Here is a 288,358-nt window from a genome sequence, read left to right as displayed (position 1 = left end):
TATCCTTCCAAAACAGCATTATACAAAGTCATTTCAGAGGAAGACTTTGAGTCTGCCCCTTCTCACGTTGCACTGAATGGTACCAGCCATCAGATATCTTGTTAATCTGGCTCCGCAACTGAAATGCAACCCAATAATTTCCAGTCTGCTTCAGAAAGTCTCCAGGACCCTGGGTGATTTCAAGTCTCTCTTAATAGTGTGACGTATCCATAAATAGACTTGGGGCATTCATTTCTGCTTCTGATTGACTCTCCTTCAGGAAATTGCATTTTGTACCACAGGATCGAATTTGTAGCATTCAGAACATTTTTTAAAAGGAGTAAATAAAAAAAATCTTTACTTTCATTTGGGATATTTTTATCCATTCTTGATCTGGAATGCTGTTTTCATATTTGAGGTTTTATTTATTTATTGTGTCACGAGCGAACCAAAACAGTTGTATTGCATTAAAAGCAAACTAACAAACAAAGAAAACACAAAGTTTGCAAGCTTGGTAGTTGATTAAATGTCCTTTGACCAGTATCTGGCCACTTGAAGTGCCTCTGGTGTTGCCGCAAGAAGGTCCTCCATTGTGCATGTGGCTGGGCTCATGTTGCATTGCAGCAGGTGCATGGGTGCATGGCAGAAAAAATGAAATGCAAAGATACAGAATGGGTGACGCCTGGCTCGAGAGCAGTACGTGTGAAAAAGATCTTGGAGTCCTCGTGGACAACAAGTTAAACATGAGCCAACAATGTGATGTGGCGGCAAAAAAAGCCAATGGGATTTTGGCCTGCATCAATAGGAGCATAGTGTCTAGATCTAAGGGAAGTCATGCTACCCCTCTATTCTGCTTTGGAATATTGTGTCATATTGTGCCATCCAGTCCAACCCCCTGCCAAGAAGTGGAATATTCCACATCTGGAATATTGTGTCCAATTCTGGGCACCACAATTCAAGAGAGATATTGACAAGCTGTAATGTGTCCAGAGGAGGGAGACTAAAATGATCAAGGGTCTGGAGAACAAGCCCTATGAGGAGCGGCTTAGGGAACTGGGCATGTTTAGCCTGTAGAAGAGAAGGCTGAGAGGAGATATGATAGCCATGTATAAATATGTGAGAGGAAGCCACAGGGAGGAGGGAGCAAGCTTGTTTTCTGCTCCCTTGGAGACTAGGACACGGAACAATGGCTTCAAACTACAAGAGAGGAGATTCCATCTGAACATTAGGAAGAACTTCCTGACTGTGAGAGCCGTTCAGCAGTGGAACTCTCTGCCCCGGAGTGTGGTGGAGGCTCCTTCTTTGGAAGCTTTTAAGCAGAGGCTGGATGGCCATCTGTCAGGGGTGATTTGAATGCAATATTCCTGCTTCTTGGCAGGGGGTTGGACTGGATGGCCCATGAGGTCTCTTCCAACTCTTTGATTCTATGATTCTATGATTCTAATTAATTAAGACGCATACACTAAAATCGAAATTCAAAAACCAGTCCATGTCAATTCATTGCCATAAGTTGTGTGATTTTCTTCCGCTTGCTGCTCACTGATCAAACGCTTGGTCCCATAACCAGGTCTTGATTTTCCTTCTAAAAGGCAAGAAGGAAGCCAATCTGATATCTCTAGGGAGGGCGTTCCATAGGCGGGGGGGGGGGGGGGGGGGGAGGGGACTGCTGAGAAGGCCTTGTCTCTCATCCCCATCAACCACATTTGCGATGATGGTGGGATCGAGAGCAGGGCCTCTCCTGAAGATCTTAAACTTCGCGATGACCATCTGTCCACCACACTCTGGGGCAGAGAGTTCCACTGCTGAACGGCTCTCACAGTCAGGAAGTTCTTCCTCATGTTCAGATGGAATCTCCTTTCTTATTTATTTATTTTATTTCGTATACTTCTACCCCGCCCTTCTCAACCCCCAAGGGGGACTCAGGGCGGCTTACAAAATGGCACAATTCGATGCCTACACAATAATACAACAAACGTATAAAAACAGCAGTTAAACGGTTAAACAATTAAAACAATCAATATATATCACAGTCAATAGCCAATCACAAGCACAGCGTTCACCAACTCAGAGTCCAAACTTCGTTCCACATTGTCTGTTCCTATCCGTCGTCGCAGTCCTTTATTTATCTGCCAGATTGCCCAAACGCCTGGTCCCACATCCATGTTTTTAATTTCTTTCTAAAGGAAAGGGGGGATGTCGCTGATCTAATTTCCCCAGGGAGTGAATTCCATAGGTGAGGGGCCACCACTGAGAAGGCCCTGCTCCTTGTCCCCGCCAATCTCACTTGTGACAGAGGCGGGGCCGAGAGCAGGGCCTCCCCAGAGGATCTCAAACTCCGAGGTGGGACGTAGAGGGAGATCTGTTCGGACAGATACACTGGGCCGGAACCGTATAGGGTTTTGTAGGTCAAAACCAGCACTTTGAATTGTGCTCGGAATTGGATCGGCAGCCAGTGGATCTGACATAACAGAGGGGTGGTGTGCTCCCTGTATGACGCCCCGGTGAGCAATCTGGCTGCCTCTCGCTGGACTAGTTGGAGTTTCCGAGCAGTCTTCAAAGGCAACCCCGCGTAGAGTGCGTTGCAGTAATCTAATCGGGATGTAACAAGAGTGTGGACCACCGTGGCCAAATCATCCCCATCAACCACATTTGCGATGATGGTGGGATCGAGAGCAGGGCCTCTCCTGAAGATCTTAAACTTTGCGATGACCATCTGTCCACCACACTCCGAGGCAGAGAGTTCCACTGCTGAACGGCTCTCACAGTCAGGAAGTTCTTCTTCCTCATGTTCAGATGGAATCTCCTTTGTTCTAGTTTGAAGCCATTGTTCCATGTCCTGGTCTCCAGGGAAGCAGAAAACAAACTTGCTCCCTCCTCCCTGTGACTTCCTCTCACATATTTATACATGGCTATCATGTCTCCGGAGCCCCCGGTGGCGCAGTGGTTAAAGCACTGAGCTGCTGAGCTTGTTGATCGAAAGGTCGCAGGTTCGATTCCGGGGAGCGGCGTGAGCTTCTGCTGTCAGCCCTATCTTCTGCCAACCTAGCAGTTCGAAAACATACAAATGATAGCCATGTATAAATATGTGAGAGGAAGCCACAGGGAGGAGGGAGCAAGCTTGTTTTCTGCTTCCTTGGAGACTAGGACGCAGAACAATGGCTTCAAACTACAAGAGAGGAGATTCCATCTGAACATTAGGAAGAACTTCCTGACTGTGAGAGCCGTTCAGCAGTGGAACTCTCTGCCCCGGAGTGTGGTGGAGGCTCCTTCTTTGGAAGCTTTTAAGCAGAGGCTGGATGGCCATTTGTCAGGGGTGATTTGAATGCAATATTCCTGCTTCTTGGCAGGGGGTTGGACTGGATGGCCCATGAGGTCTCTTCCAACTCTTTGATTCTATGATTCTATGTAAGAACAAGAGCATGGACCACAGTGGCCAGATCCGACTTCCCAAGAAGGGCAGATCTTGTAGTTTAAAGCCATTGTTCCGTGTCCTAGTCTCCAGGGAAGCAGAAAACAAGCTTGCTCCCTCATCCCTGTGACTTCCTCTCACATATTTATACATGGCTATCATGTCTCCTCTCAGCCTTCTCTTCTTCAGGCTAAACATGCCCAGCTCTTTAAGCCACTCTTCATAGGGCTTGTTCTCCAGACCCTTGATCATTTTAGTCGCCCTCCTCTGGACATAATGTACATTTAACTCAAATAGTGATTTCACTAGGGATTTCAGGCGCTCCATCACGGCCCCATCTCTCCTTAAAGGACACTAAGTAAGTAGCTCTAACTACAGGTAGAGTAAATTACTTTTTTTTCCCACCCAAACACCTTTAATTTCCCAGGTAGCAAGGAGCTCTGTGCTCATCAATAGGTGCAAAAAAATAAAGAAGCAAACAAACAACAAACAGCGCCTTGAAGTGAAGGGATGATTCTGGGCTTTAGGCACTGTGCTCGAAGATCACGACAAGCCCTCCGCTTCAAAGTTTTCCCTTCGCCTTGAATGCTGTCCTATCGGAATAATCTGTGGATTACCACCAGTTGGGTTTATCGACAGCAGAGATAATGTAGGTGTTTTTTGGTCGTACGGAGAGGGCGGGGGGAGGAGATAACGGGGAGGAGAGGAGCCGGTGGAGAACCTGACAGAGTGACTAAGATAAATTTAGTGTTCTACAGGAAATCGAAATGGGAAATAAAGATCTCCCGGCGACTGAAATATTTAAAAAGATAGAGAACTTGGGCACAGTTGCGAGCCGTTCCAAGCCCAGATTTCCTCGACTAGCTGATCCTTTATCAATCCATCAACCTAGCCAGACAGAATATTATAAAGGTAATAGAAGGGATGACGAATGAGAAGAGAAGCCGAGGCAGGCTATGAAGTGGAATGGCAGGGTCCCTGAAATTTCCATTATAATTAAGACAAGATTTCCATCTTTGCCTGTTATTGTTCCACGCCCACCGTGTGCCTCCTTCCAGGCCCCGATTTATCTCCATGCAACGGGAATTATGATGAAGCCCCTAGATATATTAATACCACAGCCCAAAGCATATCGCCTTGGCTGTAAATCCAGTTGGGTGAGATCCAAGGGCCTTCTTCAAGCTTGCCCTCCAAAACTTGAATGCTCTCCTTTTGTTTTTCCTTGACTTTCTGCCCATATGTCCCACTGTTCACCATAGCAAAACACCATAGAATCATAGAAAGAGTTGGAAGAGACCTCATGGGCCATCCAGTCCAACCCCCTGCCAAGAAGCAGGAATATTGCATTCAAATCACCCCTGACAAATGGCCATCCAGCCTCTGCTTAAAAGCTTCCAAAGAAGGAGCCTCCACCACACTCCGGGGCAGAGAGTTCCACTGCTGAACGGCTCTCACAGTCAGGAAGTTCTTCCTAATGTTCAGATGGAATCTCCTCTCTTGTAGTTTGAAGCCATTGTTCCGCGTCCTAGTCTCCAAGGAAGCAGAAAACAAGCTTGCTTCCTCCTCCCTGTGGCTTCCTCTCACATATTTATACATGGCTATCATATCTCCTCTCAGCCTTCTCTTCTTCAGGCTAAACATGCCCAGTTCCCTAAGCCGCTCCTCATAGGGCTTGTTCTCCAGACCCTTGATCATTTTAGTCATCCTCCTCTGGACACATTCCAGCTTGTCAATATCTCTCTTCAATTGTGGTGCCCAGAATTGGACACAATATTCCAGATGTGGTCTAACCAAAGCAGAATAGAGGGGTAGCATGACTTCCTTAGATCTAGGCACTATGCTCCTATTGATGCAGGCCAAAATCCCATTGGCTTTTTTTGCCGCCACATCACATTGTTGGCTCATGTTTAACTTGTTGTCCACGAGGACTCCCAAGATCTTTTTCACACGTACTGCTCTCGAGACAGGCGTCCCCCATTCTGTATCTTTGCATTTCATTTTTTTCTGCCAAAGTGGAGTATCTTGCATTTGTCACTGTTGAACTTCATTTTGTTAGTTTTGGCCAATCATCTCTCTAATCTGTCAAGATCGTTTTGAATTCTGCTCCTGTCCTCTGGACTATTGGCTCTCCCTCCCAATTTGGTGTCGTCTGCAAACTTGATGATCATGCCTTCTAGCCCTTCATCTAAGTCATGTAGCTCTAGAACAGCGGTTCTCAACCTTCCTAATCCTGCGACCCCTTAATACACCTCCTCATGTTGTGGTGACCCCCAACCATAACATTATTTTTGTTGCTAATTCCTAACTGTAATTTTGCTACTGTTATGAATCGTAATGTAAATATCTGATAGGCAGGATGGTGGGCATTGACCTTGAGTTTTGGAGTTGTAGTTCACTTACAACCAGAGAGCAGTGTGGAGTCAAACAATACTAGATCTGTACCAAACATGGCACAAATACTGTGCCGTCATGCCCGGGGCTATAGCTCTTAGTGAAAGAGACATGGATGTGGCATCTTTCCCCAGGGGATTGCTTCTTGCCCTCCTATAGGAAACTGGAACTCCCAAAGACCAAAACACAACAGATAACTCGAAATGGTATTTATTGTTCACAATGAGTTATCTTTCTCAGGCATAAGCTTGATGTTTCAACAGGGATAAAGGAAATATACTTTACAATCCCTGAAGTCCAAGGAGTTTGCAGCTGAGAAGCTTTTCCTGTTTCCTCTTTCCTCAATGGCTGTGAATATCAGAATAAACACAACCCCAGTCCAATGGCCTATGTTGAAGGGACAAGACCTTCCTCTGGTGCCAAGAGAACCAGTTTGAAGGCGCTTGGGTCTCCTCAATGTTGTCCGGGACGATCTGGACATAAAGCATGAGTCCCAAGGGTAAAAAACCTTAGAATTGGTGCTGAGAGGTAATTTAAGCTGGGGCTTTTAGACCCAAGTCTCTTACGTCCATCTGATAGAAACTCTGATGGCAGAATGAAAAAGGAAGCACTCCCCTCCTCCAGGAAGAGGTGGAGCCAAACAATTGAGCTTGAGAAAGAAATGCAACTGGTGCAAACAACACTGATTGACAGCTATAAATAACCAATCAATCCAACTATACATAAGCAGGGTAAAAAGGCAGGATTAAGCATGGTACAACAGTTTAAATCTTGCAACTAACAGTTCTACACATAGGTGGCGCCACTCGCGCCATCACAAATACTCAATATGCCCAAAAGTGAACACTGGTTGAGTTTGGGGAAAACAGACTTTAACATTTAGGAGTTGTGGTTGCTGGGATTTATAGTTCACCTACAATCAAAGGTTTTATAAAAATCAAAGTAATAAATGCTGGAAGTGTGGGGAGGAAGTGGGATTCTTCCTTCTTCCACTTTTGGCGGACTTGCAAACCAATGAAAAAATATTGGAAAATAATACATGAGCACTCCCAGAAAATACTAAAATTGAAGTTCGTATTCAAGCCTAAATACTATTTATAAAGAATTTCACCAGGAAAGAAAACTTATTGTATATACTCGAGTATAAGCCTAGTATTTCAGCCCTTTTTTTAGGCTGAAAAAGTCTCCCTCGGCTTATACTCGAGTCAAGGTTATTTATTATTTTACCCTTTTTATTATTATTATTATTATTATTTCATTTATTATTTTATTCTATTTATTATTATTACATTTATCATTTTACTCTATTATTATACACTTATTATTTTACTGTATAATTGTTGTTATTGCTACATTCATTATTTTAACTAAACGCACAGATGTCTATAATATGCAGTAGACAGGAAAGAGGGTGTACGGTATAGAGTAGTGTGATACTTCTCATATAGGTATTCAATTTATCCACATTTCACATAAGTATCTCCCCTCAGCCTTCTCTTCTTCAGGCTAAACATGCCCATTTCCTTAAGCCGCTCCTCATAGGGCTTGTTCTCCAGACCCTTGATCATTTTAGTCGCCTTCCTCTGGACACATTCCAGCTTGTCAGTATCTCTCTTGAATTGTGGTGCCCAGAATTGGACACAATATTCCAGATGTGGTCTAACCAAAGCAGAATAGAGGGGTAGCATTACTTCCCTGGAGCTAGACACTATGCTCCTATTGATGCAGGTCAAAATCCCATTGGCTTTTTTTGCCGCCACATCACATTGTTGGCTCATGTTTAACTTGTTGTCCATGAGGACTCCAAGATCGTTTTCACACATACTGCTCTCAAGCCAGGCATCATCCCCCATTCTGTATCTTTGCATTTTGTTTTTCCTGCCAAAGTGGAGTATCTTGCATTTGTCCCTGTTGAACTTCATTTTGTTAGTTTTGGCCAATCATTTCTCTAATCTGTCAAGATGGTTTAGAATCCTGCTCCTGTCCTCTGGACTATTGGCTTTCCCTCCCAATTTGGTGTCGTCTGCAAATTTGTTGATCCTGCCTTCTAACCCTTCATCTAAGTCATTAATATTTATTTATTTACTTTATTTATTTACTTTGCTTATATACCGCTGTATCTCAAGCCCGAAGGCGACTCACGGCGGTTCACAAACAGTAAAAACAGTAGAAACAGCAGTGGTTCCATACAACATATAACAATTGACTTAACACATTATCCATAAATTACCAATAAGCAATTACAATGCACAATTATTACAAAAAACAACCGTACCCAATCTTCTCATCATCCAAGCGTAGTCCAGGTTCCTCGTCCATTGTTCCATTCCTATGTTCCATTACCAGATTGCACTAAATTACTCAAACGCCTGCACAAACATCCAGGTCTTCACCTTTTTGCGGAATACCATTAGAGATGGTGCTAGTCTAATATCCATAGGAAGGGCGTTCCACAGCCAAGGAGCCACCACCGAGAAGGCCCTATCTCTCGTCCCCGCCAGCCGAGCTTGAGAAGCAGGCGGGATCGAGAGCAGGGTCTCCCCGGAAGATCTCAAAGTCCTGGTGGGTTCATAGGCAGAAATGCGGTCAGATAGGTAGCTTGGGCCGGAACCGTTTAGGGCTTTAAAGGCCAACGCCAGCACTTTGAATTCAGCCCGGTAGCAGATCGGTAGCCAGTGGAGTTGGCGCAACAGGGGGGTTGTATGCTCCCTGCGCTCCGCTCCTGTTAAAATCATGGCTGCCGAGCGTTGGACTAGTTGGAGCTTCCGAGCTGTCTTCAAAGGCAACCCCACGTAGAGAGCGTTGCAGTAGTCTAAACGGGATGTAACCAGAGCGTGGACTACCGTGGCCAAGTCAGACTTCCCAAGGTATGGGCGCAGCTGGCGCACAAGCTTTAGCTGTGCAAATGCTCCCCTGGTCACCGCCGAAACCTGGGGTTCCAGGCTCAGCGATGAGTCCAGGGTCACACCCAAGCTGCGAACCTGCATCTTCAGGGGGAGTGCGGCCCCATCCAACACAGGCTGTAACCCTATGCCCTGTTCGGCCTTGCGACTGACCAGGAGTACCTCTGTCTTGTCTGGATTCAATTTCAATTTGTTTGCCCTCATCCAGACCGTCACAGCGGCCAAGCACCGGTTCAGGACCTGGACAGCCTCCTTAGTAGCAGGTGGAAAGGAGTGACAGAGTTGGACATCATCCGCGTACAGATGACACCGTACCCCGAAACTCCGGATGATCTCCCCCAGCGGCTTCATGTAGATGTTAAACAACATGGGAGACAATATTGAGCCCTGAGGAACCCCACAAGACAATGGTTGTGGGGTTGAACAGGTGTCCCCCAACAACACCTTCTGAGATCGACCCTCCAGGCATGACCGGAGCCACTGCAAAACAGTACCTCCAAGACCCATCCCTGCGAGGCGTCCCAGAAGGATACCGTGGTCGACGGTATCGAAGGCCGCTGAGAGGTCAAGCAGCACCAACAGGGACACACTCCCCCTGTCGAGCTCCCGGCGCAGATCATCCACTAAGGCGACCAAGGCTGTCTCGGTACCATGTCCCGGCCTAAAGCCAGACTGTGCCGGGTCTAGATAATCCGTGTCTACCAAGAATACCTGGAGTTGTGAGGCCACCACACGTTCCAAGACTTTGCCCAAGAAGGGGAGATTGGAAACTGGCCGATAGTTGTCGAATTTAGTGGGGTCCAGTGATGGTTTCTTCAACAGCGGTTTTATTATATTAATAAAGATGTTGAACAGGACCGGGCCCAGGACGGAACCCTGCTTGTGGCACTCAGCTCGTCACTCCTTTCCGTGTCAGAAAACCAACATAAAAACACAGCCCTTTCCCCCAGATTCCTCTCAACCCTGTTTACTGTTCAGGGGCAATAAGATACCATCCATGACATGGGAAGATAATTTCTCATTTTGCATGAAATGACCGTTTGGAGAGATGACTAATGTAATCTCTTTGCCAGGAGTTTCTGATCCGGGCTTTGCCCTTGAGGACGGTTCGAGGGACGTTTGTGCACAGCTAAGCAACAATCCTCCGGATCAATTGTATCATATATATTTCCCTCTCTGGCCTCACGGTATGTATGCGCTTTGAGCGGAAAAGAAGGATTACCAATAAAGGAAGACAGCACCTGAATTCAGCTTCAGACAAGAAGAAAGCGAAATGCTTAGGCAAAAAAGAAATAAGTAGAGGAAGATGGCTCAACCTATTGCACTGTATAAGGACCACTCACGGCAGCCATAACACAATTTGGACCGGGTGTTAGGTGCCCATGCCAGCAGAGCTTAAGTCAGATTGCCCAGGGAGTGGTCAAGGATTTTCCTTGTAGTTTTTGGACTGTTTTTGCTATGTTGTGAACCGCATTGAGTCGCCTACGGGCTGAGAAACTGCGGTATACAAGCAAAGTAAATAAATAAATAAATAAATAGAAGGAAGAAACAGTTTATGAAGAAAGTTGCCTGTCCCTTGTGGACAAGATTTAAGCAAGCCACCAGTTCACTCAAAGCCTTGAAGTATTTGTTTGATTTATTGAAGATTTAAGCAACAATAAAAACTTTGTTGAACTTTCTAAGTCTTTAAAAGAACTTTGTGTGGGGAAATCCAAAAGGCCTCTCAGCCGAGGCACCCCCGGCGTCCCGTTGGGCATTCAGAAAACACGTCCTGTCTATAGACTCTTTCACAGGCCCAGCACATGACAGCACATAAATCTAAACCCCAAATTAATTTATATTTCATTTGCTCAGAAAATTTACCACTTTTGGTTTATGGTTCCCGGACCAGCAAGGCCAGTCAAGTGGGACAGACCCAAGGACCTGTAGTCCAAAGAAGTAACTTTTCCAAGAGCCGGTAAAGGTAAAAGTAAAGGTGAAGGTAAAGGTTTCCTGTTATGTTAAGTGTAATCATGTCCGACTCTGGGGGGGTGGTGCTCATCTCCATTTCTAAGCTGAAAAGCCAGCATTGTCCATAGATGCCTCCTAGGTCATGTGGCCAGCATGACCACATGGAATGCCATTATCTTTCCATTGAAGTGATACCTATCCACTAGGGCTGGGTAACCACGGAAAAATTTGTTTCTAAACTCAATTCGTTTCCAGGGGGCGCTAGCGTTTCCAAAGTCTAAATACTTCCGAAATTTCGTTAATTTCGAATCGATTCGTTAATGGCGGACGCGATTGCGCAATATGCTAAAAAAAACCTCCAAATGGGACAGGGGGAACTTCTGAAGCGTCCCTCTCCCTCTGTTGTTGACTGTTGGTGTGATAATTTATTTTTTATCACTGATAAAACAAACAACAACTATAAAACTTGCACCAGACATACGAAAATAATTACGAAACAATTACGAAACAATTTTGAACCAATTACGAAACAATTACGAAACAATACGAAATAAATTGGAAAAATTGTTTTGATTTTTAATTACTGTGAGGAGTTTAATTACTGATTTTTAATAACTGTGAGGAGTCACAGTAGCCCTGCATGGCTCAATATTGGATCGTAAGCTAATTTAAATACGAATTAATAACGAATTACAAAATTAACGAACGAAACCGCCCAGCCCTACTATCCACTCACATTTGCATGTTTTCAAAGTGCTAGTTTGGCAGAAGCTGGGGCTAACAGTGGGAGCTCACCCAGCTCCCCGGATTTGAATCACCGACCATTTAGAATCATAGAATCATAGAATCAAAGAGTTGGAAGAGACCTCATGGGCCATCCAGTCCAACCCCCTGCCATGAAGCAGGAATATTGCATTCAAATCACCCCTGACAAATGGCCATCCAGCCTCTGCTTAAAAGCTTCCAAAGAAGGAGCCTCCACCACACTCCGGGGCAGAGAGTTCCACTGCTGAACGGCTCTCACAGTCAGGAAGTTCTTCCTAATGTTCAGATGGAATCTCCTCTCTTGTAGTTTGAAGCCATTGTTCCGCGTCCTAGTCTCCAAGGAAGCAGAAAACAAGCTTGCTCCCTCCTCCCTGTGGCTTCCTCTCACATATTTATACATGGCTATTAGGCCTGGGCGGTTTCGTTCGTTAATTTTGTAATTCATTAAATATTCGTTAATTTTAGCAATTACAAAACGATTACAAAACTTATTTTTAAACCCGGAAGTGTTTTTAAATATCGAAACGGCATGCGCCAAAAAATTTTGTATTTCCGTCCATTTCGGAAATACGTAAGATGGCTTGGCTAGATGCTTGCTGGGAGCTCTCCTCTCTCTCCTCTCCCTAGCCAGTCAGAGGCAGAGCCTGAAAGAGGAGGAGGAGGAGGAGGAGGAGGAGAGGGCGGGGAAGGCGCCGACTGAGCAAGCGAGCGAGAGGGCGAGCGACCCTCAGCGGGAAGGCGGCCCGTCCCTCCTTCCTCACCTTTGCGGTGGGTGTGCTTTGTTCTCCAATTCCTTAGCGGAGGGCTGGGCTAGATGGCCTTTGGGGAGCCCTTCTCCCAATTTCGCATTGCTTCGGAGGAGCCGGGCCCGACTCGGCGGCAGCGCTTGAGGGCCCACCAGAGTGAGTGCCTCCTTCCCTCCTTAATAATAATTTCTCCTCCCTATTCTACTAAATTAATAATTAAATTGAAAAAATATTGAAAAAATATTGAAAAAAAAGGGCGCCATCTTTACAAAATGTTTTGTAAATATTAACGAAATTTCGTAAATACCGAACTTTTTTAAGGGAAAATTTTGTAATTATTTTAAATATCGAAACAAAAAAAAACCTCAAATACAAATCGATTTTAGAAACAAATTTTTGCGTTGTTACCCAGGCCTAATGGCTATCATATCTCCTCTCAGCCTTCTCTTCTTCAGGCTAAACATGCCCAGCTCGTTAAGCCGCTCCTCGTAGGGCTTGTTCTCCAGACCCTTGATCATTTTAGTCGCCCTCCTCTGGACACATTCCAGCTTGTCAATATCTCTCTTGAATTGTGGTGCCCAGAATTGGACACAATATTCCAGATTTAGTCAGCAAGCGCCACAGCTTAGCAGTTTAACCCACTGCATCCCCGTGGCCCCTATAAGGGCTGATCCCATAGTATTTCCCCTCCTTTTCTCAACATCTTCCGTAAGATGACACCCACCGTTCTCAGATTTGGCAGCCACTTAACCTTTTCTCCTTGAGTTTTTTTTTTAAATTATAATTTTTATTCTGAAGGAAAAAAAATCTGTCGTGATACAATAAAAGAGGGGGGACATTGAGTTTTGAAGCAGAGGTCAAGAGTGGAAGGACATCTTCCCCGTCACCAGAATCCAGCAAGACTGCAATAAACTTCTGCCCCATCAGATGGAAAAGAAATCTGAGCTGTCATTCCTCATATCATCATGATCCACAGCAGCTGGTTGGGGAGCAAGCAAATATTAATAATAATAATATTTTTTAAAAACTGTGGCAGAATAAAGTTGTCTTGATGTTTCCATTTTCATATCAAGGCTCCCTCATGAACACCAACCAAATTGCAATTTCTCTCTGGATACTCTAACCTGCAAAAAGTATGAGAACAGTACCCTCTGCTGGTATATCTTCTAAAATACCAAACACTGGCAAAGCAGACAAAAATTATTAGATATTACATTGAGCTTGGAAAAGTTACTTTTGGGGCTATACTACCCAGAATCCTCCAACCAACACAACAATATGTTGTATTCACTCTTTTTAAAAAAGACACGTTTCCAAACCATGCCGCAGGGTCCCGTCCTGGGCCCGGTCCTGTTCAACATCTTTATTAATGACTTAGATGAAGGGCTAGAAGGCATGATCATCAAGTTTGCAGACGACACCAAATCGGGAGGGAAAGCCAATACTCCAGAGGACAGGAGCAGGATTCAAAACGATCTTGACAGATTAGAGAGATGGGCCAAAACTAACAAAATGAAGTTCAACAGTGACAAATGCAAGATACTCCACTTTGGCAGAAAAAATGAAATGCAAAGATACAGAATGGGGGATGCCTGGCTCGAGAGCAGTATGTGTGAAAAAGATCTCGGAGTCCTCGTGACCAACAAGTTAAACATGAGCCAACAATGTGATGTGGCGGCAAAAAAAGCCAATGGGATTTTGGCCTGCATCAATAGGAGCATAGTGTCTAGATCTAAGGAAGTAATGCTACCCCTCTATTCTGCTTTGGTTAGACCACATCTGGAATATTGTGTCCAATTCTGGGCACCACAATTCAAGAGAGATATTGACAAGCTGGAATGTGTCCAGAGGAGGGCGACTAAAATGATCAAGGGTCTGGAGAACAAGCCCTATGAGGAGCGGCTTAGGGAACTGGGCATGTTTAGCCTGAAGAAGAGAAGGCTGAGAGGAGATATGATAGCCATGTACAAATATGTGAGAGGAAGTCACAGGGAGGAGGGAGCAAGCTTGTTTTCTGCTTCCTTGGAGACTAGGACGCGGAACAATGGCTTCAAACTACAAGAGAGGAGATTCCATCTGAACATTAGGAAGAACTTCCTGACTGTGATAGCAGTTCAGCAGTGGAACTCTCTGCCCCGGAGTGTGGTGGAGGCTCCTTCTTTGGAAGCTTTTAAACAGAGGCTGGATGGCCATCTGTCAGGGGTGATTTGAATGCAATATTCCTGCTTCTTGGCAGGGGGTTGGACTGGATGGCCCATGAGGTCTCTTCCAACTCTTTGATTCTATAATTCTATGATTCCTGGCGAGCTCTGAGAGCTGTAGTCCAATAACAAAGGACAATTATAAAACGCATGGGCCTTGATAGCCCCTCTTTGTTCTGTTCCTCGATGGGACAAAAGTTCTTCATTCAACAGTTCTTTGCAATCCTCTGTCTTCCAGATTCGCTTGACCACCCCCCCCCCCCCCCCCCCGCAATCAGCCATTGGAAAGCGGGAATCTGCATTGGCAGGGGCGGCTCAACCCATTACGCAAAGTAAGCATTTGCAGTATTTTATTTATTTATTTCTGGTACTTTTACCCCGCCCTTCTCAACTCCCGAGGGGGGACTCAGGGCGGCTTACAAAAAAGGCACAAATCGATGCCTATACAAATTACACATAATGTACAAAACCATAGTTAAAACAATTATCACAGTTAAAACAATCAAAACAATCAGTATATAACATCTATATATATAAATCTGTTAGATTGGTTCAACGGGACAGCAAAACTCCACAACCCCCTAACGAAACTGCACCAAAACTGCCATGCCCCAAGGACACCCCACTCGGTAGAAACTAATCCATTCAAAATTGAAAACAACACAACCACACAAAGAAAAAAACAGCAAAACAACTGAGCATGCGCACTGGCGCAAGGTCCCCAGCGCGCGCGCACACATGGCCGAACGGCTAACGCACCCTCCGCACTTCCCTCCCTCCCTCGCCTCGCCCAGCACAAACACGTCGCCGCCCACACACACACACACACACACACACACACAAACGCAACTTCCCCCCGCCCCCTTCCCTCCACCCCATTCCCTCCACCCCCTCCTTCATCTTACCCCTCCCATGCTGCCTCCAAGCCCCGCTCCGCACACTCCAAGCCTCGCCGCGCCGCATCCCCACTGGAAAGACACGCCTCCTCCCTTCGCCCCACCCCTTCCCTCCATGACCTTGAGTATGGGAGTTGTAGTTCACCAACATCCAGACAGCACTGTGGACTCAAACAATGATGGATCCGGACCAAACTTGGCATAAGCATTCAATACGCCCAAATATGAACACAGATGGAGTTTGAGGGAAATGGACCTTGACATTTGGGAGTTGTAGTCACTGGGATTCAGCGTTCACCAACACTCAAAGAGCATCCTGAACCCCACCAACGACAGAATTGGGACAAACATGCCACACTGAACCCCCATGACCAACAGAAAATACTCAAGTTTACACACAAGCATAAAGAAGGGGGAGGAAGGAGGGATGCCAGAGAGAGAAAGAGAGAGAGAGAGAGAAAGAGGGGAAAGGAAGGAGTGTGAGAGAGAGAAAGAGGGAAAGAGAGCGAGGGAAGGAAGGAAGAGAGGCCAGGCAGAGACTTCAAAACTCTTACTAAAGGCCACAGCAACGCGTGGCAGGGCACAGCTAGTATCATATAAAAACTATTCTCATGCTCAGCGTTTCGTTTTTCAGAGTTCCATAGTTCTATTCCATTGATCATTTCCTAATCGTTGTCAAAGTCCTTTCTTTATCTGCCCGATTGTCCGAATGCCTGGTCCCAAATCCATGTTTTCAGTTTTTTCCGAAAGGAAAGGAGCGATGTTGCAGATCTAATTTCCCGGGGGAGTGAATTCCACAGGTGGGGGCCACCACCAAGAAGGCCCTGCTCCTCGTCCCCGCCAATCTCACTTGTGATAGAGGCAGGGTCGAGAGCAGGGCCTCCCCAGAAGATCTTAGACTTCGGAGTGGGACGTAGAGGGAGATCCGTTCGGACAGATACACTGGGCCGGAACCGTATAGGGTTTTGTAGGTCAAAACCACCACTTTGAATTGTGCTCGGAACTGGATCGGCAGCCAGTGGAGCTGACACAACAGGGGGGTGGTATGCTCCCTGTATGACACTCCGGTGAGCAGTCTAGCTGCCTCCCACTGGACTAGTTGGAGTTTCCGAACAGTAGTATAGTTGATTTTACCCAGGGGCACTTTTGAGGCGCTCTTGGGGGGAAATAGACCTTGACATATGCGGGTTGTAGTAACTGGGATGTATAGTTCACCTACAATCAAAGAGCATTCTAAACTCCACCAATGATGGAATTGAACCAAATATGGCACACAGAACTCCCACGAGAAACAGAAAATATATATCAGTGATTGGTTGGGGAGGGGGGCAAAATACCGTTTGCTTACCGTTGAAAATTACCTAGGGCCGCCTCTGCCTATTGGCCGGTTGGCACCGCTCTCTGCAGTGCAATTTATGACCAGAATGGCCCTTCTATTATACCTTTGAATTGTGTGGTTTTAATTAATTGGTTTTAAGATGGAGATGTTTCAACTTTTTGGTTTTTATGTATATGTTTTGTTTTATTTTTATGTATGTACATGCAGCATCAAATTGTGTCTTTTTTGTAAGCCGCTCTGGGTCCCCTTTGGGGTGAGAAAGGCGAAGTAGAAATACAGTAAATAAATAAATAAATAAATTGGGGACAGCTAATCACCTCTCAACGAAGGATTCCCCCAAGCAGTAAGAAGCCACTACTTGAAACTGCTAGGCCATTAAATGCTAATGCTAATGCAGATCGGGGTACAGGGTGGCAACCTGTGCTGGATTGGGTTGCACTCCCCCTGAAGTCACAGGTCCGCAGCCTGGGTGTCCTGGACTCATCACTTACGCTTGAAGCTCAGGCGTTGGCGGTGGCTGGGAGGGCCTTCGCACAATTAAGACTCGTGCGCCAGTTGCGACTGTACCTCGTGAAGTTGGATCTGGCCGCGGTGGTCCATGCCTTAGTCACCTCCTTAGTCACCTCCAGATTGGTTTATTGTAATGCACTCTACGTGGGGCTGTCCTTGAAAACAGCCCGGATATTCCAACTGGTACAATGGGCGGCAGCCAGGTTATTAACTGGTGCGACTTACAGAGAGCGGTCAACCCTCCTGTTTAAGGAGCTCCATTGGCTGCCGTTTATTTTCTAATCCCAATTCAAGGTGCAGATCCTGAATGGTTTGGAACCGCATTTCTGTGTACGAAATGTGTTGACCGGAGTGAGCGTGTGGGTTCGTAGACAGCGATACGGTCACGCAGGTAGGGTGGTCCCAAACCGTTAAGGGCTTTGTAGGTCAGCACCTGCACCTTAAATTGGGCTCGAAAAATAAACAGCAGCCAGTGGAGCTCCTTGAACAGGAGGGTTGACCTCTCTGTAATGAGCCCCGGTTAACATCCTGGCTGCTGCCCGTTGGACCAGTTGGAATTTCCGAGCCGTTTTCAAGGGCAGCCCAACGTAGAGCGCATTGCAGTAAACCAATCTAGAGGTGACCAAGGCATGGACCACCCCGGCCAGATCAGCCTTCGCGAGGTACGGATGCAGCTGGAGCACAAGTCTCAGTTGTGCAAAAGCCCTCCCGGACACTGCCGACGCCTGAGCCTCAAGCGTGAGCGATGAGTCCAGGAGGACTCCCAAACTGAGGACCTGTGGCTTCAGGGGGAGTGTAACCCTGTCCAACACAGGTAGCCACCCTATACCCCGATCCGGTTTGCGATTGACCAGGAGGACCTCTGTCTTGTCGGGATTAATCTTCAGCTTGTTCCTCCTCATCCAGATAGACACAGCGGTCAGGCACTCGTCCAACACCCGAGAAGCCTCCTTGGAATTAGGTGGAAATGAGTAGTAGAGTTGTGTGTCATCTGCGTAGAGATGGCACCCAACTCCAAAACTCCGGATGACCTCTCCCAGCGGTTTCATGTAGATGTTAAAGAGCATGGGAGACAGAATAGAGCCTTGCGGGACCCCACAGGTCAAAGGCCAGGGATCCGAGCAGGCGTCTCCCAGCTTCACCATCTGGGTTCGTCCCTCCAGGAAGGACCGGAGCCACGACAGAACCGTACCCCCGAGACCCATCCCAGAGAGGCAACCCAGAAGGATACCATGATCGATGGTATCGAAAGCCGCTGAGATGTCCAAGAGAACCAACGGGGTCACACTCCCCCTGTCCAGCTCTCTACGGAGGTCATCCACCAAGGCGACCAAGGCTGTCACAACCTCTGAGGATGCCTGCCATAAATGCAGGAGAAACATCAAGAGATAATGTTTCTGGAACATGGCCATAAAGGAATACAGTCAGCCCTCCACATTCGCTAGAGTTAGGTTCTCCAGCTCCAGAACCGCACTCAAGGACCTAGATATTCCTAGAACGCCATTATGACCATTTTCTGGGAGAGGTGGACCATAGAGCTGCACTGAAGGGCTTACAGAGAACATATCTAATCTGTGAATAATCAAATCTGCAAAAGTTAAACTGGCCGATACGTAGGATCGACTATATAACAGAACAACCTGAGGAGAGAGCATCAAAAGTCTGACAAAAAAAAAATAATGAGAGCATAATATCATGATAAGAGAGAGTAAGCTTGGAAGAGTGATGGCATCTCCCTCCTCTCAGCTTTCCTTGGAGGCAGCTGAGCTCAGAGCAAAGACGTCATCCTCTAGCAAACGCCACATTGCCTAACATTGAGTCACTGACCCAACAGGCTTATGAGACACGCTGATGCAACCCGAGCCAAAACACGTGCAAGCGTAGATACAGAAGCAGCTTTGTTCCTGGTGGAATTTATTTCTAACTAAAAGGATATTTATTCTACACACACACACAAACATGCACAAATTACTTTTAGAATCTTTTCTGCCACACAGTAAGTGACCTTTCATGTCTCTAAGAAAACCAGGAGGATATTACATGCAAATTTCAGCCTTCATTAACATTTTCATTCTGTCCAAGTCGCATTAATAATTGCTCAGAAGAAAGAAAAATCTGTTGATGCTGGTTAAGATTTGTACCTTGGATTCTTATCATTTCTGGGTCTCTTCAAACTACAAGAGAGGAGATTCCATCTGAACATTAGGAAGAACTTCCTGACTGTGAGAGCCGTTCAGCAGTGGAACTCTCTGCCCCGGAGTGTGGTGGAGGCTCCTTCTTTGGAAGCTTTTAAGCAGAGGCTGGATGGCCATTTGGCAGGGGTGATTTGAATGCAATATTCCTGCTTCTTGGCAGGGGGTTGGACTGAGGTCTCCCATGAGGTCTCTTCCAACTCTTTGATTCTATGATTCTATGATTCTCTCGTCCATGTTTTCTCTTACTGATTTGTTACCACTGGAGGGCTAAAATGCCATATCAAGACATCCACAAATATGCCAGAGATAGGCTTTCTTTTGCTCTCATTCCAGAATCAGTCTTGGCTGTTGGTGTCATAGCCTCCAATATTTCACTTGGAAGTTAAGCAGGATTATTATTATTATTATTATTATTATTATTATTTATTAAACTTTATTTGTACCCCGCTAGCATCTCCCGAAGGATTCGATGCGGCTTACACAGGCCGAGGCCTCAACACACAACACAACAGTACAATTTAAACAAATCAAACAATTAAAAACAGAATAAAGCAAAATAAACAATAGGCACAACACACTAAAACACAATAAAACTGGGCCGGGCCAGAGAATGGGTACAAAGATTAAAAGTGCTGATGTGACAGGAGGTGTATATAGGGCTTCCAGGGCAAGTGCAATGTGCGATGTGCAGCAGTCATTGGTTCTGGTAAAGTGCTTATGGGACTTGGTAGTGGAGATTTCCTAATCTGGGAAGGTGCATAGGAAAAGCCAGGTCTTCAGGTTCTTTCTGAAAACTGCCAATGTAGGGGCCTGTCTAAGGTCTTTGGGGAGGGTGTTCCAGAGACGGGGGCGACCACGGAAAAGGCCCTGTCCTACGCTTGCGACGTAGGTGGGATCACAAGCAGGGCCTCTCCAGATGACCAAAGTGAACGTGTGGGTTCGTAGATGGAAATGCAGTCACGCATTGGAAATGAAGAGGGAAATGATGTTGGAAGAGTTTAAAGAAATAAAATTGTCATGGTTTCATTGTATACAATTAGAACAATGGTTAATAAACTGGAAAAAAATTAATAGAAATGGAAGCCAACTCAATCAATTCGAACAAATAATACAGAAGGGAAGGACTGTAGAAGAATACGAAAACTTGAGAGGTATAATTAGCAAAATTTATAAGATACTAATTGAAATGAAAGATGAAAAAACAAAAAAGTACACCCTTAAAGAGATTTGGGAGGAGGATTTAGGGATAAATATAAGTGAAATAGAGTGGCAACAATTATGGGGACAAAGACATTTAAAAAATTTATCGATACGAGTTAAAGAAAACTATTACAAGTTAATATGGAAGTGGTATTTGACACCAGTAAGAATAGCATATATGAATAAAAATAGCTCAACAAATTGTTGGAGAGGGTGTCAAGAACCAGGAACATATATACACATGTGGTGGCAATGTAAATATGTAAATAATTTTTGGGAGAAAGTATTTAGAGAAATAGAAACTATAATGAATATAGAATTAGATAAAAGCCCTAGTATAGCCTTACTATCAATATATAAAGATAAGCAATTGAAAAAGGAGGATAAAGAAGCGATAACAAACTTACTAACTATAGCAAGACTGCTTATAGCAAGGAATTGGAAAAAAGAAATGAATATACAAATAGAGGAGTGGTATAAAGAAGCATGGAAAATAGCAATAAATGACAAATTGACATGTATATTAAAGGTTAAAAAAGGTATATGGAAACAAAGCGATTTTGATGCTGTATGGGGAAGATTTGTTGTAAATGGATTAAAAAATAAGGAAGGAAAATTACCGTCACAAGAAGAAATGAAATTTTGGACAGATGAAATGTAAGAATGGTGGCTTGAGACGGGTGGAGGGGAGCACTGTGGTGAAAAAGGGGGGAAAAAAAGAAAAAAGGGGTGGAAATGTCAGAGCAAAACAACAAAACAACATGTTAAAGAGGTTGATGTACAAAATGTAATAACATGTAATAAATGTGATAAAACAATAAAAAATTATTAAAAAAAAAAAGAAATGCAGTCACGCAGGTAGGCTGGTCCCAAACTGTTCAGGGCTTTGTAGGTAAGCACCTGCACCTTAAATTGGGCTCGGGGAAAAACGGCAGCCAGTGGAGCTCCTTGAACAGGAAGGTTGACCTCTCTCTGTAAGGGGCCCCAGTTAGCATTCTGGCTGCTGATCGTTGGACCAGTTGGAGCTTCCGAGCCGTCTTCAAGGGCAGCCCCACGTAAAGTGCATTGCAGTAGTCCAATCTGGAGGATCAACTCTGATTAGTTCTCAGATGAGAGACCCTCAACAAATACCAGGTGATGCTGGTTCTATTTCAGAAGAGGAAACCAGTCAAATTAGTTCTGAGGATTCAGCGCCCAAGAAAATCCAACAACATTCTGGGGTCATTATAAATTCTCAGGGAACTTTTAGGCATGTGCATGTGCAAATACGCAGAACTGAGGAAGGTGCTACAAAGAGGAAAGATACCAATGCTTATCTGTCTCTGCCTCTGTTGCACAGTTGCAACTTTAGTACAACTCTTTCCCTAATTTTATGAGCCCCTTGACCCACTTTCAAAGCCCCGGAGAGAGTGATCAGCTTAGACCTTTGTGGCAGGTAGGGAAAAAGTAAGGTAGATGGGTAGAAGAGGGATGGAATAATACAGAGGGACTCTATATGTGTTTGTGCCCATGAGAGAAAGAGAAACAGAGAGAGAAGAGAGAAGAGAAGGAGAGACAGAGAGAATGAAGAGTGAGGTGGAGTATGGAGACTCCACCTCAGACATCAGAAGAGCTGCAAGACCAAGAACAAGCCACGAGAATAAAGATGAAGATCCTCCCCAAGGAAAAGTGTTCTTGCCATACATCAAGGGAACCACTGACCGCATAGGGAAGCTGATGAGGAAACACAACATACAAACCACCTACAGACCCACCAAGAAAATCCAACAAATGCTACATTCAGCAAAGGACAAGAGGGATCCTCTCACCTCTGCAGAAGTCTACCGTATTCCATGCAGCTGTGGACAAGTCTACATAGGGACCACCAAACGCAGCATTGCCCAAACACGAATCAAGGAACATGAAAGGCACTGCAGACTACTTCAACCAGAGAAATCAGCCATAGCAGAGCACCTGATGAACCAACCTGGACACAGCATATTATTTGAGAACACAGAAGTGCTGGACCACACCAACAACCACCATGTCAGACTACACAGAGAAGCCATTGAAATCCACAAGCATGTGGACAATTTCAACAGAAAGGAAGAAACCATGAAAATGAACAAAATCTGGCTACCAGTATTAAAAAACTCAAAAATTACAACAGCAAAACAACAGAGAGTAAACAATCAGGCACATCAAATCACTCTCTACAAAAGATTTCCCCCAGGCACTTCCAATCCATTAAATGCTAATCAAGGTGGTCAGTTGAAACATTCACACCTAGCTCCAGCAGACAAAAAGTCTTTTGTCCCACCCTGGTCATTCCACAGATATATAAACCCATTTTCCTAGTTCCCAGACCTCACTACCTCTGAGGATGCTTGCCATAGATGCAGGCGAAACGTCAGGAGAAAATGCCTCTAGAACAATGATGGGCAACCTTTTGAGTTTGGTGTGTCAATACTTGCCAAAAAACCGAGCATAACTCGAGTGGAGTGTCACTTCGAGAAAAACCCATAATTTCATGATAAAAGGGTAAAGGTAGTCCCCTGACATTAAATCCAGTCATATCTGACTCTGGGGTGTGGTGCTCATCTCCATTTCTAAGCCGAAGAGCCAGCGTTGTCCATAGATACCTCCAAAGTCATGTGGCCGGCATGACTGCATGGAGCGCCGTTAAATTTCATGATATTTATAGTTTAATAACAAAAATATATTATAATAATATATAACTGTATTTAATAAACCAAAAACTAATTATTTAAGTTACCTGCTCTTTCTATAATGCCATATATCTCGGCATCATAGAAAAATGCTGGTGTAGGAGCCAAGGATGAAATGTCCTTCTTGGGACACGGCCCTATCTTCTCTGTATGGGGCCGCATGCGGCTGTGTGTCATCGAAAATGGCTACGCGTGTCAGTGCTGACACACGTGTCATAGGTTCGCCATCATGGCTCTAGAACATGGCCCTATAGCCCGGAAAAACGTACAACAACCCAGTATGGACTCATCACTCCAGCTCTCTCTCGCACAGCCTCTGCCCATTTCAGGCCCTTAAGAAACAACTCTGATATAATATGTACCGCAACATGGGGGTGTGGCTATTGTGGATGGAAGAGAATGAGGTAATAGTCAGAAATATTAAAAAATAAACTAGGTATTTTTAAATACAAAAATGTGAGTAAAGCACTAAAAGGGTTAAATGGATTGAACTACAGCAAAAGCTGTAGTCCAATATAAGCAGCTGTAGGCCTTAGTGAGAGACAGCCTTAGTGAGAGACCAGATTGCCAATATCCGCTGGATAATGGAAAAGGCAGGGAGTTTCAGAAAAACATCTACTTCTGCTTCATTGACTATTCTAAAGCCTTTGACTGTGTGGATCATAATAAATTGTGGCAAGTTCTTGGTGGGATGGGCATACCAAGCCACCCTGTCTCTCTCCTGAGGAATCTGTACAAGGACCAAGTAGCAACAGTCAGAACTGACCACGGAACAACAGACTGGTTCAAGATTGGGAAAGGCGTACGGCAAGGCTGCATACTCTCACCCAACCTCTTTAACGTGTATGCAGAACACATCATGCAAGGATGTGCGGGGCTGGATGAGTGCAAAGCTGGGGTGAAAATTGCTGGAAGAAACATTAACAACCTCAGATATGCAGATGACACCACTCTGATGGCCGAAAGCGAGGAGGAGCTGAGGAGCCTTCTAATCAAGGTGAAAGAAGAAAGCGCAAAAGCCGGGTTGCAGCTAAACGTCAAAAAAACCAAGATTATGGCAACAAGAATGATTGACAACTGGAAAATAGAGGGAGAAACCGTGGAGGCCGTGACAGACTTTGTATTTCTAGGCGCAAAGATGACTGCAGATGCAGACTGTGGCCAGGAAATCAGAAGACGCTTACTTCTTGGGAGGAGAGTAATGTCCAGTCTCGATAAAATAGTGAAGAGTAGAGACATCAGACTGGCAACAAAGATCCATTGCCTAGTCAAAGCCATGGTATTCCCTGTAGTCACCTACGGATGTGAGAGCTGGACCTTAGGGAAGGCTGAGCGAAGGAAGAGAGATGCTTTTGAGCTGTGGTGTTGGAGGAAAGTTCTGAGAGTGCCTTGGACTGCGAAAAGATCCAACCAGTCCATCCTCCAGGAAATAAAGCCCGACTGCTCACTGGAGGGAAAGATACTAGAAACAAAGTTGAAGTACTTTGGCCACATCATGAGGAGACAGGAAAGCCTAGAGAAGACAATTATGCTGGGGAAAGTGGAAGGCAAAAGGAAGAGGGGCCGACCAAGGGCAAGATGGATGGATGGCATCCTTGAAGTGACTGGACTGACCTTGAGGGAGCTGGGGGTGGTAACGGCCGACAGGGAGCTCTGGCGTAGGCTGGTCCATGAGGTCACGAAGAGTCGGAGACGACTGAACGAATGAACAACAACAGGCCTTAGTGTAAGTTGGCCTCAGTGTGAGAGAGGCATAGGTCTGAGAAATCCCTCAGTGGGAGAAGGCCTCAGTGGGAGAAAGGCCTCAGTGTTAGTAGGCCTGGTGTGAGAAGCTTCGGTGAGAGAAGATCCCAGTGTGTAAAGGCTGCTCTGGTTACTTCCCTGGACCTAGACTTAACACATTAACACTAGATCTAAGGATAACACATTAACACATTAACACTAGATCTAAGGAAGTCATGTTACCCCTCTATTCTGCTTTGGTTAGACCACATCTGGAATATTGTGTCCAATTCTGGGCACCACAATTCAAGAGAGATATTGACAAGCTGGAATGTGTCCAGAGGAGGGCGACTAAAATGATCAAGGGTCTGGAGAACAAGCCCTATGAGGAGCGGTTTAACAAGCTGGGCATGTTTAGCCTGAATAAGAGAAGGCTGAGAGGGGATATGATAGCCATGTATAAATATGTGAGAGGAAGCCACAGGGAGGAGGGAGCAGGCTTGTTTTCTGCTTCCTTGGAGACTAGGACGCGGAACAATGGCTTCAAACTACAAGAGAGGAGATTCCATCTGAACATGAGGAAGAACTTCCTGACTGTGAGAGCCGTTCAGCAGTGGAACTCTCTGCCCCGGAGTGTGGTGGAGGCTCCTTCTTTGGAAGCTTTTAAGCAGAGGCTGGATGGCCATCTGTCAGGGGTGATTTTAATGCAATATTCCTGCTTCTTGGCAGAATGGGGTTGGACTGGATGGCCCATGAGGTCTCTTCCAACTCTTTGATTCTATGATTCTATGATTATCCATAAATTACCAATAAGCAATTACAATGCACAATTATTACAAAATAAAATGAAATGCTTTGAGCAACTTTCAGAATTCCTTCCTGCTACAAGGTGGACTTTATGTGGGATCTCTGCACATGGTGAGTAATTGTGAAGTCGAACACTAATTTGGGGAGCCTTACCTTGAAGACAGAGGCCAGCCAGACCCACCAAAGAGGATCCGTTAACCCTGGCGAGAAAAATGCACCTACAAGAAATTTTCCTAATTTTTCCAAATAAATCTCACCAAAGTTGAAGAAAATGCCACCAAGTTGTTTATTTTCATTCCAGCTGGAGCGGATGTCAAACTGCAATCATTTGCCAAAGCCGACATAACCCACAAGGCAAAACAACACAGTTTTTATAGAAAATACAGAGCTGTCAAATTCAAATTTCTTGCTCCCGCCCCCCTTGCCGGCTTCGCGCTGATTGGATGGAGTCATCAGCTGGCTGGGAGGCACGGCCGGCTCAGCTGCGCCTTGCCCAATCAGAGACCCAGCGCCACTTCAGCCTCTCGGCCAATGGGGAAAGAGGAGGCGGGCCAGGCGGGCAACAATGAACAGAGAGGAAAGATGATAAGATTAAAATGGCTAAATGGTTGTATAATGACCAGCGATAGCTTTTCTAGCCAGTCAGGCTATTGTTTGAGTCCCTTGAACACATATCTTTGTCTGGCTTGAAAGTTAGATTCTTAGAATCATAGAATCATAGAATCTAAGAGTTGGAAGAGACCTCATGGGCCATCCAGTCCAACCCCCTGCCAAGAAGCAGGAACATCACATTCAAATAACCCCCGACAGATGGCCATCCAGCCTCTGTTTAAAAGCTTCCAAAGAAGGAGCCTCCACCACACTCTGGGGCAGAGAGTTCCACTGCTGAACGGCTCTCACAGTCAGGAAGTTCTTCCTCATGTTCAGATGGAATCTCCTCTCTTGTAGCTTGAAGCCATTGTTCCGCGTCCTAGTCTCCAGGGAAGCAGAAAACAAGCTTGCTCCCTCCTCCCTGTGGCTTCCTCTCACATATTTATACATGGCTATCATATCCCCTCTCAGCCTTCTCTTCTTCAGGCTAAACATGCCCAGCTCCTTAAGCCGTTCCTCATAGGGCTTGTTCTCCAGACCCTTGATCATTTTAGTCGCTCTCCTCTGGACACATTCCAGCTTGTCAATATCTCTCTTGAACTGTGGTGCCCAGAATTGGACACAATATTCCAGGTGTGGTCTAACCAAAGCAGAATAGAGGGGTAGCATTACTTCCTTAGATCTAGACACTATGCTCCTATTGATGCAGGCCAAAATCCCATTGGCTTTTTTTGCCGCCACATCACATTGTTGGCTCATGTTTAACTTGTTGTCCACGAGGACTCCAAGATCTTTTTCACACGTACTGCTCTCGAGCCAGGCATTGTCCCCCATTCTGTATCTTTGCATTTCGTTTTTCCTGCCAAAGTGGAGTATCTTGCATTTGTCACAGTTGAACTTCTTTGTTGTCCTTCCGTCCTGGGTATGGGATTTATTGATGTAATCTGGAGTTGGTTTCAGCCAGAGGTATTGACATGAAGGAAAAGAAGCGGTGGTGATCCTTAGTTCCTCACAGACAAGAATACACCTTTGTGTGAGGTGATTAAATTGTCCATAGCCTTTTTATCTCCCAGATGGGCTAGCCTTTGGCTCTCCGAGGTCTGAGGCGATAAGGCCATTACTTTATTGTTCATGCAAGGAGTACCTGGTGAAACCTTTGTCTAGGGATCAACTGGCCCAGGAAATGAGAGAGGGCTTCCTGTAGCCATGTAGTGCTGGAAAAAAGTGGCTTGTTCTTCTTATTTCATATAGTGATATGGGGAAGGGAGAATATACAAGGGGATTCTAGGAGATGATTCATATAAAGAAAAAATGGAAATCGTATCAGTCCTCCCTCCCACCAAAGTCCATTAAAAGTTCATTAAACGTTCATAAAGTTCAGAGGGTATGGCAAGAGTCCATGGGGTTTGAGGAAAAAGTTCCCAAGAGTTCCAAAAGTTGGCAAAAGTTGATGAAAAGTTCCAAAAGTTCATAAAAAGTGGGGAAAGGTTCATAAGAGTCCATGGGGAACACACTGGGGTCGTTGTGAGCGCTGAGGGTCGGAATCCATTCATTTAAGAGGAGAAAACTATAAATCCAATTTCGTCCAAGGGTCAGGATGGCCTGTCACGGACCTGGGGATCCCAAGCGGTGACTACAGCAGGTTCCCCAGGGCTGGCAGGCTTCTGGACAACCTCAAGGAGGAGGTACAAATGGTTTTTCCACATGGAGCCATGGATCAGGGCCAGCTGGTCTCCACATGAAGTTTTGAGGCAAAAATGATTATTCCTGGGGTGCAGGAGTCCATAATGTAAAAAAGCGAGATAGCAGTTAGTCTTAGAATTAGTCTAGGGATAAAATGGCACCGATTAGGAGTCAATCCGGTGATCTGCGGATACGGGGGGGCCCAATGGATTTCCGTATCCGCGGTTCAGAGGAATGCAGTTTCGGCCTCCCTGGGACGCTGTAAGAACATCCTGGGTGAGCCAGCAGCAATCTGCGGCTCGGAAAAGAAGAGGTTCATATTAGAAAGTGTTAGAGGCAGTAAAGGGACACAATGTGTCACTATGGAGAGGAAAAAAGTTACAGTTAGAGGATACTTTATTGGGGGATTTTTTACAATGTTAGGGTAAGGGAGAAGAAAGAAGGCAGAAAGTGACTTTTAGTTGAGGCTGCTGCTGTGGCCACAGTCCCACCAATGCTGGCCCAACCAGATGTTCAGGAACTGCGGAACTCTCTGCTGCGGTTCAGATCAGCTTGAAGGTGGGGGCCTACAGTTTGCTCAGTCTCAGTTGGGATAGCCTTTGTTTGCAGAGAAATAATAATATACTTTATTTATATTCTGCTCTATCTCCCGAGGGAACTCAGAACAGATTATAGAGTCCATATATGCTATTATACAATTGACAACAAAGACAGAAAGTACATAATCAGAGGCAAGGTTTCCCTCTTTTTCATCTCTGGCATTTTGAGGCTGTGCTCGACTTGGCCATGGGGCGGTGCTGTTGTTCCATTTTTCCACGCCGAGGAGCCTGTTGTCCAAAGATGCTTTCCTGATCAAATTGCCAGCATTTTACCTTCCTGCCAAAGTGGCACCTATTTATCTATTCACATTGCTGTCTTTGAAAGTAAGCAGAAGCTAGGGCTGACGGCAGGAGCTCACCCTGACCCGTAGCTTGAACTACCGACCCTCTGGTTGGCAAGATCTTCTGTAGCTGGCAGTTTAACCCGCTGTGCTAAAGGCAGAATAAATAAGATCAGAATGAATGCCTTGGGCTATCACCCGTGAGCTCAGAGCAGAAATCCAGTATGGAAACTAGATCCCAACCTCAATCTGATTGTGTTTGGTTCTCGGCTAGCATGAATACTAGCTGTCCACTCTTTGAAACAAGGCCCTGGTTTAAATAGGCCCTTTGGACTTATCCAGCAAAGCAAAACTTTAAAATTAGGCTGGGAGTCTGTACCCTTCCTCAGATACTGTTGTAGCATCCATCAGCTCCTTCTGCCATGGGCAGACACATTATAAAGGGTTAAGTCCTTATCAGCCACATTTGTCCCAATGTTTGGAGGACGAAGAAATCAAAATAACACATAACACATGTCCCTTTCTTCCAAGTCCATGAATAGGGCAAAACTTTCCGGCCTGCTGACTGGCTCAGGTAAACTTCCTTTAGTCTTTGCCAACACTCAGTGGCTGTTTGGGCATTCCTTACATGTGGCAGTTGACTGACCTCTAATGACAATACGATAGGATCCTTTGCACGCTGATCTGCCTGCAATTTGTCATCAATGGGATTTTGGCCTGCATCAACAGGAGTCTAGAGTCTAGATCCAGGAAAGTCATGCTCCTCATGCTCTATTCTGCCTTGGTTGGACCACACCTGGAATATTGTGTCCAATTCTGGGCACAACAATTGAAGGGAGATGTTGACAAGTTGGAATGTGTCCAGAGGAGGGCGACTAAAATGATCAAGGGTCTGGAGAACAAGCCCTATGAGGAGCGACTTAGGGAACTGGGCATGTTTAGCCTGAAGAAGAGAAGGCTGAGAGGAGATATGATAGCCATGTTTAAATACATGAGAGGAAGTCATAGGAAGGAGGGAGGGGGCTTGTTTTCTGCTGCCCTGGAGGCTAGGACACAATGGAGCAATGGCTTCAAACTACAAGAGAGGAGATTCCATCTGAACATGAGGAAGAACTTCCTGACTGTGAGAGCTGTTCAGCAGTGAAACTCTCTGCCCCGGAGTGTGGTGGAGGCTCCTTCTTTGGAGGCTTTTAAACAGAGGCTGGATGGCCATCTGTCAGGGGTGGCCCATGAGGTCTCTTCCAACTCTATGATTCTATGATTCCCTCTGAACATGGATAAGCAAATACATAGTAGATTTACACGCAGCAGCCTTGACACTGGAGCATTTTTACAAGAGGCTTCGCTCATACAGAGATATTCCTCAATCTCCTCAGAAGAACACTAGCTTTTGCCCACTGTCTCTAACAGGCTTCGGCTACTCACTCTCCTCAGGACGACGCTAGCTTTGGCTCACTGGCTCTAACAGGTTTCCACTACTCACTCTCCACTGGACATTGGCTTTGGCCCACTGTCTCGATCATGCTCCAGCCTACTCACTCTCCACAGGACGACACTAGCTTTGGCCCACTGACTCTAACAGACTTCGGCTACTCACTCTTCTCACCACGATGCTCACTTTGGCCCAGTGTCTCTAACAGGCTTCGGCCTACTCACTCTTTCAGTGCTTGATTCACACTTTTGTAATCTAAAATTCCCAGTTAATATTTAATATTTTTGACAGTATTGAGTTTAAAAATATGGAAAAAGATGATTAAAAAAATAAATCTCAGGATCAGAGCTAAGTTTCCAAGGCATGGCTTTGTTTCTTCTTCATCCTGCTCCCCTTCATTTCGATTTAGACAGAAACAGTTTCCTTGTTCTTTTTGCACTTTTCTCTTCTTTTCTTTTGAGCAGAACGTGCTGACCTAATTCTGCATTGCAGAGCGGCATTACATTTGAGAGGTTCTGATTATTACAAGACTCAAACCTGCCAATCCGACTTGCTTCTATTCTGGCGTTTCCCATCAGAACAAGCGCTTAAGAAGCGGCATTTCCCGAAAGCCTGACATGACTCGAGCCTGACTCACCCAAAAGCCTGCCACAATGGAAAAGGCCTGGAGAAAGAGCCATTGTTGAGCAATAGCCTCATTTACGGCATCCGGTCATCCTTGATAAACTTTCACTCCGGACATTAAGAAGGCTCATTGGAGACAGAACATTCTGTGCCAAGAGGTTTACGAGCTTCCCTTTCTTCCTCACTCCCTCCCTGTTGTTTCTTTTCAGGTTGCTTCCAAACAGGACTTTTTCTCCCAGCAAAGAAAGTAGCTCCCCCAGGCAGGAAGCAGTTAGACTTTGAAGCTGCAAGGCCATTCAATGCTAATCAAAGTGGCCAATTGCAACATTCACACTTGCCTCAATCAGACAAGGGTTCTTTCACCCTGGATATTATTCCACAGATATATAAACCTCACTTGTCTGATTTCCAACAGACCCTTGAACTTCTGAGGGTGTCTGCCATAGATGTGGGTGAAACATCAGGAGAGAATGCTTCTGAAACATGGCTATATAGTCCAGAAAACTCACAGCAACCCTGTGAATCCAGCCATGAAAGACTTTGACAACACGTTGTTGTTCATTCGTTCAGTCGTCTCCGACTCTTCGTGACCTCATGGACCAGCCCACGCCAGAGCTCCCTGTCGGCCGTCACCACCCCCAGTTCCTTCAAGGTCAGTCCAGTCACTTCAAGGATGCCATCCATCCATCTTGCCCTTGGTCGGCCCCTCTTCCTTTTGCCTTCCACTTTCCCCAGCATAATTGTCTTCTCTAGGCTTTGCTGTCTCCTCATGATGTGGCCAAAGTACTTCAACTTTGTCTCTAGTATCTTTCCCTCCAGTGAGCAGTCGGGCTTTATTTCCTGGAGGATGGACTGGTTGGATCTTCTCGCAGTCCAAGGCACTCTCAGAACTTTCCTCCAGCACCACAGTTCAAAAGCATCGATCTTCCTTCGCTCAGCCTTCCCTAAGGTCCAGCTCTCACATCCGTAGGTGACTACAGGGAATATCATGGCTTTGACTAGGCGGATCTTTGTTGCCAGTCTGATGTCTCTACTCTTTATTATTTTATCGAGACTGGACATTGCTCTCCTCCCAAGAAGTAAGTGTCTTCTGATTTCCTGGCCACAGTCTGCATCTGCAGTAATCTTTGCGCCTAGAAATACAAAGTCTGTCACGGCCTCCACATTTTCTCCCTCTATTTTCCAGTTGTCAATCATTCTTGTTGCCATAATCTTGATTTTTTTTTATGTTTAGCTGCAACCCGGCTTTTGCGCTTTCTTCTTTCACCTTGATTAGAAGGCTCCTCAGCTCCTCCTCGCTTTCGGCCATCAGAGTGGTGTCATCTGCATATCTGAGGTTGTTAATGTTTCTTCCAGCAATTTTCACCCCAGCTTTGCATTCATCAAGCCCCGCACATCGCATGATGTGTTCTGCATACAAGTTAAAAAGGTTGGGTGAGAGTATGCAGCCTTGCCGTACGCCTTTCCCAATCTTGAACCAGTCTGTTGTTCCGTGGTCGAACTGACCACGGAACAACAGACTGGTTCAAGATTGGGAAAGGCGTACGGCAAGGCTGCATACTCTCACCCAACCTTTTTAACTTGTATGCAGAACACATCATGCGATGTGCGGGGCTTGATGAATGCAAAGCTGGGGTGAAAATTGCTGGAAGAAACATTAACAACCTCAGATATGCAGATGACACCACTCTGATGGCCGAAAGCGAGGAGGAGCTGAGGAGCCTTCTAATCAAGGTGAAAGAAGAAAGCGCAAAAGCCGGGTTGCAGCTAAACATAAAAAAAAATCAAGATTATGGCAACAAGAATGATTGACAACTGGAAAATAGAGGGAGAAAATGTGGACTGTTGCGACTTGGTCCTTATACAGATTCCTCAGGAGAGAGACAAGGTGGCTTGGGATGCCCATCCCACCAAGAACTTGCCACAATTTATTATGATCCACACAGTCAAAGGCTTTAGAATAGTCAATGAAGCAGAAATAGATGTTTTTCTGAAACTCCCTGTCTTTCTCCATTTTCCAGCGGATATTGGCAATCTGGTCTCTCGTTCCTCTGCCTTTTCTAAACTCAGCTTGAACATCTGGCAACTCTCGCTCCATGTCTTGCTGGAGTCTTCCTTGCAGGATCTTGAGCATTACCTTACTGGCATGAGAAATAAGGGCCACTGTACACATTGGGTAAAGGTAAAGGTTTTCCCCTGACATTAAGTCCAGTCATGTCCGACTCTGGGGTGTGGTGCTCATCTCCATTTCTAAGCTGAAGAGCCCACGTTGTCCGTAGACACCTCCATGGTCATGTGGCCAGCATGACTGCATGGAGCGCCGTTACCTTCCTGCCAGAGCGGTACCTATTGATCTACTCACATTTACATGTTTTCAAACTGCTAGGTTGGCAGAAGCTGGGGCTGACAGCGGAAGCTCATGCCGCTCCCCGGATTCGAACCCGTGACCTTTCGGTCAACAAGCTCAGCAGTTCAGCGCTTTAACCCACTGCGCCACCAGTGACAACACATTACTGTCAGCTCCAGGCATATCTCAGAACAAAACCACGCTCACAAGGGGGTAATTACGCGTTTATTATTCAGTCTTTCCAGGATGAAACAAAGTTAGATCTAAAGGTTTCCCACCAAAGCAGTGGTATAGATTACCCACCTGTTTCACACTCCTCATCCCTCCCCCCTTATCTTGGTTTATGACTATATTCCATTCCCAGAGAACACAGAGCATCCCTTCCCGGCCAGATGGCCCTTATCAGACCCATATTTCACTTGAGTGTCAGGAGGGAGGATTTCAGCTTTATGTTGACTTAAGCTCGAAGACCAGATCCTGACAATTACTCATTTTTAATTTACCTTTTTCTCTCACTCTCATGGGATTCTCATGGAATTAGTAAATACTAAGAAAAACATGAATGGTCTTCAAGGCGAGCCCCGTGCAGAAAGCACAGTAGTCATCTAGCCTCAATGCAGACTAAAGCAAGGGGGTGAAAAAGACCAGAAATTTTGCCAGATTTTGTTCCTGTTCTTTCCAATTGTTGGAGACCCATGCATATATTTTCTTCCAGCAAACAATCAGAGTATTTATACCAGTTTCCTGGGTCTGCTTACAGTATAAAATCAGAAAGAACAGAAACAAAATCTAGGACTGGGTTGCTGTGAGTTTTCCGGGCTGCCTGGCCATGTTCCAGAAGCATTCTCTCCTGACGTTTCGCCCACATCTATGGAAGCGTCCTCAGAGGTTGGGAGGTCTGTTGGAAACTAGGCAAGTGGGGTTTATAGATTTGTGGAATGATGTCCAGGGTGGGAGAAAGAACTTTTGTCTGTTCCATCTATAGTTTTTGTCCTTGTGTTGCACTTTCCCCAGTCCTAAACTGAAGGCCTAACTCCACTGTTCGTCCTTTTTGGGCTCCTCTCAAATACACTTTTTCTATTCCTACATCATCCAGGGTTTTATCATTTTATCTTGTGCATTTGACCCGCCCATGTATTTCGATTATGTTATTTTGCTTCATTTATTTTATTTTCCTACTGTATGTATTTTATTTTGATGTAATTTTTGTTGTTTTGTATTTTGCATTTTATTTTGCTGTATTGTATCTTCAGGCTTGGCCTCATGGTAGCTGTTCCATCGCGCGCTGGGCCTGTAACCGCTGTACCTTTCTATAGGACGTATACTTTAAGCCCAGTGGGAAGCCAGGGGGCCTCAAAGAGAGGTTCTCAGGGATTTTTCTGAAGTGATGGTCTTTAGAGTCTTTGATGATGCAACAAAGTCTTTATTATGGACCAAACAACAAATCTTCAAAGGTTCAAACAACACTTCAAGGCTTTCTTAGTCTAGTCCTCAATGGACTGGTACCTGACTTTGATTAACTGTACTTTCTCTGTAAGAAAAAACCCCTTTTAACCTCTCTTAGGCTGTCTATTATCTATGCCTCATCGGTGTGAGTCCTACTACTGATTCAAAATGCGTCTGGGTATCGAGTAGACCTACCAACCAAGGCTTGAAGATATTTCAGCTGGAGTTTAGTGGATCTGTAATGCTGTCCTCCCTCCGAGAATTCTTTGAAACTTCAGGGCTGTTTTCCCTCTGTTGCTGTGAGCCTGAGAGGCTGTGAGCTCTCAGCCAGAGCTTCTGGGACCTTTCTCCTGGAATTTCTGTTTCTGTATCCCCAGACATTACTTTTTCCCTGGATGGTTATTGAGAAAGGAAGCTTTTCTACGAGACGAGCTGGTCTACGTCCTATAGCTTTGCTACCTTGTGTGAGACTGTCCAAAAATGGCTCCTTTCCCTCCCAGAGCCCAGAACAAGAGGCAAAACCAAAGCTTAATTATGATGAACAGGGGGCCTGCCCTATGACTGCAAAACAGATAACAGAAAGAAAATAAAGTTGGAGCTCCTGGTACAACCGTACCAGCACAGTAGCCACCCCAAAACTTTACTTTGACCTAGAATACTTTAACCTAGACTACTTTATAGATAAGTATTAAGCTATACTGAGCTAGTATAGATAGTGTATTGTGTTTTGAATATATAGATATAGAGAGAGTTGGCACTCCTTAGTCTCCTGAACTGATTTTAAGTTATAGATTGGGAAAGAACCTGCTTCTTTTCTTTGCAACCCGAAAGACAGTTGCATCTGTCAAGTAGGAAAATAAGGTACCACCTTGTGTGGGAGGCTAAATTTAACTAATTTATGAGGCCATAAAGAAAGAAGACTCCGGGGAAGGTGGAATGCGGAAGAACTTCATCGGTGTCGTTGATGGACGATGGAAAGCAGCAGCTCCCCTGGCGGCCAGAAAAAAAGTTAAATAGCCTTTGTCTCTTAAATGTTGTTTGTCAAACTGGCATTGAATGTTTGCCATATATGTGTTTACTGTAATCCGCCCTGAGTCCCCTGCGGGGTGAGAACTGTAAATAAATAAATAAATAAATAAAACTGTAAATAAATAAATAAATAAATTCTTTCTAACCACAACAGCTTAAAATTAGGGCGTTAAGATTCCAGAATCTTATCTGCCATCTGGAGAAAGGGGTTGCCTCTGTAACTATAGAAAGGAAAGAATATTTCTAAAGTTCAATTTATTGTCCATTTATTGACTGTTTGATTGCAACTTAATGATCTGTGCCAAGTCTTCCAGGACTTCGTGTAAATAAATATTCTTTTTGATATTTAAAGCCACTACTAGTCTCAGTTGCTTAGTATTTTAAGTTTTCAAGATAGCCAACTGCAGTTCGCTCAGCAACAGAGGAAGCACGTCGAAGTTTTATTTTTCATAGTGTCTGGGCGGACGGCACATGGAGACAAGTGTGAATGTTACAAATGGACAACTTGATTAGCACTGAATGGCCTTGCAGCTTCAAAGCATGGCTGGTTGCTGGCTAGAGGATCCTTAAGTTAGAGCAGTGGTTCTCAACCTCCCTAATGCCATGACCCTTAACACCGTTCCTCATGTTGTGGTGATCCCCAACCAGCAAATTATTTTCATGACAACTTTACAACTGTAGTTTTGCTCCTGTTATGAAGCATAATTTAAATATCTGAAATGCAGGATGTATTTTTATTCACTGGACCAAATTTGGCACAAATACCCAATACACCCAAATTTGAACACTGGTGGCGTTGGGTGGGGGATTGATTTTGTCATTTGGGAGTTGTAGCTGCTGGGATTTGTAGTTCACCTACAATCAAAGAGCATTCCAAACTCCACCAATGATGGAATTGAACTGATATGCCCAAATTTGAACACTGGTAGCGTTGGGTGGGGGATTGATTTTGTCATTTGGGAGTTGTAGCTGCTGGGATTTGTAGTTCACCTACAATCAAAGAGCATTCCAAACTCCACCAATGATGGAATTGAACTGATACACCCAAATTTGAACACTGGTAGCGTTGGGTGAGGGATTGATTTTGTCATTTGGGAGTTGTAGTTGCTGGAATTTATAGTTCCCCAACAATCAAAGAACATTCCAAACTCCACCAATGATGGAATTGAACCAATATATCCAAATTTGAATACTGGTGGCGTTGGGTGGGGGATTGATTTTGTCATTTGGGAGTTGTAGTTGCTGGGATTTGTAGTTCACCTACAATCAAAGAGCATTCCAAACTCCACCAATGATGGAACTGAACCAAACTTGGCACACAGAATTCTCGTGACCAACAGAAAATACTGGAAGGGTTTGATGGGCTTGAGTTTGGGAGTTGTAGTTCACCTACATCCCGAGAGCACTGTGGACTCAAACAATGATGGATTTGGACCAAATTTGGCATGGCAATCAATATGCCCAAATGTGAACTCTGCTGGAGTTTGGGGAAAATAGACCTTGACATTTGGGAGTTGGAATTGCTGGGATTTATAGTTCACCTACAAAGAGCATTCCCCACCAAGGTTAGAATTTAGGTCAAACTTCCCACACAGAACCCCCATGACTAACAGAAAATACTGTGTCTTTGGCGACCCCTCTGACACCCCCTCGCGACCCCTCCAGGGGTCCCGATCCCCAGGTTGAGAAACGCTGAGTTAGAGGTTTTAGCTGACCCTGATTGTTTCCTGTCTGGAACTTTCCCTCTGGGTGGATCTTTGTCTTTTTCAAACAGGGCCAGCTAGCACCTCCCAGTTAGGAAGCAGCCAGGCTTTAAAGCTGCAAGGTCATTCAATGAAAATCAAGGTGGCCAACTGCAGCATTTGCTCTTGCCTCCGACAGATAAGAGTTCTTTCTCCTACCCTGGGCATTATTCCACAGATACATAAACCCCACTTGCCTAGTTTCCAACAGACCTCTCAACCTCTGAGTTTCGGGGTTCGGTGTCATCTGTACGCAGATGATGTCCAACTCTATCACTCCTTTTCACCTGCTACTAAGGAGGCTGTTCAGGTCCTGAACCGGTGCTTGGCCGCTGTCACGGACTGGATGAGGGACAACAGATTGAAACTAAATCCAGACAAGACAGAGGTACTCCTGGTCAGTCGTAAGACCGAACAAGGTACGGGGTTACAGCCTGTGCTGGACGGGGTCACACTCCCACTAAAGGCGCAGGTTCGCAGTCTGGGAGTTCTCCTGGACTCATCGCTGAGCCTGGAACCCCAGGTCTCGGCGGTAGTCAGGGGAGCTTTTGCACAACTAAAACTTGTGCGCCAGCTGCACCCGTACCTTGGGAAGGCTGACTTGGCCACGGTAGTCCACGCTTTGGTTACATTCCGTTTAGACTACTGCAATGCTCTCTACGTGGGGTTACCTCTGAAGACTGCCCGGAAGCTGCAGCAAGTACAACGTGCGGCAGCCAGACTACTAACGGGTGCTGGGTACAGGGAGCACACCACTCCGCTGTTACACCAGCTCCACTGGCTGCCAATTAGCTTCCGAGCACAATTCAAAGTGCTGGTGTTAACCTATAAAGCCCTAAACGACTCTGGCCCGGTTTACCTCTCCGAACGTATTCTTCCATACGAACCATCAAGATTACTAAGATCATCTGGAGGGGCCCTGCTGTCGGTCCCACCGGCCTCACAAGCATGGCTGGTGGGGACAAGGGACAGGGCCTTCTCGGTGGTGGCCCCGCGACTCTGGAACTCTCTCCCGCCAGAGGTTAGAACCGCCCCAACAATCCTGACATTCAGGAAACAGGTGAAGTCATGGATATGGAGACAGGCTTCCGAAGAATGAGACAATGATTTGGATGGAAGACGGTGTATATTCGATTTTAGTATGACGACTGACCACTGTAGTTTTAAATATATGTGCTTTTTAAATGTTTTATTGTAATGTGTATTTTGATATTTTACCGATTGTATGTTTTTTTATGGCTGTGTCCCTCTTATGAGGTGAGAAGCTCGGTATATAAAACTTTAAATAAAATAAATAAATAAATAAATGCCTGCCATAGATGTGGGCAAAATGCTTCTGGAATATGGCAATACTCACAGCAACCCAATGGTTCCGGACATGAAAGCCTTCGACAAAATCTAGGACTTCTCAACCAGCCTAACGTCCCATCTGTATGCAGTTAAACATCATGGTGACTCTGAATTATATATGGCTGTGAAGATTGGAGCCGAAGCTTCCTAGCACCGAAATACAAACCCAGTGGAAGAGTATGATGTTTGGGGATTGAAGTTTGGAGATTATGGCTCACAACAGCAGCTGCTCTTTGGGAAAGGAAGCGCTCCCGCCTGAAAGGGGGCACGAAAGAGGCCTGGCCCCAGCCAAACAATTAAACTTCTCTGCAGGGACGGCGCTGGGCAGATTTTCCAGCAGGAGGGCTGGTGTCTGGAGGAGAGGAATGCATTATCCTGATTTGGTGTCCCTGCCTCGCTCGCCGCCAGTTCTGAATCATATCGCCCCAATGCGTGTCTGATGAACAAATCGTGGTCTTAGGCAATCTCCTCGGTTTAGAAAATAATCAGATTTGAAATAATGGAAGAAAAAAAGAGACAGAGAGAGGGAAGATGGAAAGCCGGGGAATTTTGTATTGTCAAAAGCTTTCATGGCCAGAATCACTGGGTTGTGGTGAGCTCTTCAGCCTGCCTGGCCATGTTTTCTCCTGACGTTTCGTCTGCATCTATGGCATGCATCCTCAGAGGTTGTGGGGTCTGTTGGAAACTAGGAAAAGGGGTTTACTTACATACCGTACTAGCTTTACCTGCCACGCGTTGCTGTGGCCAACCTACTCTCCCTCTTTCTCTCCTTCTTTCACTCCTTCCTTCATTTCCTTTTCTTCTTTCCTTTCTTCCTTCTCTACCTGTTTACTTCCTTCCTTAGCTTTTTGCTTCCATCCTTCCTTCTCTTTATTTCTTTCCTTCCCTCCCTCTTTCTCTCCTTCTTTCTCTTCTTCCTTTGCTCCGTCTTTCCTCCCTTCCCTTTTTTCTTTCCTTCTCTCCTCCTTCCTTCTCTTCCTCTTTCCTTCCTCCTCTCTTTTTATTTTCCTTCCTCTTTCTCTCCTTTCTTCCCTCTCTCTCTTTCCTTCCTTCCTTCGCTCTTAACTTCCAGACTTCCTTTTCTTTCTTTCTTTTCTTCCCTCCCTTTTTCTTCTTCCTTCGCTTTTTTTCCTCTCTTCCCCTTCCCAAATTCCCCTTCCTTCCTTCCTTCCTTCCTTCCTTCCTTCCTTCCTTCCTTCCTTCCTTCCTTTTGACACCTTCCCTTCCCCTTCCCTTTCTTCTTCTTTTCTATCTTTCTTTCCTTTCCTCCTTCCTTCCTTTCTCCCTTCTTTCCCATCCTCATTCTCTCTCTGTATTCTTTCTTTCCTACCTTTCTTCTTTCATATACCTTCTCAACTTCTCCTTCCTTCCTTCATACACCTTCCCTTCCTTCCTTCCTTTCTCCGTTCTTTCCCATCCTCCTTCTCTCCCTTTCTTCTTTCTTTCCTTCCTTTCTTCTTTCATATACCTTCTCAACGTCTCCTTCCTTACTTCCTTCATACAGCTTCCCTTCCCTCCTTTCTTCTTCCTTCCTTCCTTCCTTCCTTCCTTCCTTCCTTCCTTCCTCCCTTCTTTCCCATCCTCCTTCTCTCCCTTTCTTCTTTCTTTTCTTCCTTTCTTGTTTCATATACCTTCTCAACTTCTCCTTCCTTCCTTCCTTCCTTCCTTCCTTCCTTCCTTCCTTCCTTCCTACACCTTCCCTTCCCCTTCCCACTTTTCTTCTTTCTTTCTTTCCTTCCTTGCTATTCACACCCCTTCCCCTCATTTCCGTCCTTCCTTCCCTCTCCCGCTTCCTTCCCTCCTTCCCCTTCCTCACCGATGGCGGAGCCAGACGGCAGTGTGTGGGGGCGGCCTGGGCCAGGCGTTGCAGTGGCCGATGGGCTGTCCTTGGCAGAGCCAGGCCGCGGCCTCTCCCAGCCGGGCCAGGAAGGCGCACAGCGGGGGCCTCCCGGGCAGCCTCCGCAGGTCGCGCAGCATCCTGGCCCCCAGCGAGCACAGCCGGCCGAGCTCCAACTCCCAGGCCGGGGCTTCAGCGTCAGCGGGTAGGCCGTGTTCTAGAACTACAGTTTCCAGAGTGTATTGCGTGTGTACTTCCTCCCCTGGGCACTGCGCATGCTCAGTTGGTTTTTGTAATTGTGAGTTTGTTGAAATGTTGTTTGGAATTTTGATTCGCGTTGTGCATACCTTGTGGGTTGAGGTATGTGCACGGCAAATTTGGTGAGTTTTCGCCGGGGGGGGGGGGGTGTTCACGTTTTGCTGTCCCGTTGAACGCCCTTTCCATTTTTATATATATAGATATACTCGAGTATAAGCCGACCTGAATATAAGCTGAGGCACCTAATTTTTCCACAAAAACTGGGGACATGTATTGACTTGAGCTGCTACTGGTCAATTTCAAAATAAAAATAGATACCAATAAAATTACATTAATTGAGGCATCAAGAGGTTCAATGTTTTTGAATATTTACGTAAAGCTGTAAATTAAGACTGTCCAACTATGATTAAAACATTATTCTAGTCTCCTTCAATGTAAATGTTCTTACGTATCCTTCCAATAATAATAGATCAAAATAATAAATGTAATAATAACAATAATGTACATGGCATTCATCGACCTTGCAAAAGGCATTCGACACAGTGAATCGCAGCGCTCTCTGGACCATCCTCCAAAAAATTGGGCGCCCAAGCAAATTTGTGAACATCCTGTGGCTCCTCCATGATGACATGATGGCAACAGAATTGGACAGCAATGGCTCCCAAAGTGACCCATTTAAGGTGGAATCGGGTGTCAAACAGGGATGTGTAATTGCCCCAACTTTATTCTCCATCTTCATCGCTCTGATACTTCACCTTGTTGACGGGAAGCTTCCCACCAGAGTGGAAATCATCTATCGGACAGATGGCAAGCTGTTTAACCTCAGCAGACTGAAAGCCATAACCAAGGTTACAACAACATCTGTTATAGAACTCCAGTATGCTGATGACAATGTCGTCTGTGCGCATTCAGAAGAAGATCTACAAGCCACTCTAAACACCTTCGCAGAAGCATACACGAAGCTTGGCCTGTCACTGAACATCAAGAAAACCAAAGTGCTCTTCCAGCAGTCACCAGCCATCCCCTCCCCAATGCCAGAGATACAACTTAATGGTGTAACATTAGAAAATATTGACCATTTCCACTACCTTGGCAGCCACCTCTCCACCAAAGTCAACATCGACACCGAAATACAACACCGCCTGAGCTCTGCGAGTGCAGCATTTTCCCGAATGAAGCAGAGAGTGTCCGTAGGGATACCAAGGTGCTTGTCTATAAAGCTATTGTCCTCCCAACCCTGCTCTATGCCTGTGAGACGTGGACTGTCTACAGACGTCACATGCAACTCCTGGGACGATTCCATCAGCGCTGCCTCCGGAAAATCCTGCAAATCTCTTGGGAAGACAAGCGGACAAACGTCAGCGTGCTGGAAGAAGCAAAGACCACCAGCATTGAAGCGATGGTCCTCTGCCATCAACTCCGCTGGACCGGCCACGTTGTCCGGATGCCTGACCACCGTCTCCCAAAGCAGTTGCTCTACTCTGAACTTAAGAACGGAAAACAGAATGTTGGTGGACAGGAAAAGAGATTTAAAGACGGGCTCAAAGCCAACCTTAAAAACTCTGGCATAGACACTGAGAACTGGGAAGCCCTGGCCCTTGAGCGCTCCAGCTGGAGGTCAGCTGTGATCAGCAGTGCTGCAGAATTCGAGGAGGCACGAGTGGAGGGTGAAAGAGAGAAACGTGCCAGGAGGAAGGCGCGTCAAGCCAACCCCGACCGGGACCGCCTTCCACCTGGAAACCAATGCCTTCACTGTGGGAGAAGATGCGGGTCAAGAATAGGGCTCCACAGCCACCTACAAACCCACAAAGATAGTCATCAAGGAAGACCATCTTACTCATCCAACGAAGGATCGCCTAAGTAAGTAAAGTAAATAACAATAAGAGTAAAAATAATAAATGTAATAAAAATAATAGAGCAAAATAATGTAAATGTAGTATCAATAATAATAGAGGAAAATAATAAATGTAATAAAAATAATAATAGAATAATAAAATAAATATAATAAAAATAATGCTAATAACAGAGGGAAATAATACATAACCTTGGCTCGAGTATAAGCCGAGGGAAGCTTTTCCAGCCTAAAAAAGGGGCTGAAAAACTGGGCTTATACTCGAGTATATACAGTATCTGTGGAATGTCCAGGGTGAGAGAAAGAACTTTTGTCTATTGGAGGCAGGTGTGAATATTGCCATTGGCCACCTTGATTAGCATTCAATGGCCCACCAGTTTCAAAATCTGGCTTCTTACTGCCTGGGGGGAATCCTTTGTTGGGAGGTGATTAGCTGGCCATGATTGTTTCTTGTCTGGAATTCGTCTGTTTTTGAGCGTTGTTCTTTATTTATTGTTATGATTTTAGAGTTTTTTAAATACTGGTAGCCAGATCTTGTTCATTTTCATGGTTTCTTCCTTTCTGTTGGCAGTAAGATGTTGTTTCCTATTTCCTCCTCACTATTTCCTATTTTCTCACTATTTCTTACTTTTCCTCTCAGCTTCCTACTGTCTCCTCACAACGTCATATTTTCGAACCTCCATTTTGTGACTCTCACACACAGTTCAGCTTCATTTCCCCCTCACTATTTCCTATTTCTTCCTCACTTATTATCTCCTCACAACTTCCTATTATTTGAACCTCCATTTTGTAACTCTCACACTCCATTGTTTCTTATTTCCTCCTCACAACTTCCTGTTTTCTCCTCACAAGTTCCTATTTTTGAACCTCCCATTTTGTGACTCTCACATGCAGTTCCCTATTTCCTCCTCGCTATTTCTTATTTCCCCATTTCCTATTTCCTCCTCACTATTTCCTATTCACTCCTCACTATTTCCTTTTTCCTCCTCACAACTTCCTATTTTTGAACCTCCCATTTTGTGACTCTCACATGCAGTTCCCTATTTCCTCCTCGCTATTTCTTATTTCCCCATTTCCTATTTCCTCCTCACTATTTCCTATTCACTCCTCACTATTTCCTTTTTCCTCCTCACAACTTCCTATTTTTGAACCTCCCATTTTGTGACTCTCACATGCAGTTCCCTATTTCCTCCTCGCTATTTCTTATTTCCCCATTTCCTATTTCCTCCTCACTATTTCCTATTCACTCCTCACTATTTCCTTTTTCCTCCTCACAACTTCCTATTTTTGAACCTCCCATTTTGTGACTCTCACATGCAGTTCCCTATTTCCTCCTCGCTATTTCTTATTTCCCCATTTCCTATTTCCTCCTCACTATTTCCTATTCACTCCTCACTATTCCCTTTTTCCTCCTCACAACTTCCTATTTTTGAACCTCCCATTTTGTGACTCTCACATGCAGTTCCCTATTTCCTCCTCACTATTTCTTATTTCCCCATTTCCTATTTCCTCTTCACTATTTCCTATTAACTCCTCACTATTCCCTTTTTCCTCCTCATAACTTCCTATTTTTGAACCTCCCATTTTGTGACTCTCACATGCAGTTTCCTATTTCTTCCTCACTATTTCCTATTCACTCCTTACTATCTCCCTTTTCCTCCTCACAACTTTCTATTTTGAACCTCCCATTTTGTGACTGTCACATGCAGTTTCCAATTTCCTCATCACTATTTCTTATTTCCTCATTTCCTATTTCCTGTTTTTGAACGTCCATTTTGTAACTTTTACATGCAATCATTTCCTTTTTCCTCATTATTTCCTGTTTCAATCTCACTATTTCCTATTTCCTCCTCACAACCCTGTTTCCTCCTCAATTCACAATTAAATTTTAACCTCCCATTTTGTGACTCTCACATGCAATTTCCTATTTCCTCATTATTTCCTATTTCCTTCTCACTATTCCCTGTTTCCTCCTTACAACTTCTATTTTTAACTTCCTATTTTGTGACTCTTGCAAGCAGTTTCCTATTTCCTCACTATTTCCTTTTTCATCCTATGTCCTCCTCTCTACTTCCTATTTCCTACTTTCTACTCTCCATTTCCTATCTTTCAAACAACATGCTTCCCTTGGGATGAAGAATCATGTTGTGATTCTTGCACGCAATTCAGCCCCTCCAAAGGGTCTTGTGCAGAGAATCCCAGTATTGCAAATGTGAAGCAAAATAATCTCTTTCTCTCTATATATATGTATAATAGATTAAAATCCTCCTTGCACACCATAAAGGAAGAAAAGGAAGCCGATGCCTTTTGCGCCGGAGAAAGAGGAAAGGGCCAAGGGGACTTGGGGAGCCATCTTTCCCCCTCGGCACCGACAGCAGGTGCTCGCTAAGACGTGGTTATGGCAACAAAATAAATGACGGATAATTGCTTTTGTGACAACTTGCCAATTAAATTAGACTCGGCAGAATAACATAATGACAATTTGTTATGCTCCGGTGGGCACTAACATACCAATCGTAATTAAATGCTTCGACTGAAATGGAAGGTAGCGCTACCCAGGAATATCTAACCCCAATTCCCACCCTGCGCCACATTATAGGTTTGGGCTTGATATTTAATTTCGGGAGGATAATAGCATTAGAGCACAGCAGAACAAGCTGGCCGTGTTTGCGCCAAAGAAGGCCCGCACACAAAGGGACGAATGCCGGTTTCGAAAAGGGACACATTTCCAAAATGTCAGTTTGGTGTTTCAATACGCCCGGCCCTTTGGGTTTGGAATGTGGAGAAGTTCACAATTTTTTGGGAAATGCTTCAAGGGGAAACTAGATCAACATTTCTCCCTCATCTATAGTGGCCCGATTCAATATTCCAGGTCAAGGAAGTGCAAAAAAAAAAAAAATTAAGGAGGCTTTCAGGAAAAAACAAAGCAGGCACAAAATGAAGTTCAACAGTGACAAATGCAAGATACTCCACTTTGGCAGAAAAAATGAAATGCAAAGATACAGAATGGGGGACAATGCCTGGCTCGAGAGTAGTACGTGTGAAAAAGATCTTGGAGTCCTCGTGGACAACAAGTTAAACATGAGCCAACAATGTGATGTGGCGGCAAAAAAGCCAATGGGATTTTGGCCTGCGTCAATAGGAGCATAGTGTCTAGATCTAAGGAAGTAATGCTACCCCTCTATTCTGCCTTGGTTAGACCACATCTGGAATATTGTGTCCAATTCTGGGCACCACAATTCAAGAGAGATATTGACAAGCTGGAATGTGTCCAGAGGAGGGCAACTAAAATGATCAAGGGTCTGGAGAACAAGCCCTACGAGAAGCGGCTTAGGGAACTGGGCATGTTTAGCCTGAAGAAGAGAAGGCTGAGAGGAGATATGATAGCCATGTATAAATATGTGAGAGGAAGCCACAGGGAGGAGGGAGCAAGCTTGTTTTCTGCTTCCTTGGAGTCTAGGACGCGGAACAATGGCTTCAAACTACAAGAGAGGAGATTCCATCTGAACATGAGGAAGAACTTCCTGACTGTGAGAGCCGTTCAGCAGTGGAACTCTCTGCCCCGGAGTGTGGTGGAGGCTCCTTCTTTGGAAGCTTTTAAGCAGAGGCTGGATGGCCATTTGTCAGGGGTGATTTGAATGCAATATTCCTGCTTCTTGGCAGAATGGGGTTGGACTGGATGGCCCATGAGGTCTCTTCCAACTCTTTGATTCTATGATTCTATGATTCTATGATTCTATTTCTCCCTCATCTATAGCAGCCCGATTCAATATTCCAGGTCAAGGAAGTGCAAAAAAATAAGGAGGCTTTCAGGAAAAAAAAGAAGCAGGCATTCATGCAGTATTAACATGGTTCGACTCACAGCAATTCAAACCCTAGCCTTTTCAGAATGACAAACTCAGCACCTAAAGTCTCCATTGAGTTTTCCCACGCTTGTTTTCTTTCTTTTTTAACATCACATTTTAATATTTTGACTATACATATTGGTCAGTTTGTTGTTCTTTATTATATTGTAGGGCAGCATTTCTCAACCTGGGGGTGTCGCGAGGGGGTGTCAGAGGAGTCGCCAAAGACCATCAATATTTTTTGTTGGTCATGGGGTTCTGTGTGGGAAGTTTGGCCCAATTCTGTTCTTGTGCTGTTTGATTGAAGGTGAACTATAAATCCCAGCAACTACAACTCCCAAATGTTAAGGTCTATTTTCCCCAAACCCTGCCAGTGTTCACATTTGGACATATTGAGTATTTGTGCCAAGTTTGGACCAGATACATCATTGTTTGAGTCCACAATGCTCTCTGGATGTAGGTGAACTACAACTCCAAAACTCAAGGCCAATGACCACCAAACCCTCCCAGTATTTTCTGTTAGTCATGGTGGAGTTCTGTGTGCCAAGTTTGGTTCAATTCCATTGTTGGTGGAGTTCAGAATGCTCTTTGATTGTAGATGAACCACAAATCCCAGCAACTACAACTTCCAAATGACAAAATCGATCTCCCCCAACCCCACAAGTATTCAAATTTGGACATATTGGGTATTTTTGCCAAATTTGGTCCAGTGAATGAAAATACATCCTGCGTATCAGATGTTTACATTACAATTCATAACAGTAGCAAAACTACAGTTATGAAGCAGCAACGAAAATAATTGTATAGTTAAAGGTCATTACGACATGAGGAACTGCATTAAGCAATAGGAAGGCTGAGAAACTGCCGTAGGAGTTTTTTTTGGTCTGTTTTGTGTGTGTATTGACAGTTGTTTTTGGTTGTTTTTTTCATTTTCTCTGGATGATTTTTATAATTGTGATTATTCTGTACAGATTTTAATTCTGTTCAGATTGTAATTGGTTTTTTTTAATTGCACAGACTGTGATGATTCCTCCCTCCTTCTGCATACGTATATGTGTATACACATATATTGCAGATTGTATGGCTTTGTCAGGACCCACCTCTTTTGCAAAGTATAATCAAGTACTCAATTTCTTCCTAATTTTCAGTTTGTGTTGCTGCAAAAATAAAACAGCTTGTATGACCGATTGCGCACCTTTCATGGTGTATTAACTCAGTTTTACTTGCAAACCAGGTTAAACCTACCCCTTATAACGGATAATAAATAATGATAAATGTATTATCTTGCAACCTGCAAAGATACCGAACATGCACACAAATTGTAAAGACAAAATGTATGCGGACACAATGTATTCATGAAAACTTTTCATTTAATGTGTTGTCGAAGGCTTATTGACAGTTGTTTTTGGTTGTTGTTGTTTTTTCTGTATGGCTGTATGGCCATGTTCCAGAAATATTCTCTCCTGACATTTCACCCACATCTATGGCAGGCATAGAATCATAGAATCGAAGAGTTGGAAGAGACCTCATGGGCCATCCAGTCCAGCCCCCTGCCAAGAAGCAGGAATCACCCCTGACAGCCTCTGTTTAAAAGCTTCCAAAGAAGGAGCCTCCACCACACTCCGGGGCAGAGAGTTCCACTGCTGAATGGCTCTCTCAGGAAGTTCTTCCTCATGTTCAGATGGAATTTCCTCTCTTGTAGTTTGAAGCCATTGTTCCGCGTCCTAGTCTCCAGGGAAGCAGAAAACAAGCTTGCTCCCTCCTCCCTGTGGCTTCCTCTCACATATTTATACATGGCTATCATATCCCCTCTCATCCTTCTCTTCTTCAGGCTAAACATGCCCAGCTCCTTAAGCCACTCCTCATAGGGCTTGTTCTCCAGACGTTTTATCATTTTAGTCGCTCTTCTCTGGACACATTCCAGCTTGTCAATATCTCTCTTGAATTGTGGTGCCCAGAATTGGACACAGTATTCCAGGTGTGGTCTAACCAAGGCAGAATAGAGGGGTAGCATTACTTCCTTAGATCTAGACACTATGCTCCTATTGATGCAGGCCAAAATCCCATTGGCTTTTTTTGCCGCCACATCACATTGTTGGCTCATGTTTAACTTGTTGTCCACGAGGACTCCAGGATATTTTTCACACGTACTGCATCCTCCGAGGTTGATGGATCTGTTGGAAACTAGGCAAGTGAGGTTTATATATCTGTGGAATGATGTCCAGGATGGGAGAAAGAACTATTTTCTGTGTGAATGTTGCAATTGGCCACATTGATTAGCACTGAATGGCCTTACAGCTTCACAGCTTGCCTGCTTCCCGCCTGGGGGGACCATTAAATGCTAATGAAGGTGGCCAATTGCAACCTTCACACTTGCCTCAAACAGACAAGAGTTCTTTTTTCCACCCTGGACATGAAATGCCATTTTCCTGAAAGGTTATGACTCTAACGGGTCATGCTTTTACCAAGAGGTTATGGCATCATTTTTGAAAAAGTTGTGACTTTTAACAAGGTCATCCCTCGCCAAAGATCAGAAAATCTCCATAAAGGTTCTGGAGATTTCCATTTTCCAAAAATATCTGAGTGTGTTGCTTTTCTATGCTATAGATTTAAACATCCTCTGCTTAAGGAAAAGAGTGCTGGTTCGTTACCAAACTATAAACCCCATGATGCCATTGAGCCCTTGGGGTTAAATAGGTATCAAAATGGATTAATTCTGCAGTGTAGATGCACCTCGAGATAGTTTTATGACAGCAAGACCTACCAATTTACAATTGCAGAGCCAATTGACCGTACATTAATATATAAATAGAATGTACTTACTTCTTTGGGGCTTACTTCCAAGGAGAAATATATACAATTGCACTGTTAATTGACTACGCTTTGCAGCATTCATATATAAATAGAATGTACTTACATTGCTAAATGCCACAGTCTCCTAGAGGAGGAAAGTGTAAATTATTCCAATTAATATCTCTATCCCCTAATGACCTATTAGATATTTTACCCCAGACAAATATCTAATGGTGCTTAATGCTGTCAGGGAAAAAAACATGAGTATAAATCTTTTAGCAATAAATCAGAAGCAAGAAGTCATCTTCCTGCTTTTTAATTAGGGCCCCACTTAGTTGAAAAACATTCCTTCTCACCTCAAATATCTTTCCATAGTAACTGACTGCTTCCAGGAACGGGTTTGAAAACACAAGGCGCTTCGTTGCCATTTGTAGGGCAAAGCTCTGTACTCGCTACTGATACGCAGAAACATATGTACACTTGGAAGGATTTAAGAGACTATGCAAACCAAACAGATGTTTAGACTACTGCAACGCTCTCTACGTGGGGTTGCCTTTGAAGACGGCCCGGAAGCTCCAACTGGTCCAACGTGCAGCAGCCATGATACTAACAGAAGAGGGACGCAGGGAGCATACAACCCCCCTGCTGTACCAGCTCCACTGGCTGCCGATCTGCTACTGGGCTCAATTCAAGGTGCTGGCATTGGCCTATAAAGCCCTAAACAGTTCCAGCCCAAGATACCTAACTGACCGCCTCTCGACCTATGAGCCCACGAGGACTTTGAGATCTTCTGGGGAGGCCCTGCTCTCGATCCCGCCCGCTTCACAGGCACGGCTGGCGGGGACGAGAGATAGGGCCTTCTCGGTGGTGGCTCCCCGGCTGTGGAACACCCTCCCCGTGGACATCAGACTAGCTCCCTCCCTGATGATATTCCGCAGGAGATTAAAGACCTGGCTATTTAAGAAGGCGTTTGAACAAGAAGTGTAATGATTGGTAATTGACCATAGGAATGAAAAATGGGAAATGATTCTGGATTGTGGTTTTGACGATGAGACGACACGGAATGGCCTTTGTAGTAATGATGATGTTTTTTGATGAGGATGTTTTGATAATGATGAATTGTGGATTTTTATACTGTGTCTTGTAATTTTCACCTGTTTTTCTATGTTGTACAACGCAGTGAGTCGCCCCTGGGCTGAGAACTGCGGTATATGAGCAAAGTAAATAAATAAATAAATAAATAAATAAATAAATAAATGTGGGCGAAATGTCAGGAGAGAATACTTCTGGAGCATGGCCACACAGCTTGGAAAACTCACAGCAACCCAACAAATTCTACAGTGTCTTGGGGATGCTTTATTAATTCGACAGAGCCAATAGACTCACCTGCTTTGATAGGAAACTGTTGGGAGAAGTGTGTGTTTTCGAATTCAATCCTGGTTCAAAGTGTTAAAATGAGAGGATGTTATTTGAAAGCTCAAACATGCCACCAGTCATATGGAGGAGACAAGAAACTTGACCTCTTGGCACCAACTGTTAGCCCCGGTGCCTCACAATGTGCTCTCGTGAAGCTTTCCAGAAGGTCCAGGGAGGGCTCATGACCTTTTCGTTAGCTTTCTGGAAGGAAGAGGTTGGCCATTTAGGCCGCCAAGGTCAACTTGTTGCTCCCATAATGGGGTGAAAGATTCAAGAGACACACAAAGTCTGACTTGACTCATTAGCAAGGCCCACAGGACTTTGGGACAAAACACTTCCTTTTTACTCAGAGTCAAGCAGATGTTTTGTCTGCCTCCCAAATACCATGTGTGCTCCTTTTGGAATTTAACTGGATTCACACACACACACATACTATTTCCATTCATTTTTCTCAGTGCAGAATTAGATCCTTCCATTACGGATCCCAAGAGAGGCTCGTTGTTTTTTTTCCCAATGAAGGATCTCATTGTCTAAAAAAGTAAACTAGAACTACGATGTGAATCATCCTAAAGGCTGCTTCCTAAATAACTGCTATGCTGGTACGGCTGTACCAGGAGCTCCAACTTCATTTGCTTTATTTGCTTGCAGTCCAAGGTTTCAGGGATTCTGCAGAAAGGTGGCTTTCTTTGGTTGCAGTGGTAGGGCAAGTCACCTGTTCATCATCGTTAAGTTTTGGTTCCGCCCCTTGTTCAGGGCATTTGGGAAGGGAAGGGAGCCATTTTTAGTTAGTCTCAGTAAGGAAAACTAATTTAGAGGACGTGTACAAGCTTCTCCTGTACAAAAGCTTCAACCCTTAAGACTTTCCGGGGGAGAACAGTCTTAAGAGTATCCAAAGATTTCCAAAGATTTCCAGGGAAACAGCCCTAAAGCTTTGAGGAATTTCGGAGGGTAAACCGTTTGGAAGACCAAAGAACTCCAGCTGGAGAATATACTGGCCTTACTGGTAGGTCCACTTGGTGCTCGAGACGCAGTTCGACCCGGTAGCAGAGCCCACATCAGTAAGGCTTAGATTACAGTCAGCCTGGGAGAAGTCAAAAAGGGGATTTTTCTTTAAAGTAAAGAAACAGTTATTGAAGACAATTACCTGTCCCTCGTGGACAAGATTAGGAAGCCACCAGTTGCATAAAAGCCTGGAAGCATTTGTTTAACTTTGCTGAAGACAAGAGAAGTTTATGTTTGTTTGATTGTTCATTAATAAAGGACTTTGTTGTACTTCTCAAGCCATCTAAAGACTGTTTGTGGTGGAAACCTCTGAGAACTTCTCTTTAGGCCCCCTGGCTTCCCGCTGGGCAAAGGTTGCACATCCTGTTCTAAAGACAATTATTTACAGGCCCAGCGCGCGACAGAACAGTAGTGAAGCAACCAAGTTTGGGGGGGGGGGGAGACATTGAATGCTCTCATTAAGGAGGCCAGACTTGGTGGAGGTGGTTGACAAGGGCGGAGCTGCAGGCTATTGAAGACAAGAGAAGTTTATGTTTGATTGTTCATTAATAAAGGACTTTGTTATACTTCACAAGCCAACTAAAGTCAATTTGTGGTGGAAAATCCTTGAGAACCTCTCTTTAGGGGGCCCTGGCTTCCTGCTGGGCTCAAGTTGCACATCCTATTTTAAAAGCAATTCTTTACAGGCCCAGCGGGTGACAGAACAACTACTGTGCCACACGAGACACATGAGCAACCCAATTCTCCCAATACGTTACCTAAGAGGAGTAGCTTTGATCTACTGTATCTACTCGAGTACAAGCCAACCCGAATATAAGCCAAGGCACCTAATTTTACCACAAAAAACTGGGGAAATGTATTGACTTGAGTATAAGCCGAGGGCAAGAAATGCAGCAGCTACTGGTAAGTTTCAAAATAGAAATAGATACCAATAAAATTAAATTAATTGACGCATCAATAGAGTAGAGTAAATATTCAAAAAAGAGGCGCTTTGCGCGAGGCCTGGCCAGGAAGAAGGAGATTGGCCTGAGCAGCGCCAGAGGCCGCTCTTCTTCTTCCTGACCAGGCCTCGCGAGAAGTGCCTCTTCTCCCGCGAGACAACATTGTCTCGCAGGAGAAGAGGTGCTTTGTGCGAGTCCTGGCCAGGAAGAAGGAGATCGGCCTGAGCAGCACCGGAGGCCCTTCCGATTCCTGACCAGGCCTCACACAAAGTGCCTCTTCTCCCATGAGATGATGTTGTCTCGCGGGGAAGAGGCTCTTCTCACAAAGCCTGGCCAGGAAGGAGAGTGGCCTGAGCAGCGCGGGAAGCAGCCCAGGGGCCCAGCGGCCAACAAACGAGAGGCCTGGGCCTGAGCAAGGAAGGCAGCCAGGAAGGGAGGAAGGACAGGGAGCCTGCCCAAGAGGCCGCCATGAGCCAAGGTGGAGGAGGAGGAGCCCGAGGCCAAGGCAACCATTGTTGTTCATTCGTTCAGTCGTCTCCGACTCTTCGTGACCTCATGGACCAGCCCACGCCAGAGCTCCCTGTCGGCCGTTACCACCCCCAGCTCCCTCAAGGTCAGTCCGGTCACTTCAAGGATGCCATCCATCCATCTTGCCCTTGGTCGGCCCCTCTTCCTTTTGCCTTCCACTTTCCCCAGCATAATTGTCTTCTCTAGGCTTTGCTGGCTCTTCATGATGTGGCCAAAGTACTTCAACTTTGTCTCAAGTCTCCTTCCCTCCAGTGAGCAGCCGGGCTTTATTTCCTGGAGGATGGACTGGTTGGATCTTCTCGCAGTCCAAGGCACTCTCAGCACTTTCCTCCAACACCACAGCTCAAAAGCATCGATCTTCCTTCGCTCAGCCTTCCCTAAGGTCCAGCTCTCACATCCGTAGGTGACTACAGGGAATACCATGGCTTGGACTAGGCGGATCTTTGTTGCCAGTCTGATGTCTCTACTCTTCACTATTTTATTTTATGAAGGCAACCATAGTATGTAATTATTATTTTAATTTTATACTCGGCGTACTAGCCGACCCCCAAAATTTTATAAGGTTTTACATAGGGAGACTAAAGAAGAAAATATAACATTAAAAGGCACAGTAAGTGATATCTATAAACTGTTATTAATGAATGAGCAGGAACAAGATTATTTGAAGGAAGTATGGGAAACAGACTTGGGGGAAAAATGAATAATCAAGAATGGGCAAACATATGGAATATGAGAATACAAAAAATATGTCTATTAGAATTAAAGAAAATTACTACAAAATGCAGACTGTAGCCAGGAAATCAGAAGACGCTTACTTCTTGGGAGGAGAGCAATGTCCAGTCTCGATAAAATAGTGAAGAGTAGAGACATCAGACTGGCAACAAAGATCCGCCTAGTCAAAGCCATGGTATTCCCTGTAGTAACCTACGGATGTGAGAGCTGGACCTTAGGGAAGGCTGAGCGAAGGAAAATCGATGCTTTTGAGCTGTGGTGTTGGAGGAAAGTGCTGAGAGTGCCTTGGACTGCGAGAAGATCCAACCAGTCCATCCTCCAGGAAATAAAGCCCGACTGCTCACTGGAGGGAAAGATACTAGAGACAAAGTTGAAGTACTTTGGCCACATCATGAGGAGACAGGAAAGCCTAGAGAAGACAATTATGCTGGGGAAAGTGGAAGGCAAAAGGAAGAGGGGCCGACCAAGGGCAAGATGGATGGATGGCATCCTTGAAGTGACTGGACTGACCTTGAGGGAGCTGAGGGTGGTAACGGCCGACAGGGAGCTCTGGCGTGGGCTGGTCCATGAGGTCACGAAGAGTCGGAGACGACTGAACGAATGAACAACTACAAAATGATATGGAGGTGGTATCTAACCCCTATTAGATTAAATCAGATTGACAAAAAATATTCAAATCAGTGTTGGAGAGGTTGTCAGGAAATAGGGACGTATCTTCATATGTGGTGGTCATGTGATATTATACAAAGATTTTGGGAAAGCATATTCAAAGAAATAAGAGCAATAATAAAAATAGAGACTGAGATTACACCAAAATTAGCTTTATTACTTATACACGATAATATAATTCCCGCACAAGAAGAAAAAGAATTGGTTTCTAATTTGATAACAGCAGCTAAATTGTTAATAGCAATAAATTGGAAGGGAAAAAAAAGAAATTCAATTAGAAGAATGGTATAGGGAAATTTGGAGTATAGCTATTAATGATAAGCTAACTTGCAATATTAAAATTAAAAGGGGAATATGTAAACAAACAGACTTTTGGAAAATATGGGGAAAATTTATCGAGTATGTGTTTAATGAGGGAAAGGGGTATAAGCCAGCAAGAGAAACAATGATATTTTGGAATGGTGAAACAACATGAGTTGGTTGGTCCTGGTGGAGGGGGCACAAACTAAGGGGAAGGGGAAGGGGGGGGGGAGTATCAAAGAGAAACAACAGGAATGGACCATTGTCAATATCCAAAGAGTGCTCATCATTATGTTTCCAATGGGACATGTCTAGAATTTGCATGTTGCATATATGTTACGATCATATTGTATTTGGAGAGTGAATGAGTGACTTGATTATAAGGATTGATCAGATTCTGATTATGATTATTTTGTTTTGTAAATTGAGAGGTCTGATTTGATTTATAGTTTATTATTTATTTATTTATTTATTTACTGCACTTGTAGACCGCCGTTCTCAGCCCTAGGGCGACTCACGGCGGTGTACAACATATAAAAACAATTTACAATAAAGGCAATATCACAAACAACAATAACAACATCACTATCAATAATACAATTACACTAAATCATTCGCGACGTCTCATCATAGAATCACAATCCAAGCTCGTTATCCATATTCCGTTCCAGTCATCATTGCCAATTGTTGTAGCACTTAGTCAAACGCCTTCTCAAACAACCACGTCTTTAGTCTCTTGCGGAATGTCATAAGGGAGGGCGCCTGTCTGATGTCTAGTTGGAATTTTGGAGTTAGTTGGAATTTGTAGTAGTTATAGAATATAGGAATAATTTAGTGATAAAGGTATGTTTACTTAATGTGTTTATGTTAAATTGAATAAATGCAATAATATTTTTTAAATAAATAAATAATAAGGTTTTACATGCCTAAAAAGTCGTCTAGTACCCTGGAATATACAGTACTAGTCTGGGCGATCTGAAAGACTTTGCCACCTGAAATTAATATGTGTCTGCCTAAGAGAGATCAAAAATACAAAAGAAAACCCAACAGTCCCCCCAAGTGGACAAAAGAAGAATTAGCACTACCAGTTGCCAGCACTTCTGCCCTTCCACTGGTGACATTTGCAAAACAATCAATATCTCATTATTGGCCATAATCACTGAACAGTTTTTGGGGCTTTTTTTTTTTTTTTTTTGCAGAGATGAGCTTCTATGAGAAACATAGACTCTCTGTGCATGTGGCAAAGCCGCGGTGTCCTAAAAGTCACGAATCAATATCGGCAGGGAACGAACGTTATGTGCGTTAAAAAAAACATCCGTCCAAGGTTAGAGAATATTTTCCCATACTAAAGAGTATTTTAAAAACACACACATACACAAAATCTTAAATCTCAAGCGGTAGCTGAAGCCTGCGACCTTTTGCTAACTGCTGGAAGGTAAAAGCCTGATAAATAAGTAAATAGGTCACCCTAGGAGGGAGTTTGCTGGCAACCTTTTAATTAAAATACTCCAGCTCTTGTAAGGTCACACTGAAAGGATAGAACCCGGACCACAAAGCTTTTGTCCAAGAGAGAAGGAGGATGAAACACGCAGAGCTGTCCTTCTCAGCTGCGGTTCCTTTTTAAGGTGAGAAGGACACTTGCCTATTACACAGTGTATTGAAGAGCGGAAACCACTGGGAAGGAAAAAAAACAAAGACCAAGCCTGCCTGGTGGCTGCTGTTCCACTAATGTGTTCTTTGGGTCCGAGGTCAGCCAACAAGTAACTTGGATTCCAAAAGCTATTTCTAACTCTGGTAGTTGCCTTTGAAATTAAAGGGGGGGGGGGTAGGGGGAGTCAGTAATTCCCCCGTCTCTCATCACTACAACAGAGCCAACAAACCTCCCTCATCATCAGCAAAGCCTGAATCCTGCCAGCTCATTTAGCCTAGCTGCTCACTTGTGCATCCCAAATCTTTCCAGTTAATTGGACCACATTATCGGCTACCTCAAAACAGCCCCCTGCCAATCTCTTCTTCCACTGGCAGCAGACCCAATGGCTTCGGCTTTTCTCAGAAGGTGGCACAGTGTCAAGCCAAGCCATGATGATAAAAGGGGGGGGGGGAGTCCAAAATGAAAGCTCCGATCTCAGCCGAGCCAACTTCCTTGGGGCTTTTGCTCCAAGTCAGCTTCCACTTTAAAACAAGCCTATTCACAGCACTTTTGGCAACGGAAAAAAACACGATAGCAAAGAGAACCCCTTGGACCCCTTTCAATCAGGCTTTCGTTCAGGTCATGGGACAGAGACTGTCTTGGTAGCTATTACTGACGAAATTCGTCGTCAGTTAGACCAAGGCGGATCAGCGCTATTGGTACTCTTGGACTTCACAGCTGCATTTGACACCGTGGACCATGGCTTGCTGGCTCTGTCTGGTGTACGAGGTTTAGCCCTGAAATGGTTCAATTCGTTCCTCTGGGACCGGAGACAGAGGGTGGAGTGGTCAGACCAAAGCTCTGAGAGCTCCTGCCTTTGCTGTGGAGTGAGTTCCCCAGGGTGCTATCCTCTCGCCCCTGTTATTTAACATCTACGTCCGACCACTTACTGGACTGGTGCAGAGCTTTGGCATAGAGTGCTACCAGTATGCAGATGATACCCAGCTACTCTTGCGTCTCAAACCTGGGACAACTGTGATTCCTGAGAACTTTAAGCTGTTTGGAAGCAGTGATGAGTTGGCTGTGAGCGAGCAGACTAAAAGTGAATCCTGCAAAAACTGAGATACTCTGGCCTGGCCAGCCACCAGAATTAATCCAGTCTCTGCTTGATTTCGATGGGGAAGCTCTAGTTCTGTCTGCCACTGTTAAAAGCCTTGGGGTTGTGTTGGACTCATCGCTGACGATGGAGGCCCAGATCACTGCCATAAGTAAGCAGGCCTTTTTTCATCTTCGCCAGGCAAGGAAATTGGCATCCTACCTTTCGGTAGAAGCATTGGCAACGGCAATCCACGCAACAGTCACCACTAGGTTGGACTATTGCAACGCCTTATATGCCGGCCTTCCGAAGTCAACAACCCAGAAGATTTGGATGGTCCAAAATGCGGTGGCCAGGCTGCTAGCGGGATCATTTATTTATTTACTTCATTTGTATACCGCCATTCTCAGCCCTAAGGCGACTCTATAAGATCCCATATTACACCGATTCTGCAACAACTGCATTGGCTACCAATAGAACATCGGATCTCTTACAAGATACTGATCTTGACATTTAGAGCTCAAAATGGCCAAGGACCTTTATATCTCAGGGACCGCCTCATTCCTTTTTTCCATCAGTGGTTACCTCGATCCACCCAAGAAAATCTCCTATACATACCTAGGGAGGTATACCCTAGGGAGGTACACCTGGAAGCTACAAGGCGTAGAGCTTTTTCGACCTATGCTCCAATTCTGTGGAACTCTTACCTCCATACATTAGAGCAATGTCGGAGTTGCAACCTTTTGTAAAGGTGCTCAAGACTTGGCTGTTTGGTTGTGCATTTAAGTAAAGTGATCTAATTTGCCAAATAGTCACTGTTGAATGTTTTTATGTTGAATGTTTTTATACTGTGTAAATGCTATTTTAAATTGTAAGTCGCTCGGAGCACCTTGGTGGAGAGCGACTAATTAAGAAATAAAGTGAAGTGAAATAAATTACTCCACTTGGGGATCATATTTAACCTAAATTGCTTTGGGTCTCAACCAAGAAAAAAAAGTGTCCTATTAATATATTTTTAATGATTTTTATTGAAGATTGGTGCATATTTACATACATGGAAAGTGGGGGAACATTCAAAAGAAGATAGAAAAATAAGAAATAAAGAGAAAAGAGGAAAAAAAGGGGGGGGGGGGTTGACTTCCATTCCATCTTCATGGTTTCTTCTCACTTTACTTTTTATAGTTCTTACATAATTTTCCGTTCACCCTTTGTCTCTTCTATTATTATCATAGTCCTGAAAGAGAGCCCAATTACTCCTTTTTAGTGTCTTCCCGGTATTCTTCTTTAATAAAAACGTTAGTTCATCCATATCCTTTATTTCTCTCACCTTATTCAACTAGTCATCAAGAACTGGAATTTGTTCCTGTTTCCACATTTTCGCAAAAACCATTCTTGCCGCCGTAGTAACAAGGTTCTACAACACACCAATGTTCATAGCAGTGGGGAAATGTGAAGTGGGACAAACGTCACCAGCCATGCTTTTTGCAAGAATCTCTCAGTCCAGGTTGTCACACATGTCACAGACCAGGTAGCCAGTGGTACCAAACACCCATTTTTAAATCAAGGCTGAGAAGGCTAGGGGCCTTCCTTTGGCACTTCCTCTGCGGTCTCAGGCTTCTGCTCTTTTGAGCTGTCTTGCATCTCTTGCAAAACACTTTGAAGTCTCACTTCCAGCATAGGATCCCTGGGCCTGGCATCAGGGGTCACCTACAGGGAAAACAGAGCAACCAAACAGAGTTATGTTGATAGTATACCTTAAAGTCAGATATTGTGGACACTTACAAGGTTGCTTTGCATGAGTGGCTGTTACAGCCATTTTCACCATCTATTCCACGCCCTGCAGCCAATGAATATGTCCCTCCCAAAAGCCAAACTACCATGTGTACAATTATGTCAGTGGCTTTTGAGAGAAAAAAAACACTGTAAACAAGGGGCCTCACAATATAGGTCACACCCCACCCCTCATCTTGCTAGTGGGCTTTGCACCTGATATATGATTTATTTATTTATTTATTTAGAAGTTTTGTATACCGGTCTTCTCGACCTCTAAGAGGGACTCAGGCTGGTTCACAACATGTATTCATATACAGTAATATGAAAAGCAACACAGTGTATCATCATTATACATTAAAACATAAAATACAATAAAATACATCATCACATTACACAAGCCAAGTCGTCAAATATAGTCACAATTCATCGCCATCCTTCCGTGTGGACAAGGGTTATTGACTCAATCATCGGATGGCATATTCCAAAACCAGATTCTTATTAGCTTTCTAAAGGTCAGGAGGGAAGGAGCAGATCTAATCTCTGGTGGGAGGGAATTCCAAAGCCGAGGGGCCACCACCGAGAAGACCCTATCCCTCATTCCCACCAGACGTGATTGCGAGGGTGGTGGGACCGAGAGCAGGACCCCTCCGGAAGATCTTAATAACCTTGATGGTTCTTAGGGGAGAATCCGTTCGGACAGGTAAACTGGCCCGGAGTCGTTTAGGGCTTTATAGGTCAAGACCAGCACTTTGAATTGTGCTCGGAAGCTAATTGGCAGCCAGTGGAGCTGGCGTAACAGAGGAGTCGTATGCTCTCTGTTCCCCGCTCCTGTTAGCAATCTGGTTGCCGCTCGTTGGACCATTTGAAGCTTCCGGGCAGTCTTCAGAGGCAGCCCCACGTAGAGAGCGTTGCAGTAGTCTAAATGGGATGTAATCAGAGCGTGGACCACTGTGGCCAAGTCAGACTTCCCAAGGTACAGGCGCAGCTGTCGCACAAGTTTTAATTGTGCAAAAGCTCCCCTGACCACCGCTGAAACCTGGGGCTCCAGGCTCATCGATGAGTCCAGGATCACTCCCAAGCTGCGAACCTGTGCGTTCAGGGTGAGTGTAACCCCGTCCAGCACAGGCTGCAACCCTATGCCCCGTTCGGGCTTTCGACTGACCAGGAGTACCTCTGTCTTGTCTGGATTTAGTTTCAATCTGTTGTCCCTCGTCCAGTCCGTTACAGCGGCCAAGCACTGGTTCAGGACCTGAACAGCCTCCTTAGTAGCAGGTGGGAAGGAGTGACAGAGTTGGACATCATCTGCGTACAGATGACACCGAACCCCGAAACTCCGGATGATCTCTCCCAGCGGCTTCATGTATATGTTGAACAACATAGGGAACAATACAGAACAATGGCCGTGGAGTCGAGCAGGAGTCCCCTAGCAACACCTTCTGGGAACGCCGCTCGAGGAAGGACTGGAGCCTCTGCAAAGCAGTACCCCCAAGGCCCATTCCCGCGAGGCATCCCAGGAGGATACCGTGGTCGATGGTATCGAGGGCCGAAGAGAGGTCCAGCAGAACCAACAGGGACACACTCCCTCTGTCCAGTTCCTGGCGAAGATCATCCACCAAGGCGACCAAGGCTGTATCGATACCATGTCCCGGCCTAAAGCCAGACTGCACCAGATCCAGATAATCCATGTCTACCAGGAACTCCTGGAGTTATGAGGCCACCACACGTTTCAGGACTTTGCCCAAATAGGGGAGGTTGGAAACTCGCTGATAGTTGACGAATTGAGTGTGGTCCAGTGATGGCTTTTTCAAAAGCGGTTTTATAACAGCTTGTTTTAAGCTGGCTGGAATGTTGCCTTCTTGATAGGAGGCATTAACCATCACCCACTCTGCCAAACCCCCTCTGGCTTCCTTTACCAGCCAGGATGGGCAGGGGTCTAGGATGCATGTGGTTGGCCTGCGGGATCCCACAGAACAATGGCCGTGGAGTCGAGCAGGAGTCCCCTAGCAACACCTTCTGGGAACGCTCAAATTTGTGCTAAAATAAAAATAATAAATGTAATAATAATAATAGAATAAATTAATAAATGTAATGATAACAACAATAAATAGAGAAAAATAAGACATGTAATAATAATAGAGTAAAACAACACATGTAATCATGTAATAATAATAATAACAACCCAGTAAAATAATAAATAACTTTATAAGCCAAGGGGGGCTTTATCAGCCTTAAAAAAGACTGAAAAGCTTGGCTTATATTCAGCCCAAGTTGAACTACATATGTGTTTTTATGCTAAATGCAGATGTCAAATGACCAGGTTAAATCCAAGAGATTAAGGATGAGAGCGGAGACTAGCGAAAATTAATACATTGTAAACGTTATCACATAAATGGTTTATAGCATAGAAAATGTAAACACAACATAAACCAGTTCAAAGGTCATGTAAAACATGTTTATCCTTCAACATCCACACAATTACCGATCTGTATACTCACTCTCCACACTTCAGAGCATCTTTTGCCAGTACTTACATTCCCCGTTGCTTTTCTCCGTAGGATCAACCCCTCTGCCAAGAGGGCCTTTCCTGTTTCTTCAAAGAGTCTATCATCATCCATTTCACCTTGCTTCTGCAATTCATTGTATTTCTCAACAAACCTGGAATGCAAGAGAACGTGGCTATTCAAAGAAGAGCACGCAATGGAAACAATGTTTATTTAACAACTAGAATGGAAATTCATCACTTACCTTTGACAAGCAGATTTGAAGCTTAATCTAGAGAGCTCAAAAGCTTTGGGGCCATTTCCATAAACTTCATAAAATTTCCTAATAAATAAATCACCAAATAAGTTTCAAATTGCATGAATGGCTGACAGTATTCTCTAGAACAGTTTCTCAACCTTCCTAATGCTGCAACCCCTTAATACAGTTCCTCATGTCCCAATCATAACATTATTTTCGTTGCGACTTCATAACTGTAATGTTGCTACTGTTATGAATCGTAATGCAAATATCTGATACGCAGGATGGATTCTCATTCACTGGACCAAATTTGGCACAGATATCCGATACGCCCAGATTTGAATGGTGGTGGGGTTGGGGGGGGGGGGTTAATTTTGTCATTTGGGAATTGTAGTTGCTTGGATTTACAGTTCACCTACAATCAAAGAGCATTCTGAACTCCACCAACAATGGAATTGAACCAAACTTGGCACACAGAACTCCCATGACTTGCAGAAACACTGTGTTTTCTGATAGCCTTTGGCTACCCCTCTGACAACCCCCTCATAACCCCCCCCCCCAAGGGTCCCAACCCCTAGGTTGAGAAACTACTAACACAACCCCTAGGTCAATTTTTCTCCCCTTCTGTCAGGATTTGAATGATGGCCTCAAACACCAAGGGTGCATCTACACTGTAGAATTAATGCAGTTTGACATCACTTTAACTGCCAGGGATCCATGCTAGGGAATCATGGGAGTTTATTTATTCATTTATTTACACTATTTATGCCCTGCCTTTCTCAACCTTGTAAGGGACACAAGGTGGCTAACATATAGGCAACAATTTGATGCCATGTAAACATACATACATAATAAAATAAACATATATATTAAAACAATAATTAAAAACATATCAAACCTTAAAACATTTATTAAAATCACATTATCAAAATTATAATCCATGGCCGTTCCAAATTGTCATTATATATCAGGCATGGGCAAACTTTGGCCCTTCTAGTGTTTTCAACTCCCACAATTCATAACAGTATTTGAAGTCTAAAACACCTGGAGGACCGAAAATTGCCCATACCTGTTATACAGCCAGCATTGTGGTATTTATTTACTTATTTACAACATTTATATGCTATTCTTCTCACCCCGAAGGGGACTCAGAGCGGCTTACAAGATATACATACATACATACATACATACATACATACATACATACTGAATGAAGTGTAGGTCAATTGCATGTTTGAAAAGAGAGAAATCAACCTACGCCCGGATTTGATCCTCGGGATAGAAGATGGGAGGCACAAGGTCTTCATCTTTGGTGTAGCGGGGACAAGGGTTCCGATAGAGAGGCTCCTTCAGAGGAGGAAAGGCAGCATAAACATCGTACCAGATGGGCTTCTTGGCTTCAGGCATCACCCCTGAGCGCAGCAAGTCCCGCGTCCTAAAAAGGCCAAAATATCAAGACTCTCCATGAGGATTGGGTGAGGCTAGGCAAAACTAGGCCTTACTAATTTCGACTAGACCAGGCATGGGCAAACTTCGGCCCTCCAGGTGTTTTGGACTTCAACTTCCAGAATTACTAAGGCTGTATTTTAAAAACCTCTAAAATCAGGATAATAAAGAGCAACACTAAAAAAAAAACCTGGGGAATTCCAGACAGGAAACAATCAGGGCCAGCTAACATCTTCCAACAAAGAATTCCCCTAGTTAGCAATCTGCTAGGTTTTGAAGCTGCAAGGCTATTCCATCGACAGCTCCACTGGCTGCCGTTCATTTTCTGGTCCCAATTCAAGGTGCAGATTATGACCTATAAAGCCCTAAACGGTTTGGGACCCACCTACCTTCGTGAACGCATCTCCTTCCATAAATCCACATGATCTCTTCGATCCTCGGGGAGGCCCTCTTTTTGTCCTTTCCTCCATCACAGGCATGACTTGTAGGAACGAGGGAGAGGGCCTTCTCCGCTGTGGCCCCCGGATGTGGAACTCTTTACCTGGTGAAATTAGGCAAGCCCCTACCCTAGCTGCCTTTAAGAAGGATCTAAAAACTTGGCTCTTCCGATGTGCCTTTGGAGAGTGACCATACATTTCTTTCCTGTTGTTTCTCCCACAATGTTGTCCTCATATTGAATTCCTCCCCCCCCCCCCCCCCACACACACACACCTACCTTTCTGAAGGCCTGACTCCACTGTTCCGTCCCCTACAAGCTCCTAAAATCATAGAATCCTACAGTTGGAAGAGACCTCATGGGCCATCCAGTCCAACCCCTTGCCAAGAAGCAGGAAAATCCCATTCAAAGCACTCCCAACAGATGGCCATCTAGCCACTGTTTAAAAACCTCCAGCACACTCCGGAGCAGAGGGTTCCACTGCTGAATGGCTCTCGCAGTTCTTCCTAATGTTCAGATGGAATCTCCTTTCTTGTAGTTTGAAGCCATTGTTCCGCATCCTAGTCTCCAGGGAAGCAGAAAGGAAGCCTCCTCCCTTACAAATACATCTTTTTCATTGTTATCTCATCCAAAGTTTTATCATTTTATGTCGTACATCTCGCCCGCACGCTGTGTTTGATTTTCACTTTGTATTTTGCACTGTTTTATTTTATTCTTATGTTTTATTTATTTTATTGTGATGTTATTTTTGCTGTTCTGTACTTATTGTGCTGTAATTGTATTACCAGACGTGGCCTCATGTAAGCCGCCCCGAGTCCCCTCTGGGGAGCTTTTAAACAGAGGCTGGCTGGCCATCTGTCAGGGGTGATTTGAATGCAATATTCCTGCTTCTTGGCAGGGGGTTGGACTGAATGGCCCATGAGGTCTCTTTCAACTCTTTGATTCTATGATTCTATGAGATGGTGGTGGGGTATAAATAAAATTTATTATTATTATTATTGGGTTGTTGTAGATTTTTTCGGGCTATATGGCCATGTTCAAGAGGCATTCTCTCCTGACGTTTTGCCTGCATCTATGGCAAGCATCCTCAGAGGTAGTGAGGTCTGTTGGAACTAGGAAAAAGGGTTTATATATCTGTGGAATGACCAGGGTGGGACAAAGAACTGTGGTCTGTTGGAGCTAGGTGTGCATGTTCCAAATGACCACCTTCATTAACATTTGATGCCCTGGCTGTTGTTTGGTGTGGCTTGTTAGTGCCTGGGGCAATCTTTTGTTGAAAGGTGATTAGATGTCCCTGTTCAAGGAGCTCCATTGGCTGCCGTTTATTTTCCGAGCACAATTCAAGGTGCCGGTGCTTACCTACAAAGCCCTAAACAGTTTGGGACCATCCTACCTGCGTGACTGCATCTCCGTCTATGAACCCACGTGCTCGCTTCGTTCATCTGGAGAGGCCCTGCTCGCGATTCCGCCTGCATTGCAGGCGCGTCTGGTGGGGACGCGAGACAGGGCCTTTTCTGTGGTGGCCCCCCCCGACTCTGGAACACCCTCCCCAAAGATATTAGACAGGCCCCTACATTGGCTGTCTTCAGGAAGAACTTGAAGACCTGGCTGTTCCAATGTGCCTTTCCAGAATATGAAAACTCCAACGAGTTCCAGAAGCACTTTAGTAGAACCTAAGATTGTTGGCACACTGCACTTACCCTGAAATCCGATATACTACCTGTCACATCAGCACTTTTAATCCTGTACCCATTACTCTGGCCCAGCCCAGTTTTATAGTGTCTTGATGTATTGTTTATTGTTTGTTGTTTAATATTGCTTTAATTGTTTTTAATTTGCTTTAGGTGTTGTATTGTTGTGTTGTGTTTTGAGGCCTTGGCCTTTGTAAGCCGCATCGAGTCCTTCGGGAGATGCTAGCGGGGTACAAATAAAGTTTAATAATAATAATAAATAATAGGCCATTAAATGCTAATCAAGGTAGCCAATTGCTACATTCCACAGACATATAAACCTCACTTGCCTAGTTTCCAACAAACCTCACAAACTCTGAGGATGCTTCTGGAGCATGGCCAGACAGCCCGGAAAACTCACAGCAACCCATTATACATCCATTTATGTTTATGCTGAGGTTCGTTTCAAACACAATTATTTTAGGTCCTGTTAGGAATGACGAAAAGGCCTCCCTCACCGGCTAAAGACGGTCCCCAACTTCTCCAACCGGCTTCCCGCCATGCTGCTTCCGTTAGGCCTCTCCTAGCAACGCCCGCACAGCCCTTAGCGACTGCAGCAAACCCGGAAGCGGAAGCGCGAAACATCGCGAGAGTCCGGGCCCAGGCGAGAGGATGGTCGCAAGGCGTCACAGTGGCAAAACGGAGAGGGAGGGGGAAGGAGATGCAGGAGGCAGGCAGAAGCAAGGGAGAGAGGAGCCATGGATCGATCTATGGAATCCTAGAGTTTGAAGAGACCTCATGGGCCATCCAGTCCAACCCCATTCGGCCAAGAAGCAGGAAAATCGCATTCAAAGCACCCCTGACAGATGGCCATCCAGCCTCTGTTTAAAAGCCTCCAAAGAAGGAGCCTCCACCACACTCCTGGGCAAAGAGTTCCACTAGTGAACAGCTCTCACAGTCAGGAAGTTCTTCCTAATATTCAGGTGGAATCTCCTCTCTTGTACAATCATAGAATCAAAGAGTTTGAAGAGACCTCATGGGCCATCCAGTCCAACCCCCTGCCAAGAAGCAGGAATACTGCATTCAAAGCACCCCCGACAGATGGCCATCCAGCCTCTGTTTAAAAGCCTTCAAAGAAGGAGCCTCCACCACACTCCGCGGCAGAGAGTTCCACTGCTGAACGGCTCTCACAGTCAGGAAGTTCTTCCTCGTGTTCAGATGGAATCTCCTCTCTTGTAGTTTGAAGCCATTGCTCTGCATCCTAGTCTCCAAGCAAGCAGAAAACAAGCTTGCTCTGACAGCGGACGCGGCCGGTAGCCCAGCATTTACATTGGTATGAACTGCAGCAGGGAGTTCCGCAGTTCCTGGGCCGAACTTTGAGGCCAGCAGATGGAATGTGCCTCAGCCGCCAGCTCCAAGACCAGGAATGCTTGCAAACCTCAGCTAACTTTCCCCTCTCCTCACTTTGTATCATTCCCTAATAAACCACTTGAAACTCGAAACTTTTTGTCTTCTCCATAAACCTTGCCATAAACTCCTTTCTGGGTTCCGGAGAGCCGTGAGCCCGCGGGGGGCGCCTCCAGGTGCTCCCCGGACCCCGAATCTGCGTTCGGCCAAAACGCGGATAAGGAAACCGCCATCTCGGACCCCGCTATCCACTAAACATTTAACATGGCGGATCGCCGCCGTTCCAATTTTGCCTTGATCAGTGACTAATTCCAAGTCTATCTGCCATCCCAGTTTCTCTGTTTTGGGCTGCTCCTCCCGGGAAGAGATTAGTTTTGTTTCTAGAACTTCTGTCTTGCAGAGAAACAGCTGATTGTCAAACCGGGACTCCCCGCTTCCCCGCGGCAGCCCTCTCTCCACGTGGATTCAGGCCGCCTGGGATCTGCAGCAGCCGACCGCAGCGGCCCTGGGGAGGGAGGCCAGATGAGTCCTGAGTCTTGGCTGGGAGATGCAGTTCTCCAAGGGACATTGGCCCGCCTGCCGTCGCTCACAGATTCTTTTTCGGACTTTTTTCTGCCTTCTCTGATTGACTTGGTGCCCTAGCGCCACGGATTTCCTCTATGAACTCCAAACCAGCCGCTTGAGAAGCATGGCCCCCGCCTGTGGGTGCATGCCTTTCGTTGCAAAGGATAATACCTCAGGGGCTCTGATGATTGCTTTCATTAATTGCTGTGGGTTTTCTAATAAAGTTTGCTGGGATGGGGATCTTTCCTATGAAAAACTATGAATTATGATGGACTGAAAAGAATGTATGTATGGAGTATGTGTAATATGAAATGAAATGAAATGAAATAAGATGTATCTTCGCCTTCCCCCTCTCCTGTCTTTCCCCTCTTGAACTTTACCCTATAAAAGAGTATGCGACCAGGGGATTACAGTTAAGGAAATTCAATTTCCTTGGAAGGAACTCCATCCATATTGACATTGCATGGAAAATACTGGCAAATCTGTGGCTTTGTTTTTCAGAGTGCAGACAAACAAAAGCCAGAGATTTGATCAGCCAGAAGCCGGAAAACCAGACTGATTGCATCAATCACGGTGTTTGTGCATGCTCCCTTGTGACAAAGGACCCTTTGCCTGCAAGGTTGAAGATCCAGACATCGCCCATAGCCACCCTCTTTTGCCTATACACATTCTTTATCGGACCCAGGAAATCCTTTGTTGCCCTAGCCGTCTCCCCTGCTGTGGGGAGACAATAAGTGTTCAATCAGCTGGCGAACGCCTCCCGGGCGTTCCGCCCTCCTGTGCTGTCAAACCAGAGCCCGCCTCCCGGCTGCTGATTGGACAATCTCTGGAGGCGCTCTGAGGGCTCTGATTGGCCCTTTAGAGGCGACAGCGGCCGGCGATTGGAGGGAGGGTGGGACCAGCGGCCAAGCCTCCTCCCAGCTGTTCCGGAGCCGGCCAATCAGGACAAGGGAAACTGACAGGAGGCGGGCGGGAGATTCAAACCAGGATTTCTTTGTTCTGACTGTATAAATATGCCTGAAAATCACTGTACTGTATGCTTACTTGAGGATTCATCCCTGTAACGCATCCTTTTCAGCTGAATCGCAAAATAAACGCTTCGGTCGCAGATCTCCTCTTCAGCCTTGGTGAGATTGATTTTCAACGTTTTTGCGTCTCTTTGAATTGGCCTCCGCTGGTCGCTTGCCAAGGTCAGAACCCCATTTGCGGTTCTTTGGGTCTCCCCTCGCTGGGAGAACCCCCCAAAAGAGCTCGATATCATTTGGCTTTACCACGAAGGGACTGCTGCTTGAGGTTCCAGACCAAATTATAGCCTAAATTCCCAAGCAGGTGCCTTGGACTGATTCTTTGGGCCAGTGGCGGCGGAGGAGCGGCTCGGGAAAAGAGGCGCCTCTCCCAATTTGGACTTCCATTTGACCAGCTAACCAAAACTACAAATTCTCCTGCAGCCACCTCCTCCTAAGCCCTGACCTGGGGTTTCAGCACAAAGGAGCGCCAGGGAAGCCTTGATCTAAGGACTTCCAGGAAGAGGAGCGACCGACGCGAGAAGGGGGGAAGAAAACGTCCGGACGGGTAAGAAGCCAACCGCGGGCTGCCTTGGCTGCCAGGTGGGAGGGGACCCTAGGCTTTCTGAACCAGCTTCGGAGTCGGCCCACTGGGGAGGGATTCTCTGGGTCTCGGTAACAAATTCCTGGCGGGAGGTAGCGAACATCCACGTTTGAGGTCCAGAATAGCAACTCAGCTCGCTTTTGCGGCCTTGGCTGGAGCTACGCTGGAGAGGGAGCCCTTCCCTTTCGGACTGCCTAGCTGCCAAGGGCTGATCGCCTCGGGCTCTCTTGCTAGGGGACCGTTCAGGCTCTAGCCTACCAGCGGTTGGGGGGGCTACCCTGATTAGCCACTTCAGTGTGGGGCTATCAAGAGAGATGGGCGCATGTTATTCAGGGGTCAATCGTACTGTTCCATCAGAAACACCTTTGGGAAGGATACTGGCGGAATGGGACAGTGTCGCGTCACGGTCGCTGACGCAGGCCAGTATGGTGAAATTTAGCATGAGGAAGTGGCCCACCAGGCCCTTGGAAGGCGGAGCTTCGTGGCCCCCTCACGGCAGCACTGACCCGGAGCTCATCTTGAAGCTCCAGCAGGACTGTTGTGCCAGGGCCAAATGGGCCGAGCTAGCCTATGCCTCATGCTTTTTCGCCCTGCACCGGAAGGAGGCGGAAGGGGGCAGTCGTGTCCAGCTCCTCCCATGCAAGGAGAAGGGAACGAAGCCCCAGCCCCCGGGAAGCCTCCCTCCAGACCCTTTGCCTCCTCCCGAGGAGGACCTCCTTGACACACTTGCTTATCCCCCTCCTTATTGCCCCAGCCTTCCCTTTTCCCCTCCTGTAACTTCTCCTGAGCCCTCCTCTGCAACCCCTCCTTCAGAATCTCTCCTCCCAGGGATTCCTGCCCTCTTGTCCTCCCCAGCTCAGGCACCCAGCCAGCCCCGTTCTTCCCCAGCAGGGACATCTCCCTCTGCAAAGTCTGGGCCCTCTATCCAGAGCGCCTCCACCCCCTTGTACCCTCCACTGCCATCTGCCCCTCTCTGCAGCCCCACTCCTACCCCATCCTCACCCCCCAGCTCCTCCAGGACCCCCTCGCTGAGCCTCAGCTGCCCGCCCTCCTCCTCCTCTTCCTCTTTCGCCCCGGCCAGACACAGCACCCCTCTTGATCCTCTCCCACTTCCCGCTCAGACCCCCAAAAGGCGCCCCAGCCCGCGGCTGGAGCCCCTATCCCTGAGGGAACTTGACCCCCTCGCCCCCTGCTTCGCTCCCCAACCCAGGCTCCCTGCCATCAGTGCCCCAGCAACTTCCCATTCCCCTTGCTGCCACCAAGGCGCTTCCAGGGCCCCTCCCCCTCCTGAGCAACCCCTGATCCCCTCTCCTGCCCCACCTGCAGCTTCCCCAAGGGTCCCCACAGACCCTCAGGATCCCTTTGAGCCCCTCATCACCAAGGGCAGCTTGCGTAGCCACCCTGCTCACATCCAGGCTCCTTTGAGGGAGACAGTGGGGCCGGGAGGCACTTCCTTCCTCGTGCATGTTCCCTTCACTACCTCAGACCTCATCAATTGGAAGAGGAACACAGCTCCTCTTTCCCAGGATCCCACTGAAATGTACGAGCTGCTCAAAACCATTTTCCTAACCCATCGCCCCACATGGGGGGATGTCATGACCCTTCTGGGTTCACTCCTCACCCAGGAAGAGAAGCGCCGCCTGCTGGCCGCTGCTCAGGCTGAAGCCATGAAGGGGGAGGTGGACGAAGGTGAGGACAGGGAGGCTGTTTTCCCCATCAAGGAAGATCCTGGGTGGAACTTCAATACTGAGGATGGCAGGAAAGCCTTGAAGGCCTTCCATCGCCATATCTTGGTGGGTGTGCCTTTGGTATACCCTCGCCCCTTGAACCTCTCCAAGCTTCTTGACATTCAACAGAAGCCGGACGAGAGTCCTTCGGACTTCTACGACCGGATGTGTCGAATGGCCAAGAACTGGACCAACATTGACCCCACTGACCCCGACAGCCAGCGCATGCTGAACACCCTCTTCATTGGGAAGTCCACCAGGGACATCAAACTCAAGCTCCAGAAGATAGAGGGAGGGGAGGCAATGCCCATCTCCCAGCTCATCAACATAGCTTTTAAGGTCTTCCACAACCGGGAAGACGCTGCTGCACAGAAGGAGGAGGATGACAGGAAGGCACAGGCTGAGGTTCAGGCCACTTGCATGTTGGCTGCTCTGGCAGACAGGGACAGGGGCAGGGATGGAGGGAGGGACCACAGGGACAACAGGGACAGACAGAATGGGGGAAATCGGAACCAGGGGAGGCAGAGGGACTACAGGGATGTCCAATGTTATGGGTGCAAAAAGACAGGACACATCAGAAGGGACTGCCCAGAGGGAAGGGAAAGAGGGGCCCATGAGAGGGTCCTGTGACTAGGAAGAAGGATCTCCCTGGCACCCTCTGACCCCATTGTGCCATTGAAGTTTGGGAGGAGAACTGTCGACTTCCTCCTGGATTGTGGGGCCACCCACTCAGTGCTCACAGAGGGGTTCAGGGGAACAGAATTGGGGAACAGGAAGGCTCAGGTAGTTGGGGTCTCGGGGAAAGAGGCAGAGCGTTCCTTCATGAAGCCCATGGAGTGTGAAGTGGGGGGGAGGACCTTGTCTCACGAGTTCTTATATATGCCAGAGTGTCCTGTCCCCCTTCTGGGCAGGGATATCCTTTGTAAAATCAGGGCCCAAGTTGCCTTTGGGCCAGAAAAGATCATCCTAGCAGTGCCTGAGGAAGAAGGATGGAGAGCCCAGGCCTTCCTTCTCCATCAGCCCAGTCCAGAGGCTGATCTGATTCCTCTAGCAGTCCTACAACAGGTGGATCCCATAGTTTGGGCAGATGGGGTCCCGGGAAGAGCTAAGAACATTGCCCCTGTCTCAATCACCCTCAAACCAGACATCACTCCCCCAAGGATCCCTCAGTATAGGATTCCCATGGAGGCTAGGAAAGGCCTCCAGCCCATTATTGATAATTTCTTAAAGCACTCTCTGCTGAGAGAGTGTGCCTCTCCATTCAACTCCCCAGTCCTCCCAGTACGTAAAGGCGATGGTTCTGAATATCGTTTTGTTCAGGACCTGAGGGCCATCAATGCTGTGGTGGTGGATCTGCACCCTGTGGTGCCCAATCCTTACACTCTACTCTCTACTATTCCTCCTTCCTGTTCTTGCTTTACTGTTTTGGATTTAAAGGATGCTTTTTTCTCGATCCCTATTCACAAGGATAGCCAGGAGATCTTTGCATTCGAGTGGGAGCATGTGGGCACTGCCAGGCGGGTGCAACTCTGCTGGCAGGTTCTGCCCCAAGGCTTCACGTCGAGTCCTACCATCTTCAGCCAAAGCCTCGCCTCTGAGTTGGAGAAGTGGCCTGATCGCGACCAAGGGGTCCTGCTGCAGTATATTGACGATCTGCTGCTTTGCTGTGGGGACAAGGATACCTGTGAACGTCTCACCATCAGCCTCCTCAACTTCCTGGGGGAAGCCGGCTTCAAGGTATCCAAGAAGAAGGCCCAGATCTGCAAGGACACTGTGAGGTACCTGGGGTTTGACGTCAGCCAAGGGCAGAGGGCATTGGGACCAGAGAGGAAGGAGGCCATCTGCAGGGTCAAGGAGCCTAGGACGAAGAAACAGCTGAGGGGCTTCTTGGGCATGGCTTCATTTTGTAGAATCTGGGTTCCAGGCTTTGGACTGATTGCCAAGCCCCTGTATGAGGCGACGTCGGGGCCAGAGACGTTTCTAGTCTGGTCAGCTGAGTGCAGGACAGCCTTTGAAGCCATCAAGAAAGCCCTGATGTCGGCCCCTGCCTTGGGACTTCCTGACATGACCAAGCCCTTCTTCCTCTATGTCCATGAACGCCAGGGGGTGGCAGCAGGGGTACTTACCCAGCCCCTGGGCAGCACCAAGAGACCAGTTGCCTACTTCTCCAAGCGCCTAGACAACACCAGCCTTGGGTGGCCTGCCTGCCTGAGAGCCGTGGCTGCAACTGCCCTGATTGCTGAGGAGGCCAGGAAGCTGACGTTGGGCCAACCGACGACCGTCTACGTCCCCCACAGCGTCTTGGCAGTCCTGGATGCCAAGGGGACCAACTGGCTGTCCGCCGGCCGGCTCACGCGCTACCAGGCCCTGCTCATCGACCAAGGGGACCTCACCCTGGCCACCACCAACTGTCTCAACCCTGCCACCCTGATGCCCATCGACCTGGCTGAAGGAGACGACCAGGAGCCTCATGACTGCATTGCCACCATCGAAGAAGTCTACTCCAGCCGCCCTGACCTCAAGGACCAGCCCCTTCCTGATGCTGAGCTTGAGTTCTTCACCGACGGCAGCAGCAGCTGTCATCAGGGCGAAAGGAGAGCCGGGTATGCTGTGGTCACTCTCTGGGACACCATCGAGGCTGAACCACTCCCTCCTGGCACCTCCGCCCAGAAGGCAGAGCTCATCGCCCTCACCAGAGCCCTGGAGCTGGCCGAGGGAAAGACTGCCAACATCTACACGGACTCTAAGTTTGCCTTCCATGTGCTCCACGCTCACGGGGCCATTTGGAAGGAGAGGGGGCTGCTGACAACAGCTGGCAGCCCCGTGAAGCATCAGGCTGAGATTCTGAGACTCTTGGAGGCTGTCTGCAAGCCTGCTGCAGTAGCCGTCATCCACTGCAGGGGGCACCAGGCCGGGGACCAGGACACAGCTAAGGGGAATCGAAGAGCGGACGCTGCAGCCAAGGCGGCTGCCAATCGAGAGCCCATCTTCCTTGGTGCCTTGATCCCAGACACCGCTGTGACCTCTCTCCCTGTGTATGGAGCCATGGATGATGAGTTCGCGAAGGGAGAGGGTCTGAAGCAGGAGGAGGGCTGGTGGAAGGACAACCAAGGCCGTCTGTTGCTGACTGATCCCCTTATGCGTGAAGTGGCCCTGCGCCTCCACAAGAGCACTCATTGGGGCCATGATGCTATGCTGGAACATCTCAGGACTCTCTTCATCGGCCCTCGCATGGCCCAGCAGTCCATTTGGGCTTGTCGTCGGTGTCTCCTCTGTCTTAAAAACAACCCCAAGATCCAGAAGCGGCCAGAAGTGGGGCATCTCAAGTCGGGCCTCCAACCAGGGCAGGTGTGGCAGGTGGATTTCGCAGAGCTGCCCTCTAGCCGGAAGTACAAATATCTGTTGGTGTTTGTGGACTGTTATAGTGGGTGGCCTGAGGCCTTCCCTTGCTACACCTGTGCTGCCAAGGAGGTGAGCCATGCCCTGCTCAATCACATCATCCCCCGTTTTGGATTGCCCCTCTGTCTCTCCTCAGATAACGGAGCATCTTTCGTCTCCAAAGTCACCCAGCAGGTCGCCCAGGCTCTCCAGATCCAGTGGAATCTGCATACCAGCTGGCACCCTGAAGCAAGCGGGAAGGTCGAGCGAATGAACCAAACCATCAAAAGGCAATTGGCTAAGATCTGTCAGCAGGCGAGCCTGCCCTGGCCAGATGCTCTCCCACTAGCTCTCACTCGAATCAGGGCTGCTCCAAGGAAGGGCTTGAAGTTGAGCCCTTTTGAGATCCTCTATGGTAGGCCTTTTCCTTCCTCCCGGGTCCCCCTCAAGGCTGAACACTTGCATGAGGTGGGATCCGAGAGCATCAGGGAGAGACTGTCTCTTCTCACTTCTATCCTCTCTTCTATGAATAGGTACCTGCTTTCTCATCTTCCTGTTCCTTTGGATGCTCCTGTCCACAACTTCTCTATCGGTGACTGGGTCCTGGTTCGTACGTACCGACCGGAGGCATTGACCGAAAAGTGGGTCGGGCCCCACCAGATCCTCCTCACCACCCACACTGCGGCTAAGGTAGCGGGTATCAGGTCCTGGGTCCACCATTCCAGGCTGAAGCTCGCCCCAGAGCCACAAGTGGGGACCACAGAGGGAGGAGGTGACGACGAACAGTGGGCTGTAGAGCCAGGGGAGGATCTGCGGCTTCTATTCCGGAGGTTGCCGCCAAAAGACTCTTCGGCTCCTGAGCCCACCGGTCCACCCCCTTCCAGAACAGCCAGGAGGAGGAGACGGCGTGCCTCTGGTCGAGGAGGGCCCCCAAAGGATCCCCACCAAGTTTCAAGCCGATAGCCCCACGGGAAGCCACCTTTTCCGCCTACTTCCGGGTTCAGAAGTTCCACTGACAGCTCCTGACAGCTGTCAAACTCACCACCAGCTGATTTTGACAAGCGCGTTTGAGACGTCTCTGCCGTTTTTTTGCCTCTCCATCGCTCTATCGAGACCGCTGGGAGCTGTCCAGCAGTTCAGCACTCTCTGCAAACAGTAAGTCTATTCGGCCACTAGGGGGAGGAGCTGTCCAACACCTTTCAGCATGATCTATCCCTTATTATTTTGCCTGCTTTTCCCTTCCCAAGGCATGACTTCCAGCCCTGTGTTGTATGAGTGGTTGTCAACTAAGGTAAATTTTTGGCAACAGTTGGCATACCGAGTCTTAAATGTTTCCGATTTCTGTCTGACTAGTGGGGCCTCAGCCACTGATATCTTCTCTTCCTGCCTAATAGGGGTTCCAGAGCCCCTGGAGATTTTTCGAAATTTTACAGTTTTCCAAAATATCCCATCAAAGGCCATGTCCTATAGAGACATTTCTGTATGGGGCAGGGCCGTCAGGGAAAGGGAGCCGGGCATGGTGGCCATTAAATTGGCACATCAGCCACATGCCCAACACTGCTTCCAAATCCCCAGGTGTGTGGGGAAGTGCCATGATTTGCCCAAAGAAAATCTTTTAAATTGTTCCTCTGTTGAAGTGCTGCCTTACATGAATGCCCATTTGGTGTTGCCCCCTGGATGGTTCTTCCTGTGCGGGCAGACAGCCTATAGCTACCTCCCAGCCAATTCCACCATTGGGAATTGTGCCTTGGGCAGGCTGTCTATCTTTTTGCCTTCCAAAAGCGATCTGGAGCTGGCACACTCCCTGGATCGAGAGGCTAGGTCCATACAAAACTTGGACCCAAATTGTGATCCCTCTATGGTAATCAAGGGCATTCCTCAATTTGTGGCAGCGGCCCTGTTTACCCCTGGGGTTGCAGCGGCAATGAACTACAGGGCCATTAAACATCTGGCCTGTGCTCTGGTCAAGAACATCAATTACACCTCACAAGCCTTGGCCTCCATAGCTACTGAGATGCATGAGCTAAGGGAGGCCGTGTTGGACAATCGGGCTGCCATTGATTTTCTTTTGTTAAAGAATCACTATGGCTGTGAGAGTGTGCGACACATGTGTTGCTTCAATCTGACCGACCGGACCCCTGTAGTTAGAAAAGCCATAGAGGGACTGGATGATTTGGCGGCAGGGATAAAAGAATCTGTGGGCTTTGATCTCAGTTTTCTGACAGACTGGCTTCCCTCATTGGCATGGCTTAGAAAGGGCTTTCTGGTTTTCTTGGGTCTAGTTGTCCTATTGCTGGTCTTGAGCTGCTGCTGGTCGCACACCCCCTCTCTGCTCAAAATTTGCCAAAAAAGGGGACGTGCAAATCCGTCTAGGCAGATGGCCATGCTGCCATTAGCGGGCTACCGTGCGTGGGCGGAGGCTGTAGGAGGCCGCCTCCTGCGGCCTCCAGCGCCTCCGAGTGGGGATTTGACAGCGGACGCGGCCGGTAGCCCAGCATTTACATTGGTATGAACTGCAGCAGGGAGTTCCGCAGTTCCTGGGCCGAACTTTGAGGCCAGCAGATGGAATGTGCCTCAGCCGCCAGCTCCAAGACCAGGAATGCTTGCAAACCTCAGCTAACTTTCCCCTCTCCTCACTTTGTATCATTCCCTAATAAACCACTTGAAACTCGAAACTTTTTGTCTTCTCCATAAACCTTGCCATAAACTCCTTTCTGGGTTCCGGAGAGCCGTGAGCCCGCGGGGGGCGCCTCCAGGTGCTCCCCGGACCCCGAATCTGCGTTCGGCCAAAACGCGGATAAGGAAACCGCCATCTCGGACCCCGCTATCCACTAAACATTTAACATGGCGGATCGCCGCCGTTCCAATTTTGCCTTGATCAGTGACTAATTCTAAGTCTATCTGCCATCCCAGTTTCTCTGTTTTGGGCTGCTCCTCCCGGGAAGAGATTAGTTTTGTTTCTAGAACTTCTGTCTTGCAGAGAAACAGCTGATTGTCAAACCGGGACTCCCCGCTTCCCCGCGGCAGCCCTCTCTCCACGTGGATTCAGGCCGCCTGGGATCTGCAGCAGCCGACCGCAGCGGCCCTGGGGAGGGAGGCCAGATGAGTCCTGAGTCTTGGCTGGGAGATGCAGTTCTCCAAGGGACATTGGCCCGCCTGCCGTCGCTCACAGATTCTTTTTCGGACTTTTTTCTGCCTTCTCTGATTGACTTGGTGCCCTAGCGCCACGGATTTCCTCTATGAACTCCAAACCAGCCGCTTGAGAAGCATGGCCCCCGCCTGTGGGTGCATGCCTTTCGTTGCAAAGGATAATACCTCAGGGGCTCTGATGATTGCTTTCATTAATTGCTGTGGGTTTTCTAATAAAGTTTGCTGGGATGGGGATCTTTCCTATGAAAAACTATGAATTATGATGGACTGAAAAGAATGTATGTATGGAGTATGTGTAATATGAAATGAAATGAAATGAAATAAGATGTATCTTCGCCTTCCCCCTCTCCTGTCTTTCCCCTCTTGAACTTTACCCTATAAAAGAGTATGCGACCAGGGGATTACAGTTAAGGAAATTCAATTTCCTTGGAAGGAACTCCATCCATATTGACATTGCATGGAAAATACTGGCAAATCTGTGGCTTTGTTTTTCAGAGTGCAGACAAACAAAAGCCAGAGATTTGATCAGCCAGAAGCCGGAAAACCAGACTGATTGCATCAATCACGGTGTTTGTGCATGCTCCCTTGTGACAAAGGACCCTTTGCCTGCAAGGTTGAAGATCCAGACATCGCCCATAGCCACCCTCTTTTGCCTATACACATTCTTTATCGGACCCAGGAAATCCTTTGTTGCCCTAGCCGTCTCCCCTGCTGTGGGGAGACAATAAGTGTTCAATCAGCTGGCGAACGCCTCCCGGGCGTTCCGCCCTCCTGTGCTGTCAAACCAGAGCCCGCCTCCCGGCTGCTGATTGGACAATCTCTGGAGGCGCTCTGAGGGCTCTGATTGGCCCTTTAGAGGCGACAGCGGCCGGCGATTGGAGGGAGGGTGGGACCAGCGGCCAAGCCTCCTCCCAGCTGTTCCGGAGCCGGCCAATCAGGACAAGGGAAACTGACAGGAGGCGGGCGGGAGATTCAAACCAGGATTTCTTTGTTCTGACTGTATAAATATGCCTGAAAATCACTGTACTGTATGCTTACTTGAGGATTCATCCCTGTAACGCATCCTTTTCAGCTGAATCGCAAAATAAACGCTTCGGTCGCAGATCTCCTCTTCAGCCTTGGTGAGATTGATTTTCAACGTTTTTGCGTCTCTTTGAATTGGCCTCCGCTGGTCGCTTGCCAAGGTCAGAACCCCATTTGCGGTTCTTTGGGTCTCCCCTCGCTGGGAGAACCCCCCAAAAGAGCTCGATATCAGCTCCCTCCTCCTCCCTATGACTTTCTTTCACATACTTATACATGGCTATCATGTCTCCTCTCAGCCTTCTCTTCTTCAGGCTAAACATGCCCAGCTCCTTAAGCCGCTCCTCATAGGGCTTGTTCTCCAGACCCTTGATCATTTTAGTCGCCCTCCTCAGGATACATTCCAGCTTGTCAATTTCTCTCTTGGATTGTGGTGCCCAGAATTGGACACAATATTCCAGGTAATGTGGTCTAACCAAACCGGAATAGAGCATGGGGAGCATCACTTCCCTGGATCTAGACACTAGACTCCTATTGATGCAGGCCAAAATCCCATTGGCTTTTTTTGCCACCACATGACATCATTGGCTCATGTTTAACTTGTTGTCCACGAGGACTCCAAGATCTTTTTCACACGTACTGCTTTCGAGCCAGGCATTGTCACCCATTCTGTATTTTTCATCATCATCATCATGATTTAATAACTTATTAATCCCCCTCCATCCAAGAATGCTCCAGGAGATTTACAGCTAAATTATAAAGGATAAAATACATACATTTAAAAATCAACAGAGATTGAATGCTGTAGTAAAAAGCCAGGTCTTAAGTGCGAGAGTAAAAGGCCCGAAGTCACGCGTGGCTCTCATGTCGGGCGGCAAGGAATTCCACAAGGCAGGGGCAGAAATAGAGAAAGCCCATCTGCGCCTGGTCCTTTCCAAGGGCACTTCTCTAGGACCCAGTATATGGAGTAAGTCACGTTGGGCTGGTTGTTGCGACCTCCGATGATGGGAGAAGGAGAGGCGGTCCCTAAGGTACGATGGACCCTGGCCGTAAAGAGTTTTAAAGGCCAGAACTAGCATCTTATACAGGCCACAGTACTCAGTCGGAAGCCAATGTCAATGTTGCAGCACTGGTGTTATATGGCATTTCATGGGCGTTCTTGTGAGTAGCCTGGCTGCCGCATTCTGAACAATACGAAGCTTTTGGGTCGTAGACATCAGAAGGCCCACATACAGGGCGTTGCAATAGTCCAGCCTAGATGTGACCGTGGCATGGATGACAGTCGCCAGAGCCTCGTCAGATAGGTAGGGTGCCAGTTGCCTCGCTTGTCGTAGATGAAAAAAGGCCTGTTTACTGGCAGCAGCGACCTGAGCTTCCATTGTCAGTTCCATTTTGCATTTCGTTTTTCCTGCCAAAGTGGAGTATCTTGCATTTGTCTTTGTTGAACTTCATTTTGTTAGTTTTGGCCCATCTTTCTAATCTGTCAAGATCGTTTTGTATCCTGCTCCTGTTCTCTGGAGTATTGGCTCTCCCTCCCAATTTGGTGTCGTCTGCAAACTTGATGATCCTGCCTTCATCTAAGTTAGGGGTCCTCAAACTAAGGCCCGGGGGCCGGATGCGGCCCTCCAAGGTCATTTACCCGGCCCTCGCTCAGGGTCAACCTAAGTGTGAAATGACTTTAAAGCACACAACAATAACAACAATCCTATCTCATCAGCCAAAAGTAGGCCCACTCTTCCCCATTGAAATACTAATAATTTTATATTTGTTGAAATTGTTCTTCATTTCAATTATTGTATTGTTTTAAGTGTTTTTGCACTACAAATAAGATATGTGCAGTGTGCATAGGAATTCTTTCATGTTTTTTTCAAATTATAATCCGGCCCTCCAACAGTTTGAGGGACTATTACCTGGCCCTCTGTTTTAAAAGTTTGTGGACCCCTGATCTAAGTCATTAATAAAGACGTTGAACAGGACCGGGCCCAGGACGGATCCCTGCTTGTGGCACTCCACTTGTCACTTCTTTCCAGGATGAAGAGTTTGTCCATTTAACCAATTACAGATCCACCTCACCGTAGTTTTGCCTAGCCCACATTGGACTAGTTTCCTTGCCAGAAGGTCATGGGGGACCTTGTCGAAGGCCTTCCTGAAATCCAGGTACGCTACATCCACGGCATTCCCCGCATCTACCTAGCTTGTAGCTCTATCAAAAAAAGAGATCAGATGAGTCTGGCATGACTTGTTTTTGATAAACCCATGTTGACTATTAGCGATGGCCACATTTGTTTCTAAGTGTTTGCAGACCGCTTCCTTAACCATCTTTTCCAGAATCTTGCCTGGTATTGATGTGAGGCTGATAATTGTTTGGGTCACCCTTTTTTCCCTTCTTGAAGATTGGGACAACATTGGCCCTCTGATGGGACTTCTCCCGTTCTCCAAGAACTCTCAAAGATGATTGCCAATGGTTCCAAGATGACTTCCACTCGTTCCTTCAGTTGATCTGGCCCCAGGGACTTGGACTCGGTTAGAGCGGCCAGGTATTCTGCAAAACCTTGGAAACCCTGTGTTTTTTCCTTTGAGTTTATATAAAGTCCCATGTCATTCAATGGATCTTAACACCCCTGTAGTGAATGCAATTTCACACCGCTTTTCTGTTTGGCCCAGATTGCCTTTGGACTGTAGATGTGATGCAGTTTTGACCCCACTTTAACTGCCTTGGCTCAATGCAATAGCAACAGGGGCATTTTAAAAGGGGAGGAGAGAGAACTGAACAGGACTATTCTCTACCAAACTGAGATTTTTGGGAAGTATGGCTATCACAGCATTTCCAGCAACAATCAGAAAACAGGGGAATTCTAGACAAGAATCAAATCAGGCCCACCTAACACCTCCCAACAAAGGATCCCCCAGGCAGCAACTACTTAGGCTTTGAAGCTGCAAGGCCATTTAATTTTTTTCTTTTAATTATTTTTATTTTATTTAAGTAGACATACATTTGCAAGTGTTTGTTGCATAACAGTGCAATACTTTATATCTATAAATGTTCTATAATCATTTATCAGATAATATATGGAGCCCCTGGTGGCGCACTGGGTTAAACCCCTGTGCTGGCAGGACTGAAGACCGACAGGTCGCAGATTCGAATCCGGGGAGAGGCGGATGAGCTCCCTTTATCAGCTCCAGCTCCTCGTGCGGGGACATGAGAGAAGCCTCCCACAAGGATGAAATCATCAAAATCATCCGGGCGTCCCCCGGGCGTCCTTGCAGACGGCCAATTCTCTCATACCAGAAGCAACTTGCAGTTTCTCAAGTCACTCCTGACACGACAATAAATAAATAAATCAGATAAGATATTTCCACTAAGGGGTCACAGTCTACTGTCTATTTAATGTTAATCAAGGTGGCCAACTGCAATATTCACACTTGCCTCAAGCAGACAACAGTTCTTTCTGCCACCCTGGACATCATAAACTCCACTTGACTAGTTTCCAACAGACCTCACAACCTCTGAGGATGCCTGCCATAGATGTGGGCAAAACATCAGGAGAGAATGCTTCTGGAAACTGGAAACTAGCCAGACAGTCTGGAAAACTCACCATGAAAATGAACAAAATCTGGCTACCAGTATTAAAAAAAACTCTAAAATTACAACAGCAAAACAACAGAGAGGAAACAATCAAGGACATCTAATCACCTCTCAACAAAAGATCACCCGAGGCACTGCCAGGCCATCAAATGCTAATCAAGGTGGTCAGTTGAAACATTCACACCTATCTCCAACAGACAAGAGTCCTTTGTCCCACCCTGGTCATTCCACAGATATATAAACCCATTTTCCTAGTTCCCAGACCTCACTACCTCTGAGGATGCTTGCCATAGATGCAGGCGAAATGTCAGGAGAGAATGCCTCTAGAACATGGCCATATAGCCCAAAAAAACCTACAACAACCCAGTGATTCCGGCCATGAAAGCCTTCAACAATATATTTATACATGGCTATATCTGAAGAGAATGCTTCTGGAACTTGGCCATACAGCCCAGAAAATTTTCAGCAACCCACTGATTCCGGCCATGAAAGCCTTCGACAACACATTGTATTATTATTATTTAAGGGCTGCTGGGTTGCCATTCCCATCATCCCCAGTCCGCAGGGCAGATCATCATAAGAGATGGGAGTTGTCGTTTAGTAACATCTGGGGCTCCAAATGAAATCGAGGGAGAATTTAAAAGGGTCTTGGCCAGAAGGAGAGACCCTGCAGACCTACCAAAGAGGGCTCTCTACAATGGTGAGCAAAGAGAAGCCGCAATTTAAAAGCTTTTCCTAAGTTCCCAAAAGAAATCTCACCAAAGTTGAAGGAAGTACCACCGAGATGATTTTATTGCGATCCAGCTCGAAAGGATGCAAAGCTGCAATAATTTGCCAAGCAAAGCATAACATGTACACAAACAAAAGCCTTTTTTATACAGAAACAGAGCTGTCAGATTTGAATTTCCCGCTCCCCACCCCTCTGCCAGCTCAACGATGATTGGCTGGCGCGCTACAGCTGGGAGGAGGCTTGGCCGCCTTCCGGGCGCCTGGGCCAATGGCTGAGCTTTTGCCGCCTCGGCTCCCTGACGAATCAGGGGAGAGGGAGGCGGGATGAGAGGGAAACAATGGATTCTTGAAAGGATTATGGAGATAGGAAATGTCCAAGCGGCCAGCGGGTCCTAGGGGCCAGCGAGCCACCCATTCCTATTGTCTTTGATTGGCTGTAATAAACATTGATGTCTGGCAAGCCCACCAGATCCGGATTTTCTGGGTGCTGAGATATAGAAACAATGAAGGAATTTTGGCTGAAGTTTCGGTGGAAGGAGATTTAAATGAGTAACAGATCAGGACAAAGGGTGGCTTTCCGAAGGCTCCCTTTGTGTTATTGAGATATGATCATCTATGCCAAACGACCGCCTCCCCTGGGGTGACCAACTCCGAGCCCCAAAGGCTGACCACTATTCCTGCTTCTTGGCAGGGGGTTGGACTGGATGGCCCATGAGATCTCTTCCAACTCTTTGATTCTATGATTCTAAGGTCACGATCTGTTGTTATTGTCCATGCAAAAAGAGTCTGTAGATAAGGGTCTTTTCAACTGAGGATTTTCTTCTTTCTAGTTTCACGGAGGGTGATTCCTTATATTTTATACATTTTTCAATAAAGGGGAATTGGGCAAAAGGGTCAGGAAAAGGTCGGATACACAGGGAGAAATATAGAAATATAGAAATCATGATATAAAAAAAATACCCACTTATCCCTCCCCCCCTGTGTCCCATAGAAGTTCAAGAGAGTATATAAATGTAAAGGGAGGTGGTTTCTCAGTAATAAATGTGCTACCTTCTGCTATATATGAAACATAGGGCATAAAACCTTGATTAAATGTACACACTATCTAACATGGGAAGGGTCCTTGTTGTTGTTAGAATTATAGAATAATAGAATCAAAGAGTTGGAAGAGACCTCATGGGCCATCCAGTCCAACCCCCTGCCAAGAAGCAGGAATATTGCATTCAAATCACCCCTGACAGATGGCCATCCAGCCTCTGTTTAAAAGCTTCCAAAGAAGGAGCCTCCACCACACTCCGGGGCAGAGAGTTCCACTGCTGAACAGCTCTCACAGTCAGGAAGTTCTTCCTTATGTTCAGATGGAATCTCCTCTCTTGTAGTTTGAAGCCATTGCTCCGCGTCCTAGTCTCCAGGGAAGCAGAAAACAAGCTTGCTCCCTCCTCCCTGTGGCTTCCTCTCACATATTTATACATGGCTATCATATCCCCTCTCAGCCTTCTCTTCTTCAGGCTAAACATGCCCAGCTCCTTAAGCCGCTCCTCATAGGGCTTGTTCTCCAGACCTTTTATCATTTTAGTCGCTCTCCTCTGGACACATTCCAGCTTGTCAATATCTCTCTTGAATTGTGGTGCCCAGAATTGGACACAATATTCCAGGTGTGGTCTAACGAAAGCAGAATAGAGGGGTAGGCCTGGGCGGTTTCGTTCGTTAATTTTGTAATTCGTTAAATATTCGTTATTTTTAGCAATTACAAAACGATTACAAAACATATTTTCAAACCCGGAAGTGTTTTTAAATATCGAAACGGCATCCTCCATCTTTTTTACGGGCTTCCGCCCGTTTCGGAAATGACGTTTTAGGGATGGAGGATGCTGGGTGCGCTGGGAGCCAATCCTGCGCTCCCAAGCACCGTGGCTGATTGGGCGGGCTGCCCTTTAAAAGCGGCTCCGCGTGGCCGCATTGCTCATTGCTGGGGAAGGCGAGGAGACGGGAGGTTCGGGAGGGAGGCTTGGCTTGCATTCATTCATTGCTTGCATTCATTCATTCCCTGGGCTGGGAGCAGCGGGGAGGCTTTGCCGTTCGCTCCACAACAGGGCAAGCATTTTTAAATATTTCTGAAAAATATCTTTCTTTTATTCTTAAAAAAATTCAAAAAATATTCTAAAAAAAGAAAAGACCCTTGTGTGCCTGTGTGTGTGAGTTTGTCCCTGTCCTGTGGCTGTGTTCGCTCCACAACAGGGCAAGCATTTTTTGCTGTTGTGTTATGTTTTGCTGTATTGGTGTTTCTGAGGCTTCGGCCTGTGTAAGCCGCATCGAGTCCTTTGGGAGATGCTAGCGGGGTACAAATAAAGTTAATAATAATAATAAGCATTGTTAATTTTCCATTTTTAAATATTTCTGATAAATATTTCTTTTTTAACGAATCGATTCGTTGCCACCTTAACGAATCGACCCCCGTCTTCATAACGAAGTTTCAGAGGTGATTTGCGCATGCGCGGGGGGTCCGCCATCTTAATGAATCGATTCGTTAATATTAACGAAATTTCGTAAATACTGAACTTTTTAAAAGGAAAGTTTTGTAATTATTTTAAATATCAAAACGCAAAAATCCCCCAAATACAAATCGATTTTAGAAACAAATTTTTGCGTTGTTACCCAGGCCTAAGGGGTAGCATTACTTCCCTAGATCTTGTTGTTGTTAGTGTCTTGGCAAATTGACCAAGGCTTAACCCTTATTATCCAGTCTGGTGTCCTTGTCCTTATCAAAACTATAAGTTACTATCTTTTATTGGGGGGGGGGGGTCATGTCCGACTTCACAAAGAAGGTAAAAACTAAAGAGCACTGACCACTATGTAAAAAAAAAGATAGCTGACCCCCTGTATATCCACGGATTCTGTGTCCATGGATTCAATGGCCCTTTGAAGGCTCCCATATGGCAGATGTGCTCTCAATGGAAATGAGCGTGGCATCCCTGCGCTACACCAAACGCAGAGATAGCGGCTTGTTTTCATTGAGTTATCTCCCTTCTGGGATTCATGTTCTGGCTGAACACGAAGAGGGAAGGCAGCACGAACCCAATCTGTTGGGGCCAAGACTGTTATTTCCGAAGTAGGCAAGTGAGAAGGAAGGTGCTGCCACTGCCAACCCTCCCCATTTGGAAGAAGCCACTTCTGAGGGCGGGAGAAGGGGGATTGCAGCTTAACACAAATTAAAAGTCCTTAAGCTCAGACCATATGGCCAAGGCTTGCGTCCATATGGCTCCAGAACCTCAAAGCTTCTTCATTCCTCCCCCGCCCTGCTCAGCAATAACAGACACCGATGTGCTCTTTTATGCCGTCTTCACAGCACACTTTGCAGCAATTATCTCATAACAGGAGACGTCACGAGTGTCTCTGTTTTCAGCATCCCAAAAGGGACATATTAAAGCCTTATCCGCCAACACTGGGAAGAAAAAAATGATTTCAGAGCTGGAACGTAGCCAGTGAAGGAACATATCAGGCCAAGTTGGTCTCCTTTTGCACTACGCAATTATAGTACTGAGTTGCTTTGAGTTTTCCAGGCTGTCTGGCCATGTTCCGGAAGCATTCTCTCCTGACGTTTCGCCCACGTTTATGGCAGGCATCCTCAGAGTTTGAGGGGTCTGTTGGAAACTAGGTAAGTGTGGGTTTATATATCTCTGGAATCAGGGCCGTAGCCAGAAAAAAATTTCGGGGAGGGTTGAACATTTCGAGGAGGGGGGGAGGTTTGAAAATTTCGGGGAGGGTTGAAAATTTCAGGGGAGGGGGGGTTGAAACCTGCCTCCTAGCTCACGCTGAAGCAAAGAGCACAGCAGGGGACAGAGCAGCCTTCAATAGCCTGCAGCTCAACTCCTGTCAACCACCTCCACCAAGTCTGGCCTCCTTAATGAGAGCATTGAACACACACACTCCCAACTTGGTTGCTTCACTACATCAGCTATTGCTACAAGTAATGACAGTGTAAATAAATTGTCAATATTTGCTTGAGATAGTGCTTACAGTTCTGGAGGGACTCTTAATTTTTTGCATCTCATAGACTTAGCACGGGGATTTGGTTAACCAGTTAAAATTCATGAGTAAACCAGGTTTTTTTAAAAAATCTGAAACATTTCGGGGGGGGGGGGTTGAACCCCTAAAACCACCCCCTCGCTACAGGCCTGTCTGGAATGATGTCCAGGGTGGGAGAAAGAACTCCTGCCTGCTTGAGGCAAGTGTGAATGTTGCAATTGGCCATCTTGATTAGCATTGAATGGCCTTGTAACTTCAAAGCTTGGCTGCTTCCTGCCTGGGGGAATCCCTAGCTGCCCCATTGTTTCATGTCCAGAATTCCCCCCTTTTTTAGTATTTCTCTTTGTTTAATGTTATGATTTTAGATGTTGTTTTTAGTACTGTGTCATAGAATCATAGAATCAAAGAGTTGGAAGAGACCTCATGGGCCATCCAGTCCAACCCCATTCTGCCAAGAAGCAGGAATATTGCATTCAAAGCACCCCTGACAGATGGCCATCCAGCCTCTGTTTAAAAGCTTCCAAAGAAGGAGCCTCCACCACACTCCAGGGCATGGAGTTCCACTGCTGAACGGTTCTCTCAGTCAGGAAGTTCTTCCTCATGTTCAGATGGAATCTCCAGTTTGAAGCCATTGTTCCACGTCCTAGTCTCCAAGGAAGCAGAAAACAAGCTTGCTCCCTCCTCCCTGTGACTTCCTCTCACATATTTATACATGGCTATCATGTCTCCTCTCAGCCTTCTCTTCTTCAGGCTAAACATGCCCAGCTCCTTAAGCCGCTCCTCATAGGGCTTGTTCTCCAGACCCTTGATCATTTTAGTCGCCCTCCTCTGGACACATTCCAGTTTGTCAATATCTCTCTTGAATTGTGGTGCCCAGAATTGGACACAATATTCCAGGTGTGTTCTAACCAAGGCAGAATAGAGGGGTAGTTTGACTTCCCTGGATCTAGAGACTATGCTCCTATTGATGCAGGCCAAAATCACATTGGCCTTTTTTGCCGCCACATCACATTGTTGGCTCATGTTTAACTTGTTGTCCACAAGGACTCCAAGTTCTGTTTCACACGTACTGCTCTCAAGCCAAGCATTGTCCCCCATTCTGTATCTTTGCATTTCGTTTTTTCGGCCTAAGTGGAGTATCTTGCATTTGTCCCTGTTAAACTTCATTTTGTTAGCTTTGGCCCATCTCTCTAATCTGTCAAGATCGTTTTGAATCCTGCTCCTGTCCTCTGGAGTATTGGCTATCCCTCCCAATTTGGTGTCGTCTGCAAACTTGATGATCATGCCTTCTAGCCCTTCATCTAAGTCATTAATAAAGAAGTTGAACAGGACCGGGCCCAGGACGGAACCCTGCGGCACTCCACTTGTCACTTCTTTCCAAGATGAAGAGGAAGCATTAGTGAGCACTCTCTGTGTTCGTCCACTTAACCAATTCCAGATCCACCTCACCGTAGTTTTGCCTAGCCCACATTGGACTAGTTTCCTTGCCAGAAGGTCATGGGGGACCTTTTCAAAGGCCTTACTGAAATCCAGGTACGCTACATCCACGGCATTCCCCGCATCTACCCAGCTTGTAGCTCTATCGAATAAAGAGATCAGATTAGTCTGGCATGACTTGTTTTTGATAAATCCATGTTGACTATTAGCGATGACTGCATTTGTTTCTAAGTGCTTGCAGACCATTTCCTTAACAATCTTTTCCAGAATCTTGCCCGGTATCGACGTGAGGCTGACTGGGCGGTAATGGTTTGGGTCATCCTTTTTTCCCTTCTTGAAGATTGGGACCACATTGGCCCTCCTCCAATCTGCTGGAACTTCTCCCGTTCTCCAAGAACTCTCAAAGATGATTGCCAATGGTTCCGAAATGACTTCTGCTAGTTCCTTCAGTACTCTTGGGTGTAGTTGATCTGGCCCTGGGGACTTGAACTCATTTAGAGCGGCCAGGTATTTCTGGATGACTTGTTTCCCAATTTGGGGTTAGTTATCCTCTAATCCCTCATCTTGCTGAGGTTGAAGATGACTTTCTTTTTGTGAGATGATCGAGGCAAAGAAGGTATTAAGTAGTTCTGCCTTTTCCCTATCCCCTGTCAGCATTGCCCCATCTTCGAAGAGGCCCTATCGCCTCCTTGTTTTTCCTTTTTCTACTGACATAAGAAAAGAAGCCCTTTTTATTGTTTTTAATGTCCCTGGCAAGCCTGAGCTCATTTTGTGCTTTAGTCTTGCGGACCTTTTCCCTACAGGTGTTGGCTATTTGTTTGAATTCTTCTTTGGTGATTTCTCCCCTTTTCCACTTCTTCTGCATGTCTCTTTTGTGTCTTAGCACAGTTAGAAGTTCTTTGGACATCCATTCTGGCTTCTTTGCACTTGTCCTATTTTTTTCTCTTTGTTGGCAAGGTTTGCAATTGCACCTTGAGTATTTCACTCTTGAGAAATTCCCATCTATTTACATCATGTCCTTTACATCAGTGTTTCTCAACCTTCCTAATGCCGTGACCCCCTAATACAGTTCCTCATGTTGTGGTGACCCCCAAACATAAAATTATTTTTGTTGCTCCTTCACAACTGTAATTTTGCTACTGTTATGAAACATCGTGTTTAATATCCGATATGCAGGATGTATTTTCATTCACTGGACCAAATGTGGCAGAAATACCTGAAACACCCAAATTTGAATACTGGTGGGGTTGGGGGGGGGGGGGGAGGATTTGCCAAATTTCCAACAGACCTCACAACCTCTGATGATGTCTGCCATAGATGTGGGCGAAACATCATGAGAAAATGCTTCTGGAACATGGCCATACAGCCCGGAAATCTCTCAGCAATCCAATATTAAGATTAATTAATAATGATGATGTTATCAACTGGGGATTGGAGCCCTGCTCTCTCTCAGTCCAACACGCAAACTATATCATAGGTTCATTCAGCCTGATCCTGGGGTAATTGTGCATCTCCTGTGGTGCTTTGTGTATATCACAAAGATCATGAGTAGCCAGGAAAATCTTCTATTTTTTTACCTGTATGTTTGATTTGGTTTGTTTCCTGTCTCCTTACTTCAAGGTGATCTGTGCTTCCCGTGGGCGTCCGCCAGATGGCACTGGGCATAGTGCTTGGTGGCCCGGCTGTCCTCGTTCTGCACACTTTGAGGGATGGCTGGAAATGCATGCACAAAGGTGACTGCAACAAGCTCACCATCCTTCATTTCCTACATCCAGAGAGCACTGATGCATCTGCACGAATACTCAATATGCCCAAATGTGGACACTGGGGAAAATAGACCTTGACATTTGAGAGTTGTAGTTGCTGGGATTTATAGTTCACCTATAATCAAAGAGCATTCTGAACTCCACCAATGATAGAATTGGGCCAAACCTCCCACATGGAACTCCCACGACCAACAGAAAATACTGTGTTTTATAATTGTCTTTGGTGACCCCTTTGACACCCCCTCGCACCCCCCCAGGGGTCCCGACCCACAGGTTGAGAAACACTGATCCATATGAAACCTCTGGGTGAGGTCATCTGGAGTTTTGGAGTTGGGTGCCATCTCTATGCACATGACATGCAACTCTACTACTCTTTTCCACTTCAATCCAAGGAAGCTCCCCAGATCCTGGACTGGTCCCTGGCAGCCGTGATGAGGGCCAACACGCTTAGGCTTAATCCAGACAAGACAGAGGTCCTCCTGGTCAGTTGCGAGGCCAATCGGGGTATAGGGTGGCAACCTGTTCTCAATAGGGTTACACACCCTCTGAGGACACAGGTCTGCAATTTAGCGGTCCTCCTGGACTCATTGTTGACGCTTGAAGCTCAGGTGTCGGTGGTGGACAGGAGGGCTTTTGCACAGGTAAAACTTGCGTGTCAGGTGCAACCATAACTCAAAAAGCTTGACTTAGCCATGGTGATCCATACCTTTGTTACATCTAGAATGGACTATTGTAATACACTCTATGTTGGGCTGCCTTTGAAGATAGTTCAGAAACTGCAGTTAGTGCAAAGGTCAGCTGCCAGATTACTAACTGGGATTAGCTATAGGAAACATATCATGCCTCTACTAAAGCAGCTCCACTGGCTTCCGACAAGTTTCTGGGCTCGATTCAAGGTGTAGGTTATCACCTGTAAAGTCCTATACGCTTTGGGTCCAACCTGTCTTAGAAATCGCATTTCTTTCTATGAACCGGTGTGGATTTTGGGATTGGCAAGGGAGGCTCTTCTCTCAGTCCCACCACCGTTTCAAGCATGGTTGGTGGGAACGAGAGAGAGGGCCTTCTCTGTGGTGGCTCCCTGGCTCTGGAATACCCTCCCAAAAGAGATTAGGTTAGCCCCCCTCCTTGAACCTTTCCGATCCAGCCTAAAAACATGGATTTTAAGCAGGCTTTTGACCTGGAATAGGCTGAAATGGACCCACATGAGGTTGACACAGTGGTTCTCAACCTGGGGTCCCCAGATGTTTTTGGTCTACAACTCCCAGAAATCCCAGCCAGTTTACCAGCTGTTAGGATTTCTGAGAGTTGAAGGCCAAAAACATCTGGAGACCCCAGGTTGAGAACCACTGCATCTGGCACTTTAGTTGTAAATTGATGGCAGCTAGTTTTATCTACAGATGATCTGCGTTTTTAAAATTGTGCTATTTTATTTTATATGTGTTGATAGTGGTTGTTATATCATTTCTATGTAATAGTAAATTTTATTGATTAGCCCTTAGGCCATATCGCAATGTTGTTGTTCATTCGTTCAGTCGTCTCCGACTCTTTGTGACCTCATGGACCAGCCCACGCCAGAGCTCCCTGTCGGCCGTCACCACCCCCAGCTCCCTCAAGGTCAGTCCAGTCACTTCAAGGATGCCATCCATCCATCTTGCCCTTGGTCGGCCCCTCTTCCTTTTGCCTTCCACTTTCCCCAGCATCATTGTCTTCTCTAGGCTTTCCTGTCTCCTCATGATGTGGCCAAAGTACTTCAACTTTGTCTCTAGTATCTTTCCCTCCAGTGAGTAGTTGGGCTTTATTTCCTGGAGGATGGACTGGTTGGATCTTCTCGCAGTCCAAGGCACTCTCAGAACTTTCCTCCAGCACCACAGCTCAAAAGCATCGATCTTCAGCCTTCCCTAAGGTCTAGCTCTCATATCGCAATACCAAACCAAAAAAAAGGCTTGATAAAACTTGATTACACTCTATATAGTAAAGGTAAAGGTTGTCCCTTGAAAGGTTAAGGCTGACTTCATTGAGGTAGAGGTTTTCCCCTGACATTAAGTCCAGTCATGTCTGACTCTGGGGTGTGGTGCTCATCTCCATTTGTAAGCCGAAGAGCCGGCGTTGTCCATAGACACCTCCAAGGTCATGTGGCCGGAATGACTGCATGGAGCACCGTTACTCTATATAGCACTCTATATACTCTATATATACACTCTATATAGCAAGTTAAATAAAACACTTATAAATAAATATAAGTAAATAAATATAAAACTGAATATATACATCATATTTCTATGTGATATTGTTTTATACACATGTACTGTTTATGTTATATGCTGCACCTTGGAGAGGCTTTGTAAGCCAGCCCGCGTCCTCTTGGGGAGATGATGGTGGGATATAAATAAAGATTATTATTATTATTATGTCTTGATTAATTTGCTGTTATCCTTTTCATCTATTTTTAAAATGGAGTATGAAATAATAACTAACTACCTTTCGTAAAATCACTTTCCAAGGTCTGCAACCTTCAAAACTCTTCTTGTTTTGTCCTGACTGCATCGACTACGATCTAATGATTCACCGTCTTGCCATGTCCGGAGTTCGTGGTCAGGCCCTCAATTGGTTCAACTCATTTCTCCGGAACCGGAGTCAACGCGTGGAGTACATGGATCAAGTCTCCGATAGATCCCCCCTCCTATGTGGGGTCCCCCAAGGTGCAATTCTCTCTCCTCTTCTCTTCAACATCTACGTTAGACCCCTTGCTAGTTTGGCTCGGAGTTTCAGCCTGGACTGCTACCAATATGCAGACGATACCCAACTCCTTCTGCGCCTGGAGCCTGGAGCAACGTCAATTCCAGACAATTTCACCCTATGCCTGGAAGCTCTGTCAAAGTGGCTACGTGGCTGCAGGTGTCAAACTGGCTAGCAGGCTGAAGGTGAACCCGGCGAAGACTGAGATTCTCTGGCATGGCCGCCCGGCAGGTCTGACTCCTCCGTTACCCACCTTCGATGGTGCCGCCCTATCTCCATCGACCACTGTTAAGAGCTTAGGTGTCATCCTGGATTCACAGCTGACAATGGAAGCTCAGGTCGCTGCTGCCAGCAAACAGGCCTTTTTCCATCTACGACAAGCGAGGCAACTGGCACCCTACCTACCTGACGAGGCTCTGGCGACTGTCATCCATGCCACGGTCACGTCTAGGCTGGACTATTGCAACGCCCTGTATGTGGGCCTTCCGATGTCTACGACCCCAAAGCTTCGTATTGTTCAGAATGCGGCAGCCAGGCTACTCACAAGAACGCCCATGAAATGCCATATAACACCAGTGCTGTAACATTGACATTGGCTTCCAACTGAGTACCGTGGCCTGTATAAGATGCTAGTTCTGGCCTTTAAAACTCTTTACGGCCAGGGTCCATCGTACCTTAGGGACCGCCTCTCCTTCTCCCATCATCGCAGGTCGCAACGACCAGCCCAACGTGACTTACTCCATATACCGGGTCCTAGAGAAGTGCACTTGGAAAGGACCAGGCGCAGGTGGGCTTTCTCTATTTCTGCCCCTGCCTTGTGGAATTCCTTGCCGCCCTACATGAGAGCCACGCGTGACTGAGGGCCTTTTACTCTCGCACTTAAGACCTGGCTTTTTACTAGAGCATTCGATCTATGTTGATTTTTAATTTTTGTATGTATGTATTTTATCTTTTATAATTTAGCTGTAAATCGCCTAGAGCATTCTCGGATGGAGGGCGGTTAATAAGTTATTAAATGATGATGATGATGATTTATCTAGCATTCAACACGCATTCAGCAGTAAAACCCTCACTGGCCTTTTCCAAAAACCCCAAATTCGATTTGCAGTCAAGAGGCAGACTCACCGCTGTTAACATGATGGGGGAAAACTTGTGCGCCAACTGCGACCGTACCTTGGGAAGTCTGACTTGGCCACGGTAGTCCACGCTCTAGTTACATCCCGTCTTGACTACTGCAACGCTCTCTACGTGGGGTTGCCTTTGAAGACGGCTCGGAAGCTCCAATTAGTCCAACGGGCGGCAGCCATGTTACTAACAGGAGCGGGGCGCAGGGAGCATACAACTCCTCTGCTGTACCAGCTCCATTGGCTGCCGATTTGCTACCGGGCCCAATTCAAAGTGCTGACGTTGGCCTTTAAAGCCCTAAACGGTTCTGGCCCAACTTACCTATCCGAACGTATCTCGGCCTATCAGCCCACCAGGACCCTAAGATCTTCTGGGGGGGCCCTGCTCTCTATCCCGCCTGCTTCACAGGTGCGGCTGGCGGGGACGAGAGACAGGGCCTTTTCTGTGGTGGCCCCTCGGCTTTGGAACGCCCTCCCCATAGAGGTAAGATCAGCCCCCCGCTGATGGTGTTTCGAAAAAGACTGAAGACATGGATGTTCGAACAAGCATTCGGTTAACTCGGTGCAATGAATCTGATGATCAAGGACTGGTAATCACAGACAATGAAATTGGACTGCGTTTTTAGTTAAGAGATGCATTGGTTCGATATTGGTGGCCCAATATTGTATATTATGTATGTGTTTTTATGCTTTTTATATTGAATATTGTTGATTATTGTAGTGTTGTAAACCACTTTGAGTCGCCAATGTAGGCTGAGAAACAGCGGTATACAAGCGCAGTAATAAATAAATAAATAAAAAGGAATCGCAAAGCGGTTAAGAGAGTACAACAGGACTTTTATTATATGAATCACTATTAAACATCTTGAAGGGGAAAAAATTCTAAAATAGCAACACTCACAAACATTTTAGGAGTCTTTTTTTGTTGGTTTGTCTCCCTTTTTGTAAAAAAAATCATACTTTTTCCTCTTAGGGAAAGCAATATGAACACTATTGAGAATTGTACATTGTTTTGATTGAAGAAACCGCCTGGGTTAGAGGCCTTTAAATGGCAAAGAATCCAAATATGAGACCCGAAAGGAACATCTTCACCTGGGCAGGTTCCATCTGCGTGTCTGGAAGGGGCCAACCCAGCTGAAAGGTTTTTATTTTTGTATTGTCGAAGGCTTTCATGGCTGGAATCACTAGGTTCTTGTGGGTTTTTTCGGGCTATAGAGCCATGTTCTAGAGGCATTTCTCCTGACGTTTCGCCTGCATCTATGGCAAGCATCCTCAGAGGTTGTGAGGTCACCTCACAACCTCTGAGGATGCTTGCCATAGATGCAGGCGAAACGTCAGGAGAAATGCCTCTAGAACATGGCTCTATAGCCCGAAAAAACCCACAAGAACCTAGTTTTTATTTTTCTCCCCTTCCGTTCCTTCCTATTCCTGACTCTAACTGTTGCTGATTTCATACCCTCCAACATTTCATAGAGGAACATTAGGATACGTGTGGCCAAGCAACATCAGAGTGGGATCAACATTGCAAACGGTACTGCAAAGTTAAGAGTTTGCTTTTGCCTGAGTCTATTGGGAAGGGCAACCTTTTGCCCGCTCCTTTCCTACCTTCTTGCACGACGACTTCCATTAGTAGCAACGCAAGTAAGCAGAGGACAGAAGGAGAATGTGGGAGGAAGGGAGAAAAAACAGGACATTTTGTTAAAACAGCCAAAAAAGTGGGACAATAGAGTCTTTTCCTGCCAAATCAGACAGTATGAGATTTCTAATTTGAAGGGAGATTGCTTTTTATTCAGCGCAGGGAACAGTGACAATGAACAAGTTTCAGAGCGATTGAGAGGGACCTGGATTAAAAACTGACTTTTGAGAACATCGCTATAAATGTGCCTTATCTATAGGTAAAGGTAAAGGTAGTCCCCTGACATTAAGTCTAGTCATGTCTGACTCTGGGGTGTGGTGCTCATCTCCATTTCTAAGCCGAAGAGCCAGTGTTGTCCGTAGACACCTCCAAGGTCATGACTGCATGGAGCACCGTTACCTTCCCGCCAGAGTGGTACCTATTGATCTACTCACATTTGCATGTTTTCAAACTGCTAGGTTGGCAGAAGCTAGGGCTGACAGCGGAAGCTCACGCCGCTCCCCGGAACTGAACCTGCGACCTTTCGATCAACAAGCTCAGCAGCTCAGTGCTTTAACCCACTGCGCCACCGGGGGCTCCATGCCTTATCTATAGGCATTCTTTAAAACAGTAGTTCCCAACCTTTTTTTGACCAGGGACCACTCTCCAACATTAGTACGCTACAAATTAGTGTTTGGTCAACTTTAGATTGGCTTTGGTTATTTAAGGTACTGTTTCAGCAAACTGCACTGGATAGACTACATCAGCTCTAGTTTCTGATACAGAACATGTGCCATCCAGTAGTCGCCATCTGCTCACCCACAGAAAGCCATATTTAATAATCTAGATCTGATGTGGTTGTAGTAATCTTTCATGGGTAGCCAGCCTCTCCCCTCCCAACATCCCCGTTTTGTCATTTTTTTTTGTCGTGTCAAGAGTGATTGCAAGTCGCTCCTGGTGTGAGAGAATTGGCCGTCTGCAAGGACGTTGCCCAGGGGACGCCTGGATGATTTGATCATCCTTGTGGGAGGCTTCTCTCATGTCCCCGCATGAGGAGCTGGAGCTGATAGAGGGAGCTCATCCGCCTCTCCCCAGATTCGAACCTGCGACCTGTCGATCTTCAGTCCTGCCGGCACAGGGGTTTATCTAATGTCATCCAACTATCAGCCCTCCTGACACACATGGACGTGGGAGGACAGGACATATGAACCAGCCATAAAAGTCAATTACCCCCAAGGTGGGGGGGGGGGGGAATAGGCTCTGGAATGTGGAAAAGGGCAAGCTCCAGGTGCCAGGACTCTGGAGTGATTTATGATATTGTAGCTAGGTCTATAGAGTCAGGTAGTAGTGCGAGACTCTTGTAGATGTATGGTATCTTCAGCCCTTGTGCTTTCAAGAGAAGACTATTTATTTATCGTGTCAGGAGCAGACCAAACAGTTCCATTGTATTTTTTTAACAAACAAACAAACAAGAACACAAAGTTTGCAAGCTTGGTAGTTGATTAAATGTCCTTTGAACAGTAGTTGGCCACTTGGAGTGCCTCTGGTGTTGCCGCAAGAAGGTCCTCCATTGTGCATGTGGCTGGGCTCAGGTTGCATTGCAGCAGGTGGTCAGTGGTTTGCTCTTCTCCACACTCGCATGCCGAGGATTCAATTTTATAGCCCCATTTCTTAAGATTGGCTCTGCATCTCGTGGTGCCAGAGCGTAGTCTGTTCAGTGCCTTCCAAGTCGCCCAGTTTTCTGTGTACCCAGGGGGGAGTCTCTCATTTGGTATCAGCCATTGGTTGAGGTTGAGGGTTTGAGCCTGCCACTTTTGGACTCACTTGCTGAGGTGTTCCGGCGAGTGTCTCTGTAGATCTAAGAAAACTATGTCTTGATTTAAGTCGTTGACGTGCTGGCTGATACCCAAACATGGGATGAGCGGGAGATGTCACTGCCTTGGTCCTTTCACTATTGGCTACTACTTCCCGGCGGATATCAGGGGGTGCAATACTGGCTAAACAGTGTAATTTCTCCAGTGATGTAGGGCGCAGACACCCCGTGATAATGCAGCATGTCTCATTAAGAGCCACATCTACTGTTTTAGCGTGGTGGGATGTGTTCCACACTAGGCATGCGTACTCAGCAGCAGAGTAGCATAGCGCAAGGGCAGATGTCTTCACAGTGTCTAGTTGTGATCCCCAGGTTGTGCCAGTCAGCTTTCGTATGATATTGTTTCTAGTACCCACTTTTTGCTTGATATTCAGGCAGTGCTTCTTGTAGGTCAGAGCACGGTCCAGAGTGACTCCCAGGTATTTGGGTGTGCTGCAATGCTCCAGTAGGATTCCTTTCCAGGTCATCCTCAGAGCTCGGGATGCTTGTCTGTTCTTAAGGTGAAAAGCACATGTCTGTTTTAGATGGATTAGGGATCAGCTGGTTTTCCCTGTAATAGGCAGTAAGAGCATCTAGAGCTTCGGAGAGCTTCTGTTCAACCACCTCAAAGGTCCCTGCTTTGAAACTCTCTGTCCCTTCTGGCAGTGGCTGGTCATTTGTGTAAATGTTGAACATTGTTGGAGCAAACACACTCCCCTCCTCGGTCTTCTGTTTCCGCCATCTGCTTCTCTGGCCCTGGAACTCAACAAAAAAGCTCCTGTTTTGTAGCAGGTTTCCTATGAGGCGGGTGAGGTGGTCGTCCTTTCTGATATTATACATTTTTCTCAGGAGGAGGCGGTGGTTCACAGTATCATAATCCGCTGACAGGTCTATGAAGACAGCTCCTGTGATCTGCTGCCTTTCAAAGCCATCTTCTATGTGCTGAGTCCTGAGCCTCCTCACAGGATTGCAAGACATCCGGGTGTCCCCTGGGCAACGTCTTCGTAGACGGCCGATTCTCTCACTCCAGAAGCGACTTGCAGCATGCAAACAAGCAAGCAAAACAACCAACGGACCTTTTCAGGACCAACCATTACAAAAATCTCAATCAACATTGAATAGAAGACTAATCCACAGAAAAACAACTGGATCTGAGAAACCTCGCAGTCCTGTCCTCCCTTTTGGCCCATGGCCATGTGCTCTGTGTCAGGAGAGCTGATAGTTGGATGGCACGGGATAGAGATCATGACACGTTGTGAGGATCAGCCGTTCTCATTGCCAAGTGGTTTCAAGGCAACGGTGTGGTACCTCACTACCAACCTCACCTCACTACCTCTGAGGATGCTTGCCAAAGATGTAGGCGAAACGTCAGGAAAGAATGCCTCTAGAACATGGCCATATAGCCCGAAAAAACCTACAACAACCCAACGGTGTACTAATCATGAGGTTGCGACCATAGTTTTGTTCTTGCAGACCACTGGTGGTCCACAGAGCACAGGTTGGGAACTACTGCTTTAAAAAGAAGATTTAGAGAAAGAGTGTTCCTTCCAATACAAGGAACACCCCAAAAAATTTACTCAGTGGGTTTCCATAGCTGAGCAGGGCTTCGAATCTGATCTCTGATACTCAAATCTCACTGGCTTTCATGCATTTGCATTATTATATGTATATGACAAAACCTTCCAATAACTCACTCCACAGGCTACAGTTCTTGAGGAGCAATAACTTTTTTGCACTCCAGCTCCCATAATCCTCTATTCCTTCTCTAGTATTCAATGCCATGAAGACAGTTGAGGGCTGCTCAAGCTTGTTTTCTGCTTCCCTGGAGACTAGGAGACTCGGAACAATGGCTTCAAACTACAAGAGAGGAGATTCCATCTGAACATGAGGAAGAACTTCCTGACTGTGAGAGCCGTTCAGCAGTGGAACTCTCTGCCCTGGAGTGTGGTGGAGGCTCCTTCTTTGGAGGCTTTGAAACAGAGGCTGGATGGCCATCTGTCAGGGGTGCTTTGAATGCAATATTCCTGCTTCTTGGCAGAATGGGGTTGGACTGGATGGCCCATGAGGTCTCTTCCAACTCTTTGATTCTATTCTATGATTCTATGGCATTGAATACTAGAGAAGGAATAACACACTTTCTGAGAAAAGACATTTCCCTCGCCTAACTAATTCCCCAAATATGCTGCCTATTAAACACATCTCTGGCATGGATTTTCTTTTTTTGCTCTTTTTCCTCTCTTTCAAAACACAAAACCAAGGCGTGCTTCATGGAAAGTCTTCAAAGCCATCAAAACAGTCATGAAACACTGGGACGTTCAAAGGAGTGGATCTACTCCAGAACGTCAGTACTGTCTAAGCCGGGGGTCCTCAAACTAAGGCCCGGGGGCCGGATGTGGCCCTCCAAGGTCATTTACCCAGCCCTTGCTTAGGGTCAACCTAAGTCTGAAACGACTTGGAAGCACACAGCAGCAACAACAACAATCCTATCTCATCAGCCAAAAGCTGGCCCACACTTCCCATTGAAATACTCATAAGTTTGTGTTTGTTAAAATTGTTCTTCATTTTAATCATTGTATTGTTTTTAAGTGGTTTTTTTGCACTACAAATAAGATATGTGCAGTGTGCATAGAAATTCGTTCATGGTTTTTTTTTTCAAATTATAATCCGGCCCTCCAACAGTTTGAGGGACTGTGACCTGGCCCTCTGTTTAAAAGGTTTGAGGACCCCTGGTCTAAGCATTCGGAAGGAGGAGGGAAAGAAAGGGAACACACTCACTTGCACAAGGGCACACATTTCCAACTTCTGTGGCCGCTCAATTCCTTGTTTTGGCCTCAGGAACAAGCGGGTGCTTGTTCACAAAGACAGCTGCCTCGTCGTTCCCTTTCCAGCTCTCATTCATCTCCTTTCACTCCAACCTGCTTGAATGTCCCGTACTGGGTCAATCCCCAGGCATGTTTTCAAGCTTGTGGGTCCCTTTAAGCTGTACTTTCCCTTCCCCCTGCAGCCCCAAAACAGCCTGGAAAAAGGGTCACAGAGGAGGCATGCTTGCCAAGAGCAAGCGGCTGAACTTTTGTCCAAGTCTTCGGCTGACGTCACTTTGCTCCTGGAGAGAGCACAAAACCCTCCCTGTCTTGCTCTACACTTGCTCCCTCGCTTTAACTAAACCCGCTCACTAGTACCAAACACTGATGGGTCTGGACCAAATTTGGCACAAATACCTGATACCCCAAAATCTGAATACTGATAGGGTTGGGGAGTTGTCATTTGGGAGTTGTAGTTGCTGGGATTTATAGTTCACCTACAATCAAAGAGCACTCTGAACCCAGCTTACAATGGAACTGCCAACATTGAATACTCCTGGGGGGGGGGCTGTTTTTGAATTCTGGGATTTGTAGTTCTCCAACACTCAGAGAGCACTCTGTACCAAACTGATGATGGAACTAGTACACTCACCACACATACCCAACATGTCAAACTTTGAATATTGGTGGGGTTGCGAGCAGGGCCGTAGCCAGAAAAAAAATTCGGGAGGGGTTGAAAAGTTCAGGGAGGTTTTTGAAAATTTTGCGGGGGGTGTGTGTGAAACCTGCCTTCTAGCTCACGCTGAAGCAAAGAGCACAGCAGGGGGCAGAGCAGACTTCAATAGCCTGCAGCTCCGCCCCTGTCAACCACCTCCACCAAGTCTGGCCTCCTTAATGAAAGCATTCAACACCCCCCCCCCCCAACTTGGTTGCTTCGCTACATTGGCTATTGCAGCAAGTAATGACAGTGTGAATGAATTGTCAATATTTGCTTGAGATAGTGCTTGCAGTTCTGGAGGGACTTCTTTTGCATCTCATACACTTAGCATGGGGATTTGGTTAACCAGTTAAAATTCATGAGTAAACCAGGTTTTTTTAAAAAAAATCTGAAACATTGGGGGGGGGGGTTGAACCCCTAAACACCCCCCCCCCTCGCTACGGGCCTGCCTGATAGTCTTGGAAGAGTTTGTCTTCCAACAAAAGTCCCAATACTCACATCTCTCCTTTCTGAAGGTGAGGTAACCTGTTCTAGGAAGACATAATCTAGGTCAGAGTTCCTCAACCTGGGAGTTGGAACCCCTGGGAGAGGTTGCAAGGGGGTATCATAGGGGTCCTCTGACACTAAGTCTGACTTGAGGTGTTGGTGCTCACCTCCATTTCTAAGCCAAAGAGCTGGCGTTGTCCGTAGACGCCTCCAAGGTCATGTGGCCAGCATGACTGCAGAAGCGGTATCTATTGATCTCGGGGGGGGGGGGGTTGAACCCCTAACACCCCTCCCCCTGGCTACAGGCCTGGTTGCGAGGGGACTAACCTCACACCTGTTCACCCCTCCCAACTTGGAGTCTCAGAAACAGCTAAGATGCCGGCCAATCACAACAGGGCTTTTGGTGGAGGATTCACCCTCTGTTTCCAAAAAAAAAAAAAAAAAGAGAAAGATAGGCGGAGAGATCTTCAGCCTTCTCTGCTAAAGGGGTTCCTAAGACGATCAGAAATATGTGTTTTCAGAATGTCTTTCAGATGGAACCCCCCCCCCCCCTTTGCGACCCCCCAGGTCTCCTGACCCCCCCTTGGCTATTCTAACTGGTGACAGCAATTTAATATCAGAAGGGCCAGATATCAGGACATTTTCCAGCATTTTACATTGAGATGTTGGATATGAACCCAGGACTCTCTGCCAGCAAGCTTCAGCCTCCCATAGTTCAATGTTCCAGCCATCGTTGAACAAAAACCACTGTGATTGCAGGGGTGGGGTGGGGTGGGGGTCCCATCTCTAATACAAACCACATGCAGATAAATCCGATCCAAGTCAACCCAACGCCCACCCGCCCCTAATTCCCTCACAGAACTCTCATGCAAGTTTCTTTCACATACGATTCCATCACATACAAGTAGGTTAATGTTTGGAAAATTTGGTACCACGCAGATGAGATCTACAGTGTATACTCTACTTATGTCTGTACTTGAAGCTCCATTTGCAGCAAATGAACTAGGCTGATGAGAAAGGGGGCAAATGGGAGAAGGAAGGGGAAACCGGGACATTTCAACAGTGAGAAGGCAGAGGGTTAATAATAATCTGGATGAGCCACATCGGGACCGTTGGAGGGTATGATACCAGCCTTTCAAACAGCACCTCAACACAGTATGGGACATCGCCGTGGCTCGCTCGGCCATTCTGCCAAGGAGCCTCAATTCACAAAACCACAAATGGGACTATATTGAGAATATGACCCTCTATTATACACCCCCTCTATTTTTCAGTCTTTGCAATACAAGGAACGTGACATTAGGAAAGCACTCACAGCAAAGCAACCGGGCAGGAAGTGATGTTTTGATGATGAGTGGATTTCAACGAAAACAATACAACCTTTGCCCCATGGAAAGGTGGAGGGTTTATGTTATTTGGAAACAGAGACAGCTAGGTATGATCTTGACGTGGGCTTCTTTTTTCTATTAGCAGCAAGAGTCGTATAGTAATAAGAAAAATTATAAAAACATTATCAACCCTACAACAAAATGCTGCGGTCATCCTGTACCTTGACCAAGGACCTGTACATTTGTTAGTAAAAGAGAGATGGTTCGAAACAGTTAAACAGCGTTGTTCTTTCTCACGTCTACATCCCAACAAAGAAAGCACGGGCCTCAACGTATCAACTGGAGTTTAAAATCCATCCTCCAATGGCAATAAAATAAAATAAAATAATAGCATAGGAAAAAAGAAAACCCAGCTCAGATGTCAACTTCATCTCTCCTCCCAACCCCTTTTGTCGGCTGAATTCTTCATACCGAGGAAGAAGAAAGGGGAAAATAAACCCACAAAGCCAGAATTCTTTTGTGTGCCTTATACAAAGCTGAAACTTCGACAACTCCAGGGCTGGAAGGCAGCCTCAGCCTGAGAAACATCTCTTTGCTCAGACATCTTGCAATTTGCCGCTGACTTGGCTTATCTTCCTTTTCAGCTGCCAGCTCAGGATCTAGGAGAAGGTGGGAGAAAGGGCACATTCGTATTAAAGCTTAGTTGTTCAAAGCTTCAAGGAACAGTTTTGAAATATCTGCTTCCTCACTTGGCTAACAGCAAATACGAGGGTTATCTGGAAAGTAAGGTTACAAGGCACATAGCTCTCATGGGGAAATGCCTGGCTCGAGAGCAGTACGTGTGAAAAAGATCTTGGAGTCCTTGTGGACAACAAGTTAAACATGAGCCAACAATGTGATGTGGCGGCAAAAAAAGCCAATGGGATTTTGGCCTGCATCAAGAGGAGCATAGTGTCTCACCTCGCTCGTCGGATTCAAAATATTAACAAAATGAAGTTCAACAGTGACAAATGCAAGATACTCCACTTTGGGAGGAAAAACGAAATGCAAAGATACAAAATGGGGGACGCCTGGCTCGAGAGCAGTACGTGTGAAAAAGATCTTGGAGTCCTCGTTAAACATGAGCCAACAATGTGATGTGGCCACAAAAAAAGCCAATGGGATTTTGGCCTGCATCAATAGGAGCATAGTGTCTAGATCTAGGGAAGTAATGCTACCCCTCTATTCCGCTTTGGTTAGACCACACCTGGAATATTGTGTCCAATTCTGGGCACCACAATTCAAGAGAGATATTGACAAGCTGGAATGTGTCCAGAGGAGGGCGACTAAAATGATCAAGGGTCTGGAGAACAAGCCCTATGAGGAGCAGCTTAAAGAGCTGGGCATGTTTAGCCTGAAGAAGAGAAGGCTGAGAGGGGATATGATAGCCATGTATAAATATGTGAGAGGAAGCCACAGGGAGGAGGGAGCAAGCTTGTTTTCTGCTTCCTTGGAGACTAGGACGCGGAACAATGGCTTCAAACTACAAGAGAGGAGATTCCATCTGAACATGAGGAAGAACTTCCTGACTGTGAGAGCCGTTCAGCAGTGGAACTCTCTGCCCCGGAGTGTGGTGGAGGCTCCTTCTTTGGAAGCTTTTAAGCAGAGGCTGGATGGCCATTTGTCAGGGGTGATTTGAATGCAATATTCCTGCTTCTTGGCAGAATGGGGTTGGACTGGATGGCCCATGAGGTCTCTTCCAACTCTATGATTCTGTGATTCTATGATTTTTGTGGGGGAAGTTGGTATCACTGCCATGTAGTGCGAAGCCAGTGGAAGTAGTGCCAGTCGTCAGTAGCTCATCGACTGGTGTTCGGTTAAGGTTAGAGGTGAGCATCCTCATTCCGTTTCCCACCAAGTGCGAAGTTTGTGCTGTACGAGGGATATCCGGAAAGTAAGGTTACAAGGCATGTAACCCTAACAGGGAATTTTCGTGGGGAAAATTGGTATCACTGCTGTGTAGTGGGAAACCAGCAGAAGCAAACGAGCAATGCCAGTTGTTGGTAGCTTGTCCACTGGCGTTGTGGTGAAGGTTAGAGATGAGCATCCTCACTCTGTTTATTTATTTATTTATTTCGAACATTTTTACCCCGCCCTTCTCAACCCCTAGGGCAGTGGTTCTCAAGCTTTACCCCTTAATACAGTTCCTCATGTTGTGGGTTTTTGTTTGTTTGTTGTCGTGTCAGGAGCTCCTGTTGTGAGAGAATTGGCCGTTTGCAAGGACGTTGCCCAGGGGACACCCGGATGATTTGATGTTTTATCATCCTTGTGGGAGGCTTCTCTCATGTCACCGCATGAGGAGCTGGAGCTGATAGAGGGAGCTCATCCAACTCTCCCCGGATTCGAACCTGTGACCTGTTGGTCTTCAGTCCTGCAGGCACAGGGCTTTAACCCACTGTGCCACCGGGGGCTCCCATGTTGTGGTGACCCCCAACCATAACATTGTTTACATTGCTACTTCATAACTGTCATTTTGCTATTGTTTTGAATTGTAATGTAAATATCTGATGCGTAGGATGTGTTTTCATTCATTAGACCAAACTTGGCACAAATACCCGATACGCCCAAATTTGAATATTGGTGGGGTTGTGGGGGAGATTGATTTTTGTCATTTGGGAGTTGTAGTTGCTGGGATTTATAGTTCACCTACAATCAAAGAGCATTTTGAATTCCACCAATGATGGAATTGAACCAAACTTGGCACACAGAACTCCCATGACCAACAGAAAATACTGGAAGGGTTTGCTGGACATTGACCTTGAGTTTTGGAATTGTAGTTCACCTACATCCAGAGAGCACTGTGGATTCTAACAATGATGGAGCTGGACCAAACTTGGCACAATATGCCCCAATGTGAACACTGGTGGAGTTTGGGGAAAATAGACCTTGACATTTGGGAGTTGTAGTTGCTGGGATTTATTGTTCGCCTATAATCAAAGAGAATTCTGAACCCTGCCAATGATAGAATTGGGCCAAACCTCCCACACAGGACCCCCATGGCCAACAGAAAATACTGTGTTTTCTGATAGTCTTTGGCGACCCCTCTGACACCCCCTCACGACCCCTACAGGGGTCCCGACCCCCAGGTTGAGAAACACTGCCCTAGGGGGACTCAGGGCGGCTTACAATTGGCAACAATTCAATGCCGTCATAAAATACAATAGCAAAAATAACAATTAAAACCATGAACATTAAAATAAAAATTAAACAGTATACTTACGATCCATTTTGCTATTGCCAGTCTGGTGGCTATTTATCTAGCCATATACCTATGATAACTCCGCTTCACTTATCCAAATCCACTTCCAAGCCATAGTCAAATATTATCCATTGTCCTTTAACCTGCTTGCCTGAAGGCCTGGTCCCACCACCACGATTTTACCTTCTTTCTGAAGGTGAGGAGGGATGATGATGATCTAATTTCCCCGGGAAGCATATTCCACAGACGGGGTGCTACCACCGAGAAGGCCCTGTCCCTCATCCCCGCCAAATGTGTTTGAGACAAAGGCGGGGTTGAGAGCAGGGCCTCCCCAGAGGATCTTAAGCTCCAAGGTGGGACGTAGAAGGAGATACGTTCGGACAGGTACGCTGGACTGGAGCCGTATAGGGTTTTATAGGTCAAAACCAGCACTTTGAATTGTGCTCAGAATTGGATCGGAACTGTTTCCCTCCAAGTATGAAGTTCGCACTGTTATACTAAATGCTAAGGCCATGAATGCTGCGGTGATTCATCGTGAGATCATTTCAGTTTATGGAGAGGATGTAATGTAAACTGGAATGGCGACTCGACTGATGGGATTGTTTTCTGGTTTTAATAACTGTTTTGATATTTGATGATGGACTGTTTTTAACAGGATTTATGTTTAAAGTGTGGTTTTACTGTTTTAGTTGTAAGGCACTGAATTTTTGCCATTACATATGTGTAAACCGCTTTGAGTCCCCCTCGGGGTGAGAAAAGTGGTATATAAATGCTGTAAATAATAAATAAATAAATAAATAAGACAGCATGTGGCAAATTGGGTATGGAATAATGAGCCCTCCTCCGCAAATTATCCGCTTCTCTCTTTTATCTCGTCTGAGTTTTTAATTAGTTTTAATCAGTTTGTCTTTTAATCATTACATGTAGCCCACCCATTGTCACTGTGCCTGTGTCTATTGTAATTCTCATATTGTTATGTATCCATATATTTTATGTAATTATGATGTTATTGTTTATTGTTCGCGTTTTTGGTTGTGTCTTGGTTTTCTTTATTGTAATTGTTGTTCGGGCCTGGCCTCATGTAAGCCGCTCCGAGTCCCCATCAGAGGAGATGGTGGCAGGGTATAAATAAAGTTTATTATTATTTATTATTATTATTGTGAGACCATGAAGAAACTTTGCAGAGTCATCCAAAATGAACATTGTGGGATGCTGACGGCAGGAGTCTATCTCCTTCATGACAATGAGCATCCGCACACAGCTCATGGTTGACTTTATTTGGTTGGGATGTTTTAAGCCACCCCTCTCACAGCCCCAATCTCGCACCAGTGACTATCATCTGTTCACTCAATTGAAGGAACACCTGGATAGAAAACACTTTTGTGATGACGACAAGGTGAAAATCGAAGTGATGAACTGGCTGAAAAAGGTGGAGGGAAACTTCTATGGCACCAAAAATCCGTCCCACGGATGACAAAATGTATTGAACCAAATGGTGATTATGTGGAAAAATAATGAAAGGTGTTGGGGGTGGTGATGGCCGACAGGGAGCTCTGGTGTGGGCTGGTCCATGAGGTCACAAAGAGTTGGAAACGACTGAACGAATGAACAACAATGTAACACCTAGGCTACAATTCATCTAAGTTTTATTAAAATATATCCATTCTTTGTATTAAAAAATCTTGTAACCTTACTTTCCGGATATCCCTCGTATCTTTTCATTCAAATTGAGTTTTATCGAGCACTGTTTTAATGTCACTTTTTGATGGGCCCGTGATACCAATGACTTTTGATGCTTACTGTTTTAAATAAAAATATTATTTCTTCTTTCTTTTTCGGTTTTTTTTTTTTTTGGTCGTGTCAGGAGCGACTTGAGAAACTGCAAGTCACTTCTGGTGTGAGAGAATTGGCCGTCTGCCAGGACGTTGCCCAGGGGACGCCTGGATGATTTGATGTTTTTATCATCCTCGTGGGAGGCTGCTCTCATGTCCCCGCATGAGGAGCTGGAGCTGATAGAGGGAGCTCATCCGCCTCTCCCCGGATTTGAACTTGTGACCTGTCGGTCTTCAGTCCTGCCGGCACAAGGGTTTAACCCACTGCACCACCGGGGGCTCTTTTCTTATTATTATTATTTATTATTATTTATTTTATTTGCTGCATTTGTTAACCGCCGTTCTCAGCCCTAGGGCGACTCACGGCGGTGTACAACATATAAAAGACCATCTACAATAAAGCCATGACGACAAAAAACCAACATATCACTAATACACAATCATCTAATTATACTAAAAATAATCCGCTCCGTCTTATCGTAGAATCATAACCAATCTCGTAATCCATAATTCCGTTCCAGTTGTCATTTCCAGTTACTGTAGCACTCAGTTAAATGCCTTCTCGAATAGCCATGTCTTCAGGCTCTTACGGAAGGACATAAGGGAGGGCGCCTGTCTGATGTCAACAGGGAGAGTGTTCCACAGCCGGGGGGCCACCACCGAGAAGGCCCTCTCTCTCGTCCCCGCCAGACGTGCCTGTGAAGCAGGTGGGATCGAGAGAAGGGCCTCCCCAGACGATCTCAAGGTCCTCGTGGGCTCATAGGCCGAGATGCGGTCCGAAAGGTATTTTGGGCCGGAACCGTTTAGGGCTTTGTAGGATAACACCAGCACCTTAAATTGGGCCCGGTAGCAGATCGGCAGCCAGTGGAGCTGGAACAACAAGGGCGTTGTATGCTCCCTGTGTCCTGCTCCAGTTAGTAACATGGCTGCCTCGCGCTGGACTAGCTGAAGCTTCCGGGCCGTCTTCAAGGGCAGCCCCACGTAGAGAGCGTTGCAGTAGTCAAGGCGGGATGTGACCAGAGCGTGTACCACCGTGGCCAAGTCAGACTTCCCAAGGTACAGGCGCAGCTGGCGCACGAGCCTAAGCTGTGCAAATGCTCCCCTGGTCACCGCTGAAACCTGGGGATCCAGGCTCAGAGATGAATCCAGGATCACACCCAAGCTGCGAACCTGCGCCTTCAAGGGGAGTGCGACCCCATCCAGCACAGGCTGTAACCCTATACCCTGCTCGGCCTTGCGACTGACCAGGAGTACCTCTGTCTTGTCTGGATTTAATTTCAGTTTGTTCGCCCTCATCCAGACCATTACAGCGGCCAGGCACCGGTTCAGGACCTCGACAGCCTCCTTAGTTGCAGGTGGGAAGGAGTGACAGAGTTGGACATCATCTGCGTACAGATGACACCGCACCCCGAAACTCCGGATGATCTCACCCAGCGGCTTCATGTAGATATTAAACAGCATGGGGACAATATAGAGCCCTGTGGAACCCTGTGGAAATAGTGATCTACTATTGTTCTAATTGGGGGAAAAACCGGCAAATTACCAGTAAAGTACAGATCTCTAATCCAGGGTGTCTGAGGAAGCAGTCCAGGAAAGCTCATAACAAAACTAATAGTCTTAAGTGAGCCAGAAACATCCTTTTTAATCCCACTTGTCTAGTGAGATAGTACAATATAGTTTATACACACACATACTATAACTGTATTCTCAATTTGCTTCTGACATGATAAATAAATAAATCATCCTCCTTCTTTTTCTACCAAAGCAAACTGACGTAGCTTGACAACTAAAATGAAGCCAAATGGGAAGGTCCTAACCTCACATTACCCATTGTGCCCTCACTGCACCTCTTTCGATGTTTCTTCCTCAACCGGCAACGGTCGTCTTCTGGCTTGGTGGTCTTCATCTGAAAGGCAGAGATGGACACAGGAATAGTGAAGCCATTCTGCAGCTCCGTGGGGCTGGCATTGTGTGGCTCTGATTGAATGAGAAATGGCAGAACCATCGTGGCGGTCGGGAAAAAGTTGCCAGAGGGTTAACTGGGAAGAGCTCCTGTATCCTTAATGTTTCTGCAGAAGAAGGCACCTCAGCAGGTATTTCTAGTTATCTGCTTGCATGGCAAGCAACTGCTGCTGAAATACTTTGGTCTTCACAACCGTTAAAGGCACAACAGGAGCTCTCTCCAGTTTTCTTGGGTAGGAACTTCTTAAATGGGACCTGCTTCTGCTGGTTAAGATGTGTGGCAATTTTCCACCCTGTGTATTTCTGATGTCATAGATGGTGCTTCACTATCTAGTGATGCTGTATTAGAGATGTGTTATAGATCCACTGATAGGTTGACAGATGATTTAGAGAGGATTGTGGCCTTTCCTGTGGCACAAAGTGATGAGCCTGCGAGTCTGGGAAATTCAGTTCAGGGAATGGAAATTTGCTACAAAACAGGAGCTTTTTTGTTTAGTTCCAGGGCCAAAAAAGCAGATGGCGAAAACAGAAGAATGGCCTGCCTCAGGGGAGCATGCTTGCTCCATCCATGTTCAACATTTACACAAATGACCAGCCAATGCCAGACGGGACAGAAAGTTTCATCTATGCTGATGATCGTGCCATCACCGCTCAAGCAGGGAGCTTTGAGATGGCTGAACAGAAGCTCTCCGAAGCTCTAGGTGCTCTTACTGCCTATTACAGGGAAAATCAGCTGATCCCTAACCCATCCCTAAAACACAGACATGTGGTTTTCACCTTAAGAACAGACAAGCATCCCGAGCTCTGAGGATTACCTGGAAAGGAATCCCACTGGAGCATTGCAGCACACTCAAATACCTGGGAGTCACTCTGGACTGTGCTCTGACCTACAAGAAGCACTGCCTGAATATCAAGCAAAAGGTGGCTGCTAGAAACAATATCATACGAAAGCTGACTGGCACAACCTGGGGATCACAACCAGACAAAGTGAAGACCTTGCGCTATGCTACTCTGCTGCTGAGTATGCATGCCCAGTGTGGAACACATCTCACCACACATCTAGTGGATGTGGCTCTTAATGAGACATGCCGCATTATCACGGGTGTCTGCCCCCTACAGCACTGGAGAAACTACACTGTTTAGCCAGTATCGACCACCTGATATCCGCCGGGAAGTAGCAGCCAATAGACTGGCACAACCTGGGGATCACAACCAGACTCAGTGAAGACATCTGCCCTTGCGCTATGCTACTCTGCTGCTGAGTATGCATGCCCAGTGTGGAACACATCTCACCACACATCTAGTGGATGTGGCTCTTAATGAGACATTCCGCATTATCACGGGTGCCTGCCCCCTACAGCACTGGAGAAACTACACTATTTAGCCAGTATCAACCACCTGACATCCGCCAGGAAGTAGCAGCCAATAGACTGGCACAACCTGGGGATCACAACCAGACACAGTGAAGACATCTGCCCTTGCGCTATGCTACTCTGCTGCTGAGTATGCATGCCCAGTGTGGAACGCATCTCACCACACATCTAGTGGATGTGGCTCTTAATGAGACATGCCGCATTATCACGGGTGTCTGCCCCCTACAGCACTGGAGAAACTACACTATTTAGCCGGTATCGACCACCTGACATCCGCTGGGAAGTAGCAGCCAATAGACTGGCACAACCTGGGGATCACAACCAGACACAGTGAAGACATCTGCCCTTGCACTATGCTGCTCTGCTGCTTTGTCTGGGAAATTCAGTTCTGGGAATGATGATTCTCTCTGTGAAAAAACTGGCTTGAAAAATGCAGGGCCTCAAGGGCATTCAGGGGAACAGCAGATAAGGAATTGAGTGAAGAGCTGAGTGAGAAGGAGGGTTCCCAGGAGAAACCACCTCTATCTACCGAGATAAAAAAAAAATTGATTACAAAAAAAGAGCCGGAAAGAGATGGTGTTGGTTGGAAAGATTATGTGGGAAAGTTGGGGAGAAAATTCACAGGAGACGTAATGCTTTCATGGGTGTCTATTAAACAAGTTGTTACCTTAAGGGCAGTTCAGGCAATGCTGCGTTAGAGTGAGACTCTAAGCCTGAGTTCTCTTGTTCCTGGTTCAAGTCAAGCCTTGGTTTTGGATTTTAATATCCTGGAAGTTTTCTATGTTCTTGTTCACGTATTCCTGTTCAAGTTTTTACTTACTTGTACCTTCTTGCTTGTGGACTTATGCTATACCTGTGGTTTCTGGCTGTTCCTTGGAACCTTATGAAACATTTGGATTATGTTGGTTATCACCTGTTACTAAACCTTTTTGGATGATATATCTCCCTTTCTTATTCCTGCTTTTTATGTGCTTTTTAATGTGTTTTACAATAGACTATTTGTTTATATTCCTGGACTCTTGTGTGGTGCGGTGGTCATAAGGGTTTCCAGGCCTGGAATGACACAAATCAGTCAAAGAATCTTCCTTTGCAACCGCTACAATGGAAGCAAGGAAGATAACACAAATACAGCGCATCCTTCTGAAAAATAGGAATGTGACCTGATTTGTCAAGGACATGCCTGTAATGGACCAACAAAGGGTTTTAGCGTAGTCAAGATGGATTACAGACATTTGGCATGCTGTGGGAAGCTAAAAAAAAAAGTAGCAGTGTTAGATGCTGGTGGTCATCTTACCACATGAATGTCCTTCAACATCATCGAGCAGATTAGCCGTGGAAGCTGCTGTCCCCATCCTGAGCATAAGATTAAGGAGAAGAAAAAGCAAGACATGGGATGCTGGAGGCTTTCATGGCCAGAATCACTAGGTTGCTGTGAGTTTTTCAGGCTGTATGGCCATGTTCCAGAAGCATTCTCTCCTGACGTTTCACCCACAGGGCCAGAGAAGCAGATGGCGGAAACAGAAGAACGGCCTGCCTCAGGGGAGCATGCTTGCTCCATCCATGTTCAACATCTACACAAATGACCAGCCACTGCCAGAAGGGACAGAGAGTTTCATCTATGCTGATGATCGTGCCATTACCGCTCAAGCAGGGAGCTTTGAGATGGTTGAACAGAAGCTCTCCGAAGCTCTAGGTGCTCTTACTGCCTATTACAGGAAAATCCAACTGATCCCTAATCCATCTAAAACACAGACATGCGCCTTTCACCTTAAGAACAGACAAGCATCCCGAGCTCTGAGGATGACCTGGGAAGGAATCCCACTGGAGCATTGCAGCGCACCCAAATACCATGGGAGTCACTCTGGACTGTGCTCTGACCTACAAGAAGCACTGCCTGAACATCAAACAAAAAGTGGGCGCTAGAAACAACATCATACGAAAGCTGACTGGCACAACCTGGGGATCACAACCAGACACAGTGAAGACATCTGCCCTTGCGCTATGCTACTCTGCTGCTGAGTATGCATGCCCAGTGTGGAACACATCTCACCACACTAAAACAGTAGATGTGGCTCTTAATGAGACATGCCGCATTATCACGGGGTGTCTGCGCCCTACACCACTGGAGAAATTACACTGCTTAGCCGGTATCGCACCACCTGACATCCGCCGGGAAGTAGCAGCCAATAGCGAAAGGACCAAGGCAGAGACATCTCCAGCTCATCCCCTGTTTGGGTATCAGCCAGCACGTCAACGACTTAAATCAAGACATAGTTTTCTTAGATCTACAGAGACACTCGCTGGAACACCCCAGCAAGCGAGAGTCCAAAAGTGGCAGGCCCAAACCCAGCACCTCAATCCATGGGTGATACCAGATGAGAGACTCCCCCCTGGGCACTCAGAAGACTGGGCGACTTGGAAGGCGCTGAACAGATTGCGCTCTGGCACCACGAGATGCAGAGCCAATCTTAAGAAATGGGGCTACAGGGTGGAATCCTCGGCATGCGAGTGCGGAGAAGAACAAACCACTGACCACCCGCTGCAATGCACCCTGAGCCCTGCCACATGCACGATGGAGGACCTTCTTGCGGCAACCCCAGAGGCACTCCAAGTGGCCAGATACTGGTCAAAGGACATTTAACCAAATACCAAATTTGCAAAATCTGTGTGGGTTTTTTTTCTTTCTTTTTTTCTTTTTCTTTTTAATCTCTGTGTTTGTTTTGCTCTGTTAGAATTGTAATACAATGGTTGCTGATGACACGATAAATAAAATAAAAACCCACATCTATGGCAGGCATCCTCAGAGGTTGTGAGGTCTGTTAGAAATGAGCCAAGTGAGGTTTATATATCTGTGGAATAATGTCCAGGGTGGGAGAAAGAATTCTTGTTTGCTTGCAGCCAAGTTCTGAAGCTGCAAGGCCATTCAATGCTAATCAAGGTGGCCAATTCCAACATTCACATTTGCCTCAAGCAGACAAGAGTTCTTTCTTCCACCCTGGACTTTCCACAGATAGATAAACCCCTCTTGCCTGAAATTTCTCCCATATCCCATCAATGTGGGCAAAACGTTAGGAGAGAATGCTTATATACAGCCGTGACTGTCATTAGTTTTGCAAACTGACTGTGTTCTATGTGTTTAAAGAATGGTCTTAACCATGAATGCAAGATCTTTGGGTCTAATGTATTGTCGAGGGTTTTCATGGCCGGAATCACTGGGTTGTTGTAGGTTTTTCCGGGCTATATGGTCATGTTCTAGAGGCATTTTCTCCTGACGTTTCACCTGCATCTATGGCAAGCATGCTCAGAGGAAGTGAGGTCTGCTGGAACTAGGAAAAAGGGTTTATATATCTGTGGAATGACCAGGGTGGAGCAAAGAACTCTTGTCTGTTGGAGCTAGGTATGAATGGGTTGTTGTAGGTTTTTTCGGGCTATATGGCCAAGTTCTAGAGGCATTCTCTCCTGACGTTTCGCCTGCATCTATGGCAAGCATGCTCAGAGGTAGTGAGGTCTGTTGGAACTAGGAAAAAGGGTTTATATATCTGTGGAATGACAAGGGTGGGACAAAGAACTCTTGTCTGTTGGAGCTAGGTGTGAATGGGTTGTTGTATGTTTTTTCGGGCTATATGGCCAAGTTCTAGAGGCATTCTCTCCTGACATTTCGCCTGCATTTATGGCAAGCATGCTCAGAGGTAGTGAGGTCTGTTGGAACTAGGAAAAAGGGTTTATATATCTGTGGAATGACAAGGGTGGGACAAAGAACTCTTGTCTGTTGGAGCTAGGTGTGAATGGGTTGTTGTAGGTTTTTTCGGGCTATATGGCCATGTTCTAGAGGCATTCTCTCCTGACGTTTCGCCTGCATCTATGGCAAGCATCCTCAGAGGTAGTGAATGTGAATGTTTCAACTGACCACCTTGATTAGCATTTGATGGCCTGGCAGTGTCTGGGGCAATCCTTTGTTGAGAGGTGATTAGATGTCCCTGATTGTTTACCCTCTGTAGTTTAGCTGTTGTAATTTTAGAGTTTTTTAATACTGGTAGCCAGATTTTGTTCATTTTCATGGTTTCCTCCTTTCTGTTGAAATTGTCCGCACGCTTGTGGATTTTGATGGCTTCTCTGTGTAGTCTGACATGGTGGTTGTGAGAGTGATCCAGCATTTCTGTGTTTCTCAAATAATATGCTGTGTCCAGGTTGGTTCATCAGGTGCTCTGCTATGGCTGACTTCTTTGGGTCTTTTTGCCCAGAAAGGCAACGTACACAGTTCCCAAATAAAAAAAAAATACTGCAGAGGCAACTGGGTTTCACAGAAGAATTTCCACATCCCAAGGCATCACTGTAATTATGATTTATAAAGCACACCATTACTAGGGGGTCCTGAACAGAACCTGACCCTGCGAAGTTATTTATTTAAGCTCCAACTCCCAGAATCCCCAACCAATCTGTACAAAAGGGTGGCTAGATGCAAGTGTGGACATACACTTAGAACGAAGAAACAGAGTGCCTCTGAACACAAACTCGGTGGAGGAATGCGTTTTCAGTGCCGATCCCCCGCAATCCTTATGAGCTCAATTTCAGAACAAAAGATGAAAGGCTTTTTGTTGTGTTTTTCATGTAACTAATATCGCTGGGAGCATGAAACCGGAGCAGGTCTGCTGCCAACCTGCAATCTGGCAGGAGATCTCAATCTAGATTAAAGCGAGGAAGCAACAAGGAAAGGAAATCCATCCCCATTACATTTTCCAATCTGCCCTGCAAACAAGTCTTCTGAGCAAACGAATGTCAGCACAATTTGGGAAAGTGCTAGACATTGAGAAACTGGTATTACTATATGGAAGGATACACCTGATGCTTTAACAGCTGTTTTCTTTTCGACTTCCTCATTTTGGTCTTCTCTGAGAAAGCTCTGGCAAGCTCAAAGAGTTTCTTGCGTGTTGCTGAAAGAAATAAAAGGACAGGCATTTGAAAGGAAAGAATGGGGACAATTTAAGGAAAATATCTACGTAGGGCAGCAGTTCTCAACCTGAGGGTCGTGACCCCCCGGGGGGTCGCCTGGCCATTTCGGAGGGGTCGTGAGGCTACCTCCGTTGGCCCCGCCCCTAGGGCTCCTTCACGCGAATACTCAATATGTCCAAATGTGAACACTGGTGGAGTTTGGGGAAAATAGAATCTTGACATTTGGGAGTTGTAGTTGCTGGGATTTATAGTTCACCTACAATCACAGAGCATTCTGAAGCCCACCAACGATAGAATTGGGCCAAATCTCCCACACAGAACCCCCATGTGGGCCACAGCAACGTGTGGCAGGGGACAGCTAGTAGTAGTAGTAGTAGTAATAATAATAATCTTTATTTATACCCCGCCACCATCTCCCCGATGGGGACTCGGAGCAGCTTACATGGGGCCAAGCCCAGACAACATATTATATCAAGATAAAACCAAAACATAAACAAGAAGCAACATCATCAAAATTACATTTTAAAAATTCAATAACAAAATAGCATTACAATAAACAAAAAGCACAAACATAGTAAACAGTGGGCGGGCCATATGTACAGGATAAAATGTTAAAAACTCTAATGAGATAAAAATAGGAGCAAGTTATTTGCCGGGAGCTCATAAAAATACACAGAGTTGTGAAACTAAACTTCCCATTTGGGGGGGGGGGGGGGAGGGATGTATTCCAGTGATAGAAACGTTGAGGGGAGCAATAGTGTCATGTTGTACACCTACTCGCCAAAGGCGCAGCAGATGAGCCAGGTTTTAAGGTTGTTTTTAAACGTTTCTAGTGTAGTGGCTTTCCTGATCTCTCCAGGTAATGAGTTCCAGAGCTGGGGAGCCACAGAGGAGAAGGCTCTTTCCCTTGTGCCCACAAGACGAGCCTGCGAGATTGGCAGGGGCGAAAGGAGGGCCTCCCCAGAAGATCGTAGGGCCCGGGTTGGTTCATGGAGAGAGATACGGTCATGAAGGTAGTATACTTGCAATCTAAAAGCACTTTGAACCCCACCAATGATAGACCTGGAACTAACTTGGCACACAGAACTCTCATGACCAACTGAATATACTGGAGGTCTTTGGGTGGATTTATAGGAATTGTAGTTCAGCTACATCCAGAGAGCACTGTGAACCCAAACAATAATGGATCTGGACCAAACTTAGCACACATACCTGATATGTCCAAATTGGAATACTATTGGGTTTTGGCGGGTGTCGTAGGTACTGGGATTTGTAGTTCACTTGCAATCAAAGAGCACTCTGAACCCCACCAAATAGGGAATTGGACCAAACTTGAAACACAGAACTCCCATGACTAGCCAAAAATACTGGAGGTCTTTAGGGAAAATTCACCTTGATTTGGGAGGGTTTTAGTTCACCTACATCCAGCGAGCACTGTGAACCCAAAAGCTGATGAATCTGGACCAAACTTGGTACACATATCTGGTATGCCCAAATTTGATTATTGGAGGGGTTTGGGAGAAATTGAACTTGAGTTTTGGCTGTGGTAGTTCACCTACAACCAGCAAAATTGTGACCCCCACCAATGATGGGCATGAATCAAACTTGGCACACAAAACCCTCATGACCAACTGAATATACTGGAGGAGTTTGAGGGGAACTGACTTTCATTTCTGGGTGTTGTAGTTCACCTACATCAGGAGATACTGTGACCACCACCGAGAACAGACCGGAACCAAACTTGGAACACAGTACATGACCAACTGAATGTACTGGAGGGGTTGAGGGAACTGACTCACCATGGGGAGAGTTATAGTTTACCCTGCAGCCAGAGTGTACACGGACCCCACTGATGATGCATCTAGCAAACTTTCTCAACACGACAAACTAAGTACTGATGCAGTTCAGAGGGTTAACCTGGCATGATGTGAGTTGTAGTTCACCCACAACCTTAAACAGAATTTAAATATATGAAATAAAGACCCAGCATGTCATGTTCTCATGCTATTGTTGTCGTCGTCATTTGACTTCAGGTCCCTGTCTTCCTCTGAGGCTAAGAGGGTGAGACTTGCCCAAGGACACCCAATGGTTAGGCGGGGATTTGAACCCTGACCTCCCAGAGCCATATTCCATACACTCCAACAAAGGGACAGTCACAGCTTGACCGGTAAACCCCATTGCAGCCCAAGATGAAGATCCCATCAGTCACAACTCACATTTTCCCATGTGTTTCAATTTGTCCCTGAATAAGGCATCTTCGGAGACAGCACCACTGGAGACGCCGGTTAAGGAGCGAACGACGTCGTCTAGAAAAGCAAAACATGTTGGGTTCCTTAGATACGTTTGGACTGCAGCTCCCATTATCCTTCACCAATGAAGGACAAGATGACCGTCACCTCAATTAAAAATCTCCCCATAGTGTAATTTACTGAAATATCTATCAGACCCCGAGGACTACCAGCTTAAAACCAAAAAGGTATTATGACCTATGGTTATAAGCAAATTTTCAGAAATATTAAAAATTAACTAGGTATTTTAAACTACAAAAATGTGAGTTAAGCACGGAAAGGGTTAAATGTATGCAATGACTCTGCAAACGCTACAGTTCAATATAAGCAGGTGTGTGTAGCTTAGAAGCCCTCAGTGTTAGTCAGCCTCAGTGAGAGAAGGTCTCAGTGTTAGTTCGCCTCATTATGAGAGAGGCGTCTATCTGAGAGAGATCTCAGTCTGAGAAAGGCCTCAGTGGGAGAAAGCCCCCAGTCTGATGTAGACCTCAGTGTTAGTAAGCTTCAGTCTGAGGTAGCCCTCAGAGTGAGAGAAACCTCTGTGTGAGGGAGGCCTCAGTGTGAGATGGTCTCAGTATTAGTTTGCCTCAGTGTAAGAGAGGCCTCAGTGTGAAAGAGCCTCCATGTTAGTAGGCCTCAGTCTGAGGGAGGCCTCAGTGTGTTAGTAGGCCTCAGTCTGAGGTAGCCTTCAAAGTGAGAGTACCCTCTGTGTGAGGCCTCAGTGTGAGATGGTCTCAGTGTTAGTTTGCCTCAGTGTAAGAGAGGCCTCAGTGTGAGAGAGCCTCCGTGTTAGGAGGCCTCAGTCTGAGGGAGGCCTCAGTATGTTAGTAGGCATCAGTCTGAGGTAGCCTTCAAAGTGAGAGAACCCTCTGTGTGAGGCCTCAGTGTGAGATGGTCTCAGTGTTAGTTTGCCTCAGTGTAAGAGAGGCCTCAGTGTGAGAGAGCCTCCGTGTTAGTAGGCCTCAGTCTGAGGGAGGCCTCAGTATGTTAGTAGGCATCAGTCTGAGGTAGCCTTCAAAGTGAGAGAACCCTCTGTGTGAGGCCTCAGTGTGAGATGGTTTCAGTGTTAGTTTGCCTCAGTGTAAGAGAGGCCTCAGTGTGAGAGAGCCTCCATGTTAGTAGGCCTCAGTCTGAGGGAGGCCTCAGTATGTTAGTAGGCCTCAGTCTGAGGTAGCCCTCAAAGTGAGAGAAGCCTCTGTGTGAGGGAGGCCACATTCTGAGGTAGAACTCAGTGTTAGTAGGCCGCAGTATGAGAAGGCCTTGTGTGTGAAGCTCCAGTGTGAAGGTTGAACTTTATTTGTGTTACGGCAACCTTGTTTTTGTAAATAGTGCAACCATATTATTTTGCTATAAAGAAAAGCCTTTTATGGAAGAGTCTGCGTGATTTTGTTCTTTTTATCACTTTGGGCTACTGGTGCTGGGTCACGCTGCTGCTAAATAAGTTACTCTGCTATATGTTTATGAGGAGGGTCTTTTGTTAATAAGCCCACTCTCCCAGCAGTACTCCCATTGTCCGATAGAGAGGCTGAGCACACTTGCCCAACACAAATACCATGTGAACTGAACATTATCCCCCACCATTGTTGATGCCAATTAGGGCTGGCCAGAATGTAGGGCCATAAGCTGCCCTATTCTACTCCAAAAATATGTTTTTCTCCTTGTCTCCATACAAATATAACCAGAAGCCATGAAGTGAAGGAAGGACGCCTTCTTGCAGTGCGTCGCATCAGATGTAGGACCAGCATCATATTCATTTTCCTTTTCCATCCCTGTCGGGGAAGCTTAACACTGAGTTGTATTGGTAAAATTTGTACAGAAAGAGAGACCTCGGTGTGAGAGAACCTCCGTGTTAGTAGGCATCAGTCTGAGGTAGCCTTCAAAGTGAGAGAACCCTCTGTGTGAGGTCTCAGTGTGAGATGGTTTCAGTGTTAGTTTTCCTCAGTGTAAGAAAGGCCTCAGTGTGAGAGAGCCTCCGTGTTAGAGCTGCTGCAAACTAGGCTCCTGTGGGAGCAAACCTTGCCAGCACGTCCCTGACGTCATGAGACTGCGCCTCTCTCTCCGCCCCTTTCTCCGCCTCTTTCTCTGTGCCAGCGTGGTTTTTCCTTTGCTAGGGCAACACTGCCAGCGTATTCTCTCAGTTGAATTCTGCCAACTGAGAGAGTACGCTGGCAATGCTGCCCTAGCAAAGGAAAAACCACGCTGGCACGGAGAAAGGGGCAGAGAAAAGGGCGGGGCGAGAGGCGGAGTCTCATGACGTCAGGGACGTGCTGGCAAGGTTTGCTCCCACAGGAGCCTAGTTTGCGACGGGTCTAAGTAGGCATCAGTCTGAGGGAGGCCTAAGTGTGTTAGTAGGCCTCAGTCTGAGGTAACCCTCAGAGTGAGGGAAGCCTCTGTGTGAGGGAAGCCTCATTCTCCCGCAGGAGCCTAGTTTGCGATGGGTCTAAGTAGGCATCAGTCTGAGGGAGGCCTAAGTGTGTTAGTAGGCCTCAGTCTGAGGTAACCCTCAGAGTGAGGGAAGCCTCTGTGTGAGGGAAGCCTCATTCTGAGGTAGACCTCAGTATTAGTAGGCTGCGGAACTGGACATTGTTTTAAGGAATATCGATTGAAGTATGTTTTATTATAATGGTTAATTTTACTGTTGCTAATGTTTTTATATTGTATATTGTAATCGTGTCCTTGGTGGCATTGAACTCTTGCTTTGTGAACCGCCTCAAGTCACCGGAAGGCTGAGAGGGGTTGCGTAGAAATGTACTAAATAAATAAATAAATAAATTTGCCACTGCCTTTAGGGCTGTCCAAACACGGAAAAATTTGTTTCTAAACTCGATTTGTTTTTTAGGGGTTTTTTGCGTTTCGTTATTTAAAAGAATTCCGAAATTTTCCTTTAAAAAAGTTCGATATTTACGAAATTTCGGAAATCATAAAACAATTACGAAACAATTACGAATCGATTCGTTAATGGCGGCCGCGATCGCGCAATACGCTAAAAAAACTTCAGAAGCTTCCCTCTCCCTCTGTTGTTGACTGTTGGTGTGATAATTATATTTTTTTTCACTGAGAAAACAAACAGCAACCCTAAAACTTGCACCAGACATGCGGAAATAATAACAAAACATTTACGAATCAATAATGAATCAATAATGAAACAATTCCGAAACAATTACGAAACGAATTGGAAAAATTCGTTTCGTTTTTTAGTTGCTCCTGAATGGTTCAATATCGCTTCGTTATAAAAAAAAATAAAGAATTTTTAACGAATTACGAAATTACGAAACGAAACCGCCCAGCCCTAACTGCCTTCCTCTGGGGCTGAGATAGCGTGCCTTGCCCTAAGTTATCCAGTTGGTTTTCAGGGCCGAGCGAGGATTTAGACTCTGGTCTCCCAAAACTGAGAGAAAAAGTAACCATTCTCAATTTTTGTCCACTCTTCATGTTGCAGAATTTGTGGCCTTAAGGACTACAAACTTGATTTTTTCAAAGAGGATTTGAAGAAGAGAGATGCTTAGAAGGTTTGCATCAAAGGTGCTTCTACGTAAATGTGGAAGAGCCTCTTCGACCGCCTACTAAAGCTCTTTCGAAGACTCTCCATGTTTTGTCCCTGTGGCTATCCCTAGGAAGCGTTGCTGCTCTAATATCAGGCCCAGCCCCTTCCGCAGTATTAATACCAGGATATCAAACGAGGGAGACTCTAATTCCCTCTTCTGAGGCTGCCGCTTGGCTCGGCAGCAAAGGTTAAGCAGGATTATGGACTCATTCCGCCAGCAAGGCAATATCGCCTTCGTTCAAAGGCTAAAAGGGAAAGAAGAGCTTGCATCTGCGGCCGTTTGCAATTCAGCCTCTGCTTCCTGCACGGCCATGGCAGATCGAGAGCGGAAAAAGCATATTCATTTTAGCTTTTCAGCCAAAGAACGAGTTTGATCTCTTAGAATAGGGATGCAAAACTGTGCAGGACTCCTGTATCAGTACATCCATAGGTTAGGGGTTCTCAAGTAGCTGGGGTATTTTTCTATGCTAGAAATAATAATAATAATAATAATAATAATAATAATAATAATTATTATTATTATTATTATTATTATTATAACTTTATTTGTACCCCGCTAGCATCTCCCGAAGGACTCGATGTGGCTTACATAGGCCAAGGCCTCAAAACACAATACAGCAATACAATACCTAGAGCAAATTAAAAACAGTTAAGCAGAATAAACAACAGCAATAACAATACATCGAGACATCAAGACACTATAAAACTGGGCCAGGCCAGAGTAATGGGTACAAGATTAAAAGTGCTGATGTGGCAGGAGGTATGTAGGATTATAAGGTAAGTGCAGTGTGCAGCGATCTTAGTTCTACTAAAGTGCTTCTAGGACTTGGTATTGGAGGTTCCTAATCTGAAAAGGCACATTGGAACAGCCAGGTCTTCAAATTCTTTCTGAAGACTGCTAGCGAAGGGGCCTGTCTAAGATCTCTTGGGAGGGCATTCCAGAGTCGGGGGGCCACCACAGAAAAGGCCCTGTCTCAAGTCCCCACCAAGCGCGCTTGCAACGCGGGCGGGATCACGAGCAGGGCGTCTCCAGATGACCGGAGTGAACGTGTGGGTTCGTAGACGGAGATGCGGTCACGCAAGTAGCGTGGTCCCAAACCGTTCAGGGCTTTGTAGGTAAGCACCTGCACCTTAAATTGGGCTCGGAAAATAAACGGCAGCCAGTGGAGCTCCTTGAACAGGAGGGTTGACTTCTCTCTGTAATGAGCCCCGGTTAATATCCTGGCTGCTGCCCGTTGGACCAGTTGGAATTTCCGAGCCGTTTTCAAGGGTAGCCCTACGTAGAGCGCATTGCAGTAGTCCAATCTAGAGGTGACCAAGGCATGGACCAGATCAGCCTTCGCGAGGTACGGTCGCAGCTGGCGCACAAGTCTCAATTGTGCAAAAGCCCTCCCGGACACTGCCGACGCCTGAGCCTCAAGCGTGAGCGATGAATCCAAGAGGACTCCCAAACTGCGGACCTGTGGCTTCAGGGGGAGTGTAACCCCGTCAAACACAGGTTGCCACCCTATACCCCGATCCGGTTTGTGATCGACCAGGAGGACCTCTGTCTTGTCGGGATTGATCTTCAGCTTGTTCCTCGTCACCCAGATAGACACAGCGGTCAGGCACTCGTCCAGCACCTGAGAGGCCTCCTTGGAATTAGGTGGAAAAGAGTAGTAGAGTTGTGTATCATCTGCGTAGAGATGGCACCCAACTCCAAAATTCCGGATGACCTCTCCCAGCGGTTTCATGTAGATGTTAAAAAGTATGGGAGACAGAATAGAGCCTTGCGGGACCCCACAGGTCAAAGGCCAGGGGTCAGAGCAGGCGTCTCCCAGCTTCACCATCTGGGTTCGTCCAGGAAGGATCGGAGCCACGACAGAACCATACCCCCGAGACCCATCCCAGAGAGGCGACCCATAAGGATACCATGATCGATGGTATCGAAAGCCGCTGAGATGTCCAAGAGGACCAACAGAGTCACACTCCCCCTGTCCATTAAAAAAAGTGTTTCTAAGGACATTTTGTGCAAAGTTTGGTCAGGGAGTATCTTACATTCAGAGTAAGTCTCTTTTATGCCAAACACTGTGAAGTTGTGTTGTTGAAGGATTTCATGGCCAGAATCACTGGATTGCTGTGAGTTTTCCTGGCTGTCTGGCCATGTTCCAGAAGCATTCTTTCCTGTCGTTATGCCCACATCTATGGCAGGCATCCTCAGAGGTTGTGAGATTTGTTGGAAACTAGGCAAGTAAGATTTATTTGTGGAATGTCCAGGGTGTGAGAAAAACAAACGCTTGTCTGTTTGAAGCAGGTGTGGATGTTGCAATTGATTACTTTGAATAGCATTGAATGGCCTTGCAGCTTCAAAGCCTGGCTGCTTCCTGGCTGGGGAAATTCTTTGTTGGAGGGGGTGTTCGCTGGCCCTGATTGTTTCCTGTCTGAAATTCCCCTGCTTTTTTAGTATCCTCTTTATTTACTGTCCTGATTCTAGAGTTATTTATTTATTTATTTATTTATTATGATTATTTACAGTATTTGTATACTGCTTTTCTCACCCCGAGGGGGACTCAAAGCGGTTTACACATAAGTAATGGCAAAAATTCAATGCCAGTACAAACAATTACAATTACACACTACAGTTAGACATAAATTAAATTTAAAAATACATCCATGAGCAATAAAACAATAATTAAAACAATAAATCACCGTTCCAGTCGTTGTCTTTCCAAAATGCTGCATACATTTACTTCTACTACCCAAAGGCCTGGTCCCAAAACCATGATTTTAATTTTTTTCTAAAAGCCAGGAGGGAGGGAGCGGATCTTACCTCATTTGGGTAAGTGTGTTCCATAGGCGGGGGGCCACAGCCAAGAAGACCCTGTCTCTCGTCCCCACCAGGCGCATCTGTGATGTTGACGGGAGCGAGAGCAGGGCCTCCCCGGATGATCTTAGATTACGAGGTGGGATATAGGGGTGGATGCGTTCGGACAAGTAAGCTGGGCCAGAACCGTATAGAGCTTTATAGGTCAAGACCAGCACTTTGAATTGGGCTCGGAGGTGGACCGGCAGCCAGTGGAGCTGGCATAACAAGGGGGTGTTATGCTCCCTGTATGCCGCCCCAGTTAATAATCTGGCTGCCGCCCGTTGAACTAGCTGAAGTTTCCGAACCGTCTTCAAAGGCAGCCCCACGTAGAGAGCGTTTCAGTAATCTATTCGGGATGCAACCAGAGCATGGACCACCGTGGCCAGATCAGACTTCCCAAAGTACAGGCACAGCTGGTGCATGAGTTTTAACTGTGCAAAAGCTCCCTTGGCCACCGCCGAAATCTGGGGTTCCAGGCTCAGTGATGAATCCAGGATCACTCACAAGCTGCGAAGCTGCGTCTTCAGGGGGAGTGTAACCTCATCCAACACAGGCTGTAACCCTATGCCCTGTTCAGCCTTTCGACTGACCAGGAGGACCTCTGTCTTGTCTGGATTCAATTTCAATTTGTTAGCCCTCATCCAGTCCAACACAGCAGCCAAGCACCAGTTCAAGGTCTGAACAGGTGGGAAGGAGTGACAGATTTGGACGTCATCTGTGTACAGATTAGGTGGAAAAGAGTAGTAGAGTTGTGTGTCATCTGCATAAAGATGGCACCCAACTGCGAAACTCCGGATGATCTCCCCCAGCGGCTTCATGTAGATGTTAAATAACATCGGGGACAGCACTGAACCCTGAGGGACTCCACAAGACAATGGTGGTGGAGCCGAACAGGTGTCACCCAGTAACACCTTCTGAGACCGACCCTCCAGGAAGGACTGAAGTCTCTGCAGAGCAGTACCTCCAAGTCCCATTTCTGCGAGGCGTCCCAGAAGGATCAAAGGATGAGAAGGGTGGCATATAAATATCGTAGATAAATAAATAAATAAAATAAAGAGCAATATTCAGAAAACAGGAGAATTCCAGACAAGAATTAATCAGGGCCAGATAACACCTCCCAACAAAGGATCCCCTTAGGCAGCAACCAGCCAGGCTTTGAAGCTGCAAGGCAATTAAATTCTAATCAAGCTGTCCAATTGCAACATTCTCACTTGCCTCCAACAGGCAAGAGTTCTTTCTCCCACCCTGGACATTCCACAGGTACATAAATCTCCCTTGCCTAGTTTCCAACAGAACTCAGAGGATGACTGTCATAGATGTGGGCAAAATGCCAGAAGAGAATGCTTCTGGAACATGGCCAAACAGCTTGGAAAACTTACAGCAACCCACTGTGAAGTTGCCTAAAAATACAATTTGCACTATTGATAACTAGTTTTTAAAATTTTGGTTGTGTTTTTAAATACATTACAACTGTACCCTCGGTTCGCTTCTGACACGATAAATAAATAAGTTGATAATTAATTCAACAACACCAAAAAAATATTGGTGTCTTGGTTGTTCCTTGGGTGCTTTGGGGCACTGGTTTGAAATATTACATTGGATAGACTGCACCACCTCTAGGTTCTTCGATATGGTTATCTTGGCGAGCAGATGGCAACTGGTAATTGGCTCTGTTCTGTATCTCAAACACTAGAGCTGATGGAGGAAAACTGATGCCAGTTTTGGAATTAGCAGGTAAAATATACCCAGAAACAGGGCTAACATGTGTGTTGGCCAGTGAGTCCTTGAGAATGAATCAGTAGGAGAAGAGGGAATTTAAATATTTCCCTTGTATGTTGCAATCATGAGAAAAATCCTGGTGATACAACAACTACACACCCAGTTTTTTTGCTGGTGTGGAAGTTCGACATTACCCTTAAGAAGACAAGCGGCAGGGATTTCCAGCAGTGGAGTTAGAAACATGACTTACCAGATATTACAGAGGAAAAGCAGACATCACTGCTGACAGCCACACTGTTCATCTTGGATTTCTTTGACTCGTACCTCAAGCGATCTTGAAGGGAACGAAAAACGCACACATACAAACATGATAAATTGATGAGCCATCTATCAACATAGGCTCTGAGAAAAATAATTAAGGGTTAGAAGAAACTAGTCAAGAGCAAAAACAGTAATAGTAGCATCTCTATGATCTAACAGGGTCAAGAAACTATGTTTATATCACTGACCTCACTACCTCTGAGGATGTTTGCCCTAGATGCAGGTGAAACGTCAGGAGAGAATGCCTCTAGAATATGGCCATATAGCCCGAAAAAACCTACAACAGCCCTATGTTTATATTGTGCTGTCGCATGTCTGTTTACAGGACATGCTCTCTGTATGCCCAAAGGGACGGTGGGGTGCCTCAGCTGAAGGGCCCTTTAGATTTCCCAACACAGAGTTCAATTGAGGCTCGAGATAAGTTCAACAAAGTTCTTTATTTGGGCTTAAATCTTCAAACAAATGAATTAAATGCTTTATAACCTTGGAAACCCGGTAGCTTTCTCAATCTGCCAACAAGGGGCAGGCAACTGGTGGTAAACTGTTCCTTTCTTCCTTAGGGAAATCCTTTGACTCCTCCCTGGGCAATCTCTCTTTACTTTGCTGGCGTGAGGCCCCTACTCCCGGCTCCAAGATGCTTTATGGATAGCCCGAGTAGTCCCTTACCAGGCAAGGTTCTTGTAGATCTGCCAAGCTGAAAGGTGTCCTTTAGTTTCTCCACGAAGGCTGTAGGAACTATTTCTTTACTCCCCAGCAAAAGCTGTGGATCCTTTCCTTTCCCCCCAGCAAAGCTGTGAGGAATGAAGCCTTTGTGCAGGTGGGAGAGAGAGACCCACGCGTCCTTCTGTTAGGCTTCCAACAGTGAGACTGAACAAAGTCCTCTTTTCCCTCCAAAACCCTGGGAAAAAGGGCGGGTCTAAAGATTCTAATGATGATTGGCAGATAGCTGGACCTACAACTGCAACCTGAGGGAAGCTACCTGATTCCAAAAAGCATGGCTAAAATAAATTCATGCAAACTAGCAGTGCAAGAAAAGGAATTCTTCTTATGTGCAGTTTTGTTTTTTGTTTTTTTGTCGTGTCAGGAGCCCCCGGTGGCGCAGTGGGTTAAACCCCTGTGCCGGCAGGACTGAAGATCGACAGGTCGCAGGTTCGAATCCGGGGAGAGGCGGATGAGCTCCCTCTATTAGCTCCAGCTCCTCATGCGGGGACATGAGAGAAGCCTCCCACAAGGATGATAAAACATCAAAAATCATCCAGGCGTTCCCTGGGCAATGTCCTTGCAGACGGCCAATTCTCTCACAACAGGAGCGGATTATGTGCAGTTAATGTAGTTTGGCACTACTTTCATTGCCATGGCTCAATGCTATGGAATCCTGTGAGCTGTAGTTTGGTGAAGCATCAACACTAAAGACCTGATATAGCCGCAGCTCCTGGTAGGTAGGTCTAGGTAGGCTTCAAACTATAGTTTGCACAGTTTTAAGACAGATCTGTGCCTTCAAATTGTTTCTGGCTTATGGTGACCGTATCATAGGTTTTTCTGAGGCTGAAAGTATGTGACTTACCCCATGACTGAGTGGGGATTGACACTCATGGTCCAACTCTGAAACCATTATGCCAACTGGCTCAACCGTGGCAGCCCATTATGACAGAGATCCGAATAAGGGTCCCAAATAAAAGGGGACATGCTGTGGCCACAATGGAAGATTCTGAAATTACCTCTTTCAAGGGCCAGGAGAAAATCCCTGTTCCTTTGAAGTTCCTTCATGAACTCCTCGTTCTGGAGGAAGAGCGCGATCCGTTCATCTTCGAGATACTGCTTCCATTTCCTCTCCTGGTCCAAAGAGCCTTGGGTCCTTTGACTTCCTGGGCTTTTGGTGGTTTGATGGCCGCCCTGAGAATTCTGGAGAAGGCATTTGGGAATGAAGATAAAGCCATCGACTAGGAATGGCAAACAGAAATGGCCACTTCACGTATGAGATGACAGCAAAGCTTTCTGAATGCTGAGCACAAAGCTAAGACCAGTGTTTCTCAACCTTCCTAATGTCGCGACCCCTTAATACAGTTCCTCATGTTGTGGTGACCCCCAATCATAACATTATTTTCGTTGCTACTTCATAACTGTAATTTTGCTGCTCTTATGAATCATAGTGTAAATATCCGATATGCAGGATGTATTTTCATTCACCCAATAAGCCCAAATTTGAATATTTGTGGGGTTGGGAGGGGGATCGATTTTGTCATTTGGGGTTGTAGTTGCTGGGATTTACAGTACACTTACAATCAAAGAGCATTCTGAACTCCATCAAGAATGGAATTGAACCAAACGTGGCACACAAAACTCCCATGGCCAACACTCCAACTACAACTTCACTCCAACTGCAACTCCAGAGAGCATTAAGGACTCAAAAGTGATGGATCTGGACCAAACTTGACACAAATCTATATGCATTAAAATGTAATGTTCGTTTGTGGGATTAACAGAACTCAAAAACCACTGGACGAATTGACACCAAATTTGGACACAAGACACCTAACAACCCAATGTATGTCCTTCACTCCAAAAAAAAATATGATTTTGTCATTTGGGAGTTGTAGTTGCTGGGATTTATAGTTCACCTACAATTAAAGAACATTCTGAACCCCACCAACGATGGAATTGAACCAAACTTGGCACACAGTTCTCCCATGACCAACAGAAAATACTGGAAGGGTTTGGTGGGCAGTGTCCTTTGGTTTTGGAGTTGTAGTTCACCTACATCCAAAGATGACTGTGGACTCAAACAATGATGGATCTGGACCAAACTCTACAAAAATACTCAATCTGCCCAAATGTGAACACTGGTGGAGTTTGGGGAAAATAGAATCTTGACATTTGGGAGTTGTAGTTGCCTTGATTTATAGTTCACCTACAGTCACAGAGAATTCTGAACCCCACCAACAATAGAATTGGGCCAAACCTCCCACACAGAACCCCCATGTGGGCCACAGCAATGTGTGGCAGGGGACAGCTAGTACTCAATTTGCCCAAATTGAACACTGGTGGAGTTTGGGGAAAATAGACCTTGACATTTGGGAGTTGTAGTTGATGGGGTTTATAGTTCACCTACATCCTGAGTCCCCTTTGGGGTTGAGAAGGGTAAATACTGCAAATAATAATAATTCTGAACTCCATCAATGACAGAATTGGGCCAAACTTCCCACACAGAATCCCTGTGCATTGAACGGACTCACTGGCACAAGCCTCCCTCCAGCCTCACCTGCTCTGCCTCGCTCGCAGATGTGCACCACGTTGTCATGCACCAAGCATGCCTGCTCTCCCCTTGGAGTCTCAGAATCAGCCCTTCCCTTGGCTGATTCTGAGACTCCAATCACAACAGGAGGAGGGCTTTTGGTGGGAGGATTAGCCCTCTGTTTCTAAAAAAGGAAGAGAAGGATAGGCAGGAGAGATCTTCAGTCTTTTCTGCCAAAGGGATTCCTAACACCATCAAAAATATATGTTTTCTGATGGTCTTGGCGACCCCTCTGAAACCCGCTCTTGACAACCTCCCAGGGGTTGTCAAGACCCCAAGGTTGAGAAACACTGCACTAGTCCTCTTGTTTGAGTTCACAAGCCAACTCCATGAGCCATGGTTTGAAGTTGGTTTCTGTGCTGTCATGCGCTGGGCCTATGGCAATGTCTGTTTATAGGACGTGCTTTCTGTATGCCCAACGGGACGCTGAGGTGCCTCAGCTAAAGGGTCCCACAGGTTTCCCAAAACAAAGTTCTGTAGAGGCTCAAAATAAGTCCAAGAAAGTTCTTTATTAAGGCTTAAATCTTCGAACAAATGAATAAAATGCCATATAATCTTGAAAAACTGGTAACTTTCTCCATCTGCCAACAAGGGACAGGCAACTGCTTCATAAACTGTTCCTATCTTCTTTAGGGAAACCTTCCGACCTCTCCTTGGGCAATCTTTTTTAACCCAGGTTGGCATGAGGCCCCAACTCCCGGCTCCAAGCTGCGTTATGGATAGCCGAAGCGGTCCCTTACCAGGCAATGGTTGCTGCAGATCTGCCAAGCTGGTGTCTCTTTAGTTTCTCCAAGAAGGCTGTGGAATTATTTCTTTGCCCAGCAAAGGCTGGCTGTATTCCTCTAGCAAAGCTGTGGAACTGTAACTTTACTATCCAGCAAAGCTGTAGAGGTTTTCCTATTTCCCCAGCAAAGGCTGGCTGTAGATCTGTTACTTTTAGTTCAGTCTCCTAACTGTGAGACTGAACTAAAAGTCCCCTTTTCCCTCCAAAACCCGGGGAAAGGGAAAGCATGCAAAGGTGTAAACCTTGCAAAGTTGCAATCTATTTCTTTGACCCCGGCAGAGCTGTAAGAAGCGAAGCTTTTTACAGGTGGGGTAGAGAAAAGCCAACATGTTCTACTGTAGGGCTCCTAACTGTGAGACTGAACTAAAAGTCCCCTTTTCCCTCCAAAACCCGGGGAAAGGGAAAGCATGCAAAGGTGTAAACCTTGCAAAGTTGCAATCATAGGGCCAACAACATAGATTGTTGGCCCTATGATTGCAACCTGGGGAAGCCACCTGATTACAAAAAAGCATAGCTTGAATAGATTCATGCAAACTAACAGTGCAAGAAAGGAAATTCAAATCTCCTGACACAGCCGTGCCAGCACAGTTTCTTTTGCAGGGAAAAAGAAGGTGAAACATTAGCCACATGCTGTCAACTTGGAACCATCTGGATATTCCAAAAGAGAAGGGAATGTTTCCCAGATCCTCCTGTCAGCCTTGCTGGGAAAAGTGGGCAACTCTGCAAGGTTATTCACACATTGTATTTCAAGACATTCAAATGCAAATGGTCCAATAAACCCTCTGATTCCCACCTGCACCTTGTCCATCTGTTGGGGTAAGATGCGAAGGAAGTCATCGGGAAGATTGCCTAACAATGGAGGGTTCCAGTTCCGGTACCGGCGTTGCGCTGGAGGCCCACTTGAATTCTGGATATCAATCCTGGGTGGTCAAAGGGGAAGGAAAGGGGAGAGCAGATCAAAATTGAAACAAGGCTTGAGAATCCAGTTGTTGTCAATGGCTCAATTTGAGGCCAATGTGTCAGGAAATTATTATTTATTTTATTTATTAATCAATTTTATATACCGCCACTCCCCGAAGGCTTGGAGCGGTTCACAATATACACATGTATTAGAGACAGCAGCCTTTGCTGCTGTTGTTCTGAAGAAAATGTCCCTTCTTATCCAGGAGGATTTTCTGGCAATTCCTGGCACCTGTTGCAAAGTTTTATTCCCACCTTCAAATTGTCTTCTTTTTAATTCCAAGACATATTGGAACAGAGATGTTTTCACATTTTCTTATACTTATGGCACATGTTAATTGTTGCGCAGCAGCCTAAACTGCTGAAAGGTCATAGAATCATAGAATCAAGGAGTTGGAAGAGACCTCATGGGCCATCCAGTCCAACCCCCTGCCAAGAAGCAGGAATATTGCATTCAAATCACCCCTGACAGATGGCCATGCAGCCTCTGTTCAAAAGCCTTCAAAGAAGGATCCTCCACCACACTCCGGGGCAGAGAGTTCCACTGCTGAACGGCTCTCACAGTCAGGAAGTTCTTCCTCGTGTTCAGATGGAATCTCCTCTCTTGTAGTTTGAAGCCATTGTTCCGCGTCCTAGTCTCCAAGGAAGCAGAAAACAAGCTTGCTCCCTCCTCCCTGTGGCTTCCTTTCACATATTTATACATGGCTATCATATCTCCTCTCATCCTTCTCTTCTTCAGGCTAAACATGCCCAGTTCCTTAAGCCGCTCCTCATAGGGCTTGTTCTCCAGACCCTTGATCATTTTAGTCGCCCTCCTCTGGACACATTCCAGCTTGTCAATATCTCTCTTCAATTGTGGTGCCCAGAATTGGACACAATATTCCAGGTGTGGTCTAACCAAAGCGGAATAGAGGGGTAGCATTACTTCCCTGGATCTAGACACTATGCTCCTATTGATGCAGGCCAAAATCCCATTGGCTTTTTTTGCCGCCACATCACATTGTTGGCTCATGTTTAACTTGTTGTCCACGAGGACTCCAAGATCTTTTTCACACGTACTGCTCTCGAGCCAGGCATTGTCCCCCATTTTGTATCTTTGCATTTCATTTTTCCTGCCAAAGTGGAGTATCTTGCATTTGTCACTGTTGAACTTCATTTTGTTAGTATTTTGAATCCGAGGAGCGAGGTGAGCTCCTGCCGTTAGCCCCAGCTTGTACCAATCTAGGAGTTCGAAAACATGCCTAATGTGAATGGATCAGTAGATACTGCTTGGGTGGGAAGTTAACAGTGCTCCATATAGTCATGCTGGCCACATGACCTTGGAGGTGTCTATGGACAACGTCAGCTCTTCAGCTTAGAAATGGAGATGAGCACCAACCCCCAGAGTCGGACATGACTAGACTTAATGTCAGGGGAAACCTTTACCTTTATGTTATGGCACATATCAATAAAATAGCAGTTCTGCACTACACAACTATTACGCTAAGGTATTTTTAAATTAAAAATCCCTCAGGAGATGCTCTTCCTTTGGATTTCAAGCATCCAATGGCTAGAAGTCTACAAAATACATTTCCAAAACCCAGCCCAACAAACGTACCTGGGGGGCGGCGTTGGAGGGGCCTGCGGGTACTGCCGGTCAAAGATGTGCATGTCATAGGAAGGGGGAGAGTAGACTGGAGGAGGCTCTTCATCTGAACTATCGGGCTCCAGAGTCCGTTCCAAAATCTGAATTAAATTACAGAGATATGCAGATACAGAGCCATTGAGACACAGAAGTTCGTCTTAAGTTGATTTGAAGGCACACAACAACAAATACATGCAGAAGCCCTAAACCAGCTGCCCCGAGTCCCTTTTGGGAGATGGTAGAGGAATATTTATTTATTTATTTATTTATTTATTATTTAAACTTATATGCCGCCACTCCCCTGGGGCTCGGAGCGGCTTACAAGACTAGCTAAAATCTAACAAAATTTAAAAGCAATTTAAAACAATTTAAATACAACACTATCAAACATCAAAAGCCTGTCAAAACAGGTATGTCTTACATGCCCTGTGGAAAGCTGGTAAGTCCCGCAAGGCACGGACTTCAGGTGGCAGAGTATTCCAGAGTGATGGTGCCACTGCTGTAAAGGCTCTGCGTCTGTTTGCTGTTAGACGCAAGGTCTTGACACTGGGGACTTCCAATAGATCTTGGTCCTCAGAACGGAGGGATCTCTGGGGTTGGTAGGGGGTGAGGCGGTCCCTCAGGTACATCGACCCCAGACCATGCAAGGCCTTAAAGGTGAGTACCATCACTTTGAAAGTGATCCGGTGCTCAATTGGTAACCAATGCAGCTGTAGTAAGATTGGTGTTATGTGGCATCTCATTAGAATTCCTGCAAGAAGCCGAGCAGCTGCATTTTGTACCAACTTGAGCTTCCGGATCACCGACAGAGGAAGGCCAATGTAGAGGGCGTTACAGTAGTCCAGTCTTGAGATGACCGTGGCCTGGATCACCGTAGCTAGGTCGTCCCTGGACAGGGAGGGGGCCAGCCGTCTAGCCTGCCGCAGATGAAAGAAGGCGGTTCTGCTAACGGCGGAGACCTGGGCTTCCATCGTCAGCAGAGGGTCCAAAAGGACTCCCAGACTCTTTACCAATGATGACGGGCGTAGTGCCTCACCATCCAGGGTAGGCAGCTGGATGTCCCCACTGCCCGGTCGACCCAGCCATAGGATCTTCGTCTTTGCTGGATTCACCCTCAACCTGCTGGCACGCAGCCATCCAGTAACGGCCTCGAGGCACCGATGGAAACAATCGGGTACAGAGTCCGGTCGGCCTTCCATCTTCAGCACCAGCTGAGCGTACGGATAACACTCAAGCCCAAATCCTCGAACCACCTGAGCAAGTGGTCGCATATAGATGTTAAATAACAGAGGGGAGAGAATGGCCCCCTGAGGAACCCCACAAGATAGAGGGGACCTCTCAGAGACCAGGCCTCCCCTCTCCACTCGCTGTCCACGGTTGTGAAGAAAGGAGGCCAGCCAGTTTAAAGCTCTCCCCCTGACTCCAGCAACAGCAAGGCGGTGGGTCAAAAGATTGTGGTCGACTGTGTCAAATGCTGCTGTGAGATCCAATAACACAAGCAGCACTGACCCGCCCTGGTCAAGCTGGCATCGAAGGTGATCCGTGATGGAGACCAGCATAGTCTCTGTCCCATGCCCCACACGGGACAGAGACTGTGCTATTATTATTATAGGCAGCCTGGTAAAAGGGCAGTACCTAAAAGAATCCTCCACCTTGGTGACTATGGAGCAGAACAGGCAACTCCGCATCTGTATGCTTGTCTGCAATGTCCTGCCTCATGTACAGTGGAAGAATTGTTTGAAGCTACAGACAATGTGGTCACTGTTGCCTGTTTTTACTTATTTATTTATTTATTTAAAACTTTTATACCCCGGTCTTCTCCACCTCCGTGGAGGGACTCAGGCCGGCTAACAACAGAAAATCCATACACAAATAAACTAATAACAGGACGGACAACCTTGGCCATGCAATTGCAACACCGAATTGGGAATATGCATGGAAGACAAAGATAAAATGGACCAACTCATACAGCCTACGAGAAAACTGGATCAAAATGCTGTATCAATGGTATCTAACCCCAAGCAAACTGGCAAAATACTACAAAAAAGTAACCGACAAATGTTGGAAATGTAAAGACAAAGAAGGAACCTTTCTCCATCTATGGTGGTTCTGCAGGAAAGTGAAAAAATTCTGGCAGGAAATTCATGAAATAACAACAAAGATACTGGAATTAAAAATAGAGAAAAAAGCAGAATACTACTTATTAGGAATCTTTGACTTTAAAATAGACACGAACAAAGACAAACTCTTTTTCCACATGGCGACTGCCGCAAGACTTGTAGTGGCAAGCAAGTGGAAAAGCGAGGAAATTCCAAAGATCGACGAATGGAGACTGAAGTTAATGGACATTGTTGTTCATTCGTTCAGTCGTCTCCGACTCTTCGTGACCTCATGGACCAGCCCACGCCAGAGCTCCCTGTCGGCCGTTACCACCCTCAGCTCTCTCAAGGTCAGTCCAGTCACTTCAAGGATGCCATCCATCCATCTTGCCCTTGGTCGGCCCCTCTTCCTTTTGCCTTCCACTTTCCCCAGCATAATTGTCTTCTCTAGGCTTTCCTGTCTCCTCATGATGTGGCCAAAGTACTTCAACTTTGTCTCTAGTATCTTTCCCTCCAGTGAGCAGTCGGGCTTTATTTCCTGGAGGATGGACTGGTTGGATCTTCTCGCAGTCCAAGGCACTCTCAGAACTTTCCTCCAGCACCACAGTTCAAAAGCATCGATCTTCCTTCGCTCAGCCTTCCCTAAGGTCCAGCTCTCACATCCGTAGGTGACTACAGGGAATACCATGGCTTTGACTAGGCGGATCTTTGTTGCCAGTCTGATGTCTCTACTCTTTACTATTTTATCGAGATTGGACATTGCTCTCCTCCCAAGAAGTAAGCGTCTTCTGATTTCCTGGCCACAGTCTGCATCTGCAGTAATCTTTGCACCTAGAAATACAAAGTCTGTCACGGCCTCCACGGTTTCTCCCTCTATTTCCCAGTTGTCAATCATTCTTGTTGCCATAATCTTGGTTTTTTTGACGTTTAGCTGCAACCCGGCTTTTGCACTTTCTTCTTTCACCTTGATTAGAAGGTTCCTCAGCTCCTCCTCACTTTCGGCCATCAGAGTGGTGTCATCTGCATATCTGAGGTTGTTAATGTTTCTTCCAGCAATTTTCACCCCGGCTTTGCATTCATCCAGCCCCGCACATCGCATGATGTGTTCTGCATACAAGTTAAAAAGGTTGGGTGAGAGGATGCAGCCTTGCCGTACGCCTTTCCCAATCTTGAACCAGTCTGTTGTTCCGTGGTCAGTTCTGACTGTTGCTACTTGGTCCTTGTACAGATTCCTCAGGAGAGAGACAAGGTGGCTTGGGATGCCCATCCCACTAAGAACTTGCCACAATTTATTATGATCCACACAGTCAAAGGCTTTAGAATAGTCAATGAAGCAGAAGTAGATGTTTTTCTGAAACTCCCTGCTTTTCTCCATTATCCAGCGGATATTGGCAATTTGGTCTCTCGTTCCTCTACCTTTTCTAAACCCAGCCTGAACATCTGGCAACTCTCGCTCCATGTATTGCTGGAGTCTTCCTTGCAGGATCTTGAGCATTACCTTACTGGCATGAGAAATAAGGGCCACTGTACGGAAGTTGGAGCAGTCTTTTGCATTTCCCTTTTTTGGTATGGGGATATAAGTTGATTTTTTCCAGTCTGATGGCCATTCTTGTGTTTTCCATATTTGCTGGCAAATGGCATGCATCACCTTGACAGCATCATCTTTTAAGATTTTAAACAGTTCAGCTGGGATCCCGTCGTCTCCTGCTGCCTTGTTGTTAGCAATGCTTCTTAAGGCCCATTCCACCTCACTCCTCAGGATGTCTGGTTCTAATTCATTCACCACACCGTCAAAACTATCCTCAATATTATTATCCTTCCTATACAGATCTTCTGTATAGTCTCGCCACCTTCTCTTGATCTCTTCAGCTTCTGTTAGGTCCCTGCCATCTTTGTTTCTTATCATACCAATTTTTGTCTGAAATTTACCTCCAATGTTTCTAATTTTCTGGAAGAGGTCTCTTGTCCTTCCTATTCTGTTGTCTTCTTCCACTTCCATGCATTGCTTATTTAAAAATAGTTCCTTATCTCTTCTGGCTAACCTCTGGAATTGCGTATTTAACTGGGCATATCTCCCCTTATCCCTGTTTCCTTTTGCTTTCCTCCTTTCTTGGGCTACTTCCAGTGTCTCAGCAGACAACCATTTTGCCTTCTTGGTTTTCTTTTTCTTTGGAACGTACTTTGTTGCCGCCTCCTGAACAATGTCTCGGACTTCTGTCCATAGTTCTTCTGGGACTCTGTTTACTAAATCTAGTCCTTCAAATCTGTTCTTCACTTCCACTGTATATTCGCTAGGAATGTTAGTGAGATCATATCTAACTGGTCTGTGTATTTTCCCTGATCTCTTTAGTTTTATTCTAAATTGGGCAATAAGAAGTTCGTGATCCGAGCTACAGTCAGCCCCAGGTCTTGTTTTCACCGACTGGATGGATGTCCGCCACCTTTGGCTGCAAAGGATGTAGTCAATCTGATTTCGGTGTTGACCATCTGGCGAGGTCCATGTATAAAGCCGTCTTTTAGGTTGTTGGAAGAGAGTATTCGTTATACACAGCGAGTTTTCCTGGCAAAATTCTATCAGCCTGCGTCCCGCTTCATTTTGTTCTCCCAGACCATGCTTGCCTGTGATCCCAGTTGTCATTTGACTTCCCACCTTGGCATTCCAGTCTCCTGTAATGAAAATAATGTCTCTTTTTGGTGTATTATCCAGTAGGTCCTGCAGATCCTCATAGAACTGATCTACTTCTGCTTCTTCAGCAGCTGTGGTTGGGGCGTATATTTGGATCACTGTAATGTTGAAAGGCTTTCCTTGCACTCGAATTGAGATCATTCTGTCATTTTTTGGGTTGTATCCAAGCACCGCTTTAGCGAATTTCTTATTAATTATGAAGGCTACTCCATTTCTTCGATGTTCCTCTTGTCCGCAGTAGTAGATCTGGTGGTCATCTGATGTGAAGTGGCCCATTCCAGTCCATTTCAGTTCGCTGACCCCCAGAATGTCTATCTTTAGTCTTGACATCTCACCAATAACAACATCCAATTTGCCCTGGCTCATAGATCTTACATTCCAGGTTCCTATGGTGTGTTGATCTTTAGAGCATCGGATTCGTCGTTCGCCTCCAGTACCGTCGGCCGCTAGCCTTCCTTTCGGCTTTGAGCTAGCTGCGTCATCACATCTGGGGCTAGTTGAACTTATCCTCTGCTCCTCCCCAGTAGCCTTTTGGCCATCTTCCGACCTGGGAGTCCCATCTTCCAATGGCATACCGACATATCTCTGGTTGTACTGGTCCATTTAGTTTTCTTGGCAAGGATACTGGAGTGGTTTGCCATTGCCTTCCCCAGGGATCACGCTTGGTCTGACCTCTCTGCCACAACCGTCCCGTCTTGGGTGTCCCTTCACGGTTTCGCTCATGACATCATTGAGGTGCTCAAGCTCCAGCGCCCCGACAAGGCGGTGATCCTTTGCTGGAGTAATGGACATTATGAACATGGATATCTTAACACAACACTTAACAGCCAAACAGAGAACAAGAAGCAATAGAACAGACTGGTCTCCAATTAGGCAGTACTTAGAAGGAAAGTCAAGATAGAAAAGATGAGATGACGACAAAGAAGAATGAAGATTTACAGAGAAAGAGCACACAAACACCAACTAACCCATGGGGGCAACCAATGAACAAAGGGGAAATCTTATCTCATTAATTTACTAACACACTCCACGTCCCACCTCCCTTACCATGCACAACCACCCCACCCCAATCCGGACTAGTTAGGCGACATCCCACACTGTCTGATTCACAGCTCCCCTACCCAACCCTTAGTGAGACACCCCGACCCGCCCTTACTCCTTCCCCTTCCAATCCCCTGCCCCTTACTCCTTCTTTTTTTTAATGTAAACTTCAATATATCAATGATCAACACCTTACTGATGTATTGCTACTAAGAAATCTCAATAAAAATTACATTATAAAAAAATAAAAAAATAAACTAATGACATAATAACATCGTAATACATTAAAATGCAAACGGAATAAATACATAAAGCCAAATTGCCAAGATAAAATCACGTTCATCACAATCCGCCAGTGTGGTTAGTAGTTATTAGGTTATTATTATTATTATTATTATTATTATTATTATTGTCGTGTCAGGAGTCGCTCCTGTTGTGAGAGAATTGGCCGTCTGCAAGGACGTTGCCCAGGGGACGCCCGGATGATTTGATGTCTTTATCATCCTTGTGGGAGGCTTCTCTCATGTCCCCGCATGAGGAGCTGGAGCTGATAGAAGGGAGCTCATCCGCCTCTCCCCATTAGGTTACTGTTGACTCGCCAACATTCTGAGAATGCTATGTCCCAGAGCCAGGAATTCACTAGTTTTCTGAAAGTCAGGAGGGAAGGGGCAGATCTGGCTAGTGAAATCCTGGTTATGGAATGAAGCATTCTCAAAATAATGGCTGAGACTGATTACAGACCAACGTGAGTGACCACATATGCGTACTGAGTTGAACATGATTTTACCTTGGCGATATAGTATATGTATTTTATGTATATGTATTTTAATCTTGTATTGTTGTATGATGCTTTAACTTGTATTAGTAGTATTGAATCCTTGCTGTAAGCCGATCTGAGTCCCTCTACGGAGGTGAGAAGATTGGGATATAAAAGTTTTAAATAAACAAATAATAAATAAATACAAAGAGAAACATCCAAGCTCTGCTTTTTGCATGCAAAACAAAGGCACAAAAAGTATAATGCTACTAAGTCCAACCAGTCCATTATGGGATGGCTTCTTCTTAACAGGCCACAAAATTAGTTTTCCAAAGTCGCTTCCCAAATGCAAGGCTGGGCAGACAACCAACAACTTGCCCTTAAGTCACCCGAGACGGGACGCCTTCTGCAACTCCTGCCAGAGCCGGCCATAATTAGATCCTTGCAGCCCCCGGAGTGTGTGTGTGTGTGGGGGGGGGGGGGGATCCCTGCTACCATCTTGTCAAGAGTGTTTTCAAACCCATAAATAGAAGGCAAACATCACAGAATGCAAAATCCCTTTTCTAGTGGATGATATCCACTAAAACACAGACATGTGCTTTTCACCTCACAAACAGACAAGCATCCCGAGCTCTGAGGATTACCTGGAAAGGAATCCTACTACTAAGGAGGCTGTTCAGGTCCTGAACCGTTGCTTGGCCGCTGTATCGGACTGGATGAGGGCGAACAAATTGAAATTGAATCCAGATAAGACAGAGGCACTCCTGGTCAGTCGGAAGGCCGAACAGGGTATAGGGTTACAGCCTGTGCTGGACGGGGTTACACTCCCCCTGAAGACGCAGGTTCGCAGTTTGGGTGTGATCCTGGACTCATCGCTAAGCTTGGAACCCCAGGTTTCGGCGGTGTCCAGGGGAGCATTTGCACAACTCAAACTTGTGCGCCAGCTGCGCCCGTACCTTGGGAAGTCGGACTTGGCCACGGTGGTCCACGCTCTGGTCACATCCCGGATTGATTACTGCAACGCGCTCTACGTGGGGTTGCCCTTGAAGACAGCCCGGAAGCTTCAGATGGTCCAGCGCTCGGCAGCCAGGTTGCTAACAGGAGCGGCACTCAGGGAGCACACCACTCCCCTGCTGAGCCAGCTCCACTGGCTGCCAATCCGCTACCGGGCTCAATTCAAGGTGCTGGCCTTGGACTATAAAGCCCTAAACGGTTCTGGCCCCGCTTACCTCTCCGAACGCATTTCCGCCTACAAACCGACTAGAACACTAAGATCGTCTGGGGAGGCCCTGCTCTCGATCCCACCTGCGTCACAGGTGCGCTTGGCGGGGATGAGAGACAGGGCCTTCTCAGTGGTGGCCCCTCGGCTATGGAATGCTTTGCCAGCAGACATCAGACAGGCACCTTCGTTGCTGGTGTTTCGGAGAATGGTCAAGACCTGGCTTTACGAACAAGCGTTTGGCTAAGCAATGCAACTAACTAAGGAAGACGGTAACTGAACATAGGAACGGCACAATGACTATGAGAATGGATCTGACTTTAACGGAGGCGCTATATATGTTGTTTGTTGGTTTGTCTGTCTGATGTTAATTGTTGTGGAGCGACGTTGTCGTCCCGGTTGTTGTATTGCTGTGTTTTAATTGCACTGTAAACCGCATTGAGTTGCCTGTCAAGGGCTGAAATATGCGGTATAAAAGTGAAGCAAATAAAATAAAATAAATAAATAAATAAAATCCTACTGGAGCATTGCAGCGCACCCAAATACCTGGGAGTCACTTTGGACCATGCCCTGACCTACAAGAAGCACTGCCTGAATATCAAGCAAAAGTGGGCGCTAGAAATAATATCATACGAAAGCTGACTGGCACAACCTGGGAATCACAACCAGACACAGTGAAGCCCTTGCGCTATGCCACTCTGCTGCAGAGTATGCATGCTAAGTGAGGAACACATCTCACCACGCTAAAGCAGTAGATGTGGCTCTTAATGAGACATGCCGCATTATCACGGGGTGTCTGTGCCCTACACCACTAGAGAAATTACACTGTTTGGCCGGTATTGCACCACCTGAAGACTGCCAAGGTTGGGGCCTGTCTGATGTCTTTAGGGAGTGAGTTCCAGAGTTGAGGGGCCACCACCGAAAAGGCCCTCTCTCTCGTTCCCACCAACCGCACCTGCGATGCTGGTGGGATCGAGAGCAGGGCCTCCCGGGATGATCGAAGGGATTGTGTGGGTTTGTATACAGGTCACGCAGGTAGGCGGGTCCCAAACTGTTCAGGGCTTTGTAGGTAAGAACCTGCACCTTGAATTGGGTCCGGTAAATGAATGGCAGCCAGTGGAGCTCCTTGAACAGGAGGGTTGACTGCTCCCTGTAAAGAGCCCCGGTTAACAACCTGGCTGCCGCCCATTGGACCATCTGAAATTTCCGGGCCGTTTTCAAGGGCAGCCCCACGTAGAGTGCATTGCAGTAATCCAGTCTAGAGGTGACTAAGGTGTGGACCACCTTGGCCAGATCCGCCTTCCCGAGGAACGGTCGCAGTTGGCGCACAAGTCTTAATTGTGCAAAGGCCCTCCCGGCCACCACCAACGCCTGAGCCTCAAACGTAAGTGAAGAATCCAAGAGGACCCCCAAACTGCGGACCTGCGACTTCAGGGGAAGTGCAACCCCGTCCAGCACAGGTTGCCACCCTATACCCCGGTCTGGTTTACGATCAACCAGGAGGACCTCTGTCTTGTTGGGATTAATCTTCAGCTTGTTCGTCCTCATCCAGAGTAGCAACCAATAGTGAAAGGACAAAGGCAGTGATATCTCCAGCCCATGCTCTGTTTGGGTATCAGCCAGCACGTCAACGACTTAAATCAAGAAATAGTTTTCTAAGATCTACAGAGACACTCGCTGGAACACCCCAGCAAGCGAGAGTCCAAAAGTGGCAGGCTCAAACCCAGAACCTCAACCAATGGCTGATACCAAATGAGAGACTCACCCCTGGACACGCAGAAAACTGGGCGACTTGGAAGGCGCTGAACAGACTGCGCTCTGGCATCACGAGATGCAGAGCTAACCTTAAGAAATGGGGCTACAAAGTGGAATCCAGGACATGCGAGTGTGGAGAAGAGCAAACTACAGACCACCTGCTGCAATGCAACCTGAGCCCTGCCACATGCACAATGGAGGACCTTCTTGCAGCAACACCAGAGGCACTCCAAATGGCCAGATACTGGTCAAAGGACATTTAAGCTTGCAAACTTTGTGTTTTGTGTTTCTGTTTGTTTGTTTGTTTATTAAAAATGCAATGCAACTGTCTGGTCTGCCCCTGACATGATAAATAACTAGTGGATGATATGCAGCATGCCCTTGTCAGACCTGCTTTCAGAACTATGCCAGGCCTTCCAAGGCTTAATCCGGCTGCAGCTGCTGCTCCTGCCTTTTTCGTGGGGAAGGGAGTTTATGGATCACAGTACAATATCATGTCATAATCTAACATAACATGACATGATAACATCTTGAGCAATTGCACATCATTCCCTCCACCCAAGCAGGAAAGCAATTGCCTGAAGGACCCTCCAAGTCATTCATTTGGAACTGGAAGTGGGGAAAGCTTCCTTCCTTCAAGCTTCTTTTCCGTCTACAAAAGAATAAATGAGCAGAGAAAGGACCAGGAGAATGAAAGCAGGCAACAATCGCTGGAAGATCGTGGAACCTAGCAAATTCTTCCTGGGGTCACGTCATTCAAACTGGATCAAGGGCCTAAGAAGCTTCAAAGCATTTAATGAGCATTAATTAGTTAACCCAAACCCACTGACCTGCTTTACTAAATATTAAATCCGATAAAAATGAGTTACGGGCAAGAAAACAGATGGCAGGGGCTCTTATACAGGTACTCTTGCAATAAGACTATTTCTAAGTGCACATGTGCCTATTTGTATTAAAAATCGATCACATAAATGTGGCTCCATCCAAAACCAACCAATATTTGCACAACCTGCACTGTACACTCTGTGTTGGTGGGCATTTGTATTACAAGCCCATCACATTGATGTGATTCCATCCAAAATCAACTAATATCAGTCCTTGAAGTTTCCATAGTATTTTGCTGGCTTCCTATATATGTGTGTGTGTGTGTGTGTGTGTGTAAACAAAGTAACAGAGTTTATTTATAGCTTCTGGCTCCAACGCTTATGGTTACATTTGTGTGTTCTATTACAGTCTTGAAATCTTACATTCAATAACATTCACTTGGCTAACTTTTCCCATATATTTCTGACTGTCTGAGCTGCTGGTTTCGCTTTTTAGGTCCCCGAAATCACATTTACCCCATATGGATCTACTTGCAATCTGCTAAATCTCTCAGGGGCACTCTTCTGTCAGCAAGAGAATCTAAGTTGCTGTGAGTTTTCCGGGCTGTATAACCATGTTCCAGAAGCATTCTCTCCTGACATTTTGCTCACATCTATGGCAGGTATCTGTACAGAAGTGTTTATAATAATATGCTTATAACTGTATTTATGTTTGCATTGGTTGCCCTAAGGCTGGAGCGGCCTAGCTGTGAGAAATGTGTTACCATGGAAACGAGGCAGAAGAGGAGGTGGGAGGAGCTTAGAGAGTGAAGGTTTTAAAAAAGTGACAGTTAGAGTCAGTCAGGGGGGAAGACTCTGAGAGAGCAGCAGGGTCAGTTTTAGACTCTGAGGAGTGAAGAAGTGAAGAGCCAGGTTTTAGTGTTCGTGAATAGTAGAGATTTCTTCAGCTAGGAAGCTGAAGGGGAAACCTTGTTAGTTGCTTTAGTTAGAAAGAACTAACAGAGGCTTGCTAGGATCGCTAGTCGGAGGAAGACTGGAGATCTGTGATTTGATCCAGTATAGATCAAACAGAAAGACTATTCATTGCAGGGAACACTGGTTAATAAAGCACTTCACCACAGCAAGAGTTCATAAGTTGTAACATCGAAAGTCTGAATTGTATCGCGACCAAGTTACATGTAACCATCAAGTATTTGCCAAGCTTAACATCTTCATACTGCAACCATACGCTTTGTTTAAAAATAAACTTGTTCTCTTTGGTTTTTAAAACTGCCTCATCTCCATTAATTTTACGTTCTGTGCACCCACTCTACCAAAATTACCTCACAACACAAACAGAGCCTTTACTACCAGAGCCTTTTACAAATCAGTGGCTCCTCTCTCCTAAACCTAGGCGCTTCCTCACTAGTTGGTAGCGTCTCTCTACAATTGGGTGGCAGCTTCATTACCAGTGGCGGAGGTTCTTTACAATTTTGGTGGCAGACGACGGGATACGTTTAACAACTGATCAAGTGCCTTAAGACTGTTTTAAGAATAAGTTGTGAGGTAAAAGTTATTGGAATATGGCTACCAGGCGACAGAGAAAGCTTGCTGAGGAAACAGAGGGAGACCAAGAAGGAAGTTCGGGCTCTGAAGCAGAAACAGAGCCAGTGCCTGTGTCAGAAATGGCTTATAAGTACAAACTAGAGATGAAACGATTGGAAATAGAGGCAAAAGAAAAACAAAGGGAAAGAGAGTTTGAAGAAAGACAGAAAGAGAGAGAACAGGAGATGGAGAGGCGAAACAAAGAGAATTTGAAGAAAGACAGAAAGAGAGAGAACAGGAGATAGAATTGAAGAGAATGGAATTTGAGCTGCAGAAGCAAAGATTGGCTTTGTCTCAAACATCCAGTGACATCCAGGAAGGGAGATCTGGAGTGGATACCCCAGATTTGATAAAGAGATTCCCTAAATTCACCAAGGATGATGATCCAGAGAAATTTTTGATCTCTTTTGAGAGATGTTGTAGAGATTTTGGGGTTGCTAAGGAAAAATGGATGATATATCTAAGGCCACAGATAACTGGAAGACTTTTACAGATTTATGGAGATTTGCCTGAGGGGTCTTATGGAGATTATGATTTATTTAAGAAACAAATTCTACAAGAGTATTGATTAACTCCTGAATTTTACAGATTTAAGTTCAGGACCCTAAAGAGAGATAAAACCCAAAGTTTTGCTCAGGTGGCCTCTAAATTGTCTCAACTGTTTGATAGTTGGCTAAGGACGTCTGAGGTGGAAGATTACCAACAGCTGAGAGAACTTTTAAAGTTGGAACAATTTTTTCAATTAGTGCCTTATGATATTCGCTGGGTGATTCAGGATCGCAAACCATCCACTATAGTAGAGGCAGCGGTTATGGTAGATCAAATAATAACCCTAAAAGAAGGATTCAAAAGGGAAGATCTGCCAAGTGATAAAAGAACAAACAGGCAGCCATTTTACCAACAACAAACGCGCCCACAGCAAGAAAAAGGTTCTGACATAGAAAACACCACCTGGAGGAGGCAGGGTGTAATAAGACAAACTGCTCCTGAGGGAAAAAGAAGGTGCTTCCAGTGTGGAAAGTGGGACCATATAAAGTATCAATGTCCCCTGTTAAGAAAAGAGAAAACAACCCTCTTTGTGAATAAAGTAAAAGAAACACAAAAGGCAGAACCAGATACTTTGTCAAAGGAGAGTTCAGAATCAGAGCCTCAAGAGAAACAATGTTTGTTCATCTTGTCAAACCACCCATCTAAAGATTACTTAGAATCCATTTCCATTGACAACAAAGACGTAAAAGGACTTCGAGATACAGGCTCCGAAGTATGTATAGTACATCCAGAAATAATACCTCAGAAATTTCAGCGGCCTACCTCTGAAATAAGATTAAAAGGTTTGGGACCTGCGATACCAACAGCAGTGGTGACTTTGCCAATAGAATATGGAGGATGGAAGGGTATGTGGGATTTTGCAGTCAGTCCTGACATACCATACAGATGTTTAATTGGAAATGATCTGGCTAAGAAGATTGAAAGCTGGAGGATGACGTGTGAGGAGGAAGAATATAATAACAAAAGCCCTGATCAAAAAGCCATGTGTTTTGCCATACAACAGGATGGGGATGAGAGTCCGGAATCCAGCGCTACAGTTGCTGAGCTTGTTAAGAAGACGGGAGGAGTTGGAGAAATTCGGCAGGAACAAGGAGCCGATGAATCTCTTAAACCTCTGTTCGCTTTGGCTCAAAACCCCACAGTATCGGCAAAAGGACAGCCCTCCGAGTTTGTGTTAAAGAATGGTGTCTTATATAGAGAAACCAGAAATGTGAAGTCAACAGAAGGATCAGTGACATGTAATCAAATTGTAGTGCCTCAAAGTTTTAGAGAACAGCTGATGAGGGTGGCACACGAAAACCCTCAAGGTGGACATTTGGGTGTGAGGAAAACCACAAAGAGAATCACTAAGAACTTTTATTGGCCTGGCATGTTCCAGAAGATCAAAGAGTTTTGCCAGTCTTGTGATATCTGCCAAAGAGTGAGTATTGGAAGGGATAAAATTAAAGCTCCTATGATCCCTATGCCGATAATTGGAGAACCATTTTACAGAGTGGGCATTGACATAGTGGGTCCTCTTTGTAAGCCAAGCAGACGTGGTTACAGATACATTTTAACCATGATTGACTACGCCACAAGATATCCAGAGGCTGTAGCTCTAACTAACATCGAGACAACAACGATTGCCAATGCACTGTTATCTATTTGGGGAAGAACTGGTTATCCTAGAGAATTGGTTTCGGATTTGGGAACTCAATTTACTTCCAGACTTATGTCGAAATTGCTTGAGTTATGTGGAATCAGACACCTGACTTCAACAGCTTATCACCCACAGACAAATGGACTAGTTGAAAATCTGAACAAGACTTTAGTCAAAATGATAAAGTCTTACAGTCAAAAGAAGCCATACGACTGGGACGTCAAATTGCAACAACTGTTATTCGCCTACAGGACCGTCCCTCATGACAGTACTGGCTACAGTCCATTTGAATTGCTATATGGAAGGAAAGCTCGTGGTCCATTAGACCTGATAAAGGAATATTGGGAGGAAAGTCCGGCAACAGATCCAGTTCCAGTGTCGGAGTATTTAAAGGATCTTCAATCAACAATGCAACTGGCTAGGGACATTGCACAAGAACATTTGCTTGCGGCTCAGCAGAGACAAAAAGACTATTATGATTCTACTGCTAAACCAAAGATCTTCAACATCGGAGATGAAGTTTTATTTTTATCTCCCAACAAAACCAACAAACTTCAATTGGATTGGTCGGGACCCTGGAAGATCACCAGGAAGCACAACCAAATAAACTATGATATTTATGATGAACATTCCAATGTAGAAAGAAGAGTTCATGTAAACATGTTAAAGCCTTATGTTGGAAGGTCTGCTAATGTATGTTTTGTTGTTTCGGAAGAAGAATCCGGTCCCTTCTCTTTTTGGGAGGGTGATCGTGAACAGTACAAAAATTTGGATCGAGTAGAAATGAACATAGAATTGTCCCAACCACAGCGAAGAGAGGTTGTGAAAGTTTTGAGTAAATATAAAGACATATTTTCAGATTTGCCAGGAAAGGTCCAGGGAGTCCAGCATCAAATAAACACCGGTGATGCAACTCCTATAGTATCTCCACCCTACAGGGTCACGGGGAGAATTAATGAGTGTATTGAAAAGGAGATTAAAGAAATGTTGGACCTAGGTATCATTGTTCCATCAATTAGCTCTTGGGCTTCACCCATAGTGTTAGTACAGAAGCCAGACAAGACAATTAGATTTTGCGTGGATTATAGGCGGTTAAATAAAGTAACCCAGACAGATACTTATCCTATGCCACGTTTAGATGGAGTTTATGTTTACAGGATTTTACATTTGAAATTAAACATGTTTCAGGTAAACGGAACATAGTTGCAGACGCCTTATCTAGAATTTCGTAAGGTTAAAGGTTTGTATGTATGTATAAATTGTAATGTATTTAACCATAATATGTTTGCCTTTCAGAAATGTTGTGTATGTATATACTGTTGGATAATATGTAGAATTATTTTTGCCATTCCGGGATTGAGAATGGTCCAAAAATAATTTTTCTGGGGGGGAAGGTGTACAGAAGTGTTTATAATAATATGCTTATAACTGTATTTATGTTTGCATTGGTTGCCCTAAGGCTGGAGCGGCCTAGCTGTGAGAAATGTGTTACCATGGAAACGAGGCAGAAGAGGAGGTGGGAGGAGCTTAGAGAGTGAAGGTTTTAAAAAAGTGACAGTTAGAGTCAGTCAGGGGGGAAGACTCTGAGAGAGCAGCAGGGTCAGTTTTAGACTCTGAGGAGTGAAGAAGTGAAGAGCCAGGTTTTAGTGTTCGTGAATAGTAGAGATTTCTTCAGCTAGGAAGCTGAAGGGGAAACCTTGTTAGTTGCTTTAGTTAGAAAGAACTAACAGAGGCTTGCTAGGATCGCTAGTCGGAGGAAGACTGGAGATCTGTGATTTGATCCAGTATAGATCAAACAGAAAGACTATTCATTGCAGGGAACACTAGTTAATAAAGCGCTTCACCACAGCAAGAGTTCATAAGTTGTAACATCGAAAGTCTGAATTGTATCACAACCAAGTTACATGTAACCATCAAGTATTTGCCAAGCTTAACATCTTCATACTGCAACCATACGCTTTGTTTAAAAATAAACTTGTTCTCTTTGGTTTTTAAAACTGCCTCATCTCCATTAATTTTACGTTCTGTGCACCCACTCTACCAAAATTACCTCACAACACAAACAGAGCCTTTACTACCAGAGCCTTTTACAAATCAGTGGCTCCTCTCTCCTAAACCTAGGCGCTTCCTCACTAGTTGGTAGCGTCTCTCTACAATTGGGTGGCAGCTTCATTACCAGTGGCGGAGGTTCTTTACAGTATCCTTCGAGGTTGTGAGGTCTGTTGAAGACTAGGCAAGTGGGGTTCTCATATATCTGTGGGATGTCCAGGGTGGGAGAAAGAACTCTTGTCTTCTTGAGGCAAATGTGAATGTTACAATTGGCCACTCTGATTAACAGGTAATAGACTTGGAGCTTCAAAGCCTGGCTAGTTGCTGCCTGGGAGAATCCTTTGTTGGGAGGTGTTAGCTGGCCCTGATTGTTTCCTGTTTTTTGGTGTTCCTCTTTATTTACTGCCCTAGAATCATAGAATCATAGAATCAAAGAGTTGGAAGAGACCTCATGGGCCATCCAGTCCAACCCCCTGCCAAGAAGCAGGAATATTGCATTCAAATCACCCCTGACAGATGGCCATCCAGCCTCTGCTTAAAAGCTTCCAAAGAAGGAGCCTCCACCACACTCCGGGGCAGAGAGTTCCACTGCTGAACGGCTCTCACAGTCAGGAAGTTCTTCCTCATGTTCAGATGGAATCTCCTCTCTTGTAGTTTGAAGCCATTGTTCCGCATCCTAGTCTCCAAGGAAGCAGAAAACAAGCTTGCTCCCTCCTCCCTGTGGCTTCCTCTCACATATTTATACATGGCTATCATATCTCCTCTCAGCCTTCTCTTCTTTTTTTTTTTATAATATTTTATTAATTTTCTAACATATACATCGAAAGAGTGAGAACAAAAATTTTAGAGAAAGTTCAGAAAGACATAGAAAGAGAAAAAAAAAAAAAAGAAACACACACAACACAACCCTATACTAAACACATCATACTAAATAAAATTGACTTCCATTTCACACTTCGGTTTGTTTTAAGTCCATTATTTCCCTTTTGCTATCTACAGATCCTCTTGTTCTCTTCTTCTTTTATCATACTCACAAAAGAGGGTCCAATCTGTCCTCTTTATCAACTTGCCCGTATTCTTTTTCAAGTAAAATGTCAAAGTATCCATATCTCTTATTTCTCTTATCTTTTCCAACCATGAATCAATCTCTGGGATTTTTTCCTGCTTCCAGACACTAGCAAAAGTTATTCTTGCTGCCGTTGTTATATATGTAAACAACCTATCTTCATTTTCATTAAGTTTTAGATCTTGGTCGGTAAAACCTAGTAAATAATATTCAGGTTTCTTTTTGAAAGATTTCTTCAATATTTTTTGTACCTCCACATGTATTTGAGCCCAATATTTCGTAGATTCCTTGCAAGTCCACCACATGTGGAAGAAGGAGCCTATCTGTTGGCATCCCTTCCAACATTTATTTGACATATTCCCATACATTTGGGCCAATTTTTCAGGTGTAGTATACCATCTGTGGAACATCTTTATCCAATTCTCTTTCAAGTCCGTCGCATAAGTCCGTCGCCTTCTCTTCTTCAGGCTAAACATGCTCAGTTCCCTAAGCCGCTCCTCATAGGGCTTGTTCTCCAGACCCTTGATCATTTTAGTCTCCCTCCTCTGGACACATTCCAGCTTGTCAATATCTCTCTTGAATTGTGGTGCCCAGAATTGGACACAATATTCCAGATGTGGTCTAACCAAAGCAGAATAGAGGGGTAGCATTACTTCCTTAGATCTAGACACTATGCTCCTATTGATGCAGGCCAAAATCCCATTGGCTTTTTTTTGCCGCCACATCACATTGTTGGCTCATGTTTAACTTGTTGTCCACGAGGACTCCAAGATCTCTTTCACACGTACTGCTCTCGAGCCAGGCGTCCCCCATTCTGTATCTTTGCATTTCGTTTTTCCTGCCAAAGTGGAGTATCTTGCATTTGTCACTGTTGAACTTCATTTTGTTAGTTTTGGCCCACCTCTCTAATCTGTCCAGATCGTTTTGAATCCTGCTCCTGTCCTCTGGACTATTGGCTATCCCTCCCAATTTGGTGTCGTCTGCAAACTTGATGATCATGCCTTCTAGCCCTTCATCTAAGTCGTTAATAAAGATGTTGAACAGGACCGGGCCCAGGACGGAACCTTGCGGCACTCCACTTGTCACTTCTTTCCAAGATGAAGAGGAAGCATTAGTGAGCACTCTCTGTGTTCGTCCACTTAACCAATTACAGATCCACCTCACCGTAGTTTTGCCTAGCCCACATTGGACTAGTTTCCTTGCCAGAAGGTCATGGGGGACCTTGTTGAAGGCCTTACTGAAATCCAGGTACCCTACATCCACGGCATTCCCCGCATCTACCCAGCTTGTAGCTCTATCGAAGAAAGAGATCAGATTTTAGAGTTTTTAATACTGGTAGCCAGGTTACGTTCATTTCCATGGTTTCCTACTTTCTGTTGAAACTGTCCATATTCTGTTGAAATTGTCCCAATGTAAGCCGCCCCGAGTCTCTCTGGGGAGATGAGGCAGAGTATAATAATAATAATAATAATAATAATAATAATAATAATAATAATAATCCTTCCTCCTCCTCCTGTTCTTCTTCTTCCTCCTCCTCTTCTCCTTCTCCTTCCTCCTCCTCTCCTTCTTCTTCCTCCTCCTCCCCTTCTCCTTCTCCGTCCTCCTCCCCTTCTCCTTCTCCCTCCTCCTCCTCCTCCTCCTCCTCCTTCTTATGCTTGTGGTTTCAATGGATTCGGCCATAGCAAAGCACCTGATGAACCAACCTGGACTCAGCATATTATTTGAGAACACAGAAATGCTGGACCACTCTCACAACCACCATGTCAGATTACACAGAGAAGCCATTGAAGAGTTCTTTCTCCCACGTTGGACATTATTCCACAGATTATGAGAACCCCACTTGCCTAGTTTCCAGCAGACCTCACAACATATAGGAAATGGGTAGAAGAAGGTGAAGCCAGCACAGATATTGTACAAAGATTTCAAAAGTTGTGTTCGTGGTTAAAAATAAAGATACAGAGAGAAAAGTGGTGGGAAGGGTAGGGAAAGGTGGTGGGAGGAGGGGGGAGAAAAATAAAAAATGCAATATGAATGAATGTGTAAAGAATGAGAATAGACAATATAGAAATATGTTATTATAATGTATGCCTACAACAGACAATTATTATCTGTTCAAATATGCTATTCTTTTTTTTCCAATAAAAAATACTGGGGGGAAAAAGATAAAAAAACATAAGAGGAGATGCGCCCAAACACACGACGCTGAGGACCTCCTCAAAGATGGTGATGGCTCTACAACCAACTAACCAACCAACCAAGACGATTTCAGGAAGAGCAATTTCTGCAATGAGATATTGGCAAGGTTTACCTCGGGGGGAATGCTGTCATCCGAGTCAGAGCTGTCTTCGCACCCGCTGCCGTCCAAGTTCATCTGCAACAGCTGGTCGATGGTAGCATCCACGGCCCCGTTGTTAGCCCTCAAAACACATTCAATGATGTCATAATCCATATTGGGGAACATGGTCTTGAAATCTTCCATGGCCTGGTTAAACTCCAGCCGCCGTACCTGTCGGGCCGGGCGGCTGTTGTTAAGTTCCTGGGCGGAAGAGCTGTTCCTCGAGCTGCCATTGCTGCTGCTCCGCCGGAACAGACTTGTCATTTTTGATAACTGCTTTTGAAAAATGTTTAATCTTTTGTTATTTTCACAGCAGCTCGTGAGGTAGAAAAAGAAAGAAAGAGAAGGAACGTATAAATCCTGAGCCAGAAGTTAGGGAAGGACGAGGCACCACCCGACGTCCAGTTTCCGTGTCAAGACACTAAGTCGCCATCTCCAAGCCACAGAAGCCAGTAATCCACAGCAAAACGGAGACGCATCGGAGCTGCCAAAGCCAGGCAAGGTCAACAAATCTGAAGATGTTCCATTCAGGAGAATCTCCCCAGAGAAGTTGTTTGGACCTTCAGAAACGCTAGGGAGCCATCAGCCTCAGAAACCCATTCGACTGCAAATAGAGAAAAATTAGATATTAGAAAAGAAAGCACAAATAATGAAATTGAGAGGCACAGGATGGAAAAACGGCCCTTCATTCACCATGTGCAAAACTGTTTTGACGTTTGGCAGAGTCTGAAAACCTCAAAATAATAAATGGTTGCTATAAAAAATATGGACAAAAAGTGTTGGAAATGTCATGAGGTTGAGGGTAGCTTTTTTCATATGTGGTGTTGTAAGAAAGCCCAAACTTATTGGAAAAATATACAGGAAGAGACACAAAACAATATTGGGAATTTCATTCCCAAAACCCCCAGAATATTATTCATTAAATATTATGGACTCAGAACTCACTTCAGATTCAAATAAGGACATTTTATTTACTTATATTTCGACGGCTGCAAGGATATCATATGCAAAAATTTGGAAAATGGATAAAATTCCAGAAACAGAGGACTGGATAAATAAGTTGCAAGAGATCAAAGATATGGACAAACTAACTTCTTCTTTTTTTTAAGAAAAGCTCGGGAAAACCACTAAAGGGGACAAACTGGTCATCATTTGAAAATTACCTAAATGAGAAGAGTCAATAGGACACAAATGATAAAACTATATAGGAGAAGACACAGAATGGAAGTCAAACAACTATATTTTTTAAATTATTATTATTTTTATTTTCTTTCTTTTTCTTTCTTTTGCATTGATTTCTTAAATTTCCTACTATCCTGTAACCCAATGTTCTCCCACTTTCCTTGTAAACTTAAACCAAAGTTGATATATATATGTTGAGACTTAGGCAACAGAGATTTCTTTCACAGCAATTGCAGTGATAATAGCAGTCTTTAATGAGATACAAACTGAAAGAGGCACTTAACAGCAGTGTAATTAGCAAATCAAAAGAGCCTTCAGGCAGGTAAACAAAGAGTAGATAATCCGGATCTTCCAGGACTTGAGCTCAGCCAAAAGGAAAGCAGGAGTAAACAAGAGCGTGTGGCAAACACAAAATCAAAACAGTCTCTTAATAAAACAGAGTTCAGAACAATAACAAGGTCCGATAAGCAGATGCGTAGTCCAAAACGATTCCAAGGTCAGGAGCAGGATGAAGTCATTCACGTAGCACGATTCCAAGGTCAGGATACACAAGGCAGGAAAACTGGATACCAGGAACCCAAGCAAGTGTTAGGCAGCACAAAGCACGTAAACAACACTTTGTCTTCTGCAAAGTTACATCTCCCAGCGTGCTCAATTTATTCACAGTCACTATCACTTGATTGTGCCTCATTACTCTCATCTGAATCATTTTCCACAGCTGCTGCATCTTGGCCACACCAATGCTGCCATCGTTGATCCAGTGCCTGATCCTGCCAGGATGAACCCTCCTTCCAGGTATCCTGGAACCCCTTGAACTCATCACTGGATGTAGCTTGGGTGCATATGTCCCTAATGTTCTTAACAAGAGTCCAATCCAGTTCCTCCTCCATTTCATCCTCACTAGCTTCCAGTTCCCCTGAACTGGAATTGTCTGCTGTATCTTTAAGTCTCTTAGACAGAGTATCGCTATCACTGTCAGACTCACTGTCCACCCGCTTTACTCCCCGGTAATCTGACTCTACTAAGTCCTCAGGGCCGAACCCTGCAAAGTCCTCTGAATCGCTCGGGGCCAAAAAGATATCACGAATGCGCTTCAGCTGACGCTGATCCAGGTCTGATTCAGCATCACTCCTTCTTCTCCTGCAACCAGTAGTAGATAGGGTGCCATGACGCTGAGGCCCAACAATATATGCTTTGATTTTTTTTCTTTTTTTCTTTCCTTTTTATGTATATGTATAACCTAATAAAATTTATATAAAATAATAAATGGTTGCATTGATTTTGCATCAAATCCAGTTTCTTTCCCCACGATTTCTGTAATGAGATATTAGAAGCACTGGAGATATATGATGGGATATAGAGGAAGGAAAAGAAGGAGAAATCCCTCCCTAAACTTCAGACACTTCAGAAAAATTACAGCTTGTGTGTGTTTTTTTTTTAATTGAATACTGCAGCAAGAATTTGCTACACAAAATTATGGAAAAAAGAAGAGATCCCAGAAATTAGTGATTGGATAGAAAAAATTGTAGATATTAAAAATATGGATAGGTTAACATACCTAATATCAAAAAATAAAGGGACCCCAATAAAAGAAACTGACTGGACAAAAGTGACAAATTATTTGAAACAGAAAATTTGAAATATAATAATATAAATGGAAGAGGAAATAAGAGGGAAGAAAAGTCAAGACAAAAGAAAGAAGAGGAAAAACCACTTGGAAGATACTCAGGCAAGTCAACTAAGGAGATACATACCACGCTGCTCCAGATTTTACTTTATTTTTTCTTTTTTTAACCACTATCTGCTAAGATTTTTTTCTCTTTTGAAAAAATCTCTTCTTTCTTTCCTTTTCTTCCTTTTCTCTTTCTTTCTTTCTTTATGACTTTTTGTTTGTTTTGGTTTTTTTAAAAAAACTTCAATAAAGATATTTTTTTCAAAAAAGAAAAATTACAGCTTGTTTTACTGTAAAATACTTCAAGCTGGCGAGAGGCAGAGAGAGAGTTAAGAGGAGAGTCGTAAACTTGAAGATTAGTGTTGGCTCAGAATACATGAAGGAAGTACAATTTCTGTCTGGTTCAGATGCCGCTGACGGATGAAATTACACTGGGAAGCAGTTCAGGACTTATCACATTATCTAATTTCCATTAAATGACAAGTGGGAGATCTTAAAGCCCAACAAGATAATAGGACCATATTTAAACTTTTTTTTAAAAAAAGGAAAGAGAAAGAAATTGGGTTGCTGTGAGTTTTCTGGGCTGTCTGGCCATGTTCCAGAAGCATTCTCTCCTGACGTTTTGCCCACATTTATGGCAGGCATCCTCAGAGATTGTAAAGTCTGTTGGAAACTAGGCGAGTGGGGTTTATATATCTGTGGAATAATGTCCAGGGTGGGAGAAAGAACTCTTTGTCTGTTGGGGGCAAGTGTGAATGTTGCAGCTGACAACTTTGATTAGCATTGAATAGCCTTGCAGCTTCAAAGCCTGGCTGCTTCTGGCCTGGGGGAATCCTTTGTTGGGAGGTGTCCCGGCCAGACAGCCCAGAAAACTCACAGCAACCAGTGATTCCAGTCACGAAAGCCTTTAACAACATTGAGAAAGAAATATTGCTAGAGCCTTTTAAATGAAAGATTTAATACCATTACCCGCCTTGAGCTGTGACCCACCTTGAGCTGTGGGGAGAAGCAAGTAAGAAATATTATTATTATTATTATTAATAATAATAGTAGCAGTAATAGTTGTTATTATTGTATTGTCGAAGGCTTTCATGGCTGGAATCACTAGGTTCTTGTGGGTTTTTTCGGGCTATAGAGCCATGTTCTAGAGGCATTTCTCCTGACGTTTCGCCTGCATCTATGGCAAGCATCCTCAGAGGTAGAGGTCTACCTCTGAGGATGCTTGCCATAGATGCAGGCGAAACGTCAGGAGAAATGCCTCTAGAACATGGCTCTATAGCCCGAAAAAACCCACAAGAACCTAGTTGTTATTATTATTATAATTATTATTTTACTGACACAAAAGCACAGTATGTCACAGCAAACAAGATCTATATGCTGGATTTCGTGTTACAAAATCACAAGTCAAACACTTCCCAAGCGTCTAGGACTGTGTGATGTATTTTCAAATGAAGCGCACAGATCCAAGTCAGGTGGCCTTTTGCAGTTGATAGATCGTGATTTTGTCGATTTTTATTGTTTCCAAATGCCGGCTGAGATATTTTGGCACGGCACCCAGTGAGCCAATGACCACTGGGACCACCTGTACTGGTTTATGCCAGTCTTTGCAGTTCGATTTTGAGGTCTTGATGGCGGCTGAGTTTTTCCTGTTGTTTTTCCTCAATGCGACTGTCACCCGATATGGCGACATCAATAATCCAGACTTTTTTCTTTTCCACAATCGTGATGTCTGATGCATTGTGTTCCAAAACTCGTCGGTCTGGATTAGAAAGTCCCACAGTATTTTTGCATGTTCATTTTCCATGACCTTTGCGGGTTTATGTTCCCACCAGTTCTGGCAGGAGGTACTTGTGACATAAGTTCCAGTGAATCATTTGGGCCACAGAGTTGTGTCTTTGTTTGTAATCCGTCTGTGCGATTTTCTTGCAACAGCTGAGGAGATGCTCCATGGTTTCATCAGCTTCCTTGCAAAGTCAGCATTTTGGGTCATCCGTTGATTTTTCAATCCTGGCCTTAATTGCATTGGATGTCTTGCTCCTGGGCTGCAAGAATCAGGCCTTCTGTCTCTTTCTTCAGTGTTCCATTCGTGAGCCATAACCAGGTCTTTTCTTTGTCTACTTTTCCTTCAATCTTCTCAAGGAACTGCCCATGCAATGCTTTGTTGTGCCAGCTGTCGGCTCTGGTTTGGAGTGCAGTTTTCTTGTACTGACTATTTGTCTGCTGTGCTTTGAGAAGTTTCTGATTATTGACTTCAATTAAAGTAGGTTCTTGGCTTTCCTTTACATATTCTGCCAGGGCATCGTGTTTTTCTTCTTCGACTGCTTGTTTTACTTGTAAAAGTCCTCTGCTACCAGACTTTCTAGGCAGATAGAGCCGGTCAACATCACTGCAAGGATGAATGGTCATGAGTTTTCTAGTTTTTCTGTCCAAATTGTCCAGTTCTGCCTGCGTCCAGTTTATGATGCCAGCAGTGTATCTTATGACAGGTATGGCCCAGGTGTTTATGGCCTTGATGGTGTTGCCTCCATTGAGCCCAGATGGGTGCCACTTTGTTGTGGTGGGGGGCTTAACTGCTCCAACGATGCTGAGAGCTGTGCTGGCGGTAGTGTAACTACCAGCAGGTCCAACCAAGCCAGAGAGGTCTCAGCTGAGGAGTGGAACCAAGAGCACCTAACCCATTAGCACTATGGAGAAGAAAACCAAAACGAAGTCTATACTGGCTCAGTCGACGCCCAGGAAAAAAAGGTCTGCGGAGGATGCTGCTGATTCTGTACATCCATCGACAAGTGGGCTATAGAATCAAAATACAAATGAACCATCACAGAAGCAGCAGAAGTATACAATGCCAGAAAACCACACAATAATAATAATAATAATAACTATTATTATTATTATTATTACACAGCAAGATGAGTCCACAGCAAACAAAGTCACTATGGTGGTGGTTGTATTGGATCGCATGTCAGATACTTCCCAAGTGTTTAGGACTGTGTGATGTATCGGCGAATAATGCGTGCAAATCCCAGTAAGGTGGTCTTTTGCAGCTGGCAGATAGATGGTAATTTTGTCTGCGCCGATTGTGTTTAAGTGCAGGTCAAGGTCTTTAGGCACTGCACCAACCACTGGGACCACCTTTACTGGCTTGTGCCAAAGACTTTGCAATAATAATAATAATAATAATAATAATAATAATAATAATAATTCCATATAATTATTATTATTATTATTATTATTATTATTTCTCCTGACGTTTCGCCTGCATCTATGGCAAGCATCCTCAGAGGTAGTGAGGTCTGTTGAAATTAGGACAATGGGTTTATATATCTGTGGAATGGCTGGGGTGGGGCAAAGAGCTCTTCTCTGCTGGAGCTAGGTGTGAATGTTTCAGCTGACCACCTTCATTAGCATTTGAAGGCCTGGCTGAGCCTGGGAAAATGTTTTGTTGAGAGGTGTTAAGATGTGCCTGGTTGTTTCCTCTCTGCTGTTTTGCTGTTGTAATTTTAGAGTTTTTTAAATACTGGTAGCCAGATTTTGTTCATTTTCATGGTCTCTTCCCATTGTCCTAATTCCAACAGACCTCACTACCTCTGAGGATGCTTGCCATAGATGCAGGCGAAACGTCAGGAGAAATGCCTCTAGAACATGGCTCTATAGCCCGAAAAAACCCACAACAACCTAATGATTCCAGCCATGAAAGCCTTCGACAATACATTATTATTATTATTATTATTATTATTATTATTCCATTGAGTCCTAGTCTCCACAGCAACAGAGGAAGTGCTCCCTCTTCCTTATGGCATCCTTTCAAATGTTGAAATATGGCTGTCATGTCTCCTCTCAACCTTTTCTTCTGAGGCTAAACAGACTCAGGTCAATCAGCTGCTCCTCAGAGGGATTCATGGTTTCTGGACCTTTGATCCTTTTAGTCGCCCTCCTCTGAACATGCTCCATCTTGTCCATCTCCCTCTTGAATTGCTTTGCCCAGAACTGGACACCAAAGCTAAACAGGGGGCCCCAATGACTTTCCTGGATCTAGACCAGTGGTTTCCAGCCTTTTTTTGACCAGGGACCACTTGGCCAGGGACCACTCTCCAACATTAGTACCAAAAGGGTTACGAATCAGTTTTTGGTCAGCTTTAGATTCAGTTTGGTTATTTGGGGTGCTGATTCAGAAAACTAGATTAGATCGACCACATCAGCTCTAGTTTCTGATACAGAACATGTGCTGGTACGGCTGTACCAGGAGCTCCTACTTTATTTGCTTTGTATTAAATGTTTGCTTGCAGTCAGGGATTCTGCAGGAAGGTGGCTTCCTTTGGTTGCAGTCATAGGGCAAGTCACCTGTCCATCATCGTTAAGTTTTGGTTCTGCCCCTTGCTCAGGGCAATTGGGAAGGGAAGGGAGACATTTTTTAGTCTAGTATCAGCAAGGAAAACTAATGTACAGGACGTGTGCAAGCTTCCTGGAAGAACTTCCTGACTGTGAGAGCCGTTCAGCAGTGGAACTCTCTGTCCCGGAGTGTGGTGGAGGCTCCTTCTTTGGAAGCTTTTAAGCAGAGGCTGGCTGGCCATTTGTCAGGGGTGATTTGAATGCAATATTCCTGCTTCTTGGCAGGGGGTTGGACTGGATGGCCCATGGGGTCACTTCCAACTCTTTGATTCTATGATTCTATGATTCACCTTACAAAAGCTTCAACCCTTAAGACTTTCTGGGGGAGAACAGTCTTAAGAGCCTCCAAAGATTCTAGAGACTTCCATGGAAACATCCCCAAAGCTTTGAAGAATTTCAGAGGGTAACAGTTTGGAAAACCGAAGATCTCCAGCTGGAGAATATCCAAGCCTTTACTGGTAGGTCCGCTCGGTGCTCGAGAAGCAGTTCGACCCGGTAAGAGGGGCCCACATCAGTAAGGGTTAGATTACAGTCAGCCTGGGAGAAGTTAAAAAGGGGACTTTCCTTTAAAGTATAGAAAAAGTTATTGAAGACAGTTGCCTGTCCTTCGTGGGCAAGTTTAGGAAGCCACCAGTTGCATAAAAGCCTGGAAGCATTTGTTTCACTTTATTGAAGACAAGAAAAAATTCTGTTTGATTGTTCATTAATAAAGCACTTTGTTATACTTCACAAGCCATCTAAAGATCATTTGTGGTGGAAAACCTCTGAGAACTTCTCTTTGGGCCCCCTGGCACGTCCTGTCCTAAAGGAAATTTTTTACAGGCCCAGCGCACGACAGAACAGAAAATATGCCATTCAAGATAGATATTGACAAGCTGGAATGTGTCCAGAGGAGGGCGACTAAAATGATCAAGGGTCTGGAGAACAAGCCCTATGAGGAGCGGCTTAAGCAGCTGAGCATGTTTAGCCTGAAGAAGAGAAGGCTGAGAGGAGATATGATAGCCATGTATAAATATGTGAGAGGAAGCCACAGGGAGGAGGGAGCAAGCTTGTTTTCTGCTTCCCTGGAGACTAGGACACAGAACAATGGCTTCAAACTACAAGAGAGGAGATTCCATCTGAACACGAGGAAGAACTTCCTGACTGTCAGAGCCGTTCAGCAGTGGAACTCTCTGCCCCGGAGTGTGGTGGAGGCTCCTTCTTTGGAAGCTTTTTAACAGAGGCTGGATGGCCATCTGTCAGGGGTGATTTGAATGCAATATTCCTGCTTCTTGGCAGGGGGTTGGACTGGATGGCCCATGAGGTCTCTTCCAACTCTTTGATTCTATGATTCTATGAGTAGTCGCCATCTGCTCGCCCACAGAAAACCGTATTTAATAATCTAGAGCTGGTGTGGTAGTAGTCATCTTTTATGGGTAGTCAGCCTCTCCCTCTCGACATCCCCATTGCCTCAGCACTATAAGAAGGTTTCGCGAGACTAGTTGCTCTCGTTGCCATGTGTTTTCGAGGCAACAGTGTAGTAATAGTGAGGCCGTGGACCATATTTTTGCCCTTGTGGACCACTGGTGGTCCATGGAGCACAAGTTGGAAACCACAAATCTAGAAACTATACTTATTTCTATACAGTCCAACATCCCCTTGGCTTTTTCAGCTGCCACATAATAATAATAATAATAATAATAATAATAATAATAATATAATGTATTGTCGAAGACTTCCATGGCCGGAATCCATGGGTTGTTGTAGGTTTTTCCGGGCTATATGGCCATGTTCTAGAGGCAATTTTTCTCCTGACGTTTCGCCTGCATCTATGGCAAGCATCCTCAGAGGTAGTGAGGACCTCATTACCTCTGAGGATGCTTGCCATAGATGCAGGCAAAACGTCAGGAGAAAAATTGCCTCCAGAACATGGCCATATAGCCTGGAAAAACCTACAACAACCCAATAATAATAATAATAATAATAATAATAATAATAATAATAATACACTTTATTTATAACCCGCTACCATCTCTCCAAAGGGGACTCAGTGCAGCGAACATGAGGCCAAGCCCAAAATAATACAACATAATAAACACACAATAACAAAATACATCATAACAAAATATAAAATAACAAAATCAACAATATAAAACAGTATGGCACTGTTGTCTCATGTTCGGATGTTGGTTGACTAAAGCTTTGACGTCTTTAGGTTGAAAATTCGTACCTTTAGGTGTACCATTTTGCGCACATGGGCTGAAACCAAGGACAATTCACTGGGCCACGTCACCACCCCATTCTCTAGCAATTCCACAAAAGCTGCTTGTTATCGAGCCAAGCTGAGAGGCTTTCCCTAGATGTCCAGATGGATGGGAAAATAACCATAGCAACCTGCAAGAAAAAAACATGTTTTAGTGCTATGTCATTCCTGAGTGTATTGAATATTTTGTGTGAAAGGAGAATGAATTGACAAAAAACACAGCAAAAATAAAGTTAATGTTTAGGCTACGCATCACTTGTTGCTGGAAATCCGAGGCTCCTCTGTCATAAGAAACGTTGGGTGAACTTCCCCTAAAGTCCACCAATTTGCAAGGTGGCTCATCTATCTATATATATAAATTTGTTAGGGGCATCCAACGGAGAAACAAAACTCAAAAACCCCCCAACGAAACTTAACCAAAATTCCCATGCCCATAACACAACCCACAAGGTACAAACATATCTACTCAAAATGAAAAACAACACAACAACACACTCACAAAACGGCAAAACAACTGAGCATGCGCATTGGCGCCCAGCCGCAAGTTCCCTGGCGCGTGCACATGGCCTTCCGGCCAACGTTCCCTCTGCGGAAACCATGCCCACTCCAAGCCCCGCCGCGCCGCTTCCCGCACACACACACCCCCTGCCGCACACACACACACAACCCCACACTCCATCACTCCCCCCGCCGCCGCACACACACACGCAACCCCACTCCCCCCGCCGCCGCACACACACACGCAACCCCACACTCCATCACTCCCCCCGCTGCCGCACGCACACACGCAACCCCACTCCCCCCGCCGCCGCACACACACACGCAACCCCACGCTCCATCACTCCCCCCGCCGCCGCACACACACACGCAACCCCACTCCCCCCGCCGCCGCACACACACACGCAACCCCACGCTCCATCACTCCCCCCGCCGCTGCACACACACACGCAACCCCACGCTCCATCACTCCCCCCGCCGCCGCACACACACACGCAACCCCACGCTCCATCACTCCCTCCACCGCCGCACACACACACGCAACCCCACGCTCCATCACTCCCCCCGCCGCCGCACACACACACGCAACCCCACGCTCCATCACTCCCCCGCCGCCGCACACACACACGCAACCCCATGCTCCATCACTCCCCCGCCCCAATCTTACCTCCTTTTACTTTACGCCACCTCCAAACCCCACCCCGCCCCTTCCTGCCCTGTCAAAATCTAGGAAAGACAGGAAGGAAGGAAAGAAGGAAGAAAGAGAAAGGGAGGTAAAGAAAAAGGGGGAAGGAAGGAAAGTTAGAGAAAGAAGGAAGAAGAAAGGAAAGAAAAGGAAAGATGGAAGGAAAGAAAAGAGAGACAGCAGAAAAGAAAGAAGAAGGGGGAAGGAAGGAAAGAGATAGAGAAAGAAGAGGAGAAGGAAAGATGGGAGGGAAGGAAGGAAGGAAGGAGGGAAAGAAGGAGAGAAAGAGGGAAGATTGGCCACAGCAACACGTGGTGGGTAAAGGTTGTTATTTCTATTATTATTGTTGTTGTTGTTGTTGTTGTTGTTGTTGTTGTTGTTATGCTATTGTTCCTATGAGACCCTTTTAGGGGGAATGGGAGAGGTGTCAGGTCCCAGAGGCAATGCATTGCATTATTGTTATTGTTATGATGGTGGTAAAATAAAAGGAAATAAAAAGTGAAAGAAGCAAACAGGGAGGGAAGAAAGGCAAAGGAAGAAAGGGGGAGGGAATGAAGGAAAGAGAGAAGGATGGAACCCAGTAGTGAAAGAAAGAAAGAGGTAGAGAAGGAAGAAAGGAGAGAAAGGGGGAGGAAAAGGGGGAAGGAATAGGTAGGGACCTCTCTTTCATAATAGTCCAGATATCTACCTCAACTTTGATAAGTTTTACTATAGGCCACAGCAACGCGTGGCAGGGCACAGCTAGTACACATAATAAAAGTAAAAACATGCGTGGAAGTGGAGGAGGTGTCCACTTACACAGACAGCCTCTTGCCTCCACAAACAGACCATAGTTCCAAGTGCTGAGAAGACGCCAAAGGCACTCCCTCCACTGATATTGCAAGTTAGAGCGAGCACTATGAACATCCACCATGGCAATGTCCTCCCCAAGCGCTATGATCCACCATCTTTCAATAGAGGACCATTTCATCCTAGCTTTTAAAGGTTTTCCTCCACTACAGGCAGGCATCCCAGTGTTCCTTTCTCTCTCCATTGGTTGGAATTTGCATGACACCTCCCGCCCCGCCCACTGCCTCTCCCTTAACCTTTTCCTACTCTTTGCAACTCTGCATAACAAACAGAACTGAGCAGCAACTAAACATTCTGGAGGAGGTTGGGGGATTGAGTCCATGTGATGGAAGTTGTAGTTCACCCTGCATCAAATCAGAGCACTGTGACCCCCACTGGCAGTAGACCTGGACCACATTTGGCACACAGAACCCCTATGACTGAAGAAAAATACTGGAGAGGTTTGGATGGAATTTACCTTGATTTATAGCCATTGTAGGTACTGGGATTTATAGTTCACCTGCAATCAAAGAGCACTCTGGACCCACCAACGATGGCTCTGGCACACAGAACTCCCATGAACAACAAAAAATACTGGAGAGGTATGGGAGGAACTGAGCTTCATTTCTGGAAGTTGTAGTTCACTTACATCTAGAGATACTGTGACCACCACCAATGAGAGATCTGAACCCAACTTAGCACACAGAACCCCCATAACCGAAGAAAAATACTAGAGAGGTTTGGGGGAATTCACCTTGATTTATAGCCATTGTAGGTACTGGGATTTATAGTTCACCTGCAATCAAAGAGCACTCTGGACCTACCAACGATGACTCTGGACCTAATTTGTCACACAGAACTCCCATAACGAACAAAAATTACTAGAGAGGTATGGGAAGAACTGACCTTCATTTCTGGAAGTTGTAGTTCACTTACATCTAGAGATACTGTGACCACCACCAATGAGAGATCTGAACCCAACTTAGCACACAGAACCCCCATGACCAAAGAAAAATACTAGAGAGGTTTGGGGGAATTCACCTTGATTTATAGCCATTGTAGGTACTGGGATTTATAGTTCACCTGCAATCAAAGAGCACTCTGGACCCACCAACGATGGCTCTGGCACACAGAACTCCCATGAACAACAAAAAATACTGGAGAGGTATGGGAGGAACTGAGCTTCATTTCTGGAAGTTGTAGTTCACTTACATCTAGAGATACTGTGACCACCACCAATGAGAGATCTGAACCCAACTTAGCACACAGAACCCCCATAACCGAAGAAAAATACTAGAGAGGTTTGGGGGAATTCACCTTGATTTATAGCCATTGTAGGTACTGGGATTTATAGTTCACCTGCAATCAAAGAGCACTCTGGACCTACCAACGATGACTCTGGACCTAATTTGTCACACAGAACTCCCATAACCAACAAAAATTACTGGAGAGGTATGGGAGGAACTGACCTTCATTTCTGGAAGTTGTAGTTCACTTACATCTAGAGATACTGTGACCACCACCAATGAGAGATCTAAACCCAACTTAGCACACAGAACCCCCATGACCAAAGAAAAATATTAGAGAGGTCTGGGGGGAATTCACCTTGATTTATAGCCATTGTAAGTACTGGGATTTATAGTTCACCTGCAATCAAAGAGCACTCTGGACCCACCAACGATGGCTCTGGCACACAGAACTCCCATGAACAACAAAGAATACTGGAGAGGTATGGGAGGAACTGAGCATCATTTCTGGAAGTTGTAGTTCACTTACATCTAGAGATATTGTGACCACCACCAATGAGAGATCTGAACCCAACTTAGCACACAGAACCCCCATGACCGAAGAAAAATACTAGAGAGGTTTGGGGGGAATTCACCTTGATTTATAGCCATTGTAGGTACTGGGATTTATAGTTCACCTGCAATCAAAGAGCACTCTTGACCCACCAACGATGACTCTGGACCTAACTTGTCACACAGAACTCCCATAACCAACAAAAATTACTGGAGATGTATGGGAGGAACTGAGCTTCATTTCTGGAAGTTGTAGTTCACTTACATCTAGAGATACTGTGACCACCACCAATGAGAGATCTAAACCCAACTTAGCACACAGAACCCCCATGACCGAAGAAAAATACTAGAGAGGTCTGGGGGGAATTCACCTTGATTTATAGCCATTGTAAGTACTGGGATTTATAGTTCACCTGCAATCAAAGAGCACTCTTGACCCACCAACGATGACTCTGGACCTAACTTGTCACACAGAACTCCCATAACCAACAAAAATTACTGGAGATGTATGGGAGGAACTGAGCTTCATTTCTGGAAGTTGTAGTTCACTTACATCTAGAGATACTGTGACCACCACCAATGAGAGATCTGAACCCAACTTAGCACACAGAACCCCCATGACCGAAGAAAAATACTAGAGAGGTCTGGGGGGAATTCACCTTGATTTATAGCCATTGTAGGTACTGGGATTTATAGTTCACCTGCAATCAAAGAGCACTCTGGACCCACCAACGATGACTCTGGACCTAACTTGTCACACAGAACTCCCATAACCAACAAAAATTACTGGAGATGAATGGGAGGAACTGAGCTTCATTTCTGGAAGTTGTAGTTCACTTACATCTAGAGATACTGTGACCACCACCAATGAGAGATCTGGACCCAACTTGGCACACAGAACCCCCATGACCAACTGAACGTACTGGAGGGATTTGACTGGACTGACCCACCACGGTGGGAGCAGCCAGAGATCACACTGAACCCCAGTGATGATGCATCTAGAGCAAACTTGCCCAACATGACAGATTTTAGCTACTGATGGAGTTTCAGGGGGGTTAACCTGGCATGATGTGAGTTGCAGTTTACCCACAACCTTATGCATTTTGTAAAATAAAAAATGACTTTTTCAAATAACCCATGCAATAACCGGGTACCCAAGCTAGTATACATATAAGCATTACTTAGAGAGAGACTTGTATTTTGCGAAATCACGGAGTGCAACCAAATAAGAGGACAACCTCGATGTTACTGCAGTCTCCAGATCACAAAGGTTGGCTGGAGCCAGTGGAATATTCTTTCGCACTGGCAGTTCTTTCCCTTTCACTCAGACACTCCATATGAGGGAAAAAATGCAAGCTGGGTTATGCAATTAATGAGCCTAGAAACCGAAAAACAACAGCAGCCCTGTTGCTTCCTTAGGCACCACCCAACAGGGCTGCATTTCCAGGTCACTGAGACAGGACTGAAGATAAGCCTTACCCTGAAACTGGGCAAAGCGTCCACAACAATTGTCTGATCTTGGATGCAGGGGGAAAAAGAAAAATTTGTTCCGTGGGAAAATAATCTCCCGGGATGCTCTTCTCAGCCTGGCAGATTAAATATTCATTTCTTATTCCAATAGAGCTGCCAGCCAAAAAGAAACAATCGAAAGCAGATCTTGCCCAGTCTCCAGATTGGGTCCCTTTATTTCAATGCGGCTCTGTTGTATTCTTGGGCCAGGAGTCCTTCATCTCAATGTGGTACACTATTATTATCTGTGGTTTCACATTTCCACACAAAGTCCAGGAAAATATCTGTTTATTTATTTATTTGCTATACTTGTATACCGCCGTTTCTCAGCCTAGCCGGCGACTCAACGCGGTTTACAACAACTTATAACAAACAACAGTATACAGTTTAAAAAGCATAAAAACATAATCCACAATACATATATCAATAAACAATCCAATACATCTCTTGACTAAAAACGTGATCCAGTTTCGTCGTCCAAATTGCCAATCCTTCAATCATTACACTTATTGCACTGGGTTAACCGAACGCCTGCTCGAACATCCAGGTTTTTAGTCTTTTCCGGAATACCATCAATGAGGGGGCTGATCTTACCTCCATGGGAAGGGCGTTCCAAAGCCGTGGGGCCACCACAGAAAAGGCCCTGTCTCTCGTCCCCGCCAGCCGCACCTGTGAAGCAGGCGGGATAGAGAGCAGGGCCCCCCCAGAAGATCTTAGGGTCCTGGTGGGCTGATAGGCCGAGATACGTTCGGATAGGTAAGTTGGGCCAGAACCGTTTAGGGCTTTAAAGGCCAACGCCAGCACTTTGAATTGAGCCCGGTAGCAGATTGGCATCCTTGAAGTGACTGGACTGACCTTGAGGGAGCTGGGGGTGGTAACGGCCGACAGGGAGCTCTGGCGTGGGCTGGTCCATGAGGTCACGAAGAGTCGGAGACGACTGAACGAATGAACAACAAGCAGATTGGCAGCCAGTGGAGCTGGTGCAGCAGAAGAGTTGTATGCTCCCTGCGCTCCGCTCCTGTTAGTATCATGGCTGCCGAGCGTTGGACTAATTGGAACTTCCGGGCCGTCTTCAAAGGCAACCCCACGTAGAGAGCGTTGCAGTAGTCTAAACGGGATGTAACCAAAGCGTGGACTACCGTGGCCAAGTCAGACTTCCCAAGGTACCGGCGCAGTTGGCGCACGAGTTTTAACTGTGCAAATGCTCCCCTGGTCACCGCCGAAACCTGGGGTTCCAGGCTCAACGATGAGTCCAGGATCACACCCAAACTGCGAACCTGCTGTTGTGAATATGGGCTCTCACAAGAAGTCTGGGTTGTAGCCTGGTCAGATTCTGTGTGCTCAGAAGAAGAAGGAGAAGAAGGGGATACTGGAATAAATTCAGAGGGCCCAGATGAGGATAGAAGTGGCCTAGAGAGAGTTGGGTTGCTGTGAGTTTTCTGGGCTGTATGACCATGTTCCAGAAGCATTCTCTCCTTCTGGAACAAGGGCAAACAGCCTGAAAAACTCACAGCAACCCAGTGATTCAAACCATGAAAGCCTTTGACAACACATTGGAGAGAGTTGTTCTGGAATCTCCTGGAAGTTCCTATGAGAGTGGAGGAAGCAATATCAGTTATCATGAGAAACTGTCAGAAGTGCCAGCTAAAAGAAATATCGGAGATGAATGTTTGTCCAGATCAAGGCACTTGGAGCTTCGGAGGCAGAGCGTACAACAGAGACAGAATCACTTTCCCCAGTGGTTTAGAGATAAGCGGAGGATAAGCAGGTGTGTGAGGAATGATGTCATGGGAGGGTATGAGGCCTTTTAAGTGGTTTTCTGCTTTGTGAGAGCAACATCGTATTCAGGTGAACAGCTCCTGGTCATACATTTGTGTATTCAAGTTTCCAAGTTTGTTCCTGGTTCTAGTTTCATGTGTGACATAGGTTGCCTGCCTTGGATCTATGCTATCATGTTTATGGATATATCTGGGGATTGACTCTTGAGACTATTACTTGAAAGGATTTTGGAATCTTGGCTATCTTGGAAATAACGGTATTGTCGAAGGCTTTCATGGCTGGAATCACTAGGTTCTTGTGGGTTTTTTCGGGCTATAGAGCCATGTTCTAGAGGCATTTCTCCTGACGTTTCGCCTGCATCTATGGCAAGCATCCTCAGAGGTAGTGAGGTCTGTTGGAATTAGGACAATGGGTTTATATATCTGTGGAATGGCTGGGGTGGGGCAAGGAGCTCTTCCCTGCTGCAGTTAGGTGTGAATGTTTCAGCTGATCACCTTCATTAGCATTTGAAGGCCTGCCTGAGCCTGGGAAAATCTCTTGCTGGGAGGTGTTAATCTGTGCCTGGTTGTTTCCTCTCTGTTGTTTTGCTGTTGTAATTTTAGAGTTTTTTAATACTGGTAGCCAGATTTTGTTCATTTTCATGGTCTCTTCCTTTCTGTTGAAATTGTCCACATGCTCAGGCAGGCCTTCAAATGCTAATGAAGGTGATCAGCTGAAACATTCACACCTAGCTCCAGCAGGGAAGAGCTCCTTGCCCCACCCCAGCCATTCCACAGATATATAAACCCATTGTCCTAATTCCAACAGACCTCACTACCTCTGAGGATGCTTGCCATAGATGCAGGCGAAACGTCAGGAGAAATGCCTCTAGAACATGGCTCTATAGCCCGAAAAAACCCACAAGAACCTTGGAAATAACTGTTTGAACTGTGATTCTCCTTTTTAGATCTGCTTATTTTTACATACTTTTCTCTTAATAAACGTTTACTTACTGGATGACCTGGACAGAGTATGGTTTGTGGTGAAAAGGTGTTTCAGGGCTCTAGTTCAACAGTCTAAAGAGCTGCTACCGTCAGCTAGAGTTGAAAATAAATGGATTGCATATAAATGCTACTCTGCTTTCAATTATTAGGGAAAGCGACTCATTACAAGGAACCAGTTATCTGGAACTAAGCCCAGGACTGATCTGGTATAAGGAGAACTCCTGTCTTTGTGGTTAATAGCAAATCAGCCCTTGTGTTCCTTCAAGAGGACTCTTACTCTAAAGAGCGAATGATTTTCTGCTTAGGCCTTTGTAAATGTGTGAAACAAAAAGAAAGAAGGTGTCCAAGGAAATTGAATATTTCCCTGGAAACCTCCAGAGTTTCACTGCTGTGAACTGGGGGAGAAGCCAAGGTGCTTTAGCCTCATTAGCCAGCAAGTAGCGGGATGTTAATCTGAGGACAGATTGCGTTCAATTAAGCAAACATCTCCAATCAGCCAAGAAGCTGGTTTCTACAAGCTCACTGAAGAGTCCACCCGTTTTCCTCTTTCTCCCCTCTTTTTGCATCACCATTCAACCAGCATTTAGCAGCAGGTGTTCAAGGACAACAACACTTCATCGAAATCCTCCCACCGACTCTCAAAAACCAATATGTCTGTTTTCAACTTTGCCTCTGCAACACAATATAAGCAACAACAACAGTTCCAGGCAGGAGGCCATCCACCTTCAAACATAATACTGAATCACGCTACTACAGGTTGAGTTTCCTTTATCTGAAATGCTTGGAACTGTTGTAGTTCAACCCATGGTTGTGGCTGATATTGATGTAAATGGGGAAGTGTATAGGGTTTTGACCTACAAAACCTATACTGTTCCGGCCCAGTGTATTTGTCCGAACGGATCTCCCTCTACATCCCATCTCGAAATTTAAGATCGTCTGGGGAGGCCCTGCTCTCGACCCCGCCACTATCACAAGTGAGGCTGGCGGGGACGAGGAGCAGGGCCTTCTCAGTGGTGGCCCCTCACCTGTGGAACTCACTCCCCGGGGAGATTAGATCAGCGACTTCCCTTTTGGCGTTCAGGCATCGAATTGTGCCTTCGTTTGTAAGCCGCCCTGAGTCCCCCCTCGGGGGTGAGAAGGATGGGGTAGAAGTAATTGAAATAAATAAATAAATAAATAAATAATAAAGTGGATCATGCGAACTCTGGACGTGCGAGCCAACATGAGATTTTAAATCCTGAAAATGATGCTGCTCAGCGTTTCCTTCAGCTGATTTCCAAAAAATGAAGGAAACGCTGAGCAGCATTCCATGGGCACAGATACTAAAAGACAAGGGAGTTACGGATGGATGGGAATTTCTCAAGAGTGAAATACTCAAGACCCAATTGCAAACCGTGCCAACAAAGAGAAAAAATAGGACAAGTGCAAAGAAGCCAGAATGGATGTCCAAAGAACTTCTAACTGTGCTAAGACACAAAAGAGACATGCACAAGAAGTGGAAAAAGGGAGAAATCACCAAAGAAGAATTCAAACAAATAGCCAACACCTGTAGGGAAAAGGTCCGCAAGGCTAAAGCAAAAAACGAGCTCAGACTTGCCAGGGACATTAAAAACAATAAAAAAGGGGTTCTATTCTTATGTCAGTAGAAAAAGGAAAAACAAGGAGGCGATAGGACCTCTTCGCGGAGAAGATGGGGCAATGCTGACAGGGGATAGGGAAAAGGCAGAACTACTTAATGCCTTCTTTGCCTCGGTCTTCTCACAAAAAGAGAGTCTTCAACCTCAACAAGATGGAGTGGATGAGGGATTGGAGGACATCCAACCCCAAATTGGGAAAGAAGTCGTCCAGGAATACCTCGTCACTCTTAATGAGTTCAAGTCCCCAGGGCCAGATCAACTACACCCCAGAGTATTGAAGGAACTAGCGGAAGTCATTTCGGAACCATTGGCAACCATCTTTGAGAGTTCTTGGAGAACGGGAGAAGTTCCAGCAGATTGGAGGAGGGCCAATGTGGTCCCAATCTTCAAGAAGAGAAAAAAGGATGACCCAAACAACTACCGTCCGGTCAGCCTCACGTCGATACCGGGCAAGATTCTGGAAAAGATTGTTAAGGAAGCAGTCTGCAAACACTTAGAAACAAATGCAGTTATCGCTAATAGTCAACATGGATTTATCAAAAACAAGTCATGCCAGACTCATCTGATCTCTTTCTTCGATAGAGCTACAAGCTGGGTAGATGCGGGGAATGCCGTGGATGTAGCGTACCTGGATTTCAGTAAGGCCTTCGACAAGGTCCCCCATGACCTTCTGGCAAGGAAACTAGTCCAATGAGGGCTAGGCAAAACTACGGTGAGGTGGATCTGTAATTGGTTAAGTGGACGAACACAGAGAGTGCTCACTAATGCTTCCTCTTCATCTTGGAAAGAAGTGACAAGTGGAGTGCCGCAGGGTTCCGTCCTGGGCCCGGTCCTGTTCAACATCTTTATTAATGACTTAGATGAAGGGCTAGAAGGCAGGATCATCAAGTTTGCAGACGACACCAAATTGGGAGGGATAGCCAATAGTCCAGAGGACAGGAGCAGAATTCAAAACGATCTTGACAGATTAGAGAGATGGGCCAAAACTAACAAAATGAAGTTCAACAGTGACAAATGCAAGATACTCCACTTTGGCAGAAAAAATGAAATGCAAAGATACAGAATGGGGGACAATGCCTGGCTCGAGAGCAGTACGTGTGAAAATGATCTTGGAGTCCTCGTGGACAACAAGTTAAACATGAGCCAACAATGTGATGTGGCGGCAAAAAAAGCCAATGGGATTTTGGCCTGCATCAATAGTAGCATAATGTCTAGATCTAAGGAAGTAATGCTACCCCTCTATTCTGCTTTGGTTAGACCACATCTGGAATATTGTGTCCAATTCTGGGCACCACAATTCAAGAGAGATATTGACAAGCTGGAATGTGTCCAGAGGAGGGCGACTAAAATGATCAAGGGTCTGGAGAACAAGCCCTATGAGGAGCGGCTTAGGGAACTGGGCATGTTTAGCCTGAAGAAGAGAAGGCTGAGAGGAGATATGATAGCCATGTATAAATATGTGAGAGGAAGCCACAGGGAGGAGGGAGCAAGCTTGTTTTCTGCTTCCTTGGAGACTAGGACGCGGAACAATGGCTTCAAACTACAAGAGAGGAGATTCCATCTGAACATTAGGAAGAACTTCCTGACTGTGAGAGCCGTTCAGCAGTGGAACTCTCTGCCCCGGAGTGTGGTGGAGGCTCCTTCTTTGGAAGCTTTTAAGCAGAGGCTGGATGGCCATCTGTCAGGGGTGATTTGAATGCAATATTCCTGCTTCTTGGCAGGGGGTTGGACTGGATGGCCCATGAGGTCTCTTCCAACTCTTTGATTCTATGATTCTATGATTCTATGAATCAGTCTGGTTTTTTTTTTAAGGTGCCATAAAATACCTCCCCACTGAAGTGGTGCCTAATTTCTCCACCCACAGCTCACAGCTGTTTTCGAATTGCTTAGGTCAGCGTTTCTTAACCTGAGGGTCGGGATCTCGGGGTGGTGGTGTTGTGACACAGCTGGAATCGAAGAGTGTTTCTGACAAGGATGATGGGACTCAGGTTCACAGTTTGGTTCAAGATGTCCCTGCTATAGATAGTGAAGAAGAAGTGCAGTTTCCCACAGCAAGGCATGATGCTGAAGATAGCAGCCAGGTGCAGATTGACTCCGAAAGAGAAGATAGCTCCTTGCCTGGTTCTCAGCCTGATAATGAGCAAGCAGAAAAACAGGCTGAAGCAGATTGACCTTGATGATACGGGAATTTTAGATAGGGCCACCCAGTTAGAATTCCGTGTTCGAAGGAGTGAAAGGATAGCTAACAAGAGGGAGGCCAGAGGCCAAAGAAATGCCTTCATGTTTTGCAAAGGGTATTAAACAGAGGGTTTGAGACCAGATCTTTGTCAAAGCAACTTTTGCGTTTACCTAAGGAGCTTGCCTGTGCTCCTTGGATCTTGCTTTCCTGATGCCTATTGGATTACGCTTCAAGTGCTATGTTATCCTGAACTTTTAAAACAGTACTTTTGCTTTTAAGAACTTTTTATCTTTTATTTTCAATAAACCATAAAGACTTCTGGCTGTGTGCAGTTTGGTGTTCTTCAGCAAGGTGATTCTACTCTGAGGTGCAACGGGGGGGGGGGGGGGTGAGGGTGTCTCAGAGGGTTCGCCAAAGGCCATCAGAAAACATATATTTCTGATGGTCTTAGGAACCCCTTTGGCAGAAAAGGCTTAAGCTCTCTGCGCCTGCCCTTCTCTTACTTTTTGGAAACAGATAGCGAATCCTCCAACCAAAAGATAGCGAATCCTCCACTGTGATTGGCTGGCCTCTCAATCGGCCTCTCAGCCAAGGGGAGGGCTGTATCTGAGACTCCAAGTGGTGAGGAGAGAGTAGGTGTGCTCAGCAAAAGGCAGCATGGTGCACATGTGCGAGCGAGAGAGAGTGCATAAGGCTGGAAGGAGGCTCTCACAGACGAGTCCCTTCAAGGTGTTGGAGTTCTGTGTGGAACATCTGGCCCAAATCCCAGCAGCTACAACTCTCAAATATCAAGATATGTTTTCCCCAAACTCCACCAGTGTTCATATTTGGGCATATTGAGTATCTTTGCCAAGTTTGGTCCAGATCCATCATTGTTGGAGTCCACAGTGCTCCCTGGATGTAGGTAAACTACAACTCCAGAACTCAAGGTCAATGCACATCATACTCTTCCAGTATTTTCTGTTGGTCACGGGATGCCTGTGTGCCAAGCTTGGTTCAATTCTATAGTTGGTGTTCAGAATGATCTTTGGTTGGAGGTTAACTATAAATTCCAGCAACTACAACTCCTAAATGACAAAATCAACCCTACCAGTATTCAAATTTGGATGTTGTGAAGAGGTCGTTAAACTGCTGCCACCAATTATAACGATGACCGTTTTAATGCCACCGAATGCCACCAATTGTGAAGGTGCGAATGGTAAAACACCCACTGCCACCTAATCTATGAGGGAAGCCGGGCAACGATCAATATCAGCCTAGGAACTATTTTATAAAGGGACTGTTTCTGGCTGACTTTATTATTGCAGGCTGTTCAACTTAGAAGAAACTGTATCAGGCAAGACTTGAGGAGAACAGTAACAAGTTTATTTTAACAGCAGTATAATAAGTTTAACTGTTTCTTCAAAAGAGGCACAAATCTTGATAGTTACAATAGTAATGTTTCATGAGTAATCTCAGGCACAGTCTTCAAGAAGTTTCTTTAAGCAGATGTAACCCTTCTGGACAACTGCCCTAATATAACAACTAAGCTAAAAGGCTTATTTTAACAGAATTCCCTATAGCACACTGGCTACAGACACATTCCCTGAATCTCCACCTAGAGACTCAGTGTTCTCTCAGTAGCTCTCCAGCCACTGACTAATTCCCTGTTTCTCCCACTAGAGAAATCAGGCCCTTCCTGTAGCTCACCGGCTTACAACTACATTCCCTAAATCTCCACCCTAAGACTCAGTGTTCTCTCAGTAGCTCTCCGGCCACTGACTGACTTTTTAAAACACAGCTGCCTCATGAAGAGGCAGTTGGCTCCGCCCCTGTTGCTATGGCAACTCAGCTAACACCAAGCCACCCTCTCCCACAAAACATAATCTCCCATACTTACCATCCCTAAACCACTATCCAAACTACACATAACGAAAGGAATAAAACTTACACATCATCACAGGTGTATTGGTTATTTGCGCCAAATTTGGTCCAGTGAATAAAAATACATCCTGCATATCAGATATTTACATTACGATTTCATAACAGTAGCAAAATTACAGTTATGAAATGGCCAGGAAAGTAATGTTATGGTTGGGGGTCACCACAACATGAGGAACTGTATTAAGGGGATGTGGCATTAGGAAGGTTGAGAAACACTGAGCTAGAGACTGGACCTGGAATCTTCACATGCAAACCAAGAGCTCTACCATTTTACTATTTGGTCCGAGGAGCTCGGTCAACTATGATCCAGCTTAAACACACACTTCTCCAAATCAATACTATCTCTCTCATTCCCTGGGCTGTTGTAAGGAGAGACCTTCAGCCACTAACACCCTTCTGGGAGGCTTGCATAAATGAGGATAGAGGGGTCAGCTAGCTTCTGGTGCTTAATTCCAGCATCTGGCATTTGGAAGCATACTGCCCCCAAGCTTGGGGGCCATTCAGAGGAAGATTACCAATGTAACACAGCTGCTAGGTTCCTGCAAGCTGGGGGTCATTTATTTATTATTTTATTTACTTAACTTGTATACCGCAGTTTCTCAGCCCAAACAGGCGACTCAATGCGGTTTACAACAAGGATAAGAATCAATCAACGATATACAATTTAAAACCATAAAAGCATAATAAACAATATTGACACAACAATAGACAACACAATGCATCTCATAACTAGAGTCGTGATCCAATCCGTCGTCCAAATTTCCATTCCTGTAATCATCACATTCATTGCACTGTTTAACCGAATGCCCGTTCAAACATCCAAGTTTTTAATCTTCTTCGGAACACCATTAGCGAGGGGGCTGATCTTACCTCCATAGGAAGGGCGTTCCACAGCCGGGGGGCCACCACAGAAAAGGCCCTGTCTCTCGTCCCCGCCAGCCGCACCTGTGAAGCAGGCGGGATAGAGAGCAGGGCCTCCCCAGAAGATCTTAGGGTCCTGGCGGGCTGATAGGCAGAGATACGTTCGGATAGGTAACTTGGGCCAGAACCGTTTAGGGCTTTATAGGCCAACGCCAGCACTTTGAATTGAGCCCGGTAGCAAATCGGCAGCCAGTGGAGCTGGTGCAGCAGAGGAGTTGTATGCTCCCTGCGCTCCGCTCCTGTTAGTATCATGGCTGCCGAGCGTTGGACTAGCTGGAGCTTCCGACTTCCGAGCCATCTTCAAAGGCAACCCCATGTAGAGAGCGTTGCAGTAGTCTAGACGGGATGTAACCAGAGCGTGGACTACCATGGCCAAGTCAGACTTCCCAAGGTACGGGCGCAGTTGGCGCACAAGTTTTAACAATACATTTTTTTTACATATTTACATATTTTGCAATACATTGACGCTTGGTTGACACCCAAACCAAATATTCTTTTTGGAGTACAGTTCCCAAAATCCTCACTGGTGGGTGATTCTTGTCCTTCAATAGGGCAATCCTTCCCAAGATTCAGGGTGAAGATAATTTCCAATGGCTTCCCCTTCCAGGAAATGGTAATACTTTCCACGCGGCTCCCATCCCCTTGATGATGCAGATAATTTCCCGGTTGTGGGTTTTTATTGTTCGGCAGAAGGCCCGGGAATCCTGGCATGCCCTTTGCTATCCTCTCCCCGCTTCCCAACAGATCAAAAACATATTGTCTCCCTTCTGCAATTCTTCCGCTAATGCTTTTCCGGCACAGACTCAGATCTGTTCATTCACAGCTTGAACGTTTTGCCAAGGCCTCCCATGGGCTGAGTTGCTCTTTCTTGGTCCAAGCAAAGCTTGGCTAGGAAATCTCACACACAAGACAGCATGAGTATATTGCTGTCTCAAAAAAGGATCTTGATCTATAAGAGGGTTCTGAGTGGGTGGCAACCAGAGAGACATCCACTGGCCACTAAGGCAAGCTCATATTTGTGATGCCCTGACCTTCCAAATCCAAAGCTTTCTGAATGGTTCTTTATTTATTTATTTATTTATTTATTTGTCATGTCAGAGCAGCCAGTCCATTATATTACATTTCTAACAAAACAAAGCAAACAAACAGAAAAATACACAACTTGTGAGTTTGGTAGCTGGTTAAATGTCCTTTGACCAGTATCTGGCCACTTGGAGTGCTTCCGGTGTTGCTGCAAGAAGGTCCTCCATTGTGCATGTGGCAGGGCTCAGGTTGCATTGCAGCAGGTGTTCAGTGGTTTGCTCTTCTCCGCACTCGCATGTCGAGGATTCTACTTTGTGGCCCCATTTCTGAAGGTTGGCTCTGCATCTCGTGGTGCCAGAGCGCAGTCTGTTCAATGCCTTCCAAGTCGCCCAGTCTTCTGTGTGCCCAGGGGGGAGTCTCTCATTTGGTATCAGCCATTGGTTCAAGTGCTGGGTTTGAGCCTGCCACTTTTGGACTCTCGCTTGCTGAGGTGTTCCAGCGAGTGTCTCTGTAGATCTTAGAAAACTATGTCTAGATTTAAGTCGTTGGCGTGCTGGCTGATACCCAAACAGGGGATGAGCTGGAGATGTCTTTGCCTTGGTCCTTTCACTATTGGCTGCTACTTCCCGGCGGATGTCAGGTGGTGCAATACTGGCTAAGCAGTGTAATTTCTCCAGTGGTGTAGGGCGCAGACACCCCGTGATAATGCGGCATGTCTCATTAAGAGCCACATCCACTGTTTTAGTGTGGTGAGATGTGTTCCACACTGGGCATGCATACTCAGCAGCAGAGTAGCACAGCGCAAGGGCAGATGTCTTCACTGTATCTGGTTGTGATCCCCAGGTTGTGCCAGTCAGCTTTCGTATGATATTGTTTCTAGCACCCACTTTTTGCTTGATGTTCAGGCAGTGCTTCTTGTAGGTAAGAGCACGGTTCAGAGTGACTCCCAGGTATTTGGGTACATGTCTGTGTTTTAGATGGGTTGGGGATCAGCTGGTTTTCCCTGTAATAGGCAGTAAGAGCTTCGGAGAGCTTCTGTTCTACAGTCTCAAAGCTCCCTGCTTGAGCAGTAATGGCACGATCATCAGCATAGATGAAACTCTCTGTCCCTTCTGGCAGTGGCTGGTCATTTGTGTAGATGTTGAACATGGATGGAGCAAGCATGCTCCCCTGAGGCAGGCCGTTCTTCTGAATGGTTCTGAGATGCAACAAAAGAACAACAAGGAGGGAAACTAATGGAGGTATTTCCACAGCCTAGAAGCAAAGACCAAGAAGATTCTATAAAACCCTATACGGCTCTGGTCCAGCGTACCTGTCCAAATGTATCTCCTTCTACGTCCCACCTCAGAGTTTAAGATCTTCTGGGGAGGCCCTGCTCTTGGCCCCGCCTCTGTCTCAAACACGTTTGGCAGGGACGAGGGACAGGGCGTTCTCGGTGGTGGCCCCCTGCCTGTGGAATTCATTTCCTGGGGAAATTAGGTCATCGTCATCCCTCCTCACCTTTAGAAAGAAGGTAAAAACATGAATGTGGAACCAGGCCTTCGGGCAATTAGGTTAAAGGACAATTGATAATGTTGACTATGGCTTGGAAATAGATTTGGATAAGTTAAGAGGAGTACTCAATAGTAGAATCATAGAATCAAAGAGTTGGAAGAGACCTCATGGGCCATCCAGTCCAACCCCATTCTGCCAAGAAGCAGGAATATTGCATTCAAAGCACCCCTGACAGATGACCATCCGGCCTCTGTTTAAAAGCTTCCAAAGGAGCCTCCACCACACTCCGGGGCAGAGAGTTCCACTGCTGAACAGCTCTCACAGTCAGGAATTTCTTCCTAATGTTCAGATGTAGTTCTTGTAGTTTGAAGCCATTGTTCCACGTCCTGATCTCCAGGGAAGCAGAAAACAAGCTTGCTCCCTCCTCCCTGTGGCTTCCTCTCACATATTTATACATGGCTATCATATCCCCTCTCAGCCTTCTCTTCTTCAGGCTAAACATGCCCAGCTCCTTAAGCCGCTCCTCATAGGGCTTGTTCTCCAGACCCTTGATCATTTTAGTCGCCCTCCTCTGGACACATTCCAGCTTGTCAATATCTCTCTTCAATTGTGGTGCCCAGAATTGGACACAATATTCCAGGTGTCTTGTGTATTTATCTAGTATATGGCTAGATAAATAGCCACCAGACTGGTAATAGCTCAATGGATTGTAAGTATATTGATTTAATCTTTATGTCTTAATGTTTATGCTTTTAACTGTTATAATTGCTGTTTGTATTTTATTATGTGGCATCAAATTGTTGCCTATTGGAAGCCGCCCGGAGTCTCCCTACAGGTTGAGAAGGGCAGGGTAAAAATGCTCAAAATCTTTTATCTATATAAATAAAAATGTCATGTTCGTTTGTGGGATTAACAAAACTCAAAAACCACTGGACAAATTGACATCAAATGTGGACACAAGACACCTAACAACCCAATGTATGTCCTTCACTCAAAAAAAATTAATTTTGTCATTTGGGAGTTGTAGTTGCTGGGATTTATAGTTCACCTACAATCAGAGCATTCTGAACTCCACCAACAATGGAATTGAACCAAACTTGGCACACAGTTCTCCCATGACCAACAGAAAATACTGGAAGGGTTTGGTGGGCAGTGTCCTTTGGTTTTGGAGTTGTAGTTCACCTAATTCCAGAGAGCACTGTGGACTCAAACAATGATGGATGTGGACCAAACTCTACACGAATACTCAACATGCCCAAATGTGAACACTGGTGGAGTTTGGGGAAAATAGAATCTTGACATTTGGGAGTTGTAGTTGCTGGGATTTATAGTTCACCTACAATGAAAGAGCATTCTGAACCCCATCAACGATAGAATTGGGCCAAACCTCCCACACAGAAACCCCAAGACCACCAGAGTGGGCCACAGCAAGGCGTGGCAGGGGACGGCTAGTAATAAATAAATTCTATCACTAAACCTATCTGTGAGGACAGGAACCTTGAAAATCTTAAAAGCCTTATATGAGAGACATCGTTGTTGTCTTCATATTATTATGATTTCATACACAACAGGATTAGTACACAGCGAACAAGATCACTATGCTGGCTGTTGTATTGGATCATGTGTCGAACACTTCCCAAGTGTCTAGGACTATGGGATGTATTGGTGAATAATGTGTGAAAATCTGAGTAGAGCGGCCTATTGCAGCTGGCACATGGGGATTTTGTCAGCGCAGATTGTTTTCAAGTGCAGGCCAAGGTCTTCAGGCACTGCACCCAATGTGCTGATCACCACTGGGACCACCTTTACTAGTGTGTGCTAGAGTATTTGCAGTTCGATCTTACTATTACTGGAGCCCCCGATGGCGCAGTGGGTTAAAGCACTGAGCTGCTGAGCTTGTTGACCGAAAGGTCGCAGGTTTGATTCCGGGGAGTGGCATGAGCTTCCACTGTCAGCCCTAGCTTCTGCTAACCTAGCCGTTCGAAAACATGCAAATGTGAGTAGATCAATAAGTACTGCTCCGGCAGGAAGGTAACGGTGCTCCATACAGTCATGCCGGCCACATGACCTTGGAAGTGTCTATGGACAACACCGGCTCAGAAATGGAGATAAGCACCACACCCCAGAGTCAGACATGACTGGACTTAATGTCAGGGGACAACCTTTATCTTTTACCTCACTATTACTACTACTACTACTACTACTACTATTTGATACACAACAGGATTAGTGCACAGCAAAAAAAATCATTATGCTGGCTTTTGTATTCAATCACACGTCAGACACCTCCCAAGTGTCTACGACTATGTGATGTATCGGTGAATAATGCGTGCAGATCCAAGTAGGGTGGCCTTTTGCAACTGACAGGTAGTGATTTTGTCAGTGCTGATTGTTTTTAACTGTAGGTCAAGGTCTTTAGGCACTGCACCAAGTGTGCCAATTACCACTGGGACCACCTTGACTGTCTTGTACCAGAGTCTTTGCAGTTTGAGCTTTAAATCCTCTTATTGTGTAAGCTTTTTAAGTTGCTTCTTGTCAATTGCTTGTGACTGCAACATCGTCGAGCCATACTTTGTTTTTTCCACGATTGTGAGGTCAGGAGTATTGTGCTGCAAAACTCTGTCAGTCTGAATTCGGAGTTCATTTTCTGTAACTTTTTCTGGCTTGTGATCCCACCAGTTTTTTGTCACAGGCAGATGGTATTTGGGCTGGCACGGTTGTGCCAGGAGATTTGTTTCTTTTTCTTGCACTGTTAGTTTGCATGAATCTATTCAAGCTATGCTTTTTTGCAGTTGGGTAGCTTTCCCCAGGTTGCAATCATAGGGCCATCAACCTATCAATCATAGAATCATAGAATCAAAGAGTTGGAAGAGACCTCATGGGCCATCCAGTCCAACCCCCTGCCAAGAAGCAGGAATATTGCATTCAAATCACCCCTGACAGATGGCCATCCAGCCTCTGCTTAAAAGCTTCCAAAGAAGGAGCCTCCACCACACTCCGGGGCAGAGAGTTCCACTGATGAACGGCTCTCACAGTCAGGAAGTTCTTCCTCATGTTCAGATGGAATCTCCTCTCTTGTAGTTTGAAGCCATTGTTCCGCGTCCTCGTCTCCAAGGAAGCAGAAAACAAGCTTGCTCCCCCCTCCCTGTGGCTTCCTCTCACATATTTATACATGGCTATCATATCCCCTCTCAGCCTTCTCTTCTTCAGGCTAAACATGCCGAGCTCCTTAAGCCGCTCCTCATAGGGCTTGTTCTCCAGACCTTTTATCATTTTAGTCGCTCTCCTCTGGACACATTCCAGCTTGTCAATATCTCTCTTGAATTGTGGTGCCCAGAATTGGACACAATATTCCAGGTGTGGTCTAACCAAAGCAGAATAGAGGGGTAGCATGACTTCCCTAGATCTAGACACTATGCTCCTCTTGATGCAGGCCAAAATCCCATTGGCTTTTTTTGCCGCCACATCACATTGTTGGCTCATGTTTAACTTGTTGTCCACGAGGACTCCAAGATCCTTTTCACACGTACTGCTCTCGAGCCAGGCATTGTCCCCCATTCTGTATCTTTGCATTTCGTTTTTCCTGCCAAAGTGGAGTATCTTGCATTTGTCACTGTTGAACTTCATTTTGTTAATTTTGGCCCATCTCTCTAATCTGTCAAGATCGTTTTGAATCCTGCTCCTGTCCTCTGGAGTATTGGCTATCCCTCCCAATTTGGTGTCGTCTGCAAACTTGATGATCCTGCCTACTAACCCTTCATCTAAGTCATTAATAAAGATGTTGAACAGGACCGGGCCCAGGACGGAACCCTGCGGCACTCCACTCATCTCTTTTTTCCAGGATGAAGAGGAAGCATTGGTGAGCACCCTCTGAGTTCGTCCATTTAACCATTCATCATTAGAGTTTTTAGATTCGCCCCTTTCCCCAGGTTTTGGAGGGAAAAGGGGACTTTTAGTTCAGTCTAACAGTTTGAAGCCATACAGTAGGATGTGTGGGCTTCTCTCTGCCCCACCTGTAAAAAGCTTTGCTTCTTACAGCTCTGCCAGGGCTAAAGATTTAGATTTACAGCCAGCTTTGCTGGGGTTAAAGAAACAGATCTACAGGAAGCTCTGCCGGGTCAAAGATATAGAACTATAAGCAGTCTTTGCTGGGAAAAAAGTAAAACCTCTACAGCTTTGCTGGAGAGTAAAGTTACAGTTCCACAGCCTTCGTGGAGAAACTAAAAGGACACCAGCTTGGCAGATGTGCAGCAACCATTGCCTGGTAAGGGACCACTCGGGCTATCCATAACGCAGCTTGGAGCCGGGAGTTGGGGCCAGCAGGGTGAAGAAAGATTGCTTAAGTAGGGGTCGGAAGGTTTCCCTAAAGAGGAAAGGATCAGTTTATCAAGCAGTTGCCTGTCCCTTGTTGGCAGATGGAGAAAGTTACCAGTTTTACAATATTATATGGCATTTTATGCATTTGTTCGAAGATTTAAGCCTTAATAAAGAACTTTGTTGAACTTATTTTGAGCCTCTACAGAACTTTGTTTTGGGAAACCTAAGGACCCTTTTTCTGCCAACCTAGCAGTTCGAAAACATGCAAATGTGAGTAGATCAATAGGTACCGCTCCGGCAGGAAGGTAACGGCGCTCCATGCAGTCATGCCGGCCACATGACCTTGGAGGTGTCTACGGACAATGCTGGCTCTTCGGCTTAGAAATGGAGATGAGCACCACACCCCAGAGTCAGACATGACTGGACTTAATGTCAGGGGACTACCTTTACCTTTACCTTTAAGGACCCTTTAGCTGAAGCACCCTGGCATCCCGTTGGGCATACAGAAAGCACGTCCTATAAACAGACATTGTCACAGGCCCAGCGCGCGACAGCACAGTATTTGTGGCACAAGTTCCAAAGAATCATCTGAACAACGGCATTATGCCTCTGCTTGTAGTCTGTCTGTGTGATCTTTTGCAGCAGCTGAGGATGTGATCCATCATTTCTTATTGCTTCCTTGCAGAGTCTACACTTTGAATCTGTTGTCGACTTTTAAATTCTGGCTTGGATGGCATTTGTTCTCATTGCTTGTTCTTGGGATGTAAGAATCAGGTCCCGTGTCTCCTTATTATTATAAGTATTTAAAGGAGTAACTGACTAACGGCAGTACTTGCAAATCATTCTCTTTGATCTTTTGTGACGGTGCGTCTGGCGCCACTTGCATGGAAATATATAGTTGAATTGTTTGGTTATTTACAGCTGTCTATCAATGTTGTTTTACATCAATTGGCTTGCTCCCCCAGCTCAACTGTTTGGTTCCACCCCTTTCTAGGGAGGAGGGCAGTGCTTTCCTTTTCATTCCACCACCAAAAAGCTCAACACATGGGCGCGAGAAAGGCTTGGCTCAAAGCCCTTGGTCAAGTCATTTCTTACCACCAATTCTCAGTTTTATACCCTTAAGATTCATACTCCATGCCCAGCTCATCTGAACGACGTTGAGGAATCTTAAGCGCCTTCAAACCAGTCCTTTGGCATCAAGAGGAAGACTTTGTGCCTTCAATATAAGGCGATTGGACTGGGTCTGTGAGTGTTCTGACCTCATAGCCATTGAGATAGAGCAGTGATTCTCAACCTTCCTAATGCCATGACCCCTTAACACAGTTCCTCGTGTTGTGGTGACCCCCAACCATAACATTATTTTCATTGTTGCTTCACAACTGTAATTTTGCTACTGTTATGAATTGCCATGTAAATATCCAATATGCAGGATGTATTTCCATTCACTGGACCAAATTTGGCACAAATACCCGATACACTCAAATTTGAATACTAGTGGAGTTGAGCAGGGGGTTGATTTTGTCAATTGGGAGTTGTAGTTGCTGGGATTTATAGTTCATCTACAATCAAAGAGCATTCTGAACTCCAGTAATGATGGAATTGAACCAAACTTGGTACACAGAACTCCCATGACCAACAGAAAATACTGGAAGGGTTTGGTGGGCATCGACCTTGAGTTTTGGGAGTTGTAGTTCACCCACATCCAGAGAGCACTGTGGACTCAAACAAGGATGGATCTGGACCAAACTTGGCAGAAATATTCAATATGCCCAAATGTGTACACTGGTTGTGTTTGGGGCAAATAGACCTTGACATTTGGGAGTTGTAGTTGCTCGAATTTATAGTTCACCTACAATCAAAGAGCATTCTGAATCCCACCAATGACAGAATCGGCCCAAACTTCCCACACAGAACTCCCATGACCAACAGAAAATACAGTGTTTTCTGATGGTCTTTGGTGACCGCTCGGACACCCCCTCGTGACCCCCCCAGGGGTCCCGCTCTCAACCGACCCCCAGGTTGAGAAACACTGAGATAGAGGGAACTTGGAAGCTACTCAGCTGGAAAACTCCTTGGACCCAAGACAACCAGAGACTGTGATGTATATTTTCTTTACTTCCTTTTGGAACATCAAGTTTAATGCCTCAGAAAGGTAACTCTTTGTGAACAATAAAGCCTACTTCGAGTTATCTATAGTGTCTTGATCCTTAAGAGTTCCAGTTCTCTAAAGGAAGGCAAGAAGCAATCTCCTGGGGAAAAGTTGCCACGTCCTTGTTTTTTCACTAAGAACGATAGCCCCCAGGCAGCGACGGCACATCTTTGATTCAATCTAGTAGTAGCGATGTATCCAAAAGCAGGCTTAGCTTCACTGCACATGCATTTAATCTTCATGGATGCAGGAGAGAAGTGAGGACAATAACCCAAACATATCAAGAAGATTGTCCCTTTGAGAGGCCAAAGTGGCTCACGTGTCCTTTGTGCTTCTTTGGCTTCCTACATTTTATGCTCTTACACAACAGAGTTTGGCCACATTTGTGAGTTGTGTGCCTCCCCGGAAACTGATCTCTCTGGACGTGGGAGTCCAAAGCATTTAATACTGTGTTGGCTCAGACCCTGGACACCTGTCTTCAGTTTGCAAAGCCAACGGCCCAAGAAACTTCCCTTTGCTCTTGGATCAGGGTTGGGGAATGTAACTGTACATATGGTAGGCATATGGTGAGGAAAACAAGCCTCCAGGGCTGGGGAACTGAACAATGACCAAAAAAAGTGCAAAAAAATTGCTCCCTGAACTGTCAGCAAACATCTTGATATATGGCCAGGAAAAGTACTATTGTGTGGTGTTGTTTGCACAATCTGCTTTAAGTCAACATGACACTATCCTCCAAAACTATGGGGCTGCTATTTGGGCTTCATAAATAAGCTCAATACCATTATGAGCTTGCCCCACCCCAAAATAGCAAATGGACTGGGACCACCTTAATAATAAGGAGGAGGAGGTGGTGGTTGTAGTTTTTTTGGGCTATATGGCCATGTTCTAGAATCCATCTAAAACACAGGTATGTGCATTTCACCTTAAGAACAGACAAGCATCCCGAGCTCTGAGGATTCCCTGGGAAGGAATCCTACTGGAGCATTGCAGCACACCCAAATACCTGGGAGTCACTCTGGACCGGGCTCTGAGGATGACCTGGGAAGGAATCCCACTGAAGCATTGCAGCACGTCCAAATACCTGGGAGTTACCCTGGACCGTTCTCTGACCTACAAGAAGCACTGTTTGAATATCAAGCAAAAAGTGGGTGCTAGAAACAATATCATACAAAAGCTGACGGGCACAACCTGGGGGTCACAACCAGACACAGTGAAGGCATCTGCCCTTGCGCTGTGCTACTCTGCTGCTGAGTATGCATGCCCAGTGTGGAACACATCTCACCACGCTAGAACAGTGGATGTGGCTCTTAATGAGACATGCCGCATTATCACGGGGTGTCTGCGCCCTACACTACTGAAGGAATTACACTGTTTAGCCAGTATTGCACCACCTGACATCCGCCGGGAAGTAGCAGTCAATAGTGAAATGACCAAGGCAATGACATCTCCAGCCCATCCCCTGTTCCGATATCAGCCAGCACGCCAACGACTTAAATCAAGACATAATTTTCTAAGATCTACAGAGACACTCGCTGGAACACCCCAGCAAGCGAGAGTCCAAAAGTGGCAGGCTCAAACCCAGAACCTCAATCAATGGCTTATACCAAATGAGAGACTCCTTCCTGGACACACAGAAAACTGGGCGACTTGGAAGGCGCTGAACAGACTGTGCTCTGGCACCACGGGATGCAGAGCCGAGAAATGGAGCCACAAAGTGGAATCCACGACATACAAGTGCGGAGAAGAGCAAATCACAGACCACCTTTTGTGAGGCCGAAGCCACAGGGAGGAGGGAGCAAGCTTGTTTTCTGCTTCCTTGGAGACTAGGACGCAATGGAACAATGGCTTCAAACTACAAGAGAGGAGATTCCATCTGAACATTAGGAAGAACTTCCTGACTGTGAGAGCCGTTCAACAGTGGAACTCCCTGCCCCGGAGTGTGGTGGAGGCTCCTTCTTTGGAAGCTTTCAAGCAGAGGCTGGATGGCCATTTGTCAGGGGTGATTTGAATGTAATATTCCTGCTTCTTGGCAGGGGGTTGGACTGGATGGCCCATGAGGTCTCTTCCAACTCTTTGATTCTATGATTCTATGAATCAGAAATGGGGATAGTTCCTCCAGATGTTGGTCTGATTGAAGCTCCCAGCATTCTTTACTATGCTTCCTAACTTACTTAAGCGATTCCTTGTTGTAAGAGTATGATGGCCTTTCAAGTGTAGTGTTTTGGCGGTGGAGACGTAGGTGACTGTGGAGCCCTATTCTTGATCCACATGCTCTTCCATCAGTTTCCAGGTGGAAAGCTGTCCCAGTCAGGATTGGCTTGACGTGCCTTCCTCTTCATGTGTTTTTCCCTTTCACCCTCCATTTGTGCCTCCTCAAATTCCACAGCACTGCTGGTCACAGCTGACCTCCAGTTAGAGAACTCAAGGGTCAGGGCTTTCCGGTTCTTGGTATTTATGCCACAGTTCTTAAGGTTGGCTTTAAGCCAGTGTTTCTCAACCTGGGTGTCGGGACCCCTGGGGGGGGCTGGAGGGGGTGTCAAAGGGGTCGCCAAAGACAATTATAAAACACAGTATTTTCTGTTGGTCGTGGGAGTTCCATGTGGGAAGTTTGGCCCAATTCTATTATTGGTGGAGTTCAGAATGCTCTTTGATTATAGGTGAACTATAAATCCCAGCAACTACAACTCCCAAATGTCAAGGTCTATTTTCCCCAACCCCACCAGCTCTCTGGATGTAGGTGAACTACAACTCTAAAACCCAAGGTCAATACCCACCAAACCCTTCTAGTATTTTCTGTTGGTCATGCGAGCTCTGTGTCCAAAGTTTGGTTCAATTCCATCACTGGTGGAGTTCAGAATGCTCTTTGATATTGTAGGTGAACTATAAATCCCAGCAACTATAACTCTCAAATGACAAAATCAATCCTCCCATCAACCCCACCAGTATTCAAATTTGGGCGTATTGAGTATTTGTGCCAAATGAATGAAAATACATCCTGCATATCGGATATTTACAAGACGATTCATAACAGGAGCAAAATTACAGTTGTGAAATAGCAATGAATGGGTTGTTGTAGGTTTTTTCGGGCTATATGGCCATGTTCTAGAGGCATTATCTCCTGATGTTTCGCCTGCATCTATGGCAATCACCTCTCAACAAAAGATTGCCCCAGGCACTGCCAGGCCATCAAATGTTAATCAAGGTGGTCAGTTGAAACATTCACACCAAGCTCCAACAGACAAGAGTTCTTTGTCCCACCCTGGTCATTCCACAGATATATAAACCTATTTTCCTAGTTCCAACAGACCTCGCTACCTCTGAGGATGCTTGCCATAGATGCAGGCAAAACGTCAGGAGAGAATGCCTCTCGAACATGGCCATATAGCCCGGAACCCAGTGATTCCGGCCATGAAAGCCTTCGACAATAGCTTGCCATCTGTTTGATAGATGACTTTTACTCTGGTGGGAATATTCCTATCAACAATATGAGGTATTATAGTGATAAAGATGGAAAATAAGGTTGGGGCAATAACACACCGGAAGCCACCTTAAATGGGTCACTTTGGGAGCCATTGCTGTCCAAGACTGTCGCCATCATGTCATTGTGTAACTGCAAGATGTGCACAAATTTATCAGGGCACCCAATTTTAGGGAGGATGGTCCAGAGAGTGCTGCGATTCGCTGTGTTGAATGCCTTTGCAAGGTCAATGAATGCCATGTACAGAGGTTGACTTTGTTTCCTGCCTTTTTCTTGGAGATTTCACTTATCCACTCAAGCGACATGGCAGCATGGATAAGTGAAATCATGGAATCATATCCACAAATAAGGGAGGCATTCTGTATACAGCTAAAGCTTGTGCGCCAGGTGCGCCCGTACCTTGGGAAGTCTGACTTGGCCACGGTAGTCCACGCTCTGGGTACATCCCGTTTAGACTACTGCAACGCTCTCTACGTGGGGTTGCCTTTGAAGACAGCTCGGAAGCTCCAACTAGTCCAACGCTCGGCAGCCATGATTTTAACAGGAGCGGAGCGCAGGGAGCATACAACCCCCCTGTTGCGCCAACTCCACTGGCTGCCAATCTGCTACCGGGCTGAATTCAAAGTGCTGGCGTTGGCCTTTAAAGCCCTAAACGGTTCCGGCCCAAGCTACCTATCCGACCGCATCTCTGCCTATGAACCCACCAGGACTTTGAGATCTTCCGGGGAGACCCTGCTCTCGATCCCGCCTGCTTCTCAAGCTCGGCTGGCGGGGACGAGAGATAGGGCCTTCTCGGTGGTGGCTCCTTGGCTGTGGAACGCCCTTCCTATGGATATTAGACTAGCACCATCTCTAATGGTATTCCGCAAAAAGGTGAAGACCTGGATGTTTGTGCAGGCGTTTGAGTAATTTAGTGCAATCTGGTAATGGAACATAGGAATGGAACAATGGACGACGAACCTGGACTACGCTTGGATGATGAGAAGATTGGGTACGGTTGTTTTTTGTCATAATTGTGCATTGTAATTGCTTATTGGTAATTTATGGATAATGTGTTAAGTCAATTGTTATATGTTGTATGGAACCACTGCTGTTTCTACTGTTTTTACTGTTTGTGAACCGCTGTGAGTCGCCTTCGGGCTTGAGATACAGCGGTATATAAGCAAAGTAAATAAATAAAGTAAATAAATACAGCAAAACAAAGGAAATGCACAAGAGATCTGCCAAGCCAAGATGGGGGAAAGGGAGAGAATGAGAGGGTTCCCTTCAAAATCTTTTGATGACATACATACCTAAGTGATCCCTTGTTGATACCGTCAACATATATTAAAATGCAAAGGCCATAAACTCCCAGAGCAGTGTATGGGTGGATAAAAGAAAAAAGCAATCAGAAAGCAATCAAATGGATATGCCCTCTGGGGAGATACACACCCAAGAAGAACTGATCCTCTAATGGTCTATTCACACAGCACAATTAAAGCAGCTCGATACCACTTTAACTATCATGACTCCATCCCAGGGAATCCTGGGATCCGTCACCTGGGGCCCATTTGGGTTTTGCATTCATGGATGCAACCAGCCCCGAGTGGCAAATATTTTCAAAATATCCTTGAAGCAAATTTTACCCTACTGTGCTGTCACGCGCTGGGTCTGTTTATAGGACATGCTTTCTGTAAGCCCAACGGAATGCCGGGATGCCTCAGGTAAAGAGTCCTTAGGTTTCCCAAAACAAAGTTCTGTAGAGGCTCAAAATAAGTCCAACGAAGTTCTTTAGGTAAAGGTAAAGGTAGTCCCCTGACATTAAGTCCAGTCATGTCTGACTCTGGGGTGTGGTGCTCATCTCCATTTCTAAGCCGAAGAGCCAGCGTTGTCCGTAGACACCTCCAAGGTCATGTGGCCGGCATGACTGCATGGAGTGCCGTTACCTTCTCGCCGGAGCGGTACCTATTGATCTACTCACATTTCCATGTTTTCGAACTGCTAGGTTGGCAGAAGCTAGGGCTGACAGCGGAAGCTCACGCCGCTCCCCGGAATCGAACCTGCGACCTTTCGATCAACAAGCTCAGCAGCTCAGTGCTTTAACCCACTGCGCCACCGGGTTCTTTATTAAGGCTTAAATTTTTGAACAAATGAATTAAATGCTTTATAATCTTGAAAAACTAGTAGTTTTCTCGATCTGCCAACAAGGGACAGGCAACTGCTTGATAAACTGTTCCTATCTTCTTTAGGGAAACCTTCCGACTCCTCCTTGGGCAATCTTTCTTTACCCTGCTGGCGTGAGGCCCCAACTCCCGGTTCCAAGTTGCGTTACGGATAGCCCGAGTGGTCCCTTACCAGGCAATGGTTGCAGCAGATCTGCCAAGCTGGTGTCCTTTTAGTCTCTCCACGAAGGCTGTGGAACTGTAACTTTACTCTCCAGCAAAGCTGTAGAGGTTTTCCCTTTTTCCCAGCAAAAGCTGGCTGTAGATCTATATCTTTGACCCCTGCAGAGCTGTAAGGTCTATTTCTTTAACCCTGGCAGAGCTGTAAGAAGCAAAGCTTTTTACAGGTGGGGTAGAGAAAAGCCCACATGTCCTACTGTAGGGCTCCAAACTGTGAGACTGAACTGAAAGTCCCCTTTTCCCTCCAAAACCTGGGGAAAGGGGAGGATCTAAAGGCTCTAATGATGATTGATAGGTTGTTGGCGCTATGATTGCAACCTGGGGAAAGCTACCCAATTGCAAAAAAGCATAGCTTGAATAGATTCATGCAAACTAACAGTGCAAGAAAAGAAACTCAAATCTCCTGGCACAGCCGTGCCAGCACACCTACACTGAGCATCACTCTGATGATGATGATGATGATGATGATGATGAAAAGGGAAAGAATAATAGAATCCTAGAGTTGGAAGAGAACTTGTGGGCCATACAGTCCAACCCCATTCAGCCAAGAAGCAGGAAAATCACATTCAAAGCCCCCCCAACAGATGGCCATCTAGTCTCTACTTGAAGCCTCCAAAGGAGCCTCCACCACACTCTGAGAAGAAGAGTCAGATTTATTCCTTTCTTATCTACAGCTCAAGACTGAGAGCAGCATAGTCAAAATACATCAAAAAGAAGAAGAAAACATTCACTAAAATACACGGATGTATAGCCATTCCCCATTCTAGCCCCCTACAATTTTCTTCCAGCTGTCTTCGGTATCCATTTGGGTTGGGCTGCTGTGAGTTTTCGGGGCTGTATGGCCATATTGATGTTTTGTTTATTGATGTATTGTGGGCTTGGCCTCATGTAAGCCGCACCAAGTCCAGAAGCATTTTCTTCTGACATTTTGCTCACATCTATATCTTTCCTCTTGCAAGACAGTGCATGTATGAGTAAAGACGTGAACTACATGTGATCTTTATTCCACCACTGGTTCTGCATCTCGTGGTGCTCGAGCGCAGTGTGTTCAGTGCCTTTCCAAGTTGCCCACTCTTCTGTGTGCCCAGGAGGGAGTCTCTCATCTGGTATCAGTCATGGATTGAGGTTCCAGTTTTTAGCCTGCCACTTTTGGATTCTCGCTTGCTGAGGTGTACCTGCAAGTTTCTCTGTAGATCTTAGGAAGCTATTTTTTTTATTTAAGGCGGTAGCGTGCTGGCTGATATCCAAACAGAGGATGGGCCAGAGATGTTACTGCCTTGCTTGTTCCATTATTGGCTGCTACTTCCAGGTGGGATGTCAGGTGCTGCAATACTGGCTAAACAATACAATTTTTCCAGTGGTGTTAAGGGGGTAGGTATCCTGTGATAATGCGGCATGTGTCATTAAGAGCCACATCCACTGTTCTTACGTGGTGAGATGTATTCCACACTGGGCATGTGTACACAGCAGCAGAGCAGCAAAGCGCAAGGGCAGATGCCTTCACTGTCTCTGGCTGTGATTTATTTATTTATTTACTTACTTACTTACTTACTTTGCTTCTATACCGCTGTTCTCAGCCCAAGGGCGACTCACAGCGGTGTACAACATGGGAAGAACAACATACAAAACACAGTATAAAAACAATTCTCAAACCATTATGCAAAAAACATTATACAAAAAGCATTATACAAAACATTATCATTACTACGAAAACCATTCAGCGTCGTCTCGTCGTCCAAACCACAATCCAATATCATTTTCCGTTGTTCCATTCCTATAGTCATTACCAATCATTTCACTTCTTGTTCGAACGCCTTCTTGAACAACCAGGTTTTTAATTTTCTGCAGAATATCAACGGGGAAGGAGCCTGTCTAATGTCCACGGGAAGGGTGTTCCACAGCCGAGGGGCCACCACCGAGAAGGCCCTATCTCTCATCCCCGCCAGCCGTGCTTGTGAAGCAGGCGGGATCGAGAGCAGGGCCTCCCCGGAAGATCTCAAAGTCCTGGTGGGCTCGTAGGTCGAGATGCGGTCGGATAGGTATCTTGGGCCGGAACCATTTAAGGCTTTATACGCCAACGCCCAAAGCCAAGCCCAAGCCGGCAAAGAGCCCCAAGGCCAAGAAGACCAAGGTGGTGCCCAGAAAGAAGTGAGTCTGAGAAGGACCTCAGACCACCACCGCCACCACCCCTAGGTTGTGAGAGTCAGCCTTTGTATAATATTATTTCAAGCACCACTTGAACTGCCTGAATATCAAGCAAAACGTGGGTGCTAGAAACAATATCATACGAAAGCTGGCTAGCACAACCAGGGGATCACAACCAGACACAGTGAAGACATCTGCCCTTGCGCTATGCTACTCTGCTGCTGAGTACGCATGGCCAGTGTGGAACACATCTCACCACACTAAAACAGTGGATGTGGCTCTTAATGAGACATGCCGCATTATCACGGGGTGTCTGCGCCCTACTCCACTGGAGAAATTACACTGTCTAGCTGGTATTGCACTACCTGACATTTGCTGGGAAGTAGCAGCCAATAGTGAAAGGACTAAGGCAGTGACATCTCCAGCTCATCCCATGTTTGGGTATCAGCCAGCACGTCAAGAACTTAAACCAAGAAATAGTTTTCTAAGATCTACCAAGACACTCGCTGGAATACCCAGCACGCGAGAGTCCAAAAGTGGCAGGCTCAAACCCATAACCTCAATCAATGGCTGATACCAAATGAGACACCCTCCTGGGCACACAGAAAGCTGGGCGACTTGGAAGGCGCTGAACAGACTGCGCTCTGGCACCACGAGATGCAGAGCCAACCTTAAGAAATGGGGCTACAAAGTGGAATCCACGACATGCGAGTGTGGAGAGGAGCAAACCACTGACTACCTACTGCAATGCAACCTGAGCCCTGCCACATGCACCATGGAGGACCTTCTTGCAGCAACACCAGAGGCACTCCAAGTGGCCAGATACTGGTCAAAGGACATTTAATCAACTACCAAGCCTGCAAACTTTGTGTTTTGTCCGTTTGTTTGTTTGTTTTATTAAAATAGTTGTCAGGAGCAACTGTCTGGTTGCTCCTGACACGATAGATAGATAGATAGATAGATAGATAGATAGATAGATAAGCACCACTTTTTGCTTGATTGTCAAGCAGTGCTTCTTGTAAGTCAGAGCACAGGCCAGAGAAACTCCCGGATATTTGAGAGTGCTTCAATGCTCCAGTGAGATCTCAGCTTTCTGTCTGAGAACTGTGAACGAAGCTCTCCAAATTGCCAACCCCAGGATTCGATAGCTGTTAAAATAGAACCGCTGTGCTATAATTCCAAAATATGAATTGAGGACTGGGAAATCTCTGTACTTAGAATGCTCCCACCGATCTTATTTCCATTAGCCCAACATACTTATTACTTATTTATTAGTACCTTTATTATTGAGATTTACTTGGTAGAGTACAGTGAGTGCCCCACCAACACACCCATTTGTTCTTCTGCATCTAATGCACTGCTGTTTCTATACTGGAATGTAAGTCCTCTACCGTCCTAAATTAAGCCTCTATTAATGAAAAAAAGAGAAGGTAGTTAATTGAAAAGCACCACGGGTTAGCGGGCCTGCTCTCGATCTGCTGCATGGGAAAGGAATTCAGTTTCAGTAGGACAACATTCTTCAAATAGTTGAGGGAATTTGAACATGAAATCAGGTTTCTAGGAAAAGAGGACAGCAAGAACGTGGAGGTGGTGGCAGGAAGCTTACTGGCATTTAGGGCTGCAAGATTGAATTTATTTATTTATTTATTTATGCGCTTGTATACCGCTAATATCTCAGCCTAAGTCGGCGACTCATTGCGGTTTACAACAACTAAAAAGTTAAAAACAATTAAAAACAGTATTCAATTTAAAACATGAAACACATATACAATACAAATTATTGGGCCACCAATAATAATCCCATGCATCTCATAACTAAAATCACAATCCAAAATTCGTCGTCCATGATTACCAGCCTTTAGTCATCAAAATTCGTTGCAACGGATTAACCGAATGCTTGTTTAAACACCCATGTCTTCAGTCTCTTCCGAAACACCATCAGCGAGGAGGCTGATCGTACCTCTATAGGGAGGGTGTTCCAAAGCCGAGGGGCCACCACAGAGAAGGCCCTGTCTCTCGTTCCCGCCAGCCGCACTTGTGAAGCCGGCGGGATAGAGAGCAGGGACTCTCCAGAAGATCTTAGGGTTCTGGTGGGCTGATAGGCTGAGATACGTTCGGATAGATAAGTTGGGCCAGAACCGTTTAGGGCTTTAAAGGCCAACGCCAGCACTTTGAATTGAGCCCGGTGGCATATCGGCAGCCAGTGGAGCTGGTGCAGCAGAGGAGTTGTGTGCTCCCTGCGCCCTGCTCCTGTTAGTATCATGGCTGCCGCCCGTTGGACTAATTGGAGCTTCCGGGCTGTCTTCAAAGGCAACCCCACGTAGAGAGCGTTGCAGTAGTCAAGGCGGGATGTAACCAGAGCGTGGCTTTGGTCCAGTCTGTTTCTATTTGGAAGCTACAAAAATATTTTAGTATTTGGTAACATAGAATTGCATCCGGACGAAAGCAAGAGTCATCGCCATCTTGAAGCCAGGCAAAGACCGTAATGATCCAAAAAGCTATAGACCAATCTCCCTGTTGTGCCACCTCTACAAAGTTCTGGAGAGACTTATTTTGCATAGAATTATGGAAAAAATAGACCCATGTCTGCAGGGCCGTAGCCAGAAAAAAAATTCGGGGGGGGGGGTTGAAAATTTCGGGGAGGGTTGAAAATTTTGTCGGGGGGGGGGTGTGAAACCTGCCTCCTAGCTCACGCTGAAGCAAAGAGCACAGCAGGGGGCAGAGCAACCTTCAATAGCCTGCAGCTCCACCCCTGTCAACCACCTCCACCAAATCTGGCCTCCTTAATGAAAGTATTCAACACACAAACCCCCAACTTGGTTGCTTCACTACATCAGGTATTGCTGCAAGTAATGACAGTGTGAATAAATTGTCAATATTTGCTTGAGATAGTGCTTACAATTCTGGAGGGACTCTTAATTTTTTGCATCTCATAGACTTAGCATGGGGATTTGGTTAACCAGTTAAAATTCATGAGTAAACCAGGTTTTTTAAAAAAATCTGAAACATTGGGGGGGGGGGGGTTTGAACCCCTAAAACCACCCACTCGCTACAGGCCTGCATGTCTGATTCCACAGCAAGTTGGCTTCAGGAAAGGCAAAAGCTACACATCACAAGTGCTGAATCTGACTCAGCACATAGAAGATGGCTTTGAAAGGCAGCAGATCACAGGAGCTGTCTTCATAGACCTGTCAGCGGCTTATGATACTGTGAACCACCACTTCCTCCTGAGAAAAATTGATAATATCACAAAGGATATTATCCATCTCACTCGCCTCATAGGAAACTTGCTACAAAACAGGAGCTTCTTTGTTGAGTTCCAGGGCCAGAGAAGCAGATGGCAGAAACAGAAGAACAACTTGCCAAAAGTCCAAAAGTGGCAGGCTCAAACCCAGAACCTCAATCAATGGCTGATACCAAATGAGAGACTCCCCCCTGGGCACACAGAAAACTGGGCGACTTGGAAAGCGCTGAACAGACTGCGCTCTGGCACCACGAGATGCAGAGCCAACCTCAAGAAATTGAGCTACAAAGTGGAATCCTCGACATGCGAGTGTGGAGAAGAGCAAACTACAGACCACCTGCTGCAATGCACCCTGAGTCCTGCAACATGAACAATGGAGGACCTTCTTGCGGCAACACCAGAGTCACTCCAAGTGGCCAGATACTGGTCAAAGGACATTTAATCAACTACCAAGCTTGCAAACTTTGTGTTTTGTCTGTTTGTTTTGTTAAAAATGTAATACAAATGTCTGGTTGCTCCTGACACGATAAATAAAACATAGAATTGCATCCAGAGATTCAGTATCCATGCTCCACAGAAACAAATGCTTCCAAACAGCATGTTTTTGTGGAGCATGGATACTGAATCTGTGGCAAAAGGGCTTGTACTGTATTTGCAAGGACTATATCAGTGTTTCTCAACATGCAGGGTCATGAGAGAAGCCTTCCACAAGGATGGTAGAACATCAAAACATCCGGGTATCCCCTGGGCAACGTCTTTGCAGACTCAATTCTCTCACACCAGAAGCAACATCCTGTTTCTCAATTTGCTCCTCACACACACACACACACACACACACACACACAAACCTGAGGATTGGGACCACTGGGGGGGTCAAGATGGGGTTTCAGAGGGGTCGCCAAAGACCATCAGAAAACATATTTTTGTTTTTGACAGGAAAGGTTAAAGATTATTTATTTATTTACTGTATTTGTATACCGCCTTTCTCAGCCTATCGGCAACTCAAGGTGACTCAAAGATCTCTCTGCTTTTCCTCCTTTTCCTTTTTGGAAACAGACAGCGAATCCCCCGAGGAAAAGCCCTCCTCTGCTGGTCTCTCAGCCAAGGGAGGGCTGTTTCTGAGACTCCAAGTGGGGAGGGCAGAGCAGGCATACTCTCCCCTAAATCACTGTTGATTCCTCCAAAATCCCTCCAGTATTTTCTGTTGGTCAAGGAGGTTCTGTGTGGGAAGTGGTGATGGCATGATCATCAGCATAGATGAAGCTCTCTCTCCCTTCTGGCAATGGCTGGTCATTTGTGTAAATGTTGAACATGGATGGAGCAAGCACGTTCCCCTGAGGCAGGCCGTTCTTCTGTTTCCGCCATCTGCTTCTCTGGCCCTGGAACTCAACAAAGAAGCTCCTGTTTTGTAGCAGGTTTCCTATAAGACGGGTGAGATGGTAGTCCTTATTTATTTATTTACCTTACTTATATACCGCTGTTCTCAGCCCGAAGGCGACTCACAGCGGTTCACAACAAATACGAACAGCAAAAATTCAGTGCTACAGTATCGAAACAGTTAACAACCTAACACATTACACAATTAATAAACAGTTACTACAATACCCATTCACTGTCGTCTCGTCATCAAAAACGTGTTCCAGATTCGTCATCCATTATTCCATTCCAGTGTTCATTAACCAATCATTGCACTAATTATTTGAATGCCTGCTCAAACAGCCAGGTCTTCACTTTTTTGCAGAATACCATTAGAGATGGTGCTAGTCTAATGTCCGTAGGAAGGGCGTTCCACAGCCAAGGAGCCACCACCGAGAAGGCCCTCTCTCTCATCCCCGCCAGCTGAGCTTGAGAAGCAGGCAGGATCGAGAGCAGGGTCTCCCCGGAAGATCTCAAAGTCCAGGTGGGTTCATAGGCAGAGATGCGGTCGGATAGGTAGCTTGGGCCGGAACCGTTTAGGGCTTTAAAGGCCAACGCCAGCACTTTGAATTCAGCCCGGTAGCAGATCGGTAGCCAGTGGAGTTGGCGCAACAGGGGGGTTGTATGCTCCCTGCGCTCCGCTCCTGTTAAAATCATGGCTGCTGAGTGTTGGACTAGTTGGACTAGTCCTTTGTGATATTATACATTTTTCTCAGGAGGAGGCGGTGGTTCACAGTATCATAAGCTGCTGACAGGTCCATGAAGACAGCTCCTGTGATCTGCTGCCTTTCAAAGCCATCTTCTATGTGCTGAGTCAGGTTTGATGTGCAGCTTTTGCCTTTCCTGAAGCCAGCTTGCTGTGGAATCAGACATGGGTCTATTTTTCCATAATTCTATGCAAAATAAGTCTCTCCAGAACTCTCCAAAAAGCGATGGAAGAGCTGGTCTTTGGATGAGCCTCGTTTGCTTTCCCTTCCAAGGCCTCCTTTCAACATTGGGAGGAGGGGGAAGGCGGGAAGAAAGGAGAGGAGAAATAAACTGCGATTGATTTGCCTAAGGCCAGGCAAAAAAGGAAAAAAAGAAAGAAAGAAAGAGGAGGACGTGTGTTCCCATGGAAACTAAGGGAGCGTAGTTTGAATGGAAGTCTGCCTGCGGCCTGCTTGTTCGCAGGGGTGCTGTAAATTATTTAAGCAGGAGAGGCCTCTGTCCATTAAGGTTTGAGGGAGGAAAGATTCAAAGCTAATCATTACCCAGAGAACGGCCACAGCGCCATTCAGGCCAGCTGTGACCCAGGACATGGAGATCCCCCGCTCCTCCCCTGGCTGCAAACAGCTGGGTAACCTCGGACACAGAAGGCAAGACGCGGATTTTTCATTGGGTCTTATTTTAGTGCTCCTTTTACAATCCATACATACACATACGAATACACAACAACATTTGCCGTACAGTGGCAGATTTCACATGCCAGGAAAGCCGTGGTCCTCAACCGTCCTAATGCCATGACGCCTTAATACAGTTCCTCATCTTGTAGTGATGCCCAACTGTAACATTGTTTTCGTTGCTACTGCACAACTGTCATTTTGCTACTGTTGTGAATCGTAATGTAAATCTCTGATATGCAAGGTGTATTTTCATTCACTGGACCAAGTTTGACACAAATACCCGATACATCCAAATTTGAATACTGGGGGTGAAGCTGAGCATGACCCCCCCCCCCCTTAACAAGGGATGGTGACTTATAGTTCTGCAAAGGACAAGGGTACCAGACTGCACAATAGGGGTTAGTCTTGGTCAATTTGTCAAGGTCTTAACAAACAATGAGGACCCCATGAAACTTTGGAAATGGCTAGACTTTGGGGTCTCTGCCTCTCTCTCTCTCGAGAAAGAGAGAGCTGTAGTTTTCCAAGGACCATGGGACCGGTTTCCATCCCAGCGCTGCAGGGCTTTGCGTCTTGGCCCAGTGGAACTCCATAGACTCCCTTTGGTGACATTTTGCTACATTCCTGGACTTCACTCTCTTCAAGGACTCGCTCTCTACCCATGAACTTTCTTCAAGACAACTTATGAATTCATGCTGTGTCCTGATATCGTCTGCTTTTTAGAATTGGTATTATTAATCTCTCTCTGGGGTCCTGGATGGGAAGATAGCTGCATATGATTTCCCTGTGTATAATTTCTATATGGTTTTTATGTTTCCTTGTATTCTTGACCCTTTGCCCCTTCTCCCTCCAAAGAAATATGTAAGGGAACCCCCTGGCCTTCAGAAACAAAAGACTGAAACCTCCCGCCAAAGACACACTTGCATGGATAAAAGAAGTAGATTCTTATCTCTAGCCTCGGAAGATGGCCCACTAGAGTAAAGCATTGTTTGACAAAAGTTTCTGTAAAATAAGGGGAAATCTTCCCCTCTGCTTTTGTTTACTTAGCATTAACCTCAGGCTGCCAACATTGTTCTCCTGTCTTACAGCCAGGAAGGATCAGGACACATGTTGGCTCTTTGTCTCAGAGAGCACATGCCATTCCTTTGTTTACCCCTTTCCCAGATTCCTTTGTGCTCCTTCATCCCGCCTCCATCTCTACTGATTGGCTGTCGCCACCAGGTGGCAGAGGTCTCCCCATTGGTTCCTACGGACCACTGGAGCCCATCGCCCAATCATGGCAGGGAACAACAGGGAATCCGGGGCGGGGAGTTTGAACTCTGCAACTTTGCATTTGCTATAAATATGACTGTATTGGTGTATTCCCCTCATGCTCTGCTGGCAAATGATTGCAGCTTTGCATCCGGTTTCAGCTGAATCGCATTAAACCTCGATGGCTCTTCTTCAACTGGTGAGACTTTTCATTGGGAAATCAGGGAAAAATATGGGATGCTTCTCTGTCTCGCCAGGGAAAATTAGACTCTTTGATGAGTCTAATTAGAAAAAATTAGACTTTTGATGAGTCTAATTGGTCGTTGCCTCCTGGCAAAGACCCCTAAATTTTAGCTCTATAACAGGGGAGGATTGATTTTGTCATTTGGGAGTTGTAGTTGCTGGAATTTATAGTTCACGTACAATCAAAGAGCATTCTGAGCGCCACCGATGATGTAATTGAACCAAACTTGGCACACAGAACTTAGGCCCGTCCAGACAGAATCTGATACCAGGTTTTCTGCCTTAAACTGGATTATATGAGTCTCCACTGCCAGATAATCTGGGATAAACAGAAACCTGGAATCAGATCCTGGGATATAGGGATCTGGATATAAAGCATATTTCTTACCTTACTTACTTACTCCCTCGTTGCCACCACCAAGACACACACTTGAAAGTCTTGGTGATGGATACGTAGGTGGCTTTGGAGCCCTATTCTTGATCTGCATGTTCTTCCACAGTGAAGGCATCGGTTTCCAGGTGGAAGTCAGTCCCAATAAGGGTTAGCTTGATGTGCCTTCCTCTTGGCACATTTCTCTCTCTTTTTCCCTCCATTCGTGCCTCCTCAAATTCCACAGCACTGCTGGTCACAGCTGACCTCCAGTTAGAGTGTTCAAGGGCCAGGGCTTCTCAGTTCTCACTGTCTATGCCACAATTTTTAAGGTTGGCTTTAAGCTCATCTTCAGTCTCTTTTATTGTCCACCAACATTACATTTTCCGTTCTTGAGTTGGGAATATAGTCACTGCTTTGGGAGACGGTGATCTGGGCATTCAGACAACGTGGACGGTCCAGTGGAGTTGATGGCATAGCAGCATTGCTTCAATGCTGGTGGTCTTTGCTTCTTCCAGCACACTGACATTTGTCCGTCTTACTATCTTTCCAAGAGATTTGCAGGATTTTTCGGAGGCAACGCTGATGGAATTGTTCCAGGAGTTGAGTGTGATGCCTGTAGATGGTCCACATATCGCAGGCATTTAACAGGTTTGGGAGGACAATAGCTTTATAAACAAGCCCCTTGGTCTCCCTACAGATGTTCTGATCCTCAAACACTCTCTGCTTCATTCGGAAGGATGCTGCACTCACAAAGCTCAGGCGGTGTTGCATTTCAGTGTCAATGTTAACTTTTGTGGAGAGGTGGCTGCCAAGGGAGCGGAAATGGTCAGCATCTTCTAATCATCATAATCATCATCATCATCATCATCATTTAATTACTTATTAATCACCCGCCATCTAAGATGCTCTAGGCGATTTACAAGCTAAATTGTAAAGGATAAAAATACATACATACAGATATTGATAAAATTAGCATAGATCAAAAGCTCTAGTAAAAAGCCAGGTCTTAAGTGCTAGGGTAAAAGGCCCTAACTCACAAATGGCTCTCATATAGGGCGGCAAGGAATTCCACAAGTCAGGGGCAGAAATAGAAAAAGCTCTGCGTCTGGTAGTTGATTGGTAGCTTGGTAGTTGATTAAATATTCACAAAAACCTGCATTTGCTCGGCCCTGCCTTACAACAGTTGGCCTTAGTCCATTGGCCTTAGTGTGCTCCATGAGCAGTGTCTCACAGAGCCTCAAACGCCAGGCAGGAGGCAGAGTGACTCTACTGTATTTCTTATGTAAAATATGTAAAATACTTCCCCGCTTAAGTGGTGTCTAATTTCCCTACTCAAAGTTCACAGCTGTTTTCGAACTAGGTGAATAGTAAGCTGGGCTGAAGGTCGGATGCTCACCCCGACCCGGGCTTTGCACTGCCAACCTTTCGAATGGTAAGATGTATTGCTGCTTGTCAAGTGACCATGTGCTAGTTTCCTTGCCAGAAGGTCATGAGGGACCTTGTCGAAGGCCATACTGAAATCCAGGTATGCCACATCCACGGCATTCCCCGCATCTACCCAGCTTGTAACTCTATTGAAAAAAGAGATCAGATTAGTCTGGCATGACTTTTTGATAAATCCATGTTGACTATTAGTGATGACCCCATTTGTTTCTAAATGTTTGCAGACCACTTCCTTAACAATTTTTTCCAGAATCTTGCTTGGTATCAACGTGAGGCTGACCGGGCGGTAATTGTTTGGGTCATCCATTTTTCCCTTCTTGAAGATTGGGACCACATTGGCCCTCTTCCAATCTGCTGGAACTTCTCCCATTCTCCAAGAATTCTCAAAGATGATTGCCAATGGTTCCGAAAGATGAAGTCTGATCACAGCAGAATCAACGGCACTACCGCTTCTCTTAAACTGGATACTGCACTTCAACTGATGAATACCACTGGCTTTTTCAGCCACCACATTACACTACTGACTGAAGCTCAGTCTATGAAGTCCTGTGGATCAGGGCTTCTTAAACTTTTCCCACTCACTACCCCTTTTCGCCTTAGAAACTGTATGTTTCATTTTTTTTCTGCCTAGATATAATACTGCACATTTAAGCCTGCTGCTAGTACCGAACACCCTATTCCTCTAGGCTTAGAGAATCCGACATCCCTTTTGTTTATGACAAAAACACCCATGTCTGGCTCTCAAAGAAAGCGATTACTCCATGTTCGAGTTTCACAGTCTCCAAGCTAAATGCCTGGGGTGGATCTTTTCTTCTTAGCGTCCTTTGTGCTTCATTTGAAGTCCGATGCAGGAGGTGGGTCCTACGAATACTGTGGACTACTAATAAGACAAATATGTGGATTCAAGACCAACTTTTGAAACTGTGGATGGTTGCCTGGAGGGCAATGCATTCTCCATCTTGGGAGGCCTTTAAACAGAGACTGTGGAGGCATTTTTGGGGAATTATTTAGTTATGTTTTACTGAAGGGGTCCTCAAACTAAGGCCCGGGGGCCGAATGCGGCCCTCCAAGGTCACTTACCCGGCCCTCGCTTAGGGTCAACCTAAGTCTGTAATGACTTGAAAGCACACAACAACAACAATCCTATCCCATCAGCCAAAAGATTCTGGAAAAGATTGTTAAGGAAGCGGTCTGCAAACACTTAGAAACAAATGCAGTCATCGCTAATAGTCAACATGGATTTATCAAAAACAAGTCATGCCAGACTAATCTGATCTCTTTCTTCGATAGAGATACAAGCTGGGTAGATGCGGGGAATGCCGTGGATGTAGCGTACCTGGATTTCAGTAAGGCCTTCGACAAGGTCCCCCATGACCTTCTGGCAAGGAAACTAGTCCAATGTGGGCTAGGCAAAACTACGGTGAGGTGGATCTGTAATTGGTTAAGTGGACGAACACAGAGAGTGCTCACTAATGCTTCCTCTTCATCTTGGAAAGAAGTGACGAGCGGAGTGCCGCAGGGTTCCGTCCTGGGCCCGGTCCTGTTCAACATCTTTATTAATGACTTAGATGAAGGGCTAGAAGGCATGATCATCAAGTTTGCAGACGGCACCAAATTGGGAGGGAGAGCCAATAGTCCAGAGGACAGGAGCAGGATTCAAAATGATCTTGACAGATTAGAGAGATGATTGGCCAAAACTAACAAAATGAAGTTCAACAGTGATAAATGCAAGATACTCCACTCTGGCAGAAAAAATGAAATCCAAAGATACAGAATGGGTGACGCCTGGCTTGAGAGCAGTACGTGTGAAAAAGATCTTGGAGTCCTCGTGGACAACAAGTTAAACATGAGCCAACAATGTGATGTGGCGGCAAAAAAAGCCAATGGGATTTTGGCCTGCATCAATAGGAGCATAGTGTCTAGATCTAGGGAAGTAATGCTACCCCTCTATTCTGCTTTGGTTAGACCACATCTGGAATATTGTGTCCAATTCTGGGCACCACAATTCAAGAGAGATATTGACAAGCTGGAATGTGTCCAGAGGAGGGCGACTAAAATGATCAAGGGTCTGGAGAACAAGCCCTATGAGGAGCGGCTTAGGGAACTGGGCATGTTTAGCCTGAAGAAGAGAAGGCTGAGAGGGGATATGATAGCCATGTATAAATATGTGAGAGGAAGCCACAGGGAGGAGGGAGCAAGCTTGTTTTCTGCTGCCCTGGAGACTAGGACGCGGAACAATGGCTTCAAACTACAAGAGAGGAGATTCCATCTGAACATGAGGAAGAACTTCCTGACTGTGAGAGCCGTTCAGCAGTGGAACTCTCTGCCCCGGAGTGTGGTGGAGGCTCCTTCTTTGGAAGCTTTTAAGCAGAGGCTGGATGGCCATTTGTCAGGGGTGATTTGAATGCAATATTCCTGCTTCTTGGCAGAATGGGGTTGGACTGGATGGCCCATGGGGTCTCTTCCAACTCTTTGATTCTATGATTCTATGAAAAGCAGGCCCACATTGAAATACTAATAAACTTACATTTTTAAAATTGTTCTTCATCTTAATTATTATAGTGTTTTTAAGTGTTTTGCACTACAAATAAGATATGTGCAGTGTGCATAGGAATTAATTCATTTTTTTTTTCAAATTATAATCCAGCCCTCCAACACTTTGAGGGACTGTGACCTGGCCCTCTGTTTAAAAAGTTTGAGGACCCCTGTTTTACTGCATGGTTGGAGGTTGGACCAGATGGCTCATGTGGATCCAAATCTAAGATTCCTTAATTTAAAGAAACAGGCAGGGTTCTCAACTTTCCTCATGCTGTGACCCCTTAATGCAGTTCCTCATGTCGTGATGACTCCCAACCATAACATTGTTTTCATTGCTACTTCATAACTGTCATTTTACTACTGTTATGAATTGTAATGTAAATATCTGATATGCAGGATGCATTTTCATTCACTGGACCAAATTTGGCAAAACTGCCCGCGACACGCCCAAATTTGAATACTGGTGGGGTTGGAAGGGATTGATTTTGTCATTTGGGAATTGTAGTTGCTGGGGTTTAGAGTTCACCTACCATCAAAGAGCATTCTGAACTCCACCAATGATGGAATCGAACCAAACCTGGCACACAGAACCCCCACAACCAACAGAAAATGCTGGAAGGGTCTGGTGGGATTGAACTTGAGTTTTGGAGTTATAGTTCACCTACATCCAGAGACCAAAGCTGGGACGAATATTCAATATGCCCAAATGTGAACACTGGTGGAATTTGGGGAAAATAGATCTTGACATTTGGGAGTTGTAGTTGCTGAGTTACATCCCGCATAGATTACTGCAACGCGCTCTACGTGGGGTTGCCTTTGAAGATGGCCCAGAAGCTTCAAATGGTCCAGCGTGCAGCAGCCAGGTTGCTAACAGGAGCGGTGTTCAGGGAGCACACAACTCCTCTGCTGCGCCAGCTCCACTGGCTGCCAGTTTGCTACCAGGCCCAATTCAAAGTGCTGGCTTTAGCCTATAAAGCCCTAAACGGTTCTGGCCCAGCCTACCTATCCGAACGCATCTCTTCCTACGAACCCTCCAGGAAGTTAAGATCATCTGAGGAGGCCCTGCTCTCGATCCCGTCTGTTTCGCAAGCACGCTTGGCGGGGACGAGAGACAGGGCCTTCTCTGTGGTGGCCCCTCGGCCGTGGAACTCCTTGCCTAGGGATATTAGATCAGCCCCCTCCCTCCTGACCTTTCGTAAGAGAGTGAAAACCTGGCTCTTCGAGCAGGCATTCGGAACCCTGGAATAGATAGTCACGCTTGAGATGGAGAATGACCCAGGAACGGCCAAGACGATGAAATGGACGAGGATTGGAATGAGAGGATATAGCTCTTTTTAAATTGTCATTGTCTTTTTTGTATAATTGCACTTAACTGTTTTTGCTTTTGTATTTTACTGATGGCATCGAATTGTGCCAATATGTAGACCGCCCTGAGTCGCCTAAGGGCTGATACGGGCGGGATATAAGTGATGTAAATAAATAAATAAATAATTTATAGTTCACCTACAATCAAAGAGCATTTTGAACCCCAACAACAATAGAATTGGGCCAGATTTCCCACACAGAACCCCCGTGCCTCAAAAGGACTTACTGGTACTAGCCTCCCTCACACACTCTCCCTCGCCTGCACATGCACACCACGCTGCCATGCGCCAAGCATGCCTGCTCTCCCCTCTCTGCTTGGAGTCTCAGAAACAGCCCTCCACTTGTGTATTGCACTTTGAGTGCTTTTGTGAGCCACCCCGAGTTCCTTCAGGGAAATGGCAGGATATAAATAAAGTATTATTTGATACACAACAAGATTAGTACACAGCAACAAGATCACTATGCTGGCTTTTGTATTTGATCATATGTCGGACCCTTCCCAAGTGTCTAGGACTGTGTGATGTATCAGTGAATGATGCATGCAGATCCAAGTAGGGTGGCCTTTTGCAGCTGACAGATGGTAATTTTGTCAGAGCAGATTGTTTTTAAGTGATGGCCAAGGTCTTTGGGCTCTGCACCAGTCCACTGGGACCACCTGGACGGGCTTGTTTCTGAGTCTTAGCAGTTCTGTCTTTAAATCCTCTTATCATGTAAGCTTTTCCAGTTGTTGCTGCTACTACTACTACTACTATTATTATTATCAGCTGTACCCGCCACACATTGCTGTTGCCAACCTTCCCTCTTTCTCTCCTTCTTTCCCTCCTCCCTTCACTCCTTCTTTCCTTCCTTCCCATCTTTCCTTCTCTTCTTCCTTCCTTCTCTATCTCTTTCCTTCCTTACCCCTTTTTCTTTCTCTTCTTCTGCCTCTTTTCTTCCTTCTCTTTCCTTCCCTCCCTCTTTCTCTATATCTTCCTCCTTCCTTCACTACCTCTTTCCTTCCTTCTTTCCCTTTTTTCTTTCCTTCTCTAACTTTCCCCCTTTTTCTTTCCCTCCTTCCTTCCTTCTCTCTTTGCTTCCATGCTTCCTTCTCCCTTTCCTTCTTTCTTTCCCTTCCTCTTTCTTTTCTCCCCTTCCCTTCCTCTTTCTTTTCTCCCCTTCCCTTCCTCTTTCTTTTCTCCCCTTCCCTCCCTCTTTCTTCTCTTTTTTCTGTATTGTTATTTAGCTTTTTGTCATTTAGCCTTTTGGGGCTTTTTAAGTCCCTTCTGCTTTGTTTTTCAGTGTTTTTATGAATGAAGGACATACATTGGGTTGTTAGGTGTCTTGTGTCCAAATTTGGTGTCTATTCCCTCAGTGGTTTTTGAGTTCTGTTAATCCCACAAACGAACATTACATTTTTATTTATATAGATTATTATTATTACTAGCTGTGCCCTGCCACGCATTGCTGTGGCCTATAGTAAAACTTATCAAAGTTGAGGTAGATATCTGGACTATTATGAAAGAGAGGTACCTACCTATTCCTTCCCCCTTTTCCTCCCCCTTTCTCTCCTTTCTTCCTTCTCTACCTCTTTCTTTCTTTCCTTTTTCCCCTCCTTTGCGTGTGTGTGTGCAGCGGCCGGGGAGTGATGGAGCGTGGGGTTGCATGTGTGTGTGCGACGGCGGAGGAGTGATGGAGCGTGGGGTTGCATGTGTGTGTGCGACGGCGGAGGAGTGATGGAGCGTGGGGTTGCATGTGTGTGTGTGGCGGCGGGGGGGAGTGATGGAGCGTGGGGTTGTGTGTGTGCGTGCGGCAGGGTGTGTGTGTGTGCGGGAAGCGGCACGGCGGGGCTTGGAGTGGGCATGGCTTCCGCAGAGGGAACGTTGGCCGGAAGGCTGTGTGCGCACCAGGGAACTTGCGGCTGGGCGCCAATGCGCATGCTCAGTTGTTTTGCCGTATTGTGAGTGTATTGTTGTGTTGTTTTTCATTTTGAGTAGATATGTTTGTACCTTGTTGGTTGTGTTATGGGCATGGGAATTTTGGTTAAGTTTTGTTGGGTTTTTTTTTAGTTTTGTTGTTTTGCCGTTTTGTGAGTGTGTTGTTGTGTTGTGTTTCATTTTGAGTAGATATGTTTGTACCTTGTGGGTTGTGTTATGGGCATGGGAATTTTGGTTAAGTTTCGTTGGGGGTTTTTGAGTTTTGTTGTTTTGCTGTTTTGTGCGTGTGTTGTTGTGTTGTTTTTCATTTTGAGTAGATATGTTTGTACCTTGTGGGTTGTGTTATGGGCATGGGAATTTTGGTTAAGTTTCGTTGGGGTTTTTTTAGTTTTGTTGTTTTGCTGTTTTGTGAGTGTGTTGTTGTGTTGTTTTTCATTTTGAGTAGATATGTTTGTACCTTGTGGGTTGTGTTATGGGCATGGGAATTTTGGTTAAGTTTCGTTGGGGGTTTTTTTGAGTTTTGTTGTTTTGCCGTTTTGTGAGTGTGTTGTTGTGTTGTTTTTCATTTTGAGTAGATATGTTTTTACCTTGTGGGTTGTGTTATGGGCATGGGAATTTTGGTTACGTTTCTTTGGGGGGTTGTGGAGTTTTGCTGTCCCGTTGAACCTAACAGATTTATATATATAGATTATTATTATTTTGCATGTCTTTTTCATAATTTAGGAACAGCAGCTAAGGATGACAAATGCTAGGGTCCCAAAATGCAGCTATGTTCTGTTGCCATTGCCATCTCAATATTTTAATTACCTGGAAACAAAAGAGGGCTGATCAATATGGATGAGGCAATTACCTTCAATTAGCACTGGTTGGAGGAACCCTCTTAGGAATCCCCTTGGCAAGAGGCCCAATTCTCACTTGTGGGTCGAGCCATGTTCAAGCATCCATGGGGAGAAAAGCACTAAGAGCGGAGCAATAGAGGATGCATTTCAGGCCGCAAGGCTCTCATAAACGACCTGCACAATCCAACCGGATTTTCATCAATGCAAAACTGCTTTAATCCAAAGAAGCCCAGGTTGAATTGTCCGAGAAGTCTGAAGCCAGGCAAAGAGTTCTGTGTAGCTCAAAAGCCTCAAAAGCCTCCACAACCTCCTCTGCTGCTCAACAAAACCAAGTACCTAAAAAAGAGACAATTGTAATCGGGGAACCCTTGCATTGCACTCAGGAAGAAGTGTAGGTCATTGACTAAGCCATATGCAAATGAGAGGCAGAGGGGATTAAAAGGGATGGAATTACACCAGCTGCCGGGAAGGGAACCATCCATTAAAGGGCCAGAGCTCTGGCCTGTCTGAATTACAGCTTTGGAGATAACAGAGATGACACCATGTTTTCAGTTTCCAAAAGTTCCACAGCAAGCGGGCTTCAGGAAAGGCAAAAGCTGCACATCTCAAGTGCTGAACCTGACTCAGCACATAGAAGATGGCTTTGAAAGGCAGCAGATCACAGGAGCTGTCTTCATAGACCTGTCAGCAGCCTATGATACTGTGAATCACCACCTCCTCCTGTGAAAAATGTATAATATCACAAAGGACGACCACCTCACCTGCCTCATAGGAAACCTGCTACAAAACAGGAGCTTTTTTGTTGAGTTCCAGGGCCAGAGAAGCAGATGGCGGAAACAGAAGAACGGCCTGCCTCAGGGGAGCGTGCTTGCTCCATCCATGTTCAACATCTACACAAATGACCAGCCACTGCCAGAAGGGACAGAGCTTCATCTATGCAGATGATCGTGCCATTACTGCTCAAGCAGGGAGCTTTGAGATGGTAGAACAGAAGCTCTCCGAAGCTCTAGGCACTCTTACTGCCTACTATAGTGGAAACCAGCTGATCCCTAATCCATCTAAAACAGACATGTGTTTTTCATCTTAAGAATAGACAAGCATCCCGAGCTCTGAGGATCACCTGGGAAGGAATCCCACTGGAGCATTGCAGCGCACCCAAATACCTGGGAGTCACACTGGACCGTTCTCTGACCTACATGAAGCATTGCTTGACTATCAAGCAAAAAGTGGGTGCTAGAAACAATATCATACGAAAGCCAACTGGCACAACCTGGGGATCACAACCAGACACAGTGAAGACATCTGCCCTTGCGCTATGCTACTCTGCTGCTGAGTACGCATGCCCAGTGTAGAACACATCTCACCACACTAAAACAGTAGATGTGGCTCTTAATGAAACATGCCGCATTATCACGGGGTGTCTACGCCCTACATCACTGGAGAAATTACACTGTCTAGCCGGTACTGCACCACCTGACATCCGCTGGGAAGTTGCAGCCAATAGTGAAAGGACCAAGGCAGAGACATCTCCAGCTCATCCCTTGTTTGGATATCAGCCAACACGTCAATGACATAAATCAAGAAATAGTTTTCTAAGAATCACAGAGACACTTGCTGGAACACCCCAGCAAGCGCGAGTCCAAAAGTGGCAGGCTCAAACCCAAAACCTCAATCAGTGGCTGATACCAGATGAGAGACTCCCCCCTGGGCACACAGAAGACTGGGCAACTTGGAAGGCACTGAACAGACTGCGCTCTGGCACCACGAGATGCAGAGCCAACCTTAAGAAATGGGGTTACAAAGTGGAATCCACGACATGCGAGTGTGGAGAAGAGCAAACCACTGACCACCTGCTGCAATGCAACCTGAGCCCTGCCACATGCACAATGGAGGACCTTCTTGCAGCAACACCAGAAGCACTCCAAGTGGCCAGATACTGGTCAAAGGACATTTAATCAACTACCAAGCTTGCAAACTTTACTAATACTGATACTAATTTAAGAGGCATCAAAATCAACAAGGAGAACTACAAAATAAGAGCCTTTGCAGACGACATAATCTGCATTATAAGCAACCCAACTGAAAACATCTCTAATTGGCTACTAAAGTTTGAACAATGTGAAAAAGTAGCAGGCTTGAAAATCAATAAGAAAAAGATGAACAAAATTAACAAAAAATATATCAAAGAAGAAAAAAGATGAACTTGCAGAATTAACTGAATTTCCACCATGTCAGACAAAACAGGGAAGTCACTGAAATCCACAAGCATGTGGACAATTTTAACAGAATGGAGGAATTCATGAAAATGAGCAAAATCTGACTACCAATATTTAAAAAACTCTAAAATCAGGACAGTAAAGAAAGAACAGCACTCAGAAAATTTGTGAATTTCAAACAGGAAATAATCAGGGCCAGCTAACACCTCTCAACTCTAAAATCAGGACAGTAAAGAAAGAACAGCACTTAGAAAACTTGTGAATTTCAAACAGGAAATAATCAGGGATTCCCCCTCCAGGCAGGAAGCAATCAGGCTTTAAAGCTGCAAGGCTATTCAATGCTAATCAAGCTGGCCAATGACAACATTCCCACTTGCTTCAAACAGAGACACCACCCTGGACATCATTCCACAGATATATAAGCCTGACTTGCTTTGCTTCCAACAGACCTCACAACCGCTGAGGATGCCTGCCATAGATGTGGGCAAAACGTCAGGAGAGAATGCTTCTGGAACATGGCCAGACAGCCCAGAAAACTCACAGCAACCCCTTCTGAATCAATTTCTGATCCTAAAAACGAACCCGGGGACTGCAAATACAGCCCAACCGTTCTCCATCTATGCTTCAAAGAGTATCAGAACTGCTCAGGGTTACAGATATGCCACTCTCTGATAGTCCCTGCCATGCTGGCTGCCAGATGCAATCTGGGTGGCAAATTCCATCGAATTCCATCCTGCTAGACATCTGGCCAGTCCCATTTCTCCGCTGAGCCCCCCACAAAGCACAAAAGAAGCACAGCCTTCCCCCAAAAAAGCCATAAGCTTTCAGGAATACCGGCACAATCCTGAAGTCGTAGAGGGCTACAGGTTGGCAAGGTTAGTGCTGAATGGAATTGCTCAGGCGGTGGTTTCTATTTCCCCAGGATTAAGACCAAAACAAAACAAAAAATCCTCAATACCAGCTGCTGACATGAATTATCTACTCATCCTCCACAGCAGCTGGTTCTGCGGAAGGAGGGCAAGCAGCTCTGGAGCAGCCAGAAGGATGGCCTAGGAACCAATGCTTCTTATACTCATGGCAAGTTATTTATTTATATTCCACTTTTCTCTTACATGGGACCCCAAGTTGCCAACAATCTATATCTATATTTGTGCTGGCACGGCTGTGCCAGGAGATTTTAATTTCTTTTTCTTGAACTTCTAGTATGCATGAATTTATTTAGCCATGCATTTTGCATTCAGGTAGCTTCCCCAGATTGCAGTCATAGGTCCAGCAACCAGGCAATCATTATTCTGTCGCCGCTGGGCCTATAGCTAGTTGACTTTAAATATAGGAGGTGTAACCTTTACCCAGCGGGAAGCCAGGGACCCTAGGAAAAGTTCTAAGAGGCTTCCTTTACAGAAGGAATCTTCAAATGGCTTAAAAGGTACAACAAAGTCTTTTATTAATGAATCAAACAGGAATTGCAAAGCTTTCTTGGTAAAGTATGAGTTCTCTCAAACTTGTCCGCAGGGAACAGGCACTATCTTCAATAACTTTCTTCAAAGGAAAATTCCCCTTTTTAACTTCTCCCAAGGCTAACTAAAATCCAACTCTCACTGGTGTGGGCTCCTCTGCCAGGCCGAACTGCTTCTCGAAACACTGAGAGGACCTACCAGACAGGCAATGGATGAGGGCGACTAAAATGATCAAGGGTCTGGAGAACAAGCCCTATGAGGAGCGGCTTAGGGAACTGGGCATGTTTAGCCTGAAGAAGAGAAGGCTGAGAGGAGATATGATAGCCATGTATAAATATGTGAGAGGAAGCCACAGGGAGGAGGGAGCAAGCTTGTTTTCTGCTTCCTTGGAGACTAGGACGCGGAACAATGGCTTCAAACTACAAGAGAGGAGATTCCATCTGAACATTAGGAAGAACTTCCTGACTGTGAGAGCCGTTCAGCAGTGGAACTCTCTGCCCCGGAGTGTGGTGGAGGCTCCTTCTTTGGAAGCTTTTAAACAGAGGCTGGATGGCCATCTGTCAGGGGTGATTTGAATGCAATATTCCTGCTTCTTGGCAGGGGGTTGGACTGGATGGCCCATGAGGTCTCTTCCAACTCTTGATTCTATGATTCTATGATTCTATGATTCTTTAGAGTTGGCTGTCTTCCTGGAAACTCCCAAGGCTGTAGGAAGGAATCCCTGGAGTTCTTAGGAGACCCTTAAAGCTGTGGGAATGCTTCCCTGGCGTTCTTTCCCTGGAGCTCTTAAAGATTGAAGCCTTTGTACAGGGGAAGTAAACACATCCTATACATTGGCTAACCTTGCTGTGACTGACTGGAAAAGGCTCCCTTCCCTCCAAAAAGCAAAAAAGGGGTGGAAACAGGAATCCTAACTATAATTGGCAGGTGGCTTACCCTATAAATGCAAATTATGACAGGAAACCCCCTGCTGCAAAATCCCAAGCATGGGATTGCACACAAACATTTAAACACAGCAAGTAAATCTGGAGCTCCTGGAACAGCTGTTCCAGAACAATCATTGTTAGAGCCTTTAGGCCCGCTCCTTTCCCCAGCGTTTTGGAGGGAAAGGGGGGCTTTTGTTCAGTCTCACAGTTTGGAGCCTTACAGCAGGACGTGTGGGCTTCCTCTGTCCCACGTGCAAAAAGCTTCACCTCTACAGCTTTGCTGGGGAAAATAGGAAAGGTCTCACAGCTTTGCTGGGGGGGAAAGGAAAGGTCCCGCAGCTTTTGCTGGGGGAATACAGCCAGCCTTTGCTGGAGCAATAGGACAGTTCCTACACCCTTTGTGGAGGAACTAAAGGACACCTTTTCAGCTTGGCAGATCTACAGGAACCTTGCCTGGTAAGGGACCACTCGGGCTATCCATAAAGCAGCTTGGAGCCGGGAGTAGGGGCCTCATGTCGGCAAGGTAAAGTGAGATTGCCCAGGGAAGGGTCAAAGGATTTCCCTAAGGAAAGAAAGGAACAGTTTACGACCAGTTGCCTGCCCCCTTGTTGGCAGATTGAGGAAGCTACCGGTTTTCCAAAGTTATAAAGTATTTAATTCATTTGTTTGAAGATTTAAGCCCAAATAAAGAACTTTGTTGAATCTATCTTGAGCCTCAATAGAACTTTGTGTTGGGAAGTCTAAAGGGCCCTTCAGCTGAGGCACCCTGGTGTCCCGTTGGGCATACAGAGAGAACGTCCTGTAAACAGACATTATTTCAGGCCCAGCATGCGACAGCACAATATTTCTATCTCTAGTTCATATTATGTATGTGCATTTGTGGGTGTATCTATCATCTTAAAGACTCCTTTCTCCCTTCTCCAGCTGACTTCCATCTTTGTTTGGCCCTCCTTAGAACAGCTTTTAAACAGAGGCTGGATGGCCATCTGTCAGGGGTGATTTGAATGCAATATTCCTGTTTCTTGGCAGGGGGTTGGACTGGATGGCCCATGAGGTCTCTTCCAACTCTTTGATTCTATGATTCTATCATGGCAATACTATGACCATTGAGAGGGGTTCCTAGCCCTCTCCCACTTGTCATCTCATCCTCTTGAGGTACCCTTTCTATTTATATACTGCCCTCTTGTGGTTGCATCTAAGCACTGCATACCTGCATATGTATGTATTCATTTTGGGGGCCCTAGCACCGGGGGGGGGGGGGGTAGTTAATAGATACATCACCAGTATTTTAACTTGGATAACGAAGAGTATGTTTGCCAAGTTTAGTCCAAATCCATCAAGCTATGTAGGAGCCTTGGTGGAACATACCAACATACATATGTTCACTTTTATACAGATAGATATAAACAATCAAAAGAATTAAAATATTTATTTATTTATTTACTTCATTTATATACTGCTTTTCTCAGCCCTTGGGCGACTCAAAGCGGTTAAGAATAGCAAAATTCAATGCTCAACATCATAAAAACAGTTAAAAAACAATTAAAACAATGACATAATAAACAATCAATTAAACATAACTATAACATCTCATTAGCGTCTCATAAGTAGAATCAAGATCCAATCTCATAATCCGTTGTTCCGTATTCCTATATTCAATACACTGCCTGTTCAAATGCCTGCTTGAATAACCAAAATATAATAATAACCAAAAAATAATCAAAAATATATATTGCATATGAAAAACAGTACAGGAAACAACAACAACAAAAATACTGCATACTCACAAGCATTGTGAAATCACATATATTAGAAACCAGCTCTTACTCTTTTTGTTATTTTCCATTTCACCAGACTGGGCCACAGCAACATGTGGCCGGGTACAGCTAATATATATGTGTATGAGTGAATGATTACAGGCACTATCTTCATATACCTGTCAGCAGCTTATGATATTGTAAACCATTGCCTCCTCATGAGAAAAAACGTTAATATCACAAAGGATTTCCACCTCGTTCGTTTTATAGGAAATCTGCTATAAAACAGGAGCTTTTTTGTTGGGTTCCTGGGCCAAAGAAGCAGGTGGTGAATACAGAAGAACAGCCTGCTTCAGGGAAGCGTGTTTGCTCCATCAATGCTTGCTCCATGTATTGTCGAAGGCTTTCATGGCTGGAATCACTCAGTTCTTGTGGGTTTTTTCGGGCTATATGGCCATGTTCTAGAAGCATTTCTCCTGACGTTTCGCCAGCATCCATGGCAAGCATCCTCAGAGGTGAGACCTCACCTCTGAGGAAGCTTGCCATAGATGCAGGCGAAACGTCAGGAGAAATGCTTCTAGAACATGGCCATATAGCCTGAAAAAACCCACAAGAACTGAATGCTTGCTCCATTTACACAAATAATCAAGAGTTTCATCTATGCTGACGATCATGCCATCACCGCTCAAGCAGGGAGATCTGAAATGGTTGAATAGATGCTCTTACTGCCTATTACAGGGAATCACCTGGAGGGCCAGTAGGTGAAGCTGCACTATGGTAGGTGAAGCTGCACTATGTTGATGTGAAAGTGTGTCCTGCCGTAGCTTCCTGCCATTTCACAGAACCTTTGGCTCTCTCCAGTGCTCACCTGAGTTGTCTGTCATTTATACACATAATAAAAGTGAAAAATGTCTATGTGTGCATGTGGCAGAGGTGTCCACTTACATAGACATCCTCTGGCCACCACAAACAGGCTATAGTTCCAAGTGCTATACATGGCTATCATATCCCCTCTCAGCCTTCTCTTCTTCAGGCTAAACATGCCCAGCTCCTTAAGCCGCTCCTCATAGGGCTTGTTCTCCAGACCTTTTATCATTTTAGTCGCTCTCCTCTGGACACATTCCAGCTTCTCAATATCTCTCTTGAATTGTGGTGCCCAGAACTGGACACAATATTCCAGGTGTGGTCTAACCAAAGCGGAATAGAGCATGGGTAGCATTACTTCCCTAGATCTAGATACTATGCTCCTATTGATGCAGGCCAAAATCCCGTTGGCTTTTTTTGCCGCCACATCACATTGTGGCGGCAAACATACTACATAATACATAACTAGCATAGTACTATTACATCATTCATAACACTAGTACTACATAATATTACATGAACATGTAGCCCAAATGTTGCCAATGTCTTCCCTCAAACACTGCGGCCCACTACCCAAGAAATGCTTTCATTCGGGGAGAATTTTGTCCTAGATTTAACGTGTTTCCTCCATCACAGGTAGGCATCCCAGGGTTCCTTGTGTGGAACTTGCATGACCCCACCCACTGCCTCTCCCTTAACCCTCTCCTACCCTTTCCTATGGCTCACAGCAAACACAGAGGAATTGATCAGCAACTGAACAGATTGATTGATTGATTGATTGATTGATTTAGAACTCCGAAGAGGGATTCAGGCCGGTTCACAACAAAAGATTCATAAACAATAGATTAAAAACATCACATCCCATAATACACTAATACATAAAATACATTAAAATACAATCATATAATCATATAGATTGGAGGGGTTTGGGAGACTGAGGCCAACTGTAAATACTGGCAAGATTTTGGGGGTGACTGTCCTTAGCATATGGGAGTTGTAGTTCACCCTTATCCAGAGAGCACTGAACCCATCCAGACCCTTTAAAATGATCAAGGGTCTGGAGAACAAGCCCTATGAGGAGCGGCTTAAGGAGCTGGGCATGTTTAGCCTGAAGAAGAGAAGGCTGAGAGGAGATATGATAGCCATGTATAAATATGTGAGAGGAAGCCACAGGGAGGAAGGAGCAAGCTTGTTTTCTGCATCCTTGGAGACTAGGACACGGAGCAATGGCTTCAAACTACAAGAGAGGAGATTCCATCTGAACATGAGGAAGAACTTCCTGACTGTGAGAGTCGTTCAGCAGTGGAACTCTCTGCCCCGGAGTGTGGTGGAGGCTCCTTCTTTGGAAGCTTTTAAACAGAGGCTGGATGGCCATCTGTCAGGGGTGATTTGAATGCAATATTCCTGCTTCTTGGCAGGGGGTTGGACTGGATGGCCCATGAGGTCTCTTCCAACTCTAGGATTCTATGATTCTATGACAGATCTAGAACACTTGGCACACAAACTCAACATGGCCAACTGTGCATACAGACCTGGTTTGGGGAAGATTGACCCACAATTCTGTGAACTGTAGTTCACCCACATCATTATGTATTTTCTAATGGGAGCATTCACAAATAACGAAATCTTATTCTGGCTTTTTCTTAATAAGTAGTGTTACTAATTAACTAAATGATACTACCTAAGTCCAGTCATGTCTGACTCTGGGGTGTGGTGCTCATCTCCATTTCTAAGGCGAAGAGCCGGCGTTGTTCATAGACACCTCCAAGGTCATGTGGCCAGCATGACTGCATGGAGCGCCGTTACCTTCCCGCCTATTGATCTACTCACATATGCATGTTTTCGAACTGTTAGGTTGGCAGAAGCAAGGGCTGACAGCGGAAGCTCATGCTGCTCCCCGGAATCGAACCTGCGACCTTTAGATCAACAAGCTCAGCAGCTCAGTGCTTTAACACACTGTGCCACCGGGGGCTCCATCATTTTATAGAAGGGATATCATTTCCCTACACTACTATAGATATTGAGACTTAAGCATCTACAGATTTTGGTATGGACCAGGGACCCTGGAATGAAACCCTGGCAGATGCTAAGGGCCCACTCTACAAACTACGTCTGGCTTCAGGCCGGGACATGGTACCGAGACAGCCTTGGTCGCCTTAGTGGATGATCTGCGCCGGGAGCTCGACAGGGGGAGTGTGTCCCTGTTGGTGCTGCTGGACCTCTCAGCGGCCTTCGATACCGTCGACCACGGTATCCTTCTGGGACGCCTCGCGGGAATGGGTCTCGGAGGTACTGTTTTGCAGTGGCTCCGGTCATTCCTAGAGGGTCGATCTCAGAAGGTGTTACTGGGAGACACCTGTTCAACCCCACAACCGTTGTCTTGTGGGGTTCCTCAGGGCTCAATACTGTCTCCCATGTTGTTCAACATCTACATGAAGCCGCTGGGGGAGATCATCCGGAGTTTCGGGGTGCGGTGTCATCTGTACACAGATGATGTCCAACTCTGTCACTCCTTCCCACCTGCTACTAAGGAGGCTGTCCAGGTCCTGAACCGGTGCTTGGCCGCTGTGACGGTCTGGATGAGGGCGAACAAATTGAAATTGAATCCAGACAAGACAGAGGTACTCCTGGTCAGTCGCAAGGCCGAACAGGGTATAGGGTTACAGCCTGTGTTGGATGGGGTCGCACTCCCCTTGAAGACGCAGGTTCGCAGCTTGGGTGTGACCCTGGACTCATCACTGAGCCTGGAACCACAGGTTTCGGCAGTGACCAGGGGAGCATTTGCACAGTTAAAACTCATGTGCCAGCTGCAACCGTACCTTGGGAAGTCTGACTTGGCCACGGTAGTCCACGCTCTGGTTACATCCCGCTTAGACTACTGCAACGCTCTCTACGTGGGGTTGCCCTTGAAGACTGCTCGGAAGCTTCAAATGGTCCAACGTTCGGCAGCCAGGTTGCTAACAGGAGCGGCACTCAGGGAGCACACCACTCCTCTGCTGCACCAGCTCCACTGGCTGCCAATTTGCTACCGGGCACAATTCAAGGTGCTGGCTTTAGCCTATAAAGCCCTAAACGGTTCTGGCCCTACTTACCTCTCCGAACGCATCTCCTCCTATGAACCGACTAGAACATTAAGATCGTCTGGGGAGGCCCTGCTCTCGGTCCCGCCCGCATCGCAGGCGCGGTTGGCGGGGACGAGAGACAGAGCCTTCTCGGTGGTGGCCCCTCGGCTGTGGAACGCCCTACCTGTGGACATCAGACAGGCCCCTTCACTGCTGGCATTCCGGAGGAAGGTCAAGACTTGGCTTTACGAACAAGCGTTTGGCTAAATAGTGCAACGATTTGTTTGCTGAGGCGCACGTTTATGATAATGATTGTTTTTGAATTGATATGTTTGTATAATGTGTTTTAATTGCCTTTTGATGTTGTTGTGTTGATCTTTACTGTGTAAACCGCCTTGAGTCGCCATTCGACTGAGAAAGGCGGTATAGAAGTAAAGCAAATAAATAAACTTTGAACCCTAGTTTCAGCAACTTCCTCTGGTTATGCCAGAAAATTGACCCAATTGGAATCTGGGAAAACTTGGCACTGGCATTGAATGGTTGCATTCTACAAATAGTGAGAATTCTTTCACATGAGCATTGCCAAACATTTGCATCTGAAGAAGCAAACCCTCTGCCACCTGAGAGGCCACAGGTTTGCCCACAGTTCTGACACCTTGAATATCCTGTTCAGCTGCATGCTGGAGCTTGCAGCTACCCAAATAGGGCCACTCCTGTTCAACGGGAAGTACAAAAGAATTGCACAAAGTGGCAGAGAGTGAACCAACCAATAAGGGCAAGAACATTGGAATCACAGAGTTGGAAGAGACTTAATGGGCCATCCAGTCCAACCCCATTCTGTCAAGAAGCAGGAATATTGCATTCAAAGCACCCCCGACAGATGGGCATCCAGCCTCTGTTTAAAAGCCTCCAAAGAAGGAGCTTCCACCATACTCCAGAGCAGAGAGTTCCACTGTTGAACAGCTCTCACAGGAAGTTCTTCCTAAGAACTTTCCAGTTTATTGGAAAAGTCCCTTCAATATATCCTTTGCATCATACAGTGGCCCAACGTCTCAACATATTGACAAAGGATAAGGTCACGTGATACAACAAATAAAACATGCCAAAGAAACCAGCAACAGAATCAAAAGAGTTTGGGAAACAGCCTCGCAATTAAACTTGGCACATAAAACTCCCATGGAGGTTTTGGGGAAAATTCGCCTTGATTTGGAGGAGTTGTAGTTCACCTACATCCAGGGAGCACTGTGAATCCAAACACCAATGGATCTGGACCAAACTAGACACACCTACCTGATATATCGAAATTTGATTACTGGAGGGGTTTGGGGGGAACTGACCTTCCTTTCTGGGAACTGTAGTTCACCCACAACCAGAGAAACTGTGACCTCCACTGATGATGGACCTGAACCACACTTGGCACACATAATCCCCAAGACTAACTCAACCTACTGAAAGGGTTTGAGGGGACTGACTTACCATAGTGGGAGTTGTAGTTCACCCTGCACTGAAGAGCACACTGAAGCCCACCAATGATGCATCTAGAGCAGTGTTTCTCAACCTAGGGGTCGGGACCCCTGGAGGGGTCACGAGGGGGTGTCAGAGGGGTCACCAAAGACCATCAGAAAACACAGTATTTTCAGTTGGTCATGGGGGTTCTGTGTGGGAAGTTTGACCCATTTCTATCATTGGTGGGGTTCAGTATGCTATTTGACTGCAAGCGAACTCTAAATCCCAGCAACTGTAATTCCTAAATGTCAAAGTCTATTTGCCCCAAACTCGACCAGTGTTGACATTTGGGCCTATTGAGTATTTCTGCCAAGTTTGGTCCAGATCCATCATTGTTTGAGTCCCCAGTACTCTCTGGATGTAGGTGAACTACAACTCCCAAATTTAAGGTCAACGCCCACCAAACCCTCCCAGTATTTTCTGTTTGTCATGGGAGTTCTGTGTGCCAAGTTTGGTTCAATTCCATTGTTGGTGGAGTTCAGAATGCTCTTCGGTTGTAGGTGAACTATAAATCCCAGCAACTACAACTCCCAAATGACAAAATCAATCACCCCCCACCCCAACCCCACCACTATTCAAATTTGGGCATATCGGGTATTTGTTCCAAATTTGGTCCAGGGAATGGAAATACATCCTGCTTATCAGATAATTGCATGACAATTAGTAACAGGAGCAAAATTACAGTTATGAAGAAGCAATGAAAATAATGGTTGGGGGTCACCACAACATGAGGAACTGTATTAAGGGGTCACAGCATTAGGAAGGTTGAGAACCACTGATCTAGAGCAAACTTGCACTACTTCCCCACCCCTCTCCCTTCCCCTCCTTCTTAAAAGAGCAAATTCAGCAAGATCTAGTGTTTTTTTCCTAGAATATTATGACACGTAAGTTCCGTTCCCAGGGACGGATCAACCCATTACGCAAAGTAAGCATTTGCAGTATTGTTGATTTTGCCCAGGACTGCTCTTGGGGGGGAAATAGACCTTGACATATGAAAGTTGTAGTTACTGGGATGTATAGTTCACCTACAATCAAAGAGCATTCTGAACTCCACTAATGATGGAATTGAACCAAATATGGCACAGAACTCCCACAACGAACAGAAAATATATATCAGTGATTCAAAAGTGCCAAAATACTGTTTGCTTACCATTGAAAATTACCTAGGGCCGCCTCTGTCCGTTCCATACATGCAGAGAAAACCTCTGCACGTTTCTCCGGAACAAAGGCCTTGCACTCCAAAAAATACTGCCAACACAACTTCAAAAAAAACCTTGGTTTGGAACTGGGTGGCCTCTGCTTTAGATCCTCCGCTTTCATAGAATCATAGAATCAAAGAGTTGGAAGAGACCTCATGGGCCATCCAGTCCAACCCCATTCTGCCAAGAAGCAGGAATATTGCATTCAAATCACTCCTGACAGATGGCCATCCAGCCTCTGCTTAAAAGCTTCCAAAGAAGGAGCCTCCACCACATTCCGGGGCAGAGAGTTCCACTGCTGAACGGCTCTCACAGTCAGGAAGTTCTTGCTCATGTTCAGATGGAATCTCCTCTCTTGTAGTTTGAAGCCATTGTTCCATTGCGTCCTAGTCTCCAAGGAAGCAGAAAACAAGCTTGCTCCCTCCTCCCTGTGGCTTCCTCTCACATATTTATCCATGGCTACCATATCTCCTCTCAGACTTCTCTTCTTCAGGCTAAACATGCCCAGTTCCCTAAGCCGCTCCTCATAGGGCTTGTTCTCCAGACCCTTGATCATTTTAGTCGCCCTCCTCTGGACACATTCCAGCTTGTCAATATCTCTCTTGAATTGTGGTGCCCAGAATTGGACACCACAATTAGCCTTTTTTCTTGTTCTCGACACTTTTGAATGTTTTGAAACTGAACTCCCTCCAAAGCCTGAATGCTAATCTGCTCTTTACAGTTCATTTCATTAGAAGATCTAGCAGCTTAGTGCCTCCGATATTAGAAAAGAGCCGCTCCCCTTGATTTGGCCATTTCATGTGAAAGGGAGACCAAAATTTGAATCCTGCTTGGCCATGGAAAGCCATTGGGTGACTTTAGGTGAGCCATACACTCTTGGTCCCAGAAACCCCCATAATGGGTTCACCTTAGGATGGTCATGGGTTGGATTTGACCACAACAAAAACCCTCCTATGTTTGGCAAGGCCTGATCCACACAAAGCACGTCCATCATCATCCTGTTTGCCTGTTATGAAAACGAATTACAGGAACATGTTGTCAAAGGCTTTTATGGCTGGAATCACTGGGTTGCTGTGAGTTTTCTGGGCTGTCTAGCCATGTTCCAGAAGCATTCTCTCCTGACGTTTCACCTGCATCTATAGCAGGCAACCTCAGAGGTTGTCAGGTCTGATGGAAACTAGGAAAATGGGGTTTATATATCTATGTGAATGCTGCAATTGGGTTACCTTGATTAGCATAGTCTTGCAGCTTCAAAGCCTGGCTGGTTGCTGGCTGGGGGAATCCTTTGTTGGAAGCTGTTAGCACAGGCGGCCCTAGCTAATTTTCAGTGGTAAGCAATTACTGATATATATTTTCTTTTTGTCGTGGGAGTTCTGTGTGCCATATGTGTCCAGAGGAGAGCGACTAAAATGATAAAAGGTCTGGAGAACAAGCCCTATGAGGAATGGCTTAAGGAGCTGGGCATGTTTAGCCTGAAGAAGAGAAGGCTGAGAGGGGATATGATAGCCATGTATAAATATGTGAGAGGAAGCCACAGGGAGGATGAGGGAGCAAGCTTGTTTTCTGCTTCCCTGGAGACTAGGACGCAATGGAACAATGGCTTCAAACTACAAGAGAGGAGATTCCATCTGAACATGAGGAAGAACTTCCTGACTGTGAGAGCCGTTCAGCAGTGGAACTCTCTGCCCCGGAGTGTGGTGGAGGCTCCTTCTTTGGAAGCTTTTAAGCAGAGGCTGGATGGCCATTTGTCAGGGGTTATTTGAATGCGATGTTCCTGCTTCTTGGCAGGGGGTTGGACTGGATGGCCCATGAGGTCTCTTCCAACTCTTAGAGTCTATGATTCTATATTTGGTTCAATTCCATCATTGATGGAGTTCAGAATGCTCTTTAATTGTAGGTGAACTATACATCCCAGTAACTATAACTCGCATATGTCAAGGTCTATTTTCCCCCAAGAGTGCCCAAGAGTGTCCCTGGGCAAAATCAACTATACTGCAAATGCTTACTTTGTGTAATGGGTTGAGCCACCCCTGGCTGTTATCTGGCCCTGATGAATTCTTGTCTGTTGTTTGAGTTTTGCTCTTTGTTGACTGTCCTGATTTTAGCACTGAATGGCCTTGCAGCTTCAAAGCCTGGCTGCTTCCTGCCTGGGGGAATCCTTTGGTGGCAGGCATCCTCAGAAATGCTGGACCACTCTAACAACCACCAAGTCAGACTACAGAGAGAAGCTATTGAAATCCACAAGCATGTGTACAATTTCAACAGAAAGGGAAAAAACTATGAAAATGAACAAAATCTGACTACCACTATTTAAAAAACTCTAAAATCAGGACAGTAAATAAAGAGCAACACTCAAAAAACAGAGAAATTCCAGAGAAGAATCAATCAGAGCCAGCTAACACCTAGAATCATAGAGTTGGAAGAGACCTCATGGGCCATCCAGTCCAATCCCCTGCCAAGAAGCAGGAATATTGCATTCAAGCACCCCTGACAAGATGGCCATCCAGCCTCTGCTTAAAAGCTTCCAAAGAAGGAGCCTCCACCACACTCCGGGGCAGAGAGTTCCACTGCTGAACGGCTCTCACAGTCAGGAAGTTCTTCCTCATGTTCAGATGGAATCTCCTCCCAAGAAAGGATTCCTCCAGGCAGCAACAAGCCAGGCTTTGAAACTGGAAGGCCATTAAATGCTAATCAAAGCAGCCAATTGCAATATTCACACTTTAGTGGTCCCTATGAACCCAGAAATGCTGGACCACCTTGGCCACTTTGATTAGCATTGAATGGCCTTGCAGCTTCAAAGCCTGGCTGCTTCCTGGCTGAAACATTTCTACTTGCCTCAAATCCTGGACATCATTCCACAGATATATAAGCCTGACTTGCCTAGTTTCCAACAGGTGTCGCAACCTCTGAGGATGCCTGCCATAGATGGGGCGAACCGTCAGGAGAGAATGCTTCTGGAACATGGCCAGACAGCCCAGAAGACTGACAGCAACATATTATGAAAACCTCTGGATACCCCAAAAGCCGGAAGAAATCCCATCTTATAAATAAAAATGTAATGTTCGTTGTGGGATTAACGGAACTCAAAAACCACTGGACGAATTGACACCAAATTTGGACACAGGATACCTAACAACCACATGTATGTCCTTTACTAAAAAAATGATTTTGTCATTTGGGAGTTGTAGTTGCTGGGATTTATAGTTCACCCACAATCAAAGAGCATTCTGAACCCCACCAACGATGGAATTGAACCAAACTTGGCACACAGTTCTCTCATGACCAACAGAAAATACTGGAAGGGTTTGGTGGGCAGTGTCCTTTGGATTTGGAGTTGTAGTTCACCTACATCCAGAGTTCACTGTGGACTCAAACAATAATGGATCTGGACCAAACTCTACACGATTACTCAATATGCCCAAATGTGAACACTGGTAGACTTTGGGGAAAATAGAATCTTGACATTCGGGAATTGTAGTTGCTGGGATTTATAGTTCACCTACAATCAGAGCATTCTGAATCCCACCGATGATAGAATTGGGCCAAACCTCCCACACAGAATTGCCATGTGGGTCACAGCAACGCGTGGCAGGGGACAGCTAGTTTTTTTATAAATAAAAATATCTGTGCAGCCTCTGCTGTTCATATGAGGAAAGTATTTAAAATACTGAGAGGGAGGGAATGCTCTTAGAATAGGCTCCTTTCTGGAAATTTAATTTGGCAACTGAATGCAAAGTTCATCTCAGGGCAGGCCTTTAAACCACAGTGGAAATCCCTTCTTTTCCTATCTAGCCCACATTTGAAATATTGCTCCTTGATCAAATTTCTAGTTTGGAAAGAATAGCACGGAAATTGGGGCCTCAAGACAGAGATATCTTATCTCCACTCCTGTGGTTTCTTCTGTCAAAAAGGAGTAGTCGCTGGGGTTGTGAACTTTCCTTTTGTTCCTAATATGTTTTCAATGGCTTTTCCTTTAAATGTGTTAAAATATTATGCATCCTGTCCAGAGGACAGGAGCAGGATTCAAAACGATCTTGACAGATTAGAGAGATGAAGGGCCAAAACTAACAAAATGAAGTTCAACAGTGACAAATGCAAGATACTCCACTTTGGCAGAAAAAATGAAATGCAAAGATACAGAATGGGTGTCGCCTGGCTCGAGAGCAGTACGTGTGAAAAAGATCTTGGAGTCCTCGTGGACAACAATTTAAACATGAGCCAACAATGTGATGTGGCGGCAAAAAAAGCCAATGGGATTTTGGCCTGCATCAATAGGAGCATAGTGTCTAGATCTAAGGAAGTAATGCTACCCCTCTATTCTGCTTTGGTTAGACCACACCTGGAATATTGTGTCCAATTCTGGGTACCACAATTCAAGAGAGATATTGACAAGCTGGAATGTGTCCAGAGGAGGGTGACTAAAATGATCAAGAGTCTGGAGAACAAGCCCTATGAAGAGTGGCTTAAAGAGCTGGGCATGTTTAGCCTGAAGAAGAGAAGGCTGAGAGGAGACATGATAGCCATGTATAAATATGTGAGGGGAAGTCACAGGGAGGAGGGAGCAAGCTTGTTTTCTGTTGCCCTGGAGACTAGGACAAGGAACAATGGCTTCAAACTACAAGAGAGGAGATTCCATCTGAACATGAGGAAGAACTTCCTGACGGTGAGAGCTGTTCAGCAGTGGAACTCTCTGCCCCGGAGTGTGGTGGAGGCTCCTTCTTTGGAAGCTTTTAAACAGAGGCTAGATGGCCATCTGTCAGGGGTGCTTTGAATGCAATATTCCTGCTTCTTGGCAGAATGGGGTTGGGCTGGATGGCCCATGAGGTCTCTTCCAACTCTATGATTCTATGACTCAGCAAAAGCTGCAGTTCTATATAAGCGGGTGTGCCTGTAGCTTAGTTGCCCTCAGCCTGAGGGAGCCCTCAGTGTGAGAAGACCTCAATGAATGAGGCATCAGTATGATAGGCCTCAGTCTGAGGTAGCCCTGTCTGTGGTTAAAGGGCCTCAGTGTGTTAGGTAGGCCTCAGTATGAAAGGCCTCAGGGTTACTTTGCCTCAGTCTGAGAGAGCCTTCAGTGTGAGATCTCAGTGGGAGAAAGGCTTCAATGTTAGTAGGTCTCAGTATGAGAAGGCCTGGTGTGAGAAGCTTTGGTGAGAGAAGCCCCAGGTTGAAGGCCATCATATGTGAAGCTTCCGTGTGAAGGCTGCTGTGCGTAAAAAGCTACGGTGTGAAGCTCCAGTGTTACTTTGGTGAGAAGAGGTCTCTTTGGGAGAAGCCTCAGTATGAGAGAAGCCTCTGTGGGAGAAAGGCCACAGTGTGTTAGGTAGGCCTCAGTATGAAAGGCCTCAGTGTTACTTTGCCTCAGTCTGAGAGAGCCCTCAGTGTGAGATCTCAGTGGGAGAAAGGCCTCAGTGTGAGGTAGGCTTCAGTGTTAGTAGGTCTCAGTATGAGAAGGCCTGGTGTGAAAAACTTCGGTGAGAGAAGCCCCAGGTTGAAGGCCATCATATGTAAAGGCTGCTGTGTGTAAAAAGCTACTGTGTGAAACTCCAGTGTTACTTTGGTGTGTGAAGAGGTCTCTCTGGGAGAAGCCTCAGTGTGAGAGAAGCCTCTGTGGGAGAAAGGCCTTAGTCTGTGAGATCCTTGTGGGAGAAGGATCACAGTGTGTGAGATCCTTGTGGGAGAAGGATCATAGTGTGTTAGGTAGGCCTCAGTATGAAAGGTGAGTGTTAGCTCGTTGTCATTCTGATGGAGCCCTCAGTGTGAGAAGACCTCAATGAGAGAGGCCTCAATATGATAGGCCTCAGTCAGAGGTAGCCCTCAGTTTGTCAGAGGTCTCTGTGGGAAAAGGGCCTCAGTGTGTCAGGTAGGCCTCAGCATGAAACGCCTCAGTCATCAAGTGTTTCTCAACCTTCCTAATGCCACGACCCCTTAATACAGTTCCTCATGTTGTGGTGACCCCCAAATATACAATTATTTTCACTGCTACTTTGTAACTGTAATTTTGCTACTGTTATGATGCATAATGTAAATATCTGATATGCAGGGTGCATCTTCATTCACTGGACCAAATTGGGAACAAATACCTGATATGCCCAAATGTGAATACTGGTGGGATTGGGAGGGATTGATTTTGTCATTTGGGAGTTGTAGTTGCTGTCATTTATGGTTCATCTAAAATCAGAGCATTCCGAACTCCACCAACGATGGAACTAAATCAAACTTGGCACATAGAACTCCCTATTTTTTTCATATCAGGAGCGACTTGAGAAACTGCAAGTCGCTTCTGGTGTGTGAGAATTGGCCGTCTGCAAGGACGGTGCCCAGGGGACACCCGGATGATTTGATGTTTTTATCATCCTTGTGGGAGGCTTATCTCATGTCCCCGCTTGGGGAGCTGGAGCTGACAGAGGGAGCTCATCCACCTCTCCCCGGATTCGAACCTGCGACCTGTTGGTCTTCAGTCCTGCCGACACAGGGGTTTAACCCACTGAGCCACCAGGGGCTCAGAACTCCCATGATCAACAGAAAATACTGGATGGGTTTGGTGGGCATTGACCTTGAGTTTGGGAATTGTAGTTCACTTCCATCCAGAGAGCACTGTGGATTCAAACAATGATGGATCTGCCCCATCTTGGCACAAATACTCAAGATGCCCAAATGTGAACACTGGTGGGGTTTGGGGGAAATACACCTTGACATTTGGGAGTTGTAGTTTGCTGGGATTTATAGTTCATCTACAACAAAGAACATCCTGAACTCTACCAATGATGGAATTGGGCCAAACTTCCCACAGAGAACCCCCATGACCAACATAAAATATTGTGCTTCCTGATGGCCTTTGATGATCCTTCACGACTCTCCAGGCTTCAAGACTATTCAATGCTAACCATGGTGATCAATTGCAACATTCTACTTGCCTCAAACAGACAAGAGTTCATTCTCCCACCTCCCAACAAAGGATTCCCCCAGGCAGAAAGCGGCCAGGCTTTGAAGCTGCAAGGCTATACAATGCTAATCAAGGTGATCAATTACAACATTCCCACTTGCCCCAAAAGAGTTCTGGATTGTCAATTTTTCAGGCTGTATGGCCATGTTCCAGAAGCATTCTCTCCTGACATTTCGCCTGCATCTATGGCAGGCATCCTCAGAGGTTGTGAGATCCTCACAACCTATAAGGATGCCTGCTACAGATGCAGGTGAAACATCAGGAGAGAATGCTTCTGGAACATGGCCATACAGCCCAAAAAACTTATAACAACCCGGTGATTCCAGCCATGAAAGTTTTACAGACAAGAGTTCTTTCTCCCACCTCCCAACAAAGGATTCCCACAGGCAGGAAGCAGCCAGGCTTTGAAGCTGGAAGGCTATACAATGCTAATCAAGGTGATCAATTACAACATTCCCACTTGCCCCAAAAGAGTTCTGGGTTGTAAATTTTCAGGCTGTATGGCCATGTTCCAGAAGCATTCTCTCCTGACATTTTGCCTGCATCTATGGCAGGCATCCTCAGAGGTTGTAAGGATGACTGCTATAGATGCAGGCGAAGCATCAGGAGAGAACGCTTCTGGAACATGGCCATACAGCCCGAAAAACTTACAACAACCCGGTGATTCCGGCCATGAAAGCTTTACAGACAAGAGTTCTGTCTCCCACCTCCCAACAAAGGATTCCTCCAGCTGCAAGGATATTCAGTGCTAATCATGGTGATCAACTGCAACATTCCCACTTGCCTAAACAGACAAGAGTTCTTTCTCCCACCTCCCAACAAAGAATTTCCCCCGGCAAGAAGCAGCCAGGCTTTGAAGCTGCAAGGCTATTCAGTGCTAATCAAGGTGATCAACTGCAACATTCCCACTTGCCTCGAACAGACAAGAGTTCTTTCTCCCATCTCCCTACAAAGGATTGTCCCAGGCAGGAAGCAGCCAGGCTTTGAAGCTGCAAGGCTATTCAGTGCTAATCAAGGCGGCCCACTGCAACATTCCCACTTGCCTCAAACAGACAAAAGAGTTCTTTCTCCCATCTCCCTACAAAGGATTCTCCCAGGCTGGAAGCAGCCAGGCTTTGAAGCTGCAAGGCTATTCAGTGCCAATCAAGTTGACTGATTACAACATTCCCACTTGCCTCCAACAGATAAGTGTTCTTTTTCCCACCCTGGACATCTAAACTTCCCTTGCCTCGTTTCCATCTGACCTCACAACCTCTGAGGATGCCTGCCATAGAGGTGTGCGAAACGTCAGGAGAGAATGCTTCTGGAACATGGCAAGACAGCCTGGAAAGCTCACCGCAACCCAGTGATCCTTGCCACAAAAGCCTTCGACAACACAATAAATTGTGGGTTGTTGTAGGTTTTTTCAGGCTATATGGCCATGTTCTAGAGGCATTCTCTCCTGACGTTTCGCCTGCACCTATGGCAAGCATCCTCAGAGGTAGTGAGGTCTGCTGGAAGTAGGAAAGTGGGTTTATATATCTGTGGAATGACCAGGGTGGGAGAAAGAACTCTTGTCTGCTGGAGCTAGAATAAATACACAATAAATACTTTGACGGATAATTAATCACATTTTCCCCCTATTTACTAAGCATGGCTTCCCAACTGGAGGAGGAGGAAGAGGAGGAGGAGGGAAGGGGAAGTCCTGCTTGCCTTCCCTCCCAGTGGAAAGGTTCAGGGAATGTGTGATCCCAGAGGGATCCAAGAAAGAGCCCACCTCCACCTACCTTTCTCCCCTCCACACGCCCCTCTCCCCTTGAATATCCCACCAGAGCAGTTATGTGGGGTGCTGGGAATGAAGGGGGTCCTCCCCACTGCTTCCAAAGAGGAAAGGGAAGCCAACAGGCGCCTTGGAAAACAACCAAGGAGAGAGGAAGGGGGGGGGAGGACGTAGGAAGCCACACAAAGGGAAGCGGATAAGGTGAAATAATTCGGGGCACCCCCCCCACCCCCACCCCCACCCCCAAATCAAAACAAACAAATCCCCAGATCCAACGCTTAACCCGAGGCGGGTAGAAGATAACACAAGGCTTAGAGGCTGATCTCTTTGGAGGAGAGAAAGGCTTGCAGATGGCTCTGCGAGGAAGACCCGCCCGCCCTGGCATGCTTCCTCCCTTTTCCCTTTCCTCCCTCGCCCTTCTTTACCTCCTTTCGGGGTGCTGTCTCTCCTTTGAGGGGGTGCTGGAAGAGCCCACTTTCTCAGGGATCCAGCGCAAACCCTCCAAGGCGGAGAAGGGCTGAGGCCAGGCAGGATCTGGGCTCCAGGCTCTGCTCCTGCTCTTCTCCCCCTTCCTTCCCCTTCCCCTTCCCTTCTCAAAGCACAGCCCTAGTGGCCAATCCCTTGAACTGCACCTGGAACACACCCCTCCCTACAGGAAGGAAGGAAGGCTATGGGCCACCAGTGGCATCGAATCAGAGAATCCTAGAGTTGGAAGGAGGAAAGCAAAAGGAAACAGTGAAAAGGGGAGATATGCCCAGTTACATGCGCAATTCCAGAGGTTAGCCAGAAGAGATAAGGAACTATTTCTAAATAAGCAATGCATGGAAGTAGAAGAAGATTTTGGCCTGCATCAATAGGAGCCTAGTGTCTAGATCTAAGGAAGTAATGCTACCCCTCTATTCTGCTTTGGTTAGACCACATCTGGAATACTGTGTCCAATTCTGGGCATCACAATTCAAGAGGGATATTGACAAGCTGGAATGTGTCCAGAGGAGGGCGACTAAAATGATCAAGGGTCTGGAGAACAAGCCCTATGAGGAGCGGCTTAAGGAACTGAGCATGTTTAGCCTGAAGAAGAGAAGGCTGAGAGGAGATATGATAGCCATGTATAAATATGTGAGAGGAAGCCACAGGGAGGAGGGAGCAAGCTTGTTTTCTGCTTCCTTGGAGACTAGGACGCGGAACAATGGCTTCAAACTACAAGAGAGGAGATTCCATCTGAACATGAGGAAGAACTTCCTGACTGTGAGAGCTGTTCAGCATTGGAACTCTCTGCCCCGGAGTGTGGTGGAGGCTCCTTCTTTGGAAGCTTTTAAACAGAGGCTGGATGGCCATCTGTCAGGGGTGATCTAAATGCAATATTCCTGCTTCTTGGCAGAATGGGTTTGGACTGGATGGCCCATGAGGTCTCTTCCAACTCTATAATTCTGTGATTCTACAGAGGTGACCCTAGGTAATTTTCTACAGTAAGCAAACAGTATTTTGGCGCCCCCCCCCCCCCCACAACCAATCATTGATATATATTTTCTATTCATCGTGGGAGTTTATTTATTTATTTATTTACTTTGCTTCTATACCGCTGTTCTCAGCCCGGGGGCGACTCACAGCGGTGTACAACATAGCAAGAACAAAATTCAAGACACAGTATAAAAAACACAATTCACAATCCAGCATTATACAAAACATCGTCGTTACTACGAAAGCCATTCAGCGTCGTCTCATAGTCCTAATCACAATCCAGTATCATTTTCCGTTGTTCCATTCCTATTATCATTACCAATCATTGCACTTCTTGTTCAAACGCCTTCTTGAACAACCAAGTCTTTAATTTTCTGCGGAATATCATCAAGGATGGAGCCAGTATAATGTCCACAGGAAGGGTGTTCTGCAGCCGAGGAGCCACCACCGAGAAGGCCCTATCTCTCGTCCCCGCCAGCCGTGTTTGTGAAGCAGGCGGGATCGAGAGCAGGGCCTCCCCGGAAAATCTCAAAGTCCTGGTGGGCTCATAGGTCGAGGTGCGGTCGGATAGGTATCTTGGGCCGGAACCGTTTAAGGCTTTATAGGCCAACGCCAGCACCTTGAATTGATCCCGGTAGGAAATCGGCAGCCAGTGGAGCTGGTACAACAAGGGTGTTGTATGCTCCCTGCGTCCCGCTCCTGTTAGTATCATGGCTGCCGCACGTTGGACCAATTGAAGCTTCCGGGCCGTCTTCAAAGGCAACCCCACGCAGAGAGCGTTGCAGTAGTCTAAACGGGATGTAACCAGAGCATGGACTACTGTGGCCAAGTCAGACTTCCCAAGGCACGGGCGCAGCTGGCGCACGAGCCTAAGCTGTGCGAATGCTCCCCTGGTCACCGCCGGGTTCTGTGTGCCATATTTGGTTCAATTCCATCATTGGTGGAGTTCAGAATGCTCTTTGATTGTAGGTGAACTATACATCCCAGTAACTATACTTGCCGCACTTGCTCCCTTGCCTGGCCCGCTTTGGGTCCGGAGGCGTGCCTGAAGACCCCAGCGTGTGCACCAAAAGTCACCTCTTCTCCTGACTTTCTCCTCAGCCATTGGGACCAAGAGAGAGAGAGAGAGAGAGAGAGGTGGAGATGCCCACCTTTCCTGAAGGTAGGTGCAAAAACAAAGGAGGGAGCGGAGGTGGGAGATACCTCCAGCCGGAGGGTCTCTCTCTCTCTCTTGGTCCCAATGGCTGAAGAGAAAGTCAGGAGAAGAGGCGACTTTTGGTGCGCACGCTGGGGTCTTCAGACACGCCTCCAGACCCGAAGCAGGCCAGGCATGGAGGCTCCACCCCTTGGCCCACCTGCGGATTGGGGAGAGGAGAGGAGGCGGGTGGAACGCCGGGGGATCAGGAAAGGGAACCGGTCATGGGGAAGGGATCGAACGCGGAGAATGATTGAGCATCGGCTCTGCTCGCGCGCCCGGTGGCCAGGCGGAGCAGGAACAAGAGGGGCTAGGCGAGGCCCAAGGGCCCGGCCCCTTTGGGAAGAGGATCGCCCGGCAGTGAGACAAGAAAGCCAAGGCTCCCCCCAGACTGCTAGGGCTGTTGTGAGCTGAGGGGGCACTCCTCAAGTGGCGGTCGAGGGGCATTTACAGAGGCACCTCTGCACCCCTGGCAAAAAAGTGTTCTGCGACCGCTTACTTCGCATAATGGATGAGCCGCCCCTGGCTGGGTGTGGTCCAACCAATATTCCAGGTGTGGTCCAACCAAGGCGGAATTGACTTCCCTGGATCTAGACACTATGCTCCTCTTAATGCAGGCCAAAATCCCATTGGCTTTTTTTGCCACCACATCACATTGTTGGCTCATGTTGTCCACGATGACTCCAAGATCTTTTTCACACGTACTGCTCTTGAGCCAGGCGTCACCCATTCTGTATCTTTGCATTTCATTTTTTCTGCCAAAGTGGAGTATCTTGCATTTGTCACTGTTGAACTTCATTTTGTTAGTTTTGGCCTATCTCTCTAATCTGTCAAGATCGTTTTGAATCCTGCTCCTGTCCTCTGGACTATTGGCTATCCCTCCCAATTTGGTGTCGTCTGCAAACTTGATGATCCTGCCTTCTAACCTTTCATCTAAGTCATTAATAAAGATGTTGAACAGGACCGGGCCCAGGATCGAACCCTGCGGCACTCCACTTGTCACTTCTTTCCAAGATGAAGAGGAAGCATTAGTGAGCACTCTCTGTGTTCGTCCACTTAACCAATTACAGATCCACCTCACCGTAGTTTTGCCTAGCCCACATTGGACTAGTTTCCTTGCCAGAAGGTCATGGGGGACCTTGTCGAAGGCCTTACTGAAATCCAGGTACGCTACATCCACGGCATTCCCCGCATCTACCCAGCTTGTAGCTCTATCGAAGAAAGAGATCAGATGAGTCTGGCATGACTTGTTTTTGATAAATCCATGTTGACTATTAGCGATGAGTGCATTTGTTTCTAAGTGTTTGCAGACCGCTTCCTTAACAATCTTTTCCAGAATCTTGCCCGGTATCGACGTGAGGCTGACCGGACATTGGTAGTTGTTTGGGTCGTCCTTTTTTCCCTTCTTGAAGGTTGGGACCACATTGGCCCTCCTTCAATCTGCTGGAACTTCTCCCGTTCTCCAAGAACTCTCAAAGATGGTTGCCAATGGTTCCGAAATGACTTCCGCTAGTTCCTTCAATACTCTGGGGTGTAGTTGATCTGGCCCTGGGGACTTGAACTCATTAAGAGCGGCCAGGTATTCCTGGATGACTTCTTTCCCAATTTGGGGTTGGATGTCCTCCAATCCCTCATCCACTAAAACATGTCTGTGTTTTAGATGGATTAGGGATCAGCTGGTTTTCCCTTTAATAGGCAGTAAGAGCACCTAAAGCTTGAAACCGAGTGTGTTGCTGTGAGTTTCCCGGGCTGGGAGAATTGGCCTTCTGCAGAGACGTTGCCCAGGGAACACCCGGATGTGTTACCATCCTATGGGAGGCTTCTCTCATTTCCGCATGAGAAGCTGGAGCTGACAGACTTGAACTGCCCAGATTTGAACTGCCAACCATTCAGTTGTGCACCTGGGCCTTTTTCTATGGAAAGCATCCCCTTGGCTCTTGACAATGGGGGAATCTCACCGCTACATTTTCCCCACTGCTCCATTCAGGTATGAGCCAGCTATAGCTTTTCTCCAGCTGTTGGAGAGTGGAGACTTCTGCCATTGTAGTGCGGTAGCTAATAAAGCCTGTGCTGGTATTTTTAGCATCCATTAGCACGCTTTGCAAAGTTACATCCATACATGGAAAGAAATCCCTTCTGTCAGAAGTCTCTGGGTATTCTTAACATTTGCAAAATATATTCCCTCCTTTCCTACAACACACTTTGCATGAGCTTTGTGAACGACATTGTTTCAGTTTTCTTAAAACACACACACAAATGTATATACAGATACAATCTATATTACTTCACACACACAAAATAACTAACATTAATCATTAATCTACCCTATGGCTGATCTTGCAGATCGAAAAGTCGGCAGTTCGAATCCTGGGAGCAGGATGAGCTCCTCCTGTCAGCCCCAGCTTCTCCCAAAGTGACCAATTTCAGGTGGAATCAGGTGTCAAACAGGGATGTGTTATTGCCCCAACCTTATTTTCCATCTTCATCGCTACAATACTCCATCTTGTTGATGGGAAGCTTCCCACCAGAGTGGAAATAATCTATCGGACAGATGGCAAGCTATTTAACCTCAGCAGACTGAAAGCCAAAACCAAGGTTACAACAACATCTGTTATAGAACTCCAGTATGCTGATGACAACGTCATCTGTGCCCATTCAGAAGAAGACCTACAAGCCACTCTAAACACCTTTGCAGAAGCATACGAGAAGCTTGGCCTGTCATTGAACATTGAGAAAACCAAAGTGGTCTTCCAGCAGTCACCGGCCAACCCCTCTCCAATGCCAGAAATACAGCTTCGTGGTGTAACATTAGAAAATGTTGACCATTTCCGCTACCTTGGCAGCCACCTCTCCACCAAAGTCAACATTGACACCGAAATTCAACACCGCCTGAGCTCGGCGAGTGCAGCATTTTTCCGAATGAAGCAGAGAGTGTTTGAGGACCGGGACATCCGTAGGGATACCAAGGTGCTTGTTTGTAGAGCTATTGTCCTCCCAACCCTGATATACGCCTGTGAGATGTGGACTGTCTACAGACGTCACATGCAACTCCTGGAACGATTCCATCAGCGCTGCCTCCGGAAAATCCTGCAAATCTCTTGGGAAGACAAGCGGACAAGCATCAGCATGCTGGAAGAAGCAAAGACCACCAGCATTGAAGTGATGGTCCTCCGCCATCAACTCCGCTGGATCGGCCACGTTGCCTGACCACCGTCTCCCAAAGCAGTTGCTCTACTCCGAACTCAAGAACGGAAAATGGAATGTTGGAGGACAGGAAAAGAGATTGAAAGATGGGCTCAAAACCAACCTTAAAAACTCTGGCATAGACACTGGGAAGCCCTGGTCCTTGAGCACTCCAGTTGGCGGTCAGCTGTGACCAGCAGTGCTGCAGAATTTGAAGAGGCATGAATGGAGGGCGAAAGAGAGAAACATGCCAAGAGGAAGGCGCGTCAAGCCAACCCTGACCAAGACAGCCTTCCACCTGGCAACCGATGCCCTCACTGCAGGAGAAGATGCAGATCAAGAACAGGGCTCCACAGTCACCTATGGACCCACCCCCAGGATACCACTCTTGGAGGACCATCATCCTTGGACTACGAGGGATTGCCTAAGTACCGTAAAAACCGGCATACTAGACGACTTTCTAAGCCAAGAAAGTCATCTTAAAAGTGGGGGGGTCGTCTTGTGTGCCGGCTATAAGTTCCACCACTTGAGGATGCCGAGAGCGAGGGATGCGAGCAGCCATGAGAGGCCAAAGGGAGCCTGCTGGTATCGCAGCTCAGCTGGCCAGCACTCCTGGCAGACCTGCCGATCCTCCTCCTCCTCCTCCCCCCTCGCCATCCCCAAGCAGCGCAGCCTGCTGCTCTTGCCCCTGCACAAGCTCAGCTGGCCACCACCCTTGGCAGGCCTGCCGCTCCTGCTCCTGCTCCTCCTCCCCATCCTCCTCCTGGAGGAAAAAAGGGCAGAAGAGGCTGCCCTCCACCCCCCAAGCAGGAAAGCCTCCCATTCCCGGCCAGCTCAGGCCTCTTTCTCTCTCTCCTCTCCTTCCTCAAACAGTGCAGACAGGCAGGCAGGCTACTCAAGAAGAGTCAAAACAAAGGCACCTCCGAGAAAGTCCTGCTGGAGAAACTTCTTTCTCCTGATCCATCTCCCCTCTTTGGGGTTTCTTTCCTTTCTCTTTGCTCAGCTTCTCCTTTCTTTCAGCAGCTCTTAAGTTTAAAAAGTTTTAAAGAGCCTGCAAAGGGAGGAAGAAAAAGGTCTCTTTCCCCCGTTTTGTTTCATTTCTGCAGCCAAGAGCTAGGTAGCCTCTGCAAGGGCGAGCTTGTCTTAAAGGGGAATCGCCAGTGAGAGGGGCGAGCTAGTCTTAAAGGGGAATCCCCTCCAAAAAACTGCCACAGATTCAGTGCCATGGAGTCACAGGAGTTGTAGTTTTACAAGGTCCTTAGCATTCCCTGTTTAAGAGAGCCAGTACCATACCAAACTACAAGTCCCAATTTTCTATCAAATTGTTTTGATTTTCAACTCTCACAATTCCTAACACCAGGCATAGGCAAAGTTTGCCCATGCCTGGTAGAGAAGCATCCTACATTTCTTCAGGGTACATCAATAGTACTGTAGAAAAACACAAAAGGTTCAGTTCTGTTGAGCACAAACTCACATCACCAGATATACATCTGGAAAAATAACAGAAATGTTCCAAGATAGTTTAGCTTTTGAGACATATCCAGAACATGTTTTCTTTAATAGCAGGAGAAATTAACTCATTTCCAGCCATGCCAACAATGTGTGTATTAAGTGGGAAAGTCATGAACACATAGAATCATAGAATCAAAGAGTTGGAAGAGATCTCATGGGCCATCCAGTCCAACCCCATTCTGCCAAGAAGCAGGAATATTGCATTCAAAGCACCCCTGACAGATGGCCATCCAGCCTCTGCTTAAAAGCTTCCAAAGGAGGAGCCTCCACCACACTCCAGGGCAGAGAGTTCCACTGCTGAACGGCTCTCACAGTCAGGAGGTTCTTCCTCATGTTCAGATGGAATCTCCTTTCTTGTAGTTTGAAGCCATTGTTCCATTGCGTCCTAGTCTCCAGGGAAGCAGAAAACAAGCTTGCTCCCTCCTCCCTGTGGCTTCCTCTCACATATTTATACATGGCTATCATATCTTCTCTCAGCCTTCTCTTCTTCAGGCTAAACATGCCCAGCTCCTTAAGCTGCTGCTCCTCATAGGGCTTGTTCTCCAGACCCTTGATCATTTTAGTCGCTCTCCTCTGGACACATTCCAAAAGTTGCATTTAGATCAGGCTTTAGCCCTCCAGGTGTTCTGGATTTCAACTCCCACAATTCCTAACAGCCTACTGGCTGGGTTGCTGTGAGTTTTCCAGACTGTATAGCCATGTTCCAGAAGTTTCCTCTCCTGGTGTTTTGCCCAGATCTATGGCCGGCATCCTCGGAGGTTGTGAGGTCTGTTGGAAACTTGGCAATATATCTGTCCAGGGTAGGAGAAAGAACTCTTGTCTGCTTGAGGCAAGTGGGAATGTTGCCAAGTGGGAATGTTGTTGATTAGCACTGAATGGCCTTGCAGCTTCAAAGCCTGGCTACTTCCTGCCTGGGGGAATTCTTTGTTGGGAGGTGTTAGCTGGTCCTGATTTTGTATTGTCTGAATTTCCCCTGCTTTTTGAGTTTTGTTTTTTATTTACTGTCCTGATTTTAGAGGGGTTTTTAAAAATACTGGTAGCCAGATTTTGTTCATTTTCATGGTTTCTTCCTTTCTGTTGAAATTGTCCACATGCTTCTTGTGGATTGCAATGGCTTCTCTGTGGAGTCTAACATGGTGGTTGTGAGAGTGGTCCAGCATTTCTGTGTTCTCAAATACTGACTGTTAGGAATTGTGGGAGTTGAAGTCCAAAGCACCTGGAGGGCTACAGTTTGCCCCTGCCTGATTTAGATCCATCTCAAAAAGGGTATATTCATCAAGCCCCTGGGCATGACCTTGGAAATACCTGGCTGCAGTGCAAAATCTTCTCAAGTGTTGGGTGGCTTTAAGGCAACTTCTGTCCCCTCAGCTAACCAGTATCTGCTGCATTTCCCTCCCCTGAATTATACTCGAGTCAACACGTTTCCCCAGTTTTTGGTGGTAAAATTAGGTGCCTCAGCTTATATTCGGGTCAGCTTATATTCAAGTATATATGATAACTAGAACTGGATGGCCACCTGTTGGGTGGGCTTGTATTGTGTCTTCCTGCCTGGCAGGAATGATTAATAACAGAAATAAATTATTATTTCTGTTATTAAGTAGAACAGGATGGCCACCTGTCAGGAGGGCTTGGACATGTGTTTCTGTCTGGCAGAATTAGGGTTAGACTGGATGGCCATTGGAGTCCCTTCCATTCTAGGTTTCCATTATTGTTGTTGTTGGGGAAAGAACATTGGACCCAGCTCTGGTCTCACCCTAGGCAAGGTAAGATAGAAATTTATAGAACTTTATTATGCTCCATGGACCCACAACTGTTAAATAAATAACAAACATACAGGAGTTTACAGGTGAGGTAAAGGTTTTCTCCTGACGTTAAGTCCAGTCGTGTCTGACTCTGAGGGTTGGCGCTCATCTCCATTTCTAAGCCGAAGAGCTGGATACTGCTTTGATAGTCTTGGATTTGAAATCAAATCTGATGTTTTTATTTTTATTTGGTGTGTGATGGAAGAGGGGCGGTCTTATACGGCAAGTATATCCCAAACTCTATATTTTAATTGGAAAAGTTGGGGGTCGTCTTATACGCCCAGTCGTCTTATATGCCGAAATATACGGTAAGTAAAGTCTGCCAACTTAGCAGTTCGAAAACATGCAAATGTAAGAAGATCAATAGGTACCTCTTTGGTGGGAAGGTAATGGCACTCCATGCAGTCATGACCTAGAAGGCGTCTATAGACAACACCGACTTATTGGCTTAGAAATTGAGATGAGCACCACTACCCAGTGTTGGACATGAATCATAGAATCATAGAATCAAAGAGTTGGAAGAGACCTCATGGGCCATCAAGTCCAACCCCCTGCCAAGAAGCAGGAATATTGCATTCAAATCACCCCTGACAAATGGCCATCCAGCCTCTGCTTAAAAGCTTCCAAAGAAGGAGCCTCCACCACACTCCGGGGCAGAGAGTTCCACTGCTGAACGCCTCTCACAGTCAGGAAGTTCTTCCTAATGTTCAGATGGAATCTCCTCTCTTGTAGTTTGAAGCCATTGTTCCGCGTCCTAGTCTCCAGGGAAGCAGAAAACAAGCTTGCTCCCTCCTCCCTGTGGCTTCCTCTCACATATTTATACATGGCTATCATATCTCCTCTCGGCCTTCTCTTCTTCAGGCTAAACATGCCCAGCTCCTGATTGTTTTATTGCTCATTGATGTATTTTTAATGTAATTTATGTCTAATTGTATTGTATAATTGTAATTGTTTGTACTGGCATTGAATTTTTGCCATTACTTATGTGTAAACTGCTTTGAGTCCCCCTTGGGGTGAGAAAAGCAGCATACAAATACTGTAAATAAATAAATAATAAACATTGGTGTGTTTTTGTTCTTTTCATCACTTTGTGGTGCATCACGCTGCTGCTAATAAGTTACTCTGCTATACATTTACGAGGAGGGTCTTTTGTTATTAAGCGCACTCGCCCAACAAGGTTTATGGACCCAGTATAACCCAGTACAGACCATATTGAAGAAATATGCTGATGGCATTTCAAGCAAGTGGACTGTCTTTTGAAAGGTTGAATGCCTGCAATTATACCACATGGTCATTCAAAATTATTTTTTTTGTTAAAAGGCAATTTGTGGGAAGTAATGGAGAATTCCCCAGATAAAAGATGATGACAAATTGAGGGCAGATCAGTGTGCAAAGGCTTCTATCGTATTGGCATTAGAGAACAATGAACTGCCATATACAAGGAATGCCTAAACAGCTGCTGATTGTTGGCAAAGCCTAAAGGAAATTTATTCATAATAATGTATTAATTCCCTGTAGTAACCTATGGATGTGAGAGCTGGACCTTAGGGAAGGCTGAGCGAAGGAAGATCGATGCTTTTGAGCTGTGGTGTTGGAGGAAAGTGCTGAGAGTGCCTTGGACTGCGAGAAGATCCAACCAGTCCATCCTCCAGGAAATAAAGCCCGGCTGCTCATTGGAGGGAAGGAGACTAGAGACAAAGTTGAAGTACTTTGGCCACATCATGAGGAGACAGCAAAGCCTAGAGAAGACAATGATGCTGGGGAAAGTAGAAGGTAAAAGGAAGAGGGGCTGACCAAGGGCAAGATGGATGGATGGCATCCTTGAAGTGACTGGCTTGACCTTGAAGGAGCTGGGGGTGGTGACGGCAGACAGGGAGCTCTGGCGTGGGCTGGTCCATGAGGTCACGAAGAGTCGGAGACGACTGAACGAATGAACAACAAAATGTATTAATATATTATTAATAAAATTATGTGTGTTTGTATTCATAATAGTGGAGTTATAGGACTTTCAGTGCATAGAAAAAACATTAGGGTTAAAAATGGAACAATGTCAAACTCCGTGGTCTGGAATCGAAGTAGGGAAATGTTACTCATTACTAGGATGTGACTCTCAGCTGACAGATTCCTCCAAGAAGTGTTCCCTTCGGTTTTCAACAGTGCCACACATATGACTCACACTCCGTTTGTGGCCTGCTTTAATTGCACTTACATGATACCAATCCACTGACTAATCCAACCCTATCCTTGCAAATGTCCATCGACATTTCCCCCCAATACGTGGAATATTTTGAAAGTCTGCCTTCTGTTTGGTCAGGCACTCAACCCTCTCTTCTAGACCGCAAATGTGCCCTTCCCATTCAGTGGGGGCGAAGGGAGTAACTATTCTGATGTTCGGTGCTAATGGTTATTCTTTTTCAATGGGAAAAAGGCATGGCAAAACCTCAGTACGCCAATCTTTGTATGTTTTGAAACCAGAGTGAGGAAGAGGGAAGGAAACATGCTATGGAATAGTAGCACCTTTTCCTCTCCAAGTTAAACATACTACACTCCCTTAATTTACTATCCCTTCGTAGAGCTTGTAAAACTTATTTATTTAGGCTGGCATTTGAACCTTGCTGATTGAATTTTTCCTTGATTTTAATGTTATGTATTGCATGTGTATATTGCTCTTAGCCTTCGGGGAGTGGCGGTATATAAAATTGATTAATAATAAAATAAAATAATATTTTTTTGTCGTGTCAGGAGCGACTTGAGAAACTGCAAGTCGCTTCTGGTGTGAGAGAATTGGTCGTCTGCAAGGACGTTGCCCAGGGGATACCCAGATGATTTGATGTTTTTATCATCCTTGTGGGAGGCTTCTCTCATGTCCCCGCATGAGGAGCTGGAGCTGATAGTGGGAGCTCATCCACCTCTCCCCGGATTCGAACCTGCGACCTGTCGGTCTTCAGACCTGCCGGAACAGGGGTTTAACCCACTGCGCCACATAAATAAATCAGTGGTTTCCAACCTGTGGTCCATGAACCACCAGTGGTCTACGAGAACAAAAATGTGGTCTGTGGCGTCACCATTTCTACACCGTTGCCTCAAAATCACATCAACAAGAGTGACTGGTCTCTAGTGCTGAGGCAACAGGGATGTCGGGAAGGGAGAGGCTGACTACCCACAAAATATTATGACCACATCAGCTTTAGATTATTAAATACTAGCTTGAGGACCCAGTGGTGCCTGGGTTATTTGAGAAAAGCATTCTTTGTTTTTGTAGTTTGGTATGGTATACCGCTATTTATTAGAAAAATAGCCAGTCTTTCCTTTTGTTTTTTATGAATGCTCCCATTAGAAAATGCATAAGGATGTAGGTGAATTACAATTCCCAGAATCATGGGGCAATCCTTCCCAAACCCTGCCATTATTCAGAGTTGGCCATGTTGGGTCTGTGTGCCAAGTTTGGTTCAGATCTGATATCAGCTGGGTTCAGTGCTCTCTGGATAAGGGTGAACCACAACTCCCAGATTCCCAGGGCAATCACTCCCAAACCCAGCCAGTATTCACAGTTGGCCATGTTTTGTGTAAAGTTTGGTCAAGTTTGTTCCAGATCCATCGTTGGCTGAGTTCAGTGCTCTCTGGATACCTGTTGAGTCAGTCCCCCAAACCCTTCACTTGTTTGCTATGTGCCACAGGTCTGCTGACCGAAAGGTTCAATTCTGGGGAGTGGGGGGAGTCCCAATGATCTGCAATTAATGCCCACAGAACTGCACTTTCATCCCATGCTTTAGTTCATTAGCTAAAATTTGCACTATCCTATTCCCTGCTCCGGCTTACAATAGGTTGTTTTTGTCCTCATCATAGGTTACAGGGTGTTTTGTTTTATATGCTACTAGCTGACCCCTGCCACGTGTTGCTGTGGCCCAGTCTGTGTATCTGTGTTTTGTGTGTGTATATATTTGTGTATATGTATATATGTGTGTGTGCATGCATTGTAATTTATTTTTTGTCTCTTTTGCTGTTTTCCAGTGTTTTTATGAGTGATGGCCTGAAAGGTGTCAATTCGTCCAGTGGTTTTTGAGTTATGTTAATCCCACAAACGAACATTACATTTTTATTTATATAGATTGGTTTAATCTTGTATTATATGTTTATTTTATGTGCTGTTCTAGGCACTTAGCCGCCCCAAGTCCCTTTGGAGAGATGGAGGCGGGGTACAAAAATAAAGTACTTATGAAGTTATTATGAGCACCCGTCTGTCAGCTCCAGCTTCTCCTCCTGATGCTGCTGGGTCATTCTTAGTCCCATGTTACCTGGGCGCTTTTCCCCGTCTTGAAGGGACTTGCTGCCACGAGCATCCCTCCAGCCTCGCATACTCTCCCTTGTCCGCACATGCACACCACACTGCCATGTGCTGAGCACGCCTGCTCTCCCCTTCCTGCTTGGAGTCTCAGAAATAGCGCTCCCCTTGGCTGAGAGGCCAGCCAATCACAGAGGAGGAGGGCTTTTGGTGGGAGGATTCGTAGTCTGTTTCCAAAAAGGAAGAGAAAGACAGGCAGAGAGATCTTCAGCCTTCTCTGCCAAAGGGGTTCCTAAAAGCACCAGAAATATGTGTTTTCTGATGAAATATGTGTTTTTGGTGACCCCTCTGAAACCCCCCTCCCCTCGCAACCCCCCTAGGGGTCCCAACCACAAGGATGAGCAACACTGTTGTAGGCCTAACTACCTAGTGGATCTTAGTCTCCCTAATCCTGCTCTCCAGCTATGGAACACCATTCTTGAGTCCTCAATGGAACCAACACAGAACATATATTTTAACTAGTCTTTCTGATCCATCATCAAAACAATGAGTGCGATCCAACAATCCACGTAGAGGAACATGGACTAGTGCTGGTCCAACCATTCCTGTTCAAGAATCAGCAAAAGAATGAGACGTTAGACCAGCGTTTCTCAACCTGGGGGTCGGGACCCCTGGGTGGGCTGTGAGGGGGGTCGCCAAAGACCATTAGAAAACACTGTATTTTCTGTTGGTCATGGGGGTTCTGTGTGGGAAGTTTGGCCCAATTTTATCGTTGGTGGGGTTCAGAATGCTATTTGATTGTAGATGAACTGTGAATCCCAGTGACTACAATTTCCAAATGTCAAGGTCTATTTCCCCCAAACTCCATCTGTGTTCATATTTGGGCATGCCAAGTTTGGTCCAGATCCATCATTGTTTGAGTCCACAGTACTCTCTGGATATAGGTGAACTACAAGTCCCAAAACTCAAGATCAGTGCCCACCAAACCCTCCCAGTATTTTCTGTTGGTCTTGGGAGTCTGTGCAGCAAGATTGGTTCAATTCCATCGTTGGTGGAGTTCAGAACGCTCTTTGATTGAAGGTGAACTATAAATCCTAGCAACTACAACTCCCAAATGACAAAATCAACCCCCCTCAAATCCCATCAATATTCAAATTTGGGCATATTGGGTATTTGTGCCAAATGTGGTCCAGTGAATAAAAATACATCCTGCATATCAGGTATTTACATTACGATTCATAACAGGAGCAAAATTACAGTTATGAAGTAGCAACGACAATAATATTATGTTTGGGGGTCACCACAACATGAGGAACTGAGTTAGACGTAAAGTAGCACCAGAACTCTTTACCTTTTCCATTGCCTGAAGGGTTAATCTTGGGTGAAAGCTTCAACCGCAAATGGGCAATGTACAGAACAACAAAGTCTCTACCTTTCTGTTTATTGAGACAAACTAATTAAAAGGCACAAACATAGGGCATATGTTTACATGACATTATAACAAACATATACATTAGAAGTGTAGGAATGTGTTCTTTTTGCTACACAGGAAGTTCCTAAGCTTTTATATATACAAAAGTTGTACAATTTGATGTCCTAAGGTACAAAAAGATCATTTATAAAATTATTTTACACTAAGTTCTATCATTTTCCCCATTTTTGTTTTTAATTTTTTTTACTATGTAGTCCAAGCCCCTAGAACTGTTTTCACATAATCGGGACAGCCGTCTCTTGAACCCAGACGTCTGTCTCAAAGAAGTACGAAAGATGCTGCTTTTACACTGACACAATGGGTATAAAACACAAAAACAGTGGGTTTTTGACCCTCTCAGGCTCGCCAGCATCCCATTAAAAAAAGCCCAAATATCAAATACTACGGCACCGTCACCACTGTTGTGATCAGAGGAAGCCTCGTTGATTCCTTCCAATTGTTGGGCACGTATTTGACAACAAAGTGATTGTGACATGATAGGCTAAAAAGAAAAATCAATCTCTTCCCTAGATTTTCCATACTACTTTTATGTACAGATATAGGAGAAATAAAATGTGTCATTTTGATGGGTGCTTTAAATGTGACCCTTTGTGGGGGGGGGGGGGGGGCATAAAAGGAGGCAGGGATTTCCACTTCACTGGATGGGCCAGACAGTTACTGGGAAACCCCATGAGCCAATAACTAGGTGTTAACACAAGTAACTAAAAAGTACAAACGATGGGGAGGGAGGGGAAGATTTTTCCTGTAAATATTTACAAAATCGAAGAGAGCGCACAACACTTGATTGAAAGGGGAGAAGAAAGGGGTAAACACAAAACAATAAGATGCACTCTTGGCTTGTCCTGAAGGGGGCATCCTAACTAGTTAGTGGTTAGAATAAAAACTGTATACCATTTTATATTATAAGACAACAAAAAAAACTTCTAGTGAACACAGCCTGCTCTTGCCATCACAACACCAGCAGGCTCTGATTGAGAGAATGAGGGGGCAGATACACATCCTACCCCAGCACCTCCACAGTCTTCCATCTTAAAGCATTATCCCTCCCCGCCCCACCCCTGTTTTCCAAAGCCTACCACTGGCTCTTCAGAAAGAGTCCCGACTGGATTTTGACCCGAGACTGTTCTCGCGTCCGTTCCAAATCCTCTTCCGCCAGCGACAGCCGTTTCCCCTTCCAAACATTAAAACAGTTCCTTCTTTTCTTCTCAATTACATCGACTATGATGTTATAATTCCCTTAGGGTAATATGTCACGTCGTTATTTACATCTCCAAATATCAGGTTGCAATCCCTATTGTTATTGAGAGGTTAGAATGATAAAAGTCACCATATATGCTTTGCATATCAGAGCTGGTATCACTTTTTTCCCATAGGGAATTTGGCCTGAAATCATCATATTCCCAAAAAAAGGTAAAAATGCATAATTACTCAAAATGCATTAAAAATAAAATAGGACCATGAAATGCATTTACTTAAAAAAAAAACCCACAACAATGCTACAAAACCTACTTTCTGAATCAGAGGGATACAGAGCTGGCAAATTAAAAGTGATCCATCACCACCATGCATTCCTTTGCTGACTTTTAGTGTTTTGATTCAAACCATTTCACCATTCGTGATTTCTAGGCTTATTCACAATGCTTTTTAAACTGAAGATACATGTAAACTGGATCCGCCTCTCACCGGTTCCTCTTTGGACACTTCTACAAAGTGGAAGGAAACCAAGGGACCCAGTGACAGATCAACAGCCAGCCAACTAATTCAGAACACTATGAATAAAGTGTCTTTTAAAAAAACAAACAAACAAATAAAGCCGGTGCGTGACTTTTGCCCCAGCAAAATTAGGCTGGTTTTCACAATCCATTGCTAACTCAAAACAAAACAAAACAAGATAACTGCTGGTATGGACTTGCTTCTCATTCTTCTTTTTTAATACTGCCGTGAGGTTTTGTTTTGCTTTCTTCCTACCAAGGGGGAGAGGTGGGCAAGGCCTGGGAAAGGAAAGGCATGCTCTCCACGGGCCTCATTGCTATATTCAACGGACCAGCTAGCGTCATTGGGGTCGGGAGGTTCATGGGGGAGGTAATGGTCACCGGGTGGGCGATGTTCACCGGAGCTGTGACTGAAGTCGGTAAATTGACTGGCGTGGTGAGCGTTAACGGAGAGGTCATCGACAGAGGACTGGTGATAGTGACCGGGTGGCCGAGGCTCATGGGGCTGGAGATGTTAACCGCGCTTGAGACGTTCACGGGGCTTCGCATATTCATGGCGGCCGCCACCGTGACCGGATTAGTGATGGTTCCCGATGCCACCGAAGAGGTGATATTGAAGGGAGTGGAAAGGGTCACCGGTGTAGTAGCCGCAGTAGACGTTTGGCACAGGTTAGCAGCTTCTAAAAAACAGACACAAGATATAAAAGGACACCAGGGTTGGTTTGTAAAGGGAAACACAAAGGGGAAATCTTGAACCATGGACAGGGCAGTCCTTAAAATAAATCTTTAATGTGCAAATGTGTGGAATACTGCTTTATTCTTGCAAATCCAGCCCTCCTTGTGCTATGAAACCTGTCCCTATGGAACCCCATCCATCTTTAGGCCTTCTGCTGCCAGGTTATGTTCTCATCAGAACAGCAGCAGTTCACTGGCTTGCTGTGAGTTTTCCAGGCTGTCTGGCCATGTTCCAGAAGCATTCTTTCCTGACATTTTGCCCACATCTATGGCAGGCGAATTCCGGGAGGAAAAGTGTTCTTACCACACATTAAGGGAACCAAAACTGATGAAAAAACACAACCTACAAACTATATATAGACCCACTAAGAAAATCCAACAAATGCTATGTTCAGCAAAGGGTTCCTCTCACTTCCAAATGAAGAAATGCCCAAACACGAATCAAGGAACACAAAAGGCCCTGCAGACTAATTCAACAAGAGAAATCAGCCATAGCAGAGCACCTGATGAACCAACCTGGACACAGCATATTATCTGAGAAAACACAAAAATGCTGGACCACTCTAATAGCTATTATTTTTGTATTGTCGATGGCCGGAATCACTGGGTTGTTGTAGATTTTCCCGGCTGTATGGCTATGTTTTCTGCTGCCCTGGAGACTAGGACACGGAACAATGGCTTCAAACTACAAGAAAGAAGATTCCATCTGAACATTAGGAAGAACTTCCTGACTGTGAGAGCCATTCAACAGTGGAACTCTCTGCCCCGGAGTGTGGTGGAGGCTCCTTCTTTGGAAGCTTTTAAACAGAGGCTGGATGGCCATCTGTCAGGGGTGATTTGAATGCAATATTCCTGCTTCTTGGCAGGGGGTTGGACTGGATGGCCTATGAGGTCTCTTCCAACTCTTTGATTCTATGTTCTAGAAGCATTTTGCCTGCATCTATGGCAGGCATCCTCAGATGTTGTGAGGTCTGTTGGAAACTAGGACATTTGAGTTTATACATCTGTGGAATGTCCAGGGTGGGAGGAAGAACTCCCACCCTGGACAGTCGGAGCTAGGTATGAATCTTTCAATTGGCCACCTTTTATTAGCATTTGATTGACTGGCAGTTTTTTGGTGTGGCTTTTTAGTGCCTGGGGGAATCTTTTGTTGAGAGGTAATTAGCTGTCCCAAACGTTTCCTCTCTGGAGTTCCCCTGTGTTTGAGTGTTGTTTTACTGTTATAATTTTATACTTTTTTTAATACTGGTAGCCAGATTTTGTTCATTTTCATGGTTTCCTCCTTTCTGTTGAAATTGTCCACATGCTTGTGGATTTTAATGGCTTCTCTGTGTTGCCTGACATGGTGGTTGTGAGAGTGGTCCAGCATTTCTGTGTTCTCAAATAATATGCTGTGTCCAGGTTGGTTCATCAGGTGCTCTGCTATGGCTGACTTTTCTGGTTGAAGTAGTCTGCAGTGCCTTTCATGTTCCTTGATTCATGTTTGGGCAATGCTGCGTTTGGTGGTCCCTCTGTAGACCTATCCATAGCTGCATAGTATATGGTAGATTCCTGCTGAACGTAGCATTTTTTGGATTTTCTAAGTGGGTCTGCAGATAGTTTGTATGTTGTGTTTCCTCATCAGCTTCCCTATGCAGTCAGTGGTTCCCTCGATGTATGGCAAGAATACTTTTTGGTTCATCAGGTGCTCAGAGAGCAGGGCCTCCCTGGAAGATCTTAGTCTGTGCGGTGGTTCATAGAGGGAGATGCGTTTGGACAGACTACCATGTCAAACTACACAGAGAAACCATTGAAATCCACCAGCATGTGGACGATTTCAACAGAGAGGAGGAAACCATGACAATGAACAAGATCTGGCTACCAGCATTAAAAAGAACCATCTAAAATCTGGACAATAAAGAAAGAACAACACTCAGAAAACAAGAATTCCAGATATGAAACAATCAAGGCCAGCTAACATCTCTAAACAAAGGATTCCCCAGGCAGGAAGCAGCCAAGCTTTGAAGCTGCAAGGCCATTCAATTGCAGCGTTCACACTTGTTTCAAACAGACGACAGTTCTTTCTCCTACTCTGGACATGCCACAGATATATAAAACCCCACTTGCCTGGTTTCCAACAGACCTCACAACCTCTGAGGTTGCCTGCAATAGATATGGGCAAACACCAGGAGGGGATGCTTCTGGAGCATAGCCATTCAGCCTGGAAAGCTGATCTGGCCATGGTGGTCCATGCCCTAGTCACCTCTAGGTTGGACTACTGCAATGCACTCTACGTAGGGTTGCCCTTGAAGATGGCCCGGAAACTAGTTGACCCAGAGATCTGCAGCCAGACTACTCACGGAAGCTGGTTACAGAGAGCGCTCAACCTTCCTGTTTAAACAATAAGATCCAATAAGTTTCCGTTCCCAATTCAAGGTGCAGGTCATCACCTATAAAGCCCTAAACAGTTTGGGACCTGCTTATCTTCGTGATCACATCTTCCTCTATGAACCTTGAGGTCTTCTGGGGAGCTCTCTCTCCCCCCGCCGTCACATGCACGGTTGATGGGGACGAGGGAGAGAGCTTTCTCGGTGGTGACCCCCCGGCCCTAGGGAGATCAGACAAGACTCCCACCTTGTCCTCCTTTCGTAGTCAACTAAAAACCTGGATGTTCCGGTGCGCTTTTGACTAAGCAGCTCACCAGTAACTTTCTTGTCCCTACTTGAAGTTCTGCACTTTACACTGGCATACGTTCTACCTCAACATATGTTATGACAGTATTTCCTGCTCAGTTTACTGTATTGCTGCACTTTCCTGCGCTCCTGTAAAAATGTATTGCACTCATTGAATCTGTACCTCAGCTAAGTTTCTTTCATAGAATCATAGAATCATAGAGTTGGAAGAGACCTCATGGGCCATCCAGTCCAACCCCCTGCCAAGAAGCAGGAATATTGCATTCAAATCACCCCTGACAAATGGCCATCCAGCCTCTGCTTAAAAGCTTCCAAAGAAGGAGCCTCCACCACACTCCGGGGCAGAGAGTTCCACTGCTGAACGGCTCTCACAGTCAGGAAGTTCTTCCTAATGTTCAGATGGAATCTCCTCTCTTGTAGTTTGAAGCCATTGTTCCGCGTCCTGGTCTCCAAGGAAGCAGAAAACAAGCTTGCTCCCTCCTCCCTGTGGCTTCCTCTCACATATTTATACATGGCTATCATATCTCCTCTCAGCCTTCTCTTCTTCAGGCTAAACATGCCCAGTTCCCTAAGCCGCTCCTCATAGGGCTTGTTCTCCAGACCCTTGATCATTTTAGTCGCCCTCCTCTGGACACTTTCCAGCTTGTCAACATCTCTCTTGAATTGTGGTGCCCAGAATTGGACACAATATTCCAGATGTGGTCTAACCAAAGCAGAATAGAGGGGCAGCATTACTTCCTTAGATCTAGACACTATGCTTCTATTGATGCAGGCCAAAATCCCATTGGCTTTTTTTGCCGCCACATCACATTGTTGGCTCATGTTTAACTTGTTGTCCACGAGGACTCCAAGATCTTTTTCACACGTACTGCTCTCGAGCCAGGCGTCCCCCATTCTGTATCTTTGCATTTCATTTTTTCTGCCAAAGTGGAGTATCTTGCATTTGTCACTGTTGAACTTCATTTTGTTAGTTTTGGCCCATCTCTCTAATCTGTCAAGATCGTTTTGAATTCTGCTCCTGTCCTCTGGACTATTGGCTATCCCTCCCAATTTGGTGTCGTCTGCAAACTTGATGATCATGCCTTCTAGCCCTTCATCTAGCCGTATTGTTTTTATATTGATTTCAATCGTGCTGTTATTTGTTTTTATCTGATATTTTAATTGGTTAAGTGTTTTACATGTGTGTTTTAATTGTAATTTTGGGCGTGTCCCTTGTAAGCCGCCCCGAGTCCCCTAGGGGAGATGGTTGTCAAGGTATAAAAATAAAGTTGTGGTTGTTATTATTATTATTATAAAACTCACAGCAACCCAGTGATTCCGGCCATGAAAGCTGTTCAGCTAATGGCTGTTGAGGAATTGGAAATAGGTTATCTGCTTGTACTGTTGCCTTCGGTTTCCTGGTAAATTGTTAAGCCTGACTTCACAAACTCTGAGGATGTCTGCAGTAGATGCAGGCGAAACGTCAGGAGAGAATGCTTCTGGAACATGGTCATATAGCCCGGAAAACTCACAACAACCCAAAGTGTTAAGCCTTTATTTTTTAAAAAGCATACCCATCTATACATTCTTTACTTTGACATCTCATTTCTTGCTACAACAATATGTACTCTTAAACAGCATCTACTTAAAATGTGAAACAAAATAAGAACAGTTCTATAAGCTATGGTAATTTGTTTCATGCAATTCATACAAATTCAAGACATTTCCTGGAACTTTATTTTTTAGTATAAAAGGGGGGATTTGTTCATAAAAACAGCACAGTATTAGCAGAAAATCCTCTCATGAGGAACATTAGAAGTAGAGGAGAGTGTACATACCGAATGGTACGTACTCTATAGCCTTCTCAAAGTTGTACTGACATTCTGTGAAGGTTTTAAAAAGTCATTATTAGGGACCGATACACAAAGCTGGTTTCACTATTTACCTGCTTATTTCATTCTTAAGATGCAGTTTAACTATAATTAGTGGAATATTTTAGTCAGCGGAGCTCATTAGCCACTGCAACACCCCAGTTAATAAGATGTGGGTATCAAACCCCATTGGTTGGCACAGTTTCCATCTTTGCTAGAAATGCACACCAGGGTTTCTCTTCTGGAATGTGAAACCTGGGGCTAGCTGCACAGAAGGAAGACAGAAAAGCATATGGCAGAAATATACCTCTGATGTCTCAGCACCACCTGCTGGCTAGCCATTGAATGCATCCCATGCTCATGTGGAGAAGGGGGGGATGGAAAATAAAACCTGGGGCCCTTAGAAACCTCAACCTGAGCAACATTCAGGCATGAAGCCAAGTCATAAAGCCACTCACATACACCTTTCAGCACATTATACAGAATCCACATTCCTTTCACATCAAGCTTGGCTTTTGCAGTGTTATTTCCACAATGCTCAAAGGGCTACGCTTACACACATAAGCAGACTGCACAACTGAGGACAGGGGTGATGAGAAACAGACTGCAGGACGCACCCAAGGTGAAGAGAAAGGTGGCCCTACATCCAGTCCAATGGGATCCCCCACCCCAGGTGTGCTGTCTTCATTCCAGCAACAACAGTTATTTTACCCTGGAAACGGCCACCTTTGCACCCCTGTTGGCATTTCGAGGAGGAGGAGGAGGTTAAGAGAGCTGAGAGTCCAGCCTTACGATAGAAACGTATCTGACCCTACCTTGCTTGACTGTAGTTGGCCTCAGAGTCTGCTGACTTTCTGCAATCAAAATTGGGAGGTGGAGGAAAGGGGTTGCAATTAAGCCATTCAGTGACAACATTGCTCTACTTCGTCCCTATTATCTTGTCAAAAAGCAAACAAGCTGCATCTCTGCACAAGAGTTAAACCTATCAGGTCTAGCGTTCACGTTTTATACAAAGTCACAAATATTTCCAGTCAAAGGTTAGCATATAATAAATTGTGGAGCACATCACAACTTATTTTATTTCTTTATATTTATTTATTAATCAATTTTATATACCTCCACTCCCCGAATGCGATCCCATTACATTTAAAATCAAAGAAAAATTTCAATCGGCAAGATTCAAATGCTAGCCTAAATAAATAAGTTTTACAAGCTCTACGAAAAGATAGTAAGTCTCAGAGACCTCGTGTTTCCACTGGCAAGGCATTCCACAGGTAAGGACCCACCACCGTGAATGCTCTACGCCTAGCAGACATCAGGTGAAAGGTCCTAAAATTGGGAACTTCAAGGAGATTCTGATCGTCTGAACTGAGGGATCTCGAGGGTTGGTAGGGGGTGAAGCGGTCCCTCAGGTACTCTGGCCTCAGGCCTTAAAGGTAAGAATCAGCACTTTGAAGAAGGTAATCCGGTGCTCAATCGGCAACCAGTGCAGTTGCTGCAAGATTGAAGTGATGTGGCACCTCGCTGGAGCCCCTGCAAGAAGCCAGGCAGCAGCATTTTGCACTAGTTTAAGTTTCCAGAAAATTGCCAGGAAAGCCAATTGTCTAACTAGCTCCATATTCTGACCAGCAGCAGCTCCACAAGGTTTTGAAGTAGCATTTTTTTCAAGATGCATAAACCACAAATCATATTATTTGATTGTAAATTGTATCAGAAGGGGAGAGACTTCTACCTTTGTCCATATATCAGACAGACAATGTATTGGGAATCTCACATCAGAACAACATATTTTATGTATGGCCAAGGCCCAAAAATAACATATAAAACAGCTCTGTATTTAAGTAAAACACTAGGTTTAAGAACCACATTATGTGGGGCTGGTAGGGGTAAACTGAAGGAGTGATAAGAAAATACGATGTATATACTCGGTTTTATTATATTTATTTACTATATTGTTATAAGTGTCTTATTTTAACTTACTACATAGAGTGCAATCAAGTCTTATCAAGCTTTGTTTGGTTTGGTGTGATATGGTCTAAGGCAGCGTTTCTCAACCTGGGGGTGGGGACCCCTGGAGGGGTCACCAGAGGATGTCAGGGGGGTCACCAAAGACCATCAGAAAACACAGTATTTTCTATTGATCATGCAGGTTTTGTGTGGGAAGTTTGCCCCAATTCTATCGTTGGTGGGGTTCAGAATTGTCTTTGATTATAGGTGAACTATAAATCCCAGCAACTACAACCCCCAAATGTCAAAGTCTATTTTCCCCAAACTCCCAAAAGTGTTCATAATTGGGCATATTAAGTATTCATGCCAAGTTTGACATCAAGATTCATTATTGTTTGAGTTTACAGTGTTCTTTGGATGTAGGTGAACTACAACTCCAAAACTCAAGGCAAAACCCACCTAACCCTTCTAATATTTTCAGCTGGTCATGGGAGTTCTTTGTGCCAAGTTTGGTTCAATTCCATCACTGGTGGAGTTCGTAATGCTCTTTGATTGTAAGTTAACTATAAATTCCAGCAACTACAACTCCCAAGTGACAATCTCCCCCCAACCCCACCAGTATTCAAATTTGGGCATATTAGGTATTTGGGATTTGAAAATACATCCTGCATATAAGATATTTACATTACGATTCATAACAGTAGCAAAATTACAGTTATGAAGTAGCAATGAAATGTTATGGTTGGGGGTCACCACAACATGAAGAACCGTACTAAGGGGTCGAGGCATTAGGAAGGTTGAGAAACACTGGTCTATGGGCTAATCAATAATAATAACAACAACAACAACAACAATAACAATAATTTTTATTATTATTTTGTGTAAACCCAAAAAATTAAACTCAAAAGGCAAAGAGTTGTCCCCTTTTGCTTGCATAGCATGAGCTTTTACATTATCCTATGGCCCTAACCTATAGTCTTACTGTATATGAAAGCAGCCTGTTCCGGCCATCAGGTTCCTTAGGATACTGCGTCATATACATAACAGAGCTTTGTGGGATAACTGCTGAAAAATGGTTCCCAACAATACAATGTGCAAAGCAAAAGGGGTTTAAAGCAGAGTTGTAGGTAAAAGAGAGCAAAGCCAAGTGAGTTTTCCAGGCTGTATGGAAATGTTCCAGAAGCATCCACTCCTGACGTTTTGCCCACATCTTTCGCAGACATCTTCAGAGGTTGTGAGGTATATAGGAAACTAAGCAAGGGAGGTTTATATATTTGGGAAAGGTCCAGGGTGGGAGAAAGAAGTCTTATTTGTTGCAGGCAAGTGTGAATGCTGCAATTAATCACCTTGATTAGCATTGCAATCAATGCTATAACCTCACACTATTGCTTAGCCTCAACGTTCTGTCATTGGAGTGCCCCCCCCCCCCCCCCGGGGTGTGGGAAAGCTTGATTCCACAACCTCTACTATAATGAGCTACCCTTTTTTATTCTGCTGTAATCTGTGTTTGGGCTTGGCTTCATGTAAGCCGCTCCGAGTCCCCATTGGAAAGATGGTGGCGGGGTAGAAATAAAGATGATGATGATGATGATTATTATTATTATTATTGCAGCTTCATGGCCTACGTCAATGGTTCTCAACCTTCCTAATGTCACTACCCCTTAATACAGTTCCTCATGTTGTGGTGACCCGCAATCTTAAAATCATATTTGTTGCTACTTCATAACTGTAATGTTGCTACTGTTATGAATCATCATGTAAATATCTGATATGCAGGATGTATTTTCATTCACTGGACCAAATTTGGCACAAACATCCAATACGCCCAGATTTAAATACTGGTGGGCTTGGGGGTTGATCTTGTCATTGGGGAGTTTTAGTTGCTGGGATTTATAGTTCACCTACAATCAAAGAGCATTCTGAACTCCACCAACAATTGAATTGAACCAAACTTGGAACACAGAACTCCCATGACCAACAGAAAATACTGAAAGGGTTTGGTGGGCACTGACCTTGCGTTTTGGAGTTGTAGTTCACCTACATCCAGAGAGCACTATGGACTCAAACAATGATGGATCTGGACAAAACTTGGCACAGATACTCAAGATGCCTAAATGTGAACACTGGCGGAATTTTGGGAAAATAGACCATGACATTTGGGTGTTGTAGTTGCTGGTATTTATAGTTCACCTACAATCAAAGAGCATTCTGAACCCCACCAACGATCGAATTGGGTCGAACTTACCACACAGAACCCCCATGACCAACAGGAAATACTGTGTTTTCTGATGGTCTCTGGCGACCCTCCTGGTACCCTCCTGCAATCCCCCTAGGGGTCCCGACCCCCAGGCTGAGAAACACTGGCCTAGGTTATTCCTACCCAGGGGAATCCTTTTGTTCCCCTGCTTTCAGAGTGTTGTTCTGAAATCGAGACATGAAACTATCACGGCCAGCTAATCAACTCCCAACAAAGGGTTCCCCCAGGCAGGAAGTTGCACAGATTTGCAATGCTAATCAAAGTGATTAATTGCAACATTCACACTTGCCTCCAACAAGTGTTGCCTCTCCCACCCTGGACCTTCTACAGATATAGTTTCCAATATACCTCACAACTTCTGACGATGCCTGCCACAGATGTGGGCGAAACGTCAGGAGTGGATGCTTCTGAAACATGGCCATACAGGCTGGAAGACTCACAGCAATCCACTGATTCCAGCCATGAAAGCCTTTGACAACACAGTGCAACCAAGCTTACCAGTACTCTGAAACCAAGGTCTTGTCCAAGAATGTGCATCTCATTCTTGGCCTGCTTTGTGCTGTTCCTGGCATTTGGGCAGCAAGACCAATGACCAGCATGCCATAGGGGTTGCAACCAGTGCAGCTAAATAGGAGTTGCTTCCCATCCTCCACCCCTGCCTATGCAAATGGCAATCATGAAAAGGAATGTGGCAGAGGTTTTATATGCTCATGCAAGTCAATGAAAAAGAGGCTTTACCCTCCATACATTTGGGAAAGAAAGGTAAGCTCAAGTACGCTGCTTTTAGAGCAGTAATTCCCAACCTTTTTTAAAAACCAGGGACCAGTCTCCAACATTAGTAACAAAAGGATTACGAATCCATTTTTGGTCAACTTTAGATTCAGTTTGGTTATTTGAGGTGCTGATTCAGAAAATGGCATTGGATAGACCACATCAGCTCTAGCTTCTGATACAGAAGATATGCCATCCAGTAGTTGCCATCTGCTCACCTACATAAAACCATATTTAATAATCTAAAGCTGATGTGGTCGATCCAATGCAATTTGCTGAATCAGCATTCCACATAACTCCAGAGACAGGCCTCAAAACGAAGACACCAAGATTTTTTTTTTGGTTGGGCTGTGTGTTATCCGGGGTTTTTGTTAACGCTCTTATAAAAAAAAAAGGGGGGGGGGAGGGTGCTGAAATTGAAAAAAACAAACATAAAGCAGAGTGAGAGACCCAAGAAACTGTCCCTAATGGCTTTCTCTCGCCTTGCCACGGGCATATTATTATTATTATTATTATTATCTTTATTTATACCCCGCAAAATCTCCCGGAGGACTCGATGCGGCTTACAAAGGCCAAGGCCACCAACAAACAACAGCATACAAATACAACAATAAAACTCATAAGCAAATAATAAAACATCAAGCAAAACAATAAAACAGTAAGAACAATGACACCGTGACGCATTTAAAACCTAAAGGCCGGGCCAAATGTAATGGACAAAATTTAAAAAGTGCTGGACTTGACAGGTGATATGTAGAGGTATTTGGAGGTAGGTGCAATGTGCAGATAATCCTAAATCTCTAACAAAGTGCATTTGGGATTTGATGCCAGGAGTTTCCTATTCTGGAAAGGCACACTGGAACAGCACACTGGAACACACATGACCACGAGGAGGGGGCCAAGGTCTATGGGGAGATAGATAGGGACCACATTTGCCCTCCTCCAATCTGCTGGGACTTGTCCTGTTCTCTAAGAACTCTACAAGATGATTGCCAGTGGTTCCAAAATGACTTCTGCTAGTTCCTTCAACACTCTTGGATGTAGTTGATCTGGCCCTGGAGGCTTGAATTCGTTTAGAGCGGCCAGGTATTCCTGGACAACCTCTTTCCCTATTTGGGGTTGTATTTCCCCTAATCCAGTGGTTCTCAACTTGTGGGTCCCCAGATGATTTGGCCTTCAACTCCCAAAAATCCTAACAGCTGGTAAACTGGCTGGGATTTCTGGAAGTTGTAGGCCAAAGCACCTATGGACCCACAGGTTGAGAACCACCGTTCTAATGCCTTCAAATCAACAGTATTTACTGCAACACTTCTAACACCAAAGATTTTTACCTTTCTTCCTTGCTTTGACAGCTTCTTCCCATAATCTCAGGGTCTCTACCTGTTTTCCAGGCCAGTTGGAAACATGTTGTGTCTGCTGCTGCTGTTGCTGCTGCTGCTGTTGCTGCTGCTTCTGGTTGTTGCTCTCTTCATTCATGCATGCTATTCCAACCAATGAAAAACGAAGGGATAACACATCCATACAGATGCACATTAGAAAGTTTTTCCCCCTACTGAATAGTTTTCTGCATTAAAGAGGGAACAGGATTGCCCATTATTATTATTATTATTATTATTATTATTATTGTTATTATTATATTTATTTGTACCCCGCCACCTTCTCCCCGAAGGGACTTGGGGAGGCTATTCAAGTGCCACACATAAAAAAGAATTATGTATCATCAAAACAATACACAATTTGACTGGATACAAAAAATGGGCAACATTACTCCATAACATATTTTTTTTAAAAATTCTAAAACACAAGTCATACTTGTGGATCATTGGGTTTCTTCAAACACAGCAAAGCCAAACAGCAATGGCCGACATCATCACATGACTATAGTACATTGCTCCAGGTCAAAAGTCCGTGGAAATAACCATGGTTTTAGGCTTGAACAGAAGGTTTGGAGATTTGGGGCTATCTGATCTCTTTAGGAAGGGCATTCTAGAGCCAGGGAGCCACCACTGAGAAGGCCCTCTCTCGTCCCCACTAACCGCACCTGTGACGGTGGTGGGACCAAGAGAAGAGCCTTTCCAGCAGATATCAAGGCCCGCATGGGTTCATAACAGGGGATGGACAAGTGTGTCCCTCCGTCACATCGATCCTAGCTAATATAACCAATGGTGAAAGATAATGGGAATTGTCGAAGAACTCTGGAAGGTCTACCTTCTCTGAATGGTTGCTAAGCAAAACCTAATCTAGAGCTATTCCGGTGTTTCTGAGATTCCTGGAATCCCTTTCTGAACTTACGCTGTTTCAGTTCTAACTGTCTGAAAAACATAGAAATAGGTTGAAATTTAATTGTGCTTAGCACAGACTTAGGAGCCCCCAGTGGCATAGTGGATTAAACCACTGAGCTGCTGAACTTGCTAACTGAAAGGTCGGCGGCTCAAGTCTGGGGAGCAGGGTGAGCTCGCGCTGTTGGCCCCAACTTCTGCCAACCTAGCAGTTTGAAAATATGCAAATATGAGTAGAACAATAAGTACTGCTTCAGCTGGAAGGTTCCGGTGCTCCATGCAGTCATGCTGGCCACATGACCTTGGAGGCGCCTACGAACATCCATGTAAAAATTAATTTCTTCAGAATCAGCAGAAAAAAAACTGTACAGGATTTCAATTTACTAGCTATTTGAACCTTGCTGATCGAAATTTTCCTTGATTTTAATGCTATGTATTACATGTGTATATTGTGAACCGCTCCGAGCCTTCAGGGAGTGGCGGTATATAAAATTGATTAATAAATAAAATAAATTAAAGAATTCTTACACATTTAGTTTCAATTTTATTAGACCCCAAAAATGACATTTTGTTAAATGTCATGCACATGCTGACTGACTACTGCTCAGATAAGTGGGTCTAGATCAGAAAGTATTGTGGTTAGAGAACTCATATTTTGGGAAACTTAATATAACACCTGACTGGCGCTACAGCTAAAATTTGAATAAAATTGGAGACATGATGGTGGGAAGGTTTAGACCACTTGGCATGGAATGTCCCATTGTATGCTTTTAATGTATAGTGTTTAATTAGTCTGATTCCCTGTATTCATTATGTTTACTTAGTCTAATCCTTGAGTTCAGTTTGTTTATGAGTTATATTGAATTTTTTGATTTCATGTTTTGCTTTGATTATTGTTTATTGACAAAATGTTTGCCATTTTTGTTATTCCTGTAAACCGCCTTGAGTCCCTGTGAGGGGAGAGAGGGCAGGTTATAAATAAAGTTGTTGTTGTTGTTTATTATTATTATTATTATTATTATTATTATTATTGCTATTACTACTACTACTACTACTACTATTATAGTCATGGAGCCCCCGGTGGCGCAGTGGGTTAAATCCCTGAGCCGGCAGGACTGAAGACCAACAGGTCGCAGGTTTGAATCCGGAGAGAGGCGGATGAGCTCCCTCTATCAACTCCAGCTCTTCATGCGGGGACATGAGAGAAGCCTCCCATAAGGATGATAAAAACATCAAATCATCCAGGCGTCCCCTGGGCAACGTCCTTGCAGACAGCCAATTGTCTCAGACCAGAAGCGACTTGCAGTTTCTCAAGTCACTCCTGACATGACCAAAAAAAAAACTATTATAGTCCACCATTCTACTCATTGCATTTTATTTTTGCTTACGGTAACTACAGAGAATTGTGCCTCATTCTTATTCTTCAGGGCCCAGTTTGCTTTTACTCTATTATTGTTGTTGTTGTTATTATTATTATTATTATAAAACTTAGTTTGTATACCGCCCTGTCTCCTCAAAGGGACTCAGGGCGGTTTCCAACTAATAGGCAAATATTTAAATGCCAATATTTAAATCTGTTACCTGTTCTTAAGACTTGTGATTGAGAAGGGGAAAACACAACCAAACCAGAGCTGTTCCCCTAGAAAAGAGCAAGCTGCTTGCTATCTATACAGCTCTTGCAGCATTGCAGTCTCTTCTAACAAGGAATCCGATCATATCGGTTTGTCAAAATGGGGCATGTTGCACTCTGTGTGGCAGACTGAGATGTGTACACAGGGGACCAGGAATTTGCGGTTGCTTCTTCCACAGTGATCAGAACTATGACTGAAATAGATAAATGGGAGGGCCCTAGGTGAGCTGACAGATGGCAGGATATATGGATTAGCGAGTGGGTGCGCAGAGCTCACAGTAATGATTTACTGAGGAAGAGGGAGACTGCAGCCCCGATTGTCATAGTCTGTACAATGGCACTCAGCAGAAAACTGGGAGCTACCTCCATGGGGTCGGAAGAGAAAGGTTAGCAGTTCCTGCCATATACATTTACAACACTAAAAGACATCCAGTGTAAACAATGGTTACTCACAAGAGGGGAGATGCAGGTTTTCTTGCTTGAAAAACCCAAATTCTGCAATCAAGAGGAGCCAAGGTGAAACAATGCTGCACAATTTACTCAGTACACACATCAGCCCTACTCTGGAAGACACCTCGTGAGCAAGTAGAATGGGGAAAAGAAATACAACTGACAGAGAAGAGGAGAATGGGGATAGATTGGGAAGATTTCATATCTGGGTTTACACAGCTTAGATCAGGGCATGGGCAAACTTTCTAACTTGGGGGGTGGCATGCTAGCACTCTCTCCTAGGAAGACTGGCTGCCTGGTGATGGAAGGAAGGGAAGGAGGAAGGAAAGAGAGATGGAAGGAAGGACGAAAGGGAGGAAGGGGAGGATGGGAGGAGAAAGAGGGAGAGAGGGAAGGGGGGAAGGAAGGAAGGAAAGACAATAGGGAAGGAAGGAAGACAAAAGAGGGAGAGGGAAGGAAGGATGGAAGAGAAGAATAGAAGGAGGAAAGAGAGGGGGTAAGGAGGAATAAAAGATAGAAGGAAGGACAAAAGGGTGGAAGGGAATGGAGGGAGGGAGAAAGAGGGAGGGAAGGGGGAGAGGGAAGAAAGAAGGAAGGAAAGACAAAAGGGAAGGAAGGAAGGAAGGAAGGAAGGAAGGAAGGAAGGAGAAAGAGGGAAGGAAGGAGAAAGAGGGAAGGGAGGGATGGATGGAGGAAGAAAAGAGAGAAGGAAGGAATTATGAAACGGAGGAAGGGAAGGATAGAAGGAGAAAGAGGGAGGGAGGGAAGGCGGGAGGAAACAGGGTATGAAGGATAGACAAAAGGGAAGGAAGTAAGAAAGGGAAGGAAGGAAAGAAGGACAAAAGGATAAAAGGGAAGAATGGAAGGAGAAAGGGAGGGAATGAAGGAGGAAGAAAAGAGAGAAGGAAGGAAGGACGAAAGGGTGGAAGGGAATGGAGGGAGAAAGAGGGAGGGAGGGAAGGAAGGGAGAGAGGGAGGAAAGAGAGAAGGAAAGACTATTATTTCAATCTAAGGCACCTTGACGGAGTTCTTGTGTAGATAAAACAGAAGATAATCCGGAACTAAACCACATGATGGTCATAAGGCAAAACAGACACTATGGGGAAGAGTGAACTGCTTCTTGCCATCATCTGATAACATGAACTGCTTCCCAGATTTGGCCATATAGGGCAGCATCATTTCATTCACATTTTTCTTTTGGCTATAAGTCATTTTAAGGCAGCTGAATAAATAAGCCTGCAACAGAGCTTTCACCAGCCCACGTCTGTTTAGTCATGTCTGATCGCCAAATACAGTCAAATGAGGCAACAGACGGGACTTGTTGCACTTTCAATTTTTGTCTGGAATGCCATTTTTGTTGCTTCTTCACACAACTAAGGAAAGAGAGAATATTCTGTGGTAGTAATGGTCTTATTGAATTAAGATTTCTCCTTCAACTGCTGTTTTTTAAACAGATATGAAAGCATTTCGAAATGGGAAACCATATCTGCAGCCTGGTTTCAGTGATGTATTTTCGTTGGATCACATATTCAGCAATTCATCTCCCTCGTACTATACCCATGTACTCCAAAAATTGATTTGGGAGATTAGGAAACCCCAAAAGGGGTTGTTTGTTTTGTGTGTGTGTGTGTGTGTATCACAGTGAGCTGCATTTTGATGGGAAGTCACAGTTCTGTTGGTGTTAAACACCAAAGTATTCCACTAGGTTTCGGCTGCAAATCTCTGTCATCTCTACACCATGCAAACTATGTCTGCATGAGAAAAGCCCCCTACAGGATGGCTTCCTGGGCATCCCCTGGACAATGTCCTTGCAGATCACCAATTCTCTCACACCAGAAGCAACTTGCAATTTCTCAAGTCGCTCCTGACATGAAAAAAAAGTATGCTGCACAGGCTTAGCTAGTCTATAACCTAGAGAGAGGTGAGGTTCATAAAATTAGCATGATCCTTACATTTGATTTCTCAGGTGACAATTTACAAACCAGCAACACAATACAAATCAACTTGATGAATGTAAAATAAATAAATGCACATATACTTTTTTTATCATCCGCCACAGCTACTATGTGCCTCAAAATCTCTCCAGTGATAAAAAAGCTAGAAACCTATGGAAGTACACAGAAATCCTTCAAAGAGGTGCCTGGTGCCAGTTTTCTCTAAAAATCCCAGTGTTAGGTAACCATTTTGGATCGGGTGAGTGGAGATCTCAATTATTTGCACCACTAAACATGATGGTGAATTTCAGCTGCAATGATCGTAACTACATTCGCTACCTTTAAAAAAGGGCATCACAATGAATTGATTTTAAAAAATTGTGTTTAGTCATCAGCTGATGCATGCCAAGAAGACCAAGCCATTCAAACCTGCTGAAATCAATGGGATGCCTCAACTAACTTCAAATGGTTGTGAACAATATTTTGTATCATACACTCAGAATATGAGATGCTTTTAGGTGACTCACTTAAGAGGCAGGGATCTGAAAGCCTTAAGATCAGTGTTTCTCAACCTTCCTAATGCTGCGACCCCTTAATACAGTTCCTCATGTTGTGGTGACCCCCAACCAAAACATTATTTTCGATGCTATTTCATAATTGTCATTTTGATACTGTTATGAATCGCAATGTAAACATCTGATATGCAGGATGTATTTTCATTCACTGGACCAAATTTGGCACAAATACCCGATACGCCCTGGTGCGGTTGGCAGGGGGGTTAATTCCCTTATTTGGGAGTTGTAGTTGCTGCGATTTATAGATCACCTACAATTAAAGAGCACTCTGAACTCCACCAACAATGGAATTGGACCAAACTCGGCACACAGAACTCCCATGACTAACAGAAAATACTGGAAGGGTTTGGTGGGCATTGACCTTGAGTTTGGGAGTTGTAGTTCACCTACATCCCGAGAGCAATGATGGATCAATCTTGGCACGAATACTCAATATACCCAAATGTGGACACTGGTGGAGTTTGGGGGGGGGGGGGGGGGGGCGGGGATAGACCTTGACATTTGGGAGTTGTAGTTGCTGGGATGTATATTCTGAACCCCACCGACAATAGAATTAGGCCCAATAGAACTTCCCACGCAGAACCCCCATGACCAACAGAAAATACTGTTTTATGGTGGTCTTTGGCAACCCCTCTGTCACTCCCTCACCCTCAGGGGTCCCAACCCTCAGGTTGAGAAACACTGCTTTAGATCAATATGAAGATGCCCATTCCTATGGATCTACTTTCTAAGATTTTAAGCATGCCACACTTAATACATACTATTGATGGTAAAGATGACAATGAAAATATTTTTAAAGGTATACACCTACTTTTATTGATTCCTTGTTTACAGGTATTACAGTTGATACTTTGGCTCTGCCCATGAGTCTTTAAGTGGCTGGTAATATACGCTGCACTCAGAAGTTTACCACAGATATTACATGACACTTTTCCTTCATGGCGCACCATGTGCGTCCGCAGCCTGTCTTTGGTGGCAAAGGCAGCTGTGCAGGTCTGTATGGAAAGAAACAGAAAGCCTGAGGCAAGCAGTCCTACTTTACTGAATACTCCCAGTATATTTCAATATTAATATATGCTAAATATATATTTAATACCAAAATTACTATGTTTTCATGAAGTCCAGAAAATAGGCTGAAATAGGAATTCAATGGGATCCATCTCAAAGCTTTTCCACTGTATGTGTAACACATACATGAGCCTCCTATGCTCTTACTTCAAACTTAGATGTGTTGTGACAGGAAAGGGACAAAAGAATGATGGCACACTATTCTTCCAAACAAGCATGAAGTACCATGAGAGCCGTTTCACCATCTCTAATGGGTCTAACACAGGCATGGGCGAACTTGGGCCCTCCAGGCCCTCACATATTTATACATGGTCATTATGTCTCCTCTCAGCCTTCTCTTCTGCAGGCTAAACATGTCCAGATCTTAAAGCCGCTCCTCATAGGGCTTGTACTCCACACTCTTGATCATTTTAGTCGCTCTCCTCTGGATACATTCCAGATGCGGCCCCTTGGGCTCCTTTCTCTCACCATACTATCCTTCCTTCCTTCTCTCTTTCCTTCCATTCATCCATCATTTCCTTCCATCCTTTTGTCCTTCCCTCCTTCTCTATTTCCTTCCTCCTTCCCTCCCTCTTTTTCCTATCAACCTTCCCTTCCACCCTTACGCCCTTCCTTTCCCCTCTCCCTCTTTCTTCTTCCTTCCTTTCCTTCTCTCTTTCCTTTATCCTCCCCTTCCTTCTCTTCATCCCTTTCTTCTTTCCTTCCACCCTTTCCTTCCACCGTTTCATCCTTCCTTCTATTTCTCCTTCCTTCCTTTCATCCTTCCTTCCTTCCTTCTCTTTCCTTCCTCCTTCGCTCCCTCTTTCTCCTATCAACCTTCCCTTCCACCCTTCCTTTCCCCTCTCCCTCTTTCTTCTTCCTTCCTTTCCTTCTCTCTTTCCTTTATGCTTCCCTTCCTTCTCTCTCTCTTTCTCCTTCCTTTCAGCTCTTTCATCCTTCCTTCCTTCCTTCTCTCTTTCCTTCCTCCCTTCCATCACCAGGTAGCCAGTCCTCCTAGCAGGGAGTGCTAGTATGCAGCCCCCAAGTTAGAAAGTTTGCCCATGCCTGATGTAGACACTAAACTCCTATTTATGCAGCCCAAAATCCCATTGGCTTTTTTAGCTGCCACATGACATTGTTGGCTCATGTTTAACTTGTTCTCCACGAGGACTCCAAGATCTTTTTCACACATGCGCATGTCGAGCCAGGTATCCCCCATTCTGTTTCTTTGCATTTCATTTTTTTCTGCCTAAATCGTGTATCTTCCAAGAAGCTTTCAACAAGAAACAACAAAATATTGCATTCAGGAACATGAGTAGAACTGCTTTGTTATGAAAGTTAAGACAACCTCACATACCAGGTTGACATGAAGTTTATAAATGCTGAGAACAGGCACAGGCAGTGTATTGAGCAGATTTCCTGATAAAACTCCTCATTTTTCCATTACTCAGTTACTTTTAGTTTTTAAAAAAACAGACCAAAACTGAACACAAGCATGAATTAGAACTTCTAATACAAAGCATTTGCTGGCCATAGTGCATCCCACGTAAACACGCTCAGACACGAATAGGCAAAAATGAACAGAGGAAACGAAATAACCATTTGAAACAGTCGCTTGCATTTATGGTAGCCATTATAAACAAATTGACATTTATCCCGTTAATTTTGGGAGGGGGGTAGATAACCTCCAAAAAATCCCACCTTTTTGGTTCAACCTAAAATTCTTACTTACATTAACAAGCCTCCAAGTCAAGCTTCAAACCTGAAATTGGTTTGTTCATTATCAAGGGCTTTTGGCACTTTCCCATAACATTTACGACACAATGTGTAAAATAAAACCAGGTAATAGTCTTGCAGTGAAGGGGAAAGTGCCAACTTACCATATATACTCGAGTATAAACCAAGTTTTCAGTCCTTTTTAAATATTGAAAAAAGCACCCCTCACCTTATACTCAAGGTTATTTATTATTCTATTCTGTTGTTGTTGTTGCTACTACATTTATTATTTTATTCTCTTTATTATTATTATTACATTTGCATTATTTAACTCAATTATTATTACCTTTATTATTTTACTTTATTATTGTTATTATTATTATTGTTATTATTATTATTATTATTATTATTATTATTATTACATTTATATTATTTTACCCTATTATTAGGAGCCCCCAGTGGCACAGTGGGTTAAACCCCTGTGCCGGCAGGACTGAAGACCAACAGGTCGCAGGTTCGAATCCAGGGAGAGGCGGATGAGCTCCCTCTATCAGCTCCAGCTCCTCATACAGGGACATGAGAGAAGCCTCCCACAAGGATGATAAAAACATCAAATCATCTGGGCGTCCCCTGGACAACGTCCTTGAAGATGGCCAATTCTCTCATACCAGAAGCGACTTGCAGTTTCTCAAGTTGCTCCTGACACGATTAAAAAACAAAACCAAACCCTATTATTACATTTATTATTTTTCTCTATTATTACTATTACATTTATTATTTTACTTTATTATTATTGTAAGGATACATAAGCACATTTACATTGAAGAATGGTTTAATCAGAGTTGGACTATTAGCTTAAATTAGTTTTATATAAATATTAAAAATATTTAACCTACGGAAGCCTCAATTAATGTAATTTTATTGGTATCTATTTTTATTTTGAAATTGACCAGTAGCTGCTGCATTTCCCACCCTTGGCTTATACTAGTCAATATGTTTTCCCAGTTTTTTGTGATAATATTAGGTGCCTCGTCTTATATTCGGGTCAGCTTATATTCGAGCATATATGGTACTCCAGTTTCAAGTCAGAAAAGGAAACACTCAAAGCAAAAACGAGGAGGGGCACCTTCTTGATTTTGCACTACACTTGAGTGGCACAACAAATTCTTCCAAAGTTCTCCATGAAAAAAGAGATAAAGCCCTGCCTCTCCAAACTACTGATATGCTACCAAAGCTTGCCAAAGACCCTCAGTGATTGCTTTTTCCAATACGGCTTTTTGCCTACCCTATAAAAAGCTTTCTGGCCTATGCAGCCCATGGAGACAAGGCTGAGGTTCTGAGCCAGTTAGACCTATGAGGGTGCCTATTGAGCAGGCACGAGCAAACTTCGGCTGTTAGAAATTGTGGACACCTGAAGGGTCCAAGTTTGCCCATGCCTGATATAGAGCAGTTTCCAAGAATAAGGAAGACTGGTCAATTTTCTTCTCAGGCTGCAGTTCTTCCAATTCTTTGATTTCTGAATCTGGTGTGAAGCAGTTCAGCCAGTACCCCCAACAAGTTAAGCTTTACAGATCAGCAAATTCTTACTTGGCATTTGAAGGGCCTCTCTGTAGAGTGAACATGTTTGACATGACAGCTTAAGTGATCAGGCCTGTGAAAGAAAGAGAAGTAGAGACAGCAGAAGACACATTTGTTACACATAAACATAATACTGATTGCTCACACAGCCAAGCATGCTTCACAAGAAGGGAACTGAGAAATGACACCCAAACAGCGTACTTCCACGGCCCTGATCTACAAGTAACCCGATCTTTGCAATGTTCTTGTCACATCTTGCAAAGCCGCCATGCAAGTAAGCTATTTGCAGGCCTATCCTGAACACTTTGACGAGGGGGAAAAAAAGCCATTTTAAAGATACCGAGAGATCTTCCAGTCATTTACTCAGAACTGGAGAAAACTGGAGTCCAGGCTCTGTATTTCAAGTGCCAAAGATTGAATTCTCTCCTACTTCCCCAATTCAAATTTCAAACATATGTTTTTTTGGACACAGCCTAGGCCCCTTCCACACAGCTGAATAAAATCCCACATTATCTGCTTTGAACTGGGATATATGGCAGTGTGGACTCAGATAACCCGGTTCAGATATTGTAGATTATTCTGCCTACAGTCTTTAACCACGACAAGGCCCAATATTAACCAATATTACAGTAGTGTCGAAGGCTTTCACGGCCATAATGACAGGGTTGCTGTGAGTTTTCCAGGCTGTATGGTCATGTTCCAGAAGCATTCTCTCCTGACATTTCGCCCACATCTATGGCAGGCACCCTGAGGTTGAGGGGTCTGTTGGAAACTAGGCAAGTGACATTTATACATCTGTGGAATAATGTCCAGGGTGGGAGAAAGAACTCTTGCCTGCTTGAATGTTATAACTGGCCACCCTGACAAGCATTTAATGACCTTGTAGCTTCAAAGCCTGGCTGGTTCATTCATCCTAATCAAGGTGGCCAATTGCAACACTCACACTTGCCTCAAGCAGACAAGGAGTTATTTCTCCAAAACTGGAGATATATATAATATGCCCCACTTGCCCAATTTCCAAAAGACCTCACAACCTCTGAGGATGCCTGCCATAGAGGCAGGCAAAATGTCAGGAGAGAGTGCTTCTCGAACATGGTCAGACAGCCCAGAAAACTCACAACAACCCAACATTAAAGTAACATTGAAGTATGCTGTAGGTTTTTTCAGGCTATATGACCTCACAACCTCTGAGGATGCTTGCCATAGATGCAGGCGAAATGTCAGGAGAGAATGCCTCTAGAACATGGCCATATAGCCTGAAAAAACCTACAACTACCCAGTGATTCCGGCCATGAAAGCCTTCAACAAAACATTAAAGTAATTTCTCACAAGGTTTTTCCATTGTTAGCAAAAATAATTCCACATCCTACCCTAACTCTGAACCATCCCAAGCTCTGACTTTTCTCACAAAGTCCTCCTCCAACCCACCCACCCCCATCGCGCTCGCAGAATGAAAATCCAATACTTGAGCTCGCCTGGGATTTTCTACATGGTACCTCGAAAAGCCTTTTCCACAAACACCACAGGTGTAGGGTTTGGTGATGCCACCCTCATGAGACCTCACGTGATAGGTCATGCGGTCCTTCCGTTTGAAACGCTGATTGCAAATGGGGCACTCAAAGGGTTTCTCGTCCGAATGGGAGAGCTTGTGCCTGTTGAGATGGTAGACATCGCGGAAGGCCTTGCCGCACATCTCGCAGGCGTGGTTCTTTTTGACGGGCTTGCTGGGCTTTTTGGCCGTCTGCGTCACCGGCATCGCCGTGGCACCAGCGCTGCTGCTGGGATTGGTGGCAGAGGAAGATGTAGTAACTGTGGACAAGATGCCTGCGATGGTCGACACCAGTGATGTCCGGCTGTTGTCGCCTGCAATGGTCGAGATTAGGGGTACCATTGTGGCAGGAGCTTTCTTTGGCCGTGACACTAACTTGATCCCTGTGTGGCAGGACTCGTGGCGCCTCAAATGGTAGCTGTCCCTGAAGGCCTTGCTGCAGTATGTACACACAAAGGAGGTTTTCGGTTTCTCCTTTTTAATCCCGACAATGGCATCTTTTAGTGTTTCTGGAGGTGGCTGAGTTTTCTGTGTGATCGGCAAGGGTAAAATTGGTTTCTGGTCAGGAGGCTCAACAGCAGAGCTCAGGAGGGGCAGCAAACTGTTCTGTGCTGCTTGCTGTTGGTGATGTGATGCTTCGTGTGCCTGAAAGCAAGACATTCAAACTTCAGAATTCAACAAAGAGTCAGTAAGGTTTTGGTAAAAGGAAAAAGATAGTAATAATAATAATACTACTACTTTTGGAGCACAATTCCTGACCTCACAATTGTGGAAAAAAACAAAGTATGGATTGTCAATGTTGCAATCCCAGGCGACAGCAGAATTGATGAGAAGCAACTGGAAAAGCTTACACGATATGAGGATTTAAAGGTCGAACTGCAAAGACTCTGGAACAAGCCAGTAAAGATGGTCCCAGTGGTGATCAGCACACTAGATGAAGTGCCTAAAGACATTGGGCTGCACTTAAAACAATCAGCGCTGACAAAATTACCATCAGTCAGCTGCAAAAGCCCACCCTACTCAGATCTGCAAGCATTATTTGCCAATAATTTCTGTTGGAAACTAGTCGAGTGAGGTTTATATATCTGTGGAATGCCCAGGGTGGAGAAAGAACTTTTGTTTGCTGGAGGCAAACTGCAAAGTTTGCGGCAAGTGTTTGAGGCACTCTGCAAGGCCTTTAAATGCTAATCAAGGTCAATTGCAACATTCACACTTGCCCCAAACACACTTGCCCCCCCCCCCCGCCCCCGATATTCCACAGATATATAAAACTCACTTGCCATAGATGTGGGCGAAACGTCAGAAGAGAATGCTTCTGGAACATGGCTATACAGCCCGGAAAACTCACAGTAATCCAATTGATATAAAACTAAAATATAAAACAACAAACTTGACAAAGCGTTTACAAGCTTGTATTTTGACATACCGTATTCTGTCCTCTAGCGTTCTAATGTGCCTATGTATCAATGTGTCCATCACCTATGTATGTCCGGTGCAAAATCAGGAAGACTGTGCAATTACTATCAGGGGCAGTAATGGTCTCATCTTCTGGACAAATTTGTGGTACAATGCCTCAAAAGAGCTATGCCATCAAAGTGACAGCACTTTTCAAAAGAAAACCAGTACTAACCTTTTTATCCCCAGTAACTACTTGCAAAACCGGTTTTTACTTGCAGAACTAGAACTGTGTATCACTCTATAGCACGCTTATATTAACTCTTGCTTGTAATCTATAGCACTGAACTATACAGAAGACTGAAGCACTATGCTGTTTCCCCAATTTTCTTCCTTCAAGACACTCTTTCTACATGGACATGACTACTGAGGAATGCCTCTGGTCATGTTCTCAAGTGTAGTTCCTATTGACCCATATAGGAAATTCACCACACCTCAAGTGACAAGAACATAGGTACTTTGCATGCAAAAGGTACCAGATTTAATCCCTGGCATCACTAGACAGAAAAATCTCAGGCAGCAGATGACGTGGAGAAAAAAAAACAGTGCCTGTTGTAGACTTTAAAAGCCAGAATAGGTGGCACCAATTAGACAGCCAAATAACTTGTTGTGGTACAGGACAGTTTGAGGCATCCTAAGGCAGCTTTGTTTTAAAGCCAATTAAGCTTGATCATTAATCTGTAGGCCAACCCCTACATGAAATTCTTGGAACAAAATGTGGTGGGGCACTTGGATTCCACTGGGATTTGGTTCTAGAGCCCCTTACAGAAAGCAAAATTCGTGGATGCTCAAGTCCTATTATATACAATAGCATACTAAAATAAAGTAAAGGTAAAGTAAAGGTAAAAGTTTCCCCTTGGCATTAAGTCTAGTCGTGTCCAACTCTGGGGAGTGGTGCTCATCTCCATTTTTAAGCCAAAGAACCAGCGTTGTCCGTAGTAGTAATAATAATAATAATAATCATCATCATCATCATCATCTTTATTTATTACCAATGGGGACTTGGAGCAGCTTACATGAGGCCAAGCCCAAATAACAATTACAATTAAAAAAAACTAAAAACACAAACCGAAAACGCGAACAATAAATAATAACATCCTAATTACATAAAACATATAAATACATAACAATATAAAAAATAAAAAATATGCACAGGCACAATTATAATGGGCGGGCTACATGTAGTGATTAAAAGGACAAACAGATTAAAACTAATTAAAAACTCTGGTGAAATAAAAGAGGGAAGCAGGTAATTTATGGAGGAGGGCTCATTTTAGTGGGAGTTGTGGAATCAAGCTTTCCCATGAGGGAGGACGTATCCTCCAATGACAGAACTTTTGAGGCAGAGCAGTCATATGGAATTATATACCTACTCATCAAAGGTGCAGCGGAAGAGCCAGGGTTTAAGGTTCTTTTTGATGATTTCTAGGGAAGGAGCTTTCCTAATTTCTCCAGGCAGTGAATTCCAGAGTCAGGGAGCCACAGCGGAAAAGGCTCTCTCCCTTGAATTCACTAGGCGAGCTTGAGAGACTGGCGGGGCGAAAGAAGAGCCTCCCCGGAAGATTGGACGGCTCATGGTGGGAGATACGGTCACAAAGGTAGGCGGGTTCCAAACCGTTTAGGGCTTTGTAGGCAATAACCTGCACCTTGAATTGGGACCGGAAAATAAAAAGCAGCCAGTGGAGCTCCTTAAACAGGGGGGTTGACCACTCCCTGTAGGTTGTCCGTAGACTCCTCCAAGGTCATGTGGCCGGCATGACTACATGGAGCACCCTTACCTTTCTACAGAAGTGGTACCTATTGATCTACTAACATTGTAATGTTTTCGAACTGCAAGGTTGGCAGAAGCTGGGGCTAATGGCAGGAGCTCACCTCATCTGCGGATTCAAACCACTGACCTTTTGATCAGCAAGTTCTGCAACTTAGCAGTTTAACCTGTTGTGCCACCGTGGCCCTACATGGGGTACCCTATATAAAAAGTACACTCTAGGCTTGATTTTTAAGAAGTATTTTCAAGCTGTGGATGTCTGAATCCATGGATACAGGGTCAGTGGGCACAGAGGGTCAACTCCATATACTATATCGTATACCTGTTTTCATAAATGTCAGATATACACATAGTAGCTTGCAGTTCAACATGAAGTTAGCACTGTTCAGACATTTTCTTCTCTGCTGTGAACAAAAGAGCAAGTCTTTAACATAACTGAGGCAAGTGCAAGTTATATAATCTCATCTAAAGTCATTTTCATGAGAGAAGTCACTTGCTTTCTAAACGCAGGCACGTATCACAGACGGACGCAGCAAGGTACATGTTACCACAAACCCTTTTTTACATTCCCCAAGGGAAGCAATTCTTATGGCTAATGACTGGGTGTATGCCATGATACACTGGGAGATCTCTATCTTAATGACATCCTAGTTGGTTAACTATGAGTTACAAATATAATTATGAATACCCGGTCTACTCTATTAGCAAAAGGACACACTAAAAGGCAAAAAAAAAAAAAAAAACACAAAATGTCAGTGTTGCACTTCCCACAGGAAGATTATTTTTTCTAAAACCATCCATAAACTAGCTTGCAGCCACAGCCAACCAGAGGCCAGCTGATTGAAATGGATACTTGCAATAGCTGCCTGCTGAAATCAAATGTAAAGAGCATTTATTTGGAACTCATGCTTTCTGAAATGCATATATGCATGCATGTTTGATTACAGCAAATGAGGTTGTCCTATCCTTTAGATAGAAATGGAGGAAATTTTCCTGCGTAGGTAGGTGGTACCCAAGCAGAACAACCAAAGAATGAAATCAACACAACGTTCACTCCATTTTCTATCACAATTTTGCCTACTAATGACAAAATAATGACACCACGCCTGTTTTTTAAAATTGATTTCACTTTAGAAGCAATAAAACAGCCTAAATAAAACACTACAAAACCAAAAGCCAGACATACAAACTATAACATCACCACCTCCACTGTCATCTCTGTTCAAAATCATAAATCCTACAACCCTGGAAGCAGTCAATCCCAATCAGTCATATTCCAATTATTTTCACATAGACCTTTTAGAAGTATAATGGAGCACGCACCTAATTTAACTCCTAAACCCCTAGCGTGCAGATGGTTTCAACACAAGTTCACTAAGGAATATATGGGCAGTATTAGTCAAGGCTTAGTCATTTCCCCTGAAAAGCAGCATATGAGTGATTAAAACAACAGTGTCTGCATCTATTTATTTACCACATTTATATCCCGCCCTTATCAACCCCAAAGGGGACTCAGGGCAGCCAAACAAAGGCAACAATTCAATACCATATATTAATGGATTGGTAAATAAAATAAAAAAACCGCTAAAACCAAACCTATTAAAAACATAGCAGTAAAACATCACTTAAAATCACATGATTTCTACCCCTTTCTGACCTGCAGTGAAGAAACTAGTAGTTCCCAACCTGTGAGCCATTGACCACCAATGGCCCACAAGAACTAAAATATGGTCCGCACCCTACACCGTTGCAATGAGAGCGACTGGCCTTGCAAAACCTTCTTATAGTGCAGAGGCTTATTAAATATGATTATCTGTGGGCGAGCATAGAATCATAGCATTGGAAGAGACCACATGGGCCATCTAGTCCAACCCCCTGACAAGAAGCAGGAATGTTCAGATGGAATCTTCTTTCTTGTCGTTTGAAACCATTGTTCTCTGTCCTAGTCTCCAGGGCAGCATAAAACAAGCTTGCTTCCTCTTCCCTATGACTTCCTCTCACGTATTTATACATGGCTATCATGTCTCCTCTCAGCCTTCTCTTCTTCAGGCTAAACATCCCAAGCTCTTTAAGCCACTCCTCATAGGGCTTGTTCTCCAGACCGTTGATCATTTTAGTGCCCTCCTCTGGACACATTCCAGCTCGCCAATATCTCTCTTGAATTGTGGTGCCTAGAATTGGACACACTATTCCAGGTGTGGTCTAACCAAGGCAGAGTAGAGGGGTAGCATGACTTCCCTTGATCTAGACACTATACTCCCATTAATGCAGGCCAAAATCCCATTGGCTTTTTTTGCCACCGCATCACACTGTTGGCTCATGTTTAACTTGTTGTCCACGAGGACTCCAAGATCTTTTTCACATGTACTGGAGAAAGCTGAGAGGAGACATGATAGTCATGTATAAAAATGTAAGAGGAAGTCATAGGGAGGAGGGAGCAAGCTTCTTTTCTCCCTCCCTGGAGAGTGTGTAGGACATAGTGGAGCAATGGCTTGAAAGGAGAAATCCATCTGAACATTAGGAAGAACTTCCTGACTTTGAGAGCCATTCAGCAATGGTACTCTCTGCCCCGGAGTGTGGTGGAGGCTCCTTTTTTGGAAGCTTTTAAACAGAGGCTGGGTGGCCATCTGTCGGGGGTGCTTTGAATGCAATTTTCCTGCTTCTTGACAGAATGGGGTTGGAGTGGATGGCCCATGAGGGCCACCAATGCTTTCTCTTCATCTTGGAAAGAAGTGACGAGCGGAGTGCTGCAGGGTTCCGTCCTGGGCCCGGTCCTGTTCAACATCTTTATTAATGACTTGGATAAAGGGCTAGAAGACAGGATTCATCAAGTTTGCAGACGACACCAAATTGGGAGGGAGAGTCAATACTCCAGAGGACAGGAGCAGGATTCAAAACGATCTTGACAGATTAGAGGGATGGGCCAAAACTAACAAAATGAAGTTCAACAGTGACAAATGCAAGATACTCCACTTTGGCAGGAAAAATGAAATGCAAAGATACAGAATGGGGGATGTGTGGCTCAAGAGCAGTACATGTGAAAAAGATTTTGGAGTCCTCGTGGACAACAAGTTAAACATGAGCCAACAATGTGATGTGGCAGCAAAAAAAGCCAATGGGATTTTGGCCTGCCTCAATAGGAGCATAGTGTCTAGATCTAGGGAAGTAATGCTACCCCTCTATTCTGCTTTGGTTAGACCACACCTGGAATATTATGTCCAATTCTGGGCACTTGAAGGGAGATGTTGACAAACTGGAATGTGTCCAGAGGAGGGCGACTAAAATGATCAAGGGTCTGGAGAACAAGCCCTATGAGGAGCGGCTTAAGGAGCTGGGTATGTTTAGCCTGAAGAAGAGAAGGCTGAGAGGAGACATGATAGCCATGTATAAATATGTGAGAGAAAGTCACAGGGAGGAGGGAGCAAGCTTGTTTTTGCTTCTCTGGAGACTAGGACGCAATGGAACAATGGCTTCAAACTACAAGAGAGGAGATTCCATCTGAACATGAGGAAGAACTTCCTGACTGTGAGAGCTGTTCAGCAGTGGAACCCTCTGCCCCAGAGTGTGGTGGAGGCTCCTTCTTTGGAGGTTTTTAAACAGAGGCTGGATGGCCATCTGTCGGGGGTGCTTTGAATGCAATATTCCTGCTTCTTGGCAGAATGGGGTTGGACTGGATGGCCCATGAGGGCTCTTCCAACTCTATGATTCTATGAAAGAACTAAATGGTAAGTGATGATATGAAGAATAAAATAAGCCCTGCCAATCTTTTCCTGACGCCACTTATAAAATCGTATTTGGCCAAACCCACAATTCAACTTTCTATCCTTCTGTAACCAAACACTGTTCATGACCCCAGGTGGAAGATTTAGCATTCTGAATGTACATTGCCAGAGGCAAAGATTTTTTGTTTTTTGCACTGAAGCCTTGATGTCAGAGCAGCTAATTAGCATCAGTGAGTCATACCTTGATTGTGCCATTAGATGGTTATCTTCCTTATTAACATGCAACCTGTACTTTGAAGGCAAAAGTTATTCAGGTATAAAACCTGCATCTGAAACACTCTTCATCGCTGGAATGAAACAATGTACCTAAAAGACAGTTTATCACAAACTCAATTTTTAACCAGAGGCTGAAATCTTGCACATCGTTTTTTAAAAAAAGATAACTATAAAGAGGCCAAATATTTGTACCTATATAGTTTATGATTTTAAACAAAGAACACACTGTGCTGACAAAGGTTTACATGACTGGAATCATTGGGTTGCTGTGAGTTTTCCGGGCTGTATGGCCATGTTCCAGAAGAATTCTCTACTAATGTTTTGCCCAACAATGATTTCCCAGGCAGCAACCAGCCAGGCTTTGAAGCTACAAGACCATTAAATGCTAATCAAGGTGGCCATTTACAACATTCGCACTAAGCAAGGGAGGTTTATATATCTATGAAAGGTCCAGGGTGGGAGAAAGAATTCTTGTCTGTTGGAGGCAAGTGTGAATGTTGCAATTAATCACCCTGATAAGCATTGCAAAGCCTTGCAGCTTCAAGGCCTGGCTGATTCCAGGCTGGGGGAGTCCTTTGTTGGGAGGTATTAGCTGGTCCCGATTTGTGTCATGTCTGGAATTCCTGTTTTCAGAGTTTCCACAGATACACCCTTGCTTAGTTCCCAATATACCTCACAATCTCTGAGGATGCCTGCCATAATTGTGGGCAAAATATCAGATGAGAATGCTTCTGAACATGGCCATACAGCCTGGAAAACTCACAGCAACCCAGTGATTCTGACCATGAAAGCCTTCAACAAAACATTGATAAGATTTGTTCAGAGAGTGTTTCCTTTTGCCTTTGAGGCAAAGTATATGAGTCACCCAAGGTCCCTCAGTGGGTTGCCATGGCTGAGCAGGGAGTCGAACTCTAGCCTTCAGAATCATAGCCCAACCCTCAAACTGGACTACAATTCCCTGCCAGCCCAATGAATGTATTAATATGGGCATGACAGTCCAATAGGAGCCCCTAGTGGTCCAGTGGGTTAAACCACTGAGCTGCTGAACTTGCTGAACAAAAGGTCAGCGGTTTGAATCTGGGGAGAGGGCTCTCACTGTTAAGCCCAGCTTCTGCCAACCTAGCAGTTTGAAAACATGCAAATGTGAGCAGATCAATAGGTACTGCTTTGGCGGGAAGGTAACAGCACTCCATGCAGTCATGATGGCCACATGACCTTGGAGGCAACTATGGGCAACGCCAGCTTTTTGGCTTTGAAATGGAGATAAGCACCACCCCTCAGAGTAGGACACAACTAGACTTAATGTCAGGGGGAAATCTTTACCTTTACTTTAGTTCAATAGTTTATGGAGGGCTACACAGTTCTCATCCCAGTTTTTAATCTAGGTATAGAGAGGATCAACTCAGTTCCAAATTGACAATTCGTTATATTCTTGTACAGACTCAGCCACTACAACTGCTCCTTCAAATACATGATAGATATAGTAGGGGAAGGGGGAGTTGCCTCTAATTGTGGCAGTAGAAATGCTGTTTCATTCACATAAATAATGTTCAAATCTCAAAATAGAGGAAGTGATTATATCTACAACTGGCCTGCATAAATAATATCGCTGGCAAAATATTTCATACCTAGTATACTACAAGGCAAAGATCGGCTACCCCCAAAACTTTTTTTTTACTATATGCTCAAATGCACTTTGTTTTCAAGAGTGTGTTCTAAGTCTGCTTCCAGAAACTGGGCACCTAAGCCTGTGACTCATCTTTGTACTTGGAAGAGAGTGGCTCTTTTTTTTTTCCTTGAGAAGAGAAAGACTGCAGTACATTTGTCTCAGATTTATCCCTTCGCTTCATGTTTTTAAACTGGAATCATGCTTTGGGTTTTTGAAAACGGAACAGATGAATGTCACAGGTTTGCAATTTGCAAAAAAGATAATTTTACCGAGAAGTACTACAATTAGAACACCCCTTTCAAGCTGAAAAAGAGAATCTACGCTCCTTTGAATTGTAGATGTTACAGAAGAAACAGTCTTGGAAGCTGCATTCCTGATAAAAGATTAATGCTTCCGAGTGACTCAAGCTGCAAGCTATGTGGCATCATTTTAGCAACATTATACCCCACCATCTTTAATAGTTTTCAAAGAGTTATTTTTTTAGTGATGATGGGGAGAGAATAGCTTGAGCTGTTTACCATTCTCTCATACCCTGATCTGATGAAGGCCATATGTAGAATTTTATTTTGGGTAAATAGTCTCAGAAAGCGGCTTTAAATTAGCAAATTTGTTAGAAAGTGAAACAGTTCTTCCCACTGCCACCATCACTGCACCTGATTTACCCCTACATCAACCTGCTATTACCTGGAATTGGTTATTATATTGTATTAATGCTTTCTCCTCCAAGTAGCTCACTTTTTCATCCCTTATACAGGTGAGGAGATTCCTGACCTATACAGCAATAGAAGGCCCAGCCTGAAAATTAATACATTGTATGTCCTTAAGGCTTGTTCAAACCAATTTAATTTCCAGGCAGAGCCATCTGATCTATTTTTCAGAATGCGGTGATGCAGTTTTCCCCCACCAATGGGAGAGTGACAAACACAAGCAGAAAATATAGAAGGCCTTTATGTGACAGAATAGGAAACATAAAACAGCTACTGGGATAATAGCATTTTTATGAAGGGGAGTAGAACAAAAGAATACAGAGTAGAAAAAGTGGTTTTTAGAAAAAGGGAGAATGTGGGATTTTCTGCCTTAATATTCTGGGATATAGGACTGTGTGGAAGGCCCTATACCGTAATCCTGTGTTTCCTCCACTATTATTTTATTGTGCTCAGCTGTTATTTATTTATTTACGACATTTATATCCTGCCCTTCTCACCCCAAGGAGAGTCAGAGCAGCTTACAAGTTACATGTACATACTATATATTATATTATTAACATCACACAATAATATATATTACTATATTGTACTTTACCACTTTTCAGTAATATTACATGTAATATAAAATATATTATATTACTATTATATTGTATTATTATATTGTATTACAATATTATATATATACACACACACATACACACACACAATATATATATTACATTATTAGTATAGCACAAATAGTATATGTTACTATATTGTACTATACCAGTACACTACATTAGTAATATTACATGTAATATAAAATATATTACTATATTGTATTGTTATTAATATTATATTGAATTACAATATCATCAATATTATATACACATACATTATATTATTAGCATAGCACTATACTGCAGTATTATTACATGTAATATATACAATTATATTGTATTATTAATATTATATAGTATTACATTATAATATTATATATATAACATGTATATACAATATATTATATTATTAACATAGCACAATATTACTATTATATATTACTATATTTTTGCTCTCCCTTAGTTCTCATAATATATTCTCAAGTTTCATAGTATCATATCCTATATGATTTCTTGTTTGGTTTCTTTTTCCTTTTATTTCCAAAGGCCCTCATATCTGCTTTGAACTGGGTTTTCTGAGTCCATACTCAGATAATGTGGGATTTTCTGCCTTGATATTCTGGGATATAGGGCTGTGTGGAAGGGCCCCTGAAGGAGATCAAAAGAGAAACTAAAGAGAGCAATTCTGTAATGATGAAAACAGAAATGAGTAGGATAACAGAAAAATGGAAAACAGAAGGGAGCAAAATGGAATCCCATATGCATGTGTGGAAATAAAAGGAAAACTCTCAATGAAAAATCAGTAAAATACAGGTTAAAAGCTGCCACAGAAAGGGAAGCAGCAGAAGCAGCAACCACAAATCAAAGAATACCAGAGTAATTGTGCTGATCTGTTACAAAATACCCCCAAAGCCAAGGTCCTATAACACCATAAAGACTAAAGGAGGAGTATCAATGATAAGATATGGGAAAAGATTAAAGAAAGTGAAATAAACTGGATGAGGAGAAGAGAGGCACCTTTTAATGGAAGGCAGCAAAATTATAAAACCTGATAATTAATTCAAGCACAAATACACTCAAACAAAATGGTACCAGAGATGGAGGCAAGAGTGCATTGGAGAGGGAAGGAGGACGCAGATGAGATGGACAGAAATCCCAAAGAGACAAGGAAGAAAAGAAAAATACAGCAGCAAATGAACAGCAGGGAGAGAGAAGCACACAAGATGGAGAAGAGGCCCAAATGAGTGAAGTGAAGCATTCCGAATTCTTACTGAAACAGGGGTAAATTGCAAAAGGTTGAGTGGGGAAGAAAAGAGCATAGACATAATATTCTGGGAATCGATTAAACATCCTAAACTTGGGGAAGAGAAAGGGCTGAAGATTGAAACAGCAGAAAATCGTGTGGAAAAGAGACAAATGCAAAAAGGATTCAAAAGAAGGGGGTGTCTAGCAAATTAGTAAAACACTTCTTAAAAACTGTGAAGGGAGGGGAAAAAGCTGAAGAATGCAGAATCAGACACAAACAAAACAAATAGGGAGGCCAGAATATGTTCAAAAACAGTCTCTAGGAAGGACGGAGTTCCTTCCAGTCCTAAAAAACTAGGGGACATTTTGAAAGAACGAAACAGCAGGGTTTTCCTTTAAACTTCACAGGCTGGACAGAACTTGGGGCAGGAAAGAAAGAAGGAGGAGGGAAGAGAGAAAAACAAAGAGATGAGTCAAGCTCAGCAAAAAAGAGGGGGAAACATAAGTCATTAAACACACGTCCTGGATATCGTTTTTCAAATAAATAATCAAATGGCGACTGACGAAGCAAACAAAAAAAAACCACCCTAGGAAAGCTGATTCCCCCCCCCCCCCCCATTTCAAAAGGGCCGGATGGTGAGGGGGAAAAGTAGTGATAAAAAAGGAAGGAATAAAATAAGTTGGTGTATGCTGGGGGGCAGGAGAGCTAATAATGTCAATGATGGGGGGGGGGGGGAGAGAACAAAAAAGAATATAAGTTAGTGTATATTGGGGAAAAGGAGAATAATAGTGGGGGATAAGTTAGTGTAAGATGGGAGGGAGATAGAAAGATAGTGATGAAGCAATGGGAGGTAAGTTAGTGTAAGATGGGAGGGGGAAAGAAGGATAACTGATGAAGCCATTTTGGGGGTGAATAATGACAGTGATGGGAAGAGAACAAAAAAAGAATGTTAGTGTATATTGAGGAAGGGAAGTGATGAAGCTATGGGGGAAAGTTAGTGTAAGCTGGGAGGGAGAGAATAATGATGATGAGGAGAGAACAAAACTAATATAAGATAGTGTATACTGGGGGAAGGGGAGAAGGATAGCGATGAAGCTATGAGGTTAAATTAGTGTAAGCTGGAAGGAGGAGAAAACAAAAAAGAATACAAGTTAATGTATATTGGGGAAAGGGGGAAAGGATAATGATGAAGCTATGGGGGGTAAGTTAGTGTAAGCTGGGAAGGGAAGAGAAAGATGACTGATGAAACCATTTGGGGGAGGAATAACGATAATGATGGGGGGAGAACAACAACAAAAAGATTAAGTTAGTGTACATTGGGGGAAGAGGAGGATAACAATGAAGCTATGGAAGAAAGTTAGTGTAAGCTGGGAGGGGGAAATAAAGATAGCTGATGAAGCCATTGGGGGGAGGGGAGAAGGATAGAGATGAAGCTATGGGGGAAAGATGAAGTAACCAAAAGAAGAAAATAAGTTAGTCATATTACAATGTTGGGGAAATGGAGAAGGTAACCAAAAAGAATTAGAAAGTGGATATTGGAGGGGGAGGGGAGATGAGAAAGATAATGATGAAACAATTTGGGAGAAAGGAAGAAGGTAAGCAAAAAGAATTAGAAAGTGGACGTTGGGAGGGGGGAGAGAAGAGGTAACAAAAAAGAAGAGAGTACGTTAGTATATATTTGGGGGGAGGGTGAGATGATGATGAAACAATTCCTGGAAGAAGTAACAAAAATAATAATATAAATTAGTGTGTATTGGGGATAAAGAGAAAAATAAGAGATTTTGAGTGGGGAGAGGGATTATGATGAGGATGGGGAGAAAAAAAAAGAAGAGAACAAGTTGGTATATATTGGGGGGAGATGATGATGAAACTATTCCAGGGAGAAGGAAGAAGTAACAAAAATAATACTATAAATTAGTGTTTATTTTGAAGGGGGAGAGGGATCATGATGAGAATGGGGAGAAAAAAAGAAGAGAACAAGTTGGTATATATTGGGGAGAGATTATGAAACTATTCCAGGGAGAAGTAACAAAAAATAATACTATAAATTAGTGTGTATTTTGAGGGGGGAGCGGGATCATGAGGATGGGGAGAAAAAAAAAAGAAGAGAACAAGTTGGTCTATATTGGGGGGAGATGATGATGAAACTATTCCAGGGAGAAGGAAGAAGTAACAAAAACTAATAATATAAATTAGTGTGTATTTTGAGTGGGGAGAGGGATCATGATGAGGATGGTGAGGAAAAAAAAGAAGATAACAAGTTGGTCTATATTGGGGGGAGATGATGATGAAACTATTCCAGGGAGAAGGAAGAAGTAACAAAAACTAACAATATAAATTAGTGTGTATTTTGAGGGGGGAGAGGGATCATGATGAGGATGGGGAGAAAAAAGAACAAGTTGGTCTATATTGGGGGGAAATGATGATGAAACTATTACAGGGAAAAGTAACAAAAACTAATAATATAAATTAGTGTGTATTTTGAGGGGGGAGAGGGATCATGATGAGGATGGGAGAAAAAAAAAGAAGAGAACAAGTTGGTCTATATTGGGGAGAGATTATGAAACTATTCCAGGGAAAAGTAGCAATAATAATAATATAAATTAGTGTGTATTTTGAAGGGGGAGAGGGATCATGATGAGGATGGGGAGAAAAAAAAGAAGAGAACAAGTTGGTCTATATTGGGGAGAGATTATGAAACTATTCCAGGGAGAAGGAAGAAATAATAATATAAATTAGTGTGTATTTTGAGGAGGGAGAGGGATCATGATGAGGATGGGGAGAAAAAAAAGAAGAGAACAAGTTGGTATATATTGGGGAGAGATGATGATGAAACTATTCCAGGGAGAAGGAAGAAGTAACAAAAATAATACTATAAATTAGTGTGTATTGGGGATAAAGAGAAAAATAATAGATTTTGAGTGGGGAGAGGGATTATGAGGAGGATGGGGAGAAAAAAGAAGAAGAGAACAAGTTAGTCTATACTGGGGGGAGATGATGATGAAACTATTCCAGGGTGAAGGAAGAAATAATAATAATATAAATTAGTGTGTATTTTGAGGGGGGAGAGGGATCATGATGAGGATGGGGAGAAAAAAAAGAAGAGAACAAGTTGGTCTATATTGGAGAGAGATTATGAAACTATTCCAGGGAGAAGGAAGAAATAATAATAATAAAATAAGTTAATGTCTATTGGGGATGAAGAGGGAAATAACAATGCTTTTTGGGGGGGAGGGAGAGGGATGAGGATGAGGAGGAGGATGGGGAGAAAGAAAGGGCGCGCTCCAGCCGGCCTCCCATAGAGAAGCAGCGAGGGAGAAAAGGGAGGCCTCTCTGGGAAGAGACTTCCCCCTCCTCTTCCTCCCCCCTCCCCATAGTAATGGGGGGGGCAAAGGGGGGCTCTCGTTTTGACAGACAGCCGGCCTCCATTCCCCTTTTTTAAGAGGGGGGGGGGTGAGCGGGAGCGCGCACGTTGCCGTCCTCCCCCCTTTTTTCCACAAAATGGGTCCGATTTTCCTTCGGGAAAAGACTCCCGGGGTTTCCTCCGTGGCTTTTCCTTCCTCACCTGAAAGAGGAACGCGGTCCAATTGGCCTCCATGGCGGAGAGGAGGGGGGAGGCCAAAAAGGAGGGAAAGACTGGGGAGAAAATAATGCCTCTTCCTTTTCCTCTCTGGAGAGAGATCCCTCGCTCGTCTCCTCCTCCTCCTCGTCTTCTCCTCAGGCCCTGCGGCCTGGTCTTTTTTCTCTCTCCTCTCCTCCTTCTCTGCTTTGCGTTGAGGCGTCGGGCTTCCTCTCTCTTCCTCCTCCTTCCTTCCTTCCTCCTTTCCTTCCTTCCTTCTTTCCTTCCCCGGGGCCTTCAGCTATACATGGAGCCGACAACAAAGCACAAGCGGCGGAGAAGGAGGAGGAGGCGGAGGAGGAGGAGGAGGCGGAGGCGACTCAACATGGCAGCCCCGCCGCCGCCGCCGCGCTTCCGCTAACCCCTCGGACCGCACCATTCCGATAAATAGGGGGCGCTCCAAAACCAAACCGGGTGGGGGAAACCAAAACCAAACAAACCAACCCACCCGGGATCCGGTTTCGTATCGAATCCCTTCGTCCCTATCCATATTGCACATTCCAAGGGAAAAGGTTCCTTCAGAGGAAGACAATGAGGGAGTTCTGTCCAAGCGCTCCCCCTCCGAGGCGCGGAATGGAACAGCCCGCTCTCCTCAGGCCGCTGCTGAGAGAAAATGGGGGGAGAGGGAGGGATTTTTTTTTCCACCTCAGAAGATGGAGGAGGCCGTGAAGGCTGGAGTTTCCCCCTCGAGGGGAAAGGCCAAGCAGCCAAGAGGAATCCCCCTCCAAGGCTCTGGAGGAGCTCTGCCTGCCTCTCCTCCCAATGCGGATTCGTCCCTTTGGGCCTACAAAGGGGGAGGCGAGAGAGAAGGCCTCCACCTCAAGCGCTGTGGCCTGCTGCCCTCCTCAAGCCTTCTTCATTGGAGTCAGTTGTCCTCAGAAGGACACAATGTTTAGGGAGACAAGGCTGTGTGGAATATACAGATCATAGAATCATAGAATCAAAGAGTTGGAAGAGACCTCATGGGCCATCCAGTCCAACCCCATTCTGCCAAGAAGCAGGAATATTGCATTCAAATCCCCCCTGACAAATGGCCATCCAGCCTCTGCTTAAAAGCTTCCAAAGAAGGAGCCTCCACCACACTCCGGGGCAGAGAGTTCCACTGCTGAACGGCTCTCACAGTCAGGAAGTTCTTCCTCATGTTCAGATGGAATCTCTTCTCTTGTAGTTTGAAGCCATTGTTCCGCGTCCTAGTCTCCAAGGAAGCAGAAAACAAGCTTGCTCCCTCCTCCCTGTGGCTTCCTCTCACATATTTAAACATGGCTATCATATCTCCTCTCAGCCTTCTCTTCTTCAGGCTAAACATGCCCAGTTCCCTAAGCCGCTCCTCATAGGGCTTGTTCTCCAGACCCTTGATCATTTTAGTCGCCCTCCTCTGGACACATTCCAGCTTGTCAATATCTCTCTTGAATTGTGGTGCCCAGAATTGGACACAATATTCCAGATGTGGTCTAACCAAAGCAGAATAGAGGGGTAGCATTACTTCCTTAGATCTAGACACTATGCTCCTATTGATGCAGGCCAAAATCCCATTGGCTGCTGAAGGCTCAATGTATACATCATG

At 45.3% G+C, this 288,358-nt stretch overlaps 3 protein-coding genes across 8 annotated transcripts; all 3 read right to left on the bottom strand.

The window, feature by feature from the left end:
- Positions 1 to 58,754: 58,754 nt before the first annotated feature.
- MRPS23 (mitochondrial ribosomal protein S23) lies at positions 58,755 to 66,450 on the bottom strand. The gene is made up of 5 exons (XM_060757065.2): positions 66,327 to 66,450; positions 63,515 to 63,691; positions 62,263 to 62,340; positions 62,049 to 62,172; positions 58,755 to 59,451 (listed from the first exon to the last, which is right to left on the bottom strand). Exons 1-5 carry the CDS (start codon positions 66,368 to 66,370, stop codon positions 59,320 to 59,322), a joined length of 555 nt encoding a protein of 184 aa, XP_060613048.2. The 5' UTR covers positions 66,371 to 66,450; the 3' UTR covers positions 58,755 to 59,319.
- Positions 66,451 to 94,882: 28,432 nt separating this feature from the next.
- Positions 94,883 to 232,715, bottom strand: CUEDC1 (CUE domain containing 1). Of its 2 annotated transcripts, none has more exons than XM_060757086.2 (12): positions 232,533 to 232,715; positions 162,651 to 162,814; positions 153,172 to 153,802; positions 133,569 to 133,696; positions 131,811 to 131,931; positions 128,654 to 128,837; positions 126,865 to 126,948; positions 118,438 to 118,527; positions 116,109 to 116,202; positions 112,566 to 112,624; positions 109,754 to 109,842; positions 94,883 to 103,525 (listed from the first exon to the last, which is right to left on the bottom strand). In XM_060757086.2, the coding sequence occupies exons 3-11, from the start codon at positions 153,460 to 153,462 to the stop codon at positions 109,775 to 109,777; spliced, it is 1,119 nt and encodes a 372-aa protein (XP_060613069.2). In that variant the 5' UTR covers positions 153,463 to 153,802; positions 162,651 to 162,814; positions 232,533 to 232,715; the 3' UTR covers positions 94,883 to 103,525; positions 109,754 to 109,774. The 2 variants fall into 2 exon arrangements, with proteins under 2 accessions (XP_060613069.2, XP_060613068.2); XM_060757085.2 differs by having other exon boundaries at positions 131,805 to 131,931; positions 232,533 to 232,714.
- A 14,249-nt stretch (positions 232,716 to 246,964) lies between these two features.
- On the bottom strand, positions 246,965 to 287,152 carry VEZF1 (vascular endothelial zinc finger 1). Of its 5 annotated transcripts, none has more exons than XM_060757087.2 (9): positions 286,741 to 287,152; positions 271,660 to 272,378; positions 270,194 to 270,257; positions 266,655 to 266,838; positions 263,338 to 263,379; positions 260,307 to 260,456; positions 254,816 to 254,854; positions 253,968 to 254,012; positions 246,965 to 249,423 (listed from the first exon to the last, which is right to left on the bottom strand). In XM_060757087.2, the coding sequence occupies exons 1-9, from the start codon at positions 286,771 to 286,773 to the stop codon at positions 248,996 to 248,998; spliced, it is 1,704 nt and encodes a 567-aa protein (XP_060613070.2). In that variant the 5' UTR covers positions 286,774 to 287,152; the 3' UTR covers positions 246,965 to 248,995. The 5 variants fall into 5 exon arrangements, with proteins under 5 accessions (XP_060613070.2, XP_060613071.2, XP_060613072.2 ...); XM_060757088.2 differs by having other exon boundaries at positions 271,681 to 272,378; positions 286,741 to 287,151; XM_060757089.2 differs by lacking the exon at positions 253,968 to 254,012.
- Between the last annotated feature and the right edge of the window lie 1,206 nt (positions 287,153 to 288,358).

Source organism: Anolis sagrei, chromosome 11 (genome assembly GCF_037176765.1).
Source record: "Anolis sagrei isolate rAnoSag1 chromosome 11, rAnoSag1.mat, whole genome shotgun sequence".
Lineage (NCBI taxonomy): Eukaryota > Metazoa > Chordata > Lepidosauria > Squamata > Dactyloidae > Anolis > Anolis sagrei.
This window is presented reverse-complemented; position numbering and strand designations above follow the sequence as displayed.

What these genes read in the sequence shown, in the direction of transcription:
- MRPS23 (XM_060757065.2), bottom strand. Translation starts at nt 66,370, where the DNA reads ATGGCGGGAAGCCGGTTGGAGAAGTTGGGGACCGTCTTTAGCCG. An exon ending in CCCGAGGATCAAATCCGGGC is followed by an intron (nt 62,341 to 63,514) that starts GTAGGTTGATTT and finishes TTTATTTATTAG; the next exon opens with GAAATTTTATGAAGTTTATG. An exon ending in GGAGAAAAGCAACGGGGAAT is followed by an intron (nt 59,452 to 62,048) that starts GTAAGTACTGGC and finishes TTTTCCCTGTAG; the next exon opens with GTGACCCCTGATGCCAGGCC.
- CUEDC1 (XM_060757085.2), bottom strand. Translation starts at nt 153,462, where the DNA reads ATGACAAGTCTGTTCCGGCGGAGCAGCAGCAATGGCAGCTCGAGGAAC. An exon ending in CCTCCAACGCCGCCCCCCAG is followed by an intron (nt 131,932 to 133,568) that starts GTACGTTTGTTG and finishes TTGACCACCCAG; the next exon opens with GATTGATATCCAGAATTCAA. An exon ending in ATTGAAACACATGGGAAAAT is followed by an intron (nt 116,203 to 118,437) that starts GTGAGTTGTGAC and finishes TATTTCTTTCAG; the next exon opens with CAACACGCAAGAAACTCTTT.
- VEZF1 (XM_060757087.2), bottom strand. Translation starts at nt 286,773, where the DNA reads ATGGAGGCCAATTGGACCGCGTTCCTCTTTCAG. An exon ending in TGTCAAAGCAAGGAAGAAAG is followed by an intron (nt 254,855 to 260,306) that starts GTAAAAATCTTT and finishes TTTTGATTGCAG; the next exon opens with AAAGTCAGCAGACTCTGAGG. An exon ending in TATAGAGTACGTACCATTCG is followed by an intron (nt 249,424 to 253,967) that starts GTATGTACACTC and finishes TCTGTTTTTTAG; the next exon opens with AAGCTGCTAACCTGTGCCAA.